Source organism: Hirundo rustica, chromosome 2 (assembly GCF_015227805.2).
Source record: "Hirundo rustica isolate bHirRus1 chromosome 2, bHirRus1.pri.v3, whole genome shotgun sequence".
Taxonomy (NCBI): Eukaryota; Metazoa; Chordata; class Aves; order Passeriformes; family Hirundinidae; genus Hirundo; species Hirundo rustica.
In genome coordinates this window covers 16567526-16798103 of record NC_053451.1, presented here as the reverse complement: position 1 = coordinate 16798103, position 230578 = coordinate 16567526, and the positions used below count along the sequence as shown (strand labels likewise).

Below are 230578 nucleotides of genomic sequence, written 5' to 3'. Positions count from 1 at the left end.
TACTCGGCGGGCCCGCTCTGGGACCAGCGCTCGGACATTCCCCGGGTGTCCCCATCCTTCTGTATCATCCCTGTCCCCAACGCCATCGCCGTCCTATCCCCATCCTCACCCCACGGCATCCCATCCCATCCCGTCCCGTCCCGTCCCGTCCCATGTGTGTCTCCATCCCGATCCTCATCTCCCTCCCTGTCGCTATGCCGTGCCGTGCCGTGCCTCTGGGGCTGAGCATCCCAGGGCCCATCTCTGGGTGCCCTCCACCGTCCCTGGGTGCAAGGGGGAAGCGGGAGGCTTTGGAGGGGTACTCAGCCCCATCTCTCTCTCCTCGGGGGGCTCTGGCCATTGCAATCCCCCTCCCCAGTTTTCAGGCCGGATGAATTTCAAAGCGCCCCATCCCCCACCCCCCTGCAGGGAGCAAGGAGAAGGTTTTCACCCGTTTCAGCGGCACCAGAAGGGGATGTGGGTAGGGGGGATGCGGGAGGATTTGGGGAGGATTTGGCGGGATTTGGGACATTTTCAAGACAAACACTTTCCCTAAAGAGGATTTAAAAGTCTAATTGTCCCCAATGAAGGGCTTTGGGCCCCCCAGGGGACCGGGGGGGGGGGGGTGGGGGAAGGACGGACTTCGGCTGAATCCTGTGGGATCGGTTCGAACCTGTGCTGCCCTGTATCCAACCCTGCATCCCTCCCGTCCCACCTTTTCCCCTATATTCTCGTCCCATCTCCTGTGCCCTTCCCCTTATCCTGCCGTGCCTCCTGCCCTGTGTCTTGTCCTGCGTTTTGCCCCATCTCCGGACTTGCGTCCTGCCCCACGTTTTGCCCCATCTCCTGCCCTGTCTCTTGGCCCGCGCCCCGCCGTCTGTCCTGCCCTGCGCCCTGCCCCATGCGCATCCTGCATCTCATGCCACAAAGGGAACTGGACTCGGTTCCCTGGGAACAGCCCGCGCCGCCCCCGGCTGGTCTCCGCTCTCCCGCCCGAGCCCCCGCGGCCCCGGTGGGTGCTGCCGGTGCCCCCCCGCGCCCACCCCAGCTGCGCGGCCGAAGCGGGCAGCTTGCTAAACAAGTTAATTCGATCAGGGCGTGGGGCTGGCGCAGAGCGAGGCCCCACTGTCGGGCTGCTGGAGCTGTGAAAAGTTAATTCAATTAAGTTTTCTCTCTAAACTAATTAGGCGGCAATCTGCCACGCAAGGAGCTGCTGGTGCTACCCAGAGCCGGGAGGGCGAGGAGGAGGAGGGAGATACGGGGGTAGAGCCGAGGGAGGGGAACATGAAGGGGAAGGGGAATGGGATGTAGCGCAGCTGGAGGGTAGAGCCCACGGGCTGTCCTGCATCCCCGCGTCTCCCGTGGGATGTGGCTGTGGGTGATCCCTGCGGACTGTGGTGGATGAAGGGAGATGGGTGCTGGCAGCGGCCCAGCTGTACCCGGTGCTGCCGAACGGGGGGTGGGGGAGGTTGAAGGCTGATGCCCCCTGCCCCCGAAATGGAGGCAGCGGGGTGGGGGGGGGCTTGGCACAGCGGGGGAGATGGGGACAGGGACCCCAGTCACTCCATCCCACTGTGTGCTGGGAGCTGCCTGTGGGCTTGGAGCTATGTCCATGTGCCTGGGGGGATTGGGGTCCCTCCAGAGCTGGTCGGGACGGGCTGATGGGACCCTCTCCAGTGGAACCCCTTGTGATAGAATGGCTCCAAAGGGCAGTCCCCTGTGATGGGGGACTCCTTCCCATGGGAATCCTTGAATGGGACCCCTCTGATGGGCAGACCCCATCTGATGGAAGCCCTCCAATGGATCCCATGCCGATGGGACCCTCTCTGATGGGGCCCCTCTGCAGGATCCCCTCTGATCTCACCCCAGACTCCCCCAGCTCTAACCCCAGCGTGGTTGGGATGGTAGCACCCACCTCATCATTGCCATATCTGCTACACTCTCCAGCCTTCATCGCCCCATGGAGCTCCCTAGGTTATGTGTCAGGGGCTCCTGGTGAGTCCCCCAGCCCCACAGCTGCTCCTAATGGTGCTGGAGGCCTCTGTCCAGTGCCACATTGTTCCTAGGGACAAAGCTGGGATGCTCCAGGGTGTCCTGAGCCCCCATGCTGGTGGCACCCTCTGCCCTACTGGATCAGGTCCCAGCATGGGGTTCAGATGCTGGGAACTGAATGTCTGGCACAGCCAGAGAGAATTCTTCCTCCAGATCCCATGCTCCCAGGCACTCTTCCTGGCAGCGGAAGCCCATTTACCTGTGTTGGCACCAAGAAAGCCACCTCAAAGGGTTGAGGAGGGCCCATGTTGCCCTGGCTCCTGCCTGTGGGGCTACGATCCACGGGGCTGGCACAGCTTGGCACAGTGGGACGTAGCGTGGTAGAGGGTGGTGCAGTGTGGAATGGAATGGCATGGCACAGGATGATGTGTCTTGGCACGACGTAGCGTGACCGGGCACAGCACGGCACGGCACGGCACGGCCTAGTGTGATGGCAGCACGGTCTGACACGAGGTGACCAATGGCATGGCAGAGCCGCGCCCCTGCGGACACTGAGCACACACCTGAGGGCACACCCCAGCCAGCAGCTGTGCTCAGAGGTGCACACCCACGCACGTCACACCTTTGTGCTTCCGTGCTCACACATGCACACACGAGCAGACCTCCTTGCACACCTCACTGCACACATATGTGCTCCTGTGGAAGTGAATCTGACCTTGGGAGGCTCCAGCAGAGCCTGGTGACACTCCCAAACCCTGCAGGGATGGGATCCCCTTCAGCCCCACCCCCGTCAGGAAAAAGTTACTGCGATAGGAAGGGGGTTCAAGGAATCCCCCACCAAACCTCCGTATGTCCCTGGAAGACAAGAACCAGCACCAGAACCAAACCCTCCCAGGGACATCAGGGTAGGGGGCAACAGTGGGATGGGGATCCTGTCTGCATCCCAAGGGACAATGACTTGGGGCTCATTAATCCTGGTAGGGTTCAATTTCTATATGTATTTCATGTTCTCTCTTCAAAACCCATGTCTAGGGTGGCCCCAGTAGTGACCATGTCTCCTATTCCACCATGAGCAGCTCCCTGAAGGAGCCCCCATGGGGGGGCCACAGCCTCTGTGTCTCCATGGGAGCAACTTGGACAGCTCAGTTCCACCTGAGATATTAAATATTTTCTCGAAGAAGGTAGTGAGAAAAAGATTCAGCAAGCAGATTTGCACCAGCCTGGCTGTGCTGGGGAGATGTGACAGTAGGTCCCAGCTCCCAGTGGTGTACCCCACTCTTGGTCACATTCCTGGCTCCTGGTGATGAGCAGGAGACCCAGAAGTGCCCTGGGATGAGGACAGTGGTCTCAACAGCTGCTCCTTCTGAGGGACACAAAGGGTTGGATGCACATAGCACGTTTATTGCCATAAAGAAATAGGGACAATACAGAGCGAGTGCCCGGTGGCATTTATACTCACACTCAGTTCCCATTCCCCATCTTGCCAGCCCAGCTAACCCAGCAAGCCCCCTCCCATGGGAATGACAAATTCATCCTGGCTCCTGCATGGTCCACAATTTGCTTCCCCCATCCTTAAAAAACCAACACCCTGTGAAACCCCAGGACTATACACTGACCCATTCCCAAATGGCACCAGGGCACCTTATCACCCACAGCTGCAACCCTAGAGTCATTCACGCCCATCCCAGGGCAGCTCCTGCCCGTATCTGTGTCCGTGCCTGTGTCCATGCCCAGTGGTGGCAGGACTGTGGCTCTGCCCTCTCTGACGCTGCTCACTCCAACTCTTGGGGTATTCTATTGTCACTGTGAGTGCCCAGCGCTGCCTACAAGAAGTAAGTGATGTTTTCGGGGTTCAGCGGTGCTTGGATCTCCAGTTTTCGGGCCTTGCTGTTCTTCTCTACAATCTCCAGTCGCAGGGTTGGCACCTTGGACTTTCCTGTGCTGGAGGAAGACCCCTCTGTGGTTTTCAGCAGCTGCTTGTCGGAGTCTTCCACGGTGATCCTGAGGGTGCAGCCCCGTGGCAGCAGGTCCTGCTCGTAGGCAGCTGCCAGCTGGTTCACCACGCGCCGCTCCACCTGAGGGACAGACCAGATCCCGACAGGAAAACTCTGTGGAGAGCCTCCCACGGAGATGGCCAGCTCCTTCCCACCCTCAGGTAGTGCAAAATCATGCAACCTTTTCTGCATCCCACTTACTCCCTGTCTCTGGAGTGTGGGTGTGCCGCTTCCTCCCCCAGACCATGGACATATCCCCAGAGATGAGGACAGTCAGACCCACACGGTCATGAAATCACGGAAGGGTTTGGGTTGAAAAGGACTTCTTAAAGTTCGTCAACACTTCATATCCCCTGCCGTGGGCAGGGACACCTTCCACTAGACCAGGTTGCTCCAAGACACGTCCAACCGGTCCTTGAAGAGCTCAGGCTGCCATAGCTTCTCTGAGCAATTTGTGTCGGAGCCTGACCACCCTCACAGGAAGGAATCTCTTCCCAATATCGCCTCTAACTGTGCCTTCTTGCAGTTTGAAGCCATTCCCCCTTATTACTCCAGGCCCTTGTCTGAATTCCCTCTCCAGCTGTCTTGGAACCCTTTTAGGCACTGGAAGGGGCTCTAAAGCCCACAGAGCCTTCTCTTGTTAAGTTTCAACACCCCCACCTCTTCCAGCCTGTCTCCAGAGCAGAGGGGCTACAGCCCTCAGAGCATTTCCATGGCATCCTCTGGATTTGCTCCAGTGACTCCAACTCCCTTTTGATGCCTTTCCAATTCTGGCTCTCCCTGGGCAGTGGTGCTGGAGGTGACAACATGAACTTCACCCCAACTTCCCTCTTGCCTTCACCTCGTGTTTGATGGAGCGGGCACCATAGTGAAGATTGTAGCCATCCGCCAGCACGTCCATGACCTCCCTGTCCCAGAGCAGTGTGATGTTGTGCCTTGCCTCAGCCTGTCAGGGGGGAGAGGAGGAAAAGGAAGAAGAATTATGGATGTCCCCCAGCAAGCCCGGCACCCTTCTCCTCGAGTAGCGAGGCTGCTGCACTGGGGTGCTGAGAGGGGCTGAGCTCCACCAGACCAGTTCTTCCACAAAGGGAACCCAAAATCCCATTTAGACCCCGGAGAGCTCAGATGTGCAAAGACCAATTAGACAGAGGACATCTGTGAAGGCAGCCTGGAGTTCATCCCTGCTCCAGTCCAAGAGGAACCAACTCTGCTGCTCCCAGAGGTCCCAACTCCCCCCAGCACCCCAAATTCAACAGCTTGTATGATGATGGTAAAGATACACATCATTGGGTATCTTTACCCCAGGACAGATGCTTCGGCAGGGATTTCTTGAGTTATTTCTGAGTTATTCTGACTCTAAAGTCATTGTTTTTGGTTTTTTTTTTACCTTTTTGGCCCAAAAGTTGAGCTCCTTGTTGACCAGCTGGATGAGCTCCGAGTGGCAAAAAGGGAGAAAATAGACAATTTCATTGATCCTCCCCAAGAATTCGTCCCGTCTGAAGTGAGCCTGCAGGGACAAGGGAGGAGGTCAGCAAAGAGAGGGATGGTGACCCTGACAGGAACAGCAGTGAGAGTGGCATTGCAGAAGAAGCTCCCCAGGGATCATCCCACCTCCCACAGTTCCCAGCAGCCATCCAACCCCCACACCATGGAGCTGGACAGCATCCCGAGGTGCTTCAGAAACATCTCAAAGAAACTGAAGGTCAGGGGGATATCACTGCAGTCAGGTTTTCCTGACCTTGGGAGAGCAGGAAAACCCCCAAATCACACTGCAGCGTTTCCTGTCCTGTATCCCCTTTCCACCATGCATCATGGCTTCACTCCAAGAGTCAAAAAGCTGTGATTTATTTCTGCTGGGCTCTGACCTCTCCAACATTTTTAGTGGAGTTACATCCCTTCTCTCACAGGTGAGAGAGAAACACAGGGAAGGAGTCTGGAACCAAAGCTCAGGACACCTGAAACATGAACCATGAAAACACCATCCATACCTTCAAGATGGGGCGAATAACCTTTTCCTTGAACTGCTTGGAAATTGTGATCTTGTCGGTCATCTGGACATCCTCTGGAAGAGAGGTGGATTGGGGATGTCAGTAGGGACAGTGGGACAGTGGCTTCACCTCTGCCTGGATGAGCTGGAGCTGAGGGCAAGGAAGGGTCTGGGGAGTGCTGCAGGACAGACCTGGGACCTCCTCGTGTGCCAGCAGTTTGCTTTGGCAGCACAGTGTCCCTGCACTTGGCACTGTGGACCGCAGTTTCGGGTCCTGTGGTGCTCCAGGGGAACATCCTGTGCTGATGTGGCTCCCTCAAATGGCCAAAGAGCGCTGGCCCTGCCTCTCCTCCCTGCTCTGTGCCCACAGGAGCAGCTCCCAGAGGTTTTGGGAGGCTAAAGTGCCTGTTTGGGCTCCACAGCAGCTGATCAACTGACACACAAAGCACACTGGCCCTCTGGGGCTGTGAACACTGCAGGAGCCTACAGTCTCCCCACAAACACCAAACTCATGTTCAGGGTGCCTGTGGCACTGCTCAGGCTGCAGTCCACTTCCCTCTGCTGACTGCAGATGGAGCCAGGGTCTGGCTGCTCTCGAATCCTGACTCCCAGCCACTCTGGATGCTTGGCTGCAGCATCACCCTTCTTCCTCCCAGTGCCGTCTTCCTCTTTGTCTTTGTCAGCCCAGTTCTTCCCACAGCTTCACCCATTCCACACTCCTCCATGTGCTGTTTGACACCAGGGTGCTCACAGTGAGATAGATTCCCATGCCCTGGATTGGATCCTGGCACGCAGGGCAGGGCAGGGCAGGGCACACAGACCCATGCTGAGTGCTGGGACCCTGTCCCAGCTTTGCAGCCTTGATGAAGATTGCTGCCCCACACCAGCAGTGAGGGCAGTGAGGGCAGAAAGGGATTCTCAGGCTCCACTGGATAGGTAGTTTAGGCTGGAAAAGCCCTCTGAGACCATTAAGTCCAAGCATTCCCCCACCACCGTCACAAGTTCCACATCCACACATCTTTTACATCCCTCCAGGAATGGGAACTCCACCACTGCCCAGGGCAGCCTGTGCCAGGGCTGGACAACATTTTGGGGAATAAATTTTCCCAATATCCAACCTAAACCTCTCCTGCCATAAACTGAAACTGTTTCCTCTTGTCCTGGCACTTGTTACCCAGAAGAAGAGACTGGTGCCCACTTGGCTACATCCTCTGTTCAGGCGGCTGTAGGGAGTGAGGAGGTTCTTCCTAATGCCCAAAGTGGTGCAAGGTGCTCTGGAATCACCCAATCCAGTTCCAACCCCTCTCTCGGCAGGGATACCAATAAATCCCAGTATTTTGGCAAAGGAGAGCTGGAAAGGTAGAGGAGCCAGCACTGCTACCAGCATTCCCACTTCCTACATGTAATTGCTGCTGCTGCTACTGGTAGATGCAGAGCCAACTGGGGAAGCTGCTCCTTCCCTTTATCTTCCCATTTATCTGCCTGCCAGGCACTTTAGTGACTTCCTGCCACCGCATCTCCACCTCGAGAGCTCAGGAAATGGGCAGGAGCTCTTTGAAACCCAATTGAGGGCAGCTGCTGTGCCCAAATGTCCTCCCCAGCATCTCTCCTGCTGCAGCTGTACCATCCCAGAAATTAAAATTCAATGTTCTCCTCACTGAGCAGAGGAAACGTTTGGCATTTTCAAATGTTATTCTGGAAAGTTCAGTTGATGATGTGTTTTGTCCTTTACCCAGCCTGATTGAAGTTTAAAGATTCTGAATTAAGCTAATGTCGACAGCCACTTCTCCAAAGTAAAAGGAAGAGAGAGGGAGAAAGAAGTTGGAAAATAGGTTTGATGCCGAAATCCAACCTTTTTTCCTGCTCCTGTGGAGCTGATGCAGGGATATGGTGTATTTGAGATGGCACAGGCTGCTGTATACCTTGAGAGAGATATGGCATCCAGACAATTAAGATCATAAAAGGGTCTTAAAAACCGCAAAGTAAGTTTTTTAAGACTGATGAGAAAAGAAGGGATGCAGTCACTGCCCGTGGCTTCCTGGTCATCCACAGGCACAGCAGCATCTGATGGAAACAGGTTTTCCCTCTGCCTAAAAGGGACAGTCCCTGGTGCTAGCATCACCATTCATCCGTATATCCTCAGAGCTACCAGCAAAGGCACGGGACGTTGCACATCAAGTTGTTAATTTTCAAGCTCAGAGACTGCCCTTACTCTCCTCATACCCCTTTTATTACCTAATTCACATTTTGGGAAATTTTCCTCCAGTAGCCTGATATGTGAAGCCCGGATTCCCATTCCATGGGGAGGTAAAATTCACTAAACTCCGTCCTTTTGGGAAGGACTGACAGGAAACAAAACATTTCCTCCTTCATATGAGCACCTGAACCAGCCACAGTGTTTTGCAGGAAGCAAGTGGAAGGGTCCCACAAGAAAGAGAATGGTGAGTTCATAAAGAGAATCATGGAATCACATGAGTTTGGGTTCAGAGGGACCTTAAAGACCATCCAGTTTCAATCCACCTGCTCTGAAATCCTCATTATTTGACATTGCACCCTTCAGAGGGGGACTGCATCTTTAAGGCTCGGTCCAATCTCTCAGCCTTTCTCATCCTCTACTCACTTCCCTGGAAGTGCTTCAAGCCAGGCTGGATGGGGTTTGGAGCAACCTGGCCTAGGCAAGTCCCGGCCCACGGCAGGGGGTTGGAATGGAATGGTCTTCAAAGTCCCTTACAACCCAAACACTTCTGGGATTTCGTGACTTCCTGGCAGTAGAGCATTCCCAAGTCATGTGGACCAGTTAGGACCAGTGGAGAGGGGACTGAAGAGTCTGGGTGTGCCCCCTGCCATGGGATGGCTGAGCTGGTGCCAAAGCTGTGTTAGGAAGGAGGCAGGTTCTTTAGGGATTTGAAGACTGAAACTCCAGTACCTAAGTTTTCTGCGATCCTTTTCTTGCTCATCTCCATGGCCTCTTGCCGGAGCTGCAGTGCATGCTGTGCAATCTCCTCACTAGCCACGTTGGAGGTCATGATGAAGATGGCATCCTTGCAGTCAATGGTCTTCCCTTTCCCATCTGTCAGCCTGCCCTGTAACAACAGCAAGGTGACACCAGCTGTGTCAGCAGGTGCTGGAGGATGTAGCCAAAACACCAGGAAAAAAGAACATGAGTCCTATTTTTCCCCAGAGTGGATTCAATTTTGAAGGGATACCCAAGTACTGAGGTGAAAGGAAGCAAGGAGAAGTCCTTATTTCTCCATGAATGTCAAGAACTTCTGCACATGGTCCCAGCCTGCCCCATCCAGGACAGAATTAATTAAAGCACAGGGAAATGCCTTGCCAGGAGGAGGGTTGGGCCAGTCCTTGTTCAGCCTGGGGAAAAGGAAGGACTTCTCGCTTTCTGCAGCTCCCTGACAGGAGGTTGGATCTGGGATGGGGACCTTGGTCTCCTCCAAGGTAACAAGGGACAGGACAAGAATAAACGGCCTCAAGTTGCACCAGGGAATGTCTAAGTTGGATATTAGGAAGTATTTCTTCCCTGAAAGCGTTGTCCAGCCTTGGCACAGTCTACCCAGGGCAGTGTTAGAGTCCCCATCCCTGAAAGGATTTAAAAGCCATGTGGATATGACATTTAGGTCTAGTGGTGGGCTTGGCAGTGATGAGGGAAGGGTTAGACTTGATGGTCTCAGTTCCAACCTCAATGATTCCATCACTGTGTGGCTGCCCATATGTAACTCCTCAGCCTTTGACTTTCTGCCAGCCTCCCTGCGGTGGTTTTAGGTCTGACACAAGCCACAGGCTCAGGTCAGCAGTAACGCTAATGCTAACCCTAACCTCGACCCTAACCCTGCCTGTGGCTGTGGTCTGGACTGGGCAGAGCCCACAAATAATCATCTTATGGCTGTGATGGAGTGACCTGAGTAGCAGAGCTCCTCATCCCTGTGGGACTGATCACCTGGCAAACCAGGGCTGCCCAGCACCACTCCCGCAGTGGCATCAACCCTCAGCCCCCCAAACCAATTCAGGAACCTTTCCAAAGCACCAGTGCTCTTGATTAATAATATAAAAAAGACAGGGAAATAAGGAAAAAAGCAGCACCTCCCCAGGCTGTTTCTTTCCTCAATCCATCTCCAACAGCAGAGACCCAGCACAGTGACACAAATCCTTGTTGGGTGCTTGAGATTAACATTTGGGTTATTGCCCTGTCAAGTGCCTGGTACAGGAATTGATTTCACATTGAACTGCTACTGTGATGATCTACGCAAGAAAAACGGTGCTATTAATCCTTAAAAGAAAAACAAAAAAGCCCCTTCAAAACCTTCCAGCACGTTGCCCTGGAGTTTGGTGGCCTCCGAGGACAGACTGGGACCTTCAAAATCAACCAGAGAGTTGGAGAGTGACTTTGGACAACAGCCTGGAGTTACAGGACAAAGAGGAATGGCTTCACACTGCAAGAGGGCAAAGTTAGATGAGATATTGGGAAGAAATTCCTCCCTGTGAGGGTGGTAAGGCCCTGGCACAGGTTGCCCAGAACCTGTGGCTGCCCCATCTCTGGAAGTGTTCAAGGCCAGGTTGGACATGGCTTGGAGCAACCTGGTCTAGTGGAAGGTGTCCCTGCCCATGGCGGGGGGGGTGGTGGACTAGATGAACTTTTAAGGTCCCTCCCAACCCAAACTCCTCCATCTGTCATCCCTCTCCCCCCTAACTGTTACCTTCTGCACGTCCCTTGTGTTGCCTCTAACCTAAAACGTGAATTTACCTCATCAAACAGTTGCAGCATGATGGTGAGCACATCAGGGTGGGCTTTGTCCACCTCGTCGAAGAGCACCACAGCGTTTGGGCACTGCCTCAGCTTTTTCGTGAGCTGTCCGCCCTCTTCATGGCCCACGTAGCCCGGTGGCGAGCCGATGAATTTCGCCACCTAGGAGGAAGGAACGGGAGAAGTGAAGGCTGATCCATGGACAACGGCAATGAAGCCCTTCTGGTGACTCCTGCGGCCGCCACTGCTCTTTGCTGCTGACAGAACAAGTTCTTTGTTCTTTGTGACACCTATCGCACCCCAGCTATCCCAAAATCAGCTTAATATGCAAAAATTAAGCAAAATAAGGATTGAGCAATTCACTGCCCGGAGCTCAAACCGGCAGAATCCAAGGAGCAGGCATGGGCAGGTGGGAAGGCATTTTGGTGGGAAGGTGATTTGCTATGCAGGGTCTGAGCAACCTGTCCCAGATGACCATCCCTTTTATCCTTTTTAAGAGTAAGGATTCAAAAGATTATGAGTATCAGCTGGTTCTGGTACAGAATCAAAGCCACAAGTAGGCTTTGTGGGAAGAGGCCACAAGTAAAATACTTTTCCTATGTCATCACTTCTTGACACAGTGGTTTTTTTTAATGTTTTGAAATTTCGAAGGTTATACAGAATAGTGTTTCTGACAACAGGAAAGTTTTGGCAAAATGACAATTTTTGACACACAGCTTGGGGATAATTTTTGACACACATCTTACATATCTTACATCTACCCATGTCTGAGTGTCATCTGAAGTCAAGATCACAGAATCATGGAATGGTTTGGGTTGGAAGGGACCATGTAGTGCCAGCCCTGCTGCCATACACAGGGACACGTTCCACTGCACCAGGTTGCTTCAAGCCCCATTCAAGCTGGCCTTGAACACTTCCAAGGATGGGGCAGCCACAGCTTCACTGGGCAACCTGTCCCAGTGTTTTACCACTCTCACTGCTAGGACCTTGCTGCTTTTTGGGGAGACAGAGCCCGCCAAAGGGATTTAGGATCCCCTCAGCCCCAGGGGTGACCTTGGCAAGGATTGCAGAAAACTTGGCACCTTGGACCTCCTGTGGCATGAGAATTGGGCAGAGGTTGAGATGGGAGGGGTGGACTTGGCACCACTGTCCTGTATTCTGCTGGATTCTCCCCCTTTCCTCCATGGAAGTTAGGCTGAGGCAGTGATCCCACATGGCACTCAACAATGTTGTGAGGATAAGGGGTTTGGGGCAAGCTGTGCCTGCCTGGGCATGGGTAGGTAATGAACAGCATGTGCCTGCAGGTTTAACGCATGAGATGATCCTCTGGATTCCACCATCTCTTCTCAGCTGCTCTCTTCCCAAAGGCTTCCCAGCCCAAGGGAACTCACAGCACTGGACACATATTATTAAAATTTTCCTTGCTCCTTGGTCTCTGTTCCTAATTTGCCTCAATGTCTTCCAGTTAGGACAGGGTTAATTTCTGCAGTAGCCAGGAGGGGCAAGGCTTGGACCTGGTGGATATTCTATCTTACCTCATCAATCACAAGCCAGGAGCAGAGGAAAAGGAGTCTTTTCTGGGGAGAATGGGTTCCTGGTTCCTTCTGATCAAATAAGAGTGGCAGAAGGATGTGGAGTAGCTGGTTCTGAGCTGGAGGGCATGGCTGGGGGAGCATGGCGGTGGCTGGGTTGGGTCAATGAGCATTTTGCATGTGAATCCCTCTCTCTTCTTCACATAGTTTTGTTATTAATGTTGCTGCTTGTTTGTTTTCTTATCTCATTTCTGCTTCCAGTAAATTGCCCTTATCTCAACCCATGTCCCTTACCTTCTGAGCCTCCAGTTCTCCTCTTCAGCCCACTGCTGTGAGGAGGGACAAGGGGAGGTGGGGAGTGAGTGAGTGGCTACTGGTTTGGAGTGTCTCAATGGGAGCACTAAATTGGGGAGCACCATGCCTAAACCACGATATTCAATTAAAGTTGCTTTCTGGCAATTTACTTGTAATTTAATGCACAACTTGGAGCAACTCCTGTTGTTCTGCTCTGCTCCCACCCTGACACACCAAAATGCCCATTTTTTCTGGATTAAATTTGAAGCTGCTCCCTTCAGAGCCCATTTACTGACCTCATGCCTCTCCTGGAACTCCGACATGTCCAGTCTGATGAAACCCTGCAAGAGATTTAGGATGAGATTTGATCAATCTGCTTGCTGCCAGAGAGAGCTGCAGCGGTACTGACAGGGCTGAATTTTTCTAAATAAAATAGATATTTTTGTGGTTCAGCTTTTTAGAAATCAATCACAAGAAGAATGCAACACCCCTCCACAAAAATCCATCAAAAATCATAAAGCTGAGGTGAACTGGGCTTGTGGGTGATCACCCAAAACAGAGGATAGTGTTAGAGAATTTATAGCTTCCACCCAAGTTTCCATTTTGCCTTTGAAAAGCTGATGATTCACCGCAGATACTGAATGTTGTGATCATGGAGCTGAAATCCATGTCCTAGATGGGAAAGGAAAAGAAGGGAAGGAGAGAGAAGGGGAGGGAAGAGGAATATTTCAGTTGGAAAGAACCTACAGTGATCCTCTCATCCAGCTGACCAAGAAGAAGCCAAGCCTGGACTTCCCAGCATCATACTAAACAGTCAACCAGACAAAACCACTGTCTGAGATGGAGAAGGAGACATGTCTGGGAATACACCTCCTCTGGACATGTGTACATGGCACACACATGGACACCATCACATGGAGATCCCAGAATTAGAGAACAAAATCACTGAACCATTTGGGTTGGAAAAGCCCTTTCAGACAATAGAGCCAAACTGTTCCCCCAGGACTGCTAAGCCCACCACCAACCCATGTCCCCAAGGGCCACATCCACACATCTGTTAAATCTCTTCAGGGATGGGGACTTCACCACTATGCTGGGCAGCCTTTTCCAGAGGTGAACAGAAAAAAATCCCTAAAATCCAGCATATCCTCCCTTGTTGCAACTTGAGGCAGTTTCCTCTACTGTCATTTGTTACCTGGGAAAATAATGGAACCAGAGAATGGTTTGGGTTGGAAGGGACCTTTAGGACTACCCCATTCCAAACCTCCTGCCATAGGTAGGGACACCTTCCACTAGACCAAGTGGCTCCAAGCCCCATTCAACCTGGTTTTGAACACTTTCAGGGATGTGACAGCCACAGGTTCTCTGGGCAAAATATCCCCATGCAATAATTTCCTGGAAAATTATTAAAATATCTACAAATTCCCAGGGCAGAGCAAGATTGAAAAAATTGACTCTGTCTTGCAGATGAGAAGGGGCAGTTCCAGGTTTTCCTTTCCTAATCTGTCAGTTCCTGTGAATTGCTGCCCCTCATCAGGGCCTGTGGGGGGTATGACCCCCTCTCATCCCTCATTAGGATGCCAAGGGCTGAGCTGGTTCATTACTAATAAATCCCAGACTCTTGCTCCTATCAAATTAACACAACACTCAGGGTTTAACTGATTTCCCCATTGGATGACTGGCCATGGAACAGTTCCATGCACGGGATTAGGGATGAAGGTGCTCAAGATTCAAGATGTATGGCTTCTGGAAGGCATTTCTAGAGGAATGAGGAAAAGAAACCAGAACAGCTGTTTCTATAGCATTGGTTCCAGTTTGGTCTTCTTTCTGCGCATGTTGCTGCACTGGGTGTCTATTCACTGTTGGAGGATGTGGGGAGGAGGGATTCACCTACGCACAGCTCTGCTTGTCTGCTCCTCTTTTCTCTGGCTCCATGTGGGAGAGAGCTAAGCACCTCTTAGAGGTAGCCAGAGGCTCAAATGTGAAACACGGAAGAGGATGTAATATAACGGAATGGAATGGAATAGAATATTAGAATGGAATAGAATTGAACAGAGTAGAAGAGATTGCAACTGAATGGATTGAAATAATTGGAATGGAAAAGAAGAGACAGAACGGAATAGAATAGATTGGAATGCAACAGAATAGAAAGAACAGAACAGATTAGAAAGGAATGGAATGGAATGGAATGGAATGGAATGGAATGGAATGGAATGGAATGGAATGGAACTGAATGGGACAGAATAGAATAGAATAGTATAGAATAGAATAGAATAGAATAGAATAGAATAGAATGGAAACCCCACACATCACTGAAGCGCCCTCCTGCAAAGCCACCACCTCCATGAAATAATTCCAACCCACCTTCTCCAAAATCTGACCACTGGGTAACAAACTAAATAATTCAAACTGCTTCTGGATACCAAACACTTCAGCACTTAATATTATGAGCAGGAAATCAATGTTGCATTGCTACAGTCCATACTGGCAGGATGTGAAAAGTGGTGAAGCTGGGGATATGGAAAACAGATTTCTGGAATTTTATCCTTCTAACAATTTACAGTGATATTACTAATAGAAGCAAAAAAAAAAAAAAAAAAAAAAAAATTCACAGGGAGCACAAATGTTACATCCATATAAATTTTTACAATTCAAATATTCTGGTGACATAGACAGGAGCATAGACAGTGTCCTGGGATGATCCCACAAGAGTGGGCAGCAGGGTGGGGATTTTGCTCCTCTGCTCTGCTCAGGTGAGACCCCACCTGCAGAGCTGCCTTCAGCTCTGGGATCAAACATCAAAGGGATGTGCAGTTGTTGGAGAGGGTCCAGAGGAGGCCATGAAGATGCTCTGAGAGCTGGAGCCCCTCTGCTCTGGAGAGAGGCTGGGAGAGCTGGGGGTGTTCATCCTGGAGAAGAGATGGCTCCCAGAAGACCTTAGAGTACTTCCAGTGCCTAAAGGGACTCAAGGAATGGAGTGACAGGACAAGGGGGAATGGCTTCCTACTGACAGAGGGCAGGGTTAGATTGAAGAAATTCTTTGCTGCAAAGATGGTGAGGCCCTGGCACAGACTGCCCAGAGAAAGTCTGTTTGCCCCATCCCTGGAAATGTTCAAGGCCAGTTTGGATGTGGCTTGGAGCAACCTGGTCTAGCAGAAGGTACCCCTGCATTTGACAGGAGGGGTGGAACTGGATGATCTTAAAAGACCCTTCCAACCCAGACCTGTCTGTGATTCCATGACTTTCACAGGTCCCTCTCAGTGCAGAAGAAGCCCTTTCTCAAGGCAGCACAGCCACACAATGAACCCCCTGATGATTCTCCCCACAGCCCTTTACTGCCAGCACAAAGCAGGGATGAGCCATTACCTTTTTGATGTCCTTATGGATGTACTTGGCTGTTTGCTTGGCCAGCTCTGTTTTACCTGTTTCAGAGAAGGAAAGAGATAACTTGCATTAAAAGCCAGATCTGTCCATCTTCTGTCTGTTCATCAGCTCTGCTAACACCACACCTGTCACTTCTTGCAACCAATACATGTATTTTCCTTGGGAAGTGGGCATTGCTGTTTTACCAGGATCACACTCACTGGAGTTCCCAGCCTGGGCAGGGTGAACAGGTGCATTAGAACAGCGGCATCTCTGCATTGGCTCCTTCAGCTTTAATTGATTCTCACATGATGAGAACTAAGCTCTTGATTTTTTCCAGAAAAAGATGTGGATAGATCAGAGTTTTTCTATATTGGATAGATCAGATTTTTGCTATATTTACCCTCAATATTCCAAGTTCCTCATGCAATGCCTTGGAATCTCCAAATAAAGAATTTCAAGGAAATGGGGTGCTTCTCCTTTACTTTATATAAGGTGACAGTCAAAAAATTCTGGGATTAGGAAGAATCAGAAGTGGAGCAAATCCACCCTGATAAGGGTGAACACATGCACCAGTTCATGCCAGGCCATGTTGTGTTCTCCCAGCCCATCTGGGAGAAAAACTTTGTTAAAGAGGCAGTGTTTTTGAAGTGTGGTGCCAGAAAACTTCTCTTCCCTGCTGCTAGCCCTCAGCATGACACTGCTGGCTTTGTCAGGTTGATCAGGGAAAAGACTGGGCTGATTTTGGCTCCTGGGGTGACCAGTAAAGCTGAGGTGAAGCCTGTCACCCCTCTGGAGGATGGATGCTCTGGGGGTTCACACTTGTCCCTCACACACCTCTCAACAGTGCACTGCACATGGATCCCTGTGGGATTTATTTGCACACTGAAAAATAAATGAGCAGGGACAAAAATAACTATTCTGAAGAAAAAAAACCAAAAAAACCAAAAAACCGACACGTGTTTTTAAAAGGAAATTAGGTTAAAAAATTCATTCTTACTGGAGTATTGTACATCTGCCCACAGCTGTATTGCAGGGACAATGGATCTGGTGTGTCAGATCAGCAAATCACCAAAAAAAGGGCTACAAATATGGGAGTTCATGGGGAGTGCTCTGCTCCACCTGATAAATCTGCAAAAAATTTTGCATTTGATTTCAGTTTGAGCTTTGCTGACTTAGGATGACGCTGGATCAGAGCTCCTGATGCGTAAGGATGCGAAACTATTCTTCCTATAAAAAGAAGGAGAGGAAAAGGAAAAGGAAAAGGAAAAGGAAATAGAAAAGGCAAAGGAAGATGAAGAGGAAGAGGAAAAGAAAATGAAAAGAAAAGAAAAGAAAAGAAAAGAAAAGAAAAGAAAAGAAAAGAAAAGAAAAGAAAAGAAAAGAAAAGAAAAGAAAAGACAGAAATACAAGAAAATAAAAGAAAAAAAGAAATAAAAGAAAGAAAAGAAAAAGAAAAGACAAGAAAAGAAAAGAAAAGAAAAAGAAAAGAAAGAAAAGAAAGAAAAGAAAAGAAAAGAAAAGAAAAGAAAAGAAAAGAAAAGAAAAGAAAAGAAAAGAAAAGAAAAGAAAAGAAAAGCCCCCATTGAAGTCCATGGGAGTGGAAGAGCCAACAGTTTACATCCCTCAGTCTTCAGATCTGCTGTAGCCGGGCAATGAAGTATCAAAAATATTTTATCCTGGTTTTATACAGCCTTATAGCAACTTATTTGGTTAATGCTTGGCGTGTCACTGCTCTGCAGCAGGAGCATGGCATCACCTGTGCCCCTTTAACCTCCCCAGCACTGGAGCATCAGCACCTTCTTGAGCCCTTTGGGAAACAGTGGAGGCAGAAGCCCTGAGGTTGTTCCAAATGTCACAAATCAGTTACTTTGAAGCTGTTTTGTTGTTTTTTTTTTTTCCCCACAACTAAAAGTCATTTGGACCATATCATGAACTGATCAGCTGTCATGTGGCATTTGATTGGGCTGGAGGACAAATCTTATTGGTGTCAATAAAATCCTGTCATTCCAAAGCAAATCTGTGCCCACAGGAGCAGACGAGCAGAGATTCAGTTTGCAGGCAGCAAATTTCTACTATCGTCCCACCATTCCCACTGGAATAGAGGGGTTTTCACCAGAAAGTTGTTAAAGTTATACTTTTACTCTGAAAATTGTCCCCTTTTGAAACTCAGAGGGGGGGTTGTCCTCTGGGATAACTCGGCAAGAGGCTGGATGCGGCTGTGCGTGCCGGTGTCCAGCTGTGGTCACCCTGCTGGATGATGGGTGGGTGACCTGCTGAAAGATGACAGTGTGTTTACCTGGTATTTTATTCAGACCCTGCAGCCCTGCAACAGCTTCCAGCCCCTCTCCTCAGAGCTCTCTGTCCCCCTCGCCGCAACCCAAACGTTACCTATTCCAGAGGATCCCAAGAAAAGAAACACCAGCGGGTGCTCCTCATCGTACCAGCCATTTTCCTTCCTCCGAATAGCTGCATTTGAAGACAATGAAAACAAAAAAGAGAGGGGGTGAAGCATATAAATCAATGCCACAAAGCAAGTGTAATTATCACTAAGTATACACTATGTTTTACTGCTCTCTACCCACTCCCAGTCCTCCCTGCCATTAGTGCTCTCTAATTTGATTAGCCAGCCAAGGCCCCAGAGACACCTAATAAGGTTAGCATGGATTTGGAAAGCTGCCCAGAGCAGATTTCGGATAAAGTTTTCCAGGATGTGCACTCAGCGTTGCCAGGGAGACGGCGGAGCGGGGGGACAAGGATGGATGGATGGACAGAGGGATGGAGAGGCACTCTGCCTCACCAGCTCCCAAGTGCAACCTTTCTGTGAGGAAAAAACAGCAGTTTTGAAGAGGTTTATAGGTTATTTCTGGCATGGAATGGGAAGAGAGAGGTGGCTGAAGGTCACAAACACTCTGAATTGGTGCAAGGATTGGGAAAAGTGTGGCGATTATCTCAGTGCCTCTCTGGACAGCAGCATCCAAGTGCACCCTGGGTAAGATACTAGTGGAAAATTTTACAAAAGGCAAGAGCCCCGATTCCCTTCCAATCTCCCAGTCCAATCAGCACAGCCCTTTCTAAGGACAGACTGAGGTCTGCTGTGCAGAATTGGCGATGGCTCCTACCCCCATGGGTGCCCACGGTTCCCCAAGGTGCTCTTCAGCCCCCCAGAGCAGCCTCAGTCTCTATGAGTGTGCTCACCAAACCAGTAAGATCATTGCACTGGGCTTATTTCAAGGAGGAGGAACTGCTTTTGAGGCCAAAAGATCAAATCTCATCCTCCGCTGGCTGGATCTGGTCTCTGGAACACACAAGTGGTTCTCCTGGATCAGAGCATCTTCCAGTTCAACGTGAGAGATGAACTGACATCCCAGCCTTTCTGCTTTATCTGCAGTATTTCAATCCAGCATGTGAATCTTGTAAGGTGTTTTGTAAGAGAGAACATGCACTGTACAGACTCAGGACTCCTCAGACCCAGCAAGGTCTCATGGCTGGTGCACAGTGTCCTCACATCCAGCCAAACTCAAAATGTGGCACAATAGGAAGCAGGGCATGAAGATGGAAAGATGCCCAAAACTTGTAACTGACAGGAAGCTGAAGGTAGTAGGGGAAAACAACAGCACTGGAGGTGGGATGAGCAGAAGGAAAACAGTGGCAGGGCTGTGGCTTAAAGGTCTTGGAATGCTGCTGCACACAGGCACGGCAAAGCTCGGCCTCTGCTGCCTTTCAGTGGTGTTCACAGCAAAAGCAGGAATAAAGCCAAGAAAGAAGAAACCCACTTCTCTTTGTGACTGTCACCCTCAAAGCGCAGCTCCCTCATCTCCTTCTGGCCACTATCCTGGGTCTCAGCCTCTGTCCTTATGCCTCAGTCCTGTGCCTCCCTTGAATGAGGCACTGGCTGGCTCTGTGGGGAGCTGTGGGTTTGTCTTCTTCCCTGAGCTGGCAGGAGAGCATGAGAGTGGCTTTTAAAACTGTGGAATTCTTAAATTCAATCTCAAAGTCAGTCCATAAAATCCTTTTCTTGATGGGGTATGGTAAATAGAAGACATCTAAGAAAAGGCATCTTAGGCATGGCATGCCAAGAGTTCTTCTTGCAGGGGAGAGAAAACTGACACAGGAAATAAAAAGTACCATTTTGCATATAAAAATATTTGCATATAAAAATATTTAAACAATATTTCCATTTTGCATGTAGAAAGAAATGGAATGTCACAGCCTACAGCCTGACATGGAAATGCTGCCTCTCCTGGCAGGGACACGCTGGGAAGATGTTAAACAGCAGCAGCTCAAGTGAGATTTTGGAGTGTATAGATGCATGGAGGGGTCTCATGGGAATTTGGAGCTGCAAGACCTGCACGAACCCAAACTCCTCAGAGTCCATGGTTGTATTCCAGGAGACCCAGGTAGCATGGAATCCGGCAGATCTAGTGAGGATTAGGAAAACAAGAGTAAAGTCTCACTGCAAGAACAAATCAATGAGCTGAGGTTAATGACGAGGGATGTGAGGAGTGACCTGACCACAGTCATTAAGGATCTCCCCAAGTAGGCACTGAACTTGCTCAGCTACAGAGAAAATTAAGGTGCTCCAGGGGCTGGAGCAAGAGGATCAAACTACAAATAAAGCAGAACAGTTTTAATAACGAGGCTGATTAACCACTGCAGCCACTTACGAAGAGAGTGGGACTGAATTCCTAATCCCTTTAAAATCTGTAGGGAAAGCCAGAAGGGCTTCCCAAAAGGCAGTGGTAGCTCAGGATGAAGATGAAACGTTTGCATGGCTGTCCAAATATCAAAAAAACCCCCCAGCTTAACCTTACACCCAAGGCATGTAGAATCATGTAATTGTAGAAGGGTGTGGGTTGGAAGGGACCTTAAAGGCCATCAGTTCCAATCCCTTCAGAAATGGGACTGAACACTGGGATTTAGTGGGAGCTGGACCCCAGAGCCACAAGAACTTGCCATTCCATGCCCAGACGCAGGCAGATGCATTACTTGTCCTCCAGGCCACGCTAATGTGTCCTGATTCCTGCCAAGGCTTAATTAGTTTGGGCACTGGCTGGTGCCTGGCTCTGTCTCACACTGCCTGGGCATATCAGCACAACAGACCAGCTTGGCTGCGGCCAGCAATCTGGTTCTGTGCAAAATCCTGGACAAAACCTGGTGGGAATCCCGTCCTGCCCTTCAGCTGCTCACTGGCCATGTCATCCCTGGAAACAGCCACCGCAGGAGACGAAGAGGAGAAAATGCTCTGCCACTGGCAGAGGTGCAGAGAAGGGTCTGTGCTGCATCCCTCTGTGTGCCCTTCCCAGTGCTGCACATGTTCCTTCTCAAGCCTTTACAGCAGTGAATGGGAGGTCAAACACCTGGGGTGAGGAAATTTCATAAAAATTGATGGGGAGTAGCACAACCACAGATAATTCCTGCAGCTATCTCAGCTAAGATAATAATGGTAATAAAAGTAATAAACTTCTGCTTTGGGGCATAGAGTGACCACTCACAGGGTCAAGCGCATTCAGGGTCCAAAGACAGCGGGGTTAAGTGCCGCCTTCTTCCCCTCCCCTCCGCAGCAGGATGCCAGAGTTTATGGTTAAATACTCAAAGCAACTCCAGGGATATAAAGTATCCCTTAAAAAACTACCATAAAGTTAGAGTGTGAGATTCAGCATGTGGTCTCTGTTGGAAGATGCTGAGCATCATACTTAGGAAGAGATTCTTCCCTATGAGGCTAGTGAGGAACGGGCACAGGTTGCCAAGAGAAGTCGTGCTTAGAAGGCCAGGCTGGAACTGGGCTTAGAGCAACCTGGTTTACTGGAAGATGTCCCTGTCCACGTCAGGGGGATTGGAGTGAGGTGGGCTTTAAGGTCTCTTCTAAGCCAAACAGTTCCATGGTCATGAGTCAGCGGGTTAGTCAGATTAACAGAGTGATAAGATGTAAATGCTTTTCTACAGCCTTAAAACAATGAGCTATTCCAGCACATTGCACTCTTGAGGTTTGGAAAAACTTAAAAAAACCTGGATATCGCTAGAGAAGGGACACCACGCCCTCTAGGTTCCACCACTGGGGCTGGAGGAGGCTCTCTCAGGCTGTCCAGTGCAGTGTTCAGCTTCAACAGCAGGAACAAAAGTCCAATCCCAGGTCAGAGCAGAATATCAGTGCCAGTTCCAAGGATGAAAATCTCAGCTAGGAGAGCCACGGAAGCACTCTTCTCCTTGGAGTTTGCACTCTCAAAGCAGCTGCTAGCCACACTGATCACTCTTCATTGTCACCCAAGCGTGAAAACCATGCTCTGCCTCTGGGAAAGCTGCCCCCTTTAGTTAGCAGAACTAACTAACTAACTAACTAACTAACTAACTAACTAACTAACTAACTAATTAAGAAACAGGAGAGAGGTCACACTGCTGGGCTGAAATCTCATTACGACATTCAGCCCCCATGTCCAAAACAAGAGCCTGATGGTAATGACACTGGGGCCTTCTTCTGCGGAGCCGTTCCTGGCATTGCTGCTGTGCTCTCGCTTTATTTCGTCCATCTGTAACGGTGTGACTGCAGCCCTGTGTCTCCGAGAGGCCCTTCAGCCCGCTATTGAACTGATAAATTCACTGTATTACTTTACACAAATCAATACCCCAGCAGTTATCAGCACTTGATGTGACTGAAATTGGTTTCAGCCAATTTGTGAGTGTAATAAATGTCCATTTATCAAATCAATTCATTCTGTGGGGCTCCTCGGCCTGTCCGGGTTTGGGGTACCACGGGGTGAAGGCTCTGGGGCCAACCCCACCTAGGGATCGTTGCCTCCATCCAGGTTCTGATCCAGGGTCTGCAGCATTCCCAAAGAAGCTCTCTTTCAGCCCTGCTGCTGGTGGCTCAGGGTTATGAAACCCCATATTAGACCAAAGCTGTGTCCTTGCAAAGTTGCACCTGGCCTGCAGGTAGCAACACACATCAAAAACCAGCCCTCATAAAGAATCCTTTATCGTCCAAAATAATCCCAGTTTCCTTCAGACCAGAGCAAGATGATGGTCTTGCTCATCCATTTTCCTACAGTTTTGAAACACTGACTGATTTCAACATCATAGCTGCTCAAAATTTTAGCATTAAATCACAGATTTTTCTGCACTACCCTATCTTCAAAATCCCTGAAAAATAAACACCATTTCTTCCTCGCTCCTTATTCAACTTCAGGAAGAGCTGGTACAGATTGCTTCAATCTTAAGTTTTATTCCCCCTGAAAGGAGGAAGTGGTAAGTTTGAACCACCCTACTTCTAAGTGAGCACTGATGGCAAACATGGCATATCCATATAGAAAAGGTATTCTTTACCCGACATAATATTTAGGATATTAGACCAAAAAACAAACACACATTTATCTATTTGGGGAAAATGCCTCCTTTAGCTTATGACCTCAGAGAGGAGATGTTGCTTATCACTTCTGTCTCCACATCTTCCAGTGAAAAGGCAAAGCAGCCCTAACCAGATCCAGAGCTCGACCATTTAGGGAAGTCCTGGAAACACAACCCTAAGCCTTTTAGCTGCTCATTTGTATATACTAGTTAGAGAATCCCAGCAGTTCCTGAGATGACAGCAATGACCTGCCTGTTTCTGATGCCAGGAGATTCAATATTTAATGGAGATTTTGTTAAGATTAACTCAACATCTACACCTGTTGAGGGGCATGACCAAGGTGCCTCCCCACCATCACTCACCCAGTCAGGCACTGGTAGAAACCTTGTATGCTGGGAGATGTCCAGTTACCATCAGTCAACCATCATCCACTTTCTCCCAGTCCTGTCCTGCTCCACATAGCAGTAAAGAGTGTTGCAGGGCTTGGATATATCCTATGGAGGCAACGGGGAAGGATTTTCCCCCTGTGGCTGCTGTTGGGGCTGTGGCTGCAGGGAGCTCCCTACCAGCACTGCCGGTGCATCCCCTTGCAGGGGGTTGCTGGGATAACAGCTGGACTTGGTGATCTCAGAAGTTTTTTCTAAACGATTCCATAATTCTGTGATTCCATTCTATCCCCATTACCCCAGACCTCGTGCTTCTAACCCCGGATCACACGTTTCCTTTGTATTCCTAGCTAAGCCCCTCTGGAGACTGTTTGGATCATGCACCGAGTGACGGATCAAATCCAATTATTCAATTAAGGCACCAGTTATAAATTAAACATATCAGCCAAGCTCGGTGGATCTGAAGATGTAGAGTGTAGCAGGTCTGCTCACCAGCAAATGGCATTGGTGAGGGCAGAGTGGAGGGATGTAGGGTCCACAAAGTGGCAGAAAAACCAGCTGGGCACAAAATAAACAGCAAAGATAGAGAGGAAGTGCTTGAGAGAGAAAGTCCTGTCTCACAATTTATCCTTCTGGACAGAAAAAAAAAAAAGAAAAGAAAATGAAAAACCAGGCAGAAAGGAAGCGGGGGAGGAGGGGACAGAGAGTCTCCCACTACCTTTTGGTCCAATATCCTGAGGCTGCAGGGGTATCAAGCACATTCCCTATAATTCAATAAGAAAAACCTCCATAAAGGCAAGGACGTTAATGCGCAGAAACGCCACCTGTGTCAGGAACAGGCACTGCCCATTAATCACAGCTCCCCAATTAGCTGGGGCTGCTGCCCCCAGGCAGAGCTGCTCTCTGAACACACAGGGTGGTTGTTGTTTTTGCAGGAGTGTAGACTCCTTCCCATCTCCTTCCCAGCTCCTTCTCAGCTCCCAGCCCACACTGGGCTGCTCTTTGTTAACTAAAGGAAATGCATTTGTGTTTCTGACAGCATATTCCTTGTGGTTCTGCCCTGGCCTCAACAGCACTGATTTTGCTGTCCCATTTTCAGGCATTAGCTGGGCTGCACAGATGGGTCAGGAATTATTGACAGGAACCAGAGGCTTTGGACTGGCAATCAAACCTAGACCAGATTGCTGGAGCCTTGATTTCATGGAATCACAGAATAGTTTATGTTGGGAGGGAGCCTCAAGCTCATCTCATTCCAACCCTTTGCCGTGGACAGGGGCACCTTCCACTAGCCCATGTTGCTCCAAGCCCCATCCAGCCTGGCTTTAAACACTTCTAAGGATGGGGCATCCACTGTGAATTCCCCAGAACCTTGCAGACCTGCCCAGAGGCATCCTCAGATCAAGGCTTGAGGGAACAGTTTGTCTTCCCTGTGGAGCAGGTGTGGGAGGGCAGTGGGCAGCATGTCAAGGGTCCTACCTGCCCCCACTGTGGCTATGGCATTCTCCTGACCAATGATGTGCTCCTTCAGCCGCTGTTCCAGTGGGAATCTCCGTCGTTCCTCCAACTCCCTCCTGCGCTGCTCCTCCTGGAACTGTGGAGGGAAGAAAACACAAGGATCAGAGGCTTTACGGAGCATTGGGTCAGTACACAGATGTCAGAACCCCGCATGGGGATCTCTCTGACACGGAGCCAGAGCATCCCCAGAGCAGATGCAGTTTGGTCTGGATGCACCAGCCCTAGCAAGAGGAAATTTCTGAATCTGTCATGGATGGAAGTTGGGGGAGTGGGAATGGGAATCCTACTTTGCTGATGGGAAATCAGACCCTGTGCTACCTCTGTACTGGTGACAAAGAGGGAAAATGGTGCTGCTCAACAGCTCTTAACCATTAGGCGCTGTTTATTTTGGGAAATAAAGGCATGACTGTTCTACCTAGCTTTGTCTTCCTACCCTCCAACCATTTCCTGTTCAAAGACTCCAACCGGATCCTTCAGGGATGGCAGAGTATCACCGTGCCTTACATCCAAGAGAGCTGGAGAGGGACTTTGGAAAAGGGCAGGGAGTGACGGGACAAGGGGGAATGGCTTCCCATTGACAGAGGGCTGGGTTAGATGGAATATTGGGAAGAAATTCTTCCCTCTGAGGGTGGTTAGGTCCTGGCACAGACTGCCCAGAGCAGCTGTGGCTGCCCCATCCCAGGCAGTGTCCAAGGCCAGGTTGAATGGGGCTTGGATCAACTTGGTCTAGTGGAAAGTGTCCCTGCCCATAGCAGGGGGCTGAAATTAGGTGAGTGTAAAGTCCCTTCCAACCCCAAACCTGCGATTCTAAGATCTTTAGAAAGTGCTGCTGAGCACCCTTCCTGCCACAAACTGAGCTCGGCCATTCCCCACTGAGACCATTGCCTTGGGAAGATTCATCCCCCAAAGCCAGACTCAGGTGAAGACCGAACACAAAGAGCCCATGGGGTTTGCCAAGTGAGTAACTGCATTCACAGAACAGTCCCTGTCAGTGAACTCACCTCACTAAGGGGAAACACCCTCTAATAAAACCAGAAGGCAGGTGCCAAAGCTGCAGCAGGATTCAGCTGCTGGAGTCAGAGTGGATAGCCCCCAGCCAAGCTGCTGACATCTCCTGGGCTAGCAGCGATTCTGACAGAAGTTAAAAAATAATAAATAGCAGACAATCCAGTTTTGGCCAGTGCTGTCAGTCTCACATGTAACATCAGCCCCAATCCTCACACAGAGCAAAAGCCTCCCTGCAGATCCCAGTGGAGCAGCTCTGGACAGACACTCTGCCTGTGCTGATCCCCCTGGTGCTGGGCATGACCACACCACACATCTCTGTCTGTCGGTAGGATCTTGACAAATCTTTTCTCACTCCCTCCTCTCTGGCCTTTTGGAAGGTGCAGGGATGTGCTCGCTCATGTTAGGATACCCAACGATTCCCACGGGTTTATGGAGAGTGGGTAAGATGTGCAGGAAGAGAATGAAGGGATACCCTGCCTCTGCAATGGCCTCTCCCTCCCTCCCTGGAAGACTGACATAGCACAAGTCCTGGGTAGGAAGAAAGTCCCTTTCATGGGTGAAAGACCAATTAGAGCTTTTTCCATGCTGTCCCACTACTGCTTTCTGCTCAGGATCTGTTCTGGAGAGCCCTGCACTCATGCCAGCTACTCAGTGGGCCTGAAGTGCTAACACAGCTCCTAGCTGGGTCATGCAGCTGGCCTGGAGCATCCTGAGAATCTGCCTTAGCTCACAGTGTACAGAGAACGCCGGGACAAGAAAACCCACCAAAAAAGACATATCTTAGATCCATCTGTGACAGAACTTCCAAGAAAAAGCCCCACTAATCTTGGACTTTACATAAGACACAAACTTCCACTCCTTTCTCATCTGTTCCCCTTTCCATACACATGCAGCTTTTCCCACCTCCTTGCTTTGTGGTATGCAATGGTGCTAGTGGGAATCGTGTCCTCATCCTCTGGCAGCTGACCTTCCATTCTCCTGATAACACTTGGCTAGCTCAGCACCAGCATTTAAGTGGAGCACAGTGGTGCTACCTGCTTGGAGAGCAACACAGAGAGCAGTGCTCTGCCCTTGTGTTGGAGGCAACTGGACTTCTGCACTCACCAGGGTTAAGAGGTTCTCCTGATGCAAGGCCAAAAGCATCAGAAATCTTAATTTTTAAAAAGAGAAGGACTCAGTCTGTGCTTCAGTAGGTGAAAAGAGCCTGTGACTGGGAAGGGCATGGAGGTCATGGAGTCACAGAAGAGTGATCTTAAGAAACCTTATAGACCATCCCATTCCAACCCTTTTACCACAGATAGGGACACCTTCCACTAGACCTGGTTGCTCCAAGACCTATCCAACCTGGCCTTCAACACTTCTACAGATGAGGCAGCCACAGCTTCTCTGCACAACCTGTGTCAGAGCCTCACCACCCTCACAGGGAAGAATTTCTTCCCAATATCCCATATAACCCTGCCCTCTGGCAGTGTAAAACCATTCCCTCTTGTCCTGTCCTCTCAGGTCTGTGTCCAAAGTCTCTCTCCAGCTCTCTAAGAGCCCCTTTAGGCCCTGGCAGGGGCTCTAAGGTCTCCCTGGAGCCTTCCCTTCTTTAGGCTGAACACCTCCAGCTCTCCCAGCCTGTCGGCAGAGCAGAGGGGCTCCAGCCCTCAGAGCATCTCCATGGCTGCCTCTGGATTCGCTCCAGCACCTCCATGTCCTTCTGATGTTGGGAGCCCCAGGGCTGGAGGCAACTCTACAGGTGGGGTCTCACCTGAGCAGAGCAGAGGGGCAGAATCCTCACCTCACCTGCTGCCCATGCTGTGGGATCAGCCCAGGACACAGGGGGCTTCTGCCAGGGGACTGCCAGCTCATGTTGTTTTAAGGAAGAAAAGTGGAGAATAAAATAACTGAACTCTTTAAGAGCAGGAGGGGTAGAATTATCTGCTGGGTAAATGCCCTCTCGAGCCCAGCACCAATAAGGAAACCTGCCCTGAACAGTTTGAAACTTGCCTTGGTTTTTATGCTTAAGTAATAGTTGGAGGAGAGAAAGGAAATATATCTCTGGAGCTGTTCCTGAGGAAGATGATTGTACTTGTATATAAACCACCAGACTGCCAAGCCAGCCTGTGATTAATATTCAGCTGGGGGGGAACTGGTGCTCCCAGGGTTTCATCCTCCCCAGCAGCCACATTCCACTGAGAGTCTTTGAGAATTTATTGCTCATTTTAATCACTGCCAGAGAATGAATAGGCAGAACTATTACGGGATGGACATATCCCATAGATTTTATTTACATATCCTTGTGACAGAATAACAAGGAGTTTTCATATGTATTTTTAATTTATTTTGATTTTCTTTATTCTTTTAAAAAACCCAAACCAGAACTCTGTGTGTGCTTTTCCTGAGCTTAGACCACACTTGCCTGGTGTTGAGGACTCTTGAGTTGGTTCCCAGTGTTAAACAGACTGAAAAAATTTAAATAAGCACTCGTGTATCTACAACTAAAAGGGAGGGAAAAGCCCTTGAAACTGGTGTCTTTCTTCTGTCACTGGAGGGGTAGCAGCCCCTGGACTGAGCTTGACCCTTGCAAGTCTTTTTGCCATTCAGCTCCTCTTTGCACCCTGTCAGACCGACCTGGTGACCACCCCTGTCTCCTTCAGTGTCTGCTGAAGGATTTTTAAGGAATATTGCAGCCAGCAAGAGTACACAGTTGCCCTTTCCCTAACCCCCTTCTGGAAGCAGCAGTGTGAGACCTCCTGACCAGAAGCTGGTATCCACTTCATCCCAGTGAGTCACCTTTGATAGACCTTTCCAAGAAAACAAGCTTCCAGCTGTGACTCACATGCTTCTTTTTCCATTCTGAACATCCTCAGGTTGCTGGTTTAAGCATATTTCCTGAGAAAAAATATCCCTTTTGGTTATTTGAAAACTGGCTGTTGGTTAATTTGGGCACAACCTTCTATGTGGAGTTTGGAGTAGTGAAAGATCATTTTAACCTTTCTTTAAACCCACAAGTATTACCTCAAGTTCTATTTTGCCCTTTCTATGGAAGAATCCCTCTCCAGACCTCCACAAAGATATCAAAGCTTAGCTCATGTCCCTGACATCTGAGCTGATCAGTTTATATCCTGTTTTCCTTTAATCTTTCAAATTCTTTTTCCTGTAAGGTGAAAGACATTGTCATCCTTTGCAGGTTTTATGCCAAGGTTTGGTTCTGCTGGTGTTGCGCTCATGAACCTTTTCCCTTGGGAGCGTTTCTCATAAATGCAGCCAAGCTTAGGAGGAATGCCAGAGGGATAATGGATAATGAAGCTGATGAACACGGAGGTACTCCAAGGGCTGGATCACTTCTGCTCTGGAGACAGGCTGAGAGCTAGGGGTGTATACCCAGAGAAGGGAAGGCTCTGGAGAGACCTTAGAGCACCTGCCAGGGCCTAAAGGGCTCCAAGAGAGCTGGAGAGTGACTTTGAACCGGGGTGTGGAGTCACGGGACAAGTCAGTGCTCCCCACTGACAGAGGGCAGGGTTAGATGGAATATTGGGAAGAAATTCTTCCCTGTGAGGGTGGGGAGGCCCTGGCACAGGTTGCCTATAGAAGCTGTGGCTGTTCCATGCCTGGAAGTGTCCAAGGTCAGGTTGGATAGGGTTTGGAGCAACCAGGTCTACTGAAAGGTGTCCCTGCCCATGGAAGTGGAGTAGAATGAGAGGAGCTTTAAGGTTCCTTCCTTCATGATTTTAAGAAAACCTGCTCTCAGAGCTGCCAAAGTGACCACATAGTGCTACTGGCTACAAAAGCAGCCATCAGGGCCACAGAGGACAGCCATGGCAGCATTTCCTTTGTCAGGAAGGAGCATGGAGAGCCCCAGAGGAAAGATCACTCTATCCCTACTTAGGACAGAGGTTTAGCACTGGGGAATGTGGTTTTGAACTCCTGCCCGAGCAGTGACTTCCAGAGGTGAGCACAGACAGTGCAGCAGTTGACACCTGGTGGGTTTATTTCATGGTAAGTGCAGTAATTGACAGTTTTAATTACCTTCATCCTCCACTTGTGGTCAGTTCTTAACCTCAGGTTTATAGCATGCAAGTTTAAATTCCAAAACCATAGAACAAACACTGAGGTTCACAACGTCAGAGGAACTTTGCAGCCAGGAACAAACCTGGTCCCCTTGTGCCTTAGCTCCTGCTCTTGTGGTCTGGTGGCAAGGGAATGCCCCTTATCTGGGACACAGGGAGTCCCCTGCCCTAGCTGATCTGTGCTGCTTGGAGAGATGATGCTCACAAGGCAACACATAAAGGTTTGGGTTGGAAGTGATATTAAAGCTCAGCCAATTCCAGCCCCTCCCATGGCCAGAGACACCTTCCACTAGACCAGGTTGCTTCTGACCGCATCCAGTCTTGCCTTGAGCACTTCTAGGGATGAGGCATCACTCATCACTGCTGTGATGGCCTCTCCTACCCACCAGTAATTCACTGAACAAGGCCTCTGCCCAGGAATTTTAAATCCTGGAGATCTAGCTGCAGATCCCTCATTGTTTAGTAGCCCACTGCTCTGCAAATGTACTGATTCCTGGCATTTTTATTGGAACCACAATGGTAAATGTGTTTCTTTTCCTTCTTTAAAGCAAATGGGACATGGAAGCTGAAGGGAAGTCACCATGGAAATGGGTGTCTTTTGCCTGAGACTGGTGCACATGAACACCTGGATCCCAGGCCAAAGCTGGACTCCAGATTCTCAGCCCTGCTTGTCTGACAGGGAATTTCAGAAAATACAGTAAAAACAGGCTCTGGATTTTACTGCATCCAGGGGTTACAGAGCAGCATTACTGGTCCTGGGCAGGTCACTGCTGAACGAGAAATGGTAACTTGAAAGAAGTGGGCACAACCACAGTCAAAATATTACAGAAGCAGGTGTTTTTCCTTATGCATCATGTTGTTAATTTTTACAGACTTCTTTTAGAAAAGGATGAAGTTGTAGGGGTGCTAAGGTGCTCTTCCATCGCTTGCACCCTAAAATCATAGAATCATAGAATGATTTGGGTTGGAAAAGAGCTTTCAGATCATCGAGTCCAACTGCTCACCCAGCACTGCCAAGGCCACCACTAACCCACGTCCCCACCTGCCACATCCACATGACATCTTTAAAATTGTTCTTGAAGTGGGAAAGGAAACCCAAACTGGCCACAATCTCAGGCTCACCTTTGCCTCTGATGCTCTCAGAAGGTTCATGACCTCCCCTTCACGGGCGTAATCCAGGGGTGTGTGTCCCATTTCATTCTTCTGCAGGGGGTTGGCACCTGACAGCACAAGAAATGAGTAAGACCAGGAGCTCAGAGTTCAGTCTTGAGGCAGAAGGAGCAGGAAGTACATCCTGTCTGTGTCCCCTGCTAACCTTTGCTCTGGAGGATGTCTGGATTAGAAAGCGAGAATGTACAACCAGTGGTTACAAGCGTGGATCTCCATGGAGGAAAAAAAGGGAGTCACTGCTAACAGCTGGCTTGTCAGTGAAGAGCTGCTGAGGGGGGGTGAGAGCACATGGTCACCAGAAGAAAATACAGTCTCACAAAAGCACCCACTTGCAGTCCTGTGGGAAACACATGGGACTGTTACAGCTTCCATTGGATGCGCTACCTGTGCCAGCTAGAGCTGAAGGTGGAGCTGAAGCTGGAGCTGAAGCTGGAGCTGAAGCTGGAGCTGAAGCTGGAGCTGGCTGTTGCCTGTGGACCAGCTGCTCCACTGAGTCCCTGGGGCACTTCTGGGGGAATATCACACCCTTCCTTGGAGGATAATTAAAAAAGAAAAAAACCCAACAAATCCCAAAGACTGAGCTGGTCTGAATTGGATGGGCAGCCCAAAGAAACACACGCACATGGAGACAGCTCTCCCTCCAAGATACTCTGGATTGCAGAAGAGCATTCCTTGTCAAACAGGTCCAGCTGCAGTGATGGGAAGTATATGGAGGGAAACTTGGTGATATCAGGAGACAGAGATAGTGGGCAATAGCCAGAGTGGCAAACAAGGTGCCACCTTCATCTCTGACTCTCATTATCTCAGGAGCTGTCCCTAAGGGAGAGACTTGTGACTAACACTGGTGCACTCCATGACTCCACAGCAGCTCCTAACCGCAAGAGTTTATGAGAATGAACCTTCAAATTGGTCCCAAATCCCCCAAATTGGTGCTGAAACTGACCATCCCACCAATTATCAAGCCCTGGAAAGCAGCCTGGTGGAGGAAGAGCCTATAACTGTTCAGCAGGTCCAGCATGTCTTCTATCCCAATCCTTCCACTGCAATTCTGTGCAATGCCCTCCTCCCTGGGTGGGGGAGTTGGTCCTGATGACTCCACTGGTGTCTCTTCCAGCCTGAATCATTCTGTGATCCTGCTGGAAACACGGGAGTGAGACAAGTACCTTGGCAGAGGCAGACCAAGCTGCTCCTGTGCCATGAGACAGTGCAAAGCACCAGGAGTGCTCAGTAATGGCGAGGAGCAATCAGAATAGATAAACGAAGTAAGGGGAATCTGTGGGAGTAGAGCTGTAGAAATTAGCCATTCCTAGGCATTGGCATCAGGGAACTGTATTTGCTTACAGAATGAAAAATGTGCTCCATAAACATTCGACACGGACTAATTTCTATGGCAAGCCTTGTCTTCACAAATAAAGAATGTGATCAAGACAGGTGAGATTACACACTGCTGGAGCTGGCTGCTCCTTATATGTTAAAGAGACAGCACTCTCATTATCCCCTCCCGCCAAAACCTACCTGGGTCTGTGCAGTGAGGAGTGGGGCATGTCCCTGACTTCTCCAAATGATGACATCCTTGAGGCTAGGTCTGCTCTCATTTCTGATGGAGGGTTTGTTTGGCTTTGCCCTGGATCTATCAATAATGGCTCTCCAATATTGGCCTAATCCCCCTGTTAATGGCTTTGACGACTTGACTAATTGCTGCAATAATTGATAGAACCCGACTCCTATAACTGGTCGATTCCAACCTCGAGTACCAGCAGCAATAAAATATTATGCTGCCATAAATAACGGTATCACTTGGCTTGCTAATAGAAGGTAAAAGTGGCCACTGGTCTGTCAGTGCCCTGGCTGACCCCACTCCACATCCCCACCTCCTCTCCTGCCCTCTCCCCACCCTGTGGCACAGGCTGCGGCAGTATCCAAGGGGATGTCAACCTTCCATGACTTAATAGAAGGCAATTTGTCACCTCCCACTCGCTGTCTGTAGCTGGAGATGGACACCTGGGCAGCACCTCAGGCTGTATGAGCCCGTTGCCTCCTCCCACTCTCCATGCTCATATTAGAAGGCCCCGGCTGATAATATTTGATAAATAGTGTGGGGGTTCTCTCCCTTCACCCGCACAGCATTGTGGCGCTGCAGCAGCTGCAGAAGGTCACTCATTGGGGAAATATGTTTCTGTCAGTGGGATCGAAAAAAGTTTAGTGGAGTGACAGGCCTCAATTTTTCAAATTTTATTAACTCCATCCCCTTAACAATTTGTCTTGAATTCCTTCGAATTCTGGATAACTGTCAATAGAGCTGGCGACGCAGTGGATACTGGTACTTAGGTCCCCCACTGCTGTCAGGATAGGGATAGGGATGGCAAGAGGACGGAGAGATGGCAGGAGGAAAAGGAGAATGCCAAAGGGCACAGACAGAACCCGGAGGAACATCCCAGTAATGCTCCCTGTGTCCTCGGCAGCCCCAAGACCCTGCCCTTGTCCCTCCATACTGTCAGGGCAGAAGAGCAGCAGATCTGAGCCTGCTGCAGCCAGAACCAAGTTCACATTTCTAACAGACAGGACAGGCCACACAGTGGCATTGGAGCCTCATATGGACAGCCAGAGAATGACATTGCTCCGAAAAGTGGACAGATCACAGCTTGAAAAATCCCTGAGTACTGGGACAAGGAAAGGATTCTTAAGGACCTTGTTTCATAGCCCAGCCAGAAGGTGTGAAAGCTCCTGCTCCAGGGCATACCCACAGATAGCCTCTAGCTGAGTGTTTGGGTCCTGAGCTGTTCCCAGGAGTGGATGTGGGGATGGAGAACTGGCATGAGACATCCTTGTCCTGATGCCACTTCAGAGGTCCTGCCTGCAAATGAGCTGGGCAGCAGCAGTGGCCTGTGGTGACCTGCGTTATGGAAAGACAAGATGCCAAAATGTTCAACGTCTCCTATCTTCCTTCTTTGGTGTCCAGAAAGTACAATATGTTGGAGGTGGCAAGCGAGTGCTTGCTCAAATCTCCGGCACAGAAGACGGCACTACTTCAGTCAGGAAAGTCAGGGAAAGCCATTCTCCCAGTATAAAGCCATTCAACAAGGATAGAATCACAGAACATTTTAGGTATGAAAAGCCCTCTGACACTATTGAGTCCAACCATTTCTCCAGCACTGCCAAGGCCACCACTAACCCATGTCCCCTGTGGATGCTGACAGTGGTCAGAGAGAAATTTTTAGGCATCACGCAGCAGCGAGAGCCTCTGAGAAAGCAAGTCAGATAGACTTTCCCAGGCACTTGCTCTGGAGGAGCTGTGAGAAGATATTCCAAACAATTCCAAACAAATTCTGCACCTGCTGCTTTTCCAACTTGTTTACTTGTAAAGATGCTTCCGAAAGCGTGTTGGCTTGAATACCCAATCATGGAACAGTGTATAAAAAGTGTGTGTTTCTAATAAATGTTGTTACATACGCCCTTCAAGAAGACTGGAGTCATATCGTTATTTCAGCCGTCCCAAATACAGTAACGATAGTCCCCAAGTGCCAAAACTATGTGGCCACACCCTTCATGGATGGGGACTCCACCACTGCTTTGGACAGCCTGTGCCCAAAAGGCCAGACAACCCTTTAAGGGAAGGAATTTTCTCCATAGCCAACCCAAACCTCCCCTGGCACAACTTGAGGCCATTTCCTCTTGTCCTATCTATCACTTCTCATCTGGGAGAAGATACAAATCCGCACCTACATAATACAGCCATTGCATAAAGCCACTCTCCCCTGTATAAAACTGTTCTCCCAGCATGAAATAATTTTCCCTGCTATAAAACCATTCATAGAATTACAGAGTCGCTGACTGGTTTGAGTCCAAAGAAACCATAAAGACCATTTATTTCCAACCTTCCCATCGTGAATAGGGATGCCATTCTCCCCAGTATAACGCCATTGAACCGGTACAAAGCCATTCTCCCCAATATAAGACCCCAGCACTGAGTCTGTCCTGAGTGGAGGGTCTGAGCACACTTGGCCCCTGGGCAGGGCAGGTACAGGCAAGGCCTAGGCACAGGCAGCAGGGATGAACCTGAGGGCACTTCTCTCTGCTCCTCATGGCACTGCATCCAGGAGTGCCTCAAGATCTTTTAGGAGGCTCTGTGAGCACCCCTTCTTCCTAGGTCACCACCTTGGACCTACCCTGTGCTCCAGCACACTGAAGGGACTTGGGGAGCATTACTTTTCCTGCAGCAGGCTCTGCTGGATCCAATATCCTGGAACTGAGCGGGAAATAAACTCTTTTTTCTGTTGAAGGGAACTAAATCCCAGAAAGAGGAGCCTGGAAGTACCAAAGCCTATGGTGGTTGCTGTTGAGGGTGCTGGAAGTGGACACATTGAGTGGCCATCACCCTAAACCAGGATGTCCACATGTGCCGTATCTACACATCTGTTAAATCCCTTCAGGGATGAGGACTCCACCATCATCCTGTGCCAGGGCTAGACAACACTTTCAGGGAAGGAATTTTCTCTAATATTCAACTGAAACTTTCCCTTGTGCAACTTGAGGCCGTTTCTTCTTCTCCTGTCACTTGTTGCCTGGGAGAACGTGGCTACAACCTCCTTTTGAGTAGTAGTAGGGGGTGAGAAGATCTCCCCAGAACCTCCATTTCTCCCATGAGGGGCACAAAACTGACCCCAAGATTTGAGGTGAGACTTCACCAGTGCCTGGTACAGGATCAGTCACTGTCCTGGTCCTGCTGGCCACACAATTGGTGACACAAGCTGTAGCGGTTTCATGTTTGCCAAATTCTGTTTGCTAAATTTAGTGTAGTGGTCTTAGTATTTATTTTTGTGGGAGCAGATCAGGAGGAGCAAAGCAGGCTCAAGCTTAAAAAATAAACAAATAGTTTTATTAACACACACTAAAAGAATGGAAAAGTTTAAAAAAAAAAACAAAACACCCACCAAAAAGAAACTTCAAAACACTCTTCTCTTCCCTTACAAACTGTTAACTTTCTAACACAAACCACAGAGAGCAAATCACAACCTGTGATTTTCAGTCAGTTTCACCATTTAAACATAATCTTTCATCACTTTGGGAGAGGGGTCTCTCTAGAGTCCTATGGGGACGTTTGCCACTAGACAAAAACAGTCTGGTGGCTTCCAGTGTCACAAATCTGCAGCTGCCTGGAATTTTTGCAGATTGTGCTGTTCCACCCAGTAGCAGCCTTTCCCCTGGCTACTCACGGGCCTCTCAGTGTATCTGGGGTACTGTTTAAGAATGCTTCCTCTAGTGCAAAACAAGGATTCTCTTCTTCTATCCCTAAAATTGTCTCTTATCTCAAAAGAAAGAGAGACCTCCTTTTACCCCAGGAGTGAGGAGCTTTGAGATTGTCACTTAAATCTCAATCATATCAATCCCCAATTTTGACTAGAACTATAATTTCCCAAACAGCATTAAGATGTTACAAGAAACAGTCCATTTCTCCATAGTTTACCCCAGAGAAGTCCGGTTAAAAAATGTCCACATCCTCAATCACTCTTCTAATAACCTTTATTGGTTCTTTCACACTTGCTCCACTGACGTCATGCCTTTTCTACATCCACTCTGTCTCTTTCTTCTCTTTCTCAGGGAAGAGCTAGGCCCTGGAAGCTTCATGTTGCTAGGAAAGGGTTAAATTTGCCCAGGCCTGCAGTGGCTATGTGACCTCTGCAGGGCAGCAGTCTCCCCCGGCAGGTTTCCTCTCTCCACTCTTTTCCTCTCTGTCTGGAAATCACTGGAGGGGAGCTCTGCCCACCCCTCGGTGACAATCGGGGTGACAATCGGGGTGGCCTCGGCCCAACCAGGCCCATAGCTGTTACCAGGGGCCCAGCCGAGATCCCTCCCTGCTCCATGGCTCTGGGGAAGTCTGAAAGCAGTTGATGTTAAGCTGCAACCTCTCCTCCCCCGCTGGGAGCCGATGGAGTCCAGCCAGGCCTCAGGGAGCACCAGGCCCAATTCTATGTTACCTGTTCAGCTGACCAGGAGGAAAAAGGGCTGACTTGAACAAAATCAGGATTTATATGGGTACTTCCCAAAGTCACATTCAACATTCTCAGTGGTCAAAGCAGAAGCCAATATCCCAACCTAGCCTCCTGATAGGTCCCTGTCCTTTCTAAAACAATTCCCAGGTCCTGACAGGGCAACGCTCTACATTCCTCCCTAACTAAAAACTAAACTATGCCAACCCATGGCACAAGCCAAGATCCCCTTGGTCTTATTGTCCACCTGGGCACACACATAGCACCAGCTCCAGTTCCATCACATCAAATGCTGCCTAATGGACAGCCCTGGGCTGGCAGCAGCCCTCACAGAGATCTAGGGAACAGGATCTGTGCTCCCTTGGTCCAGTGGCCTCACTCTCAAAAGCACAAGAAGCCTTTCCAACCCAAATTTGTCCAGCCAGGTAGGGTGACGCTCAGAGCAATCTGTTCTAGTGGAAGGTGTCCCTGTCCATGGCAGGGGACTGGAACTGGAGGAGCTTAAGGTCTCTTGCAATCCAAATCATTATGTTATTCTGTGAAGGAAGGATTTAGACTTAATTAAGAATTAGACGTTTCTGGATCAGAGTTTACATGGAAAAGCAGACATCCAGAGCTCTGACATGAAGGTCAGATGCTGATAAGGGCAGGTAACATCCAGCAAGAAGAGGTCCTCTTGGAGGCGCAGCTTAACCAGTGCTCTCAAACCTTGTGAACCAGACTGAACACAAATCTTTATGTACTCGGACCGACACAAGTCATGCAATGCTCAGGACCGGGATGTGTAAGCTGGAACAAAGGCGAAGGAGACTGGTCGGAGCAGCATGTAAACTGGACTGCAGATAAGGACTGAGCTGCAATGGTGGAGTGGTGAGGTCAGCTGTTAAAGACTGGAAACAAAAGGAAGATAAGAAAGGCAATTGAATGAGCCAGTGACACATGGATTGTACAGAACAAAATGCCCTGACCGAACAAGGGAAATACAGCATGTGGGCCACTCCTCTGAGAGACTGAAGGGCACTGGAACACACTGAAAACTAGCCCAGGGACTCCAAGGGTAAAGAGCACAACACCAATAAATTGTTAAACTACTGAAAACCAGAGACTAAGAGCTCTGGCAGTCAGAAAGCTCCCAAGACAATGTGCAAACCTTAATTCAGCCTTGGTCAAAGCAAAAGGCTTTCTCCAAACCTCAGCTCCTAAGCACTACACTGCAATGGGACACATGTTCATGCCAGATCTCCTCACCAGAAAATCCAGCAAAGAATCCATGGCCAAGGAGCTTTGTACCACAAGGGGGAAACATGGATCTTGCCAGAAACAAAGCAGCAGCCTACCAGCAGGTAACTGTCAGAAACATGGATGTAAAGTCTGAAGAAACCCATGATATTTATTAAAGTCCTTATAAGAAGAGTTAGGATCTTAGAAATAAACCACACCATCATCCTTCCAAACCCAGGGGAGATGAAGAAAACCAAATGAAGTGCTTGCTTTGCCAAATTAAATGTAAAAAACCCACAGGTAAAGAAGGATTTAAAAGAAGTCCCTTCTTTAGGAATGAAAGCTAGGACCTTTGAGCCATATCAGAAGCTGGAAGTCAGCCTGAGAGGGTGAGTTTCCATAAGTGATAAAGATCAAGGCCAGGCTGGACAGGACTTGGAGCAAACTGATCCATTGAGAAGTGTCCCTGTCCATAGTGAGGGTTTGTAACAAGATGAGCCTGAAGGTCACTTCCAATCCAAAACTGTTCTCTGATTCTACGGCAAATGGGAAAGTTACAATAGAAGAAATAGGGAAAGAATGAATGGATGTCTTAAATGTGTGCACCTTTCACTCTTGCTTTATTGGAACCTGAGTGTAAGTCAGTCTGTCCCTACTTGACAACTGTGTGTGAAAACAATCCACCTGACTCCTGACTTTTGTTTTGTAAGGTAAGAGAGAGAAAACTACAGAATCACACTCTTCCCATATACCCATCACCCTTTCTCCATGTACCCGTGTGTACAGAGCTCTTAAGATCATGCCAAACATGTTGTCACTGTCAAGTTTGTCCCCAGAAAACACTTCAAGAGGGATCTATTTACTCCCCTGCCCTAAGAGAAAACTATTCCTAAGTGCTCCAACAGAGACAGAAATGTGCTGGCACTTTGGAGTCTTATTGCTCTCACCACAGTGGGATACTGGATGCCTCAATGCTGGGATATGATTGGTTTCTAAATCCCAGTTTCATAGGATTTTAATTACTGGTCTGGCATGGTGGGGAGTGGAACTGGCTGCGGTCAGATGAAGGATCGATACACCGGCCCAGAACATATTGAGCCTCGGCACTCACAGATGCTATTGCACTATTTAATCATCTTTTGCAAAATTTACAGTGCAGCAGAAGGAATCAATACGGAATTTATCACATTCCCTTGTAAATATGAGCATGGAGAGGGAGAGAGGATGTCAGGCACTCTGGCATGACAGCTGGTCTGGGCAGCAAACCTTCACAACAGACCACCCAGGACAGCTACCATGCCTGTGACTTGCCAAAAAGGGCCCAGTCAGCCACTGGGATTTGTATTCCCGGGAACAGCTGCATCCACAGTGGCTGCATTTGTATGCTCTGACCTGCTTGCAAGCTAAACCTTGTCCCAGCTTCTTTAAAGGAAAGACAGGAAGAAGCCATACAGGTTATGCAGATCCTTACTCTGCACAACGTGGTTTACAGACCCTGTCATAGAGTCATAGAATAGTTTAATGCAATTTTCTGGGTTGGAAAAGCCCTGCCAGACCATCAAGTGCAACCACTCCCTCAGCACTAACCCATGCTCCCAAGAGCCACACCCACAAGGCTTTTAAATCCCTCCATGGACGGGGACTCCAACACTACCCTAGGCAGCCTGTGCCAAGACTGAACAACCCTTTTGCGGAAGAAATTTTCCCCATATCCAACCTAAACCTCCCCTGGCACAACTTGAAGCAGTTTCCTCTCATCCTGTTGCTTGTTACCTGGGAGAAGAGCCTGACCCCCACCCGGCTTCACCCTTCTTTCAGGGAGTTGTAGAGAGGAAGGAGCTCTGCCCTGAGCTCTTGTTTACTGTAGTAACTGCTGACTGTAGCAAAACCTCAATGTTACTTTCTCAGGATGTGCTAAAACCAAAGATATCTCCCCTCTGGAACTGGCTGCTGGGACCTGAAAGCCTACTCTCTAGGAATATCCTTTACTCACCCTCTGGAAGAATGGACTCTTTTAATCTGAGATGCAACAGAAAACAGAAAATACTCCAAGATATATTATGCAGTAGTTAATAAGAAATTAATTGGGTTAGAAAAAACCCAATTAATTAGAACCTGACTTTTTCCAGAGAATATCATAAGCACTTTTGCCTTCTGATGTCCAAAGCCCACCCCTTGCAATGCTGGCTCCATAATCTGTTTACCGATCATTCACTCTACTCACAAGATCTGCAATTACATTGGACTGAGGAGAGGAGTGCACAACATTAGGAACAAATGCACTGGGCTAAATTTACCAGCAAATCGAGTTCAGCAGACCAGGTTATTGCAGCTTCAGCTAAAATGTTTTCACAAACGTATGGTCATTTCTTCCTCTCTCCCTTCCACATCTAATTAGAGATGAGAGACTCCAAGATTGCTGAAGAGGACCTCTGGACAAGGGCAAGAAGTGACAGGACAAGGGGGAATGGCTTCCCACTGACAGAGGGCAGGGTTAGATTGGGTATTAAAAAGAAATTCTTCCCTGTGAGGTTGCTGAGGCCCTGGCACAGGTTGCCCAGAGAAGCTGTGGCAGCCCCATCCCTGGAAATGTTCAAGGTCAGGTTGGATGGGGTTGGAGCAATCTGAGTTAGTGGAAGGTGTCCCTGCCCATGGCAGCAGGGTGGAATGAGAAGAGCTTTAAGGTCCCTTACAACCCAAACCATTTTGTGATCCTGTGATTCTGCTAAGGATGTACCGCAGGAGGCATTTCCAATGCAGTAACAGCCTGGTGAGCCTGTGTGCTGGCTCTAAGAGGAGCTGGGAGCAGAGGAGATGATTTCTGAACATGGGAAATAGAAAGCAGGGCAGTCAGGGATGAGGAGAGCATTGGGTACAATGTGACACACATGGAGCCTGCTCAGGTTTGGCAGAAGGGCAGGTGCTGGTTTCTGCAGTGGGGATAGAGAAGGGACATCTCAGGAACTGGCCCAGGTCAGCCTCTGAAGGAAGGAACTGCCCTACTTTTAGGCAAGGATAGGAGATACAAGCCCCTACCCACCTACATGCAGCAGCAGAGTAGTGGTTACTGCCATACAACCGTGTGAAAATAACACTTCCACATGTCAGCAGATGACAGTTCAGACAATCCCCTGCCACATGGACAACACACCTTGGAAAAGCACTTGGAAATTAACTTTGAGATCCTAGAAAAATGGCAGCTGAGCTGCTACACACCAGGGAAACTTGGCTTCTATGCTTCTTCCTGTGCCTAGTTTCTCGGGTGTATACATAAGCAAGTGCTCACAATATTCTGATTTTGCATTTTGTAGCTCCAACCTACGACAGTTCCTGCAGCATCTTCTTCTGTGCTCTGTCGCGTGTAACTTTAATTTACTGAAAGGTTACCACAGTTATGACAACACTTCCCAGCACAAGGCTGTGAAAGGGGAACAGTTTCTTATGCTGGGAGAAAGGTCATTTACCTGCAGGGCAACTCCCTGAGCAGCAGCAGTGCTGTCCCTAGCTCTGAATTACAGAATCATAAGGCATTGTTTGCGCTGAACAGACCCTAAAGCCCACCTCATTCCACTCCACTGCCATGGGCAGGGACACCTTCCACAAAACCTGGTTGCTCCAAGACCTATCCAACCTGGCCTGTAATACTTCCAGGGATGGGGCAGCCACAGCTGCTCTGGGCAACCTGTGCCAGCGCCTCACCACCCTCACAGGGAAGAATTTCTTCCCAATATGCCATCTAACCCTGCCCTCTGTCAGTGGGGAGCCCTGACTTGTCCTGTGACTCCACATACTTACCCAGAGTCCCTCTCCATCACTCTTGGAACCCCTTTAGGCACTGGCAAGTGCCCTAAGACTCTAAGACTCACTCCCTGGAGCCTTCTCTTCTCCAGGGTGTAAAACCCCAGTTCTCCCAGTCTGTCTCCAGAGCAGAGGGGCTCCAGCCCTAAAACAATCACCATGACTTGCTCTGGACACGTGAATCAGTGCCTGCCTGATCTCCTCTGGCTCCCTGCATTTCAGCATCAGGTTCTAGAGCAGAACCATTTGTAGAAGGGTGGTTAATGTTGGCTATGCTCCGTGGCAAGGTTACGCCATTGCCAGAAAGCTGCACCTTTTAATACTGGCTATTTTACTTAAATACTGACATAATAAAAGTTCCCTCTAAAACAAGGAGACTTCTGCCTTCCTCTGAGCTAAACACAAAGTCCCTGGAATCAATTGTGCCTGCAGTAGCAACTGGAGCACTCTGTGGATGAGAGTGCTCACCCATCCCTTCCCCAAACACCAATATTTATGGTGTTGCCTCAGGCCAGGGGACTGTGAAATGTCACCAACAACTGACCGAAAGGACAACAGAGCCGCCACTTCGTCTCGCGGTCTGCTGGGCACACACATGCTGACCACAGGGCTATAAGGTCCTGGAGGGGTCAAGCGAGTCACTGAATGGGCCACAAAAGGCTAGGGATGTGGGGTGAGGGGCAAGTGCAGGGGGCTTCCCTTAAAAAACAACGGGGGCGGGGGGTGGTAGGGAAGTGGTTAGAGCAGAGAGGGGCTGGGCTGTTAATGGCTTTGGCCCGAGGGCAGGGCATCAACAAGGGAAGTTAGAGGAAGAGTAAATGCAGAGTTAGTAAAAGGCAGGTGTATGGAGAGATCAAGGGGAGCCCGTTCCATGTCAGCAAGCAGAAGCCACCCTGTGTGCGATGTCAATGGCAGCACAAGGGCATTACCCTCACAAAGGGCTGAACGGTGTTCGATCCCCACACCAAAACCCCTGGCCATGTATTCATCCCAAATTACACTGACGGGAGGCAGGGATCCCCTGCTTTGTTATCGCACGGAATCGGAATCGGGAGGAGGGGAACACCCCCAGTGAATGCCCTGAAATCCCTCCTATCACGCGCCCATCAGGAAATCCAACTCCAGCACCCAAAACTAGCTGAAAGGGCAGGGAGGGTTTGCTGTCACCCCAGCAGCTCAGAGTCCACCTGAGAGAAACGTGAAGCTTATTACATTTAGCAAATTATCCTCATAAATCTGCATCCTAGCCATGACTGCAAAGGGTAAGTGGGTATTGTGGACAATGAACAGGGATGAATCTGAGGAACACTGTGAACTCTGCCTTGGGATTCTACCAGGGCTCCAATGGGATCTTTCACATTATCACCAAATGGAGATTCTCACCAGTGGGTTGTTGTCTCCAGGATCTGAGCACTGGGACACGCTCTACAAGACAAGGATTTCCACTTGGAAATGAACTCTCAGTGCAGGCTATTGAGCAGGATCCAGAAGGATTTCTTATGGGCTGGACTAAGAACAGAACAGTGATGAATTTGGCTAAGTTCTGAATTTTCACTTTGATTTCACACAATCCTTCCATTTGTACCCAAACAAACACAGACCCACAGATTGTTAAATGCTTTTTTTTTTTTTTTTTTCCTGAGATCCAAGTGAGTTCTTTCAAGCTGAGACACTTTGCTACAAACAAAGATCTCTCTGTGGGCACCAGGCAGAGAAAGGGCCATTCACAGGGATGGCAGTGGCTCCAGGACAGACACAGAAACATCTCTGGAACGAAAAGAACAGTTGGCTCTGTGAAGTAAGGTCTGGATTGGAATAGTACTCGGAGAGCTAAGCAGGGCACAACTGGAGAAATAAGGTATACCTACTCCTCACAATGATTTATTCAGGATGGAAAAATTCTCTAGTGCCAACTTTACTTACTTGCATCCATCTGTGTTTAGGGTAACCAAGGAGCTATCTTGGTACTTTCAATCAACTGATAATATCTGACAGCAAGGAGGCTTTCCAAGACAGAAATGAAAAGCAGGTATCTTTGTAGAAAATGCTATTCCAGTTGATTCTGCCCCTCTACCCCACTCAGGTGAGACCCCACCTGCAGAGCTGCCTCCAGCTCTGCAGTCCAACAACAGAAGGAGCTAGAACTGCTGGAGTGAGTCCAGAGGAGGCCACAGAGGTGCTTTGAGAGCTGAAGCTCCCCCGCTCCGGAGACAGGCTGGGAGAGCTGGGAGCGGTCAGTCCAAACCATTCTGTGATTCTATGATTCACACCATGACATATGTGAAACACTCTCCAGATCTCCAGCACACTCCCTCTGCACAGATCTGCTCCCAATACTGCTGTGACAAGGTTTTTTCCAGCACTTCAACCCCACTGCCACTCTCTGTAACACCCCAGAGCCCCTTGCACTCTCCCGCAAAGCCCTTCCAGGTCAGTGCATTCACAACCCATTGCTCAAGCAGGTAAAGCCTGTTCCACTCTGCTCCACTCTGCTCCTCCTGTGGGCATCCCTGCCCACAACTGTGGGATGCCAGAGGTATTCTCGGAGCAGTTCCTTCTGACCACGAGTGCCCATGGCCAAGTGACCGCTGTGCATGTGCTGTTAGCCCATGCAACAGCCATGCAGTAAGTCATATGCTCTGGGACCATGCCAGGTTCTGTGTTCACGCAATACCCACACATGCTGTGAACGCAGAGTGGGGCTTCTAGGTCAGAAAAATGCAATGAATCCCATTTGGGACAGTATTTTTGTCTGAAGACTTCCCAGCCACCATGTCCACACAGTCCCATAGCTTCCTGAGCAGCTGCCTGCTTTTTCAGCTCTCTTCCCTGCAAGGAACCCTGCTTTTGCAATAGAATTTCTCTGACTGGTTCCTTTGTTTTTGGGTTTATTTATGGCCAGGAGCCGAGGTTCTGGTATCTGTAAGACTCCCAGAGAAACCCTGATGTGGAGTTCAGTGCTACAGAATCTCACCCTTTCACTCTTGTATTTCTATTTGTGAAAGATAATAAGCACATAGTACAGATGAGTATCCAGGTTCAATGTTGCCACAAATTATTTTCCTCATCCCATCTGGGGATGTTTAGCCATCACAGATGCTAGTTTCTATTATCTTTTTAACTGCTTTCTTAAGGAATGAGCCTTATGAGACCATGGCATACCATTACATACTTGTCTGCTTCCCTAGAATTAACTTCTGAGATGCCCACACTATGAAGAGTACATTTGCAAAAATCAGCATCTGGCCAGACAGACCCTAGTGAGTCTGTCTCTGGTAGGGCCAGGCTGGGACAGGTGGCCACTTTATGTTCCACCTGGCAGAGGCTGCTGGCAGCATACACCTGAGGCAGGCAAAGCATTGCTGTGGCTGGCTCATCTCCAGGTGACCTTGGGAACGTCGCAGGAGGAGAGTTTCTGAAATTGCTAGAGGAGTAGGAATGCTGGGGACAAAGGACATCATATCTGGAGGAAAGCAGAACTATGGATCAGCTTGGTGGTCTGAGGAACAAGGTAAAAGCACTGTGTATGTGCAGGTACACACTAAGCAGATGCCAGCTCTGGAGAACAGCACAAGAGTCACAAATATCATCCCAGAAGGAACAGCAGAGGGGTACATATAAAAACCGTTGTCATGGCATCGCATTCCTATTCTGTTGGCTAAATACATCTTCTCATTCTACTCCATTAGTGCTGATAAGCTATTTCCCCATGAATAGAGCTGGGCACTGAACAGGTTGCCCAGGTGAGTACACAAGTGAAGTATATGACAGCGAAGCAGGCTCTGTGAGGAGAAGGGCCCTGTGATTTAACCAGGAGGACCAGTAACTGTATATGGTAATTCCTACCAGCTCTCACCAGAGCTGCATTGTCCCGGTGCCAACAGTACTTGAGAGTCCACCATTTCATCTGGGTACCGGCACTTATCCTTGACTACAGAGCAGATCCGTTCCTGGTATAGCGGGGACTCTTCCATTCCACAAAGGGACATGAGGGATATGACAGATGCCCTGAGTATATACTGCAGGAGGGAAATGAAAAAAATACTAAGCAGAGACCAGTGGGGCCATGTGGGGCACCCAGTCCAGCTATGGGGCCCCCAACATTAGAAGGGTGTGGAGCTGCTGGAGTGAGGACAGAGGAGGTCACAGAAGCTCTCCAATGGCTGAAGTCCATCTCATCTAGAGACAGGCTGAGAGAGTGGGGGGTGTTCAGCTTGGAGAAGAAGGCTGCAGGGAGACCTTAGAGCTCGTGCTAGTGTCTAAAGAAGGCTCCAAGAGACCCAGAGAGGGACTTTGGACAAGGGCCTGGAGTGACAAGGGAAGGGGGAGTGGCTTCCCCTTGACAGAGGACAGGGTTAGATGGGATATTGGGAAAAATTCTGCCTGTGAGGGTACCAAGGCCCTGGCACAGGTTGCCAGAGAAGCTGTGACTGCCCCATCCCTGGAAGTGTTCAAGACCAGGTTGGATGCAGCATGGAGCAACCTGGTCTAGTGGAAGGTGTCCCTGCCCATGGAAGACAGCTAGAAATGGATGATCTCTGAGGTTCCTTCCAACCCAAACCATTCCAGGATTCTGTGATTCTCTGGCTGTTGAACTGCAGGAGGAAAGGGAAAATCCAATGACCACGGTGAGAAGAGCCACAAAAAGCACATGGAAAAAAACCCACTGGAAATGAATGGGAACACAGAAACTAAAAAGTAGAGATGAAAGCAAACAGCAAATCACACCAAATTGTGACAGTGACAGAGTGTTCCCTGTGTCTGAACCTGACTGTTCTGTAGGATGGGTGGACTCAAAAGTGCTCCTGGCCGATGAGCTGGGTGGAACTACAAAACTCACCTGCATCCAGCAGCAGTTTGACTGTCAGGTAGTCATCAGCCAGAACTGCATAGTGTAGAGCTGTGCATCCCTTGAAGTTGGCTCGGATGTTAAGACGGTTGCTGAAGTCATCCTCCCGGGTGACAAGAACTGCAGGGGACAAAGAGAGAAAGCTCAGCTCACTGAGATCACTTACAGAGCTGCTTGTCTGGATGTGCAGCAGCAGCACGGACCCACCACCCTTCACCAGGCAGGAAGCTTCTTAAGGGCTTTGTGGCCTTTTCTGGGATCACCAAGACCCCAGTGGGGATTTCTGGTGGCCATTGTCCCCACTCCCCTGAGCAGCAGTAGAGATAAGGACACCATAGTTTCCATATATCCCAGTAACTGCCTACACAGCGCCCAGGCAGGGGAGGAGATGGGTGGAGAACACCTGAACACCTGAACAAAGACCTCAGCCTTTTTCCAACCATTTATTATAGGGTAACAGGATGGCTTGACTTGGAAGAGACATTAAAGCTCAACTGATTCTACCCCCTGCCATGGGCAAGGACACCTGCCATGAGACCAGGTCGCTCCAAGCTCTGTCCAGCCTGGCCTAGAACACTTCCAGGGATGGGGCACTCATAGCTTCTCTGGGCAACCTGTGCCAGGGCCTTGACACCCTCACAGGGCATAATTTCTTCCCAATATCTAAGTAATGATTGAAGCAAACAGAAGGGAAGCTGTGACAGGAAAGCATGCTGCCCCACCATGGCTTGACCTTCAAGCAAATTCCTGATTTTGGGAGTCTCCAGAATATAAGCCCATGTGCCTCAGCAGGGCATGGATCTGCAGATAAAGTGTCTGCAGCGCCCCTGCTCTCCTGTAGCTGGATCAGGCTTTAGAAAACCTGGATTTTAAACTCTTTGCTTTAGTCATCAGCAAAAAAAAATAAGAGAGTGACTTTTTACAGGGGCAGATAGGGGCAGGACAAGCAGGAATGTCTTCAAATTGACAGTGGGCAGGGTAAAACCAAATATTTGGGAAGAAATTCTTCCGTGTGAGGGTGGTGAGGCAATGCCACAGGTTGCCCAGAGGAAGCCCCATAAATATCCTGCCCCACCATGGAGCATGAGTGATGGTGGGACTAATGTGTGCTGTCTCCATTCAAATGACCACCCACCCGGTGGGCCAAATTCTGCTCCTGGAGGTGTGTCCAGCTCCTTGGTGAAAGGGTCTGGACCCAAAACACAGCAGACCCAGATTCAGGGACAGGAAGAGCTTCCAAGTGCTCTGAGCACCCTATCCTGTGCTATGGTAAAGCAAGCGGAGCTGGAAAGTGGCTGGGCCACTTTTCACAGTCCCTCCTAAGAGACATCAAAAGATTTCCAGGAGATTCATAAAGTTCACAAGAGAGAAACTCTGTGATGAATACCTGATGCTGTCTGAGCCCAACACCTCCCCTAATGAACCACAGTCCCTCCAGGAAGATCAATTAATGCCCTGGCTCCTTTCCTTCCCTGGGTCCCTTCTCCAAGCACACAGGGTGAGTATGTATATTTATTTATTTGTCGTCATTTCCTACCCAGGGAGGAGCAGGATAATGAACTGTGTGCGTCAGGGAAGATGAATCTGAGATACTAGGGAGCAGCGCAGTAAAGAGATTAAAGTGTTATTATTGTTGGGTTTTTTTCCCCCATGGTCCGTTGTGACAGCTCGGCCGTCATCTGTAAAAAATGTCTCTGAGAGAGATAATCATCGGAAACTCAATAAAGCGTCAGGGGAAGCCTCATCCACCATCCATCACTGGGTGCCTGGAAATTTTCAGCCCTCTGTCTCCCTTCCTGCCATCCATATAAATGTCTGTAATATATTTTGTGCAGTGGTTGTGGAGCACACCCTCTCGATTTGGATGTTTTTATGAAAAAATATTTATACACAAAATATGTAAATGTCTAAAAAAAAAAAAGAAAAAACAAAGGCAGTTTCTCTCTTTTTGAAAACGCAACTGAATTTATTCTTTTTAATAAAACATGTCAACCAAAAAATTAATGCAACTTCTCATGGAGTGGCCTTATCTTTTCTTCACCCCAAAATATATAACATTAGAGGGAGATGAATGCAGACAAAAACAATTAACTTTCCTGGTTGATATACTTTATCTTAAATAAAGTCTATGTACATGCATTATGTATTGGCATTCTATTGCTCATTTTTTAATGTAGTTTCATACATTTTACATTCCCTGCTATAGGGATGTGATCTATGTACGCTCTCTCTCCCATTAAGAAGTAGGTCTGCTGCACGGGTGGGTCACAGTGAGGGATGAGAGCAGGGAGCTTTTAAAAATACAGAATAATGCCCTGTCAAAGCTGTCGCCTCACTGTTCCATCTTCTTAGGTCAACCTGTGTTTTATGAAAGGTTCAAATTTTACACCTTCATTAGGTTTTCACAGATCTTTTGCCTCTTAGCTGAGTCAAAGGCACAGACAGGCCCAAGGTTAATGTCACTGTGCCTCAACAGCAGACACGGTGTGGCGGCAGTACGAGGGAAGTGACCCTGCGCCGGGCACTGCTGAGGCCACACCTGGGCTCCGTTCTGGGTCCCTCACGCCAAGAAGGACATTGAGGCACTGGAGCACGTCCAGAGAAGGGCAATAGAGCTGTGGAATGGTGTGGAGCCCGAGTCTGGTGAGGAATCGCTGAGGGAGCTGAGTGGGCTCAGCCGGGAGAAAATGAGGTTCAGGGGGGACCTTCTCAATCTCTACAACTCCCTGACAGGAGAGTCGAGCCAGGTGGAGGTCAGGCTTTTCTCCCAAGGAAGGAGGGATAGGACAAGAGGAGATGTCCTCAAGCTGTGCCAGGAGAGATATTGGGAAAAATTGCTTCATGGGAAGGTTTGTTAAACCCTGGCACCACCTGCCACCCCTGGAGTGCTTTAAAAATCATGTGGATTAGGCACTTGGAGACATGGTTTAGTGCTGGCCTCAGCAGTGCTGGGAGAATGGTTGGACTCTATGGTCTGGAAGGGCTTTTCCAACCGAAATGATTCCACAATTCTATTCTATGACTCTATGACTCAGGCCCTGGAAACCATGCAGTGCAGACTGAGGCTCTGGACAAACTATGTTGCTTCCTCCTGTTTTCCACTCAGAGCAGCTGGGACAAGGTTTAACCTCCAAACTAGTCAGAGCACATCAAAGCAGCTACTGTGGATGCAGCCGTACCTGGAAATCCAAGTCCCAGCAGCTGGCTGGGCTTTGGCAGGGCAAGGGGGATGTCTGGGAAACATCCCGTACTGTGCCAGCTCAGAGGTGAGGTTGGCAGGCCAGCACAGTGCTTGAATAGAGAAAAGGCTTCTGGAATGGGCAAGGAAAGACAGGAACATTTTAAGAGGGTTGAGTCCTACTATCATTCCTGACAGCGTGGGGAACAGAAGAATCTCTGAACATACCGAAGTACAGTTGGGCACTAAGAATCCAGACATATCCTGATAATCACAAACCCAAGAAAATGTTATCACCATTTATTGTCATAAAAAATGGAAACAGTCTGGGAAATTTAAATATGTCTGAATAAGCAAAGCAGGTGTCTGAGAAACCTGGAAGGTTTCGATGCCATGGCAGGGGGTTGGACTGGATGGGCTTTAAAGGTCCCTTCCCACCCAAACCATCCCATGATTCTATGATTCTGAGTCTGCATCGACACCCCAGCGATGAGGATAATGAAGGGGTGAGAGTGGAAACTGAGATCTGCCAAGAATATCCATAATGAGATGACGTGACTCTGCAGAAAATGACCCTGTTTTCATGAAAATCCATCTAGGGCTGAGAGCTGGTACTGATGCCTGCCTAAACCCAACAGTACTCACTGCAACCACTTACATCATTCAGCTTTATTTCAATTGGCCAAGTCTGCCTGCATTTCACAGCTCCTGATAAGATTGGGATTAAGGCTGCTGGTGGAATATACTGCCCTGAACCCTTCTCCTTTTTCAAGATGTGGCTGCATGTGATTCAATGGAATGTTTCTATCTGTGACTTTGTATTATGCTCTGGCTATATCTGCCAGTTTCTCTCTGGCAAATTTAAGGATTGCCTCTATATAATATCTATGTAAGGTTTCTTTCCTCTTTAGACACACATTCACCCAAATACCATCAATACCTTTGCATTTAAATGGAAGAATATTAAACAAGTTCTAAAAATAAACTCCATGAGGTCAGATCAGGAAACAATATTTTGGGACCTGAAAAGCAAATGTCAGTAGCTACACACAAACCATCTTACCTTCCAAGGAATGGAGGCCTTTTTCTTTGGCAATCTCATATACACTGCTGAAATCATCCCCAAGGTTTGGATCTGCATTAGCTGTGAGTAGAGCCTTTACCACACTGTCACAAAACAGAAGGAAAGTAAGGCAGAAGTAGTAGATGAGGAATTGAAGCCCTTCAGAGACTGAGGAGTGTTCAAAAAGCCCTCTTCAAATACTCCTGGGAATGTTAACATTCTAGGGAAGCTAACCCACAACCATAATTGAACATTTCAACAAATAGAGATCCACCGGCATATGCTAAAATGAATGAGATGGGGGAGGCACTGGAGGAAGGGGTGACACTGTAGAGCCATGCAATCCTTCTGAGGAGACATGGCCAAAACACGCTCCTAGCACAAGGCATAGTCCTAGACACAGACCTTGGCTCCAAGGTGAACCCTGTCCCTGCAAAAGGGAAGATTATTGTAACACTCTGGGCATTAAGGGCAGCAAAACTATATTGCTTTTGGGAGGCAGTTGTACAGCACCTGCACCCCTGATACTAAAGGTGCCACCCTACCACTAGAAGTGCAAACAACTTCCACAGCAAGCAGTTCAGAGGAGGCTCTGAAGACAATCAGAGGGCTGGAGCCCCTCTGCTCTGGGAGACAGGTTGGGAGAGCTGAGGGTGGTCAGCCTGGAGTAGGGAAGGATCCAGGGAGACCTTAGAGCCCCTGCCAGGGCCTAAAGGGGCTCCAAAAGACCCTCCAAAAGGAGAGAGACTTTGGACAAGGGCCTGGAGTGACTGGACAATGTGAATGGCTTCCAACTGACAGAGGGCATGGTTAGATTAGATATCAGGAAGAAATTCTTGGATGTGAGGGTGGTGAGGCCCTGCCACAGGTTGCCCAGAGCAGCTGCGGCTGCCCCATCCCTGGGAGTGTTCCAGGCCAGACTGAGGCTTGGAGCAAACTGATCCAGTGGCAAGTGTCCCTGCTCATGGCAGAGGGTGGAATGACATGGGCTGTAAGGCCCATCCAGCCCAAACAATCCTCTGAGTCTGTGATTATATGACTTCAGCTTTACAGCCCTCTGAGACACTGGAAGGGGCCCTAAGGTGTCTCTGAAACCTTCCCTTCTCCAGGCTGAACATACCCAGCTCTCCCAGCCTGTCTCCAGAGCAGAGGTGCTCCAGACCTCGGAGCATCTTCTTGGCGTACACTGTACTCACTCCAGCAGTTTCCCATACTTCTGATGTTGGACCCCAGAGCCAGATGCAGTTCTGCAGGTCTCATCAGAGTGGAGCAGAGAGTCAGAAGTTTCTCCCTTGCTCTGCTGCCCGTGGAGCTGGAGATCAGTCCAGGACATGCTGGATTTTGGGCTGCCAGCAAATGTTGAACATTATGAACCTGCTGCAGCAGGACCGAACACATGGGATGCACTGCCCAAGCAATTTTGGTGCGGCAGTCCTCACTCTCTGCTTCTGAATCCAAACAATTATCAGGCCAGAATTAGATTTCTCACTCCTTCTGAAAGCAGCTTGAAGCCAGTTAATTCTTAATTTTTTTTCCAGCATGCAGGCTTCCCATGACAACTAGACAGTAACTCATTTGTTAGCATTCATCACCAGTGACATGGCTCACAGGCTGACAGTGATGTGCGCCGCAGCCTGACATGTACCTGCAGGCTGTGGCTTGTCAACTCACATCTGGAATTTAACTTAAGCTCCCCTTCCATTTTCCCTATAAATGCATTAGCTGAATCAAAGGTGGTTATTTAATTATTTGAGCATGGTATAACAGAGGCCAGCTCCTTACCAGCACTGGTGTGCTCCTCACCATGTACAGAGTCACTTCTAGTAAGCATAGCACCAGGACTGGGGGCAGGAGATAGAATCATGGAATTGTTTAGGTTGGAAAAGCCCTCTAAGACCATCCAGTGCACTGTCAAGCTCACTGATATCCAGAAAATAGAATAGATCTTTCCAACAATGTTAGAGTGAATATGAAAGCAAATCTTTACTTGAAAGCTTTCAGGTACACAGTGTGGCAAAAATTGTGGTATAGTAATTCTACAATTTTTATAAGGTTAGTTGATTAGTGTACTTATCAGTACAGTCCAATTAAAAGGTTAGTTGATTAATTCCTGGGGTCTTGCTCCACTGGAAGCAGTCCAGAAGTTTCTTCTGCCCCACTTTTGTTATGTCTAGTCCAGATTCTGGTTGGAAAAGATAACATCCGTGTAGCCAGTTCTCTTCTTGGAATAAGATTAAACAATGTGTTTATAAGGTTAGCTTATCTTCCTAAATGTAGGAAGGAAAACCAGGAAAAGCGCTAGAAGCTACAGCTATGCTTCAGCAATCTACAAAGCTACAAATACATGAAAAATATAAAAAAGATAAAAATCTTAGGCATCATTCCCCCCGAAACTACATCCCCACGTCCAACATCCACATGTTCTTAAACCCTCCAGGAATTGGAACTCCATCACTCCCCTGGGCAGACTGTACCAGAGCTGGACAATGTGTCTGGGGAATAAATTTTCCCCATATCCAACCTAAACTTCCATTGGTGCAACTTGAGGATGTTTCCTCTTGTCCTGTCATTTGTCACCTGGGAGAAGAGACTGACCCCCACCTGGCTCCACTCTTCTTTCAGGCAATCCATGTGAGCATACAAAGCTCATTTATATCTGTATTATATTTATATTCATATTTCAACAATGTTGTTTGTTCTATAATATTTAGGATGAGAGGTTCTAGCTCTTATTCTGCAAACAGCAACTTCCAATTATGACCCTTCCCCTTTTCAGGCATTGGAAGCATGCTACAATGCACAGGTTCTTGAGTAGATTGAGTTGCACAGCCACGATCATATTAGATATCTGATGACTTAGAACAGGCACTAAGGATGGGCATCACAAAAACCAGGAATGCTTTGGGTTAGTTAGGGATCTTGATGCTTATCTCATTTCAATCCCCTGCATGGGCAGGGACACCTTCCACTAGACAAGCTCCATCCAATCAAGCCTGGGACACTTCCAGGAACGGGGCAGTCACAGCTCCTCTGGCAACCTGTGCCGGGGCCATACCATACTCATAAGGATGAATTCTTCCCAGTATCCCATATAACTCTGCCTTCTGTCAGTGGGAAGCCACTCCCCCTTGTCCTGTCACTCCAGGCCCTTGTTCAAAGTCCCTCTCCAAGCCTCTTGGAGTCCCTTTAGACACTGGCAGGGGCTCCAAGGTCTACTCGGAGCCTTCTCTTCTCTAGGCTGAACAGCCCCATCTCTCTCAGCCTCTCTCCAGCCCCCGGAGCATCTCCATGGCCTCCTGTGTACTTGCTCCAACAGGTTGACATCTTTCTTGATGGTGGATCAAGTCACCTACTTTCAAACATCAGAAGTGGAAGCCATGAAGCCCAGAGCAGCCTCTCATCATGGATGTTCTCATTCTCTACCACACAAATCTCTTCAATGAGCCTGAGTTTTCTCTCAGTTCACTAAGTAGTTTTGATCTTGTTTGAAGGGTCAGTGTGTCAGATAACCCACAATCTTCAGTACAGTTCCAGTGAGACATAATCTTGTCTCATCCTCAGGTGGTCTATAGTGGTGCACCCCCTGCCCTGCCCCCAGACCACACTATGATCTGAGAACAGACAATGTGATGCCAGGGAAAAGACACTGATCCAAATATACGTTCCATGTTAAGAAGAGATATGTCTACACTGTCTTGCTACACTGCTCCTTATCCATATCAGTGATTACATCCCATGTAAGAGTGTCATAACAAGCCTATAGATCCTTCTGGACTACCTTAAGAGCACTGATAAGGCACAGGGCACAAAATGTATTCTGAAATTCCTTCAGCACCTCTAGGAAGGGCTGCTCAGCATGCCTAGCTCCACTCCCACCTCTGCTTCAGAACTCAGACCTTTACTACTGCCCTCTATGGCTGCAGCAAAATGCAAAGCAAGGAAGAGGTCTGGCTGCAAGAAAAGCTCCATGGGACCAAGTGCGTGGCCTTGGACATCCAGAATAGATGAAGTCACAGGCCACCAGCCCAGGCTCTCCTACCTCTGGTCATTCGGTAGGTCCAGCCTACCCTCGGCAGCTGTCTGGCACTGAGCCATCTGTCAAAGACTGTGGAACAGAGTGAGATGCGCCACACCCAGCCTTTCTAGTTATGAAAGCTCTAGAACAGGTCACTGACCTGTGCAAAGCTCTTCTGGAAGATCCAGTGCTGGATTCCTCTAGAAACATCCTGCATCTTCAGTACTTGGTGCTACTGTGGTCAACCAAGTCACCAAGAGAACTGCACCAAAGACCTTGAAGAGGAGGTCCCCATGAAAGCAGAAGGTGCAGGATGGAAGATGGCGGTGCAGGTTCTGTCCTGTTGTTTTATGGGACCTGTACTGACAACCTCCATGCTGCTAGAGATGGACACCTACCTATTGAATAGAAACCATCATAGAATCATGGAATCACAGCTTTTAAATGCCCCCAGGGATGGGGACTTCACCACTGCCCTGGGCAGCCTGTGACAGGGCTGGGCAACTCCTTCAGGCAAGAAATCTTGTGCTGCAATTAAGCCTTTGATGATCTTGCCCTAGCAGCTGACTTCCTGTGATCCGTGCAATCAGGGCTTCCAGCATCCTCAACAGGCAGCTGAGCCTCATGGATCACTCAAGTCTTTGGACACAAAGGTTCTGATGTGGTCAAACCACCCTTCTGGGACCCTACTCTCATGGCTATCACCACCAAAGAGATCCCTCTACTTCAGTTTTAGCTGACAGGCTATGATATACCTTAAGGTTTCTGAATCTGCCTCATTTTAAGGGAAATTATTCCAAATCCCAGGGTAGGATTTTAATCCACAACATTGTGATCCATGAGTGAGCTACAGGTACTGAGTGAGTCATATGGTAAAACAGGAGTTCTCATTTTCCTGATAACTCCATCCATCTGCCCTTCTTGCCCTCAGTGACTACACTGAAATGAGCGTTCTTCCCAGGCACTCCATCAGATACTATCTCCATGTGCTCTCAGATACTCAGGAAGCCCTGTCCTTTTCATCCACTGCCTACAGCATTCTTCTCTGGAAAGTGACCTTCTGTGAGAAGTTGAGTAGGGGACCACAACTTCTAGATGCAAGGTGGTCTGAGTGATGCAGCAGGGGATGGTGGTAGAACTGCTCTGCTCTCCCTGTGAATTACCCTCTGCACCATATTCCCTGTGGTAAGAAACATTTCCATAGCTCTTACGATGGCTGGGAGGCTCAAGCTTAATAATAAGCATTGTTATCATCACTTCCTGGCAAAATCTGCTGTGACAAAATACTGGCACTAGTCTAATAACAACATCTCACACGTTCAGCCTTCCTTCCAATCATCTTTCAGTCTCATCTCCTGCTTTTGGGGTGCGCCAACCCCTCCAGGCACTTGTCCATCAGCTAGACTCCTGGAATAACAGCTATTGACTGTACCTATCCAATTTGCAGGTAATGGGACAGTCAGAGCAAATTACCCTGTAGGAAAGGTAACAGCGCCATGAAAATGCAAAGTGATGAAAAGCATGTGAATTTCCCTGGAAAAAAGGAAGGGACTTGCAAAATCAGGTGATTAAAGGGGCTCCAAAAGACCTGGAGAGAGACTTTGGACAAGGGCCTGGAGTGACAAGACAGGGGAAAATTACTTCAAAGTGACAGAGGGCAGGGTTAGATGGATACTGGGAAGAAAAAAAAAAAAAATCTTCCCTGTGAGGGTGGTGAGGCCCTGGCATAGGTTGCCTATAGAAACAGTGACTGCCCTGTCCCTGGAAGTGTTCAAGGCCTGGCTGGACAGATCTTGGAGGAACCAAGTCTAGTGGAGGATATCCCTGCACATAGCAGGGGGCTTGGAAAGAGATGAGCTTTAAGGCCCTGCCAAACCCAAACGATCCCATGACGAGTGAGTTTCAAATGAGGGATATTCTGGCCCATATACTTTTTGGGTTCCTCTTCTTGTTGGGGCAGAACAACACCCCATGTCAGATCCTAGAAGTAGAGAGATGCCACTGTCCAGCTGGGCTGCTCCAGCTTCCATCCATAACTCACCTGTGCTCAACAGCCTCAACAAGCTGAGTTTTAATTTGCTGATCAAGTTTTGATTGGATTAGCTGCAGAGCCTATTCATCAGCATGAATATAAATCTAAATTGACCCTGGTGATGACTCAGAGGGCAATGCTGAGCTAGAGTTGGCTGGGTAGTTCAATCGATTGGGGAAAGTGCTTTTTGCTTGTAATGGCTGGACTAACATTGTTCAATAAATAAATAAATACATGTATACAATACAGGGGGTTGGGAAATCAATGGTGAGATGGTGGGAGGTGCCTGGGCCTGCGTCAAGAGAGACGTTGTGCCCTGGACCAAGGCACTGGCAGCTGGGGTCGGTGAACCAAGAAGCCTGGTGATCCCCAGGACCATGTGCTATCAGCACAATGCAAACGCCTGGGTGGGTTTTGATACAGGGCTGCCCTGAACTCTGGCAGGAGCCACATGTCCTGCCTGGACACAAAGTAGATCCTTGTGTGGTTATATCTTAACTGCGTAAAACTCAGCATGGCAGGAGGGCTGGGAGGAACTGTTGCTCAGTTGAGGCCAAGTGTGGATGTGTCCTTCCCATGAGCTTGCTTACATCTACCTCTGTGAGCTTGCTTACATCTACCTCTGGCACAGAAAACCAGGCAACCACGACAACCCCCTGCACTGTGATGTGTTATTATTAACCCAGATAAAAATGATTGACTCCTCAAAAAGGGATAAAAAGGGATTACAGAATCCAAAAAAATGGAAAAAAAAATCTCGAAGGGCGGTAATTGTTATATTATTTCGTTTTCTTTAAGAGTGTGACATGGGTGAATCACCTTTCAGAGGCATGGTGAAAGCACACAAGGGAGCTGAGGAGTGTTAGAAGCCTTGCTCCCTGCCTGGAGAAATAAGAAAATGTGAAGAGAAGCCATTTCTGTGGCTTGGAGAGGTGCAGGAACCTGCTAAACTGATGGTATCACATTGTGCCTGAGCTGCAAGACATCAAATAATGTTCATCCCTGAAAAGAGGAATGCTCATGCCCACAGGTCTGAGAGGGGGGTGCTGCCAAGGCAGAGGTGTGAGTAACAGCTGCAGGAACAGCCAAGTGGTCACTGTTCATCAAAAACACCCAGAAAGGAAGTGGTTGAAAACCAACGTCCCAGTTTGTAGGATCAGGCCCTCCAAACATTCTCTCACCACAGCTGAAACCCACACCCAAATCCTCAGCTCTCTGACAGGTGACGCATTGGGCCATACCTTCTTCCAAAGGTACTCAGATATTCCTCCTGCTCCACTGCAAACAGCTCTGAATGACTTGCCTAAAGTGAAAGGAGTGAAAAACACCCCATGGAACAGATGTATGTACCTAATACAGATAACAAGACTGCATTGGTTCATCATGTCACTGCCTGTAGACAGGGAACAGCTCAGATCAGTCGCCCTTCATCTCAGAACAAACCCACTAGAATATCACTGTGCGTGAGGAATTGTCATTACCAATTTAAAACAGCACATGTGGAAGAGGCACAGCTCCCAGCAATGTACATGGAGGCAAGGAACGAACTACTTCCTGACTCCTCTCCCTAAGGAGGGTTGGAAGAAGGCGAGGGATGGGACGAAGCCACGCTGGGCGAAGCCCTGCTGGTTCTGGTTCCATGGGAGAACCTTTGACCCACAGCTCCTTTGATCTACACAAAAAGTCAGAGAAGGAAAAGGAGAGCCGAGGCTCAGGGAGGAGACACTTGACACTGGCCATTCCCAGAAGAAAGGTGTTGAAAAGCAAATGTGAAGAAACACAAAGAGATCCAGACTTGAAGAGGAAGGCAGAAGAAGAAAGGGTGTGCAGGAAGCCAAAGCTACAAAAAGAAAATGAAGATGAGTAGATGATGTAGGGAAGAGTCGGGAGGAATTTGAAGGCTAAAACCCCCAGTGAAACAGGAAGACAAAGCTCAACATGACCTGACAGTGCGCTGTCAAAAACCCATGCCCTGGGCTGATCCCACAGCATGGGCAGCAGAGGAGGGGGGTGATTTTGACCCTCTGCTCCTCTCAAGAATCTTCCCTAACAGCCAACTTCAAGCTCCTATGGCACAATTTGAGGCTGTTTCCTTTTTTCCCTGTCCCTTGGTACCTGGAAGAAGAGACTGACACCCATCTGGCTTCACCCTCCTGTCAGGGAGTTGAGGAGAGTGAGAAGGTCACCCCTGAGCCTATTCTCCAGGCTGAGGTCCCCAGCTCCCTCAGCCGCTCCTCAGCAGACTCGTGCCCACGCTCCAGCCCCGTCCTTCAGAATTGCTGCCCAGCAGTTGTGCCAATGCGATTGGATGGGAGCAGAAACAGGTTCCAGTGTTTTTTAGAACTACTCAAACTTATCCCACTGGGACTCAGACCTCCCATGCTGCTCTGTGCCTTAGTTTCCCCTACTACACAAGTAGTTCTCTCCCTCAGGGGAGGCTGAGAAGATGACTTGGTATTTCACTGTCACTTTATTTCCGTGGAAATTACAAAAAACCAGAGCAGCTGATAACTGGATATAGAAAAGGTCACTATACTACAAAATATAGACATACAGCTAAAGTTTTACCTGCTTTGGGGTTTCACTTATGAAAGCTTTATTGCTTATTTTAACAAATGCACAAACCCCACAAAGCTCTGAGTATGCATTTAATTAAAGCTTAAATACTAAAAATATGCCAATGCTATGGTAGTTCCCACAGCAATGGGAATTACAGCATAAAACCTTCCTTGGCTGCTGTAAACATGGTCACAGCTGATGTGTCTTTAGCAAACGACCCAGTTACAACCTGTATCATCATGGAGCCAAAGAATTTGGACTCTGTCTCAAATAAAAAAGGAAGCCTAAATGTCTATCTCCACTAGATCCACCACTGTATCTCTCTCCCCAGACTCTTGGAGATCTATCCAAGGGAATATTGCAGAATGCTTCTTAATGTGCCCCCACATTTTGGATACAAGAAGTTTCCAAGAGGAAGAAGATGATAATTATTTTGCTGTAAAAAGAAAAGATGGACCCCAAACTTGCCTTCCAGCGCACTGGATTTCATCTTGTAGCTGATGGCAACAGACAGAAATCATTAAAGCAGTGCCTCTGGAATTAAATTAAACAGATGGACTGGGGCTGTCTAATTGGAAGAGTGAAGGCTGTGGAAATTGAGAAACATGACAAAACTAAAGGACAGGTCACAGAAATCTCCAGCGCACAGCAGAGACTGAAAACGTTGCTCTTCTCTGAAAAATACCTTTGGAAGGGCAGTAATCTGAGGATGAAGGCTTCCTTTTTCTTAGCTGAAAACACTCATCTCAGTTCCCAGCATGCCAGCCCTTCAAAACCGTGCTGAGGAACCTGTGCAGGTATCAGTAGCCGTAAAAGAGGAAGTGGTGAGAGAGCCAGTAAGTTAAATGTTGGAATGACTTTGATCTTTTTGCAGGCAAACAGTATCTGCAGGTCCTGCTCAGCTGGCTGCACCTCCGCCATCTCTGAGCCAGGGAGAGCCCAGCTCACCTCCCTAGAGGCTGCTGGCCTGAGGGGCTGAGGACCAAAAGTGATAACAACTTCAAATCCAATCCATCGGGTGGATTACACAGGCAATTGGACAAGGGGGATGGCTTCACACTGCCAGAGGGCAAGGGTCAGACTGAATACAGGGAAGCAGTGCTACCTTGAGAGGGTGGTGAGGCCCTGGCACAGGCTCCCCAGAGAAGCTGTGGCAGCCCCATCCTTGAAAGCATTCAAGGTCAGGCTGCACAGGGCTGGAGCAACCTGGTCTAGTAGAAGGTGTTCCTGCTCACAGCAGAGGGGAGGAAGTGGATGATTGTCAAAGTGCCTTCCAACCTGTGATTCTAACTCTGAGATCAGTTGCTGTAGCTGGAGAAAGCAGATTTAGAGCATGACCTTTTACAGTGGGACCACACTCCACAAACAAAACCATCCAGCATCCTCATGCATCTGACTCCTCCCTTCCCCAGTACACCCTGGCCACAACATCTAGTTTCAATTACACAGTTCACCCTGTGGACTAGGTCCATTAGCAAACTATTTGTAAGGAATTTCAAACTCTCTGTCGTGATCCAGCTCAACGCATTTCACACTCTGCACTGTGGACATTACAATTCTAGAAACAGGACTGAGGGCCAAAACTTGTCTGGCACAATGCTGGAGCTGTTACATATGGAATAAGTCTGGCTCGCATTTATGTTTGCCTCCATAAAGGATAGAATCAGAATCTCAAAGGTGGGAAAAGACCTTTAAGATCATCAAGTCCAACAGTATCTAATTACTTTTGTGCAATATGGAGACAAGTTCTACCGAGCTTCAGGTATTCAAGGTCTTCTTATCTTTTACTTTAAGTTGGTATTCATCTAAAATGTGGGAAAAATAAACAGAATTTGCCCAACATGGCCAAAACCTTTTTCTTTTGGCCAGGTACACAACAAAGACAGAGATAGTGATGGCTCTGCCCTCTCAGCAGGGACCAGCCTGGGGTCCACGCATTTTTTACTGTCAAGATGTTTTCATTAGCATTTCCACTTGATTTTGGGCGTGATTTTAGGTAATTATTGTCCCATGAACAGCCTTTCTCCCTGTCTCCCCTTAGCATTTGCAACTTGGGAAGTCCTGTTCTGCTTCACCAGTCACTTGGAATGGTCAACAGTCGTCACACTCTGCTGCTGACCATTGTCCACTGGGAAAGGTGGGAGGCTCCCAAGCCCATCCCTTCATGGACAGGCAAATAACAGGGCCCGTTGCTGCTCGAACATCAAAGTTAAACAAACATTCGCAAGCCCCCACCTCTCAGCCTGATTTAAGGAGCTCCCTGAGGAGGTCACGACTTTCAGCTTGTCATAGCACACATCAAAGTTTGCACCACACACGAACTCAGCACACGGATTGGAATAGTGTCACCCGAGAGCGGATATTCAGCCTTTGTGCACTGCTTTAATCCTGTGTTTTCCCAAGTAATTAAGCTTTTTTGCTTATGAACTTGTGACTAAGTAAAGCATCCCTGAGAGGTTGTAACATCAAAGCTCATTCTCCCGTCTGTCCCACATTTTCCAAAATTGGATTTTTTTTCTCTTTTTTTTTCCTTAAAAAAAACCCTAATTGAATTTAGTTGTAGACTGAATATATTTAGGAGTATCTTTAAAAGGTTACAAGGAGCCAGAGTGATCATCATGGGAACTATGGAGCAAGGGCACAGCATTTAGCCCCAGCTACAGCCTCACCAGTGAGAAAGGATGGGACAGCTCTTACAGGAGCGATCTTGGCTGGTGGGGTAGCCACTGCAACGACATCCCACAGGCATGGGCTCATCCAAGGCCAAAACCTGAGAGCTGCTGTGGAACGGCACCATTGGTTCAGCTGTCACATCCATGGGACTGGGGAGCAGGCTGCCCTGATCTGTCACACCACATGCTGGGCATAAGGAGAGTGACAAGCTCATTTGGGTTAAGCTTCAAAACACATCCCAAACTTTATGGGAACTCTCTACAGAGCTTAGTATGACCTCAGGAAAAGGTTGAAGCGAGTCACCACAATGTGAGAGGCACATACCTGGAGTTCCTGCTGATGGCTGCCACCATGAGAGCCGTCCAGCCAAGCCTGTGTCTTGCGTTCACATCTGCGCCTTCTTCCAACAACCTGGGAATGAGATGGAAGAGAATGGTCAGGAAACAGATATGAAGAGAGCACCCCAAGCATCCCAGAACTAATGAGGGAAACCAGAATGTTTTACTGTGCAGGCACCTGCTCCAGCACAGCCCAGAAGACCCGACATGAAGTTGACATACAGTTCCTAAAGGTGACCAAAATAAACCAAACATCCAGGTGATGGTAATCCCACTCCTTTCAAAGGCTGCAATGCCAACATCTCGTTTTCTGTATTGTTTGTTTGTTTATTTATGTATTCTGTTCAGTCTAATTCCTGAAGAACCAATCAGCGGCAAAACTGCTAAACCCGAATTCCAATGACATTTGAGCCCTTCGGCTGCAAAGCACCCATTAGGCTTCAGAAGCAGCTCAGTGGACCTCCAAAGCCCATGCCACCAGCAGATACTTTGCAGTTTTCTTGTACAGCATAAGAACAAGTAATACAACCCCCCAAAATACTAGGAACCAAACTATCCTCATGTCTCCAAAATTTTCTCAGGTTTTGCAAGATAATGGCAAGGGACAGGTTCTTGCAGCAGATACTTCAGTTCAACCTAAAACATGTGTTGAAGCTAGACAATATGAAATGATAGTTCTCTCTGCACACCAAAAGGAAGAAGGGAGGTTCAGAATTGAGGCACAAATTTTACAGTGCACAAGCTAAATGAGACAAACTCTGAACCCTGCATGTTCAAGTCCTAGAATCATATAATGATTTACAGAAGGGTTTGTGCTAAAAGGGACCTTGAAGATCATCTTGCTCTATCCCCTCTACCATAGGCAAGGACACCTTCCATTAGACCTGGTTGCTCCAACCTCATTCAAGCTGGCCTTGGACACTTCCAGGGATGGGGCTGCCACAGCTCCTCTGGACAAACTGTGCCAAGTGCCTCCCTACCCTCTCAAGGAAGAACTTCTCTACCATGTCTAATCTGCATCTCCCCTCTGCCAGTTTAAAGCCATTTCCCCTTGTCCTGCCACTGTCTGCCTATGTAAAAGGTCCCTCTACATAACCAAATCCACAATTACAAACCCATTTTTCTCGCAGGAGCAAGGTGCTGCCATATCAAGACAGGGCAGCCACGGGTAAGGCTTGAAAAAGCATGGTGGACCATGCAGGAGTCAGCAGTTCTCTGCCCCTTGGTTTATCCTTCTCCCTTTCCACAAATTAAGGCTTTTTCATCTTCTTTTCTGGGTGAGGCTGTCCCTGCTCAGTGCATCCTCCACACAGGTATAACAGGGAAGAGCTGTCATTAAACTCCCTGCTGGGAGAGACACAAATGAACACACCAGCCGTGTTCCACCTGTGCAAGCACCACACTTAAGTCCTGTCATTCCGGCCAGAATCCCAGGCAAGGAAGTCAAGTCAGGTGTGACTGCTTACATGCATTGAACAAGTCAGATCACCACTTTAAGGACTTGGAGAGATACACATCTGAACTCAGACAGCCTTTCCAAATTCGTTGCTCTTGGTCTGCGCGGGTGACAATGCTGTCAGCTGGTTAAGAGTGCTGGGATGGAATGAGTGAAAAGGAGGTAAACAAACCATATTCCTCTTCCTACAGTTGGGGAAAAAGAAAAAAAAAAAGAAAGCAGGCATGCTGGTCTGGGGAACATTCACAGCTCTATCCAGAGTGTCTTGCCAACCTTCCTCCACCTCATCAGAAACCTTCACAGTGGTTTCACTAGTAACTTATACCAAGGAACAAATACACTCATATACTGAGACACCTGGAGTGTTCAACCTGAATAAGAGAACGCTCCAGGGAGAACTTACAGCCTCTGCCAGTGCCAGTGCCTCCAAAAGACCTGGAGAGAGACTTTGGACAAGGCCCTGGAGTGACAGGACAAGAAGAAATGGCTTCCCACTGACAGAGGGCAGGGTTAGATAGGATATCAGGAAGAAATTCTTGGACTTGAGGGTGACAAGGCCCTGGCACAGGAGGTTGCCCAAAGAAGCTGCGGCTGTCTTATCCCTGGGAGTGTCCAGGCCCAGGACAGGGCTTCTGGCACCCTGGTCTAGTGGAAGGTGTCCCTGCCCATGGCAGAAGGGTTGGAACTAGATGGTCTTGAAGCTCCCTCCCAACCAAACCCCTGAATGCCACAATATATGGTATGATAATCCTAAAGTTATTTCCAACCAGCAATACCACTGCCTGAACTTTGGCTGGTATCTTGAACACAGCCGAATGCAGCTAACCCCCTGACTGGAGAAACCAGCCAGATAAACATCACTTGAATAAAAGCCTGTATTCCTCTCCAGCTGAACTACTTGACTTATTTGACAGAGACTGGGGCTTGAAAGCCAACAGGCAGATGGCTTCAGCCAAGCTCTACACAGAAGCATGTTGGTGAATTCTTCTGACTCAAGTGGTGGTACACAAGTAATGGGTCAGGGTGGACAATTTGACCACCCTTTTTTTGACAGAAGGAGTGGCCAGCGCTAGTGCTGTGGTTCTGGATGCTCTGAACTGTTCATCACGCACTTGGACAGAGACTTAATAGGTGAAAGACTAAAATCGTAACTGACAGCCTTCATTTGTAGCTCCCAACTGTGATTCATGAGGCTGTGACCACTGTAAATGATCATGGCACCAACAAAAGGTTTATGCTCTCTTTACCAGGGTTACAATTTAAAGTTTAATGCTAATGAGCTATCTGGCAGGTCAACAACAGGACCTTGGTCCAAAGAAGTTTGATACTTGAGGAACAAATTTTCACACAGAATCCATATCAGATCCAATTTTTATTTATTTTATTTCCTACGCAGTTTAGTACCTGAAGAACCACCCAGCAGTGTGATGGAGAGCGGGGATGATTCACCTACAGTCTTATGGGGGTTTGGATCTACACGGCCCTGCACATGGCTAACACTGGTCAAGCTGCAGCTCCTGCATTATCCAGTGGCCCAGGAAACTGATCTGGGGAGTTGCACAAGAGCAGCCTTGCCCCCCCTCCCCACAGGGTATGGCATAGAATTATGGGATCATTTAGGTTGGAAAAGCCCCTCTGAGATCATTGAATCCAACCATTTCCCCAACACCGCCAAGCTCACCACTAACCCATGTCCCCAGGTGCTACAACCACACATCTATTAAATCCCTCCAGGGATGGGGATTCCACCACTGCCCTGGGCAGCCTATGCCAGGGCTGGACAACCCTTTCTGTGAAGAATTTGTGAAAATATCCTTATGATTCCTCCTTCTGCCAGCACCACATCCCTGCAAGTGAACACTAAGAGCATGCCGCCAGTTCTGCTGCCTGAAGAGCACTCTCAAACAGAATGCTGAAAGGAGAAATATCCCTGTGCAGCCACAAAGCTTTTCATCCTGGTGAGGCCAGATGTGCCCAGACACATAGGGGAGAGCAGATTGCTATCTGCAGAGATCAGCTCCCTTTGCAGCTCCGCTTACAGAGGTGTTTGCACTCACAACAGAGATAAGGTAGCCTGACTCAGACCCACGGCCACTGCTGGTCACTCCAGCCCCTGCTCCAACTGGAAGGAACTGCCTGCGGGAGAAATCCACACCACAGCTCCATCTGTGCCACCATGTGTGCTGTGTCCTCTGCACAGGCACAGGGAGTTGCTCCCCCAGCTGGAAAACTGCTCACTCGCTGCCACTGCAGGAACGAACTCCACACCCAGCTCCTCCTCCAGACCCTAAGGAGCCATTCCCACCAGCACCAGAGCTCAGGGTGCTGCAATGGCAGAGATTCTGCTGTCTCCCCCTCACTCACCCCAACTGCTTCCAAAAATCTTTTCCCAGACACGGTGATGCCTATTCCCCTTCCACTTGTCTCTCAGAGTGGTGTGGACTAACATGTCCAAGTTATTTGTGAATTTCATTTTATTTACTTGGGCATTTGAAAGTCCTTTGAAAGCAGTAACATTCACATCAGCCCCTTCCTACAGTGTGTCACTGTGACAGCCTAGTAGCCACAGAAAACCCAGGAAATAAAGGCATCTTGATGTCAAGGGAGAAGGAGCCTGAAAGAGGAACCCAGAAGGGGCAAGGAACCCCAACACCAAAACTGCAGGTAAGAGGGCATCAGCAATATCAGGATGGAGGCACACAACCCCCTTCAGGCTGGGAACTTTTGCCTGGCAATAAAAGCCTTAAAGCCCAACACCAACCACTGATTAATATCCTCAGTAGAGTTTAATTAATGTAATTTTGCAAAATATCAGGCCCATTTGCAGCTGACCATGGTATTTATATGATTTTACATTAAAGGGGCAGAGAGAGCATCCTGGTCACCTTCTGCCAGCCACTGGGTTGCTCTGCTGCAAAGGGTCAGTCTTAATTTCATCTGTCATGAGTTTTAACATTTCATGGGAGGGCTTGGACTGGAAGTGACTGCTAAGATCATCCAGTTCCAACCCCACTGTCATGGCCAAAGACACCTTCCCCTAGACCAGGTTGCTTCAAGCCCCATCCAACCTGTCCTTGAACGCTTCCAGGGATGGGGCAGCCACGTGGATGGATATTTCTTGCCAATATACAATCCAACCCTGCATGATGTCAGTGTCAAGTCAACCCCCTTCTCCTGTTATATTTGTTTTCTCATAAATGGGACCTGCAGTGTAACTCTTCAGCGTCTCCCTTTGAGACAAAGGACAGGACACCAACCCTTATTTAAAAGGAAAAGATGGTGCTTTAAACTAAAAGATGAGAGATTTACATTAGATATTGGGAAGAAGTTCTTCCCTGTGAAGATGGTGAGGCCCTGGCACAGGCTGACCAGAGAAGCTGTGGCTGCCCCATCCCTGGAAGTGTCCAAAGCCAGGTTGAAGAGGTCTTGGAGCAATCTGGTCTAGTGGGAGGTGTCCTTGGCCATGGCAAAGGGGTTGGGACTAGATGATCTTTAAGGGCTCTTCCAACCAAAGCCATTCTGTCATCCTGTGATTTTAGAATTCTCAAGGCACTTTGGAGCCACTGAAAAATACCCAAGAACTCACTGAAAAGCTTTTTTCTCCATAGACACACTGGAAGGACATACTGAATAATGAATTACCTTCATTCTTAAAAAAAAAAAAAAAAAGAAAAAAAGAAAAAAAGAAAAAGAAAAATATCCTAGTCCAGCAGTCAAACCTTTTTAATCATTGTGCATCCAACAGGAAGGATGTTGGAGTCTCTCCTGTGGGATTAGGTTATAGGCTTGGAGCAAAGGTATTAGGATCACTCAAGGAGTTTTCTGTTCAGGAATCTAGATCATCATAAGCATCTGGAATGCCACATCACTGAGCCCAATGAGAGAATTACTTGTATCACATCATCTACCATAATATGCATTGACATTTCATTTAGGAGTTGGACTGCCTTTTTTTTTTTTTTTTTTTTTTGTTAAATCATTTCAAGATGCTCAGCAACTTAACAGATTTTCAGACAACTGAACTTTATGTTCAGGGTCTTCAGGCCCATCATTTATTTTTTCTCTGCCTGATTTAATGATATGACAATCGATAAAGCCACGACCACTGCTCAGATCCCAGACAGCCAAATGTATTTACCAGCAGGAGTATTTTATTTTAATTAAATAAAATCCTCTGATCAATGTTTAGGATGTTTATCCACATTTTAACCAAGTAAGATCCAGGACACTCACCTCCTAAGGAGTTTCTCACATGGATACAGCTCTATTAGCACCATTTCCAGTGTTTCTCAAATGACAAGCTGTTCCTTGACTGCAGTGATGCCACTGAGATGACCCTGCCCATGGCAGGAGTTGGACTGGATGACCTTTAAGGGTCTCTGCCAACACAAACTCTTCTGGGATTCTGTGATTCAAGACCCAGTCAGGAGAAGAACGCTGAGTCAGAGCTGGTGCTGTTTCTGATCGGGAAAGTACTCACATTTAAGGGATTTCAATTAAACTTTTTTTTTTTTTTAATGGTTTTAGGGCAGAAAGCTGACAGGCAGCAGAGTTAGAATTTTTTCCCTGTGAGGGTGGTGAGGCCCTGGCACAGGCTACCCAGAGAAGCTGTGCCTGACTCATCCCTCTAAGTGTTTAAGGACAAGTTGGATGGGGCTTGAAGCAACCTGGTCTAGTGGAAAGTATCGCTGTCCATGGCAGAGGGCTGGAACTGAGTGAGCTCTAAGGACGTTTCCAATGCAAACCACTCTGTGATTCCCTGATTCTACAAATATCACTCTGTTCTGGAATTTGCTGGAGGAATCTAGGCAGAGCAGCACCCACTGCTTTGTGCATATGCGCTATTTTATCTCGAGACAGCAGCTCCCAAGGCTTCAGCACTTTGATCCCCGCAGAAGAGATAAAGAGCCCACGTCGGCAGCAATGAGCCTTCTCCCCCCACTGCCCTCGGACAGATGTGCCTTCTATTCACCCCGCCACTGGGGTTCTGGGTGACTGACTCGGTGACACTGCTGAGCCCAGAGGGCATGTTTGAGTTTGTGCTCAGTGCCGGGAGCATGCCCAGCACTCCATCCTGACAGGTGGAGGAAGAGGAAGCTGGAAACTTGAACTTTTGCAACAACAATAGCTTCTGTTTCTCTCAGCCTCTTAAACATTTCCCCCAGTCCTAAGCCAATATGTCACTGTTTAACTGCAGAGTGGCAGACACCCTCAGATGTGCTCACCCTCTTGGGAACTGCCCTCTGCTTTGCAGAAGAAGGGGGAAAGGAAAACACCCCAACTGAACAATATCTCAGAACACGAAAGCACAATCCCTGCCTAGAGGCCAGGGAAAGGATCTGCTTGAACAGAAGGACGCAGTGAGCTGCTCAAAACCCTTTGATGGGGCTGCTGTGTTCCTGGAGAGAGCTCACGGGTGTTTCTCACCCCTCACCATCTTTGCAGGGCCAGTAACACACCACGGTGCTCTGTGAAAACATATGGACCAGCACATTGTGGGGAAGGGAAGGGATGGGAAGGGAAGAGCATTTCTCTGCAGCTCTCAAGGCAGGAAAGCTGCTCACAGGACATGGGGGATCCTGGAGGAATCCTTGTAACCCTAGCCCTGACAGCACAAACAGGCCATGCGAAGAGGCCAGTGGCCAAGGAGAAGCTCCTGGAAATAAATTTCAAAATCAAAGGGAAGCTCTCATAAATCCAAGTTTCAGGAGGTAAAGCAAACTCCAAGAGAGCAGGTCTGGGGGCACAGAGGGTGGGCAAAACCACCATGGGTGAGAGCACACGGAGTGAGGAAAGTCAAAGAGGTACAACCCAAGCATGAAAAGGCTAATATAGACATGTGAATAGCTGTAGCTGCCCCGTGCCTGTAAGTGCTCGAAAAAGGCTGGACAGGCCTTGGAGCAACCTGGATTAGTGGAAGATGTCCCTGCCCATGGATAAGCTTCAAGGTCCCCTCCAACCCAAATCCTTCTGTGATTTGACAGTTGGCATCACCAGCTTTGGAAGAGAAAGTAAAACCTCACATGGAGTAGCCCCAGTTCAGTCACTCCAATGCAACAGCTGAGCTGTGTACCAAAGAAATACCCTGCCAGCCTGCCAGCCTGCTCTGGCAGAGGCCAGCAGCGTAAGTGGGAAATGAGTCATCACTGTATGCAGAGGAATTTGAGCACAATACACTAACTTCTGACAATCCATTTCCACTGGAGGTGGCATGTGCTACCTGCTTGACTAACTCTGTGCAGGCCTGAACTCAAGTATCAGACTCCCTCACGTCCACTAACATTCAGTTTATGTGCTGTGTAAGCAAGCACACGGCATGTTTTTAACCTGCTGCCTGACATCTTCCAAGGTGTCCCTTAACTCCTGAGCTGTGAGGAAAAGTGGAATTGTTCCCCTGCTTGTACAGGCCATATCCATGCTGATGGACTGCTTCTCCTCCAAACCCAGAGCTGCTTAGGAAGCTGTCCTGCACTCAGCCCTGCTGATAAACAACTCCACTAACTGGAATTAACCCTGTGATATCCCCCAGACGTATTCCAGACATAAAGAAATTCCCCCATACATCCAGGTGTGCTGGTGTCTGCTTCCAGAGAAAGGGATCTGGGATTTAGGGGCTTTAAAGCTGTTTTGAAAAGAAGCATGAGACGTCCTGTCTCCCATGGTTGGCTCAGCGCTGACTGCAGAGACACTGCTCTGTGACTCAGTGTGCAAACTCAAACAAACCTGGGAGGCCAAAATACACCAATAAGCAAATTAAAAAAAGGGCAGTTTTCCAGCTATCCAGTACAGGAAAGCACAGCACACACAGGTCTCCTCCAGTACTTCACTGCCAACATGAAGAAATCTGGGCTGTTGTATCTGCTCTGAATTCCTGGAGCTGCAGGCCAAACCAAACTAAATAACCAGTAACAAAACTTCCACTGAAACCCAGTCCTGGATAATTTGGTCATTTAGGAGAAAAGATTAAAGGGGACATTTACATGATAAACATCTTTTTATCCTAAAAACCCTAGGTGTCTGCAACTCAGATACACACAGACAAATGTATGCTCAACATCATAGAAACATGGAGAAATGGAAATAAAAAATGGTAATTATAAATAATTTCCCAATTCTGTTTCCAACCTGCCTTCACTACCACTGCTGAAGATGTGTCCAGCTGTTCAGGACTGAGGTAAGGTACATGATGGGTAGTGGCCAGAGGCCATTATGCTCCAGGAGCATAATGACATGACTCTTCTGCTCACCCTATAAAGCATTCAGGCATCCCTCGAGCCTCAGTTATGACACTCACAGTTATCCTGGGAGAGAAAATGCTTCAACAGGTACAACATGGGATACCAGCTCCCATAAAGGTCCACCTCCTCCACACAGTGCCTCTCAATGATCTGATGTTCCAGGTAAGGAAAGCCTGAGTCACTACAGAGGGATTTTTTACCCAGTCTCTGAATTCAAATGCAGTCTCTGAATTCTTTAATGAACCCTTGAGCCAGGAAGTGAGCAAAAGGTGCTGCTGTACCCCAGTCCAACCCCCCAGACTGGAGATAATTGAAAGGGTTACAGCTGGGAAAGATCTTAGAGATCATCTTATTCCTACTCCCTCCCAAGGGCACCTTCCACTAGACCAGATGCTCCAAGCCCTGTCCAACCTGGCCTTAAATACTTCCAGGGACAGGGATGGGTGAAGTCTTGCTCAATAAGCTGTGCTGCTTACAAACAAGGGAGAAGAGATAAACACAGTCTGGAAGAGGCAGAACTGCGATGAGTCAGAGCCAAGATGAGTGGTGCTGTTTGGAAATAGAGATATCACTGTTTGGGGCAATCAAGCCTGACTTAGCTGTTTCTGCATCTCCTCCACCTAAAAAATCAATTTGGGGGGAGCAGACACAGCTGCAGCAACTGACATGGAGCTTCCTGCTCCACCGCCATGTCCGTCTGGATCCCTGTGAGAGCAGAAGAGCACCTGGTCAGCTCCAGATCTAATTACCACACCGATGTGAGTGGCTGCCTGCTGTTATGAATGAGGCTGATAACAGGCAACTGACACATGCTCTGTGTCTCCATGAGTCACAGCTGCACAGGCTGAGGAAAACACTCCTCCATCATGTCCAAGTGTGGTTTGAATATCCCCAAGGAAGAAGATTCCACAGACTCTCTGGGCAGGCTGTTCAAGTGCTCTGTCACATTCACAGTACAAGGTTCTCGTATTGAGATGGAACTTCCTGTGCACCAGTCTCTCCTGATTGCCTCTTGTCCCATTGCTGGGCACTATCAAGCGGAACCTGGTCAATCCTCTGACAACCTCCCTGCAGACACTGACAGACAAGGATGAGCTCCTCTCTCAAGTCGTGTCTTCTTGAGGCTGAACCGCCCCGTGTCCCTCAGCCTTTCCTTGTAAGAGGGATGCTCCAGTGCCCTCACCATGTTTGAGGCTGAAACCGCCTGCAGCAGGGCACATCAGTAGTTTTCACCATTCATACTTTTTGCACAAGCAAAAAGCACGTGCCAAGCAGAGCTAGGCACAAAGCTTCAAACAGAGGAAGGGCTGCCAGCCCCACAGGGAACAGGATGGGAAGGAAGGCCCTGGAGAGCCTTTGCAGAGGGATCTGGACAGGCTGGCTCAATGGGTTGAGGCCACTGTATGAGGTTCGATAAGGTCAGCTGCTGGGTCCTGCACCTGGGTCATCACAACTCCGTGCAGATAAGCAAGCTGGGAGTGACTGAAAAGTGCACAGCAGGAAAGGCCCTGGGGGTGCTGGCTGACAGCCGCTGAACATAAGCCAGCTGTGCCCAAGTGGGCAAGAATCCAAACAGTACTCTGACTTGCATCAGCTACAGTGTGGCCAGCAAGCCCAAGGCAGATCCCTGTTCCCTGGCACTGGGCACCGATTAGGCACCTCAAATCCTGTGTGCAGTGATAGGCTCTTCATGACCAGAAAGACTTTGAGGTGCTGGAGTGTGTGCAGAGAAGGACAGTGGAGCTGCTGAAGGGTCTGGACCAAAGGGGCTGATGAGGAGTGGCTGACAGAACTGGGGGGACTCAGCCTGGAGAAAAGGAGCCTAGGGGGGACCTTCTCACTCTGTACAACTCTCTGAAAGTAGGGTGTAGCCAGGTGGGGGGGTCAGGCTATTCTCACAGGTAACAAGTGACTGGGTAAGAGGAAACAGCATCAAGTTGTGCTATGGATGGTTTAGGTTGGATGTCTGGGAAAATTTCTTCATGGAAGAGGTCATCAAGCTTTGGCACAGACTGTTCAGGGCAGTGGTGGAGTCCCCATCCCAGGAGGGATTTAACAGACATGCTGATGTGGCACTTGGAGACATGGGTCAGTGGTGGGCTCGGCAGTGCTGGGGGAACGGTTGGACTCAATGATCTCAGAGGGCTTTTCCAACCCAAACGATTCTGTGATTCTGTGACAGAGCACAGAAGCAGAGGGAGAAGCTGTAGACATGCAGCCCAGCAGGATGGTGTACAGCCACCAGCTCTGCCCTGCCCAGCTGGAGCACAGAGCATCCCTCTTGCTGTTCTGCCTGACCAGGTTCACAAATCACGCAGACATCCCTAATAGCAGCTTCCTGCAATTACAAGCAGCAGAACACATGTGCCAATTAGCTGCACACCAATATCCTCTTTGGTCCTTGATCTAGGCCAGATCTCAGCCCTGGGGTGCAGCAGAGCCAGGCTGCTTCATCCAAGATGCTGGAAACTGGAAGGAACATCCCCTGGTTGCAGGCCAAGAGGACTCTCCTCTCCCTCTCCCCCACCTATCCTTCTCTTTGCTTTGCTTCTACACAGGGACAGCAGCTCCTACCTCCCCAGGTGACTGTGCTGGGTGGGAGATCTCAGCCAGAGACAAAAGCATGTGTGTGGTGTACACAAGACAGCAGCAATGTCTCTTCCCATCCTACACAAGCTGCCAGGCTGCCAAAAAGTCTGAGTTCAATACTGAGTGAGGGCAGCATTTGAGATCCGGGAAGCACTTCTGAGATACTGAGAGAGACCACACAGGAGTGCCAGAATCTCTTCAAGAAGCAGCTCCAAGGTACTTGGCACTTCTCTTCCCACTTTAGGGGAGACTTGCTTCCCTCCCAAAGTCACATACATTGTCCCTGGCACTGTGTCAGCAGCAATTGGTCAGTGACATGGCACTGCTGCTCACAAACCACCCTGGGAACCTTTGAGTCCCTCCTTGGAGGTTTGGCTGCAGAAAGAACATGCCTCTTGGGGACTACTCACACGCTGAGAAACTGGCTCTTTGTTAACACTTCAGGGAATGTAATGCTGCCAGATGCACCTGAAAGGTGCCATGGCACCACCTCAATGGGGCAGGCACAGCCAACAATGACAAAAAGCCTGCTGCCATGGGGACAGGAGCTCTGGAGATGCTCTGCTCCCTAACAGCTATACCTTCGGTCACCCAACCACTCATTTCTCTGACTCCCTTGAGTGGGTGGAGCTCTGTCCTGTGCTCCTTGTGGCACAATAGGCCCCAGGAGAACCCCTGGCTCAGGCTGAGGAACCCACAAAGGCTGTTTGTTCAGTAACACACTCCAACAAACGAGCGTCTGCAGGGTGTGACTCACAGAGGTACATCCACAGCTGCACAGTACGACCTCACACTGTCCTCTCTCAGCACAAGGATCTGCAACCACCTCCTACTCAACAAGTAATAGTGCTCCCTATCTCTCCCCACCCACTCTGGATCTGAGAGGGTGAGGGGAGCACCCCAAAGGGGGCTGGGAGCAGCCAGCCCCTTCCTTCCCCATGTGCTGACAGGGTTTTCTTGCCTTCTAGCCCTTGGCACACCGCTCTCACATCTCAGAACCCTGCTCACCTGTTGACTTCTGAAACACTGTTAATCCTTGCAGCTTCTAGAAGAGCATCCTCTGAAATGCAGAAAGAAGGGAGAGGGAGTTAGCATGGAGGACACACACGGACATCCTAACCTGGAATGCGCAGGGGCTGCTGCTGCTCAGAGCTCTCACTGACCACCTAGAGAGTTAAGAGCCTATTCTTGCTAGCAGGTGACCTAAAAACTCCTCGCTGTCTTGGTGACTGACTCCAGCCCCCCATCACACAGCCTGAGAATAGGGGGCTGCAGGATGCAGCAGGCATCCCAAGGCAGTGGACACTGTCATCCCAAGGCGTCAGCCTCAGCCAGAGGTTTCCAGACACCACAGCAGTGTTCCTACCACAGAGCCAGAATGACACCGTCTGGCTAGAGAAGGGAAGAGCAGCACCCTGCTTTGGGAGATGGGATAAGCTACGGTTTGGGTTGGGAGGGACCTTAAAGCTTAGCTTATCTCATTTCTCCTCTCTGCCATGAGAAGGGACTCCTTCTACCAGACCACGTTGCTCCCAGCCTTGTCCAACAGGTCCATGAACACTTTCAAGGGATAGGGCACCCACAGCTTCTCCGGGCAACATGTGCCAGGGCCTCACTGCCCTCACAGGGAAGAATTTCTTCCCAAAATTCCATCTAAACCTGCCCTCAGGGTTAGACGAAGCCAGTCAGTGGGAAACCATTCTCCCTTATCCTGTCTCTCCAGACCCATGTCCAAAGTCTCTCTCTAGCTCTTCTGGAGCCCCTTTATCCACTAAAGTGTTAAGGATAACCCCTTCCCCTGGAGAGCTTCCCAGGTCACAGCCAGCAGGCAGATTTCATCCCCAAGGAGGGACCCCATATCCCCTTCCAAAGGGCACGGGACTCTCCGTCCTGCATCCCACTCCTCCCGCCCCGGGGCCGGCCCCAGCAGCGATAGTCACCCTTGGACAGGCGGTCCCGCAGGTAGCAGTAAGCCAGCGCAGCGATGAGGGCAGGCAGTCCTGCTCCCGGGGAGCATTTCCCAGCTTCACTCTGACGCCCGCCAGGGTCTCCCGCATGACAACAGTGCTGCTCTGCACCTGAGGGCCATAGCGTCGGCTCTCTGAGGGATGCCACGAGACTGGACGATGTTCCTCGCACAAGGCAGCCAGTGCTGGCCAGGCCGGTGGCAGATGGCCGGGGGGTCTGCAGTGGGGCCAGGCCTGGAAGAGGCAGCCTCTCGGCTGTGGTGGTCCCCTTTAGGCCTGGCCCATGAACTACGGGAAAGCCCCCTGAGCCTGGTCCCATTGGTAAAGTGGGGCCTGGCGGAATAGCTAGCGGAGAGCCCCCGGGGTCCGGCCCCCCAACCGGGGGCTCCCCGGCCAGCCCACTCTGTCGCCCCCTGCAGGCAGCGATCCGCCACGGCAGCCTCACTCTTGTCGTCGGCACGAGCTCACGGCGCCCCATGGCGGTAAATACCGGGAGCAGCCGCCGTCGGGCGGCCCCGGCCCCCTCAGCCACAGCCGCGGCCGCAGTCCCGTAGGTCGCACGTGACGACGACCACCATGGCCGTGCTCGGAGGAGCCGCGCCAGCCCCTGGGGCAGCGGGCGGAACGCCAGACAGGCCAGCATAGTTCCCTCGCTCCTCCCGCTGCGCCGCTCGCACCTTACCCCCACCCCCCCGTGGCTGAGGCCTGTGGACCGAGATGGCGACTGCCGGCCGGCGGTGCTTGATGCGGGGGAGGCGCAAGGCATGCCGGGAGATATAGTTCCCACCGCGCTCTGCGGCGCGCTTTTCCGCCGCCCGGGGACTACAACCCCCAGGAGACGCCGCGGCGCGGCCTTCCCGGAGCATACCGGGAAACCGGCGTCGGGTGCGGTATGCTGCAGCGAAGTGGCTCGCGAGCTCCGGCAGGGGGCGCAAGTGCAGAGGCAGGGCGGCGGGGGAGAGGTTCGAGACCCGCCCAGGAGCGCGCGCCCGCGTGTTACGCAAGGGGTCGCGCGCGTGCACGCGCACACGTGCACGCGCAGCACCATACACGACACACGCACCGAACACCACACACACACCCCAAACGCCACACACACCCCCAAACACCAGATGCACACCACATGTCGCACACAGACACACCTGCACTCACACATGCGTGGGCACACACATGTACTCACATGCACGCAGGAGCATTCATACCCATCCCACACGGGGGTGCACACAAACACTTAGGCACTCACGCACACCGGGGGTGTTTCTTCGTGCGCACATGCCATGCCACGCATGTGCCCACGGGAACCTGTGCACGCCTGCACACACGCATGCTCTCCTGTGTACACATCCCTCGTGCAGCTGTGCATACACATGTGCAGCGCTTGTACCCCCAGGCAGGACTTGCACATGTGGTGGCATGAATCCTGGGCTGGGCTGAGAGTAGATGCCTGTGGGGCACACCTGTGTGGACACACATGTGCGAGCATGCAGGCGTATGTGAGTGCACAAGTGTGTATGAATGCTGTCCTCCAAAGCTGCCCATAGCCGTTTCCCACCTCAGGATTTGCCACCAGCAATTCCCATTCCACCCATTTCTTCCTGTTTCACCCCAGTTCCCCCCATTTCTCCCCATTATCCCAGCAGCTGTTTGCCCAGTTTGCCATCCCACCATCACTTCAGTGCTTCCACAGGGTCCCACAAACTCCTGGATTAAACAGAGCTGCTAAGAAGATGCATTTTAGGAATTTGATTTTAAAAAAAAAAAAAAAAGGTGTTTTTTTGGGGGGGGGTTGTTTTTTGGTTTTTTGTTTGTTTTTTTAGAAGACTTGGGTTTATTGCCTGAATTACTGATTCCTGGATTTAGCTCTGCACACTGCTGGCAGAGGTGGGTTGGTGGAACAGGCATAAGGATTGGGAGCCAGGGAGCTGGGAAAGACCCAGGAGTGTGGGGGAGGGTGTCAGAAATGGGCATTTCTGCACCCAGACTGGGGCCAGCAGGACTGAGAATTGTAACAGAAAGCCCAGTGCTCCCAGTTCCCCAGACGACTTCCCCTAGCTCCATTAGCTCAGTGCTCCCAGTTCCCCAGCCCCATCAACTCAGTGCTCTCGCTTCCGCAGCCCAGCTCGCCCAGCTCCATCAGCTCGGTGCTCCCAGGTTCCCAGCCCAGTTTCTCAATTACATTAGCTTCTAGTTCCCCAGCTTAGTTCTTCCAGCTCTATTAGCCCAGTGCTCCCTATTCCCCAGCTTCCCCAGAGTGACTGCTGGCTCCCCTTGCTCAGTTCTGTCCTTCCAGCTCTGACAGTCCAGTTCCCCTAGGTACCCAGCCCAGTTTCTCCAGTTCTCCAGCTCCTCCCACTATGCTCCCCAGCCCAGCTCCCCCACTTCTCCCAGCTCCAACAGCCCAGTTCCTGCAGTTCCCCAGTGCAGTATCCCCAGCTCCCCAGCCCAGCTCCCTGGCTCCTCCAGCCCAGATACCCCATTTCCCCAGCCTGTCCTTCCTACGCCGTGACTTCCATGCCATATGTGTTCCAGACTGGGAATGGCATGTGGTACTACACGGCTGAGCTGGCTGGGAATTTGGGCACTCCTGCTTCCAGCACCAGGACTGCTGGGGGCTGGGAAGGCCTGTAGTGTGGTGGCTTTCACCTTTCGTCTTCCCTGGAGAAAAGGTGGGAACAGCCCAGGCTTCCACAGCAGAGCTGCCAGAAAGGGCAGAGAGAGAAGGATGAGGGGAGACAGTCCCCCTGCACCAGCCACATCACCCTGTCCCCAGCCATCGACTGTGGATGTCCGCTTCCACTGGGATAGGATGCTAGAGATTCCCTTGGTTCCTTTTCCCAGGTGAAGATGCTGGGAGCAATGGTGGGAGCCCTGTGATGCCAGGTTCCTGTCTCCTCACAGGTGCTGAGCATGGTGACATCCCTGTGCCCTCCTATCCCTTTGGCTTTTGCATCTCTGGAAGGGTCTCATCCTGGATAAGGGGATTGGTCCTGCACTCCTGCTGTTAGGAAAATTAATCCACGAACACCAGAGGTTTATGTCCAAAAAGGAGACAGAGGAGTCCTTTTACTTTATTCGAATAAAGGGAGAGGCCATGGGGCATTTCCCCAGGGGTCTCTCAGTTTTTTGGAGGATGCAGCCTCCTTTTTATCCTAATTTCCCAGCTGCATTTCCCTCTCTCTTTCCCCATTGGCTGAGGTACTTGAGAGGTACAGACTTCCCGAAATGCCTAAGACCGAAGATTCCCCCTTTAATGTATAACCCCCCCCTAATTTTTAATTCTTACGGGATCTATGGGTTTTCCCCATTGTTACTTTCATCTTTCAATTTCCAATTTCATTTACAAACAAACCGTAGGTTTATTTGTAAAGGCAAATATCTTCTTTTTCCATTCATCAATCAGTAAAATCCTTCCCTTTGTTTCAGTTATCTCTCAGTGCTGGTTTTATCTACCAGCAGACCCAGGGCTTATTTGTAAAGACAAATCTTGTCATTCCTCTCACTGCTGCTGAGACAAACTTTGTTTTGCCAGTCTAGGTACAAGCCACAGTGCTCTGTCATCATTTACCCAGTAATTCACGGGAGCTGGAAGAGGGTTCCTCGGTGTTTCCAAGTGGAAAGAAAGAAAGAAATCCTGAGTTGACAGCATTTTCAGAGGTGGATGGGAGCCAGAGCCCGAGCTCTTCCAAAAATAACATCCTAGTCAGCACTGCCAATGGCAGCATGCCCACCTGCTCCTGGCCACGGTACCGTGGAGATGCCATGGCAAGGCCCAGCATTGGCACAAAGGATGGATAATGCTTATGTGATGCATGGGTACAGGGCACGGGCTCACAGTGACAGTGTCCCGTCAGGGTGACCCGCAGGCTGTGGGTCTCTGTCCTGCCCTTGTGTCCCCTCCTACTCCAGCTGGAATTATGGAACCATTTTGGAAAAGTCCGCTCAGACCATTGAGTCCAACCTCTCCCACAGTACCAACCCATGTCCCCGCGTGCCACATCTACACGGCTTTTTAAATCCCTCCGGAGAGGGGGACTCCACCAGCACCAGGGCTGGACAACCCTTTCAGTGAAGAAATTTTCCCAATATCCAACCTAAACCTTACCTGGAGCACAGTGCAGGTGTCCCTACAAGTGCCACAACTCTCTGCACCTGTGTCCTCCAGCTGCTCCCGGTACCCCGCCAACCCGAGCTGCTTCCCTCTGCCACGGGCCGCCCCTCCTCCCGGGGCTCCAAGCTCCCGCCTGGTCCTCCCGCTTTCTGCTTCGACCTTCACCATTATCCCCCCGGCCCCTCCCCGCTGTTTCTCCCAGTACCCCCCCCCCCCACAACTCCTCCCTCCCGCTGCTCCCGGGCGCTCCCCCCGTTTCCCCCCGGTCTCCCCCGATCCCGCCCCCGGGTGCTTCCCGCCCTGTCCCGCCCTGTCCCGCCTCTCCCGCTCCCATCGCGCCCCGCGCCCGCAATGCCGCCGTAGGGGCCGGCGCCTCCCGCGGCAGCGGCACCGGCGAGGCGGGGGCGTTCGGGGGCCATGTCGGGTCACGACGGCGGCATGTCGGGTCGCGACAGCGTGCAGATCCCCGACGACCGGGACTTCGGGGCGTTCCGGGCGCAGTGCGAGTCGGAGCGCGGCTGGAGCCTCACCTACAGCAAGGGCGGGGTGGGGGTCTGGGTGCAGCTGCTGGAGCCCGAGCGCGCCCTCCACAAGATCAAGGTGAGACCTTCCGCCCGACACACCCTGGTAGACGGTGAGACATCCCCACCCGCCCCGGGCATCCCCGATCCGCGGTGAGATCCGCCCCGGCATCCCCCCGGGACTGGGGTATCCAGGCGCAAAGGGGTGGCGCGGGGACTCCGCGGGGGACGGGGAGACAGGAGCGAGCCCACAGTGAGTGGGAACTCGGGGGCTGAGCCACCACCCAGGGGTGAGCAGGAATCCCAGGGAATAGTGGGGTCCCTCAGGTGTTGCAGCAGCTTGGGGCCAGTGGGGGCTTGGCCGAGCTGGCCCCCGATGGCCAGCAGGGACACCGGGACAGGTGGGGTTAACTGGCACGCCAGGACAAATGGGCAGTCTGGGGGGAAGTGGGGACCGCCGGTCAAACGCAACTCCAGGGCCGAGCCGAGGACAAGTAGGTACCCCTGAGGGCTGTTCAGGGGAGCCTGGGGACTCAGCCAGGGACAAACAGGAACCCCCAGGATGTGTGGGGCCATGGGTCCTGGGTGCTGCTTCTCCCCACTTCCCCCACTGGGAACTCACCTCCCATGCTTGATGCACACCAGGGCTGGGCTGGGGGACTCCTTGGAGCCTGCAGCCATTGGCTTCTGTCACTAGGGTTGTCCCCCTTGCCCAGATCTCCCTGTGTCCCCGCTGCATTCCCCCGTGGGTCCCTTCCCTCTTGGTGCCAGTGTGCTGGCACAGGCAGGTACGCGCTCCTCCTGGCTCTTCCCTCTGGCAAAGTGGACACTGGGATTCCGAGTGACAAATTGAGACAGGAGCCATGTCCAGATGGGGTTAAACTGGAATCTCTGGCTGGTGTCCCTGTCCCTGGTGGCACCTCCATGAAGCTGTCCTGGTGTAGTGTGTGGCATTGCCCTTGCTGTGGTGTCGAGCCCGGGTGGTGACGGTGGTGGTGACAGTGGCAGCAGTGACGACAAGGCCTGCTCACACGCTGCTCTGCAGCAGCCGTGCGAGCAGTTGGCTCTGGCACTGCTGGAGAAACCTGTCCCTGGGGCACTGGTACTGGCTGTGCCCAGTTCCCATCATGGAACCACTGGGTTGCTTCCACCATAGCGTGTTGGAGGAGTTTGGGCTGCTGTGACTCAGGAACGGGTCCCCGTTGTGCTCTGGTGGCAGCAGAGAACCCTGGGAGGGGGGATGGTGGTCTCTGGGGTGTAGGGAGTCACTGGTGCCACTGGCACCCACCCCATCCCCACAAAGGTGGGGACCCATGGTGGGTGGGATGTGGAGCGTCCATCGCTGTGGCATCCAGGCATGATGGCATGGGTATGGCTCTGTGGGACTGTGCATGCTGCCCCCCCCGCTCCCCCCCCCAATCCCCAAGCTCCTTGTGTCCCCCAGCCCTGCTGCTTGCTCGTGGGGGTTGCATCCCAAAACATCCCCCAGATTGAGGTGGCGCTTGGGTGCGTCCCCTGCCTGTCCCACAATCCCAGTGTGCCACGTTGGCATATAGCAGGGACCCAGCCCACTCCAGGATGTCCTGGCACGGCTGCTCCTGCCACAGCATCTGCATCTGTCTTGCCTGCGGGGGTTCCTGAGCCAGGTCCTGCCCCTTTCCACACCCTCCTGGACAAATCCTGCTTGGAAAGGTGCTGCTGGGTGTTCATGTGTTGATTCCATGTGTGTGCCACTTGGTATTGGAGATCCTGTGGGGTAACGGTCCTTGTCCCCAGCCCATGGCCCCTAGAAGCACCCAGGCCCACCATCCCACCCAGAATGAGATGCTCCTGCTGGATTTTGCAGGGATGGACACATGTGGCGTTGCTGACCTGGCATTGCAAGGTGCAGCCCAGGGGTTTGCCCCTCACGCTGAGGGTCTCGGTGATTCTCTGCAGCGTCCCAGGAGCTGGTTTCCCCCTGAATTCATCCTGGATTTGTTGGATCGCCAGCCACTTGCCAAGCCAGGATTCCTTGCCTAATTAAGTGGAACCTGAAGGTCTCGCCCCACTTTGAGGCTGCCGCCCCCTCCTCCCCACCCCCCTCCATTAGGGATGCAGCTCCCGTCTAACCTGTTTTCTGGAGTCTGGGAACAAGTTGGTGCCATGGCTGATTGCTCAGTGGGACATTTGGCAGCCTCGGGACTGGCTACGGTTTGGGGGAACCCCATCCTACCCTCTGGGGCAGTGAGTTGGTGCCTGGGCATCTGAGATCTCCCAGGGATGATGGTTTCCCCTCTAAATGGGCTGTTCCCAAAGGATGGCCAGAAGCCGTCCTGTAGGATGCAGCAAAAGGATCTGGAGTTGTTGAAGGAGCTGGGGGTCTCCCTTGGTCCCCAGGCAGCAGTGGTGGGCCTCCCCTTTGGATTTGCTCCTGTCCCACAGTCTGGCACCCATTCTGTGTTCCTGCGGGCACAGCATAACTCCTGCCCTGCGGAATTCACCTCTTCCTCCTCCACCTCCTTGCTCCTCCTCACCCCATTGGTCAATATTGACTCAGGGTTGGGGCGTGCGTTTCCAGGTGCTTCCCAGGTGGCACCATCCCCTCTCCTGCTGCGACCCCCCTGGCACCCCCCAGGATGTGAGTCACCTTGCAGGGCAGGTCCTGCACTACTGGCTGGACCAGACTTGCTGCTCTGGGAATAATCCACCTGAGCATGGTGCTGGGCTGGCCTGGGTGCAGGTGGGAGCAGGGGTTCTTCAAGCAAGTCATCCGGGCAGGCTCTCTCCAAAACTGCCCTGCAGGGGTGGGTGCTCCCAGACAAGTTTTTGGGTGAATGGAGGAGCTGGAGATGTGGAGCACAGATGGGTCTCTGAGATTGAGGGTAAGCAGTGTGGGGCTGGGGGCAGACTCTGTGAGGCAGGGATGGATCTGTGGGGTTGAGGATGAGCACTGTGGGGGTGGGGCTGGGCTCTGTGGGGCAAGGGTGGGATTGAGGATGAGTGCTGTGGGGGAACAGGCTCCATGGCTGTGTCCCACCAAGGGGCCATGTGAGGCTGTGCCCCATTGCTGGGTGCTTCTGTGCCCCTTCCCAGGGCTGGGGAGGTCTCTAGTACTGTGTGCTGCAGCAACAGGGCCACCCCTAAATCCTGAACTGCAGAGTCTGGGGGGCAGGAGGAGCTGGTGTCATCCCTGGGAATAAACAGGAGCCAGTGGCATTCCCAGGGACAGGCCGCTTGCTGCTCTCTCTGCCCCACCCTTGGCTCCAGTGCCTTTGGCCTTGGCAGATGTCATCCCTGCTACAGGCATAGCCGCCCTCACCTTCTCTGTTCTCCTTGTCTCCTTGCCTTCCCTGGGTCTGGCTGCTCTAGTTATGGAGCAGGCTCCTCCTTCTGCAACCCCCTAACCCCTTCTGTGTGATCCATGCTGCCCTAAGGCACCACGCACAGCCCCATATACTGGCTCGCCGCAGCTGCCCTGTGCAGGGATGCCACTTTGCGGGGAGCACATCCACAGGGATGGGAGGGCAGGTGGGAAACAGGGTCCCCTGGTACCCAGGACTTAGCTCCACACTGCCTCCAGGCCCTGCGTGTCTGTGCTACGGGATGACTCTGGGTGGCAAACTGAGCTGCTGGTTGGATCCAGGTCTTCTTGGAGGAGGTTGCATTGATTAAAAAAAAAATAATAAATCTGAGAGGACACACCTCCCCTCTGCTTGCTGGGGTTTCCCACAGCTGCCTTCCCACTTGGGGTTCCCCATGGCTGCCCTCTTGCCCAAGGGTCCCCACAGCCACACTCACTCTTTGGGATCCCCACTGCCTCCCTCCTGCCTGAGGGTCCCCACTGCTATCCTCTTATGAGTTCCCCACAGCCACTTTCCCATCTGGGGGTCCCAGTGGCCATCCTCCCACCACGAGATCCCCACCGCCATCCTACTGGGGGTCCTCGCCGCTGTTGGACACGAAAAGAATGATACTCACGCAGTCTGTTGTCAGAGCAAAAAGAGGGAAGTTTATCCTTCGACCTCGATTTATATAGATTCTGGACAGCGACCAGGGATTGGATAATGAGGTTGCCACCTCTCTGACTCTACTGGTCAAACTAGAAGTCCATCAATTGTCCCTCCTCCAGAGAGAAATGTGAAAATGATCACTTTGTTTATGTTACAATGCGTGAGAAACTCCACTACAAAAATGGGAACATTCAGAAGGCTGAAAAGAACAGGCAACAGTTCCCCACAGCTGACCTCTTGCCCAGGGGTCCCTCCCACCCTGGGGGCCCCTGGTAGGTCTCTCATGCCCCCTGCCTTGCAGTGCAGGATGGAGTGCAGGGACGTGCCGGCGGAAACACTGTACGACGTGCTCCATGACATCGAGTACCGCAAGAAGTGGGACACCAATGTCATCGAGACCTTTGACATCGGGAGGCTGACGGCCAACTCCGACGTGGGCTACTACGCCTGTGAGGAGGGGGCTGGGGGGACCTGGGCAGTGCTGGGGGAGGGCTGAACCCCAGGGCTGCTACCACTCCGCTGGGTTTGGCATCCGGGGGATCCGTGGTGTCTGGTATCGAAGGGAGGAGCCTGGATACTGGTTTGAGGGAATTTGGAGGGTAGGAGGGGACTCCATACTTGAAAGTGGGTGTCTCACTCTGGAACATCCCACCTGGTGCTGTCCCTAGGGAGGTGTCCCAAGCCCCTGAAGAACCGGGACGTGGTCACACTCCGCTCCTGGCTGCCCATGGGGTCTGACTACATCATCATGAACTACTCTGTCAAGCATCCTGTGAGTTTAGGGGGGCACTAGGGGTCCTGTGGTTCTGGGCTGGGGCTCACTCAGAGCTTGGGGAGATGGGCTGGAGAGTTGAGGGGGTCGAGACAGCCCTGCTTGTGGCTGGTGCCTGCTGTACCCGCCCTGCCCTGCCATTGACTCACGTTCCCTCCTTGTTCCCCGCGGCAGAAATACCCTCCCCGCAAGGACATGGTGCGGGCGGTCTCCATCCAGACAGGCTACCTGATTGAGGGGACAGGTGCCAAGAGCTGCACCATCACTTACCTGGCACAGGTGGACCCCAAAGGTAAGAGAGGGACTCTCAGCTCTGTGCCCTGGAGCTCAGCACCCTCAAGTCCTTCCCACTGGGCTTGGGGGGGCCCGGTGGGATCTTGGGGGAACTCAGGGGGGCTTAGTGGGGGTCTTATGGGTTCTCAGTGTAGGCTCGTTGGGAGTTCAGGGTGGCCTCTCTTGGGGATTAATGGGGGCTTTGGGCTCAGGAGTAGCTTGAGGGGTGCTCAGTGGGGGCTCAGGGTGAGCCGGGGGCAGCTCAGTGGGGATTCAGCTGGGGCTCTGGGACTTCAGGGCAGGGTCAGCAGGGCTTCAAGAAGACTCAGGTTGAGCTCAGGGGGACTCAGGGTAGGTTCAGGATTATGCTTGAGGTGGGCTTGGAAGTGCTCATCAGCAGGAGCATCTTGGGATGCAGCCACAGCCAGACACGGAGCACGGAGTAATGTCAGGAGGAAACATCTTGGGCCTCTTCTCTTGAAATCTTTCATTTTGGGGGCTTGAAAAGGGACCCAAAATGCTGAAATCACTGCTTTTGACCTTTGCAAGAGCAGAGGGCAGTATGAATGGAACCCTGTTCCCTCTCTCCAGCCACGTGTCCCCACTGAGAGTGCCGTGGGGGTCCAATATGTGGGGGTCCTGGTTTTCAGGCACATGGGGGATGCTGTCGGTCCCACTTCCAGCTGCCCCTCCCTTCTCTCCAGGTTCTTTACCAAAGTGGGTGGTGAACAAATCCTCCCAGTTCCTGGCCCCCAAGGTGAGTTTGTGACACTGTGGTGGGTCTGGTGTGGGGGCAAGGGGTCTCTGTGCCCATCTCACTCTTCCTCCCAGGCAATGAAGAAGATGTACAAGGCATGCCTCAAGTACCCTGAGTGGAAGCAGAAGCATGACCCTCACTTCAAGCCCTGGCTGTTCCCAGAGCAGAGCCGACTCCCAGCCCTGGCACTCTCCGAGCTCTCCCTCCAGCATGCAGATTCCCTGGAAAACATTGATGAGAGCTCCCTGGCCGAGAGCAAGGAGGACCGTGGAGAGGGCAGTGACGAGGACAGCCTGACCTGATTCCCCTGGGAGCTCCTCTCCTTGTTCCCCTGGCAAGGACAACCTGACATGACCCCCGCTGGGGGGCTCCTCTCTTTGTCCCCCCACTTCCAACATGGTTTGTGTTTCTATCTCACACACCTGTACACATGCATCCCCACTCTGGGTTCAGGGGGACCCTCCTGTTGTTGTACCAGTGTCTGGGGACAGCAGGGACATAGTGGGTCCCCCAGGGTAGGAAGTTGGGGGTTGTCTGGTTGCTTAGCCCTTGCAGGACACCAGTGTTGTCCCTATTGGTGGCAGACCCAAAGTGCCCTTCAGCTTTTGCAGGGGCAGAGGAAAAGGGGGACCCTGTGCCTGCTCCTCAGCCCTGGAGACCCTTCCACTGCACTCCCCCTCTGTCCCCCATCCTTGCTCTCCATCTCTGTTACGGTCCAACAGAACTGCCTTCATCCCATGGGAGCTCCATCCCCAGAAGACCCCCAGGGGGTGCTTGGGCACCTACCTGCACCTCTGGGCATGCAGAGGGGTTTTGGGGGGCTCCTGGCACCTCCTGGCATGCTGGGAAGGAGGGCCTTTGGGGTTTTTTTGGCATCTCCGAGCATGTAGAGGGGAACCTTCTAGGCTCCTGGCACTTCCAGCATGTTGGTAGGGGTTATTGGGGTCTTACCTCCAGGTAACCCTCCTCCTTGGGAGGAGCTGAGCTCTTGTCACCTCCAGATGTGCTGTGGTGGGTGTTTTGGTGGCCTGGGATCTCCATTCATGTTCAGGGGGGGTCTTATGGGCTCTTGGCATCTTCAGGTTTGTTTGGGAGGCTTTGGGGTATGCTTGCACCTCCAGGTATGCGGAGTGTCCCTGGGGGCTCCCAGCATCTTCAGGGGGGCTCCTGGCACCTCAGATGTTCTGCGGGTCTCTGAAGGCTCCTGTCCTCTCCCCTGCCTTTCCAGGATGGGGACCCTTTCCAAGCTGGGTGCCTTGAACCCTTCCTCCACTGGAATTTGAGGCCTTGACTGGGGGTTTGGGAGCTGGTCTTTGGCCATGCTTCTGCCACCTTCTTTTCTGGGGGTGCACAGGGAGAGGGGGGTTTTGTACCTTGCACCGGAGCTGATTATTTAGGAATAAAATAATTAAATCTGGCATGGGAGGGATTCAGCCTCTGTCCCACCTCGGTCCTTTGGGAGCCATTCCTGTCCAGTGCACTCAGGCAAGAGGCCCCTGCTCATGGTGGGTGCTGGTGAGACCCTCAGGGGTTGTGGGGACCTCCAGGGGAGCTCTGGGTGATGCCGCCGGAGGGTGACGGAGAAACCCCTAAACTGAATTAGCATTGGGCACTAATTAGGGATGAGGCTACAGCCCCCTGTAGCCTGCTTTCCCACAGCCCCAGCCAAGCCAGTACATCTCCCCCAAAAGCACCTCTGGGAGAGGAGACATGGAGTGCTGAACTTTGGGGGCACTCTGTGGGGTTACATCCTGGCTTCTCCAGGAGGAGAATCCTGGGGAATGGAGCTGACACTCGCAGGGATTGCGGGCCCTTTGTAGAGCCTTGGGACTCTTTTCTCCTCCTGGGGTGCACCCAGGGGCAAAGCTGCTTGTGCACCCCACTTCTGCCCTCCAAGTGTTCTGGCACCCCAACACTTCAGCAGGCCCCAGCTCTTCTCTGCCCCACAGCAGGGTCTTAGTGGCTGGTGTTGTCCAGCATGTGCCATTCTCTGTGCCTGTATCTCTGTCATCTGTGGGGCTGGAGTGGGCACTAGGGACTTGCTTCCCATTTCTCCTGTTAATTTCCACCCACCGTGCCCTCCACCCCCTCCCACCCTCCCGTACTGATCCCAATTAAAAATAGAACCCAATTAAAAAGGAATGTGGCCACCACCCCCCTGGCAGGTTGAAAAGGAGCTGAACTGGATACAGGACGTACTGCAGCGGCTCTGGAGCCAGGGGGACATGTAGCAGGGCAGGTGACGGGGTAAAGCCCCTTGTGGGAAGGGTTTCGGTCTGTCAGCTCTGAGAGGTGCAGCCGGAGACCCAGTTGCAGTACCGGAGAGAGAAGATGGCTCCAAAGGGAAGTGGAACGTGCTCTGGCACATGTCTGGTACCGGGGGGTTTGAGAAGAGCTGGGGCTCAGGTAGGATATGTGGAGGGGGGCAGTGATCTTAGGGCTGTGCTGGGGATATCCTCAGGTACTGACATGGGTGATCGCTGGAATGTTCCCGGGAAGGACTACAAGGCTTCAGCCCTTCAGGGATGAGGCTTGGGAATTGCTGTTGGCCCCTGGGGTCTCAGCACTTTGCTGTGTTACACCCCCCCAAACTGGGTAAGGCCGTTGGCACCCTCACCCTCTGCCAAAGGCTCTGGGAGTATCCCCCGCGGATGGATCCGAGGATCTAGGATAGGAGAGCAGGGGCATGTGATGGTTCTGGGGAGCAGGATAATGTGGGGGATGTGATGGCTCCAGGGAGTGGGATAGGGGAGCTGGAGGAGGGGGATGTGATGGACTGGGGGAGTGGGAATTCCAGGAGCAGGGAGGATGCAAGCAGTAGAGGAGCTTTTCGTGATGTTTCACGCTGAGCCCCCCCAAGCTGAGCCCCACCGAGCTCCGTGCCCCAGCTGTGGGGCTGAGCCACGGCCCCTCCTGCCTGTGGCCTCGCGTGGGCGAGGGGACTCGCGGGGGGGCCTTCCCAGCCCCGGAGCAGGCAGCCAGCGTGTCCCGCTCCCTGGGCGCCGGCATGAAAGGACCATTGTCCCGGGCTGGGCAGCCGTGAGGGCTGGCCATGGCCGCTCCACATCCCCTCTGCGTCCCCAGGCCCTCCCACTCTCCTTCTTACCCCCCGCCAAGACCTTGGGAAGCGTGCGGGGAGGCGAGAACCCCAGACGCAACCCGTTTGTTATTTTTTGGGGGGGAAAGCCCTGGCAGTCTTCCCCTTGAATCCCGTTTCCATGAGGCAGCCAAACCTCCGTGCGGGAACAAGCCCGGGCCTGGCAACGGGGGCCCTGAGTGCCCCCGCCCCAGGAAGCGCCCCGGCATCCTCCGGGAGCCGCCGCTGCCAGCAGACAGAGGTAATGGGTGCTCCAGGGGGACTGCAGGGCAAACTTCAGCTTGGGCAGGGGGTGGTGGGGGGTACTCCGCCTCCTCAGCCGCGGTTTCTCTCCTGAGGGAGGTCGTGTTCCTTTCCACGTGCTTCTGTGGGTCCCTGGGCGCACAGTGCTGGGGTGGGGGGGGGGTGTGGGGGGCACTGCGGATACTGGGAGCTGCTGGGGCGGTGAGGGGAGTATGGATTGTTCCCCTGCTCGGCTGCAACAGCCGTGTGCCCCCCTCCCATCCCTCTGATCGGGGTACTCATGCCCCAGGCTAACCCTAGTATACCCCAGCTCAGCCTCAGTACTCCCCAGCCAAATTCCGGTATGCCCCACCTTGCTCTCAGCACACCTTAGCTCAACCGCAATATGCCCCAGTTCACCCCCAGAACACCCCACTGCAATCCCAGCACATCCCAGCTCAGCCCTGGTTCAATTCCAGTATGCTCCAGCTCTCCCCGAGCAGACCCCCGTTCACTCCTGGCAGACTCCAGCACACCCGAGTTCAATCCCAGCTCAACCCCAGTACACTCCATTTGAACCTTGGTATTCCCGAGGTGCCCCCCAGCTGCCCCCTAGCAGACCCCATCTCATTCCCAGCGCACCTCCACTGAACCTCAGTATACCCCAGTTCACCTCAGCACATCCCAGCTCAAACCCAGCTCATCCCAGTTTAATCCCAGTACTCCCCAGCTCCCCCCAGCACATCCCAGCTCCTCCCCAGTATATTCCAATTCACCCCAACACTTCCCAGCTCAATACCAGCACATCTCAGCTTAACCCCAGTCTAACCTCAGCCTTTCCAGTATATCCCAGCTCCCCTAAGCAGACCCCTCCTCAACCCCAGTATAACCCAGCTCAGTCCCAGTCTCCAGGGAGCCCTGGCATTGCTGATAGCCCTCATTCTTGTACCACTGCAGAGGTCCTACTGCCTGGTTGGGGGGAGTGACGTGTTGGGGGATACTGGATGGTTGTGCTGCCGATGCCAGGGGTGAAGCTGGGAAAAAGGGACACTGAGGGCCAAGCTGGCAGATTTGTTTTCTGCTGGGGATCTGGCATGTTCATGGCCAAAAAACAGCGTCAGCTGCGGCTGTGCCGCGGCTCCTGCCAACAGTGCCCGTGCCACATCAACCACCACCAATAGCACCCAGATGCTGGGTGATGCTGGTAGTGGGCTTCCCTTGCTTTCTTCCTCCTCTTCCTCACTGCTTCCCAGTCGGTCTGGTGAGGCTCGGAGCTTTACCAGTGCTGTGCAGCTGGAACTGGGATGGTGGTTGCTTTCTCCTCCAGTAATGACAAGCTGGTTCCATGTGACACCTTCACACTGCTGGGGCCATTGGGTTGGTGTTTGGGTGCCCAGGGGCTGCATCAGTACAGAAGATTCCTAGGTCTAGCGCCATTGCAGGGGCAGCAATTTTAATTTGTGAGTTCAGCCCCAAAACACAATTTTTGGAGGCATGGAGCTGGGTGCTGGGAGTGGGTGGCTGTTCTGGGGTGCTGGGAGAAAGGTAGTGAGGAAAGCTCCTCCATGAGCTGATGGTGGTTTTCTGGGGGTGCTCCAGCAGCTGCTGGGGATGAGTTATTATGGGCCGCAGCCAGGACATCAGGGATTGGGATATTTAGAGCAATATTGAGGATGCATTTGCTGCCAGAACTTAGCCTCAGAACGGGGTGAGCCCTTGAGATTTTGGGGGTGTCTCGTGGGAGGCAGGGAGCGATGCTCCTCCGTGCTGGGAGTGATGCAGCTCCTGTGGCAGGACTCTACGGCTGTGGAGGGGTTGATGCTTGGGGAAGCTTTGCAGATGGGCTCCCCAAATCTTCAGGTGAGGGAGAGCCTGGCTGTGTAGAAAGGCTTTTGCATAGTGGAGGTGGGTGCATGCGGTTGGTGGTCCCTGTACTTCTTTCTGTCCCTGCTGCAGCATCCCCTGGCTTGGCTTGGCTTGGCTTGGCTTGGCTTGGCTGCAGTGCTCTGGTGGCCAGGGGGATCCAGGGGGTGGCCTTGGTTTGGTGAGATCCTGCTCTTGGGGACAGGGCCTGTACATGGGGTAGAGTTGCACCCCAATGAGCATGAAGAGGAGATGGGAGGGCATCAGGGCTGGAAAAGGGGACACCCCATCCACAGCCGGAGGAGTCACCCCTTCCCCACGACACTTTCACTTCCCACTTACAGGAAAGTGAAACAGAGACCCGTGTGGTTTCAGTGCTGGATGTTGGGTGATGCGGCTGATTTCTCACGGGGGAAGGAGGTTCCATGCTTCCCAGGAGGACCCCTCAGGGACCCATCCTCTGCAGCCAGGCTGTTGGCACAGCCCCCCCCCTCCAGCATGGCCAGATCCTGGGATATTTGGGCTCCTCTGGGGTGGCTGTGCACTGGGAGAAGGTGGGGTTTGGCTTCCTGACCTCGTTTACTGGCAGCTTCCATAAAGTGTGTCAGGACTGAGAGCATTCCAGTGGAACTTAGTGGGTAGCTACGGCATTGCCAGATGTATTTACCCCTTTTTTGGCTGGATTTGCCCATTTCTGGTTGGATTTACCATTTTTTTTAAAATGGGATTTGCTCATTTCTGGTTGTATTTGCCTCTTTTCTGGCTGGGTTTGTGAGGCTGGCAGCAACACTCTGGAAGGGAATACTGGGAAACTCATCTGTTTGTTGTGCCACAGCCTGGGACATGTTTCATCTTCCCAGGTTTTACTTCCACGGGGGAAGGGGAATGCAGGTGGGACCTTGGGGAAATGAGGAACCCCCAGTTTTCCTGCCCCCTTTTCTCTAACTTCTCACCCACCTCATTGCTCTTGGCCCACCTTCCACCTCTGTGCACACCCTCCATCTGCACACAGATCTGGCTTGGGGCAGTTCCCACATCAGGGCACACCCTGGTGTTTGTGTGTAAGCCCTCAGGCCCCCAAGCAGGGGGCTGGGCACCCTCTGGCTTCTTCACATGAACCACCTGGAAATGGCAACACATGGCAGAGGGGGGAAGCTCCAGAGAAGAAATTCCACCTCTGGATTGTGATTCTGCAAGCCTGAACTTGATCCCTGAAGAGTGCCTGGGGGGGGTTGAATATCATTTGCAATTTCTTTGGCTGAGAAAATCTTGAAAATGAAAAAGCTTCAGCCTCCCAGGAAAGACCTTGGGTGCTGCTGAGTGGTGGTGGAATGTGGAGAGGATTGGGTGGGAAGGGGTCTGCAGAGTGCTGAGTGCTGTTCTGGGACCATTTGTTTGCTCTGGAATATTTGCTGCTTGCTGAGGATTCTGCTTGGGCAGTTTTGGGGTGAGGATGTGGCTATTTCAATTCCCAGCCGGACGGGGAATCTGCGGTAGCCCTGGCCGGTCTGTTGGGGATATCACATTCACCCCCTGGGTCCAGCAGAGTCACTGGTGACATTGGCCTCATTCTGGCTGGCCATGGGCCCTTGTCTGAGGATATTTCCTTAATTTGGGCAGGAAAGGGTAAAAATTGCTGTGGTGCGAGACTGGTTGCCCAGTGCTGCTGGAGCATGGCAGCTGAGAAACCCGCTTCCCACTGGTGGCCAGCCCTGTTCCCACAGGTCCTACTGCCACCTGGCTTTGTCCCCTGTGCCCACAGGAACCCTGGTGGGTAACAGCTTACTGCCCTCCCTGGGAATCCACGGGGGTTCTGGGGAGGTGGGACGTGGCAGCCACCTGCCTCCTTGTCCCTTTCTGTCCAGCGGCCAGAGCTCGGCTTGTCCTGCTGCCCCGCAGCGCCCCGTCCTTGGTACTTGGCTCCTGCCGCAGTACTGGTGAGCTCTCACTTCCTGGAGATCACCCTGCCTGGCTCTTCCTTCCTCTCCTGCTGGAAGCCCTGCCCCGTCCTTCTGTCACCCAGGGCTCACACGGTCTCAGGATCCGGCCTTCTTGTCCCCCATGGCGGCTGTGGTCAGTGCATCACCACACTGAGGCCTCACAGTTCTGCTGGGACCTGGGCTGGCTATTGCACCACATCCCAGCTCAGAACTCTGCTTGGCTTTCCGGAAAGTTTCCATTGCTGAGGTGGCGTTTGAGGAAGTACTGGGGCGGGCAGAGACCCCTTGGCAAACCTCCACGGCGCCAACTGGACCACAGGCAGGCCGGCCACCTCCTTCTGCTGAGCCGAGGGACCGTGTGCTGGTAATTAGCTCTCCTTGATTAATGAGACCACAGACCTGGGGAAGGGGAACATAGGGTGCAGGCAGGGTTTATTTATGCTGGAGGAGGAATTGCAATGGCAACTAGATTTATCAAGTGCGTGCCAGACACCCAACAAGGCACCTATACTGGATTTCCCTGGCTCATGGCCACTATCCTGGGTGCCGTCGAAAGGACAGGCAGGGAAGAGTTGTGGGATGGCCACCACTTTATTACCTGGTGCTTGGGTGCTGAATGCAGCTCTGTCAGTGACATACTGATGGCCCTGGTCACACTACTCAATCCCTGGCACCTTGTTAGGGGCAACATTGATTACCTGGGGAAAGCCAGAGCCAGTGAAGGCAGTGTGCTTGCCTTTCACTCCCAGAGCCCATAGCCTCCATGGCATTCACAGCTCCTTAATCGAACAAGCCCAGCCCTCATTAGTGCCCCACCTGAGGGCTGGGAAGCCCATGGCCCTGAGAGCAGGGGTGGGATGCAGTGGGCGAAGGGTGGGCACACCCCTGCATCACGGGGGGCTCCTCCCTGGGCCAGGATGCTCAGCTCTGCTGGGGGAAGAGGTGCATCCCCAACGCTCTGTTGAGTTGAGGGCATCTGAGGTGGGCTGGGGTAGCTGCAGGAGCCCCCCAAAAAGCAGCCAGCACCCAAGTTTGGGGGTAGAGGGGCTTGCTGAGCCCCTTGGTCCAGACAAAGGAGATCAGCAGCAGGCACCCCCAGATCCTTCATCCCCAGCACTGGGAGAGTGAGGGCTGTGTGGGTTTGGGATGGGGCTGAGGGGTCTGGTCCTTATGTATTTTGGCATCCTGACTTATCCCCCCAGAACACCAACGCCACAGTGCCAGGGTGCTGGTGGCCCTCGCTCTTCCCTCCTCACGCCATTTGTCCAGCCTTTAAGTCTCTTACAAAACAGCCCCTGTGGTGTTGCCAAATCCCGAGGAGGAATGCAGTGGGTCAGCACTGGGAGGATTTGTGCCTGGCAGGGGCCACAGCCAGGGTTACCCCAATCCCCAGCCGCCAGCTGGGTTATGGCATCTCCCTGTGTTGGTTTTGCATCTGGGTTATCCTCGTCTTGTTTCGCACCAAGGTTAAATGATTAATGATTGAAGGAGGGAACCTAGGAAAGGCCTGATGAATGATTTACTTGGTGAGGGCAAAGGGCCCAGCAGCAACGGGGAGCTACCAGCCTGGCACACCAGGGACCCTGCACTTCCCTCCTTGGAGTTTTGTCCCCGTCCCTGTCCCCGGTGAGCAGCAAGGAGGGCTCTCAGCCACCACAGATAGTGCTGGGACAGTGCCAGTGGTGAGTGCTGGTGCAGCTGTCTCTTCCTCAGAGGTCTGTCCCACTTCTGCGTCCATGTCCTGGTACAGCACCTGGGGATGTTGACCCTGGTGTCAATGGGTGACACTGGTGGTGACTCCTTGGCTGTAGCCAGGACAGGAGGCATTTGTGGGAGCCCCATACTGGCGTCACTGTGTTTCCCTCTGCTTCTCCAGAGCCAGTGCCCAGCTGGGGTTGAGCCTGCCTGTGCTGGTGTCACTGGGATCTGGTGACAGCAACATCACCCAGCACCATCGCTTACCCATTTTCAATAACAGATGAGGACTTTCTAGATGTGGAGGTGGGAGAGAGAATTTTATTCTGATTCAGGGATTTTTGTGGTGCTGGTTGGGATTGCTGGGACTAGTGGGAAGGTCCTGGGTACTGCTGATTTCTCTGGTACTGCTGATTTCTCTGGTACTGCTGATTTCTCTGGTGCTGCCAGCAAGGAGCCACAGGGATCAGCTAGCCCTGTGCCCCTGTTGCTCCTTCCTTGGACACTTGATCCTTGGAGTCTGAAGTAAAGCCAAACTGTGCTAGGAAGTGCCAGGGAAGTGGCATCACTGGGATGCTGGTGTCTCAAGGTGTAGGGGTCAGTGGCTGTGGGGACCCTACGGTGCCTCAGGCTCGGCAGTGTCTAGTTAGTGCTGGATTGAGGATGGACCTTGCTCGGCTGTGCACTTAGCACCAAAACCACAAGTGCTGCGACCCACGTGAGTCACAGAAAGCGTGACTCTGACAGCAGATCAGACTGGCCTATTTACAGCTCCAGGAAATCCTCTGGCTTCTTCTAAGCAGGTCTAAAAAAACCTCCAACAACCCCAAAATAAGATGGTGCTGGGATCACTAGCAGTGCTGAGTGTGCTGTCATGATGGGATCTGCCTCCTGCCTGGAGCTTGCTGAGGCCATGATGCTGGTGGGTGGGAAGAGCAGGGTATCCCATCTGCTGCTTGTTGGGATAACAGGTATTTGCCCTGCCGACAGCTATGGGGTGGGAGAGGTGTTCTGCTGCAGGAGCTGTGACACCAAGTGAGCTCCCGTGTCCCAATCTCTGGATGCCACAAGGGGACTCTGCTAGGTGTGTGCACCAAAGGTGCACAGGTACTGCCAGCACTCTAGGGTGCCATGCTAGAGCAGTGCCAAGGACAGACAGGGCTCTGGAGCTGGGAGCAATGCCATGGTGGGCATATGGTCTGTGAGGAGGGGTTTGGTGTGGTTTGGGCTGGGGGCTCCAATGGCAGCAGCCTGCCACTGGCTGTGATGGGGACGGCCCGAGAGAGAGGACAGCCTTCTGCATCTAACTGTCCATGTCACTCCATCCTGGCTTGCTGCTTTAAACCAGGGGAGCTGCATCCTCATCCTGGAGGGTGACAGCCTGAAGTGCAGCCAACAGCTCCCCTGCCCTTGAATCAGGCATATTCAGGCATATTCCCTGATTATCCACAATGTGAATAATCCCCCACTGCTCTGTCCTACAGCTCAAACGTCACACCCAGGGACCACTCTGGTGCCCCATGGTGCCTCACCTCTAAAGCGGTGGCCTCTATGTTTCAATGCCTAAACCAGGACCCTCCAGCATTTCCACACCCCTGCAGCCCCCCAGTTCAGGGCTGGGTAATCCTGGGGACACAGTGTGGTTGGAAGAAATGGGAAAATCGGGTTGCTTCACTGGGAATGTTTGTTTTGGGACTCCAGGCTTCAACTGGTGTGTGTTTTGGGATTGATCCTGATCCTGTTGTCTCCACTCCCAGGTCCAGATGTCATCCTGAGCCTCACTGGCAATGGAAGATGCATTGAGTGGTGCAGGTGTCTGTGGCCAGCCCCCTGCCATGGAAGAGGAGGGATCTGTGCCGGTGGCCGCCTGGCTATCTGCCCTCCACCTTGACCAGTACGTGGAGAACTTCCAGCAAAGTGAGCTGTGGTCAGTGTGGGACTGCCGGGCGCTGACGGACGAGGAGCTCACCCGCCTTGGGGTGCTGCTGCCCGGTCACCGCCGCCGCATCCTCCTGGGGTTGCAGAAAGCCTTCGCCGAGGCCCCGATGCCCGCCGGAGCTCACCAGCCCCCTGCCAGTAAACCTGTGCCCATGAAACGCCACATCTTCCGCCTGAGCGCTGCAGCAGGGCCGGAGCAGCTGGAGCCCCGGTGCCTGCCAGTGGCCGGTGGGACCCCGCTGCTGGAGCCAGAGCAGGGTGCAAGCTTCACCCAGCTGCCCCCACCCATCCCACCCAGGGTGGGCTGTTGTCCCCCACTCAAATTCTCACCATCACTGTTGGGGGGCAGCCCCGAGCCCCCCCCTGCATCCTGCAGCCGTCTCCCAGCCCTGGAAGACCCCTCTCTGCCAGCCCTTGGGGAGAAGCCCCCTCCTGACGGCAGGGCAAGACCCCCATTGCCGCCGCTGCCAGCCAAGCGACACCAACTGGAAACCAAGTGCCAGAGCCTGAAAGGCCCCCCACTGCCTGAACGGCCCCCTGTGCTCCCCCCCAGGGCTGTGTCCCAGAGGAGGTAAGGGGGTGGCAGGGGCGTGGGCTTGGGGATGCCCCAAGGCCACTGGGTCTGTGTGGGGGGCTACTGTGACATGGGTGGGTCCCTCGGGGTCATGACATGGGTTGCCTGGGGTACCTCCACCCTCCCCAGCCCTTAGCACATCTCCTGGGAACACCCCCACCCCAGAGCTCAGCCCATCTCCTGGGGGTACCCCCAGTCCCAGCACATCCCAGGAGGGTACTAACCCTCCCCCCAACCCCAGCACAACCCCTGGGGGTGCCCCTGCCCCAGGCCACAGCACATTTCCCTGGGCTACCAGCACCGGGGGGCAGGGATGGTGGTGGTGGGGTTGGTGCTGAGATATTTATTTGACTGTGGCTGGATGTATCCAATGTGAACATGCCAGTCACCCAGGTCACCCCAGCCTGGCGTGGGCTGGGGCACAGTCCCCCCAGCAATGTAGGCAGTGCTGAAACCTGAGGAACTCTTGGCACCAGTCCTCTGACAGTGAACTGCAGCACACAGGGAGCATGGGGCAAAGCTGCTGCCAGCTGCTGTGGCGAGATGACATGGGGGCAGGCTGGAATTTGGGGACAGCAGCGCTTGCAGCCCCTCCCTTTGATGTCCCAACCCCCCAGCGCACTTCCAAATCCTGCAGAGTGCAGGCAGATGTGGAGTTAGGACTGGGAGTGCAGTTTGGGGAGGCTGACAAACTCCTGGGTGTCAGCACCCTCCTGGGGTAAGGTGGGGGAATATCAGCAAGCCTCCCTGCCCCTGGAGTCCTCCCCAGAAACCTCCCCAGGACCCACAGACTCTAAAGGATATGTTCCTGGAGCTGGGGCGTCTAGCTGGTCTCCTGAGGAGGGTCCTGGGAGCGTGGCTGGGTTTGTCCTGACTCATGGTGCTGGATGGGATCCCGTGTGTAGTCAGGATGAGAATGGGAGGGCTGGTGGCTGGGCTCCCCCTCCAACTTCCCATCCCTGTTCCCAGTGGGCATTTTGTGGTAAGGTGGGTGGAGGTGGTCCCTCTGCCCGTGCTCTGACCCCTACTTGCAGGGAGCGGGCTGGGATGCCGAGCTGGAGAGGGGGCTCAGGCAGTTGATGTGGGGTCTGGCATGCCATGGGGTGGGCAGCACCTGTCCCTGGGGCTTCTTGTAATCCAGATCAACAGTGTCCGTCCTGGCACCCCAGAACTGTTCCCACCATTGCATTTCTGCACCGAGATAGTCACCCAAATCCTCCAGGAGCCGCTCTCCATCATGCCCTGGCCAGGAAGCTACCCAGGCTACCCAGTTGCCACTTTGGTGCGAGCTGAATGTGCCATGGCTTTGGTGCTTGCTATGCGTGGTGCCAGCTGTGCTGTGGGTTTAGTGCCCTCTGTGCTGCGTGTTAGATGCCAGCCATGCCAGCGTTCTGGTCCTGGCCCTACCGTGGGTTCTTAGTGGCCACGCTGAGGATTCGGTGCCCGGACATGCCGCTGCTTCGGCCAGCTCAGGAAGTTTTGCTGCAGTGCAGGAAGTGCCGGGGTGAGGAGCTCCGCTCCCCGCCGGCCTCCCCCAGCCCTCCCCGTGCTGCCGATCGGTCTCACCACGGTTCCTGTCACCTGCCCAGGTAGGGGGGCACGGCTGCCGCAGTGCCAGGCGTGCCGCACAGGAACAGGCGGCGGGGGCCGGGCCGGAGGGGTTCTTTTGGGAGGGGATTGAACGCTGCCAGCGCTACCGGGTGCGAGTCTCGCTCTGCCGGCTCCAGCGGTTGTTTCCTGCCCTGGCCTGTGTGCCCGCAGGCATTGTTGATCCCGCAGTTCCTGCTGCCCCGGGGACGGGCGCTCTGCCGCGGAACAGGCGCTGCCCACCCTGGCACGGCACCCCGAAGGCTGTGCGCTGGAACTCGGGGGGTGGGATTCCTCCCTGGAGCTGCCCCAGGGGATCTGGGGGTGCGTAAGGGTCCCTTGGGAGCTGCATGCAGGACCGTGGGACTCAGGATGGGATGGATATATGGCCTCGCCAGGCAGCGGTGTCTGAACAGCACCCCCGGGACACAGGCGTGCTCCAGTGGCTTGGGGGACCCTGGGGGCTGTGCCAGTGTGGGACAGGTGGGTGGCCCTGGCACCCGGTGTGCCGTGATGCGCTCATATGTGTTGGTGCTTGGTAATGACAAAAGAGAATATATAGGGGTGTATGGGTGCTACAGACGTGTGTATGTGTGTATATATATATTTATTTCTCACATAGATCTTGATGCTACAGTGAATATATACAGGAGTGTATCTGTGCATCCACATATATGTTATATGTGTATTATATGGATATATTGGGGAGTTCAGAACTAACCAGTTGAACCCCAAAACTCTGATTTCAAAAGTCACTGTAATTGTATGCCCAGGAATATATTGGCTATAGGCGAGTTCTTGTTTTGAGAACATTTTAAAAATAAAGAGCTATAATTTCCTAAGAAATTCTTCTCTCTGAGGGTGGTGAGGCCCTGGCACAGGCTGCCCAGAGAAGCTGTAGCTGCCCCATCCCTAGAAGTGTTCAAAGCCAGGTTGGATGGGGCTTGGAGCAACCTGGGGTTATAGGTGTCCCTGTCCATGGCATGAGATAAGCTTTCAAGTCCTTTCCCAACCAAACCATTCCATGGTCTATGACTCTTTGGCCAGTGCTGGTGCCTGGCCATGCCCGTGGTTGGAGGAGATGCTGTGGTGCAGGACAGCTGGCATGGGCAAGGAGTGCATTCAGGAGGGTGAGCGTATGAGCCACCCTGTGGTGGGTGTTGGGTCCTGGCTCTACATGTGGGGCAGTATCTGCTGGGAGTTTGGGAAGCTATCCACACTGGGGCTCCCTGGAGTGATGGGTGACCAGCTAAAGTGCCCTGTGCTGGGTCTGAGGGAGCTCCACAGCCCTAGGGTGCTGCTGTTGCCCCCAAACCCATCTCCTGCCCCCTGGGGGGACCTGACCTGAGTGCCTGCAGCCAGTGAACATGAAAGGCCTGTGGTTGGAAGGGGATACTGCCGGGCTGGCCAAGAGCTAACAACAGCGGAGGATGCTTGCCCGTGTTGCGGCTAATGGTTGCTCATGTCTGGATGATCCTTGCCCATGCTGAGTCGACGCCTACATGAGGGTGATGTTTGCCCAGGTCTGGGTGGTACTTGCCCACATCAGGGTGATGCTCATTGCATCCAGGCTGGGGCCAGGGCTCTTTGCCAGCAGCTGTGAGGCAGCTGCATTGGTCTGACCCTGTCTCTGGGTGGGGCTGAGACCCCACCATAACCCCTTGTGGAGGTGGGAGTGCCCACAGGGGAGGGACCTCTGAGAATGAGGGCTGAGGAAGAGCTGGAGCACCCCTGCATATGCAGACAGCCTGGGAACAGAGCAAGTGACCTGGGCATTTCTGGGATGACGCCACCCACCCATCTCACTTCCGGCTGTGCTGCCGTGGTCCCTGGTGCTTCCTCCTAGCTGCTTGCAGAGCTATACTGTGGTTTCCTCCAGGCCATGTTCACCTCCGGGCTCTCACCATGCTCCAAGCCCTGGGCCACCCCAAGCATTCCTCTGCCAGGAGGTGATAGGGTCATCCCAGCCCTGCTGGGTGTGGGATGTCTGAGATACTACCTCCCACGGATTGATGGCAGCAACTGTGTTCAATACTGGGAGCTCTCTCACCCGTTCCAGACTTGATACCGACCTCCCAATGTGGGAGCTGTGAGCTGTGAGCCCCCCAGTTTTGGCCACTGATGGCTCAGACCTCAACACCCTAGAGAAGGTCCCATGAGCAGCGGATGCTTGTGTCTGCACAATACCCCTGATTGGGGGATGAGGCTGTCAGTGAGGGGGACACCCCCTCTTCATGCCCAGGGGATGGTCTAGGGATTAGAGCAGCCCCCTGAGCAGCTGGTGGGGGTAGGGGGGTTGTAGAAAGTGATGTCCAAGGAAGTGATGACAGAAGACTCCTTTTCAGAGAGCTGAGTGAGCTGGGCAGGGGTGGTAGCCTGGGCAGAGGTTTGGCTTTGGGGTGGTGTCTGTGGGAGAGCAGCCCTCTCTTCTCCCTTAGAGGAGAGGCCTAGATAAAGGACAGCAGATAAGGTGCTGCTCAGATAAGGGACAGCCCATAAGGCACTGGTTTGCCACTTCTCTAACGGTAGAGGTGGCCCCAGCCAGACCCTGCCTGGTGCAGGACTGGCATCCTTTGGGCATGGCTGCATGGGAGTTCAGGGGGTGCAGGGGGTGATAGGGCACCCGTGCTACCCCATGGAGCCATGGGGGGAACATGGAGCCCAAGGAAGCTGCAGCAGCAGATGATGACATGGAGAGCAGACAGACCAATGGGGAAGGTCTTTTGGGCACCTGGGGTGTTATTTGTTCCTGAGCTCTGTGGGTGCCCATCCTATTGGTCCCTGGGATGGTGGACCTAGGGGCTGGACAGGACTGGGTCTGAGCCAGAAACCCTCCTGAGAAGTCCCCATCCAGGAGATGGGGGTTGTCCTGGCCTAAGGCTTGTCATCTCACTGCTGGCCATGGGGCTTGTGCTGCAGCCCCCCAGCCACACTGTAGGGGAAAACCTCCATCCTGGGTAGCTGCATGGACGCAGACCTCAGCCAGGCTCTTGCTGGAGGCTCGGTGGTTTGTGTGCTGTCACCTTCCACGTCTCTGGGTCTCTGCACACCTGGGTGCTCCGGCAGCTCCTGCCTGGTGGTGTTGGGAGCAGTGCTGCTCCACTGCTCACACTCCCCTGCCCATGCTCCCTTCCTTCCCTGATGTATGGATGGTTGTGGCTGGTTCCCATGGAGATAGCTGCTGAGAAATGAGGTCAGGCTGACCCAGGGAGAGCCAGCACTCCCATCCTCCCCTGTTTCCTGCTCCAACCAGGGAGAAGTTTCTTCTCCAGCTCACCCCAAGGCTAAGGGAAAGCTCTTGTGCACAAGCCACGGTGCTGGGTGACACATCCCCAGAAACCATGGGGTGCTGATGGCATCCTTGGCCATGGAATCATGGGATCACAAAATGGTTTGGATTCGATGAGACCTTAAAGCTCGTTTAGTTCCACCCCACTTGTCAAGGCCAGGGACACCTCCCACTAGACCAGGTTGCTCCAAGCCTCATCCCACCTGGCCCTGAACATTTGCAGGCATGGGGCAGTCACAGCTTCTCTTGACAATCTGTGCCAGGGCCTTGCCACCCTCAGAGGTGATATTCTTCCCAATGCCCAATCTAACCATCTATTCCTTCTTGTAGCTGCAGTGGGAGGTAGGTGGGGCAAGGATGGGGATGGTGCCAGCATGCAGATCCCCTGGGGCTCACCTACCTGGGGCTTGGGGTGGAAATTCTGCTCACTGCCTCTGTCCTCTCTCTGGATTCAGGGATGCTCCAAAGGTACTTTGTATTTTTATACCCTGGAGAAGCTTCTTAATTTCCTGCCCTTCAAAACACCATTACTCCAGAGATGTCTATTGATAGCCTGTCACCTTGCAGTCTCAGGAAGGCAGGAAGCAAGGAACAGCAGCTGAGCCCGCCTGCTCAGAGCCTCTGTGGAGAGGAGGACAGTCCCCATGGTCCCTCCCACTACTGATCAAGGTTTTGGGGCTGGGGGGATGGCTCACTGAGTGAGGAGAAGCTCCATTTCCAGGATTTCTTGCTGCTGTATCAGCCACCCTTGGATCTCCAGTGTCCACCCCACCATAAGGAAGCTGGTGGCACAGAGCATCCCTAGGACACCCATCCTGTTCAAGGAACCTTGTGGCCACCTGCAAACCAGCTAAGGAAGCAGCTCTGCCATTGTTTAGACTGGAGGAAAGAAAACAGCCTGCTGTGGGATGTGGCTTCAAGGCTGTGGGTGGCTTGGGGTGTCCCAGAGTCAGATAAGGGTCCTGAGCCATGGAGCACACCCAGGGGAGTGAAGCTGGATGCCAGGAAAGCATTTCCAGGCAAGAAAAGTAGTCATATGACCCAAGCACAGGAAAGGCTTTGCCATGGGGTCTTAGGAATTGGTTTGTGGGTTGAGTCTGCTGGGGCTTGGTCCCTTTTGGGGGTTCTCTGTGACCCCCCTGCAGGTGTATCAGGGTCGGGAATTGAGGCAGGGGCTGGCATAAGGCAGCAGTTGCTCCTCTCTCTCACAGCATCCCTGCCAAAGAGGAGGTCCCCATCACTGAAAGAGCGCCCGGCGTCACCCTGTCCTCCCCATTTCCGCTGCCTCGCACGAAGACGCCAGCCCCGACGCCACCGGCACTGCCCTCCAAGGCCACCCTTCCCTTTGTGCCAGAGTTTGGTGAGTACAAGGGGGGCCCCTCCAGTCTTCCCCTGTCACAAATCTTCCCTTGGGACATCTGGCTGCCAATCCATCAGCATCCATCCCATGGGCGCTGTGCCTTCCTCTTTGTCAGTTTGTTCCTCTGTCCTTGCTGCAGTCTCTTTCTTCTCTATCCCCTTTCTTGCCTTCTGGGCTGGAGGTTTCAGGGGTGCAAGACCTGGGCTGGGGGATTTAGGGTGTGTGAAGTCTGAGCTGGGGACTTCAGGGAAGGGGTGTAAAACCTGGGTTGGGAGTTTCAGGACATGCAAGATGTGGACTGGGGGTTTTGGTGTGGCCTCTCTTAGGGCAGAGCAAAGGTTTCTGTGGGTGCTGGAAGCACCCACACACACTTACAGAGGAAAAGTTAACCTATCAGGGGGGTGAAATGCAGATGTCCCTGGACTGGGGTCCCAGGACTGTGTCTCTGCATCCCCTAGCCCCATCCTCAGGGTGTCCCTGGGGCTCAGCCAACTGAGGGTGAAAGTTTGGTCGTCTCAGGGTGCAGCCCTGGTTGGACTATACTTCAACTGGAATAGCTCTGCTGGAAGGAAGAGGAAGGGCTGAATTGTGTGGGATGCTGTGGGTGCCTCTCAAGGCCAGCAGCCCTGAAGGAAGCAGCACTGGTTTAACTGGGAACTGGGGTGTGTTTCAGAAGCTGGGAGAAGCCGTGGACAGGGAGCTTGTCTGTTTGTTGGGGGAAACAGGGAGGGAAGCTGCTCCCACCCTGATGGGTTTGGGATGCAGTTTTCAGAGGGTTTCTGTGGTGCCAAGGTGAACATCCACCTACACCCCTCAATCCCCAGGGCCTGCTCCCTGCAGCCTGGGAGCATCCTCACCTGCTGCCAGGGCCCAAACGTCATCATCTGGGTTGGAGTTTTGGGAGGAATCTGCTCCAGATTCTCAGTGGGATTTTGGCGTGGGTGTCTGCCAGGACCAGGCTGTCTGGGGCCACTTGTTTCCTGTGGGGTTACAATCTTGCCAGCATTCCTTCTGATATCTCCTGATATGTGTGCTGGGTGAGGAGGAACCATCTCTCGCTCCCATCATCCTCTGGGATCTCATTTCCAGGGTGCAAAAGCTTGGGAGCTGATAAGGGATGGGAGAGGAGGGAGGGAAATCCACCCTGGAAAAAAAACTGTGGAAAAAGCCCCTGAGAACCCCCAGCAGCAGGAGTTCCCAGGCAGGGACGCGAGAGCCTAGATGGAGCCACGGTTCTGGGGCTGGTGTCACCAAATCCCCTTCTGGCAAGGACAGGAGTGTCATGACAGCGCTGGGAGGTGCCAGGAGCAGGACTTTGCCCTTTCCCAGCTCTTCCCCAAAGTCCTTGACAAGACCCTTGTCACAGGGATGGAGTGGTTATTTGTCAAGGGCAAAGCAAGGGGAAGCCAGCCATGACTGCATCATCACAGGCTCCAGGGTAGCAGGGAGGATTGAGAGCCCTTGCTCCACCCCATTTGATTCCCAGCATCTTCCCTCTCCTTTGTCAGATGACTCAGACTACGAGGACGCTGCGTGGGAGGAGGAATTAGCCGGACCGACGTGGGAGATGGCCAAGGTTGGTCCCACCATGGGGCTGGAGGTGGGCAGGAGCTAGCAGGGTGACTGGCCCAAAGGACAGGTACTAGGCTTGAGATGTTCCAGAGATACTGGTTAGGGCTGGAGGAGCATGTTGGCAGTGGCTAGAGAGGGGGTTCTGCCACCCTGAGCATCCACTGGGTCTCCCATAGGTCCCTGGGAAGTACCCCTGGGTCTTCCATGGGGGCTGGAACCATGGGGTTTCCAGGGAGCACCCACTGTGTCTCCCAAGGGGGTTGGAACCCCAGAGCTGGAACTGGGATCTTCAGTGTCCTTGGGAAGTATCTGTCAGGTCTCTCAGTGGTGCTGGAACTCGAGGGTCCCTGGAGGGCACCCACCAGGTCTCACCCCAGTGTCCCCAGGAAGCACTCCCTGGGTCCTCTGGGGAGCGCCACACTCATGTGCCCAGAGCGTGTGCTAGTTGACATCTCCAGCACTGCATCTTGAATGTAATCCCTGGATTGTGAATTTCTATCTGCCTCCCTTGTTCTCTGGGGGGGGGAACGGATGGATTGGAGGAGTCCCAGAAGCTGCAGAATCCCCTGAGCACCTGAAGCCCCCATCTGCCTTTGCTTGGGAACACCAGGGCCAAGGAGGCGATGCCAGATTTCTCATGAAGCTCTGACATTTTTAGGTGCTATAAATAACAATCCTGGTGTTCAGCCTCTCCCTTGACTGCACTTCCCCCTCTCTGTGAGCCTCAGCATGCCCTTTCCTGGGCACCCTGGCACTGTGGGCACCTGTTGAGCTGGGGATGGGCTGGTGACATGGCATTGTGTCCCCTGTCCTTCCATCCACCCTGCACCCTCACGGTGCAGTGGGGGCACCAAGGAGACCCCACGTGTCACCTGCGTGTGTCTCTGCAGGAGGACGCTGAGCCTAGGATGGGGCGACCACGGTCCCAGCGTTTCAACAGCCTCTTCAGTGAGGATGAGTTCGGCGACGACCACCCCGATGCACCCCCTGCCAAGTACGAGCTTGGCTGCCCTGCTGCGTGCAGGGGACGTGTGTGTGAGGCTGGTGATGTGCTCTGTGTGTGTGTATAGGCGAGGGATTTGTGTACCAGGGGGTGTTTAGGTGTGTGGGGGAGGTGTGAGCACAGGCAGAGGGCTCTTGTGCTTGGCAGGGCTAGTGAGTGTGCACACACATGGACACCTAAGGACCTGTGTGTGGGAGCACATGCGAGTGTGTGTGAGCAGAGAGCAGTTCTGCGTGTCACTGCGTTGGGGCTGTGGTCTTGGGCATGCCCCTGTCCCCCCTCCCTGAGCTGGGATTCAGGCCTGGGCTGTCCCTGGGACTGGGGAACATGCCAGGACCCCACTGAGGGGGCTGTCCCCAGTGTCCCTGCTTGCATACAGCTGGCCTGCATTGCCTGTGCCTCAGGGAAGGTCACAGGGAGGCTGAAGCGTGCCGGGGAGCCTCAGCCCCTCCCGGGACCCATCAGCTCTTAACCCCCTCCCTCGACTCCTCATCCCCAGTGGTGGCAGCAGCTGGAGTGACAAGGACACCAGCCTGCACCCGCCAGTACCCGATGCCTTCTCTGGCAGCAGCCCTGGCACACTGAGTGACAGCATGGAGGGCACCAGTGCCACCAGCCCGCTGTCACCCACCATCAAAGCAGGGTGGCTGGACAAGAACCCGCCACAGGGGTGAGTGATGTACTGGGGATCCCGTGTGACATGGAAGGGTGATTGTCTCCTCCTTTTCTCACCCGTAATTCCTGCTTAAGGGGGTGTACTTCTGCTTTGGTTGAAAATCCATTGCTAGGGGCTCCTTCCACTCCTTTCTAACCTGTGATTTAGGTTAGAAACACCCATTTTTTTTGTGAAAGAGCCTTTCTCAGAGCAGGTGCCACCAGTTGGTACTGACTTTGCTGAGAAGGGGAGGCTGCAGCTCGAGCTTTCTCTCAGACCCCGCATCACTGGGAAGAGAGCTGCTTTTCCTCTGGGGGAGCCCTGGAATAGCAATGACCACAAGACAAGCTGTCAGGGATGAGGGGGTGTGTCTGGGGTGAGCTGTGCATTTGGGATCGCTGGGTTTGCCACAGGAGGAGGTGGTGATAGCCCCTCTCCCATGGGATGGCAGCCCCAAATCCTGGGCTCATGGTGCAAAGTCAGAGTGGTGCAACAGTAAAAGAGGAGAAGCGCTGGGCTTGTGCCTGTGTGCTCCAGGGTGAGCGAGCCAGGGAGTCATGGGGAGCCGAGTGATCCCCCCCTGGGAGTCCAGTGAACCCAGCACAGTGTGCACAAGGAGTGCACTCAAAGAGCCCCTGCACTTGCTGGGGAGACAACAATCAAGCAGGAGATGTGAGGGATATTTGGGGGCTTCTTAGTCCGAGGAAGCCCCCAGGGCAGCAGTTCCACCGAGGAGGAGGAAGAAGCTCAGCTGTTTGCAAACAGAACAGCTGTGTTACTGGGGAAGTGAGAGCAGCTGGAAGGTCCCTGGGAAGCTGCTCCAGCAAACGTTTCCTGAGTAAACAAGTCCCTGAGCAACCATGTCCCTGCTGCCACACCAGCCCCCAGCCCCACCAGCAGGGGGGACCTGGGGGTTCAATGCTGGTAGGGGGCTGCATAGCAGGCCTTGCTGGAGTTGTGTTGGAAAGGGCTTGGTTCCTCCTGCAGCCCTGATGCTAAAGGGGTGGGCTGAAGTGTCCTGCTTTTTCCTCTGGTGCATGGCTGGTCTGCATCCTCAGCTGGGGACGGTAAAGGGGTCTCTGGTGGGCTCTCTTCCAGCCCGCAGACGGTCCTGCCTCTCATCTGTATCCCCATCCTGGTAGAGATGCATGGCTTCTCCCTCTGTTCTGGTGCCACTGACCCCTCCTGGAATGTGTCTCCTGGACTGAATCCTGCTGGGCTGTTAGGCACAGCCCTTGTTCTCAGCTCCATGTTTTAACTGATGCTTGGAGAAAAGCAAGAAGTCCCCATTACTATCCTCAAGAGCAACATGAGGGCACAGGGAGAGAGCACAGGATCAAGGGCTGGGAATTTCGAGGGCTGGCCGGGACAGGCTTCTTATCCCTGTGGAGGATAAGAGGGATATAAGAGGGATAAGAGGACTGGGGTTATAGCACCAGATCAAGGGTTAGAGATACAGGGCAGAATGGAGGGCTGGGGACACAGGGCAGGATCAATACCGAGATGCCCCAGGCTTTTGGCAACTGGGGCGTGAACATGCAAGCAGAATCATCCTGAGTTGAAGGGCATTCCCTCCAACGCATCCCTCCGGTCCCCTGCCAGGTCCTACATCTACCAGAAGCGCTGGGTGAAGCTTGACGCTGACTACCTCCGCTATTTTGACAGTGAAAAGGTGGGTGGAGAAGATGGATCTGGGAGTTTGGCATGAGAAGGTGGCAGAGGTGCCACCTGGGTGCCTCTCTGGGCATCCCAATTCGGAGACGTGGCTGTGCCAAGGGTCAGTATCCGAGGGAGCAGCCATGGCTGGGTGCAGGGGATGAGATGTGGGAGGCTCAGGGCCTCCTGGGCATTGGAGCTGGAGCATTGGGAACCTGGGGCACAAACCGCCCCGTTTCCCCGAGGCCACAGACATGAGCCCTGTGTCTCCCCACTCCCTGACCCAGGATACCTACTCCAAGCGGCTCATTCCCGTCTCCTCCATCTCCCGCGTCTCCAGCATTGGAGACCAGAAATTTGAGGTTGTCACCAACAACCGCAACTTTGTGTTCCGGGCCGAGAATGATGGTGAGTGACAGGGGTCCCTGTTCCCCAGCTGCTCTCCCTTCCCAGCCCAAAGGATGAGTCCCGTTGGCTCCTGGGCCCAGGCTGATCCTGACCCATCTCGCTTCTGGCCCCACAGCAGACCGCAAGGAGTGGATACGGAGCCTGCAGCAGATTGCAGAGGAACGGAAGAGCAAAGCTCCAGAGAGGACATTGATGTCCTTAGCCGCTGACAGTGCCACTGAACTAGCTGATAAAAGTGGCTTCCTGGAGCTGCGGGGCTTTAAGCACAAGCTCTTTGTGGTGGTGGTTGGGGACAAAGTGTTCCTTTACAAGAATGCGGAGGTGGGTTCCTGGAGGGGCTGTGGCACTGCGGGGGACCCTGATGCCGTTTCAAGGGGGTCCCCTTCCCTTTGCACTCACAGCCTGAGCAGAGCAGCACTGTGCCAGGGCACCCAGGCCTGCCATCCCTCAAATGGGATGAAGCCACAGGGTGCTGCCCTCTGAGCCCTCCCTCTCTGCTGGCTTGGGCTCTCCCACAAGTATCACACTATAGTTGCTTCCAGAGTCTGTGGCGCCTGAGGTACCCCCAGGATGAGGGCTGGGCAGGGAAGGGACAGTTACCCTAGCTCCCAGGCACTGGATCCCATCATCCATCCCCCCCATCATCCCTTGCCCACCCTCCCCCACCAGGACTATCAGCAGAAGATTGGCATCACCTACATTGAGATGAATGTGGGGAATGTCAAGGAGGTGGATCGCCGGGGCTTTGACCTTACCACACCTTACAGGATCTTCAGGTAAGATCTTCAGGCACCCGCCTCCAGGGTGGGCAGGGGGTGCTGAGGGTGCTGCCCACCCCAAGCCATGGTAAATCTCACCCCCATCCCTCCCGGCAGCTTCTGTGCTGACTCGGAGCAGGAGAAGGAGGAATGGGTGGAGGCCATGCAGCAGTCCATCACGGAGGCGCTCTCCAACTCAGAGGTGGCCGAGAGGATCTGGGCGGTGGAGTCGAACCGCTTCTGTGCTGACTGCGGCTCCCCCAAACCCGACTGGGCCTCCATCAATCTCTGTGTTGTCATCTGCAAGAGATGTGCAGGTACACATATCCAGAGTGGCACAGATGGGGATCTCTGGGGACCCCCAGACCTTTCCCACCCCAGAATGGGTCCCTAATGGCTCATCTCATTGGCAGGGGAACACCGGGGATTGGGCCCTGGCATCACCAAAGTCCGGAGCCTGAAGATGGACAGGAAGGTGTGGACTGAGGAGCTCATCGAGGTAGTGTCACAGACCGGTCCCAAAAAGCCCTGTTGCGGGGGGGTAACGCTCTGTTCCTTCTGCATTGTGGAGCTGCTGGCTCTGGGCTGCGGGGTGCTGGAGCACGGCAGGGCTCTTCCAGGCTGATTCCAGCCTCTCCAGAGGAGACCATGGTGTGGCTTGGCTGGGGAGAGGATCCCCAGCAGCCTTTCGTTCTGTCCCTGTGGACCCCTTGGGAGCCAGTTCAGCATGACGGCAAGGACAAGCGGCACTTTATGTGCCGCAGGCAGATGGTGTCTCTGTCCGTGGGACACGGCTGAGGAGCGGCTGGAGTGGCTGTGGGGCCGTGGCTGTGGGATTGGAGCGGGGCCAAGGGCAGAGCAGTCTCCCGAGCCGCTAAGGCCGCCGGCGCGGAGGAATGTGTCGGCGCAGCCAGGGCCGGGAGTGGGTGGGCGGGGGGAGCTGGTATTCGTTTCAAGATCTAACCTGGCAGCCATTTCCCGCCGGCAGAGCCTGGCTGGCTCCGTTCTTTCCATCCATCTTGCTCAGATCCCGCATTCCTCCTTGGCGTCCCACCCGCGCAGCCTCCGCCTCCAGCACTGCCTGCTCCTCGACCTCCCAAACGCTTCCAGCTGCTGCCTGCGGCTGCTCCCTTTCCCCTCCCCTTTCTGGGAACGCTGCCTGAAACCGCCCCAGCATCCCCAGAACCTCAGCTTGCACCTCCCCTCCTTGGCTCTCGCATGCACCCATTCCACCCCTAAGAACTGCGGGGTGCTGGCGGTCTCCCGTGGGTATTGAGGTGATGTGAGTCTCCCTGATAAACCTCTGAATGGCATTGCTCAGCTGCGGGTAGCGGGATGGCAAGGGGCCACTGAAAGCACTTTGAATCTGTCCCCATGGATACTGAGCACCGCTCCACCTCCCACAGCTGGGTGCTGCTTTCCAGATGTGATTTTTCCGGGGCAGGAAGGGGAGTTGGCGTCTATGGGGGCTGTCAGATGCTGCGTGCCTGCAGTGGGTGGGTGCACCTGCACCCTTCCCACCCCCAGTCTCCGCTCCCCTACGCCACCCATGCTCTTCCTGCACCCCGCTGTTCCTCCGGGGCAGCAACCTGTCCCCAACAATGCCCCCCACATGCCCCAGCAGCGTTGTCACATTGGCGTCTCCTTGTCATTGCCCCACAGCTCTTCCAGAAGTTTGGCAACATGATGGCCAACGAGTTTTGGGCTGCAAATGTGCCTCCCAGTGAGGCCATCAGCCCCACCAGCAGCAGCCAGGAGAGAAGGCGCTTCGTCATCGCCAAATACCGGGAGGGCAAGTACCGCCACTACCACCCGCTCTTCGGCAACCAGGAGGAGCTGGACAGGGTCAGTGGCTCCCAGGGATGGGCACCCACTTGGGGGTTCTGCCTGGGCACAAACTGGTGCTGAGCTGGGGTCCTGAGGCTCTTTTGGGAGTGAAGTCTGTCCAGGTTTACCATCCCTTCTTGCCTCTATCCCCCCAGCCTCCACTGCACACCCTGTGTCCTCACTATGCACCCCAAGCCAAAGCCTAGGTCTCCAGGAGGGATGAGCCAGCTGTGGGACAGGGTAACATCTCTGCCATGGGGCATAACCAGCTCCATGTCCAGGCTGGAGGGCCTTGTCCAAAATGGGATCTCTCTACCACAGCCAAGCAGCCCCAGGGTTTACTTCTACCTGGCTTGGAAATTGTTTTGGGGTCAAGCTCTGGGCTGGATGGGGCTTAGGGGAGCTGGTGTTGGGGGCACACCCCAGTTGAGGCAGCTTGACATCCCTCCCCAGGAATACCTGGCCAGCACCCCTGTCACCAGCCATAGCACCCATTCTGTGTGCTGCCTGCTGGCAGAGTGCCACACTGGAGCGTCACACAGGAAATATCACACAGAGAATGCCATCCCGGCGCTCTGGCTGCTGACCTTTGCCTCCTGCTCTGCCGTAGCTTTGCCCCTGCCATGGCTTCTTCCGTGGTGGAGAAGCGGTGGGGGTACACGGGGGGCCCACTCAGCCAAGGGAATTCGCATGTGGGCTTGTTTGTTTTCCTACTCTGGCTCGGCCGGCCCGCCCCGCGGCCGTATGACTTCACCCCGGCTCCTTAAGGGAGGGATTCGCTGCCGGCTCCAAACTTTTTCTCCCAGATTGAGCCTCCTTTGTTCTGACCGGGCGGCTGGGAGGCAGCCGGCGGGCGGCCGGGGGTCCGGCAGCTCACTGCACTCACCCGGCTCCTTTTGCTGGGGGTCTCCTCCTCCTCCTCCTCCTCGGTGGGAGCCATCAGCTTCACCGCTGGCCTCCCGGCTCTGTTGCAGGCTCTGTGCGCGGCCGTCACCACCAGTGACCTGGCAGAGACGCAGGCTCTGCTCTTCTGCGGGGCATCGGTGACCTGTGACACCAGGGACCCCCAGTGCCCAACGCCCTTGGCCCTGGCTGAGAGGAGTGGGCAGCGGCTGCAGATGGAGTTCCTGCTCCACAACAAAACCTCAGGTAAGGGCCGACCCCCTGGGTCCACCATGGGCTCACACCCGCCAACAACATTCCTGGAGTTGCTGCTGGGGTGTTCTGGGGGACAGAGCTGTGTTTTGAGGTGGTCCCAGCTCTGTGTCCTGCCCAGCAGATTCTTGGCAGGAGGCTCACTATCTGCTGGCACTGTTGGGGGTCTGTGTACCCCACAGAGAGGGGAGAGAGGCTTTGGGGCTCCCCTGCGCTCCTGGGGGCTCAATCCAGCTGGGAACACAGGTCTGGAGCCCATCTGAGAATGCCGATCGGTGTTGCAGGCACCGGAAGGGAAAAGAGAGAGTATTCCCACACCATCCTGGCATGCTGTGGGCATTCCAGGCAGCTTCAAGGGACATTCTTCTGTCAGATGGGCAGCTCCCACCTCCAGCATGTCCCTGGGGCAGGAGAGCTGATCCTCTAATGACCAGTCCTGTTCTGCTGGATGTGCACCCCTGCCCCTGAACTTGACTTCAGGAGGGCTGACGGCTCCCATGGGATCTGCACCCTAATACAGGCCTCGGGCAGGTGGGCAGGAACACTTAGGCAGATGGAACAGAGGTGTGGGGGGCTGGCCAGCACCTGCCCGAGCTGTTACCTCTCTCCTCGCCTCGGCAGCCAAGTCTGTCCTGCGGAAGTTGGAATTTGCCCAGGACTGGGGCTGGCCCAGCTCTTCCTGACGTCACCACTAAAGGTGTCTGGGAGATCTGTGAGGTCTCCCACGCCACCTCAGTGAGCGAGAGAAATCCAGAACTTGGGCTCATACTCCTGGGGCCAGCAATCTCCAGTGTTCTGGAATTGCTGGGGTAGATGAGCCCAGCACTGTGTGAAGTAGGACTGGACTGGGAGAGCAGGGATCTGCCTCATCCTGGATTCCCCATCTCTAGAGCTCCGGGCACCCTACACACCCTACACTCTGACCTGGGTGTGATTTAGGGGTGTATCTGCATCCTATTTCTGCTTCATTCTGGAGGAAGTGTGGTCTGCATTTTGCTGGCAAGGTAGGAAAATCAAGGCGGGGGACATGACTGTGGTCAGATGAAGGGGCAGTGACAGAGCCCTGGGCTGCTATTTCAGCTGCAGGACTGTTGTGCTCTGTCCTGCACCTCCTGCAGAGCATCAGGGTTCTGGGACAGCCTGAGAGTGACCTCAGTGGTGAGGGAGCCTGGACCCCACCTCCCCACATTGTTCCCATCCAGTCCCAGCTCAGCACTTAGGGAAGGGCTTTGCGGGGGCCTCAAGATGTGGGATGACTCCCAGGCAGTCCTGGATTTGGATAGCAGCACTGTTCCTTGCACCCCAGCTGTGCTGTGGTGGGAACTCAGGGTGCAGCCTGTGAGATGCTCCTTGTGCTGAGATGGTTTAAAGCCAGCCGCCTTGTGCAGCTGGGAGTGGAGCGCAGCTCCCCACGACAGACTGATCTCCCCACTTGCAGAGCCACCGCGCCTGGAAAGGATGTGCAGTGAGGAGAAGCCCTACTCTGTGCACCTGCCCTCCATTACTCACAGTGGCTTCCTCTACAAGACCCCCTCCATGGTCAAGCCCATCAGTGAGCGGAAGGGCCCAGAAGGTACATGTGTGAGACAGGGAAAAGGGAGCTGGGAGATGGATAGCGATTTCCCCTGAGAGGGGAAGTTGCACCCTCCCCTGTTCTCTCAGACATTGAGAAGGTGGTGGGGAAGTGCAGCATCACCTGGTAGCCTGGTTTGATGGGTGGTCACATCAGATGGACACCCAGTGGGTGCTGCTGGAGTGCTCAGGCTGGTTTGGTGGGTGCCCCAAGGGCTCAGGGAAGCTGCTCAGTGCTGTCCTGTGCTGTGCAGAGTTCAGCCGGCGGTGGTGCACGCTGCAGGATGGTGTGCTCAGCTACTATGAGAACGACCGTAACACTGTGCCCAATGGCGAGATCAGGGTGGAGGAAATCGTCTGCCTGGTGAACAACCCAGCCCATGCCCATGGGTAAGGCTGCACTCCCCTGGAGCACCCCAACAGCCCCTCCGTTCCTGCAGGGCCTGGCACAGCTGCAGTGGCCCACGTGAGGGGTGGCATGGGGGAACTGCAGTCCCCAACCCCATCAATTGCCCCTGAACCTATGGCTTTGCAGTTGCAGCCGCTTTGGAGCATCTTTCCAATACTTTTGCAACACTTTTGCGACCTCTGCAGCTGCTTTGTAATCCCTCTGGAACCCCGATCCAACTCCTTTGTAACCATCTTGTGGCCCCTGTCCAGTCCTTATGTCCCCTGTTGGAACGTGTCTGGCAGCGCAGGGATGCTGGAGTGCCCGGGGCCACGGTGGGGGAATCCCACATTAGATCAGCCATTATCCCAGCCATCAGCAGCTATGCAGCAGGATGCTCCCACCCCTGGAACACTCCTATTGCCCACCCAGCTCTATCCCACCGCTGTGGGCACCAAGGCTCCCCTTTTCCTCCCTCCTGAAGGATTGAGAACACGTTTGAGGTGTACACCGAGGCAGATCGACTCTACCTCTTCGGGCTGGAGAGCTCTGACTCTGCTCGAGAGTGGCTCAAGTCTATTGCCAAGGTGGGATGCAGGGGCTGGGGCGGCCCTGGGTGCTGGTGGCAACTGGATGCAGTGGTGCTGATGGATTCCTCTCCTCCCTGGCTCAGTCCTTTGTCCACCCCCGTGCCGAGGAGCTGCTGGCACTAGACTTTGAGCGGCTTGGCCGACTGCATTACAAAGGGGGTCTCACCCTGGAGCGTGCCCAGGAGGGCTGGTTTGCCCTGGTCGGCTCCACACTCCATGTCTGCTCTGAGGATGGCCGTCGGCAGGAGCCTCTCCAGCTGCGCAAGCTGCAGGAGCTCTGTGAGTACCCCTTCCCTCCTGGCAGAACCCCCCGGCTGGGAGGGAGGCATATCCCCCTAATCCGGCCCTAGGGTGCATCTAGGTTTTGGTGGGAGTCTGGTGGGTATTGCTCCTGTGGAGTTCAGTGTCCCTTGAATGAGAGGGAATGCAGCTGCTCTTTTTCCTCTTCATTCTTTTTGCGCTCCATCCTCTTCCCTCTCTCCATCCTCTTCCCCGTCTCTGCTTGTCCCATTTGGACTGGAGCTGGACCTGTTGGCAGAGCATCCCATAGCATGTGGGTCTAGGGGAGCTGTGGCACCCCATGTTCCCGTAGGTTATGGGCTCCCTGATTTCCTTTCCAGCCATCCAGGGGGACCATGAGGTTCTGGTGCTGGTGGAGAGGCGGAGGTAAGTGAGTGGGGGAGAGGGGGAGAGGGGGAGCCCCCCAAACCAGTTACCCCTCCTTGTTCTGGAGTGTATTTACCCTCCCAGCCATGACTCTAGACCCCCAAAATTGAGTTGGGATCACCTGCAGGCCCCCAGGGCCAGCCTTCCTGGAGGTTGCAGATATGCACTGGGGTATGGGGGGAACACCTATCCCCCTGCTGAGCCCAGGTGTGCTGGCAGGACACTGTATATCCAAGGGGAGCGGAAGCTAGATTTCCTGGGCTGGGTCCACGCCATCCAGAAGGCTGCGGGCAGCTCGGGAGACACCTTGTCGGAGCAGCAGATGACAGAGTCGGATGTCCCACTGCTGGTGGACCGCTGCATTGACTACATCACCCAGTGCGGTATGGGTCAAGTTCTGGGATGCTGGCAGGGACAGAGCGTGGCATTCAGGTCACCCCACTGGTGTGGTGTGGCGGGCTGAAAACCCTACATGCATGTGGTACATGTTTCCTTCCCTCCGTGAAGGTCTGCTCCAGCTCTATGGGAGGGCTCCATCTCTAGCAGGGCTTTGGCTCCAATTGCTAGAATACCTGTGGCACCTGGCTGTGTTTGATGGACCAGGAGTGGGGTCTGTCTGCTGCAGAGGGGGTCTCATCCCCACTGGTTCCATCACAGGGCTGACATCTGAGGGAATCTACCGCAAGAGTGGGCAGAACTCCAGGACCACCAGCCTTCTGGAGATGCTGCAGCGAGATGCGCGCCGTGTCTGCCTGAAAGAGGGCGAGCACCAGGTGGACGACGTGGCCAACACCCTCAAACGCTTCTTCCGTGACCTTGGGGATGGGCTCTTCACTCGGCGGTGGGCCTCGGAATGGCTGTGGGCAACAAGTGAGCCCTGGGGGCTGCTTGGGAGTGGCAGGAGGAGGGGCATGGGCTGCCCAGTTCTGTGCAGCCTATTTGTGCCTTCATCTGAGAAACATGTCTGGACTCCACGTGTTCCCCTGGGCTGGGATCTAACTGGCGGGGGGGGAGTGGAGTGTGTTCATGCTTTCCCTGTACAGACTCATGCTCTGGCAAAAGTGGGACTGAGCCTAGGGAGACAGCCAGATTCCCCTTTCCTTCTGGATCTGCTCACTGGACACTAGGGATAGATGCACCCAGCAAAAAAGCAGACACAAGCTCCAGCTCTGTGGAGCTAGGATGCTCTTGGGCCCATGATGCTGGGATGTTCCAGTCCCATTGTGCTGAGATACTCTGTTCCCACGAATCTGGGGTGATCTAGCCCTGCAGAGCTGAGATGCTGTGGCCCCATCAAGCTGGAGTGCCCTGGCCTCACAGGTCTGGGATGATTCAGCCCCATAAAGAAGGTGTTCTCTCACCCCATGGACACCTGGGATTCTTCAGCCCTAGGATGCTCTGCCACCTTGGAACTGGCAGGTTCCAGCCTCATGGAGCTGAGATGCTTCTCCCCCTTTCAGCTAGGATGCTCCAGTCCCATGGAGCTGGGACACTGGCCACATGGAACTGGAGTGCTCTCGCTCCATGATGCTGGGATGCTCTGGTCCCATGATTCTAGGATGCTCCAGCATGCTCTGGCTCTGCAGACCTGGGATGTTCTCTGGCCTCATGGATCTGGGATGCTCCATCCCCACACTGGGACAGGAGAGGGGAAGTGAAGTCTGTAGAAGGGATGGTGTGACCCTGATCCTTAATCTCCACTTTGTGCTCCTCCATGTTCATTCTCTCCCTCTGGCAGCACTGGAGGATGAGGAGACAAAGGTTGGCAAGTACCAGCAGCTCCTGGCTGCCCTCCCTCCGGTGAACCGGGCCACACTGAAGGCGCTCATCAATCACCTCTTCCGGTATGACATCAACCTGTTGGGCATCAGCCTCTCCACTGTGGAGTGTTTGGTGGCTCTGGGGTGTGGGAGAGCCTTCATCCTTTGGCTCATGTCCCCAGCAAGGGAAGGAGAGGAGTTTGGGGTCAAGCTGTGCCTGATGCCAAGCGTTGTGTCCTGCATGGTGGTTGAAGGGGGGGGTCCGGGGGCTCCTGGGCAGGAATCTTGACAGACTTCCCCACAGGGTCCAGTGCTTCTCTGGGGAGAACCAGATGAGCACACACAACCTGGCCATTGTCTTCGGGCCCACGCTCTTCCAGACGGATGGGAAGGACTACAAGGCCGGACGTGTGGTGGAGGACCTTATCAGTCACTACGTGGAGATCTTTAACGTAGGTTCACCCCTGGGTCCCAGTGTGTGGACATTCACAGGGAATGGAGAGGTGGAAGGAGGAGGAAGTCAGGTTTGCTTTGTCTGTGGACATCTTGTTTTGGAGACCAAGGGAGAGAGGACCATGTCTTTTCAAATCTTGGAAACCTGAAGCCTGGAGCCAGGATGGTCTGGTCAGCCCTGATGGCTTATCGTCCCTGGCAGGTCAATGACCAAGAGATGAAGAAGCAGCAGGATGAAATCACAGCCATTATGAAGATGCGGGAGGCATCATCCAGTGGAACACAGGTGGGTCCTGGACATGGGGACGTCTTCTCTTGAAGCCCCCAGTGCCTACTGTAGCATCTCCTGGACATGCCTTGGGCAAGGGATGTCCACACTGGTGGGGGGGGATTTCACCCACACATGGGAAGCTGCAGATTGAAGCACTTTACTGTTGCCCTCCAGCAAGCTGGGGACTTCATCTGCACTGTCTACCTGGAGGAGAAGAAGACAGAGACAGAGCAGCATGTCAAGGTGAGCGGTTGGGCAGAAGGTGCAGAGGGTGAAGAGGGGAAAGGGGTCCCCTCGTTGTATGTCCAAGCCTCTGCGGTGGCGTGGGGGACTCACGCTGGTACCCCAGGGGTGTGAGGATGGAAGGGTGCTGGGCACTGACTGATGGACACTTGCCCCCTCCCTCTCAGATCCCAGCCACGATGACAGCTGAGGAGCTCATCTTTGAGATCCTGGACCGGCGGAAAATCGCCGTCAAGGAGAAGGACTACTGGAGCTGCTTCGAAGTGAATGAGAGGGAAGAGGCAGGTTGGTGCAGGGGCATGAGGGTGGTGATGAGGGGAGAGAGAGATGGAGATGGAGGTGGTGATGATGTTAGAGGTGGGGATGCAGATGGGGATGAAGTTAGAGGTGGGAATGAAGTGGGGATGAGGATGGAAAAGATGATGGACATGGTGATGCAGATGGAGTAAGGGTGGGTATGGAGACAGAGATGCAGATGGAGATGGGAAAGGATATAGGGATGGGTATGAAAAATCTCCCCTTGTGGTTGCACCCATGGAGCAATCTGGGATGGGCTCCAGGTGCTCAGGGGAGGACAGTTGCTTACCTCATTCAGCTTGCACATGGCCGAGTATTGCAGATGGTCTGGAGTTTAGGCCAGGATGCCTGTCTGTATCCTTAGGAGTTCAAGTGCCTTTGATGCTTGATGGGGGGAGGTGTCCAGATTCTCTGGCCACCAAAATGAGCAGCCCTATGTTGGACATAGGCAGCAGCAAGGGAGAGATGAACAGAAGCAGGATGAGACCTTGGTCCTGCCTGTGGTGCCTTGAGCTCCTGCTGCCAGTGGGTGGGGGTCAGTCTTTTCTAGGTAACAAGTGACAGGACAAGAGGAAATGGCCTCAAGTTATGCCAGGGGAGGTTTAGGCTGGATATCTGAGAAAATTCCTTCAACTAAAGAGTTGTCCAGCCCTGGTACAGGCTGCCCAGGGCAGTGGTGGAATCACTGTCCCTGGAGAAATAGACTGTAACAGTGTGTCTTTTAGGAGTGGAGCCTCTGCCTACGCCCCAATCAGCCTCTCCAGCTGTTTGGAGCAACTAAGACAAGCAATCGAGCTCTCACATCCACACACACCACAAGGCTAACTCAGCAGAAGAGAGGCAAGAAGCCCCTTTGCATAAGATCAAGTTCTAGCAAGGTTTATTCCAGGTGCCAAAGGGAATCCAGTGCAAAAAGGGATGATCATGTGCTTTGCTCAGGCTTAAGTATGGTTTACAACATCCAATGTCCTTGTGGCACAGGCGTGGAACTGAGGGCAGGTAAGGTCAGTGTCCTATAGGGAAGACAGGTCTGGTCACCGTGGTCCCACAACCAGTGGATTAACAAGAAAAGAAACCAGGAGAATTTGGGTATCAGGAAGGAGAGGCAGGGGTAGAATTACAGTGTGCCCTTCCAAGGCCAGAACCTGGGGGTTATTTCAGTCGGCTTTAGGGACTCCACAATTGACAAGACCTGTAAATGTGGCACTTGGTGACATAGTTTAGTGGCAAGACCATGACAGACCCTCAGGACACAAGCATGACACTCTCTGGATGGGAACTGGCCCTGGGTACACTTCTGAGACCTGCCTGTCTCCTGACTGACAGAGCGGCCCTTGCATTACTCTGAGAAAGTTCTGCCCATCCTGCACTGCCTTGGGACAGAGAGTTACCTTGTGGTGAAGAAGCAGGTGTCCATGGAGAACATGCTCATCTACCTTGGTGAGAGGCAGGGGTCGTGGTTTGGGCAGGGAGAGAAGGAAGGGGTTGGGATGGGATGGGACAGGATGGGGATTGGACACGGATGAGGATACAGAGTGGAGGAAAGGGGGTGGAGAAGGGGTTGGGAATGCAGAAGAGGATGTTATGGGACCCATTCAGGTAGGCACCAGCTGAGTTAGCACGTGACTTGGAGCCCCCTGATACGGTGTCATGGCCTAATGCTGTGCCCAGAGCATTAGGGAAGCTGGTTCTGCCTGCCCTGCCTGCCCTGGGAGTTGAGGGGTAGTGCCAGGACTCTGCAGCAGCTGGAGGACTGCTGTTACAGGGGGCAAGGGTCTGGCTGTTCCCTCCCTGGGGGGCCTGACCCCCCTGGGGGGCCGGAGCCGCTCAGGCATGTGCCCCCAGCCAGCAGAGTGGGTGACTGCAAGCATGGCATGATGAAATTCCGGGAGGAGAGGAACCTGCTGGGGCTTGGGCTGAGCACTGGCTTCCACGATCGCTACTTCATCCTCAACCACTCCTGGCTGCGTCTCTACAAAGAAGTGCGGGTGAGCCCTGCCTTCCCCTCTCCCTTCCCTTTCCCTTCCCTGGCCCTGCCCTGTCTTGCCCTGCCACACTGTGACTTTGTGGGGATTCCGTGAGGACATGGGGCTCATGTGGGCTGGCATCACTCAGTGATCTGACACTGCACCCTGGCACATCCCATCCCTATGGCCTGCCTGTGGGCACAGGGGAGCTGCAGGGAGGGGTCCCCCACCTCTGCTTTAACCCCTCTCCTCTGCTGAGCAGAGCCTGGGGCTCCGGAGCTCCCCCTTGGAGAGTGTGAGTTGGGAGGGGGATGGGGGCTTAGCTGGCATGCAGGGGCTCCCATGCCCTCTGCCCTTACAAATCTGCCCAGGGTGGACCTCAGATCCGATCCAGGGTGTCTCAAATCCAGTCCTGCAGCACACATGTGCCAATCACTGGAACTGTCCCCAGTGCTACCATCTCTCCCCATTTGGCCCTTCTGGCTCAGGGGTCCCGCTGTCCTTCACTCCAGGCAGCCAGAGCTTGGTCTGGGGAAGGGACCAGAGAGGATGGGGATGGGCTGAGCTGCTTCCCCATTCCGCGGGCATTGGATCAGGCTCTTGTGAGTCAACGCTGCTGGCATGTGAACATGGATGGAGGGTCCCCTGGGTTCCCAGTGTGGCACCCACTTCTGGGTCATGGCAGGGCACAGCCAGTGCTGGAAGGGTCCTCATGCTGTGCCATGATGGTAATGGGACATTTAGGAATGTGCTCTGGGCAGAGTGGGTCCGGGTCCACCATTGCCATGGCTGTGGCCATGATTCTGAGGAGGGGTATGAGGTGGGATCCCATGGGGAATGTGTAGTGCCCGGCTCTCGAGACCCGGTCACAACGTGCCAGTGCTGGTCACAGCTCTGAAAACAACTGGCTCTGTCAAGGGGGGACAGGCTACCTGTGGCCCTTTCCTGCTACCTGTGCCCCTTGCCATGGGTGGCAGACACATCCTCTGCTCCACGCTGGGTTTCACCCTCCTCCCTGTCACCACATCACTACAGCTTTTCCCCCCTGCTGAGGGGCAGGCCCTCTCTCAGCAACAGTGGGCACTGCGGTAGGTGGGGACAGGTCTGGCACTAACCCAGTGCCAATTCCCTGTTCCCCCAGAGTCACAAGCCGGAGAAGGAGTGGCCTGTCCGAAACCTGAAGGTCTACCTGGGCATTAAAAAGAAGCTTCGAGCCCCGACATGGTGAGCAGCAAAGGGACCGAAGGAGGAGTATAGGAGTGGAGATGGGGACGGGGACAGGGACAGGGACAGTTTTGGCTGCTGGACCCGTCCCTTGCTGGCCAGGCCTCCTGCCACCAGGTGTCAGAGCAGCCCTGCAGGACGCTCCTAGGGCCCGGTCCAACCAGCAGGGACCGGGCTGTTCGCCGGCACTATCCACAGCCCTGTATTTGGTGCTGTCCCTGCCCCGTCATTCTCCCCAGCCCTGTTCCTGGCACTGTCCCGGGGGTGTTTGTGGGGCTGGGGGGATTTGCAGAACTGGGGGAGGGTTTGTGGGGCTGGAGGGGGCAGTTGCAGGGACAGTGGGGGTTTTGCAGGGATGGGGGTTGGCAGGGATGAGAGGGGTTTGCTGGGGTACTTGGCCAACAGAGGACGGCAGTGCGGGCTGTTGGGATTCATGTTTTCACTCCCCTTTTCCAGCTGGGGCTTTACAGTATTCTACGAAAACGAGAAGCACGAGAAGCAGCAATGGTGAGGGAAGGCGACACGGGATACTAAATTTATCCCTGGGACAGACGGACACATGGCAGCTTTCTGGAGCCTTTGCCATGACAGGGGGAGATGGGCAATCATAGAAACCATTAAATGATTTGGATGGGAAGTGACCTTGAAGATCACCCAGTTGCACCCTCCTAACATTGGCAGGGACATTTTATGTGTGGAGACAGCCTGGCTGAGCACTCATGGCTCCATACAGGTTCCCACTGTGGCTGTCCCCTTCAGTGCCCCGGGATCTCATGCAGAGCAGCAGCTGAGGTCTCTGGAGTAGGCAGGTGTCTCTGGAATGGGCAGAGGGGACACCCTCCTTGCCTCCACCACCTCCTCTGGCTGACACTGTTTCCACAGGTACCTGTGCTGTGACACCCAGGCTGATATGCGGGAGTGGTTTGCCACCTTCCTCCAGGTGCAGGTAGGGAGTGAGCCCGATGATCACTCCATGTAAAAGTGGGGTACCCCATGGGGGATAGTCCCAGAGGGATGCTTGGCCAGCAGAAACCCTTTGGGGTATCCAGGCATCCCTAAACACCAGCACCCCAGGGCAAAAGAGAGGTCCTGGGGTGGATGAGTCTCCAGTCTCCATCACTGTCCTCTCTGTCTGCAGAATGGGGGTGCCCTGTGGCCCTCCGAGCGTCCCAAGATGCGGGTGGTGCGGCCGCAGCAGGATGCCAGGTTGGGTAACATCTCCCTCATCCCACTGCGGGGCAATGAGAGCGAGATGAGGAACAGTGTGGCTGCTTTTGCTACTGACCCCCTAACTGTGAGTGATCCGGGGCCACTGGATGGCTCTCCATGCGGTGCAGCATCCCCCCTGCATCACATGATGGGGGGACCGTGGTCTCCAAACCTGGGTGGGGGTATCCTGGCTTCCATTCCTGTTCCCATTACTTAGGAACTGCATCATCTCCAGTGATGGGTCCGGGGGGGGGATAGCTGATCCTTTGGGGGCTGGTGAGATCTCCTGGGTCCAGGGGTGGGTCCCAAACCATGTGATGCAAAAAGAAGGGATGCTGCCATGCTTCTGATTTTTCCTCTAACGGGTGGGTTTTCTGTCCTGGTCACAGATCAGCTCCCCATCCTGCTGTCTTGTCTGTCTGCAACAGCTGTCCTGCCTGAGGGCTGTCAACCCTTCGAGTGTCCCTCAACCGTGCGGGTGCTGGTGCTGGACTCTTGCCCAGCAACAGGGCTGGTGGTGGGACAGAGATGATCCCACCACTTCCAAGCTAATCACTTGGGCCCTTGTTGCTGCTATAAACCGGGGAACAGGGCTGATGTCCCACTGGCATCAGTTGAGCATCACCCAGTGGGTGCTCAGGGATGCCCCAAGGGTAGAGAGCAGTGTCTTTGCTGCCCTGGAATCCCTACACAGGCTCAGGTTTATAGTGGAGGGCAGTGGGGAAACCTCCAGGGGCTTTGCTGTAGGCTGTGCTTCACAGTGTGCTTGTGGTGTTGTGGTCTGGTACAGGGGACCGGCGCACCAGAACTCCCAGGGAACAGTGGGTGAATGTCCTCTGTCACGGGGCCAGCATGGGAAGGGGTTCTGGGACCGCAGTGACCCTGGGACGACCACGGTTTCTCTTGCTGGGGGTTTTCCCCTGTGTCCCCCTGGGTGCCATGCTGCCAGTGACGCCCAGACGTGGAGGAGGAGGAGACTGAGGGTGAAATGTGATCTGTCTGCCTTTTGTCCCCAGCTTCTACGGAATGTCTGAGCTGGAAAACTGACATGCCAGTGAGTTTTCCCCCTGTCCTGCCTGCACCCCCTGTCCTGATCTGGTGACAGTGAGAGCCAATGGCTCTGTCTGTCCTGTTGCCATCCTGGCTTGGGGACATGGCACGTGTCCCCAAAGATGGAAAGGGGTTGGAAGTGCCTGCTCTGTCCCCTTCACTGACACTTTACTCTCCACTTGTGCCACAGGTTCGTCTCCAAGCGGGGCAGCCCTCAGGGTCCTGCACCAGCCTGGCACCTGCCAGGGGTCCTGTTCCCTCCGGAGCTTCCACTGGGCCCTCTCATCTTCCAATGTGGGGACCACAGACAGCCAGGAGGGGAGATGGCAGCAAGGCCGTCCCCCCGCCCCAGCAGAGCTGGGCTTGGGGGCCATTGCCAGACAGCCCACAGGATGTCAGCCCCTTGACTCCATGCCCCAGCTGCCTTTGGCCGCCGCTTCTTTTCCCAGCTCCTTGAGGAGAAGCAGAGCCTGGCGGGGAGCTGCAGTCCAGGGCTTTTACGTTTCCTCTTCCTTTCCCTATTTTTAAGTCTTTCTCCTCTAAAATGATAAGGCAGGTGGGAGCTGCCCTTCTCGTGGGATGCAGGCCTGGCCCTAGGCACGGCACCATCATACTCCCATCACTCCTGGGGAAGTGTCCCCCTCTGTGCTGGGTAGGGCAGGGTGACAAGAGCCTCCGTATTCACCCAACATTGGGAAGGGGTGCCCCTGGTCTCTGTCCTCCATCCATCAGGATGGAGATGGCGGGACTAGCCCCTGCATCCCACTGCCACCTCTTCACAATATTAAAGGTCTTAAGAAACAAAGTGGGAGTGTTCAGGTCTCTGCCATCCGTGCAGGGCAGGAAGCACCAGGATCTGGCAACCTGGAAGTGCAGAGGGATGGTCCTGGATGCACCTGCTGGGTGGTTGCCAGAGGATGGGTGCCATGGTAAAGGCAGTGAGCTGCCCTTTTGGGGGCAGAGCAGTGGCACCCCAGTCCAACAGTCCTCTTCCAGGATTGCTGAGCTCTGCCAGTGCAGCCAGGACGCCATGCCAGTGCCCGGTGTCTGGGCTGGGCTGCCACTGTAGGTCGCCGGGACTGGATGGGAGCTACCAAGAAACACTTTTGCAGATGTGTTTCAGGGCCCGGGCCCCTGCAGCGTAAGGCACAATGGGCATTTCAAAGCCAGAGGCTGGGAGCTGTTTCTTTGGATCATAGCAGCCGTGGGAGCTCTTCCCCACAGCCCATAGCTGATGCTTTGTGCTGCTGCTGCCTGATAGTGCTTGTGACCTTGGAACTTGCCATGGAAACCCTTTGAGCCTCATCTCACAGCCGTCGTGGTGGGGAACACCCTTGGAGCGCAGCCTGAGTGGAAAAAGGTAGCTGGGGCTCTGCTTTCCCTGGTTTCCAGGGATGTGGGAATACTAATCCCCACGGATGTGGGGGCACAGGGGTGATGGGAGGCAGGGATGCTGGTCCCCAGGGATAACGGGATGCAGGGGGCTGGGTGTAACTGCAGGGCTGGGAGCATCATTCCCTGCTGAGTTGTCTGTGGCAGCCCTGAGTGGGGGCGTCCCACCGCCCCCTCCTCATGCTGAGCCGCCACAGGGGCTGTCGGTGAGTCATGCGTGGGAGCAGGAGGGCTGTCAATCACCTGCAGGCGCTGCCAGGCTGCGGGATGGTGGCAGCGGTGCTGGCAGTGTCACCTGCAATGCTGGAAGGGGTGGAAGAGCCACCAAGAGGGAGACAAAGGGGAGGCACCTGTGGCCCCACCTTCCCCTGAAAATAGCACCCCGCAAGCCTCAGCTATACCAGCGTGTGGCTCAGGCCCCTCGTTGTTGTGGCAGGGTGAGGACCCAGGTGTTGGGAACAGGGGGAGAGCCTTCATCACCCCTGCTTTCATGATCTGTCTTCCCTTCTGCTGTGCCAGGCTGCCCCATGGGGCTTCAAGTGCCCAGGACTCTTGTGGGCCGGGAATGGATGTCTGGCACCAAACCGTAGGGATGTGCCAAGAAATAGTGCTCGGCTTTGCTAGATACCCATTCACTCATCCATCCATCCATCCATCCATCCATCCATCCATCCATCCATCCATCCATCCATCCATCCATCCATCTCTTTCTCCCTACCTCCTTCCCTCCCCTCTATCTCTGTGCTGCTCCACCACCATTCCCTCAGTCCACCCCCTCCTCCAGCAGCCTATGTTTCTCTCTGGCCATGCAGCTGTTCTCGATCCTCTTTCCCACTCTTTCACCACTAGGACATCCAGCCCCTTCATCTTGCCCTGCTCCAGGAGCTGAACAAACTCTTTGTGGCTCCCAACCAGCTAAGCTTCCAGCCAGGGCTGGGTCTGTCCTCCCTGCACTGCTCAACATGGAGCCAAGTGTGGGTGCAGCAGGGGGATGCTGGGGCCCCTTCTGGATCCTGTGAATATGAGATTTGGGGATCCCTTCATCCCTAACCATGTTCTTTGGGGAAGGGATGAATAGGGAGCTGCTGGTGGCCCACTTGAGGGAATCTGGGAGTGGGCAGGAGGGATTCAGTGGTGGTGCTGGGAAACTCTGGATCCCATAAGCATGAGGTTTGGGGTTCCCCTCACCTTCATAATGTTTTCTGGGGTAAAAAATGGGCAGTGAGCTCCTGACAGCCTGAGTGTAGCCAGGATGCAGTGATGATACTGGGAACCCCCTGCCCTGACGTCCTTGAGCCCAGTGAAGACAGGAGGGGCCAGAGCACTCTGCAGCACCACTGCTGCACTGAGTTGGTACAGCATTGCCCTGTGGAGAGATGGATCCATCTAGGAGCCTGTCACTCCAAAGCGGGATGGAACAGGCCTCTCTCCAGCTCTCACTATTCATAGTGCTGTGGAGGCGAGCACCATGTGACACCCCGCATCGGCAAGTGATTAATTGCAGAGACATTTACAAACAACTTAATAAACTGACATTGCTGGGGGTTGGGTTTCTCCACAACCACAGTCTGGGACTCAGCTGGGACCTGGCTGAGACCCACAGCCTCTTCCTGGAGTGCCGGAGGCCTTGGCACTGTCCTTGTCCTTGCCCGTGGTCTGGTGATGGTGGGAGCATCAGCGACCTTGCGTGCCAGACACATAGATTAACTGAATGCCAGGCTTGAGTCATGGTCGCGGTGCCACCAAGGACGATGATGCCATTCCTGGATGCTGCCTGCCCTGAGTGCTGCCATTCCTGGCTATTGTGTCTTGTGGTTTGGGACACCCCACGTTCGCCATCCTCATCCCGGGTACCCTGAGGAGGAGCCAGGTGGTGGCTGGACAGCTTGGCGTGGTGCCACAATCGCCCCATGGCACCAGTACAGATTGTCTCCAGGGGTTCTCCCCTATGTCCCGCGCCCACAGCGGCTCAGCCCACCGCTCTGCATCCCGCTGCATGGCTTCTACCGCTGCACTCCCCCTCCCCCTCAGTAATGAACTCAACAGATTATCAGGTCCTGGGTTATTAGACAGCAGCCTCACTCCAGCAGACTTTAAACCAGTCATTATTTCATCAACAGCTCCATTAAACTGTCACTGGCTTTTTCCAGCCTTTTCCCCATTATTTTTCCTTTTTATTTGCCTCCTGCCTTTTCTCCATCTATGCTTTTTTTATCAGAGCATGTGGCTGCCAACACACTCAGGATGGTCCCAAGGGGTTCACCTCATCCCTCAGCTATCAGTTTACCCATCCAGAAAATGGGATCAGGCTGGGGAAGGATTTGAGGAAATCTACCACTCCCCAAACTGACACAGGAACACCCCTCCCCCTGATCCTTCCACTTTCAGCCTGGCCCAGTGAGGGAAAGGAGCTCTGGATGTTGGGGAAGGGAGGGAAGAGTCCGTGGGAGGGTTTTAAAAGCAGAAAGTGAAGGGGCAGAGGAAAGGCTGCTTGAAGTCTTTTATCCTTCACAGTGCTCTCCCCGTTCCCCCTCGGCTCTGTCCACTCCCAGCTTCCTCCCTGACACCCGCCCACTCGGCAGTAGGCGTAAGAAGAAAAATGAAGGAAATTTAAATAGCTGGATAAATGTTGGGCTTGTATGGGGGGAGGAGAGGCTGCCAAGATGGGTTGTGCCTAGGAGGGTCCCATGGGATGGGGCATCTGCCTCTCCCAACTCCAATGGGGTGCTGGCAGTGCCAGGATTCAGTGCCATGTTTGCTGGTGGTAGGTGTTGGGAGCTCGGTGTCTTGGGAGAATGGAGAAGGTGTTTAGGAAGGGACGTTTGCCCTTGGCTTTGCATGGCCAGGGCTGGTCAGAGAGACATGAGTAAAGCAAGATGGTGATGAGTGGCAAAGGTGAAAGCTAGACTGGGAGTTTCCCTGTCAGGGAGACCTTCCCAGTGGGCACAGGGACCAGCGGGCGCAGCAGCTGCCAACCCTCTTCCCAGCAGAGTCCAATGGTGCCATTGCATCCCAGAGCATGTGTGTCTGGCACGTGAACAAGGATGCTCTGGCTGATGGCTGTTTATCCAGCACTGTCACAGCACTGGCTCTGATGAGGAGCTGGGTTTGTCTTTCTTCATTAAGTAGATGTTAATTTGCATTTATTTAAAAATAACAAAGCTTTTAATCCCTTGACATCAGAGCAGCAATGCTTCTGGGTTGTCAGTCCAGAGATATCCCTGATGCATCCCTGTCCAGGGCTGGGCATGGAGCCCAGCTAGGATCCCCTGGGGCTAGGATCCCCAGGGAGATGTGTGCAATGTGGGACAGGCAGATATGTGTAACTGCTGAGCTGTCAGCATCCTGGCTACTGCATGTCCCCTGGGTGACAGTCCTGCTCCCCTCTGCCCTCCAAGACTTCTAGGGGTGGGGAGAAACATGGAATGAGTTTCTCAGAGATGGTGGGGGGACTCAGTGTCCACGTGGGCTATAGAAGGGTCACAGAAGGGATCTGAAGCATCTCTGGAGCCTCCCTGGAGCATCCTTCCCCAGGGGGAGGCTCAGAGCTGCTCCCTGCGCTACAGACAAGACACCAGGAGGTTCTGCAGGTTAAGGCAGTGAAGTACCTGTGGAAGCAATTGTTTGGATCCCCATGGCTTAATGGCCACAGTGCTCCAAGCAGTGACATGGGTGCGCCACGTGTCCTGCAGGCTGGGCACCCGTCCCCTACCCAGCCCAGCACCCAGAGGCACCAGACATGGGCACAGCTGCAGAGGAGCAGGCACAGCTCTGCCCATCCACTCATGGATGACGTCTGTCTCTGGTTCACCAGGACTCAAAAATCTCTGCTCTTGTTGCACCTGCTGGAAGATTCTGGAGGAGCCCATGTTGGGCTGTGGCTCCCAGATGCATGTATGGGCACCCCATATGCTTTCACTGACATGGCATGCCTGGATCTGGAATTCCCATGCGTGACCATGCGTCCAAACGCATACATGCTCAGGTGCACACGTGTGTATTTATCCCACTTAAATACGTACCCAGGTGAGCAGCAGCTCCATGGACACGTGGCCCTGACCCCCCTGAAGGATGTCACCCCGCTTCCATGTGGGCTACCACTGAAATAGCAATGAGCTTTGGCTTATTGAAGACAAAGGGAGATGGCAAACCTCTGTCTTGAGTGCTCATGGAGGCCAGGCTTTGGATGAAAGGAAAAATAAGAAAGGAAAAGTAACAAAAATAAAGAAACATTACAAAGAAAAATAATAAAGGGAAACAATAAAATGAGAAAATGTAAACCTAAAAAATCCCTGAGACTTTATATATATATTACAAATAACAGGGAAAAAAAAAAAAATCTCTTTGAGGAGAATCACTTCAAATTGGCTATTTATCGGTGCAGCATCCCGCCGGGAGGTTACCATGGCTACCTGGCAGCCAGCAGCCGGGGCGGCGGCGTGCCAGCCCCATGTGCCTCGCCACGTGTCCCCACGGTCGCCCCGGCCACCAACCTTTGTTCTTGATGCTGCCGGTGTTGAGCAAACGCCGTCGTCCTCAGCCCCACCATGAGGTGCTGCCTTTGAAGGCCAGATCCTGAGGTTTGGTACCCATCTGGGAGGATGCCCAAGGAACTAGGGGCTGGCATTGGAGGCACGGTGGGAAGGGGGTGTCCTTTCAGAGCCCTCTGTGCAGGTTGGGAGCAGAGCTGAGCTCCCATCTGGGAGGGAGGGATGCCTCAAGACACTTCTGATGCTCAGAGGAGCACTGAGTTCCCCCTTTACCCCTGAAAACCTCATTGCTGCTTCTCCCCACCTCAAGAAGCTCTGGAACATGGTGGGGAGCAGGGCTGTCATCCGGAGGACATGCTATCACCACCCTGGAGGAGCTGAGTCCGCTCCTTCCCGCTTACCAGCTGTGGGCTGAGGCAGGTGGTTGGGAAACCCTTGGAAAGAGTCTTTTGAAGCCTTGTGCTATCCCTTGGGGATGCTGCTGTTGGGTTTGGAGGGGTAATGTGCAGGAGCTAGAGAGTTCCCAGGTCAGCGCTTGCATGGATCCCTTCTCTGAGCCCGAAGGACCATCTCATGGGCAGCCTCTCTGCATGGGACCCCCTTTCCCCCTTCTGGGCACCCAGGGGCCAGGACAAGGGGACACTGATTGACCCTGACCCCTACTGAAGGTGCAGGGAAACATCTTCTCATCTGCCCCAGAACTGTTGAAAGGCAAGAACACTGGGACACCTCTTCCCAGGAATGTAGAGTGCCATCCTGCTCTTTCTGTGTCACCAAGGCTGCCTGGTTCCTGCCCTGTCCCCCACCTCATCTGCCACCAGCCCTGGGGACATGGGAATATTGGGCGCAGAGGAAAAGCCCCTCCACTCCTATAATCTCCAAAGCTGGGGTGGACCCCTGCCTCTGGGTGATGGGAAGGGGGAAGAGGGGATTTGGGACTTCTGGGTTCAGTCTGCACCCCAGTGCCACCCTGGGACTGGATGCCTTCATGCCCTCTTCCACAGGCAGCAAATGTGAGAGCTGGGAAGGGCTCAGGGGTGGCAACAAGGATCTCCGAAACATTGAGCATCTTTAGAACGAGGAACCAGTGGAGGGGGTCAGGTCTGGCTCCTTGGTATGGGGGAAGACTACAGGGGTGGTACCTGGGCTGTGGTACCTGGTAGAGCCCTGGGAGCATCCTTATGATTCCTGACAGTTCCCAGACCCAGTACCAGGGTCTGACCCTGCAGCTCTGCTTAAATCCCTGTTTCCCACTGTCTGTGTGCTGAGTATCCCCCCCCAGTACAGCCCAGGTATGGAAGCTGTCACCTGGAGAATGGCATCTAGGGATATTTTCCCATACCTTGGGCTCAGGGACACATCATACTATGGGAGGACAGGAAAATTTGAGGGGCAACGGAAAGTGAGGTTGGGAAGTGGGGGCAGAGTGTCACCCATGCCCCTTAGTGTCCGTGAGCACCTCATTCTCCTTGCTCAGCCCTGCGGAAGGTCGCCCGTGGGATGTCCTGAGTGCAAGAGAGCTGGCGGGTCCCTGTCCCCTCCTGTGCCCCGCTGACAGATGTGAGCAGGCAGGGGGCACTGGTAGAGGCTGGAGGGCAGGTTCAGTGGCAAGTGCTGGATGAGGCTGCAGGAGCTCATCGCCCTCCCACTGCCCTGTCAGTCCCTGGGGCCTGCGGGTGGGTGGGGGGCTATAGGCTGGGGGGCTGCTGGGGCCAGTTTATGATGGTGTGGAGCAACACTGGAAACACTGGAGAAGGTGGCTTACTCAGATCTCTTCCTCTTCGTCCTCCCTTTCCTCTTCCCTTTTCCCTTCCCTCTCTCTCCCTCACCTTCTTTCCCCTTCTTTGCCCTTTCCCCCGCCTTCTGCCTTCCCCTTTCTCTTCTTTTCCTTTCACCATCCTTCCTTTTCCTCTTCCTTCCCCTTCCCTCTCCAAATCCTGTTTCCAAACCAAGGAAAGCAAGCCAAAAGCCTTGCCTCCTCAGGCTACCCAAGCCCCTTCCTGTGATGTTCAGAAGCTCCATCCCAGCTCCAGCACCTTCCTAGCCAGCAGCACCAAGCCTGGATGTCTCCAGCATGGGATGGGCTGGCGCTGGTGACAGCATTGCCCCAGTGTGGGGTGTGGGATGCAGTGGATATGTTGCATGCCAACAGGCCCCAAACAGCTCTCTGGGACTGGGATATTTCTCACATAGGATACACATGGGATATTTCTCCCTGTTCTGCCCCCATCACTGGTGAGCCGTTGGACGTGTGGACACAGGGAATAATTTTCTGGTTCACTGTGAATTTATTTCCTTTTTTTCCCTTTGAGAACATCTTGTACTGGCATTGCAATAAAAGCAAGGCTCCAGGTTCCTCTGTGGTTTTTTTTTTTTTTTTTTTCTCCTGTTCTTTATCTGTTCCCAGGATTAATGTCAATGGAAAAGCTTTTCTCTGTTTTGCTGTTTTCTTCCCTCCCTGAAAGACTCCTCAGATTTGTGAGGGAAAAATCAGAAAGGGGAAAAAATCCCCAAAACTTGCTGAAATTGAACTTTCTCATAGATATGTCTATGTACATAGACATATCGGTGAGAGAGTTCAATTTCATATCCATGTACATAGACATATCCAGGACCAGGAGGGATCATACAGATACAAAGCTGTGGCACTTGTGGATTTTTTTAGTGGTGTGCTTGGCAGTGGTGGGGAACTGTTGTACTTGGTGGTCTTTGAGGGCTTTACCAACCTTAATAATTCTGTGATTCCATGAATCAAAGTAGGAAAGTGTATCATGGCTCAGACTATCCCAGGAAGCTGGACTGGGTATCTTCAGAGGAAGGAAAGTATCTCCTTGCGTGCACAGCAAGAGAGCTCTCAGCTCCGAGTGTGATTTAGAGCCCATTTGTAGGAAAAGTATTCAAGGAGCAAATTGCTTTGTATCAGCAAATACATCTCCATTAGTGCTGGAATTGGTATCCTGCACAATGCGTGCTCGAGGACAAAGCCTGGCTATACAGAGCTCACAGAATTCAATCCTGTTGCTGAGGAGTATCAGCAGAAAGCAAAGCAAGGCTCGTTTTGTGTTCGTGCCACAAATATTGGTATGAGACCGCGGAGATGAAACTCTGCCTACGGAACACTGGCATCACTTTGCTTTCCTAGAAGTAAATAAAGACACGCAGCCCGTGTTGGTGCCCAGTGCAGGATCCCCAGCAGCTCCAGCGAAGAGAAACAAGAGAGATTTGTCGGAGACATTGTGTCAGGACTCCTGACTGTTGTCATGTCTCCCAGGACCCTCTCCCTCCAGCCAGGAGGTCAGGCTAAGGTGCCCCCCATCAGATGCACCTGGAGAAAGTTTCTTGGTGGATCTCCCTGGCCATCACTGGGGCCTTGCTCCTGTGAGACGGATCGATGAAGCCGTGGTTTGACTGTCTTTGTGGCAGGAGGTTGGACCAGGAAAGTCCATGCTCCATAGCAACCCTGCTAGACAGGTAACATTACAGGGAGGGGATGAGCCACCAGAGCCAGCATGCCCTCCACCAGGCACATTTCTTCTACTCCCCACAGCATGGAGAGGGCTACCCAGAGAAGTCTACCCAGTGATGCCCACCCAGCAATATCCACACAGCAGTGCCTACCCAGAAATGCCTTGTGTGCTTCCAAGCAAGAATTAGCAGGCATTTATCTGAAAAAAAACCCCCACCAAAACAAAACAAAACAAAACAAAAACAAAACCAACCAAACAACAACAAAAAAAACCCCATCAAAATCAAACTCAGACTGAGCATTTTTAATGAAACACGCCAAAACATTCCAGGAGCAGTAGAAGTATTTCATCCGGCTTTTTCTGATTCTCAGCCACTGTGACACTCCTGGGGCTTCACACACTGTGCTGCCATTTGCAGAAGGACTCTAAGAAGCTTCTTGGATATAGGGCAGAGTTTTCTCTTGAGGAGAAAATAGTACAGAGAGATGTGGAGCTGAGAAAAACATGTCTCTTAAATACCAGGAATGACATTTGGAGAGGGGGAATAAGGATGGAGAGAGCTAGGCATCGCACCGGCCTCATGGAAGGAGTCCCAGGAGGGTAGGAGGAGGTGGGATGGTGGGGATACATGTGGATGTGGCACTTGGGTCCATAGTGTAGTGCAGGGCTTGGCAGTGGTGGGGGAATGGTTGGACTTGACGGTCTCAGAGGGCTTTTCCTACACAAATTCCATGATTCCATGATAATATGCAGACATGATGGTCCTTGCTTGGCATCTGGAGATAGATAGTTCCTTCTGGTGGTCCAAATCTGCTCTATCTTCTCAACTGCTTCTGTCTGGGGACCACTTCAAGACAAAAATATCTCTTGGGAATAAGAGAGGCTGGGATAAACAAGCACGGGAACCAGCTTTTCTGGGAAGGAGGGGACTCCTTGTAGAAGTCTTCATGCCAAGATGTTGGGGGTTAGCAGCTCACTGGGTGTGGGATGGTCCATACATGGCAGCCACCCTACTCCCACCATCCACCACTGCCACTGCAGAGTGCAGGGATAAACCTGGCCACCAGCCACTTTGGTGGGAGAAGATGAATGAGCTCTGGAACGGCTCCCAGTCCTCAGGGCATTCCATGGTGCCACACAGCAGGTTCTCTCTCCAAAGGAGTGCAGGATATACAAGCCAGATGATGAAAACCTAAGTCATTAAACCTGAGACTCAGGGTGGAAATGGGGATTAGATTAAAGTGATGGCCCTCAAATTAATCTCAAATTAGTCCCAGCTCTACTCTCAGCTCTTGGGGGAAAATTTAGGCAAGTAATTGCAGGTCTGGGGCTCAGTTTCCCCTCGCAGATAACAAAGGCAGAGGATCTTGTGTAACCGATACAATCCACTGCCTATATCTGTAGACCATGGGGATATTAATCCTGGTGAATTTGACAGGAACTGATCTGACTGCCAATCCCTTTAATATCTATTGCTGCTCTGAAAAATCTCACCTGGTGGATTCACAATGGAGCAGAGAAGCAGTAGCCCATCCACGGTGACTTTAAAGCACATTCCTCCCTTCTCTCCACAGGCAAACGACACTGAAGAGATGAAGGTCTGCAAGGCTAGTGAAGAGCAACCAAAATAGCTCTTCTTGGTGCAAAATCTCAATACATTAAGCCAAGTTCCCAGTTTGGGAGTGTGGGTTGGACCTGTAGTGCGGCACACAGCATGGGGAGAGAGTGCAGAGGATGCAAGTACCTGCAGAGGGATGTAGTGGAGCCTGCAGGCTCCAGACATGCTCCTGGATTCACACGTGTAGCTGCGCTGACTCAAAACCAAGGTCCATGGCTCTGTGTTGCCAGTGGCCCAGAGATGCCAAGAGCGAGGGAAAGAGCAGGGCAAAGACACACATCTTTGTCAGCAGCACAGGCAGTGGGATTCAGGGGGTCCCTGGCATGTTTACTGGAACACCAAGCTCTGTGGTGTGGTCACCATGCTGTAGGAGAGGGATGGCATTGAGGGGAACCTGGACAGGTTGAAGAGGGGGTACTGTGCCAGCCTCATGAAATTCAGCAAGGTTAAGGGCAAGGTCTTGCACCTGGGTCAGGGTAAACCCAAGCACAAACACAGAATGGTTGGAGAACAGATTGAGAACAGCCCTGGGGAGAAAGACTTGAGGGTGTTGATGGATGAAAAGCTCAGGATGCCCTGGCCATGTGCACTGACAGCCCAGATTACCCCTGTGTCCTGGGCTGATCCCCAGGAGTGTGGGCAGCAGGTAAGGAAGGGATTCTTCTGCTCTGCTCTGCTCTGCTCTGCTCTGGTGAGACCTCTCCTGCAGTGCTGCTTCCAGCTCTGGGGCCTCAGCATCAGGACATGAAGCTGCTGGAGGGAGTCCAGAGGAGGCCGTGGAGATGCTCTGAAGACTGGAACACATCTGCTATGGGCATCCCTCCTATGATTGGGAGTTGGGAGCGTTAAGCCTGAAGAGAAGGCTCTGGGGAAACATTAGAACCCCTTCCATTGCCTAAAGGAGCTCCAAGAGAGCTGGAGAGGGATGTTTGACAATGGCCTGGAGTGACAGGACAATGGGGAGTGACTTTAGTCTGACGACAGCTTAGATAGGATAGGGATAGATAGATAGATAGATAGATAGATAGATAGATAGATAGATAGATAGATAGATAGATAGGCTTAGATAGGATACTGGGAAGAAATTCTTGGCTGTGAGGATGGTGAGACACTGGCATAGGTTGCCCAGAAAAGCAGTGGCTGCCCCATCCCTGGAAGCATTCAAGGCCAGACTAGATGGGGCTTGGAGAAACCTGGTCTAGTGGAAAATGTCCCTGCCCATGGCAGCAGAGTGGAACTGGAGGAGCTTCAAATGTCCCTTCTAACCCAAACCATTCTGTGGTTCTATGATCCTGAGTCAAGAGGTTCATCAGCTGGATGATCTCCTTGCAGTCTTTGTCCAGGACCTGGTCCCTAGGAGCTTCATCTTTTGTCTTCAGTGCTTGCACTGGAAGAAGTTGAAATGCTTAAATATCTTTGAAAGCCCAGGATGCTGTTGCTCCTTCTTTATTCCCTCCCCTTGTGCCAGGAGTTGTGAGGTTTCATAGAAACCTCCGACCTGAATTCAGTGTAGGATGGGTGTCCTTCCCTAGGGTCCCTCTTGGGAGTGTATTTCCCATGCATGGAGTCTTTGGCTGGAAAGTACAGGTAGTGCTGGCACTGCAGCAACTTTTACCCTTCTCCAGCCACTCTCTGACACTGTCCCACCCTGCTGACAGCTCACACTGCCGTACCCCAGCCCATGGGGCCCAGGACAGGAGATCAGCAGGTTCAAGTTGGGGACCCGTGTGGCTGGAACTGTTTACAGGGCATCACTTTCTGGCAGGGATCTGTTTGTGGGCCAGCACTGTCCAAGATTATAGAATCACAGAACTGTGATTTGGAAAAGCCATCTGAGACCACTGAGTCCAACCACTTCCTAGGACTGCCGAGCCCACCGCTAAACCGCGTCCCCAAGTGTCACATTTACACGGCTTTTGAATCCCCCCAGGCATGGTGCCTGCACTTCTTCACAACCGTATTGGGGAAGAAATTGTCCCTTATGCCAGATCCAGACCTCCCCTGAAAAACTTGAGGCCATTTCCTCTCCCAGAATAGGAAATGTATTTCTCAGCGCTGCTCAGCGCCCTTAGGAAAGCAACCCGCCTGCGGATCGAGCGTTGTCTAGCGCGGCTCAGTGCCCCCGGGACAGGCGGGAACAGCGCTGCCCAAAGGCGCCGGGCGCTGCCGATGCCTCCGGGCGGGACGGCTGCCCCCGCGGGGGAACGGGGAGGGCAGGGCCCGTGGACGATGCCGAGACAAAGGCGGCCGCTCTCCGACGCGGCGCACGGGCGAGGCCGGGCGCGGCCCGGGGTGGGCGGCGGCGGGCGGCAGGTGCGGCCCCTCCGGCCCCTCCGGCCCCTCCGCGGAGCGCCTCGGCCCCCGCCCAGCCCCGCGGAGCCGCAGCAGCGCCGTCAATCAGCGTCGCCCCCGCTCCGTCCTCCCCTCCCGCACGCCTCGGCGCGCTGCATCGGGCTCGGTGACAGCAGCGAGCGGAGCGCGGCGGGAGTCTCCGCTCCCAGCCGGCGCCGAGAATCGGGCGCGGCGGCGGCGGAGCTGGGAGGGCTGCCGAAGCATGCGGAGCCATGGGCCAGGGCTGCGGACACTCCATCCTCTGCAGGAGCCAGCCGTACCAGGCGGCCGCATCTGACATGTGAGTTCCCTCCCGCCGGCATCGGGGATGGGGGACCACGCCGAGAGGGAGGGATGCTGGGCAAAGGAGCGAAGGAGACGCCAGGGACGCAGGAAAAAGTTCCTCCTGCCTGACAGCTGTCAGGGAGGAGGTGGCAGGGAAATGACAAGAGACTGCGACCCCTCCCTATTCCCCGCTCACCGCCTATGTTAGCCCTGGGGCAGGTCATCGGTAGTGTTTCTGTGCCAGAGGGCTGGCGTGAGCTGAATCTCCGTTTCCCCATCACCCTCATCCCGTGATGATTTCCTGCAAGGATGGAAGGCTCCTGGCCCAGTGGCGGGCTGCAGGGGGGCCCGGGTGACTTTGTGAAATTCAGGTCAGGCCTCTGAATTGTGGATTCGGCAGCTTCACCCAGGGCAAGAGGAGCCACCCCCTGCACGTCCACCAACTCACCGAACAGATTTGGGGGTCCCGGTGTCACGGTGCCTGTCTGTATAGGGCGAGGTGGGAATGGGTCTCCAGGGATCATGGTGGTCTCATGCTGCAGCAGACGCAAGGGGCTTTGTGTGGGAGCGTGGGTGACCTTGCTGAGGGATGACTGTTCCCTGGAAGCAGGGAAGGGTGATGCTCTGAAGAGCCCACATGGGAAGAGGGGCTGAGCTGGCTAACAGGAAGCTTGCAGTGTCTCAATTCCCATTGCCCCCAGGCTTGTCTGGGGCTGGCAGAGACCCCTGTCTCTGTGCACATGCATGTGCAGCACTCACGAGGCTCCACAGCTGCTGAGGAGCAGGCTATGGACGGACGGTTCACAGTACAGGGGTGCTCTGGCTCCTGGGTACCAAGAGATCTGGGGGGTGCCCAATCCCTTCTCCCCCTACTCCAGTGGAAGCAGATCCCACATTGCCAGCTGAACCACAGGAAAGAGGTACAGGTCGAGGGAAAAAAAGCAGGAAGGTTTCTCAGTGCTTGGATTCCTTTGTCTGGCAGTGCCAGCTCCACGTGCTCAGGCTCTGACCAAACTGCCTGGCTCAGCAGCCCACATCAGGACCACAGAATCAGAAGGCACATCGCTGCACTGGGATGTGCCCAGGAGCAGCCTCAGATCTCCCAGAGCAGGTGCTTTGGGTGATGACAGGACTATTGGGGTGCAGGGAAGCTTTCATCCACTCCTGCACCAGCACTACACATTTCCCTCTCCGGGTTTTCACACCTTCTGAGTTGACCTTTGGATGAGAACTTTGTCCCCCTCCATAGAAAATACCCTCCAGCATCTCTCTTGTCTACATGCAATGTGTGGTTTGGATCTGTCTTCTCAAGGCCCCCGTGGGTGCTGATCCTCCTACACTTCAGTGGATGCTGGGTCTGTCTCTGCAGGCAGCATCCTTCCCTCAGCTCTCCTGGCTTCCTCCCTGGTGCTGTGTGTGCTTTGTTTCCTGCAGAGATCCTTCCCTGGTGCTGCCTGAACGTGTGCACATGTCCTTTTCTTTAAGCAAAACACACAAAGGTCTTGAAATGCCACGCAATCCCCACGTTCCCTCCTGCCTCTGCTGCTGTTTAAAGGCTTTTTTAAAAAGTAGATGACAGAAAAGCTTGGTGTTGTTGGGGTGGCTGTGCCCCTCAAGCTGCCCTGAGGTACGAATGGTGAGTTCAGCTGCTTTCCCCTTTCACCCGGGATATGTCCTTCACAGATATTTGTCCCTGTTCCTGTAAACCTCAAGGGGCGTACAGAGGTGGAAAAGCTTCCCAAGAGTTGTCAGAGGATGATGCCCTTGACCCTGCAGTGCTCCTTGGGGAGGCTGCAGTGGTGGGGAGTGGTGCTGCCTGCTCCCTTCCTCTGCTCCAGCCCTGCTGTGTTCCATGCTGGCTGGCAAAGCTGCGTGAGGCTGGGATCCAGTGGTGGCCCAGCTCTCCCATGTTAGCGATGCGGGGGTTTTTTTTGCAAGAGGATGCAGGTGCAGCATTATCCAGGTCATGTTTTAACCCATTTCCTCCTTTTCTCCCGCCGGGAAGTGTGTTCCCGGGCGGGTGGACACTGACCTGGTTAGAGGTGGGTGGGGTGTCAGGGTGCCCGGAGCTGCTGCTGTCACAGCATCTGACAGCAGCCGGGGCTGGGGAAGAAGCTACTGAGCTCTGTGGATGGAAAACACGGAGGAGATGCAGCTCTGAGCATCCCTGCGGGAAGGATCCAGCTCAGCGGAGGCTGGGAGGGGTCAGGGCTTCCTTCAGGAGGGGTCAGGGCTTCCTTCGGGGCACAGCGCTGTCTGGGATGCAGGGGGCGTAAGCTGGGCTCACCCACCCTTAGGAAGCCTTGGAGCACCTGCAAAGGTGATGGCAAGCTGTCAAACCCCCTGGAGAGAATCCCCCAGACCCCTCATGGTTATTGCTAGTCCCTGGGCTGCGGGTGTAAAGTGCCACGGAAAATACCCGCTCCATCACTCCATGGTCCTGTCAGTTTGGTCAGGATAGCTCTGCTCCCACCCAGGCACTCCCTTGCCAGGGGAAGGGGTTCAGTGGAATGAAGTTAACCTGGTCCCCCGTTGTTGGGGTTCTTAGGTGATGTTCTCTGGCTCTTTCAAAGCCTCGGGCTCTTTCTGCCCTTGTAGCTGGGGCTCTTCAGGATCACCCACCTGCCTGGGCAACCAGCCCTGGAGGCTGGAGGTGCCTGGCAGGGAAAATAGAGGGAAAACTCCTGGCTGCAAGCATCCTGCATTCTACATGTGCCAGGAGCTTCCCAGAACCCTGCACCTGTCCATGGGAGGTCTCCAGGGTGAGTGAGAAATTTCCCCTCCATCACCCCGGGGCATCTTCCTGACCATCTTCAGCTTCAGAGTAGCCAATTGCTTGGAAGTGTTGGGAGTTGGGACAGATTCTGGCTCTGTTTGTGAGGACCTTTGCCAAGTGTGTCCCAGCCATCATCTACAGCAGAGCCCCACTCATCCTCCGTGAGCTGTGCTGCTCTGGGGGCTCTGGGAGGCTAAAGTGTCCATCTAGGGCTGAATGCAGAATTCTCTGGGGGCAATGGTGGATGCAGCAGCGATTTCTGGGAATCCCTCTTTCCTCCTGCTCCCCTCTGAGCCTGGTCCTTGCTTTTGCTTTTGTCTCATTCCCAGCTCCCACGTGGCTCAGCAGGAGCTGTGCTGGGCTGCGGACAGAAATGCCAGCAGGGCCCGGAGCTGCCTGGGACTTTCTGCCTGTCTGGCCTTCTCCTGTTTGGAGGGTGGAGTGAGTCGGATAGTGAGTGCTGGGAGACGCTTTGTGTGCTGCTCTGGCTCCATCTGCGCAGCAGCAGCAGCAGGGTCAGGCAGTGGAGAGGCGGCTGAGTGTGGGCAACAGGCAGCCTGGAGCTCAGATCCCCTCGGCCGAGGTGTCGGGAGTGGCTGGGGGCTCTCACCTGCCTTGCTGCAACGGGCAATGACAGCAAGATTTGATGTTTTGAGGGGCTGGAGCCTGAATTGGGGGATGATTGGTTTGGGTTGGAAAAAACCTTAAAGCCCATCCCATTCCTATGTCCCTGCCTTGGGTAGGGACACCTTCCATGACACCCAGGTTGTTTCTCGTCCAACCCGACCTCGTAGAAAGGGCTACAAAGGTGTAGGAAGGTGTTTGGAAGCACCTTGTAGAAAGCTGTCCCCAAGCCTTGTCATCCACAGAGCATCCTCAGGGAATGGACCAGTATGCCAGCCTTTGGGACTTGCTGAGTGCTGGCTCAGGAATGTCCCTGAAGCTGGTTATTTGGCAGCAGCAGCCCTTGGTCCACTCCCGGCCTCAAATCCTGCTCCCAGCACCAAATCCTGCTCCTGGACCCATGCTCTGAGCCCTGCCCCCATCACTGGTGTATGGAGCCAGAGGGGAGGAAGGACGTGGGAGAATCTTGGGTTCAAGACTTCTGGGCCTTTGTCAGTTTGTATTTTCTGTGATAAATCGATTAGAACAACAAGAGGGATTTGGAAGCGGGATGTGGTGCATTTCCCACTGAAAATATCAAACCCTGACTTTTTTGGCTGGGGCTGGGTTAGGGCTTAGCCTGAGCATTGTGGCCATCGAGGAAAGCCTTGCTATGTGTTTCGGCATCCCCAGAACCCCCTGATCTCCACCCAAGGAGGGAAAAGCAGACAGGTGCACCTCTGGGACAAAGTGCTGACTTAGCCAGAATCCTCCCCTGGCTCTCAGTTGCTTCCCAGCCCCTCCCCAGGCTGTTAGTAACTTGCACATCTCAGCTGGGTGACTCAGAAGACAGCGAGAAGATATTTATGAGGAGCATTTGAAAGGCAGAGGCTGGTGGAGGGTTTTCTTCCCCCTTCTCTTCTCTTGAGCTGGTGCCAGCTGAACGTGGCTGTGCTTTGCTTGGCTGTGGAGTGGGGTCTGGAGGCTGGCCTGTCCACGTCCCCCCAAGTTCAGTGTCTGCTTGCTACCGTGTGAGGATGCTGATGCTCCCGTGAAAACCTCCATACAAAGCCCTCATTGTTGCCAGGCACCCCATTGCAGCACAACCCTACTGCTACTGCCTGTGAGAGCAAAAGCAGGCAGGGCAGCCAGAATTTGGGAATACAGGGATTTGCAGCCCCTGCCGGTCTGATGGTCCCCAGCCTGGCTCTGAGGCATGGAGCCCTGCCAAGCGGTGGCATCGATCAGCGTGGTGAGGATGTTGCAGCTTGGTGGTGATGCTCTGGGACATCTGTGCAGCTTCTTGATGGTTTGGGGTTTATCCTCACACCAGAGCTGCCCTGTGTACTTACTCCTGCAGCGAGGATGTCCCCACAGCCCCGTCCTCAAGCCAATGCTTGGCTTGAGCCCAGCTGGAAGGGCACAAGCCGTGGGTGTTTCTGTGTTTTCCCTTGCTCTGCCCAAAATGGGGTCTTTCCCCGTGTTTTTTACTGGTGTTATCACAGACAGGTGGATGGCAGCCTCTTTCCTGTGTGGAAAAAGCAGGTGGAAGCCACGAAGGCTTTAAGTAAGAAACTGGGGTCAAGGAAGGTGGTGCCAGTGGTGGGGAACAGTACCACTGCCAGAGTCCCTAATCTCCTGACTCATCCAGGGCAATGGCAATTTTCAAGGATTTGATTGTCAACTGCTCAAGCCAGGAACCCCTGCAATGGGATGGAACTCCTGCAGATGCTGAGAGGAGGGTCTTGGATCCTGAGCCTGAACATCCTCAGGAGCTGCAGGAGGTGGGGATCCCCTTGGTCCTTCTGCAGCACCTCAGGGGCAGAGCTTGGCCTCCCTCTGGCTGCTGAGGAGCTGAGGCTGTGCCTGGACTTAGGATTAGGGTCAGGGCTAAGGTTAGGGTGGATCTAAGATTAGGGTTAGAGTTAGGGTCAGAGCTAGTGCTAAAGGTGGACTAAATTGAAATCTAGGTTTAGGGCTGTGATCAAGTTTAGGGCTAGTGTTTGGGTGAGGGATAGGTTTAAGGTTAAGGCTAAAGCTGAGTTTAGCTTTAAGGTTAGGTCTAGGGCTAAGATAAAAGATTTAGGGTCAGGTTAGATCTAAGAGTAGTGTTAGATCTTGGGTTAAGTCTAGGGCTGGCGTTAGGTCTATGGCTAAGTTTAAAGCTCCAGTTAGTATTAGGAGTAGTACTAATTTTAGGTTTATGCTTAGGTTTAGATTTAAACTTAGGTTTAGGGTTATCGTTTTCCTAGGATTAGATATAGGGCTGGGGTTAGAACTATGCTGCAGGTTAGTGTTACCATCCGTGCCAGAGCTTAGTTTACTGTTAGAGCTATAGTTAGGTTTAGATGTAGAGCTAGGCTGGGTCTAAGTTTAGGGTTAGAGCTGTGGCTAAGCGCAACTATGTCTAGGTCTATGACTAGTGTCAGGGTTGGAGCTAGACTAGATTTAGTGTTGGGTCTGCCGGGACAAAGGCACGCAGGGCTCTGTTCCCCCTTCACGGAACACGCTCCATCAGCGCAGCCTTGCGGCCTTCCCGTCCATGTTCTTCCCCCTTGGGTCGAGCCAGAGGCTCTCTGGGACCTAACGTGGTTTGGTTTTGTCCTGCACCTGTCCTGGCCTCACTGGGGAGTGGGACAGACGCTGAGTCAGCAACACTGCTGGGTGAAAACCCCCCCCCGCCCCCAAAGTGGAGTATTTTGCTTAAGCTCAAATGTGGAAAACCGGTTCTGACTGTGGACAAAGCAGGTCTTGAGGCACGAGAAGTGTCCGTGTGGAAATGCCAGCCAAGCTGCCGAGGGCGAAGCATTCCCCAAAATCAGCCCAAGGGCACTGAGGCACTAAGGTGCCTTTTGGGTGCTGGCTTCCTTTGGTCAGACCTAAGATGCAGGTGGATGCAGCAGCAGAGCCAGGTAAGCTCTTGCTCCCGAGGATGCCACAGGAAACAAGTTGCTCACAGTGGGAGCTGGGTATAATTAACACCACAAGGCTTAGGAAGAGGCTGAGGGGGCCTGCTGTTGGGTCTGACTGTCTCCAGGGGAATTATGCTCCTGGCAATGGCCATGGGGCCCTGTCAGGCACCTGCTGCTGATCCTGCACCAACCACATCAAGAGGACACGCCTGGAACTCCTCGGGGTGGGATTCATGCTGCGGACCAGGCAGAGGGGCCACCAGCGCCAGCAGCGACACACGGTTTGGTGCTGTAATGCATTCATTTCTAAAGAACCACAGCAGTCTGGGAACCCAGAACTCAGGGTAAATGTCCTCAGGGCCCCCCATGTCCAGCTGTGACCATCTCCCCCACTTCGAGGAGAATGAAGCAGCCTGTCGCACCGTGCCGCTCCTGCGGGAATGCAGGGATGGAAAGAAGGCCTCATTCCCCCAGGAGCAGTGTGGGAGCCGGCTCCTGGAGTGTGTGGGTATGGTGTTTTGGCGAAGATGGAGGGCTCTGCAAATGTGGGGGCTCGGTGCTGTCGGAGATCCCCGTCCCCTCGCGTGCCGCCTGGGACGGGACAGCAGGTGCGTGGGCCGGCGAGGAGCGCGGGGCCGGCCGTGGCGTGCTCTGCTGTGCGCGCAGCCTGGAGCCAGCTCCACGCGTCAGCTGCGAGCGTGGAGAGCTGTAGCGTGGGCAGGGGGACCCCAGCTCTGTCCCCCAGTCCCCCCCCGCCTGCAACCCCAAACCTGCAGGCACAGCAGAGAAGCCTTGTGCTCCCAGGAGGGACCGCGGTGACGCTCTGGGAACGCTGTTCGCTTCCTGGCAGCTCAGTTGGATCCCGGCTCGTGAACCAGCCCTGTCACGGGGACTGTGACACAGGGAAGAGGACGAGGCTGGGGGGCCCTTCTCAGGTGACACCTGGCTGCCAGCTGTCCTGTCAGCGCTCTGTCCAGGCACGGTGTGGCAGGAAAGCCGGAGCCAGCAGTTCAACCACAGAAAAGCCATTAATTAATGAAAAGCGTGATCGAGGATTAATAGCCTGACGTGCTCCGGCACTGGTCCCAGTACCAGTGGGATCTTGGCTGTGCCAGAGACCAGCCCAGAAGGATGCACCAGGGAAGGTTTAGTTTGGATATTAGGGAAAATTCCTTCCCTGAAGAGGTGCAGCACAGGCTGCCCAGAACAGTGGTGGAATTCCCGTCCCTGGAGGGATTTAAAAATTTTGTGGATGTGGCACCTGGGGGCGTGGGTTAGTGGTGGGCTTGGCTGTGCTGGAGGAGTGGTTGGACTTGATCGTCTCAGAGGGCTTTTCCAACCTCAACAACTCTGTTTCCATATTCCATATGGTATCTCCATGCCTGTCTCAGGGCTGAGCATCCTTCTGCCTTCTCCCTCAGGACCCACACCATCCCCACCACTGGCAGTCTGCACAGCCAGTCCCCATCCCCAGTTCCCCCTCCCCTCCTCCGAGGGAAAGCAGAGGCTTCAGAAGTTAAAAGCTCAACTCAGCTCTGGGAAATGGGTGGAAAGTGTCAGACAGAGCCACTCTCACCCTCTTGAGCCTCCAAGGCATGAGTGGCTTTGAGCTGTGTCCTCTCTTGTCCCTCCACAGGTGGATCCCACTCCCTGCACTAACTCTGGCTCATGGGAATATTTGGATCATTTGGGAAGAAGTCCTAGCCCAGTGAGTGGCTCCCACTTGTGTCATGTTCACAGATGGGGGATCCAGTTAGAAATCTGTGGTGTTGCTTGGGAGACAATCCCTGCTCCTGGGGAGCTGTGGTTCATGGAAAGCGTGAGGCATGGAAAGCCCAGGCATGTTCTTGGCTCCTGCTCTATTCCCACTACTTTTAAAGGAAAAAAAAGGAAAAAAAATAAGTAAAGTGTAGGTGGTGAACACATGCCGAACCACCATCAACAGCAGCTTCCCCCCCTCCCTCTAGTTATCAAATAAATGGACTAATTGAAAGATGATTTCGCAGCGTCTGCAGTGTTGCATTTATCCAAGGACAATTCCCCAGGGATTCAGGGTAACCGTGTGTCTTCTCTCTCACCTTGCTATGCTCCTGCCTGCTCTGGCTCCCTTGGGGTGCTGGTGGCTCTGCTTGGAGGTCCTCATGGTGGTGGGATTTGCAAGGATTTCATTCAGCAGGGATAAAGAATTGCGGGGCTGCCATGCAGTAGGGACAGGGATGTGCAGCCTTGCGGGGCTGCCAGGCTTTCCAGCCCTATCACTGAGACCAGCTGCATTCCTGTTGCTCCTGGCATCCCCGGGGATTTGCAGGGATGCCGTACAACAGGAATGGGATTTATAGCAGAGCCATACCATGGGGATTTGCAGGGCTGCCGTGCAATGTGGACAGGCACTCGCAGCCTTGCGGGGCTGCCAGGCTTTCCAGCCCCACCGCCAGGGCCAGCTGCGTTCCCGCGGCTCCTGGCAGCCCCGAGAGCTGCTCTCCCAGCCTGGCAGTGGGGGCAGCTGCTGGCACAGGAGCCGACGTTCCAGGGAGGAGCACCCGGAGCGCTGTGTTTGCCAAGCAAACAGGGTTCAGCCTTCTGCAGCCGGATCAACAGCCTCCACACGTTTGCTCAGCAAATAAATCCCACCCAGCAAAGCTTTGGTGCCACTGGTCTCCTTGCCACCGCGCTCCTACCAGCTGCTCTGTCACTGCCCAGCATCCTGCAGCACCTGCCCATTATTCTGCAGGTCTGGAGTTGTGCGGGGCTCACGACGGCTTCAAATTAAACGCGGCAGCTCGTCAGCAGCCATCCCTGCCTTTCCCGTCTGTAGATGCCAAGGTGTTGCTCAACCACGTGTGCTCGTCCTGGGATCTGTCCCGTGGATGCGCAGGGTGAAATCCTTTGGCCCCAGCGAAATGTTTTTGCTCTGGACTGAGCAAGTGCAGGAATTTTCTGTTACTGCCGGAGGCTGGGGGTGATGGGAACTCTGTTGGCAGGTGCTGGCCTGGGAGGCTGGCTGCTCGGGTGATGGAGGAAAGGTGTCAGGCTGCGTGGGGATCCTGGAGAGCCACACCGGAGCACCACGCTCCACCATTGCTGCTTCTCTTCCCCAGGCTCTTCTGTGCCCCTCCTGCGCCTCAGACCGTGTTCTCCCTGCGGTCCCTCTCCCCTCACAACACACTGCCCAAAACAAGGGCCCTACCGAGGTGGGGACAGATTCCACCTCCCCTCTTCCCTTTGCCTCGAGACTGTGGGAGGTGATCCCAGCCGTTTCATGGGCTGCTTGGCTGCTGCTCCAGCTGTCATCTTTCTCTGCTTCCCTTTTATTTTCCCCTCACAGATACACTCTTTAGCCCCTGCCGCCTGCAGAACCAGAAAAAATCCCCTTTGCCCAGGCACTGTTTTCCACCTCAGGGACCCATTTTCTTCCTCTTCCCTCATCCCTGAGGTGCTGGAGGCATATTCTTCTCTTTGCCTTCGCTCCCAGAGCAGCAGGACTGTGGCTTGGTCAGGATGTGACCGTGGGTGCTGAGCATCCCCTCTCCCTGCACCGTCCCTGGCAGAGTGGGCAGGCCCTGGGGTCACCAGTGTCACCCCACGGGGTGCTTGCCCTTCCACAGAGCTCTCTGGCACTGGGGCCAAGCCACCCTCCAGCCTTCCAGCTTCTCTGAAGTCACCAGAGTCACTTGTGCACTTATAGGACACTAAGTGCTGTAATTACAGATATGCTTTAATTAACATAATTGCATTTCTACACAAATAAAACATTTGGCACAGTTAATTCCAAGGCTGCAGCTCCAAACACAAGGCTTCCTGGCCCCCCTGTGGAGGTGGCAGGGAGCTGGCAGAGAGTGGGGTTCTCACCTCCCTGCCAGAAGATTGTCCCAGTCCCAGCCAGGACCTCGACCAGAGGTCTCCCTTCCCCACTGGAGCGTGCTGCCTGGTTTGGTGGGGACAGCTGTGCTGGCAGACACTTGGATTGCTGGACAGGGCACTGGGGTTGCTGGGACATAGCAGCAGGTTGGGATTGCTGGGATATGGCACTGGGATTGCTGGGACACAGTTCTGGGTTTAAACACGGCACCGGGTTTGGTGAAACACAGCACTGGGTTTGTTGGGAAGTAGCACTGGAATTGCTAGAGCACGATACTGGGCTTCCTGGCGTACAGCAAGGGGATTGCTGGCATGCACTGCTGGGCTCCTAGGCCACGCCACTGGATTCGCTGGGAGATGCCACTGGCCTTGCTGGAACACTGTATTGGGCACAGTGGAACAGAGCACTGGGATTTCTGGGGTGCAGCAAAAGCAGGGGCTGGCTGGCACACAGGGCTGGACTCGCCGGGACGCGGCCCCCGGGTTGCTAAGACACGGCACGGGGTTTGCAGGGCCACGGTGCTCAGATCGCTGGAGCACCACGTTAGGCTTGCCGGGATGCAGCCCAGGGTTTGCTGGGACGGAGCTGGAGCCCAGCTGTGCCCTTGCAGCTGTGCCAGGGGTGTTCACCCTGGCTGGGCAATGGGCACAATGGGTGGATCCGGCCCCTCCATCCCATCCCATCCCATCCCATCCCATCCCATCCCATCCCATCCCATCCCATCCCATCCCATCCCATCCCATCCCATCCCATCCCATCCCAGAACCTCCCACCGAGCTGCCCCCAGGGTGCTCCGCCCTCCCAGCACCCAGAGGCCTCTCACTCCCCGTTCCCTCTTCAGCAGACCCCAGACCTCACCACGCTCTTAGGAGTTTTTGGATGAAGGCTGGAGCCGGAGGCAGCCTGCCAGCCCTTTGCCAGGAAGATCTCGGAAAATGGCTGGTGCTCATGTGCTAAAATGCCCTTTTCATTTAAAAAAAAAAAAGAGAAGAAAAGGGGAAAAAAAACATATTCCATTTTTCTCCAGCTGAAAATGAAAGTGATTATGTAACGAGCAATAAATTACAGAAAGGAATGAGTCATTGGAGCAAATCCCAAGAAAGGCACAATATTTTTAGCTCCAAAACCCTGTGCTGTACTGTGCATTAACCCTTGCAGGTCCTGGCCCCCCCACTTCAACCTGCTCCATGGGTGAGCCCCCACGCCCCCGAGGTATCATTTTAATTTCTGTGGTTTCTTAAGGGAAGATGGAAATGATGTAAGCTGTTGGCCCCTCATCCCGTGGCCCTCCTTTGTATGGGATGCTTAGGGGTGGTCCAGGGAACGCTGCTCAACCCAGATCGATGTCCTCATCCTGGGCTAAGCCCCTGTTTCGCTTCCCCTCTGCTCATTCCCACTGGGATAATTAATCCTGATCCCTTCCTGAGACCCTGGGCACCGCTGTTGTTTCCTTGCCAAAGAGCCTGAAGAATTAATTAGGAAATAAAAGCGAGGAACAAATTAATTGGAAGAGAACTAGCAAGGAAGCAAGTGAGCAATACTGCTTTAATACAGGTTAAATTGGGGAGTGATTGCTTTGCTAACAGAAGAGATGATGAGGGAGAATTGGAGCAGGCAGGTGCCAGGTGAGACAATGGCAGCAAACATCCAGATGCCAAGGGACGCCCATGAAGAGCTGTACTGAGTGGGGAGGAAAATCCTGGGGACACCAGTTGGAAGCTGGAAAAGGAATCTGGAAGAGAGGCTCAGAGCATCCTGGGGTCAAGGCTCAGAGTGTCCCAGGATCACAACTCAGACCATCCTCAGGGGCCCAGAGCTTGGAGCACCCCTAAGGGAGAGAGCTCAGAACATTCTCAGGATTGAGGCATGGAGCACCCCTGGGATCAGGGCTCAGAGCACCCCTGGGATCTGGGCTTGAAGCACCCATTGGAACAGGGCTTAAAACATCCCTGGAGTCAGGGCTTGGAACATCCCTTTCTTAAGTGATGCTATCATTCACGCTTACTTTTGAGAATCCTGTAGGATCAGGTACCAGCGCAGGGACAGGACCCTGTTCCTTGTGTGTCACATTTCTTTGGGGTCTCAAATCTGGCGGGAACCAGGCCTGTTTCTCTGTCTCTGAACAGATCATGATGGCACCACACTCCATTGTCACCTGGCAGCAACCCCACCCCTAAATAACAAGCCAAGGAGGGTGGCAGGGATGAGTGAGAGCTGATGGCCAAGCCCTCGTGTCCTGCAGCTGGAGTGGGGTCGGCTCGGAGTGACACAGCCAGTGCCAATGGATGTCATCTCCTCATCTTTTATTTAGTCTGGCAGTAAATTCCTGTCCTCCACATGCTTGGGCTGGGCTGGGGTCTTCCTTGTTGCTGCTGAGCCACCTAGAATAGTGGTGTGGCACTGCATGTCCAGGGGCTGCTGTACCCCCAGAACACGCTGTCCTGCAGGCACCTGCTGTCCCTTCTCCTGCTGCGTGCTCTCGTTCTGGCACACGCTTTCCCCAAAATCCATGTGTCCCTTCAGAGACATCCAATCCCTCCAGGCAACCCCTGTCCTTACGGACACGTGCTGTCCCTTGTCAATCGTGCTGTCCCTCTGCAAATGTTCTGTCCTTTCAGGCACCTGCTCTCCCTCAAGACACATGCTGTCCCCACGTGTGTAGTGTTCTTCCAGACGAAGGGTGTCCCCCAGATGCATGCTGTCCTCAGAGATGTCACCTGTACCTCTGGACATGTGCTGGTCCCGTGAATGCAGGCTGTCCCTATGGATACATGCTGTCACCCTGGATGCAGGTTGTCCCTCTGGGCACATGCTGTGCTTCTGGGTTCAGGCTGTCACCACGGACACACGCTATCCTCTGGGATTCAGGCTGTTTCCATGGACACACTTGTCCCTGTGGATGCATGCTGTCCCCATGGATACACGCTGTCCCTTTGGATACACGCTGTCCCTTTGGACACATGCTGTCCCCATGGATACACACTGTCCTGATGGCTACATGCTGTCCCTTTGGACACATGCTGTCCCTTTGGACACATGCTGTCCCCATGGACACATGCTGTCCCCATGGACACATGCTGTCCCTTTGGACACATGCTGTTTCCATGGATACACACTGTCCCCCATGGACACATGCTGTCCCTTTGGACACATGCTGTCCCCATGGATGCACACTGTCCCTTTGGATGCATGCTGTCCCCATGGACACATGCTGTCCCTTTGGACACATGCTGTCCCCATGGACACATGTTGTCCCCATGGATACACACTGTCCTTTTGGACACGTGCTGTCCCCATGGATACACGCTGTCCCTTTGGACACGTGCTGTCCCCATGGACACATGCTGTCTCCTGGGATACATGCTGTGCCTCCGTATTCAGTCTGTCCCCATGGACACGTGCTGTCACCATGGCATATGCTAACCCCCTGGATGCAGGCTGTCCCCACGGATACCCCCTCTCCCTCACCCCTCTGAGGGCACGGCGTGGGTGTGTTCTGTCCCTGCCCGCACAGGACCGTCTCATGGGACAGGCTGTGTGCAGCTTAGGAGATGAAATCCCACCAGCCAGGCTGAAGACGCCGGTGGCCACCATGCCCACAACTTGTCCATGAGGACTGTCTGAGCCAGCTGGGAAAGCAGCCAAAGAATTGGGAGAGAGGTATGGAAATGGAGCCAAGGGCCATCTCAGCCCCACAGGGACCTGGGCGCCATAGTGGGATCAGCAGGGCTCTGCCATCCCATTTGTTCCCCCAGCCCTGTCGTGTGCGCGGCCCCCCAGCCCTCACCGTGCTCTGAACTGTCTCCAGAGAGACCCTCTAAGGGCTCCATCACTTACTCATCAGCGTTATCACTTAATCAGCTGGGCCCCTCCTTATCCCTTCATCATCCCTCCACAGAATCTGCTCAGTTGGAAGGAACCCACAAGGAGCATCAAGTCCAACTCCTGCACAGCACCGTCCCTGAGAATCCCATTGTGCACCCAAAAGTGCCGTCCAAACGTTACTTGGACTCTTGGTACTGCAGGCCAGGCTTGGTACTGCCCTGGGGAGGCTGTTCCAATGTCCAACCACCCTCTGGGTGAAGAACCTTTTCCTAATATCCAACCTAAGCCTCCCCTGACACAACTTCTGACCATTTCCTTGGGGGTGTCACTGGTCACCCCAGTGAAGAGATCAATGCCTGCCCCACCTCTTCCCCTCACGAGGAAGTTATAGCTTATAGCTGTGTGAGGTCTCCCCTCAGATTCCTCTTGTCCAGGCTGAACAGACCAAGTGACCTCAGCTATTCCTCATATGGCTTCCCCTCGAGGCCCCTCACTGCCCTCATTGCCCTCCTTTAGACTCTCTCTAGTGGCTTAATGTCTTTTTCATTTTGTGATGCCCAAAACTGCCCCAGCACTCCAGGTGAGGCTGCCCCAGTGCAGAGCAGGGTGGGACAATCTCCTCCCTCCAGTGATGCTGGGCCTGATGTCCCCCTAGGACATGGCTGTGTCTCATGTGACTCACGTTCAATGTACCATTGACCAGCACACCCAGGTCCCTTGCCATGACACTGCCTTCCAGCAAATCATTTCCCAGTCTGTACGTACATCAGGGCTGCCCCGTCCCAGGTGCAGAATCCTCGCTGAACCTCACACACCTGGTGATTGTCCAACTCTCAGTTTTTTACTGTCAGTGAAGTTGCTTAGTCCAAACTTCCAGTCCTGTGTCCAAGTCATTTATAAAGATGTTGAAGAGCACAGGACTTCCTCATCCCTTCCTCATCTCTTCCTCATGCCTTTGTTACCCCATTTTGAATCCAACGATAGCCCAAGCCCAGACCTGATGCAACCAGGTCCCTGCAGCGGGCACCTCTGGGAGCCATCCCCACAGAGGGGCTGGTGCCAGGACACCCCATCCCTGCCCAGCCTGAGGTCATTCAGAGCTGTGGCTCCTGCGGTGGATCAAGGGATCCACCTGGACCCCACCCTGCCGGCGTGCTGGCGTTTCTGGAGGTGACGGTGGTGCACACTCACGCTCACACACATGCACAACAGCTGCAGGCACAGCTCTTCCTCGCTTCCACACGTTCCCAATTCTCCTGCCGCTCCCAGCAGATCCGTGCCGTGAACCCACCCGATGCTGCAGAGCCTCCTAGCACCCCCAGCACTGTGCCTGGCATTGCTCAGGAGAGTGATGCCACAGCATTCCCTGTCCCACAGCATTCCCTGTCCCACAGCATTCCCTGCCCTGTAGCATTCCCTGCCCCACTTGGGCACTGCAGCTGTGTCCCGGGCACTGGGTGGGATTTATCCATGGGGAAACCACAGAGCAGTAAATGGGATATCGATCGGGTGCCATTGTGGGGATTAGCGCAGAGCAGAAGAGCAGATGGATTGATTTCTGATGGGATTTAGTGCTGTCAGTGTGCCTTGGATTAGCAGCTCCGGAGCAATAACGCCCCAATTCGTTCACAGATCCAGCAGGTCTTTCAGTGGCCATGTCCCCCAAGCTCAGCTGAGTCTCAGACGTCTCTGTTCTACGGGAAGGACCTCAGCCCCGTGTGCCACCTGCATTGGCCACTCTGTCCCCTCTTTCCCTGGATGCTCCAGAAGTCAGCACAGTCTTGTGCCTCCCTAGAGCCAGCATCTGGCCCTGGGTCCATACCGGTGCCACAGTTTAATGGAGCATTGCTGATCTTACATGACTCACAGCAGTCCTAGCACAGCTGGGAACAGCCAGCCATGCTGCCCTCCTGCCCTGCTCTCCTCCCATCCCTGCCTCCCAGTAAATCCAGTATGCCCACAGACGCTGCTCTGAGGGCAGGCTGCTGCAGTTGCTAGAGATGGGGAGAAATGGGATTTCAGGGTTACACAGACTCCTCTTGGTGCCTTAAGCCCCCCAAAATCTTCAACTCTGGGAGCTTGGTAGCATTTGCTGCCAGCACCTCCCAGGGAAAAGCTGGAATCGGGTTTATCTCTGTGTCTTTGGTGTGGAATATTCCATTACCATGGAATTAAGGTTAATATTTACTCACCTGCATGAACTTTATTCCCACTGATGCCATCAGACACCCTCCAGATGGGATGCGGGGTGGCTGCTCCTCAAGTCCCCAGGAAGAGACAGGAGGCACAGCACTGGTTGAGCCGCTCCAGGCCGGGAACAAGGGAAAACTGCAGGATGGATGGAAGTGTGGGAAGCCCAGCTGGGAAGCCCACACTGCTGCCTCTCCTCAGCACCTACAGTTATTCCCCAGCAGGTCCAGGGTCGAGTTCTGAGGCTGTGTGTGTCCATCTGACTGCTGTGATGTTCTCATCCAAGGGATGCCATTCCTGGGGCACACAGAAGAGCCAGGAAGCAGCTCAAAATTACCCAGGGACTGACTGGGAGATGAGCAACAATGCATGGGTGCAACAGTGGCACTGCAGCACAAGTCCCTGCACCCTTGCATCCCTTGCATCTGTGTCCCAGTCCTCTGTCCCCCAGGTGACCCTGCGTGCCTGCACTGCCTGCTCCTGCGTCCCTCCAGCCCCACGTCCCTGCACCCCTGTGTCCCATTCCCCGTGTCCCCGTACCAGTGTCTCACTCTCTGTCCCCAAGCCTTTGTGCCTATACCCCTGTGTCCCTGCACCTGCCCTCCAACCCCCCCCTTTGTGCCTATACCCCTGTGTCCCTGCACCCCCGTGTCCCACCCCCTGCCCCCAGGAACCTCTGGGCGAGCTCTGGGGACAGCCCCGTGCTGCGGACTTGTGCCCAGCAATGGCTTCGTGTTCCCTGGTGGCTGTGCCGGCTGCGAGCTGCTCTGTGGGTGGCTCTGGTGACAGGGTTGTGCCAGGTTCGGCACGGACCCTGCCAGCACCCGGCTCCTTGGGGTGTTCCCACGGCTAGCCCCGCGGGGAACCTGCTATTCCCACCGGGCATCTGCTTTATTCATGGATCCCTGGACCCGCATCCGTGCCAGCAGGACCTGTCCAGGCTGGGGGGGCACTTGGCACCTGCAGCAGGGTGAACCCATGGCAGGGGATGCCACGCCTTGATCTTGGGGATCTGGCGGCTCTGGGAGTGTTCTAGTCAGAAAGACGGGCACTGTGAGACGCTGCCCTGGGGAGGATCGCGTCGGGTTGAGGTGTTCATGATGCTGTGCCACCCCCGGAGAGAGACACCCGTGTCCCCCCGAGGGGCAGGACCCCCCCGGAGGCCGGGGCTGCTGCGGTGGGGTGCCCGGGACCAGCCGCCCGGGAGCTCCCGGCGGCCCTGGCCACTAGATGGCTCCGCGACTCCGCCGGCCACCCTGACCCTCCCCCGGGACCCCCGGACCGGCATCCCGGGGGTCTGCGTGCAGGGAGCGAGATGAAGGCTGCAGCATGCAGAGGGTCCCCGAACCCTACCCTGCTTGGCCCCAGCCTGGAGGCAGCATTTCCTTGTCACGACCTGTCCGAACGAGGGTTGAGAGACGATGCGAGAAGGTCGAGTCCTGTACGAGCCACCGGCCAAACCCCAGAGCACCCCGTCCCTGAAGAGCACCCCGGGGACAGGGACACAGAGGCGCAGGAACGCGGCGGTGCCTGGCTAGGGAGTGGGACGCAGGACTGCAGGGACACAGGGACATGGAAAGGCAAGGATACGGAGGTGCAGGGACACCGGAGTGCTTGGGGACAGGGGAGTCCCGGGATGTGTAGGAAGAGCAGGCCATCCTTCCCCAGACCAGAACTTCCTCCTCTGCCCAGAGGAGGAGGAGGGTGGGGCTGCGGGCAGGGATGGAGATTGTCGCGCTGCCGGTGTCTGTCTCACCGAGCCGCATGTGGCCATCGTGTGACGGCTGAGCGCGTCGACCCTCCATGCAGATTCCCCGGGGCCATTGGGTAGGGGCAGCATCCCGAAATCCCGGTACTTATCTCGGGGGTGGGGGGGAAAGGGGAGGAGGTGTCACTCCTCACTGAAGGAAGGCAATGAGCGGTTATATAGGAGCGTGGGGGCGAACAGACTCTGTGACGGGTCCCCAAGATTGGGGTCCCTCCGTATCCAAGGGAGGGATGCTGGGTAGGACCCCTTCAGTACCCTATGGGATGGGGGACAGGGAAGACTTTCCATACTGAGCCCTACATCGCAGCTACCCCAGGGCAAGGGATGGGATGGGATGGGATGGGATGGGATGGGATGGGATGGGATGGGATGGGATGGGATGGGATGGGATGGGATGGGATGGGATGGGATTTCGGCCCCTCCATCAGGGAGGATGAGGGGAAGACCGCCCCAAACCAAACATGAGGCGCAGCTTTTAAGGGGGCAGGGAAGGTGAAACATGCCCCAGAAGGGAGAAGGGGCAAGGAGAAAACCCCTTCCCCGATCCCCACGAGGGGAGGATTTAACAAGGAGGGGGATCGTTGCCCTCCCAGACGCACCAGACCCGTGACGGCGCACCCGTCACCTGCCTCACAAGGAAAGCACTGCCAGCTCTGCGCTCCAGAGCGGAGCCACCCAAACTGGGGAGCGATGCCCTGATCCTCTCCCCACATGGGCGCCCCCGCCCCACCCCGGGTTCCCCCTTCACCACCCCACACTGGGACTCCCCATCCCTGACTCCCTCCCAATGCCGGGGAGTGACGTCCCGACCCAGTTCCCACATCGGGACCACCCTCTCAACCCCCGCCCCCCACCGGGGACCTCCACCCCCTGTCGGAGAGTGATGTCCGACCCCCTCGCCAGTCCGCACCCCCCCGCCCATCCACGCTCCTTAGAACCCCACGGAGCCGCTGCCCCCCACAGCAGGTGCGGGGCGTGTCGCGATCGGACGTATCGTGACGGGGCGTGTCGCGGCGGGGGCGTGCCCGCAGCCCGCGGGCGGTGCGGGGGTGCGCGGGACCGGGATGGTGCCGGGATGGTGCCGGGATGGTGCCGCGGCTCCTCATCGCGTTCCTTCGCTTTTTCAGCCGCGGGTTCCTGCGGGCGGGGGACGCCGCTCCCGGCCCCGAGGCGCTACAGGTAGGGACGAAGGGATCTCCACCCCGAGGGGTCCCCCGCGTCTCCCTCCCGCTCGGGACCCTTCTTTTCTCAACCCGGATTTTCCATCCCCAACCGCGTCCCCTCCCATTCGGGACCCCAATCCCAACTATCTCCTGTTCCACCTGGGTCCCCCCAACCCATCCCCCCTCCCGCCCGGGAACTCAGGCACGCCTCCGCTCCTACCCGTGACCCCGACCCACGTCCCCTGACACCTGGGACACCCGATTCACCTGCCCTGCTACTAGAGACCCCCACCCCAAGCGCCTCTTCTCCCCCCCGGGACCCTCAACCCTCCTCCCCTCCCAAACCACCACACGCGACCCCCCTCCTCTCCCACCCGGGACCCCTATTCCCACGGCCTCCCTTCCCACTCGGTCGCGGGGGCACTGGGGGTCCCCGTGTTGGTGCTGTGGGGCGGGGTTGGGAGCCGGGGCTCCCGACTCGCCGTGCACGGCCCGTAAGGGGTAGGGGGAGGTGGGACCGGGGGTTGCTGGTCTCCCCATCCCTTCCCGCACCGGGGACAGAGCGGGCTTTCCCGAGCACGTTTGCACCCGCTTGTCTCCCCCTTTTCGGTGGGGGGCCCTGAACCCCATGGGGACAGGTCGGCAGGGAAACTGAGGCACGAATGGGGCTCCCGAGGCGGGGTACGACGGTGCCGTTTTGTGTCCCCTCCACCCGACGCCTGGGGACACCCTGGGATTCACGTAGGAAGGAGGCGACGGGCTGGGCTGGGGGGGGGGTGCGGATCCCGGCGGGATCACGGGAGGAAATGGGCTGGACTGGGGGGGTGGGGGGGGCGGCCCGGTCCCGGGAGGACCCCCACGCCCTCCCGCAGCCGCGTCAGGAGCCGTGCTGCGCCATGGGGACTCTCCAGGACAATGTGAGCGACCCTGGGGAAAGGGGTACCCAGGGGGTCCCGGGGGGATCTGTGGCCTCGGGCTGGAGGTCCGTTCTGTCCTGGGGCGTTTGGGGGTGCGATGTGTTTGGGAATGTCTGGGGGTTCCGTTTGTCTGGGGGAGGCGGGGGCGGTGCTGGAATCCCCGCTTTCCTGTATCCCCTTGCCCTGCCGGCAGCGGGAGCCTCAAGAGCTCGGCTGCGTATTCCATCCTGCGGCCAGACCCCGGGGTGCGTGTGCTGGGAAGGTGGGAGCCCCTTCTGCACCCCCAGCAGGACCCACCTCGGAGCCCCCCACCCTCCCAGCACCAGCTGCTCCACCCAGCACCGCCACATTTTGGGGAGATGGAGGCTGCATCCCAGTATGTCGGTGGGAAAACACTTGGTCCTTCCCGCTCCTGCGCGTTCGAGCGCACCCAAATTTGGGGAGGGGGTGACTTGAGGGGGGTTCTTCCCCTCTTGCGACTGTCTGTTCGCCTGGATGGATCCCCGACCTGTGTGCCGACGGCTTTGGGTGTGAGAACCGTGGCCTCGGTCCCCCTGGGCGTACAGCTGCTTGCGGGGTTTGGGGGGCTTCAAGGCAGGAGCGAGAACCCGGAGGTTCAAGCTGGGAAACGAAGGGAAGGAAATGCTCTCGGGAAATTGCCCAAAGCTGCTGACGGAGAGAAAGAAGCCGAGCAGGGCCGGTGCCCCGGGCGGGGGGGAAATGAACCCCCCCTCCCCCTCCGGATGGGAAGGTGGTGGCTGGAGGACATCTGAACTGTCACTCAGCACGGGGGTGGGATGTGACGCTCCTCACCGCCCCGTGCAGTGAGCTGCGCGTCCCTGTGATCCCGCTCGGTCCCGGCCCCCCAGAACCCACCTGGGAGGGTGCTGACAGCTGGGCAGGCTGTGAACCCCGGACACAGCCCCCCAAGGGGTCTGGAGTTGGGGGGGGTGGGTAAGGGAGCCACAGCTCCCAGCCTGGGGGATGCAAACCCCACCCAGACGGGATGGTGGTGGCAGACTGGTTTTAACCCAGACCGCCAGCGCTGGGGTGGCAACGAGGAGGAAGAGGAGGAGTGGATCACGTGGTGGGGCAGAAACACAGGCCCATCCATCCCTGGCATGCGAGGCCACGGTGGGATGTGACCCAGGAAGTATGAGGAGTGAGTGGTGGGGATGGATCCTGCCCCTTCTCCAGCGCATCCCAGGTGGGTGAGGAACGGCTCGTCCCCCATGAAATACCACAAGAGCCCTGTCCCCATTGGTGTCCTGGGTAATGACTGCGTCTGGAGCTCCCATCACCGAGCCGGGGGGCGCATAGGGGGTACACAGGGCTTGGGGCATTATTACCTCTGACACGCTGCAGCGGGGTGAAGCTGAGAATGTCTGTTCCTCCTCTTCCTCCCTGCCACCAGCTCCAATGCAATTACCTGCAGACTGGATGATGAATCAAACGCTAATTGATACATGTTCACAGCCTGGAGAAGCAGGAGGGGTTGGAGGCGGGGGGGAGGCGCTGCCCTCAGCAGGGGGAGGAGGATGTGGGGGACCACGCTCAGGCGCCTTTACCGGCCCGCCAGGGGTTAGGGGGCTTCGGCCAGCATCGCAGGGCTCCTCCTGCCTCAGTTTCCCCCTGTGTGGGACCAGCCACGTTCAGTGGGCTGAGGGCCCGTTGAGGGCAGCGAGGGGACATGCGTGTGCGGGCGTTCGTCCTTGTGTTTCCTCTGGCAGACACAAACACATCAGCAGGGCAATAAAGGGGAGGAAAGGGCTGTGGCGGCTTCTTTCCATTACATGCAGCAGGGCTGGCTTCCTCCCACACTCGGCAGGGCCGGGGGTGGGTAGGGCTAGATCCCCAAACTGGGGTGGGTGGGTGCACCCCGGTGTTTCCCAGACAGGTGGTCCCCACAGGCCAGAGGTGTGGGGGGTCTCAAGGAGCGACTGCTTGCAGGCGTGGAATCGGCCTGTGCTGGCACTGCTGTGTCCTCGTGCCGATTTTTGAGGGGCGGTGGGGTTTGGGATATGGGTTCCAGTGCTCTCATGCCTCATGAGATCATTCAGGAAGGGAGATCTGAGAGTGCCCTGCTGCACCCCAGGCAGGGGAGTTGGGATGGGGGTGTTCCTGCTGCACCTCAAGCAGGAGGAGCTGGAGGGGATTAGTCCTGCTGCACAACAGGATGCTCCCGTTGCAGGGTGACCTGGTGGCATCTTCCCCCTCAATGGGATAAGCCCCGTGGGTGACCTTGGCTTTTTGGAGTCGAGGTGTGACATTTGGCAGGGGGATGATGGGCTGGGATCTCCTGAAAGCCTGGATCCGGAGGGTGGCCCTCTGGCAGCTGAGTCCATGGATTTGGGAACTGGCCTGGGACCTTTGCAGCTGAATCCCATTGCATACCCACCCTGGCCACTCCATGGATGTGAGGGAAAGGGTGGTGGGCACCGGCCTGAGGGAGCCAGCGGGTGGAAAATGCCACGGAGCAGAGCTAGCTCCCGAGTCTCTTAGTGCAGGAAAGATCACTGCTCCAGATGCAGGGTGTCTGGCACCTTTGGATGCCCTGGCCACAGCTTTGGAACGCCCCCATAGACAAGGAGGGGCTGGAGGCCAGACCCCTGGCTGCGTGCTGATGCATTAAACACCGCCGCTGTGATCCTTTCTGCCACGTACTGGGCTTTGGGCTTCTCCTGGCTGCGCATCGATTTCCCCATCTGAGCAGCGAGACCCCTCCCAATTCCCAGACGCCTTCGTGGCAGTTGAGAGCTGCATCCCACCACCGACCCCTCTCATGCACGGAAAGTAAGAGCAGTCCCTGTAGAGACAGAAAGGAGCCCCCTCGGGGGGTGCAGCTCTGCCAGCCTCCAGCCCCCCACACCCTGCTCTGGAGCACTGCCCAAATCGAATTCCTCCCCAGCTGCAGATGGCCAGGAATTCAATTTTCCCAGATCCCATCAGAGGCTGATAAATGAGGTCCCTAATCACCGTGCAGATCCCATTAGCGCCAGCCATAGCGGGAGGGGATGCACGGATGGATGTGGGAATGCTGCATCCCCCTTCCCATCCCACTGATTCCTATCCCCCCAAGGGACCTAGATGCCCACTGAGCCCCTCTCTGGCTGCATCCCCGGAGCTTTGCCACGGTGGTCCCCAGTAGAGCCAGGCATGGAGACCCCTGCGTGGCTAATCCACCAGAAAACATCTAGGAAACTCCTGGAAGCCCAGATTGGTGGCCAGCATGGATGGGAAGGGGACTGTGTGGTGTGCCAGGGAAATCTTTCCAGCAATGCCACGTCCCAGGGATGCGCATCATGCCAGCACTGCCACTGCCAGCACCCAAAGCTTGGTGCCAGCTGGGCGCCAGGATGTCTCTGTCCTTTGGGGTGAAGGCACCTGCATACCAGGGATTTCCCCAACCACGGAGCAGCTTCCCTGCAGCTGCTGTAGGGGAGTCCAGATGCCCCTCTCTGACATGGCTTAGGGACAAGGGACAGGGGGCTGAGTGGGGTCCCTTTCCCCCTCTCTGACATGGCTTAGGGACAAGTGACAGTGAGACCCCCAGCCCTCACCACCTTCTTCCTTAGAGCAGTGAGCTAATTAGTGACAAATTAGTGACAGATCATTAGGCTAGTGGCTGAACCGGCTGTTCCAAGAAGGCCACGATGTTCTGGGGACGGAAATCCTTGAGGAGTGTGGCTGCTGTCCCGATTTGTCCTGCCCAACAAAGGGACATCAACAGGAAGCAACCTTGATTCTGGCTCAGTTCTCCTGGCCCCAAGAGGCCAGGCCAGGATGTGGGGGGACAGACTAGGAGCACCTCAAGGGCTTGTGAGCTGCCAGAGGTTAGGAAATTTGCTTAGTTCAGCAGATCATCCCACTCAGAACGTGCATCTGCCTGGTTCCAGGCTGTAACAACTCCGTGTGCAAATGGTCTGTGCAGTGTGAGCATGCCAGGCTCCAGCGAGGCTGATGTATGGGCGAGGAGGAGGAGGAAGATGGGGTGAGGAATGCACTGAGCTCTGGGGAGACACTGGGCTCAGCGTGGCTCATTCCACCTGGACCAAATCCTCGTGCCATCCTAAGCAGGTCTTGCACGGCCATGACCCTTTGCAGGTAGGGAAGCTGAGGTAGGAGACCTCCACAGAAAGGGAAACTGAGGCAGGCGCAGGCGTGCAGGGCTACTTGTGCTTTTTTGGGGATGGCTGATTCCACAGATTTGCGTCCTTCAGCCCTTGGAAGCCTCAGCCTGGATCACTGAGTGCCAGGGTGGCTCCATGACAGGGTCCTGCACCTCAGCCCTCGCTTCCCATCCATGTGTTGCACCAGGACCCCAGGCAAATGACCGTGAGGAGACAAGAGATATCCCAGAAGTGTTTCCTTCCTGTTTGCCCTCATTATCCCCCTGGAAAAGATGAGGTAATTAAGGAGCTACCGTGTTACAGGTTGTTGCTGCCTGATTAGATTAAAGCAATGTAATTTGGGACTAAGAGTGGTGCTGGGAGGAAATGGATGGATGGCTTCCCAGCTGGAGTTGGGCAGAGCTGCCAGCTCTACCTTCCATCCATCCCTCTATCCTCTGTTACCCTGGACCTTGCTGGAGGGTTATCAGGGGTGCTGCTTGGGGAGACTAGGGATACATCCTCTGTCTTCTCACCCCTACAGAGAGGATTTCCTGGGGAATTGTGGCTGTGGGGCAGAGGGAAGGAGCCTGGAGCAGCGTGGGGGGTGACAGGGACAGGGTGACAGGGTGTCAGCAGTGTCACTCAGCCCGTGGCAGAGCTGAAGGGTATCAGGGATGCTCCTGGGGGTGTGGGAACAGGGGTGCTGCCTCTACTTCCCCAGCTCTGTGGGGAGGATTCCCTGGGAAATTGTGCCTTCGGGCCTGGGTGAAGGACCAGCTGGGGGACAGGGACAGGGTTTTAGCAGTGTCACTGCCCACAGTGCAGCTGATGACAGCAAAGCTGTAACCTGCTGCCTTCCGTGGTCGCTTCCCTGCTCCTTTGCTCAGTTATCCCACTCATACCCCAGTGTCAGAAGCTGGTGCTCTCCTGCCTGGTCCTGCCTGGTCCTGCCTGGTCCTGCCTGGTCCTGCCTGGCTTGTTGTCAGCCTGGTGTTGCCAACACACAGCCAGAGCCTGGCTATATTTAACCCCCGTGGCCAGAGCACGAGGCTGAGCAGCCAGGGGAAAGCAGCCCCCCAGGACTGGAGTGGGGCTGGGGCAGCTCAGCATTGCTGGAGGTGGGAGAGGAGGATGAATCACAGCTCAGGGATATTTTGGGATATTTTTAATGCCACCAGATTGCTCAGCAAATGCTTGGGCAGGGCGTTTGCCGGCAGCTGTGGCTCGGCCTGGGGGGCCCAGGGGGGTCAGCTGCTCCCCGTGGTGCTGTCACCCTGCAGCCAGGCGTCGGGGAGGTGACAAAGGCGGGGACATCTGTCCCCATGCCCTTGGAAACAACTCCGGGCGTGACGGCTGGGGGAAGAAGGGGGTCCTGAAGCAGCATCTCCCTCCTTGAAGGGGAAGCAGGAGGGGAGAAAGTTTCCCGCTCACTCTCCCTGGAAAGTGGAAAGGGCTGGGAAAAGGCAGAGCTGGGGCATGGGAGAGAGGGTGAGTGTCTCTGCCTGCAGGGTTGCAGTGGGTAGGGGACCCTTGGACTTGGACAGGGACAGGTACCCAGGCACCTGTGTGGGTGGGACACAGGGAGCCAGGATGGGCTGTGGTGTGGGGAGTGAAGGCTGCCCCCCAGGAATCCAAATGGGATTTTGCCTTTCACCTGTCAAATGTAACAAGATCCAGAGGCTGGTGGCTAAAAATGCATCCTGTGTGAAGAGACCACGGTGGGAGGGAGCCCCAAGCCCCCAGCCCTGGCTCTCAGCCTTGCAGTGAGTTGACCACATGGTCACCCTCCTCATCCAGGGCTCTGCTTGGTAGGGAATTCCCTGGGGAGCAGCTTCTCTGTCCTTGAAGTCTGCAAAACCCCCGTGAGAGACATTGGGGCTGGTGAGACAGGCTGCCAGGGGGTCCTTTGCTCTGCCCCAGACCCCTCCTTGCTGTGTTCTGCACTCCCAAGCATCCCAATCCCTTTGCAGCCTGAGCCTGTTAAATCCATTGGGAAGCATCTGCATGGGATGTGGCTACTGGGATGTGCTGCCCACTCAGCATCTTGGATGCTCTAATTTGATTTGTGGCCAACAATTGGGGGTGAAGTTGTCCAGACAGAGCGATGTCCAGCTCCATCCCAAAGGCGATTGCTCAGGCAGGGGCTAATAGACTAATCCACTGCCAAAATTAATTGGGCTCATTTTCCCTGTGTTCACAGATGGATAAAGTCCCAGTGGAGGGCAGGAGCCGAGTGAGCTGTGAGGGCTCACTGTGCCACAGATGGCTCAAGCTCACCTCTGGCAGATCATTTACTTGGAATTTTTACAGCAAAGCTGGGCTGGAAGCTCGGCAGGGAGATGATTCATTTCCTCGAGGTTCCTTGGGGAGGGTTGGGGCAGGAGCCTGCCACAGAAGCCCGGGCTGCTGCCAGCATCCCCCTTTGGAATCAGCACCCATGGGTGCTCTGGCAGCGACGGCAGGATCCATCCGGGGCCTTCCCAGCCTTGCAGCGCAGGGTGGGGGTCCTGCAGCCCTGCTCAGCGCTCCTCTGGGAGCAGGATGTTCCAGGCACCCAGTACTGCTGCCTGGCTCTCTGTGCCTGTTTTTCCGTGGCGGTAAGCCCTGGTTCTGAGCTCTGCCTCATGCAAAGCCCGCTGGCCGAGCGCTCGGGTATGTCCCTGCTCAGAGAGAGACCCCAGGTCCCAGGTACCCTCAACAGGGCTGAACATCACGGCACTGGATCCAGCCTCTGCTGGGGGCTCCTCCTCGCCCTTGGGGGCCTCCATTTGTCACCCAGGAGCAAGGCCAGGAGAAGGGGTGCAAGCTCAGAGACCTGAGACCCGGTGAGGTCAGTGTCCAGCTCCTCCAGGTCCCCACCCTCCACGTGGCAGGTGTGAAATGAACCTTTCTGTAGAGGAAGCTGGCCAAGGTGGGATTTCTCTATTTGATAAACATCTAGAGAAGCTGGGGGTGCCATGTGGGGCAAACCAAGCTTCCACAGCTGCTGGGGGGTGGGGGGGGGCAGGTGGCAAGGGACAGACGTGGCTGATCCTCTTGAAAAAAGTTGTATTTTCACTGCTGGTGAATTCCCTCTGCTGAAAAAAGTTGCTTTTGAATCCCAGCAGGATCTGTGGAAGCCTAGGACGGGGGCTGGGGAGCCTGTGCTGGGGGGTCCCCACCACCACATGCGTGGGGACAGGATGCTGCTGCAGCTATCCAAAGGGAAAAAGAGGGGAAGAAATGGCAGGGGAGAAAAAGGGCCATTTCCCACGAGGGAGAGAGCAGGAGCTCTGGAGGCTGACCTGTGGCAGGATTTGGCTTTGCTAGAGTGTCTGGGGGTGGGGGGTTAGTGGGGATCCATGTTGGGGCAGAGACAAATCCTTACTCTAAGGAAATGAATGGTGTCATTAATCTTCCACCAGCTCCGGTGGGAGTATTGAGGCAGATACAGCTCTGGTGTTGCTCTGCACCATGGGATGCTGGCCAAGGAGCGCTGGCAAAATTCCTGCCAGCACTGAGGTCCCGTGGCTCACCCTGTCGGCTCAGGAGTCTGGCAGGGTGAGAGCAGTACCCTTGTCCTCTTAGGCCAGAGAAAAGGTGACAGCAGTCCCTGGGTGGATGCCCCACAGGGCCACGTGTGTGCACCATGGGGACGGGACAGGGTGCCACTCACCTGCTCTGCAGGAGCAGCATCCTCGGCTCCTGAAGCTGTCAGTGATGCCGTGCTGTGTGCCCTGCCCACACCCTGTCCTTGGATTTGTCCCCAAAGCCCTCTCTCCATGCCCATTTCCAGACAGCATTTCCCTCCAGAGCCGCTGGGTGTGCAGCACCCGGGAAGAGGGTGTTGGACTCCGCCCCAGCAGCAAGGAACTGCAACCTCTTGTGCTTCCTCCTGTTTTAGTGAAGTTAATTAACCCCCTGTGCTCCCCTGGGAAGTGTTACCATAGCTCTGCCCCGCATGGAAGCTGGGATGCAGAGCAGGTGCTGGCTCTCCCTGGGAAAGCTTTGGTCCCCTGCCCCAGTGTGTGCAGGAACAGGGCTGTGGGTCTGGCTCGGCGCGTCCCAGTGACATTCCTGGTGACAGCCGTGGGGTGGCCGATGGTTTCATCTCTCCGCTGGTGCTGGGGGTGCATGTGCCAACGCAGCCTCATCCAAACATCCCGACGCCTGTGGAGTAGTGATGGGTCTGGAGGAGCCCCCACCCAAACTGGAGTAGTGCCTAGGTGGTGTGGATCGCTGGGACACAGGGAACTCCACAGGAAAGGGAAAGGCGGTTTATGGCAATAACTGGGATGTGGCTATGGTGGTGGCTCTGGCTGTGTTGGCTGTGGGCCCAGGCTGTGTCCTAGCAGAGCCCCCAGAGCAGGTCTGCAGCATCCTCAGGGCTGAGGGACATGGGGTGACAGGGGGCAAGGGTATTGGGGTAAACCTCTGCTCTGGGGTGGAGGATGTGGACTGGGAGTGGGATGAATGGGACAAATGGAATTAGTGGGATGAGCGAGTGGGATGTGCAGGATGAGTGGGACAAGTGGAAGGAGTGGGATGAGCCGTTGAATGGGACGAGCCATTGAGTGGGCTGAGTGGGCTGAGCTGGATGAATGGAACGAGGAGGGTGAGTGGGATAAGTGGGATGGGCAGGATGAGTGGGAAAACAGTTGAGTGGGATGAGCCATCAAATGAGATGAGCTGGATGAACTGGATTAATGTGGTGAGTAGGTTGAGTGAAATGAGCGGGATGAGTGGGAGAAGCGGCTTAGCAGGATGAGTGGGATAAGTGGAATGAGTGTGATGTCCTTCGCAGCCCACCCTCACTCTCCCTACCTTCTTGTTAGGCTACAAAGCCTCCTGCCAACCTCTGCTGCTGTCTCCTTGTCTTGGGAATATCTTCTTTTAGCTTCTGTAGCTTTCCCCTCACTGTTTTCAGGGATGGACCTGTATTGCCAGCCCTAATAAAGCCAACACGCACGTTCAGCTGCCACCTGCCCATCCCCACGCTAAGAATGCCACCAGCATTCGATGGCCCAAGCAGCCCCAAGGGACCCGCTGAGGCTCTGCCCTGTCTTCGCCTGGACGGAGGGGTGGCAGGAGAGCCACCTGCTGAGGCCTGGCTGTATTCTACAGTGCATGTGTCTCCAGTGTGTGTAAGGGACTGGAGATGCGGCCCTGTTGGAATAACATCCAGTGCCAATGTCTTCAGCTGGAAGCACCCTCACCGCCAGCCACGCTCCCAGTGCCACTTGGATCTGGCCCCGTGGCCGAGCATGCTCCCAGGGTGGGTGGGTGGCATGGCCCAGTGAGGGGCTGCTGTCCTGGATGGGGTCATGGGGTGCATGACAGTCCCCAGGTCTGGTTATCAGGAATGGAGCTTGAAGCCACCTGGCAAAGCTGGGACCAGAGGAAGAGCAAATCCCATTATCCAGTGTCAGATTTGGAGCATCTATTTCCATCATGACATCATCATCCTTATTCCAGTCTCCCAGACAAGGGCCAGAGGCAGGAGCAGAGCTGGGAGGATCGCACCACAGACCCTGCTGTGCCCCCCAGCTTTTCCATGTGTCCGTCCCGACACCTGTCCCTCCATGGGGTTGTAATCCCCAGACGAGCTTTAATCCATCTCCTTGCCCCATTTCTCTTCCCGCTGGTGCTTTATGGTGTGGCTGGCACTGAGGGCAGTGTGGCTCAGTACCCAAGTGTCCTCTCCCTTTTTGGGGATCTCCCACCTCCCCACACGATGGACACTGACCAGCACAGGAGGGTTTGGTTCCAAAAAAGACACCAGGCCTTCCCCGTGGCATCAACCCCCAGTAACTCCCTGCTCTGCTCGTGTCTCTCTGCAGGATGCTCTGCTGAGCCTGGGCGCCGCGCTTGATGCTACCACCCTGCGTGATGCCCTCCGCCATGCCCTTGTCACCCTGCTGCCTGCTGTGGTAGGTGGGGAGTGCCTCTGCATCCCCTGGGAGGCTGGAAGGAATGGGGAGCAGAGCATCCTCCTTGGGCGGGTGGCGTTCGTGGGGTTGCTGAGACCAGCCCTTGACTGGGGGGAGCCCTGGAGGGAGTAGAGGGTGCATACTCCACTGGTTGATGCTGGGGTTCAGCTTGGGGTGGGGTCTCTCTATCCCCAGCCCGCCGCCGAGTTCTCCCCCTGTACGGGCTGCCTGTCACGCCCAGGGTGCTGGTGGTGGCCGTGGTGCTCATGGTGGCCCCGGGACCCTGGCGGCGCTGGTGGCCTCGATCCCGGCGACACTGATGCTGGCGGTGGCTGGGCGTTGTGCCAGTGCCGTTCCACGGGGCCCCCCAGCCACGGCTGGGTGCGGATGGTGCACGGGTGCACACCTGTGCACGGCTGCGTGTGCGCAGGGGCGCGTTCGTGAGCGTGCGCGCCTGCAGCTGCGGGTGCACGCGTGTTCACGCACGCGTGCGGCCGCGCGCACACGGGTGCGCTTCCCTTCTCCCGCAGGAGCACGTCTATATCTACCTGCTGGATGGGGACACACGGCTGCTCTGTGATGACCCCCCCCCATGAGCTGCCACCCAACGGGAAGCTCAGGTGAGCTCGGCCGCCTCCCCAGCCCTGGGCACACGTGTGGCCCAGCCGGTGCGCGGGAACAGGCACGTGCGCAGAAGGCAGGAGGGTTCCCATCCGTGTCCCCGTCTCCATCCTCGTTCCACCTCCATCCTCGTGCCCATCCCCTTTCCCTTCCCATCCTCTTCTTCATTCTGGAAGCGCACACACGGGCGCGGGGGCTATGCGTACGTACAGGGACGCACACGTTGGCACAGCGGCTTTGTGTGTGTGCGGGAAGACATGTGTTTGTGTCCAGGGGCTGTGCATGTGTGCGGGGACACACGTATGCACATGTGTTGCACAGTCCTTGAGCCTGTCCCTTTCCTGTAGGTGTCTCTGCCTAGGGGGTTGTCCCTTCCTGGGGGTTTACCTTCCCAGGTGCCCTTCCCAGGGGGTACTCAAAGTATCCCTGTCCCCGCAGGGATGCTGTGCAGAAGCAGAAGCGGCTGGAATGTGGGGGGCTGCTCCCTGCCGAGCTCCCTGGCCGGCACCTGGGACCTCTGGCAGCGCCCCTGGCCCCTGGCACACAAGGTGGGAGCTATGGGAAGGGTTGTCTTGGTGGGCATATATGGGGATATGGGCATAGGGCTGGGTGGTAGGTAGGTAGATAGAGGGGCAGGGAGGGGAATGGAGATGTGAGGGGATGGATGGATGGATGGATGGATGGATGGATAGATGGATGGATGGATGGATGGATGGTCGGTCCATGGGTGGTCAGAGGCAGTGGCTGAGACAACAGTGTGTGGGTAAGTGATGGAGGCACAGACAGGTGGGTAGAAACACGATGAAGGCACGAGGGACAGGTGGGCACTGGGACTGAGGGGTGTCCTCAGGGACAAGTAAGCATGGAGGTAGGCAGATGGATAGCGGATGGATTGGAAGATGGATAGATGGCTGGCTGGCCGGGTCATGACAGGTCAGGACGTAACGGGGCCACGCACCCCAAGGGCTGAGTTCCACAGCTCCAGGCTGCCCCTGGGGCCCACCTGGGACCTACGCTCTCTTGCTTGCAGTGCTCATCATCCCACTGGTGGACAAGAACAGTGGGGCCGTGGTGTGCGTCATCCTGGTGAGTGCAGGAACATGGGCAGGGCTCTGGGGACGGGGCCTGGCCATGAGAGTTCTGACATCACTCCTGCTCCAGGTACACTGTGGCCAGCTGAGTGACTCAGACGAGCAGAACCTGCACGCGTTAGAGAGACATGTGAGTGACTCCTTCCGAACCGTGGGACCTGCCACCTGGGGACCTACCACCCTTTCCCCCCAGCCCTGCTGTTCCTTGTCCCTTCTGCTCAACCTTGCAGGCCCTGGTGGCATTCCGGCGCCTGCAAGCCCTGCAGAAGTTGCAGCCCTGGCCCCAGGTCAGCCTCTCCACCAGCTCCTCCCAGACCTCTCTGGCCAAGCCCGAGAAGGCACCTGACAGCAGCTATAATGACCTGGACTGCAAGATCCTACAGCTCTGTGGTGCGTGGGGCGACACGGGAAGGGCGGGGTGTGTGGGCAGGGTGCAGCCACGCTCAGCCCCTCACGGCAGTGTGACCCTCGTACAGGTGAACTGTATGACCTGGATGCCACCTCGCTGCAGCTCAAGGTCATCAACTACGTGAGTAGCGGCCCCCTGTCCCCATCTGCCCCCAGCCCCAGGACAAGCCAGGGAGCCCTGTTTCATTTCAAAACAAGAAAATTCCCCAAAGCCAAGAAAAGCCTCGAGTGTCAGCCGTGCAGTCATCAGTAGTGACCAGATGAGCAGCCTTGTAACAGCCAGCAATAGTCTGTCTCAGAGTTAACGGTGCCACCCTCACCCCAAAAGCTCCTTAAGAGAATGAGGAGGTTCCTCTCCTGCTCTCTACCATTCTGTACCTCAGTATGACCCTCAGTGGTGTCCAGAGCAAACAGCCTTCCCCTTGCCATCAGCAGTCTCCAGAGTGAGCCTGCCCAGTCACGGTGAGGAGGTTCTGGGGAGGGGCACCTCATTCTCTGTGGTAGGTGTGGGTGCCCTGGGCACAGGGAGGCAGAGGAGGGGCTGGATCTGCCTGGGCGGTGCCCGGGGAGGGCTGGCGTGCTGACCCTCCCCTTACTCCCCAGCTGAAACAGGAGACCCAGTCTCTGTGCTGCTGCCTTCTGCTCGTCTCTGAGGACAACCACCAGCTCTTCTGCCAGGTAGGTGCCACTGGGCCAGTCCCCCAGTCCTGATCCCCCCCAGAGGATTACATGACACCCCCGGACATTGTGATATCCTCATGGGCACCCCCTTCTTCCTGTCTCTTCCAGGTGGTGGGGGACCGTGTCTTGGATGAGGAAATCAGCTTTTCAGTGAGCAGGGGGAGGTGGCGAGGGGTTGGGAGGTCAGGGAGTGCACGATGTGTGTCATGTGCTAGCATGTCCCCTCTGCCCGCAGCTCACCTTTGGGCGCCTGGGGCAGGTGGTGGAGGATAAGAAGCCCATCACCTTGAAGGACATCAGTGAGGTGGGTACCAGCTGTGTCCCTCCCACACCTGCGGACATGGGTGTCACCCCAGTGTCCCATGGGGCTTCCAGGGATGCTGGTTCCAGCCCTATCTCACCTCTCCCTGCAGGAGGAGCACAAGCAGCTGAGCAGCATGTTGGGCTGTGAGGTCACCTCCATGCTCTGTGTCCCTGTCATTAGCCGGGCCACCTCCCAGGTGGTGGCACTGGCTTGCGCCTTCAACAAACTGAGCGGGGAGAGGTGAGCAGCATTTTGGCTGGGCCTCCCTGTGGGGCTGCACCCCCTTCACTTTTGGGGTGCTGGAGCATTGTTGCCGTGGAGAAGGGGGGGCACCGATGGGGACAGACAACTGAGGTGTGCCCCCGCCAGCTACACAGACACGGATGAGCACAAGATCCAGCACTGCTTCTGCTACACCTCCACAGTGCTCACAAGCACCCTGGCCTTCCAGAAGGAGCAGAAGCTCAAGTGCGAGTGCCAGGTGAGCACGGGCAGGGCCACGTCACGTGTGTGTGTGCGCCCCATCTTGCACTAGCCACTGATGGGATCCTCTCTGTCCCCTCAGGCCCTGCTGCAGGTGGCCAAGAACCTCTTCACCCACTTGGGTAGGTGCATCGGGGAGCACCCATGGCGAGGGGTTGGAATGGGGAATGGGTGACCGCCCCCCACGCTCAGCCCTGGAGGGTGGTGGCACTGGGGTCTCTGTCCCTAGCCAGGGAGAAGCTTGTCCCCTTGCTGGGGAATGGTTACAGAAGGGTAACCATTGAGCTGGCAGAGAACCTGGCGTGCACTGATGTTGCATGGCTGCACGCATGCGTGTAGCATGACCACAGAGCTCTTAGAAACACATGTGCACACGTGCTGCACGCATGTATGTGCTGCTCACATGTGCACATGCCCCACAGAGCCCCCATCCCTCCTGTGCCCCCCAGACTTGCGGCTGGGAGCCTGAGCTAAGCCCTGCTCCCCTGCTTTCATTGCGTGAGTGGGGAACGAGGGGGCAGCGCTGCCTGGCTGGAGGTCCCTGACCCTTCACTGCTACCCCTGCAGATGATGTCTCTGTCCTGCTGCAGGAGATCATTACGGAGGCCCGGAACCTCAGCAATGCTGAGATGTGAGTGATGGTGGTGGGGCACGTGGGTGAGGGGACACGGGGGGGACACTGAGCTGCCCTGTGGGTGCCAATGTCAGCGCTGTGCCTCGCAGATGCTCCGTGTTCCTGCTGGACCGGATCAGCCACGAGCTGGTGGCCAAGGTGTTCGACGGTGGAGTGGTGGATGATGAGGTGAGCGCAGGATGGAGCTGGGGGGCCTGGGGTTGCGTCGCTCCCCCCAGGCATTGCTGGTGATCCTCTTCCCCTGCCCACAGAGCTACGAAATCCGCATCCCAGCAGACCAGGGCATCGCTGGGCACGTGGCCACCACTGGCAAGATCCTGAACATCAAGGATGCCTACTCGCACCCACTCTTCTACCGTGGGGTGGATGACAGCACCGGCTTCCGCACCCGCAACATCCTTTGCTTCCCCATCAAGAATGAGAGTCAGGGTGAGGGAGTGATGGGGGCACACTAGGAAGAGGGGAGCACAAGGTCTGGCCCAGCAGATGCCTTAGTCAGCAAGTGGTTGTTTGGTCATCCATCATGTGGACGTGACACTGTCCCCAGCATGCAGGCACAGCATCATCCCTAGCCTGGGTGCATGAATCCTGTTCAAGCACAGGGGCACAATCCTGGCTCAGCCCTCTCCCCAGCATGTGAGCACCGTTCTGTCCCCAGCACTGCAGAGCACTGCCCCAGCACATGAGCATGACACTGTCCAAATCCCATGGTCACAGTCCTGTCCCCAGCATCAGGGCACCATTCTGCCCCATGAATGTGGGCATGGTCCTCTCCCAACCCTTGGGCTCAGTGCTGTCACCTGGCACAAGGGCACAGTTCCTGGGTGTGATCCTGTCCCCCTACAGACAAACACGGCACTGACCCCAGCACACAGACATGATCTTGTCCTCGTCAACGGGCTCAGCACAGTCCCTGGGCATGATCCCGTCCCCCTACAGACACTCAGCACTGTCCCCCAGCCCGTGGCCATGGTTCTGTCCCAGCCTCTGGGCACCGCACTGTCCCCAGAATGTGGGCATCATGCTGTCACCAACCCACAGGCACAGCACTGTCCCTGCTGCTTGGGCACAGCCCTGCCCTGAGCCCATGGACACAGAGCTGTCCCCAGCGTACAGACATGACCCTGTCCCCGGCACGAGGGGATACCTGATACCCCTGCTGTCCCCTCTCTGCTCCAGAGGTCATTGGCGTGGCAGAGCTGGTCAACAAGATCAATGGCCCTTGGTTCAGCAAGTTCGATGAGGACCTGGCCACTGCCTTCTCCATCTACTGCGGCATCAGCATTGCCCACGTATGTGCTGGGGGGTCCTCCGCTTGGAGGGGTCACACACAAGGTGGGCTCCCAGCCCTGCCACGGCACAGAGGGATGGGGATGGGGAGATGTTTATGTGTGATCCCCAATCCTTGGGGACAAGTGGTGGTGGCCATGGGATGGGAAGGGACTCAATGGGCACAAAGACGTGCTGTGGTGCCAGGGTGGGCTTGGGGGTGCTGGAGGGTGTCTGCCCAACCCCAGCACTCCCATAACCTGATCCTGCCCCACAGTCCCTGCTGTACAAGAAGGTGAACGAGGCACAGTACCGAAGCCACCTGGCCAATGAGATGATGATGTACCACATGAAGGTGAGGTAACATGAGGACAGGGACAGGGATGGGACTCCCACTGCCAGCATGATGCCCCTCACACTTTACCCCAGGGTGGTCACCACAGTTGGGTGGTGGTGATACCCCAAGGCTCTCTGCTCTCACTGTGGTTCAGGAGGCTTTTGGGACACCTGGCGACCTGGTCACAGTGTGGGCCACTGGCCATGGCTCCTGCAGGTGTCCGATGATGAGTACACCAAACTGCTGAGCGAGGGCATCCAGCCTGTGTCCACCATTGACCCTAACTTTGCCAGCTTCACCTACACGCCACGCTCGCTGCCTGAGGACGACACCTCCATGGTGAGGACCATGGGGACAACTCTCAACTGCCACCATTCCCTGCCTGGCCTCCGTCAGGTCATATATCCCAGCCCTGGGGTGCTGGGGTGAAAGGATGTGGCTGCACCCCTGAGCATTTTCCTGCTGAGCAGGGGCGGGGGTGGCTTGCTGGGGACCTTGCTGGGCATTGTCATTTCCTGCCACACACCCTGTCCCCCCTGCAGGCCATCCTGAGCATGCTGCAGGACATGAATTTCATCAACAACTACAAGATGGACCGTCAGACACTCACCAGGTGAGTCTCCATCCCTGTCCACTTTCCCTGTCTCCATCCCCGTTTCCATCCCCATCCGCATCACCATCCACACTCCCTATTCCCTTCCTCTTTCTCATCCCCTCCGTCTCCTTCCCCATCCCTGTCCACAGCCACCTTCCTGTCCCCATCCACATCCTCATCACTGTCCACCTTCTCTGTCCCCTGGCTGTATCCTCATCCCTATCCCTATGGCCATCCCCATCCAGATAACTGTCTACCCCATCCCCCTCCCATTGCCCATCCCATCCTCATCTTCATCCCCATCCTCATGTCCGTGCCTGCCTGGTGGACACCTGGCCAGGTGGAGGTCCCTGTGGGGTGAGACCCTCCCCTGCATGGCTTTGTCCCCTGTCCAGGTTCTGCCTGATGGTGAAGAAGGGGTACCGTGACCCTCCCTACCACAACTGGATGCACGCGTTCTCTGTCTCCCACTTCTGTTACCTGCTCTACAAGAACCTGGAGCTCGTTAACTACCTGGAGTAAGGCCAGGTGCTACCCCTGTCCCTTTTCTCCATCCCCTGGCCTGGCTGGGGTGCTCCCTGCTCTCCTGCCTGCCTCAGTTTCCCTCCTCCCCCTCCCCAGAGACATCGAGATCTTTGCCCTCTTCATCTCCTGCATGTGCCACGACCTGGACCACAGAGGCACAAATAACTCCTTCCAGGTGGCCTCGGTGAGCCGAGCCCAGAGCTGGGATGGGGAAGGGGGGATATAGGGACAGCTGTGGGGGTCTTCACCTCCATAGTTCCATCATTCTGGCCGCTCTACCTTGCAGAAATCAGTCCTGGCCGCGCTCTACAGTTCAGAGGGCTCTGTCATGGAGGTAAGATCCCCCAAATCTCTCATTGACCATCTCTCCTGGGTTCTGGCTGTGTGGCAGCATCCTTGCCTGCTCCCTGCCTGCTTTCACGGTCCTGGCTTCTCCCACAGAGGCATCACTTTGCCCAAGCCATTGCTATCCTCAATAGCCAAGGCTGCAACATCTTTGACCACTTCTCCCGAAAGGTGAGCCCCACACCTTTATACCTCTCTCGGGCCACCCCCTGCCCATGCTGAGCCCCTGCATCCTCTCCAGACCACCTGCTCCCCATCCCTGGATCCTGGGGGGTGTGGGAGCTGGTCATGGCAGCTGCCTTGCCCACAGGACTACCAGCGCATGCTGGACTTGATGCGGGATATCATCTTGGCCACTGACCTGGCCCACCACCTCCGCATCTTCAAGGATCTCCAGAAGATGGCAGAAGGTGAAGCTCCTGGGATGGAGACTGGGACTGGGATTTGAGCAGTGGTAGGAAGTCATCCCATCAAGGCTGGAGGTAGCACATGAGGCTGGGAGTGATAAAGGCTGGGATGTGACACAGAAGGTTCTGGCTGTCCCTAAAGTCCTCACGTGTGGCGTGAAGGGGCCTATGGAGCTCTGTCCTGAGCCCCCCAACCTAACCCCTGCCCCACACTCTGCCCACAGTGGGATATGACCCCAAGAACAAGCAGCACCGCAGCCTGCTGCTCTGCCTGCTCATGACCTCCTGTGACCTCTCTGACCAGACCAAGGGCTGGAAGACCACTAGGAAGATTGCAGTGAGTGCCACTCCTTGGAGCTAAACCCCCTGAATGCCACCTCACAACCCACCCAGGCCATCTGCGTGTCTCCAGGCACACACCTGCCCCTCATGGAGCGGGTCCCTCCATGCAGGACCCTGGACCATGCAGCAGTCCCTCCAAGCCAGGACCGTGTCCCTGCTTGATTCAGAGCTGTGGGGAGGGGTCTGGAGGGCAGGGGTGTGGGGGAACATCCCAGGCTGCACCCCCTGTGCTGACACCTGTCTCTTGCAGGAGCTGATCTACAAGGAGTTCTTCTCCCAGGGTGACCTGGTAGGTGCCACCTGGCAGGGCTGGGCTTGGCCAACGCTCCTAGAAAGCACCCATGGGATGGAGGGGTGTGGGTGGTGAGCAGAGAGGCGTTGCCTGGGAATGGGGGGAAAGTGCCATTGGCACTGACCCCCCTCGCCATCCACGCAGGAGAAAGCCATGGGGAACAGCCCGCTGGAGATGATGGACCGGGAGAAAGCCTACATCCCTGAGCTGCAAATCAGCTTCATGGAGCACATTGCCATGCCCATCTACAAGTGAGCCCCAGCACGGATGCTGGGATGGGGAGGGCCCCCTGCCATCCCCGCCTCCCTTAGTGTGGGATGGGGTGCTGTGTGGGAAGTCTTGCAGATGCTGGGAGGTGTTCCAAGCAATGGGGATGGGGCTGGGCTCAGCTAAGGGGGTTGCATTGAAGTAAGGGGGCTGCAGCCCTGTGCTGATGGAGTGCATCCCCTCACTCCCCAGATTGCTGCAGGATCTCTTCCCCAAGGCAGCGGAGCTCTACGAGCGGGTGGCCAGCAACCGGGAGCAGTGGACCAAGGTCTCCCACAAATTCACCATCCGAGGGTTGCCAAGTAACAACTCCCTGGACTTTCTGGATGAGGAATATGACCCACAGGCCCCTGACCCCCAGCTCAACGGCTGCCTGGAACCTGAGGCAGGGCAGCCCTCTGAGGCTGGGGCCGAGTGAGGGAGGTGATGAGGGGGCCACAGCCATGGCTGGGAGTATCCCCAAGCCTCATCCCCCAGCCTATGGGGAGGAGGTTTGGGGGGATATGAGTGACTCTGGACTACTATGGCAAGGGCTGTGTGCTGCCAGCACCCACCACCAGTCCTTCCCCACCACTGGGTGACTATTTCCTCCCTCCGGGGCAGGTGTTCAGGTGTCCTGTCCACCCGGTGGTCCCTGGGACACTGCCTTGGTGGCTGGGAGCACCAAGGGACACAGTGGGGCTGGGAGATGGATGTGCTTTAAGCTGCCTTAAGACTGCAGGTCATGTCCCCGTGGGGTGACAATAGGAATGATGTCCTTGGTGGAAGCACCCGTAGAGTGGTCGGTCACCATGACATGGGTGTGCATGGGTTAGCACGAAACGGGGGGTGGTGGGGGGCAGGATGGTGAGGGGCAGTGGGAGAGCTGTGAGGTGGCTGTAGAGCGTATGAGGGGTGTTGCCATGGACCATGGATCAGGTCCATGGAAGAAGGTCGGCTCCATCTGGAGGAGGGAAGAGATGCCAGAGTGGGATGGCCACCACCGTGGGAATTGTGCCTGCATCCCCTGCTGAGTTCCACACTAGAGAACCAGCTCCGACCTCTTCCTAGCAGCTGCTGAGCATCCGTTGGCTAAAAGCCCCACCCCTCTAGGACCCCTGAACCCACTCACCCATGGAAGGGCTCACATCTCTCACACAGCCCATTCCCATGCAACCACACAACCACATCCCCTACAAGGGCTACACACGTGCCGAGGCTGGGGGGTCCTGCTGCTGGTTTGCATGCACAGAGGAGGCTGTGCTCCACAGGGCGTCCATCTGGTTCCATACATGTCCCTGCCGTGTCCCCACTACCTAGGTGTTCCCCCTAGGAACCTCAGAGGTGTTCCACCTCCCAGCTGGGAGCCTCCTCACTGCAAGCAGCTTCTCTGGTGACCGTGTTGTGAGCATCCCTAGCTCACAGTGGCTTCACAACTCCTGCCATACCAACCTCTGTGCACGGAACCTGCTGACATTTTGAGATCCCTCTGGTCTTGCAGACCACTGGACATGAACGTCAGTGGTTTCCTGTGGTCTCTCTGGTCCTGAAGACTACCATGCATGGACCCTGCCATTTTCCTGTGGTCCCTCCAATCCTACTTGGCACCATGCATGGATGCTATTGGTCTACCATGGTTGATCTGGTCATGCATGGACCCTGGTGTTTTCCCATGACTCCCTTTCTTGTCCTGACTGCCATGCATGCACCCCCCCCCAACCTCCTGTGGTTTTTCTGGTCCTGCAGACCACCACGCATGGACCCCAATGCTCTCTGGTTCCTCCTGTCCCACAGACCACTGTGCACAGACCCTGCTGGCCTTCCTGTGGTCTCTCCAGTCTCACAACCCAACCCATATGGACCCTCTCAGTCCCAGGGGCTCCACTAGCCTCCAGGGTGTGACCAGCTGTATGTGACCCAGGGCTCTGTCACCCCAGCCAAAGCCACTTGAAACACCTGTGAGCAGGGGAACTGCAGTGAGCAGCTTGCTCTGCTGGGACAGAGCTGAAGAGGGGGCTGGGGCTGAGGGGGGGTGCTCAGCCTTGAGAGATGAGGGTGCACTGAGCCCGCAGGCTGCATCCTTCAGCTTGTGGGAGCTGGATGAGTCCACCACCACGCCAGGGAAAGGTGACGGGAGCAGCAGGGTACAATTCTGGCACTGCAAGCAGTGGTGTTGGTTGTGTTCGGGTCAAGAGTGGACATGCGGCCATGCCCACTCCTCTGCAGTATCCCATGGCACCATCCCAAGTGGTGCCACAGCAGGTCCCTCCTGGATTTGGGCTACACAGTGGTCGCTTCTCTCCTTGGCTTGTCTGTAAGCAATGACTTGCCTGTGTTCTTGAGATACCTGGAGCGTCTGTCTGCAGGAGCAGTGGGAGACCCCAACACTGAGCTGCTCCATGTGGATGAAGTGACCTGAATTCCTTTTGCCTTACCTACTCGGAGATGCCTTTAGTGAGATGCTTTGCCCGAACCCTGGCGGGATCCACCTGGTGACTGAGTCTGTCTGCTGGCCCATGACTTTGCCTCCAAGAGCCCCTTAAGCTCTTCTCCCCATCCCCACACTGCCATAGGGGGTGGGGATGGTCCCAGAAGGCAGCAAACCCCCAAGCTGCAGGAGGAGGACAGCAGTTCCGTCCCTGTTGTGACTCTGGTACAGCCCTGGTACCAACATGTCAGTAGGTACAACTGTTCAAAGACAATCCCTGCATCCCAGTGCTGATCCAGGGATGCTTGACGATGCATGGATCTCTCCATCCAATTGATGTGGGGGTGTCCTGCACTTGGGTTCTGCATCCCAGGTACCACACTATGGTGGGGACACACAGGGATGCCCGTTTCCCAGCTGTATCCCACTTTTCCAGCCCCTGCTGCTGGTGTGTGTAGGTAGCCAATGCTTTCCCAGCTCCTGCCCCTGTATATACCCCTCTGGATACTGGGGAGTGCAATTTGCACCCAGCCCAACTCACCCACGAGTGTGCACAGGCGTGTGTGGGTGTGCAAACCTCCTCCAGCTTTTCTGTCCTGTCTTGTGGCATTGGTTGTTCTGGACTCCAATGGAGCCTGAGGAGGAAATAACTTCTCTTTCTTCCTCTCCTCGTCCTTCTTTTCTTATTCTCCTGCTTGTCTTCCTCCTCCTTCTTCCCCTCTTCCTCCTCTTCCCCTGTTTCTCCTCCTCCTCCTCTTCCTCCTTCTTTATTATTATTTCTCTTTTTTTTTTGGTGGGTTTTGGTTTTCCTAAATAAATTTCGTATGTCAACCTCCCCGTGACAGGTTGGTGGGTGGCCTTGTTGGGGTCTGGGGAGCTCCAATCAAGACTTGTGAACCCCAAAATCACCCTCAGGGGGAGAATCCAGCTTGGGCCATGTAGGTCTGATCCCCCAGGAAGCTCCAGCCCTGCCCCAGACATTCCACTCTTGTGGAATGCTCTAATGCCCCAGGATTCACTGAAACCCTCTGAGTACTCCAGATACTCTGGTCCCTTCCCAGTGCCATTCCCTCCTGAAATGTTCCAGAAGCCCAGGATGCTCCAATCCCCTGGGATGCTCTTTCCATCCCCATCTGCCAGGCTGGGAACCCGCATGCCTGGACAGGAGCCATGTTCGGGCCCATCCAGCCTGGCAGCAGGGGAAGCTAGGCCCATGGCAGGATCCAGCTTGGGGCTGGGACTGCAGTGGGATCCTAGGCTGGGATGCAGGATGAGGCCTGTGTTGGGACCCCTCTGTGCCTGGGCTGGGACTGGGGCAGGATCCAGCTGCTCCTCTGGCTCCTGCAGCCATCCTTGCACGGCCCCCAGAGGGGACCCCCTAGTCTGCCCCTCATCCATGCACCAGGGACGCGGTTTTCATTCCCGCCATCCGGCTAAGGAGCAATTTATTACCCAGGATCAATGGAGCGCTTCAATCGCAGCCCAATCTGACAGCGCTGTCCGGGGCGTTTGACACCCAGAGGAAAAGTCCTCGGAGGCTTTGGGGCTGGCATGCTCTGGCGCTCCATGAGCTGCCAAAATTGGGGTGAAAAACTGCCCGAACTACCAAATGCCCCCATCCTGCTCCAGGCGCCGGTTCAAATCCTGGGATTAAATCCCTTTAATCCTCTGACCGCAAATCCCAGAGCAGGGTTTATGGTTCCCAGTCAGGGGCTGCCCCACTTCTGCCTCTGCCACCGAAGGTTCCACACCCTTGGGTGACATCCCTTCCTGGATGCACCAGGGTATCACCGCCTTTCTCCAAACCCTCACCGCAGCCTCGGCTCGTCATTGCTTTCTGTCCCGGCGGATCCCTAAGGCAGGGCGCAGGCTTCCCCAGGGATGGGGCAGAGGAGATACCACATGTCCATTCCCGGTCCCCTCCATCCGGGGGTCCTCATGGGGGCGGGATAGGGAAGGGACGCTCCAGATGGGGATTGACGCCCCACTGGAATCACCGGCAGCTCGGTCCCCACGGGCCGCTCTGCGGCAGGAGGCGGGCGGGAGCGGGACGCAGCCAATGGGGAGGCCGGGGGGCAGGACGGCCGTGTTCCTCCAGGGAAGGCGGATTCCATTGGAGGAGGGGAGGGACACCTCGGGGGCGGCGTGTGTGTGTGTGTGTGTACATGTGTGTGCGCGTGTGCACATGGGGTTTGTGCGTGCACGCGTGCGTGTGCATGTTCTGTGTTGCGTGCGCATACGTGTGTGCATGTGTGTGTGTGCGCGTGGGTGCGTGCGCGTATGTGCAGGTGCGCGCGCGCACGTCTCCGTGTGGATGCGCGTTCACGTGCGCGCGCACCTGTGCGCGCGCGGCGGTTGCATGCGGGCGCGGGTGCACGTATGTGCGGGTTGCGTCTCTTGTGTTCGGACAGCTGACGCTGGTGCTCACGCTCGCGTGTCCGTGTTCGCGTACATGTCTCCGTGTGCTCCCAAACGTGTGACACGCGGACCTTTTTCCACGCACACGTGTCTCTCTACGGTCACACACGTGTCTCCGCGCGGTCACACAAGGGGTTCCCCCCGCCCCTCTATGTCCACGTGCAGCCGCTGGGGGGCGCCCCGAGCCGCGCGCGCACTCCCGCCGCCGTGTGTCTGTGTGTCTGTGTGTGTGTCCGCGCGCGCACTGCCCGACGCTCTCCCACCCCTCACCGCCTTCCCCCCAGCCTCGTGTCAGCCCCGTGCCCCCCTCCCCGTATCCCTCTCCCCGTGTCTTCTCCCGGCCCGCGCGGCCCGCGCGCGCCGCCGCCCCCGGGACCGCGCTGCTCAGGGGCGGGCGGAGGCGGCGGCGGCGGCGGCGGCGGCAGCGTCCGCACCGGAACCGGGACGGGCCGAGTCCTGCCGAGCGCTTCCGAGCGCGTCCGAGCGGCTCCGAGCGCCTCCGAGCAGTTCCGAATCTGCCCGAACGGTTCCGAGCGGCCCCGAACCGGGCGGCGTGGCGTCCGCCCGGGCCGAGCCGAGCGGTTCCGAGCGTTTCCGAGCCTGCTCGAGCGTTTCGAGCGGTTCCGAGCGGGCCCGAGCAGGGCCGCACCGGGCCCCGCGCCCGCCCCGCAGCCGCTCCCTCCACCATCCAGCCAGTAATTTTCCAAGCCCAGCCGGCGCTTCCCGGCTGAGCCCGCAGGATCGGCGGGGCCATGGGAGACAAAGGCACCCGGTGAGTGAGGACCGGGACAGAGCGGAGCATCCCGGGGGAGCATGCCTGGGCACGGCGGGGGAGGGGTGGGACAGGCGCTGCCCGTGCCCTGCGCTGGAGCCGGGGGTCCCCCGGGGAGGCCCCGCTGCCGGGATATGGTGCCCCCCGAGGGGTAGTGAGGACCCAGAGATTGGGAGTGATAGGGGGATGTTTGGGCGGTCCCGCCTTGGGTCCTTGGACTTACCGGAGACGTCACTGCTCCCTCCTCATCAGATTTGGAACCTGGATGGATTTGGGATAGGGGGAGGCTGTTGTCGTCCCAGTGACGCCAGGGGACCCAGGCCCTGATGTCACTCCCAGCATGCGGCACAGCTGGGGGTGTCAGGGAGCACGTGCCAGCCCTGGAGCGTGGGGACACGAGGGCATGCGACGCCTTCATCCCATGGGAATGCTGCCATGGGGATGCTGTCTTTTGGGGCCCGCTGTGCACAGGGGCTGGGGACCCCCCCTGTGCTCCCCAGGTCTCCAGGTGCAGGCCATGGCAGGACCCACTGCACTGCACAGTCTGCAGGGGACTGTTGGGATTTGAGGGAGAGCCTGATGACCCCTGCCAGCCCTTGCAGGGAACCCTGGGGGATCTCCAGTGACATCTGCTCACTGCCTGGCTCTGGCAGAGTGGTCAAGGAGTTGACATTCCCAGTCTTCACCCCAATCCCTTTCTGTCCCCTTGGCCATTAATCATGGAGGACCAGAAATTTCAGGGTGCTCCTGTGCACCCCTCAACACCATTGCCTTCCCTTTACTCATCCCCGTGTCCCCTTGGCATCAGGATCAGGGGGCTTCCATGTAGCCTCTGCCTCACCCCCCCCCCCCCCCAAAATGGCCATGACAAGAGAGAAGGATGAGGGCAGAACCTTCCAGAAACATTGCAGTGTTTTGGGATGGCAGGATGGAAGTTGTGGGTTCCTGTTGAACTCATCCAGCATTTTGGGAAGCGGCTGTTGCTTCTGCCAGCCTGCTGGGTATTGGTGCCTCAGCCGTGGCTGACAGCATCCTCTTCCTCCCTGCTCAGTATCCTGAATTATTGAGAGTTCACGTTGCTCTCCTGGAGCAGGCAGACAGCCCCACAGTTCAGGGTGCTGGAGCATCCGCTGGGCTGCCCCCAGTGTCTGGGTGCAAACCCCAGGATGCAGCTGGTTTGGCCTCCAGGGTTTTTCAGGTGCCATGGGGAGCTTGGTGAGTGGCATTCCCATCAGCAGGCGTGCCGGCAGGAGAGGCATGAGCTGATCTTCTCTCTGCCTACGCAGCGTGTACAGAGGGAGCCGGGGGAGTGGGAGGGAGGGCAGGAAGAATTAGGCTGACAAATCCCTCTTCCCCTCCAGTTTGGATCTCCAAACCCAAATCCACTGGGTTTGATCAGGAGGTTCGGCTGTAGGAACTGATTTACGGTCTGATTCCCTAAAAGCCCATTTCTAGTAATTTCTGCTGTGGCACCCCACTTTTCTTGGGAGTCACCAAGCCCTGCAGTGGGAAGAGAGCTGGAGGAAACAACTGAATTGGTGGTTGTTGGTATCATTGATCGCCTTTCCCTGCTCTTCCCGCTCAGCACCCAGCCAGGGCAGCTGCAACCCCACACAGCATGGCCAGCTACTGGAATTCCTGGCTGCTGGGATTCCTAGCCTGTGGCTTGAGGGTGGTTTCCTGGCAGGTGGGAAGTGCTGCAGTTGTTCTGGTACACCAGAGCCCACTTTGGCTGGCATTAAGCACCCCTTGCACCTTTCATCTGGCCCCATAGTCCCATCCAACCCCTCTGTAGCATTCCACCAAAACATCTTTCTGCCAGGGGGGTGCCCTTTGCCTGCCACCAGACCTGCTGCTCAGTCCCTCTACCATCACATTCATCCCCCTGGATGAAGCCTTAGGATCTGGGAGCAGGACAGGGATCTCCTCTGAGAAGAGAAGGAGCCCTAGAAGGTGGCCCAGGGTGGGAGACTCCTGCTTTCTGGATGTTGTTTGGAGAGCAAACTGGTAATAACAGCAGGATCCACACACATCCTGGATCACACAGCTGAGGCGTTTCCTTGCCAAGGAAGTTGGTGGAGCTCTGACACAGCTGGGGAATGCTGCTGCTGAGTGTGGCAGGGGATAGGTGGATGGGTGCAGCAGGGATGCAAAATGCAGCATTGGGCCTGTGGGATGCTCTTGCTTTTGGATTGGCTGGCATGGTTCTCCAGGCTCATCCTGGCACAGCTGGCGCTGAGCTTCTGGCTGCCACCACAGGGTTGTGCCGGTGCGTATGATGTGGTTGCTGGTGGTTCCGTTATCCCCGGAGGTCCCTTCTAATGTGGCTTTAGCTAATTAGATCTGCCAGCCAACCTTGTTAGTGTGAGAGCTGGCAAAACCCCGGAATTCTCCGCCCTGGGTTCAAAGGCAATCAATGGTGTTGCCATTAGATCCTGTTCTGATGCCCAGGGGAATCAAATCCTCATAAATCTTCCCGACCAAGATCCAACAGACCCCACTCAATTACTGGCCACCTAATAAAGCCATCACTAACCCTGACTGGGTGCCTGACAATCCCGTTAAGGGATAGGATCCGTGTCAGGGAGAGGGCAGGAGAGATGGGATCTGGCCGTGTGGCAGCATGACAGGCTCAGGGGGCACTGGGACCACCAGCCCACGCATGGTGTGAGGCCCCGAGCCCCTGATGGGCAGCGGTGGAGGCCACTTCCTGCCTCGTGTCTCCAGTGTTTCGACACCAGGAAGGGCTGGAGGGGGAGGGAAAGCTTCACACTTCCTCCTTTTTTCCCCTCTAGATCCGGTGGTTGGTGAGGGTCACCCCGCTGGCAGCAACAGGCACCGTGTCCCCATGTGTCCCTTCCCTTCTCCGACTGGTGCTTCAGGGGAGGTGTGAGTTCCTGCACCCATGGTGTGGGGCCAGGCAGGGCTGCTGCACCCACAGGATGAGGGCACTGCACACTCACGTACCCAGAGTGTGGAGCCAGCCTGGGCTCCTGCATGCACAGTGTGGAGCTGTGTGGGTCTTGAATTCTCTGGAGCTTCTGCGCCCATAACCTGGGGCTTCTGCACCTGCAGTGTGTGGCTGGGCAGGTCTCGGGTTCTGTGGGGCTCCTGTTCCGGTGTGGGGCCAGCACGATTGTGTGCCAGGCAGAGTGGTGAGGAATGGCTTCCCGCAGTGCCTGCCATCGATCTTACTTGCACTGCGTTCATTGGTGGCTCTGTTAGTGTCTCAAGGGCTGGGTGGGAGCATCCCCTGTGTCCCAGGGGTCTGGCAGTGGCACCCACTGAGCCTCCAGCCTTGGCTCCTTTTCTGAGGTTTCCCAGCACACTTCAGGTTATGATCCAGCATGCTGGATGCTCTTTGGGGTTTCCCTTAGGAGCTGGTCTGTGGAGTGTGGGGTGAAAAGGGGGTGACAGGCTGTTAGGGGACGCTCCTGCTTTGAAGTAATGCCTCATTAACTACCCATGAAAATCCTATTGTTAGTCGCTCTGGGCTCTCAGGAGGATGCATTCATTGCCCCTCCATCCCTGACTCTAGAGACTGATCCCCCCATGGCTTTCAAACCTGTGGGGTGCTGATGCCCTTCCATGGCAAGTTGGAGCCTTTATCTCCCCAGGTGATTTAATTGGAGCAGCATTCCCCTTAATTCCATCTTTCCTTGCACCAGGACAGGATCACACCTTCACCAGCAAACCCTCATGACAAATATCCTACTGTGGAAGTGCTTTCCCATTTCAGCTGAGAAAAGTCAATCTCCCATCCCCCACAGGGAAAAGCCGTCCAGGAAGAGCCGGCAGGATGTTCCTGACATTCCCAGTGGCTTGGGACAGCCAGAAGGATGTCCCCAATATTTTATGTGTCTGGCAGAGGGTTCCTGTGGCTTGTCTGGGGACAAGGGAATTAGGGCCCCCAGCCCCCACACTCCCTTATAGACTAGATCCTGCTTCCTGGGCAGAGCTTGGCCAGGCTGTGCTGATCCTCATGGCTCTCAGGAGAGCGGGGTGTGGAGATGTGGGCATGCAGGAGTGCAGGGACATACATATGCAGGGATATGGAGATGCAGGGACACAGGGAGGTGAGGACAGAGGATTTCAGGGATATGGGAGTGAGGGGTGTGCCCACACATTCAGCCTACCCCGTTGCTGGGGTGGTAGTCACCCCCAAGCTAGCACCCACCAGCTGCTGCCTTCCGTGCCTGCCCCTTGGCCTGCTGTGAGCAGCTGCAGGCACCAGGGTGGCTGAGCGTTACTCCGTGTGTGGCTGAGGGTCCGTCATCCAGTAGCAGCCTGGCACATTTTGGCAGAGCTAAGCAGCTGCCCTGGGAAATTGTTTTTTTCCAGCCTAAAACCACCGCTAATCTTCCCAGATTGTTTTAATGGAATTTAAAGATGAGGAGGGATTATCTGAGGAGAACCTATTATGGGTGAGTTTGTGCCAGGGCAGACTCCGAAAAATCTGGCAGTGCCAGGCACCCTACCTGCCTCTGCCTGCTCCCTGCCTGCAGCAGGCAAGCTGGGAATGCTCCGGCATTTCCCAGCAGTGGCATGTTGGATGCACATCTTTTTTCCCATGTCTCCGTGGGGTGTTCCAGAAGGATTTTGGGAACTGAGAGAGGTGTCTGGGGACTAGTTTCATGGTTTGGAATGGAAATAAAAAGCCCTGGAGACAGGAGCACCCAGACTTTTCTTGCTTCTCCAGTGGCTTTGGGATGCATCCATGTGAGGTAATGGTGAGGTAGATTCATCCCATGGGATGCTCCCATCCTGTGTGCCTTGACCCCATGGTCCCACACTCTGGTCCCCAGGGCCAGGTGGGTGCTGGGGTGCTGCTGCTCTTCACTGTGGTCTCTGGGCACCATCCTCAAGCAAAGGGGGGCGGGCTGGGATCCTCATGCCTCCATTATCCTAAGCTGGGTCCTGGCAGTGAGTCCTGAGGGTTGGATGCATCTGGCATCTCACGGGACTGTGCCAGTGTATGCTTCTTCCCCCAGGGACCCTCTCTGAAGGGGAGAGCTGGACAGCTTCATGGGCAGGGAGCCAGGGGCAGAGTGGGGAGTTCAGGAGTGGAGGGTACCCCCTGCTCCAGCACTCACCCACCCCTCCTTTGCTGTTTTGCAGGGTGTTTAAGAAAGCCAGTCCTAACGGGAAGGTAAGGGGGACATGGTGGCGGAAGACATGGGGTCACAAACATGGCTGGGAGTGGGGGGTGGGCATGTTCCTGAATCCCAGATTCCACCCTGCACGCTGCTGCCTGCCTCAGCATCCTGCCGGGGCAGCAGGAAGGGAAACTGAGGCACAGTGGGGCTGGGAGGGGCTTTCCCAAGGCTGGGGGTCAAGCAGAGAGGTTTTGGAGTGCTGGGTTGCAGGTGACCCTGCTTGTGGGGGTTTTGGGTCTGGCAGCAGGAGCTGATGCTGAAAATCTGCCTGCCAGCTGCCTGCTCTGTGCCTCAGTTTCCTCATCATGAGAAAGGTGAGAGGGTGATACTGGGGAGGCTCATCCCTGCCTGAGAGTGGTGTACAAACCCCTGGGGTGCCACCCAAGGATCCTGAGATGCAAAGTGCCTCCAGCTTCTGGGACACGTGGAAAGGTTCCAGGTTTTGACTGGAATGGGGTAGGATTGGCCTTTGGGTACCACAGGATGACAGCTGGGGATGATGAGGAATATGGACCCCGGTGGGTGGTGACAACATAGGGGACCCTGAGGGGTCTTCTCTGTGCACCTCTGACACCCTGTTCCTCCCTGCAGCTCACTGTCTACCTTGGGAAGAGGGATTTTGTGGACCACATCGACGTGGTGGACCCCGTAGGTATGTGGTGGCAGGAAGAGGATCTTAGTTGCAGGGAGACGCATGCCAGGGTGGGCTGGGCTGTCAGGGAGGAAGGATTTTGGGGAGCAGAAAATAGCTGATTTGTGATAATATTCATGTCCTGCTGTGGCTCTGTATATACCCTGGGTGTGGTAGGTGCAGACTGTCCCTGCTGGCAGTGTGTTCCCCTCAAGCCATAGCTGGCAGCTTGGAGGTGATGACTCTGTGCTGGTGTCCCCCAAACCCTGCCTGTACATTCCCCTCTAACACTACCAGCATGTGGCATGTCTTCTGACCGTGCCATTGTGTCCCCTAATCCTGGCATTGCATTCACTGGCCCTGCCAGCGTGTCCCCCTTGTCCCCATGATGCATTTCTGAGCCGGCTGTTCCCTTGCAGATGGAGTGGTGCTGGTGGATCCTGAATACCTGAAGGAGAGAAAAGGTAATGTCTACCCCTGGGATCCCTGGGGCCACAGAAGTGGCACTGCCACAGGGTGATGCCAGCATCCCCGTGCAGTTCTGTATAGGCATTGGTATCTCTGGGCCCTTTGGTGACATTTTTCCAGGCCCCTGTCCCCGTGTCAGGTTCCTTGTCCCCTGGAGAATGGGGGTGCTGTTGTGGGCATCCCAAGGCACAGCTGGCTGCTGAATCCTCATATTCTCAACATGGCATGTCCTCAAGCCACCTCTACTTCCCAGTGCTGGGACCGGCATGAACCAGGATGCCACTTTGCCTTAGCGCCCCCACGCCCCTCCTGACCCACACCTTGCTACCAATCTCCCCTTGTCACCCTCTCCAGTCTTCGTGACATTGACCTGTGCCTTCCGCTATGGCCGTGAGGACCTGGATGTTCTGGGGCTGACCTTCCGCAAGGACCTGTTTGTGGCCAACTCCCAGGCTTTCCCCCCGGTTCCGGAGGACAAAAAGCCCCTGACGCGGCTGCAGGAGCGGCTCATCAAGAAGCTGGGCGAGCACGCCTACCCCTTCACCTTTGAGGTAGGGTGACAGTGGGCGCTCTGGGGTGCTTGAAGGGATAGTGAACCCAGTGACAGGAACATCAGGGTCCCATCTAGCCCTGTGGGGTTGTGGTTGGGGGTGGAGATCCTGCCATCTGTGATCAAGACGCAGCTTTTGGTGGTGGATCTTCAAACTCATGAGCAGAAAGCAGCCACCAGTAGGGAAACTGCCAGTCCATGCCAGCACTGGGGGACACCGGGGATCCATGCCAGCATTGGACAGCTCTGGCAGGGAATTGGGTGTGGGTATACCCCCTGCTTCATGCACCTGCTCCTCCCAATTTCCCCAGCACAGCCTTGGCAATGGTGGCCACCCGCTCTGGAGCTCTGTGACATTTTACGGTGCTCAATCCTATGGCTTCAAAAATTGCCCAGACACCCTGATTTCTCAAAATCCCCGATTAATTAAAACCCTCTAAAATAATGTATTTTTGTAACACTTTGGGATTTGGGAAATGCAATAGTAAAATGAGGAAATTCTTCCTGGATTTCCTTTTCTATTGTGGATAGGGAAGGGAAGTACTGGTAGCCCCCAAAAAAGCTCCTCACCCCCCTTTCCCTTCCAGATCCCCCCCAACTTGCCTTGCTCAGTCACGCTGCAGCCAGGCCCAGAGGACACAGGGAAGGTAAGGTCCCCCCATGTTCCCATACCACCAGGCTGTGGTGAGTGGCCACTGTTGGGGTGACCTCCTTAGGGAGTGCAAAGGGGTTTCCCTGCCTCCTTCTCCCCCCTTCCTGGTTTTCAGGCCTGTGGGGTGGACTACGAGGTCAAAGCTTTCTGTGCCGAGAACCTGGAGGAGAAGATCCACAAGAGGTAAGCAGAGAGGATCCATCCAGCCTGGATGGGAGCGGCGTCCTCCTGGTGCTGGCAGCAGGAAAGGGGAACCGCAGTTTGTTACCCACCTTGGGTGAGATGTTTTTCAGGATGGGATAGAATTGTCTTCCAGGATGGGGCTTGGATGGGGGTGTTTCCAGGATGGGGCTGGGATGGATCTCCAGGGTAGGGATGGGTCAGAGAACATCTTGGGGCTGGGATATCCACTACTATGCAAGGACTCCAACACTTGCTGTGGGCAACCTGGCCCGGCCATGGGGCTTTTACCTTGTAGCTCTGGTGGGCATCTAGACAAGACCTTCCATGGCCTTTCTGACACAGCAGACCAAAAGAAAAGAGGGATTTGACCCAGAATGGACCAAGAAAGAGGGTAGGCTGTGGGCAGCCTGAGTTCTCCTCTCACTGTCTTCACCCAGGAACTCAGTGCGCCTGGTGATCCGTAAGGTCCAGTATGCACCAGAGAGACCCGGCCCCCAGCCCATGGCAGAGACCACCCGACAGTTCCTCATGTCAGACAAGCCACTGCACCTTGAGGCATCCCTGGACAAGGAGGTGGGCAAGGGCTGGGGAGTGTACACCGGTGGGGTGGTCCTGGGGGTCTCACCATCCTCTCTGCTGTGCTCCCCTACAGATCTACTACCACGGGGAGCCCATCAGTGTCAACGTGCACGTCACCAACAATACCAACAAGACCGTGAAGAAAATCAAGATCTCAGGTGAGTAGGGCTGCGTCCCCCACCCCACAGGTGTTCCTGTCCCCATCCCCGTGGGGGCCTACCCTGATCCCCCATCGCTGTGTCTCACCTCAGTGCGCCAGTATGCCGACATCTGCCTCTTCAACACTGCTCAGTACAAGTGTCCAGTGGCTGTGGAGGACGCTGAGTGAGTACTGGCTCCTTGGGGACATCATGGGGAGCACTGGAGACCTCAGGGAGGTCGTGGAGGAACCTTGGAGGTTTCTTGCCCCAATGCAGCCCCACTGGGATGTTGCACTTCGCAAGCAGGGACCGGTGGGAGGAACAGGGAGATGGAGACCTTTTTTCTGGTGGCATCCTGGGGATGTCACCCTCTGCATCCTTCAGGAAGGAGATGTTCATTAGGCTGGGGCAGGGATGGGAATATGTGGAGAAGTTCACCAGGCTAAGATGGAGGTGTCTGGGGTGGCCTGTGGGAGCTGTGGGTGGCTGGGGCTCTGGCTGATGGTGGCAATCATCTCCAGTGACATGGTGGCCCCGAGCTCGACATTCTGCAAAGTCTACACACTGACCCCCTTCCTTGCCAACAACCGGGAGAAGCGGGGGCTGGCGCTGGATGGGAAGCTCAAGCACGAGGACACCAACCTGGCCTCCAGCACGCTGTGAGCCCCTCTACCCCCAGGGCTCCTGTCTCCCCTGCAGCATGGGAGCAGGACCTGGCCCTGGTGGGCATCCAGTCCCTGCTCCAGGGGCGATGCTTGAGGCAGAAGAGATCCCATGGGGGACCTTCAAGAGGACAGGGGGCTGGTCCCCATGGCCGTTCCCTCACTGATGCCCACCTGCCCCTTCCTCCAGGTTAAGAGATGGAGCCAACAAGGAGATCCTGGGCATCATTGTCTCCTACAAGGTGAAGGTGAAGCTGGTGGTGTCGCGAGGAGGGTGAGTATTGGGCACCCACCCACCGTGCTGCACCTCCTCTCTAACCTTGGGACTTGGTCTGTGCTGCAGGTGGGGCCCCATCATCCTTAAAGCTCCCCTGAGACTAAGCAGCACGGGCGGGACAAAAGGTGTGTGGGGGTTGTGTGTCCTTGGGAGGGGACAGTGACTAATGTGTTGTATCCTTTGACTCATGCCAGCCTGCTGGGAGACCTCGCCTCCAGGTAACACCCCACTCCCCCCAGAGCCCCCCAATCCTCACTGCAGCCACCCAATGTACCCCCCAGCCCCTTAGGGTGCTACCTGATCCCATGCCTGTCCTTGGGATTCCACTGTGTTGGGGATGCTGTCTCACCTAGAGCAAAAAGCCTGGCAGAGGTGGGGCTGGGGTGCTGAGTCTGGGAATGCTGGCAGGGTTTGAATCCTACATCTCCTACTTGTACCGGAGTGAGTGGCCTGTGGGTGCTGCTGGGGAGAGTGAGCAGGGCATAGAGGTGGCTTCATAGGGCTGAGCATCTCTGGATGTGAGGAGGCAAGTCTCTGGGGCTTCCCAGGTCTTCATCCTCACATCACTTCCCTCCCACAAGGTCCTACAGGGACCACAGGACTACTCATCCTCTTTTGGGACACTTTGTCTGAGCTCTGTCTTACCTGCCCCTGGGGCAGCTCTGAGCTGTGCTCAGTCTGTCACACTTTGACATCACCATGCCCACTGAGCACTGGGAAAACTTGGTGCACCTCCTCCCATTCCCATGGCACTGCTAGCTGCATCCTAAGCCCAAGGGATTTGGATCCCATCCGTAGCTGTTAAAGACAGATTTTTGCCATGCTGCTCTCCCTCCTGATGCCCCTCTCCTTCCCAGGGGGCCTGTGCTGATCCCCACCCTGGGGTCCAAGCTCAACCAAGAGGCATGAGAGCTGCTGAGCAGCTCCATGGAGGATAACACAGGGATTTGCCCAGCTTTGTGGTCTCTACAGCAGCTGTAATGGGGGGTACTGTTCTGCTCCCCCTCTGCAAATCTGCCTCACTCTGCATGTAAAGTGCAGACAGGCCTGTGCTTTACCCTGGTGTCTCTTGCAGTGACGTTGCAGTGGAGCTGCCCTTCACGCTGATGCATCCCAAACCCAGGGAGGAACCAGTACACCGGGACAGTGAGTGTCCGTCCATGGGTGACAGGGCATCCCTGTCACCTGTCACATCCCTGGGGGTGGGTGGGGGCAAAGGGGACCAGTGAGGCTGTGTGGAGGGAGATTCCTGGCTCTTTTTGACCCTGTTCACAGGGCCTCAGCGTTAAAATCATGGGGGTGCTTCCATCACTCCAGTGCAGCCAAACTCCAGGGGGGTTGCATCCACACACTGGAACAGTGGTGATGACCCTAGGGGAATCTCAGCCACCCCAGTGGGATGGGAGTGATGACTGCAGGGGGGGGTCTACCCACCCTGGTAGGAGGGGCAGACAATCCTGGGGAAGGTGTCACCCCCTCAGTGGGACGGCAGTCACAACCCTGTGACTAATCCTGTGTCATCCCTTTGTTCAGTTCCAGAGAATGAAGCGCCCATAGATACAAATCTGATAGAGCTCGATACAAAGTAAGAGACTAAAATACTCCCCTCCCCCAATTCCCACGTTTCGTGTAGGAATGTGAAACATGGCGGTTGCATAGCACCCCCCCAGTCCTCTAACACCTGCTGTGCCATGGGATTGGCACATGTGATTAACCCCACGCATGTCACCTGTAATGCATGACGCGTGCTGTTCCCCTCTCTCTTCTCTCCTCCTTCACCCTTCCCTGCATGGCTTTCCAAAAATCAGGAGAAACTGCAGTAAGAGGCCGCTGGGATCGTGTTGGGGGTGTGGGAGGTTGTCGCCAGTGTTCCCCGGGCTGGTGATATGTTTGGGAGGTTTCAGGATACTTTACCCACCCCGCTACTCCCTGCCAGTCTGCGGTTCCCCCAGAGTGGGGCAAATGCCAATGGTCCTGGTAAAGCTGCACCTGCTGGAGAGCTTGGGGGCTCTTTTTTTGGGTGCATTGGATAAGTATTAAAAAGGCTTTGAAAACCGAGGCTGTTTGCTAGGGATGGGGGGTTTTGGGGCCCCCTGAGCTGCTGTAAAATCGTGGCGGTGCAGGTTGAGCTCAGTGGGCAGGCTGGGACAGCTTTGCGTGGCACAGGGTGTTTCACCTTGCACCCCACCTAAACCCTCTCCCTTGTGTCCCCACTAGTGATGATGACATTGTGTTCGAAGACTTCGCCCGCCAGCGACTGAAAGGCATGAAGGATGACAAGGAGGATGAGGAGGAGCGGACAAATTCCCCACAGCTCAATGACAGATAAGCGAGCTCCCCCGGCTCGCCACCCTGCCCCAGGGACACCCCTACATTAGGCTGCTTCTCTTTTCTATAATTAATTAATTTTGTTTTCTACCTGTACTGGGAGCCTACAAATCACCCGATGGCCACAGGACCTATAACTGTCCAGCTGTGCCGTGTTGTCTCTTCATCCAGCTGCCAGAACTGCTGTTTCCCGTGCAGGGCACGGCCAGGGGGGTGCTGGTGGCAGTGGGGCTCACTATAACTCTGTCCCTGTCCAGCCTCCTGCCACTTACCAGAGCCCTTGCCTATGAGCTGCCTCTTTTATGAGTTTTACACAAGCCCAGTGTCAACACCATTTTGCTATGGGGAGGGGGGTTGCAGCAGAATGGGGGGGGAGGGGGGTGGGTTTTAGGCAGCCTTCTCATGGGAAAAGGCACCTATGCACCTCGGTGTCCCCTCCTTTCACCCATGGCCAATCCCCCTCTGTCCGGCCCTGCTGCATGTGTTCCCTCCCTGGGATGCACAAGGCTAACTTTGACTTTGGCCCCTGCCCTAGCTGCCCCAAACTAAAGGGATGGGCAGCACCCGCCCTTCTCTTCTCCCAAGTCCCCTCAAAAGTGGCCAACCCCAAGGATCCTCCCAGATGCATCCATTTTCCCACCAGTATAATTTCCCTGGAGGAAACCAGCTCAGAGCTGGAAGCTGCTGGGGCCAAGTTAATGCAGCAGAGGGGCCCTGTGGGTCTGTGCCATCTGCCACGCACTGCCTGCTCTGGGAGAGGCCTCAAATGCCTCTTCACAGTCATGGCAGCGTTGTGGCCGAATAGCCTTGACCCCAGCGGGATGTTGCCAGGGATACTTTTGTTCTGCCGAGTTGCAATGCCCTCCTGGTTGATGTTTTGCTCTGCCTGCATGGGATCTAGCACCTATTTGGGGGTAGGGGAGAAGCAGAATGTTTACCACCCTAATCAGTATTTGAACAGATGCTTGTCCCTCCTGGACTGGTGGTGCTTGGATCCCCTCCCCCCTCCAAGGGTCTGTGGTCTCCCACCACCCACTGAGAGGCCATTCCCACTATTTATTGTGCTTTTGCAGTCAGCGTTGTCATCTGAGAGCATTTTGTGGGGACAGCTCCATCCTGAGCTGAGCTGAGCCCACCTCCCTTCCCCCCTAATTTTTGGGTAAAGCTGATGGGCAGCGTGGTACTTTTTGTAAAGTGGTTCCTTTGTACTGATCATTGATACCTGCTGCTTTGGTTTCTCCACCCTGTCTGTGATGTTTCTGTGTTCTGTCAAATAAATTATTCTAGTTTATTAAACTCAGAAAAAAAAACCCAAAAAAAACCAACAAAAAAAGAAAAACCAGTAAAATATAGTCCCAATGCCTGGACACTTCTCTTGGCTAAGGATGGGGGAACTGGCACAGGCAGCAAGTCACAGAACCATAGAATGGTTTGAGTTGTGAGGGACCTTGAAGCTTATCCAGTTCCATCCTCCTGTGATGTGCAGGGCACCTTTGGTTGCTTAAATATGCACCAAACCTGGCCTTGAACACTTCTAGGGATAGGGCAGCTTCTCTGGGCAACCTGTGCCAGGGCCTCACCACCGTCACAGGGGAATTTTTTCCCTCCTGCGCAAAGAGCAGGGAGCAGCAGTTACCTACCCTACTCAGGCCACCCCATCCCTCCACTGATGACAGCCTCCCTGGTGTGCACAGACATGCAGAGAGGACCCAAGGAGAAGATGAAGGATTCTGTATCTTGCAGCAGAGACTGGGCATTATTTTGGAAATGAAATGCATGGCCATGCAGTACTTGATGAGCACATGCACTAACGAACTGCTTGTTAAACAAGCCATGTCCAGTCTGTGTCCCGCTGAGGAACTGCTCAGAGCTGATTGTTTTAAGGATCACAGAATCATGAAAAAACCCTCTAAGATCATAGAGTCCAGTGGTTCCCCCAGCCCTGCCAAGGCCATTAAACCATGCCACCAAGAGCCACATCCAAACATCTGTCAATGCTGCAGGGAGCTTCTCATCCCCTTTGAGAACAGCAGGAGCCAGGACTGGGGAATGAGCCAAGTAACACCTCCATTTTTATGGGCCTGAATTCAGAGACAGTCCTTCACAGAAGGGCTGTGACTTGTCCCCTCATAGTCAAGGAAAGAGAAACCCTGCCTCAAGTTGTGCCAGAGGAGGTTTAGATTGGATATTAAGGAAAATTCCTTCCCTGAAAGGACTGTTCAGCCTTGGGACAGGCTGCCTAGGGCAGTGGTGGCAGATGGTTAAATCCCCATCCCTGAAGGGATTTAACAGATGTGTAGATGTGGCAGTTGAGGACATACACACTTTAGTGGTGGGCTTGGCTGTGTGTAGGTAAAGATTTGACTCTGTGGTCTTAAAGAGCTTTTCTGACGTGAGTGATTCCATGATTCTATGTCCCCAAGCTGTGTTACTTTGTCCAGGGGTTAAAACTGTGTGAAGGGCCTCAGTGAAGACATGCCTTCTGGAGGACCTTTCTGTGGTCTCAGGGTGAGCAGAGGTTGGTCACATTTATGTCCCAAGCAGCTTGAGCTCCCCTTGCCATGCTGATGCTATGGGGAGGGAGAGACTGTCCTTAAGATGGTTCACTTCATGGGTGTCAGCATTTGTGCCAGAGGCTGTCTCAACCTTCCCTGGCAAAGACAAATCTGGCTCCAGCAAAGCCCAAGTCTCCACAGGCACACAGCCAGACTCTGATCCCACACGGGCATTACCAGAGGCTCCATGTGGTGCGTTCCTGGGAGCAATGTCCCTATTGCCCAGCGCAACTCTCCAGATCCTTCCTGTGTGCATAATCCCTTCCCACAGCATCTGTGAGTACTTAATATTTTTGACGTCTCCAGTCCCCTGTTAAATCTGCTTCAAGCTGGACAAGAAGGCTTAAGTTATTTTAGGAAAAAAAATAAGGGAAGTTTAGGTGGCTACAAACTGAGCTATTGCTTAAGCCCCATTTTGAAAGCCAAGCAAATTTGGTTCCCTGTCCTCATTGCACTTTGCATCACTGTGATGTTGGAGGGGGTCAGCTCCTCCACGTGTCCTGGCAAAGGAGGCAATTAGGAAGATGTAGCTGCGGTACTGGGAAGGCTCCAGTGGTCTCTCCGCCTCGGAGCCCACCTCCTCCAAGGAGGGGGTTCTCTCTCTCCCCTGCCTCTGTGGGTGTTTCCCCCTGGAAGGAGGAGCCGCACAATCCGACTCTGCACCTCTGTCAAATCGCCTGCTCCCAGGAGTGCTTGAGGAAAACCCAGTGAAGTCCAAGATCCCTCTCTGGGAACCCTTCATGTCTGTGTACTACATGCTGCCCTTCCTGGAGCTGCTGCGGGTCCCAGTCATGGGGCAGGAAGGCCTCCTCCTAAACGGAGGAAACCTGCGGGTCTTGGTGCAGGGGAAGAGCACGCTCAGCTCTACCACAGCCGGAAGGAAGTGACGCAAGAGCCGATGGAGAGACTAGACAGTCAGAAGCCCTCCCTGCTGCCCGCACTGGGGCAGAAATGCTCCCAGACTCTTGGTCAGAACCCATTTCCCCCAATTCAGCTTTGGCTCAGCTGAATTGGTTTTGCTGTGGACCCTTGGCAGTGGAAAGGATGCTCAGGCACTCCTGCAGGAGAGCTCAGCTCCTCTAGGACTCAAACAGGCTTTTCCCTTTGCTGATGGTGGTGACACAGATCGATGCCTTTAGTAAGTGACAAAACATCAACATCCCAGCCCTGGGCAGGATATGGTGCCCCTGCTTTACACGCTGCCAGGCGGAGTTTTGGGATGAGTGGAAGTGCCCACATGGCTTGTCCTGGGAGAAGAATGAAGCAGGTTCCAGGCCCAGCCGCCAGGCAGACAACTGTTGCCATGGTACAGAATCAGTAGAGCACATTCCCAGTGAAATGTTTCCCCAGGTGCTCTTGAAGTACAGCCTTCACCGCACCCTCTCCTGTCTTCAACCCCTCCTCACCTCAGCCGACACCCAGAGCAGAAGGGAGCCTTTTGCAGGCAGGTTGTTACTTCCCAATTAACACCTTGGTAACAGGGTGGATGTTGCAGGAGTCATTGCCTGCTTCCTCAGCCCAGGAAATCACATCAGTGACTTCAAATCTAAACGTGCAGTTGGTGGGAAAAGAGCCAAAGGACACCAATGCCTTGTCTCAGACCAAGTGCTCTCAGGATCTAGAGGGGGAGGGGCAGAGTTTGAAGTAGGCTGGGTCTGGAAAGGTTGTTCCTGTTCCTTTTGCAGGCTGCAAGCAGGAACACAAGTGGTCACACTGAAACTTCCTGAGCGGAGGCCACAATTGTAACACACATGCACGTGATAAATGTCAACACTCCTCAGGGGGTGTAGCTTCCTCTTGGTGCTCTGGGCCTGGAATAAGTGGGTAAATATCCCACAGAAGAGCCTGCTTCCTCAAACTCCTGGATTTTTTCCATGAAACTAGAGAATGGTTTGGCTTGGAAGGGACCTCAAAGCTCATCCAGTTCCAACTCTCTGCCATGGGCAAGGACACATTCCACTAGACCAGGCTGCTGAAAGATCCATCCAGCCTGGCCTTGGACACATCAAGGGATGAGGCAGCAGCAGCTTTTCTGAGCAACCTGTGCCAGGGCCTCCCCACCCTCACTGGGAAGAATTTCTTCTCAATATCCCATCTAACCTTGCCCTCTGGCAGCATGAAGCCATTCCTTGTCCTGTCACTCCAGGCCCTTGTCAAGTCTCTCTCTTTTTGTTCCTCTCCCTTTCTGCAGACACGACACAAGCCTATGATCAAACAACAGCAGTACATTCTCTGCCAGCAACCACAGTCAGAACCACAGGCACAGCTCTCATCTGAAGGCTGATACACAAGAGAACAAGTAACATAGCCAAAATTTTTACTATTATTAAAATAGAAATTTTACAGTTGTTCTGCTCACTGCAACAGTCTCTCAACAGTATCTGCAGGCAAACACACACCCTGCAGCCCACACAAACTAGAGCAGAAGCAGGAAATGCCCCAACTCACCAAAACACCACCTACCCACACTTCCCACAGGGCTGAACCCAGTCCCAGACATGCAAGGAACCATCACTTGCTGCTGACAACAAAGTTCTGGGTTTCTGCAGATGCCATGTGTGCACAGTGACCAGGGGAAGGTCCTCGCTGCCACCTGCTCCACCAAATGCGTGGCCTTTGTGAATGAAGATGGGCTCTGCTTCCCTGCCAGAGCTGTCCCAGCTCTGCGTGTCATACACATGCACGGTGCCATCAAAACCTTGGATAAAAGAGAATTAAGAGTGTGCATGAATCAATTGCTTTGCTCTAGTCCAGCTGGGTTCAGGATCACCTCCCAGAAGGAACAAGGAAAAATGGCCCAGATTAGGAACCTGTGAGAAGAGAGCAGCTCTGCCTCCAAGGAGAGTGTCTCAAGGAAACAGCAGCTGTGGAGAGGCTGGACCAGATCCTTGGAGTTTGTGGATTCATGAGCGTGAACATGCAAAGCTCTGGTCAAGAGGCAGCCTTGCTGTCCAACTGGCATTATCAATGCTGTAGCTTGCAGCCAGGCTGTCACTGGCACTATAAGGGCAGTACTTGTGGTCAGCTTGGGGCCTTTGATCTCACAGAAGGGCAGCAGGCATCTTCCAGAACCCACCCACGCCCCTTCCGGAGTTGCTGGAAAGAGGCAGCTGCAGAGGACGATTAGCTGGCGTCTCCACTGGCTCCAGGGCCAGCTCTGAAAAGCCACCCTGTCACTGGGGGTTTTAGGTGAAGTGAACTGGGCCTTAACAAAAATATAAATCAAAAAAAGCACCCAGAAAAGGATATCTCTGCCCTAAGCACCTACCTGAAAGGGCAAGGTAGCCTTCCAGAGCAGGAGCCCAGGAGACACACAGGAACTCTGCACCTGAGCCAGGAGAGGGGACTCTGACCTTTGCCAAGGCCAAGAACTCAGAGGTTTTCCTGAGGTCTGTGAGCGTTAGGAGCCCCCTGCTCGAGAGGCGAGCCACGGGCTGGGAGCTCGGCTCCAAGCCCTGAGCTCCAAGCCTGGTGCCCATGCACCACTGCTCGCTGCAGGGCGCCGAGGGCACTGACATGGCCTCCATGAGGCTGTGTGGCTGCCGGATGTCGGCCAGGCACAGCCGGCCGATGGCGCAGCACAGAAGCAGCGTGTTGCAGTCCAGGAAGGCCAAGCTGCTGAGCTCCTCACTGCCTCTGAAAGCTGGAAAAGAGAGGCAGGTCTCAGGTCCAATGAGGAGCATTTTCAGGATTTCTGTGCTGCACTATTGCCTGAGAAAGAAAGCAGGATGTATGCTCAGGAGTAGTATGTCCAGCTCCAGGGCGCCCAGCATCAGAAAGACCTGGAGCTGCTGAAATGAATCCAGAGGAGGCCATGGAGAGACTCTGAGGGCTACAGCCCCTCTGCCCTGGTGACAGGCTGGGAGAGCTTGGGGTGTTCAGCCTGGAGAAGGCTTCAGAGAGAAGAGAAGGAGCCCTGTCCAGTGCCTAATGGAGCTCCAAGAGAGTTGGAGAGGGACTACAGACAAGGACCTGGAGTGACAGGACATGGGGGTATGGGTTCGCACTGACAGAAGGCAGGGTTAAATGGGATATTGGGCAGAAATTCTTGTCTGTGAGGGTGGTGAGGCCCTGACAAGGCCGTCCAGAGAAGCTGTGGCTGCCTCATGCCTGCAAGCTGGTCAGGGGTTGGAGCAACCTTGTCTGGTGGAAGATGTTTCTGCTCATGGCAGGGAGTTGGAATGAGTAGAGCTTTAAATGTCTCTTCCAAGCTACATCACTCCAAGATTCTGTGAGTCTCTGTGGCACAAGGACAGTGACAAACAGACCTTCCTTTTCCTCAGTGCTGGACACACACATCCTCCCCTTCCCTCCCCAGTGATGATCTCTGTGGGGACTGAGTCGCACTGCATAGGTGACGGCAGAGAGTCCCCCAGCTCCCCAAGGAAACCAGACCTGCACCCACCACCTGTTGTAAACAGGCTGTCACCTCCCTTGTTTGGGACAGCACACACAGCACCCCTCTGCAAACCCTGTTCTCCACACTGAAATGATCCACAGGACTCTGGTAGTGCCCAGATTTGGAGCAGAAATGTGAGAAATCAGTGTAATGTGAATGGTAAGCAGCTGGAGATGGACATGATCATTGTCACCTATTTCCTCAAGACAATATACTTGTGGCAAATATCTTTATAAACCCTTGCATATGTCCAAAAGTACCTGCTCAGTTGAAATGTTTGCTACTCAAGCGGTTAGCATTGCTTTACCCAAACTCAACCTTTCCAAAAATAAGACATTAGGCTTGCTTTGAATACCTGCTGTGTAGACATTTTTCCTTGATTCAACCTCTGTAATTTGGACTCTGTCAAGTCTTGAGCCATGAAGGACCCATGGGGCTCTGGCTGAAATGGTGGCAATTTTAGCCCAGGATTGCCCAGTGCCATTTTCTGTTGCTAAAGTGCTTACAGATTTAATGACATCTATTAGGAAGACACAGAAACAGATGTAAAACACATTGAGAACCAAGCAATCCATCCAATTAAGCTGCTTCACAACAATACCTCACATAGGTAAAACTGACCTATAAAACCAGTAAGAAATCTAATTATGTCTAACCCTCTCTTCAGGGTAAAACCCCTTTCCAACCCATCCAGCAAGGACTAGCAAAATGCCGAACAAAACAAATGAAAATTTGCGAATCAAGATGTTTTTGTTCAATGAAGTTTTCTTCTTTTGTACTTCCTTTCTGGCAGTTTACAAGTATTTCTCAGTAGCAACTTGAATCACAGCTGTGATCCTTTTTGAGAGAAGTAAGGTGGATCACGGTGTATCCCAAAAGACAGTGGATGGAGCTTTATTTCTAACCGTTGGAGTTACCAAGGGGACACTGTGCCAGCTACATGCAGTACAAGGCTACTGTTGACAGGCCTAAACATACAAATTCTCTGACGAGGTTAGTGCTGTTAAGTCCAAACAACCAAAACTGGTGTAGACCCTTGTCTTGTACCCTTCTCCAGCCTGTGCCACACAAAGGTGGTCACTCAGGACATGGAAGTGGCACTCCTGTCCTCATCTAACACACAGGAAGAAGGGGAAGCTAGAGATGTGAGATGCAACAACTGCACTGAGAAACTACTTGAGCTCCAAACCACTTACCTGAGTCCTCTGCTGACACCTGCCAGACCTGGAGGGAGCTGTCGGGTGGGCCACTTGTTACCAGCAAGCTGAGGAAACAGTAGAGTCTCACAAGAGTCTCCTCAGGAGCAGACAAAAGCCTTGTTTTCCCCAACCTGGGAAAAACTGTTCTGCTGCTCCTGTAAGGAAGAACTCCTTCCTCTGCTTGGAGCAGAGTGGTGGCTGCAAGGACTATAATCCCAGAACTCCTCGTGCAGGGATGCTCCACACAGCCCATGCAAACACAGTCCCAGACAATAGCATTTATGAGGATATTTTATGAGGATCTGATGAGGAGTGGCTGAAGGAGCTGTCGGGGGGGCTCAGTCTGAAAAAAAGGTGGCTCAGGGGGCAGCTTTTTGCACTCTACAACTCCCTGACAGGAGGGTGCAGCCAGGTGGGGATTGCACTCTGCTCCCAAGGAACAAGGGACAGCAAAACAGGAAATGGCCTCAAGTTGCACCAGGAGATGTTTAGGTTGGATACTGGGAAAATTCCTTCCCTGAAAGTGCTGTCCAGCACAGGCTGCCCAGGGCAGGAGTGGAGTCGCCCTCCCTCAAGGGATTTAGAAGTGGTGTGTGGCACTTGGGGCATGGGTTAGTGGTGGGCTTGGGAGTGATAGGGGAATGGTTAGAATCAGTGGTCTCAGAGGGCTTTTCCAACCTAAATGATTCTATGATTCTGTGATTTAATTATCACACTTTCCAGAAGGACTAGACTAAGAATGATGCAGATAGCCCCAAAGTAGTCAACAGGGACTTGTGTATGAAGGGAAACTGAACATGGGAAAAAAAAATTAGCCAGAGGTGTTTGTTTGGTCTAAATCCAGAGCAGGAAAAAATGCTTCTGAACCTGCACACACAGGGTCTTGCAGAGCACTGGTGCCAGTCACCAGTGTCCTACTCTGCTGCTGGGCACCTCCAAACAGTGCCAAATGCAGAAGGAAGGGAAGGTAGAGCAGGAAAACTCTACAGACCCCTGCTGCTCAGAAGTGGGGTAGCAAGCAGCAACATCAGCAGTTCTTGGTCTGTCACTGGCCCAGACTCACACTGGTCTCAGAGCTGGCAGGATTTCCAACTGGGTTGGGAAGCAGGGATGGAAAAGGAGTTTGTTCTCAGTGGATAAGTCCCCTTTCCACCTCCAATACACTTGGGAAGACCTTGTGGCCATACCTGGTGTCCGGCACATACTTCAGGCTGTACACTGGGCGCTCTGAAAATCCACCACATTCTACCTTGAAATCTCTCTCTGGACACAGGCCCTGGAAATCAGAGGCAAAGCCATTTCTTCACACAGTGGTGCAAAGCTTGTGCCCAGTTATCACAAAAAATGACAGAGACACAAGGCAAACTCTTGCTTGGTCTAGCTCTTCCCTGTCTAGCGCTGCCTTTTTCAGCAGGTGATATAGGACTGAAGGATCCCAAAATAGTCAAAAGACAACAAAAATCTGGAGAAAGCTGCTGCCAAGAGCTCTGCTGTGTTTGTTGCCATCTGTGCACATCCGGCTCAGGAGCTTTCTACTTACCCATTGACCAACACCACCATCTACCCTAGTGCAGAGGACACCCACTCAAGAGCCAACCTTGGTGCTCTGCAGGGTGGTTACCCCACACCTGGGCTGCTCCACAAGCCCCTTCTTCACCGGGCTTGCTGTCCTCATCTGCCCTCTTTTCCCATGAAATGCTTTCATTCACATAACTGAAGTGTTCACAACCCAAGCTGTCTACAGAGCAGCTGCACAATAACTTGACTAGGCAAAAACAGGTGACTTATGTGCTTTTACCTTTCAACCAAAGCTGTTCAATCCCTGGCCATGCCCTTGTCACAGCAACAGGTAACAGCTCATGAAGACCACCAAGCCCTGGCTCAGACTCTGAAAATATCAGGCCAAGGAGGTCAGAGAGTCCTGGTGCCATCCTGGCTGCAACACCCACCTGGGTCTCCTTTGTCAGCAGTGTTGGTGGTGGGATCAGCTGCAGGATCTCGTTCCCATCAGACTGTCCATACCCAGCTACACAGACACCTTGGTGGGGTGGGCGTGAAGAGCCAGGAACACGGTGAGGGCTGCACCCCTGCCCAGCCCACCCTCCCTGAGACAAACCCGAGTTACCGCACAGTCCACGGACCCCCAGATCCTGAGCTCGAGCACAGGCTGAAATCGGAACAGCTCCAGCCACTTAGCCCTACTTCTGGGGTCCTGGCCCTGCACCCTGGCCTCCCCCCCGGAACCCCATACTGGCACAACCCCACAGCCTCCTTTCCCCCACCTCCCTTTACAGGGGCCCCGGCCCGGCCCCTGGGCCTCCTCCTTTCCTCCGGCAAGGCACAGCCACCCCACCCCGCCAGACCCCAGTCCGGCGCCTCTCCTCCCCTCAGCACTCCCCGCCTCGCACTCACGGTTCCCGCAGGCCCATTCGATGAGGCGGGTGGGCGCCTGGAGCTCGAAGGTGTGCAGGTCGCGGTACCTGCGGGGAGAGGACGGGTATGAGGCCGGCGGTGCCCGAGTCGGTGCCGGATGCCGGGGGTCCGGGGGTCCCTCACAGTCGCAGCGACTGCACCAGCCACTCGTCCGCCGCCTCCATGACAACGGCCGCCCCCGGCGCGCTCCTGACGTCACATGCCAACGCGCGACAGTGACGTCACAGAGGCTGAGGCGCCGCCACGAGCAACCGGCGGCTGCGTGTGACTGCAGCAGCCCCGAGTGGCGGAGTGGGCCAGCATGGCAGGGACCTCAAAGCTTACCCAGTTCCATTCCCCTGCCATGGGAAGGGACGTCTTCCACTAGAACAGGTTGCCCCAGGCCCCATCCAACCCTGCTTCTAGGGATGGGGCAGCCACTGTTTATCTGGACAACCTGTGCCAGGGCCTCGCCACCCTCACAGACAAGAATTCTTCCCAATATCCCACCTAACTCTGCCCTCTGTCAGGGTGAACCCATGCCCCCATGTCCTGTCCTTCCAGACCCTTGCCCAAAGTCCCTCTCCTGCTCTCTTGGAGCCCTGTTAGGGACTGGAAGGGGCTCCTTCTCCTCTCTGGAGCTTTCTCTTCTCCAGGCTGAACACCCCGTACTCTCCCAGACTGTCTCCAGAGTAGAAGGGCTCCAGCTCTTGAAGCATCTTCATGGCTTTCCCTGGACTTCTTGTAGAGCTGCCTGTCCTGATGTTCGGGGTCCACAAGCTGGATGTGTTACTCCTAAACATAAAACCTATTTTCCCCCTTGTTCTCTTGCTCCAGGCCCTTGTCAAGCCTCACTCTGTTACGAATAGGCTAGGAGACCAACTCCAAAATTATTTCAGCTCTTAATAATAAAAAAAAAAAAAAAAAAAAAAAAAAAAAAAAAATCAGAACAGCCTTTATTAAAAGAACAGCCTAGGAGGGGGAAGCCCGGCGCACACCACAGCTGCTCCCACGACGACTCAGAGGAGCAGGCAATCAGTTCTATCTCAGACAATCAGTTCTATCTCTGCAGGGCGGATCTGGGTCCTCTCACGTCATGAGCGTCTCCAGGAAGATATTTGTTGGCTCTTTGTCTAGTGGTGCCATGCTCTGAGTGCCGTCCTGATCATGGCGACAAGGTGAAAAGCTTTGGTTGGTGGTCTGATGTTCTCTTCTGTTTTCCCCATCTAAAGGTGTTTAGAGATCTTTATTGGTACTAGGGCTTGTTGGTTTTAGGGGCTTTTGTCTGCTAATTTAACTTCTGCCAGGTACTAGGCCTTATGGGAGTCTCACATTTGCATAGGAGGTGATGCAATCTTCTGCCATCATGGGTACAAAGGGAGCAGCAGGGCAATACTCAACCGTAAGGGGGTGTTGTAGTGCATTATTTGGGTTTATATTGTATTTCATTTTTACATGGGGTTTTGTAATGGTTTCTTCTGTATCACCATGTATCACGAGGTTTGTCCCTGCTCCTTCTCCCTGCCCATTCTCCCACACTGGAATGTAATCCAACTCTGTTCCACTCCCACCTTATCCCTGATTGGGTAGTGGCTTGTCCCTACCTCTAGCCCCTTCCCCCTGGATAAAAGCAAGGAGGATCACGTGGAAATCCCTCTCTTGGGACCGGGACAGGGACAGGGACTGGACTGAGCTTCAGACCCTGCGGGGGCCAGACCCCTGAATAAAGCCATGATTCCCCCTGAACTAAGGGCAGACTCTTTCCTTTTGCCATCGACGGACACCTGCTCTCTCTAAAGGAAAAGGTTTGCAGCCTCTGGGATCTTTTGGGACCCTGAAGAGAAAAATCTTTCTGGCTGTGGTTTCTCTCTCAAGCTAGCTGAGGTAAAAATGGAGCCGGGGCTCCGGGAGAGAGAGAGCCATGTCAAGGTGGGATATGAACTAGGAACTGATTAACTTACATAACTTATGAGACATTTACAGAACCTTTTAACACACAACTGTGTAACATTGAAACGGGTAATTAACCTTTAGAAACTTTATTTCTTACAACTCCTTTCTGTTTGTCTTCCTTTTAGTCTGTTTTCTTTTACAGATATGACACAAGCCTGTGTTCAAACTGCAGGATGTTCTGTTAGCAGCCACAGCCAGTAATAGTCACACTGACTTATTAAAGAAATAAGTGTATTGATCTAGTATCGATACCCAACTGTGACGGACAAAAACTCTCTAACAGTTTAAAGTTAGAAAGTGTTTGTTTATTACGGCCAAGCAGCACGCGGGACAGCTCCCTAATACATGCTGCGAAATTCACAGGTAATTACAAAGCTTTTTATTTACAAAAGTGTTGAATACTCAAAATACAAATGCATATTCATACCCCTGTCACCTCCCATTCCTCGCTCCGTATGCTAATTGGCAAAAAAGCTATTAAGCAAAGACTTTGTTTCTTAAAATGAGTTGGGACTCTCTTCTGGGGAGGGGTAACCCAAAATGAGGAAGTAAGATGAGTCTTCCTCATCCTGACCTTTCTACCTTTTCAATGCGTATGTGACAAATGAATCCTTGGTAGAACTTATAGTTTCCTGTGTTCAATGGGTCCTTTAAGCAGGAAATCTGCAGCTATCTTATGTCCTATTTACCACGTTACAAGCACAGCTACATAAACATAAAGCTGACAAGGAATGAGTTACTAAAGCCGAGATAGCTTATCTAAGATCTAAGATCTGGCTTCTGTTAACTGTGAACAAAGCTTACCTATCTACTTCAGCTAATTCAGCAACTTATTATCTTAACTTTCCTAAAACTCCTTAATTCTTCAAAATTAATGTCTCAACATCTCTCATTTCCCGGATCATATCCAGGTTTTCATCCAGTAAAATCTTCAATGCTTCATGCTTGAAATGCTTTGCCCCCTCCTTTGCCAGGAATGGGGAGTTACCTGAGGAGTGTGTCTGCCTCAGGCAGGACCTTTGGGGCAACCAATCCCCAAGGTGTAGAGCAAGCTGCGTCCAGGATTGAGTGAAGGAGAAGGGGGAGGCTCTCAATATGGGTTCCGCTGAGGAGTTTATTAGGGGCTGAAGGTTCCAGGGAGAGAGAGCAGGGAACAAAGTGTGAAAGAGCTTTTTCAGTAGGGGTGGAACAAGGGGTGGATACATTACGACAACCAATAGTGACACAATGGGGGTGGATCATGGGGAGTGGCCCGTAAAACTCTGGCCAATAGGGGAATATAAGGGGTGGTTACACTTCTGGGGAGCCTACAGGGCATCAAGGAAAGGAGAACTTTCTGGAAGTAAGGGTAGGAGTAATCATAGACTGACAACTGAGGGGATAGAACAAACGGGATTGAAATACATTGTTCTGGAATAAAGGAGGGAACAAACTCAGGGCAAAACTAATTGTCCAGAAGTCAAGGGAGATCGGGAACAAACCATTAGGGAAGCCAAGCACCGCAACACACATAAAACATCTTAATGAACTATTTGCTGGCTGCTTGGTCTCTGTGCTTAATTGAATTGATCTGCAGCTGGGAGAGTAGCCTGATAGGCAAGAAAAGCACAACTGGAATGATAAAAAAGGCAAGAGAAGAGGAAATAAGTAACCTGACATGGCCAAACAGCAAGGGACAAAGAGATGCCTGAACAAAGCCTAAAGTGGCCCAAAAGTATAGATGGGGGACTTGTTGGAAAAATGAAGCTGAGACAGGCAGTGTGATGTGCAGAGAGGTCCCACCAGATTGTGCCAGCTCTGCAAATGAGGAGGTGCTCCACTCTCAGCACTACCTTCAAATTCTTCCAGCTTGCAGTCCAGAGGGGTCCATGCAGAATGGCAGTGACAATCCTTATGGTCACATGTCTAAAAGAAAACACGCACTTTACAGTGTGAAAAATAAATTGTGAAGTGGGCCTGTGTTTTCACGGGGAGTAGCACAGCGGAGACAGGCTGGTTGAAATCTATCTCTTAAGATAAATTTGTTACTCCGCTTTAGCTGCCAGTCTAGTAATGTTCAAGCTGTTGGGTGCAGAGGTGACAGTCTGATGCTCCTGGTCACAGGCTGCCATGGGCTGTGTGGCTTGTACTGATCTGTTGGTGTTTGCTATGTTGGTGAGAGGAGGACAGTGGGAATTCCCAATCCATCGCTGAGGTCATGGCCATGTTGGAAAGTACTACAAAGACAGCAGGGAAGAGAGGACAGCACAAAGAAGGTGAAATATGGTTGTAGTTGTCTTTTTGCAACTCAATAGGAGTGCTTTTTTCATTTCTCAAGCCATTTTCACCTCAAAGTTGAAAAACACTTTTGTACTCTTTATAAATTGCAGAGCACCTGTGCTCTTGTAAATGTTCTGTTTCTGCTACGACAGCATTCACAAGTATATTCAAAATTAAATTGTTACCTTCAGTTTCAAAATTACAGGTTATCCTGCAAGATAGGTTCATGACTCCCTCAGCTGCACATTTATTTTCCCTGTCCAGGCTGGACTACTCATCTCCTGCGTTCCTTGGTTCTCATTCATGGTCTGTGTAGCAGCTTAAAACTGCTCGGGGTGCAGTGAGGGCGTGGCTCATAAAACCACTCGGTTACTCCCCTCCCCAGCAGGGCAGGGGAGAGAAAATCTTCCAAAAGGCTCACAGATCAAGATACGAGTAGAGAAAGATCACTCATTCATTACTCTCTTTGAGAAAAACAGACTTGATTTGGGGAAATTGGTTTAATTTTTTATCAATCAAATCAGAGTAGGGTAATGAGGAATAAAACACAAATCTTAAAACATTTTCCCTGCATTCCTCTTTTCTTTCACTCTTCCTGAGTCCAGTCAAGGCTCAACTTAAGTGGCATGGAGTCCTCCAACTGCTGCAGGTGGACCTCTGCTCCCCCATTCCCTCCATGAGCTGCAGGGGCACAGCTGTCTCACTATGGGCTACCGGTTGCTGAGGAATCTCAGCTCTGGCACCTGGAGCACCTCTTGCCCCTCCTGCACTGATCTTGGACACTGCAGGGTGTTGCACTCACATGTTCTCACTCCTCTGTCCAACTGAAGTTGCCCAGTATTTACTTTCATGAATGCTTTGTCTGAGAGGTGCTCCCAGTGTTGCTGATGGGCTTGGCCTTGGCTAGCAATGGATCTGCCTTGGAGCTACCTGGCATTGTCTCTGTCAGACATGGAGGAAGTGTCTGGCATCTTCTCACAGAAGCAACCCCTGTAGCCTCCCCACTATCAAAACCTGGACACACAAACCCAATACAGAGGAGTTGTCAGAGTCTGAATATCCCCAGAGCAGAGGGAAGACATCCCGCAGGACAACTGCCCTGATTTTGGGTCGTTCTGCTTTGTGGGTCTGCCCTCAGCCTGTGCCTGTGGTGTACCCTGAAGTACTGCAGAAGTGAGCCTCTAACCCTCTTGTTGCATGTTAGCTTGGGGTTAGAACCCTTCTTTCTGCGAGAGAGCAAAAAGCCAGCATTACTTCAACAACTTTTGAGAACACATGCCACGAACATAACTTCTGTTGACCAAGCAGAAGGAAAGCAGACCTCAGATCCTTCCAATTATAGCTCAACAGACTACCAGTAACTTTTCTTTCAGATGATTGCCAATCTTCCCACTATTCTGCCTTAGCATTCACATTAACACAGACATCTACAATAATACTTGTCTGGGAGGGCACAGGTACCTTGAAGAGATGTCAGAAAAAAAAAAAAAATCCACCTGTGAAAACAGTTTTGCCAATGTTAAAGTAGGGTTTATATAAGACAAAGTGCAGCTTGTGTCGTACAAAATGTGCCATTTCTGTCACATTTGTAAGGAAAGCGAAGTAACAGACCTGAGCCTGCATTTTTTATAAGATCTCTCTGACTCCACCTAATTTAAATGCAGTAGCAATGATGGATGCAAGGAAGGATGAAGTATTATGTTGTGGAAGTTGGTTTTTGTCACTGATGTTGGAGAAGGGAATGCAACAAGAATACCCTGAGCTCATGCAGCAACAGCTGATGTTTATTGTTGGAGTCCCCTCTTATAGGGCCTTCAAATTTCCTGTGCTTGCACACCTGATTGGTTAGAGTCTTAGCACCGCCCAGCTCACTGGCCAATGATATGGGTGCATTCAGGATTCAATCTTGCCTGAGGACTTGTTTACTTCTATTCTCTAACAAAGCAGGCTGGTCAAGTTGGTCTCTGTTAGGCCAAATTATCTGTGCAGCTTACGGATCAGCTGTAGCTGTCACAGGTTTTTGCAGTATTTAAGTGAACAAGAAAGAAAAATGGTACAAGTAAGCAACACTGTTATGAAGAGCTGAGGGAGGCCAGAGCAGGATCTGTGAGGACAGTCATGGGTGAAAACCAAGATTAGCCCTGTACTGCTGCCCCAGGAATGGTTATTGATTTTTGAGACTACTTTTGAGAGACAAATTTACACTTTGTACACTCTGTTATTCAAAAGATACTTAGGTGGTTTTGACTTAGCCCTTTGCCATCATGCTTTTTTCTCACTACAGTTGTTCATAAGAGCTGCTCTGATACACGCTCTGTTCCTACAAATCTGCAGAAAGAGGCTTATATGAATGAGATGATTCCATGACAGATGCTACGAAAGGACATGAACTGGATAAAACTACTGAGAAACAGTGGGCCGAGTCTCTTCAGTCATTCATTTAATTATTTAATTTCATTCAAGTATTTTCTTTCTCCAAACAACCATTGGTTTAAAGTCTTGGTTTAAAAGACAGGTATGTGGATGTATATGGATGTATAACAAGACAAACAACAACAATCGTAACAATTACAAACAAGGAAAGAAAACCCAACAAACAGTCTCTTCTCTCTCTTTAAGCACTTTCCACTTTGGTGCAGTTACAGTCACAGCCGGCAGGGGCGCTGGTGGCTCCCGGTGGGCAGGGCAGGTGCGGTGACTCCCCCTGGGCTGCAGGGGGCGCTGTGACACTCGTGGGCAATGGCAGACGGGCTCGGCCGAGGGATGGAGACGGGGTTTCCTTTACAGACCCCCAGGGGCAGCCGACCCGCTGCCCCCTCTGGGTAGCGAAGGGAGCTGTAGCGGGAACCCGGGGAGCAGCAAGCGGGAATGGCAGGGCGGGATCACCCGGGGCAGCAAGCAGGAGGCAGCAGAAACGCCGCAGCTGTAGCTGGAACCGCGGGGTGTCCCGGCAGGCAGGGGGTGAAGGGCTGCAGTGTAGCGAAAACATGGAGCAGGGACAGAGGAACGGCGGGGGCTGGCCAGCGGCAGCTGGACTCCCGAACACGACAGGGAGATGCTCTCGAGGAGGGGGAAAGGGCTCAGGATCCTGGGTTGTTCCCTCGGGCACCACAGTAGATGGTGAACGTCCTTTTTTTGCTAAGGTAGTGTGTTAATAAGGTCCCAGTTCAGTGGTTGCTCTCATGAGCAAAGGCTCACTCACAGCAGGGGACCAGTAGGGCAGGGCTGTGCTCCAACAGCGGCAGTGAATTCAGCCCCCCTCTGCCCCTCCACCCCCCCCAAAGCAGCGCCTCAACCATCCTCCTTTGAAGCCGAGAGAGCAAGAAGAGCCAGCAGCCGCCCCAGCCCCCTTTTCCCCTGCTGTTAGGGGTTAAGTTTGTTGTTTTTTTTTTTTTTTCCTTTTCTTTCTTTCCCTATAGAATTCCCCCCCCCCCCCCCCACAAGTTGCTAAGAGACTAAATACTGCTGCTTAAAGGGTACTTGACCCACACAAAAGAAGTGGTGAGGGCTAAGGGTGATTCCTTAGTTTGGGGGAGGGAAAGGCTCCAGGGCCTGGCAGCTGAGGGTGCCCTCCTCCTGCTCTTGGTTTCAGAGAGGAAGGTTGGGCGACTGCTGGCTGCGTGAGAAGTCCACTGTTAACGGAGGGTTTGGTCCTGGGAATTCTACCACCATCCATCATCTGCTGGAGCGCCCAGGAATTCAGAGCTCCTTGCCTGCCCTGCTGGTGCTGGGTCAGCCCCTGTCCAGCCATCGCGGCTTCTTCAGCACTGCTCACTTTGCCTGCCGGGACATCACCCCTGTCTGCCGGGATAACCCACCGTTTCCAGCCACCAGCCCTGGAGTATCCCACTGTTTCGGCTTGGTGCTCTCGGGGTCCCAAGAGATCAGACTGCCCTGGGCTTGTGAAACAAAGCCCCTCAGGGTTCTTGGTTCTGTTTATTATTATTGCTGTAGTTGTTGTTGTTTGTTTGTCCTGTTATATTTACTAGTAAAGGACTGTTATTCCTTTCCCCATAGCTCTGACTGAAAAGCCTCTTTAATCTTCTAAATTATAATAACTTGGAGGGAAGGGATTGGAATTCCCCATTCCTGGAGAGGCCCCGCCTCTCCCTAGCAGATACCTGCTTTCAAACCAAGACACCGGCCTAACTCTCCAAGCCCAATTCCTCCAAGAGAAATCCTCAGATAAGAGAGTAGCCAGCCAGACCGTTCCCAGGGCTACTTCTTTTGTCTCTCTTAGGTACCTGGTCCTTATTGTCTCTTAGCAATAAAATGGGAGTAACTTCCCTAAGAGAAAGAAAGCAAAAGGAAAAACCCCGATCTCCAACAAAGCATAAAATTATGATCTTATGTTCCAGGTTCAAGACAAAACCAAAGGGGAGACCAAACTGGGTTAGAAAATGCATAGAAACCACTTCTCCCTCAGGAACTGAGTAATTAAGACTTGAAAATAGTTGAAGGTAATGCCAGTATTAGTAGAAAGTACGCTATGTTCCTTCTATATTCATATTCTTCTTGAGGTACCTGCCTGATACTGGTGGAGGTCTGGGGCTGGGTGGACTCTTGGACTGACTCTGCAGAACCATTCTGAACTTGCTACAGAAATGCAACACCATTTTCCCAGCTTCTACAAGTGTATGGCTCAGAATCGTCCTGCTCTGTTATTGTCCTGCCCAGATCACAATGTGAACAAGACCTTGGAAGTACAGATATTTGATGTGTGCAGTGAATAACTTGGGGTCTGGCAGACCAGAACACATCTCTTCTGTGCACAGGAGAGTGAAGGAAAGATTTTCAACTTTTTGCTTGCAAATTTTTTTTTTGACTTGCAAATTATTTATTTTTGGAATGTATTTTTGCATTTGGTGCTGTGAAATCCATGTGTTCTGAAAGGAGAACTATACTAAAATCACTACTGTAATAAATGTGCTAAAGTTAATTCGTGTTATCAAATTATAAAAGGTAAATGTTGAACTGTATAAAATATGAATGTTAAAGATGTGCTCAAATGAACATAAGTAAAGGTAAAATGTAGAAACCAAAATTAGAAAATTTCCTAGCTTGGGAAGCACAGGAGGGACACGAGGAAAGTATGATTGGAATTACCAGAGAGGGGGCCTTGAAACTATTGCTGCCGGGAATCCCTGAAAAGAAACAAAAAAACCACGGAAGAAGAAGATACAAGTCCGGAGACCAAGATAATCACTTCAGATGGATATCTCTACTCGTCTCCGCCGAAATTAACATATACACGACACACCCGGGCTCGGCCATCAGCTGCATTGTTCCACCCTACCGGTCTATTCAGACTCCCGATACCAGGACTTGAATAATTAATGAAGACGCCTCGGAGAGGATAACGTCAGAATTTCGGACTTCACTCTGCGATCTTGTGTATAAAAAAGGGTGGCTGGAGACCAGAAATTGTGAACTGGGGGGGATACCAGGCTGGCAGAGCTTGATATCCGTGTTCACCCGGCACCGATCCCGGGCTCGGCGCTGTCCTTTTAAATTGTGGCTTTCCGAGACTGATATTTTGTCTCATAATAAAATTCTAAATTTTGATACTTTAAATTTGGTCGATTTTATTTATAACACTACTGATGCACTCCTTCCCTTTTGGTGGAACTCAACAGAGGTGGAACCTCTGTTTTCCTTAAATTTTTTTTTCCCTGCCATAAACAAGCAGGAGAGTCATCCTTAAGTAGGTCACTGGCTTGTCAGGAACTTGGTCTTCTGTGTGTGTTGTTGTGTATTATTTGGGTTTATATTGTATTTCATTTTTATATTGGGTTTTTGTAATGGTTTCTTCTGTATCCCGCTGTTCCCCTGGAAAATATATCATCCCGAAGTTTGTCCCTGCTACTTTTCCCCACCCATTCTCCCACACTGGAATGTAATCCAACTCTGTTCCACTCCCACCTTATCCCTGATTGGGTAGTGGCTTGTGTTATAAATAAAATCGACCAGATTCGATGTATCAAAATTTAGAATTTTATTGTGAGACAAAATATCAGTCTCAGAAAGCCACAATTTAAAAGGACAGCGCCGAGCCCGGGATCGGTGCCGGGTGAACACGGATATCAAGCTCTGCCAGCCTGGTATCCCCCCAAGTTCACAATTTTGGGTCTCCAGCCACCCATTTTTATACACTAGATCGCGGAGTGAAGTCCGAGATTCTGACGTTATCCTCTCCGAGGCGTCTTCATTAATTATGCAAGTCCCGGTATCGGGAGTCTGAATAGACCGGTAGGGTGGAACAATGCAGCTGATGGCCGAGCCCGGGTGTGTCGTGGATATGTTAATTTCGGCGGAGACGAGTAGAGATATCCATCTGAAGTGATTATCTTGGTCTCCGGACTTGTACCTCCGTTTTCCGTTGTCTTTTGTATCCTTTCAGGGATTCCCGGCAGCGATAGTTTCTAGGCCCCCTCTCTGGTAATTCAAACAAGCTCTTTCTGTGTCCCTCCCACACCTTTTCAGGCTAGGGATATTTTTATTTTGTTGAATCCCCCGTCTTCCCAAGTTAACCCACAAAATGCTAAAACAAAACCTAACTTCTAACATGCTACTTTATACAGGACTTATAATCATACATTCAGTATTACAATTTATATTCTATTAACATGAAGTAACTTCAGAGCAGATGTTACATTCCTTTTTGACGACCTGTACCCAAAGCATGTTTGTGTCTCTCTCCTGGTAGTTAATGCATGTTTGTGTCTCCCTCCTGGTAATTCTTAATCATGTTATGTCTCGTGCTTCCCCCTCCCTTGTCCTTTCAAGCGAGAGGAATTCCTGCACTCTCTTCTGAGTTGCTTAACTCTGAGTTAACTCAGAGTTTGTTGGATTAAAATAAAACCTTACATTTATTTAGATGATATTAAATTTTATCTATCAACACGAATTAACTTTAGGACATATATCACAGCTTGTCCCCGCGTTTAGCCCTTCCCCCTGGATGAAAGCAGGATGAGTGCGTGGAAAAGTCTTTTGGCTGGGGGACAGGGAGTGGGTTCCTGACCCTGCAGGGGCAGGACCACAGGAGAAAGAGTGAATAAAGCCCTGATTCCCCTCGGTTCAAGTGCAGACCTTTCCTTTTGCCATTGGTGGGCGTCTGCTCTCTCTAAAGGAAAAGGTTCACAGCCACTCTGGGATCTTTAGGGCCCTGAGGAAAAATCCTTCCAACTGTGGTTTGTCTCTCAAGCTAGCCAAGGCAAAAATGGAGCAGGGGCTCCAAGAGAGATGCTGTATGTGTGGGTTAAAGGAAAGAAGTTAGTCCTGTTCCTGGGACTACACCTTGAAGTCCTTTTAATGTACAATATATAAACTTCGACTTTGGTTGGTTGTCTCAAGAGCACAAACTTTTCCTTTCTGATGGAAAGAAAACTAGAAGCAGGAATATTTGAACATTAAAGAAAAGCAGAACAACTTTGTCTTAATAATGTTAAGCCTCACCTGAACTGCAGCTGGAAAATAGGGGTTTGGGTAACAAGGAGATCCTTTCTTGGGCCAAAACCCAACCATCATTCATTTCTTCTCTGGGAGCAGCCAGGCAGGTACCCACAGGCCAAGTGTGCAAGCAGCAGCAATGCATTCTGCTAGCAGGGATGTTAAGGGCCTTCTCTCTACTTAGAAGTGTAGGATATAGGACAGGATATTCAGTATAATTCTGTCAAAAAAGATTTTGCTTATTCAACAAAATAGAAATATTCAAAAGTATTTTTAGAAGATTTGGCAACACAATATATTGAATTTGGAAAAAAAAAAAAAGTTTAATAAATTCTGAGTTACTTTACTATGCAGAAAGTTTTTTCCACCAAAATGAAGGAAAAAGGAACAGAAAAAACAAAATCCGAAACTAGAAACAAGCTGCTAAGTCCTAAAAAAGCAAGTGAGTGAAATAAGTGATTGAACACAGAATCATGGAAGAGTTAAGGTTGGAAGGGACTTTAAAGATAATCCCATTCCATCCCTGCTGCCATGGACAGGGACACCTTCTACTGCACTAGATTGCTCCAAGCCCTGTCCAACCTTGCCTCATCCTATCAAAAAGGTTTAATTGAAATCTCAAGTTGTAAATCACATGTATAAATTATTATATCTTTAAAACAGACCCAGTGGCTTGTATATATGAAAATGAATAAAACTAAAAATGAGATGGAAAATATTCCATTACAGACAGCTTTATCAAAATCAGAAATGCACTGTGTCCTCTGTGTGCGTTCATGAGTGGAAAAATACAAAAGAGGACTCAGAAAGGGAAAAATGAATTCTTGTAACAATTTACATGACAAATATGTGCTGATTAGTACATGGACTGATTAAACTGTTACATTTTTTCCCCCACACAAGGTATCAATGGGACAAAAGACTTATCAGCATATACATGTAAAAATTAGTCAAAGAAGCAGATGAAAATATCCTTGCTCCATGTTTATCTCCCCAGAGCTAGTGTGTGAGTTGAGCAATTAACATGCAGTTCTCTTACAGCAGGAACTGGACATGATCACAATTAACGTGACTGACATTAATTGCATTTTGCATTCTGGCACCTGGCGGCCAAGGCCTGTAGGGTCCAGGTCAGGTGTGGAGCAGATGACACCTGCCCTGTCTCGGTCCTTGTCTTGATGTGCTGACCATGGTCTGCAGCTTTGTGCACTTGCACACCTGAAAGACCCCACCTTGCAGAGCTGCCTCCAGCTCCAGGGACCCAACACAAGAAGGACATGAAGCTGCCGGAGTGAGAGCAGAGAAGGCCAGAGGTCCGAGGGCTGGAGCCCCCCTGCACTGGAGCCAGGCTAGAAGAGCTAGAGGTGTTCAGCCTGGAAAAGAGAAGGGAGACCTTACAGTCCCTGCCAGGGCCTAAAAGGGCTGCAAGAGAGCTGGAGAGTGACTTTGGGCAAGGAGCTCAAGTGACAGGACAAGGGGCAATGGCTTCCCACTGCCAGAGGGCAGTGTTAGATGAGATACTGGAAAGAAATTCTTGGCTGTGAGGGTGGGGAGGCCCTGAACAAGTCGTCCATAGAAGCTGTGGCTGTCCCATACCTGGAAGTGTCCAAGTCTAGGCTGGTCAGGGCTTGGAGCATCCTGGACTAGTGGGAGGTGTCATCCATCATCTGCTGGAGCGCCCAGGAATTCGGAGCTCCTTGCCTGCCCTGCTGGAGCTGGGCCAGCCCCGTCCAGCTGTTGTGGCTTCTTCAGCGCTGCTCACTTTGCCAGGACACCCCCCCTGCCTGCTGGGGACAACCCATCATTTCCAGCCATCAGACCCGGAGTGTCCCACTGTTTCAGCTTGGTGCTCTTGGGGAGAGTCCCAAGAGATCAGACTGCCCCGGGCTTGTGAAACAAAGCCCCTCGAGGTTCTTGGTTCAGTTTATTATTATTGCTGTAGTTGTTGTTGTTGTTTGTCTGTCCTGTTATATTTACCAGTAAAGGACTGTTATTCCTTTCCCCATAGCTCTGACTGAAAAGCCTCTTTAATCTTCTAAATTATAACTTGGAGGGAGGGGATTGGAATTCCCCATTCCTAGAGAGGCTCTGCCTCTCCCTAGCAGATACCTGTCTTTCAAACCCAGACAGCATGCTATTTATTTTCATGCATTCCAGTAATTTAATTGAACATTCTGTGTCAGTCATTTTTGAGTATTTTGTGGCTGATGCACCAGCTCCTTATTGGTGCATTTACCCAGAAATGGCAGAAGATGGAAAGTCATTTGGTGCTTTGGAGGACTCAGAGCAAGAGGGAGGTGAAGAGACAGGTCAGTCACAATTAGCTACCAGAAAGAATTTAGTAAAAATAATGTGTATTCCCAAGCAAGCGTTTTAAAGCTGTGGTGTCAAAACTATCTTTACGCTTACTTCAGTCATATTTGAAGCCGTTGAACTGTTGAAGTGGGTGTTATAGCATTGAGGAACACACTGGTTCCTGGTGAAGTGGCTTCAGTCAGGCACAGATCATTCCTCCTTTTCCCAGGGCAATGGTTTGGACAGCTATCCAGTGGTACAGAACGATGATTTTTATTACCACATCATTAAAACTCACTGTGTTCAGGAGGTTTTTTATGGACATGAACTGATGTAGCATGATGGTTTTGTTTCAGGTATTAGCTTTAAAATGAAAGGGGATACATTAGAATAGTGTCTGGTGGGCACTGGCAGGATCTGGAGATCAGAAACCTCCTGGAAGCAAACAAATGATTCTGCAGTTATTGGTGTAGGTTCAGGAGCTTTAAAGCTTACACCACATTGCAAAACCCCAAAGTGGTGTTACTCAAACTAATCCAGAATTTCCCTTAAGTACAAGAACACAGAGCAATTATGCATTAGAGAAGGATTAATGAATATAATGGGTAAGCAGCATGAAAGCAGAGAGATCCAGAGACAGAGCACAGTTGTAGGTGGAGTTTTCTTGGCAGCTGGAGAATTACCTGGCACTGCCCCTGCTAAATCAGCTCACTGCTGCAGGCTCTTGCATGTGCTTAGACCACTTTTTAATTATTACTTCTGATACCGCAAAAACTGCATCAAAGGGAGAATTGAGTGAAGCCAAGTATTTTTTGTTTGTGCCCTTTGCACATTTATCTCCTCGTGGGCAGCTCCATGGTTAAAATCTGCTCTTAAGTGTGACAGGCCTGGTCTGGGTAGAGCTGATTGACTTACACAGTTTGTACATCAAGTGTGTTAACTGCAGGTAGCAATTGGTTAATGGGTAGTCTGGGGAGGGTATTCCCAAAATCACAGAATCGCAGGAGAGTTTAGGTTGGAAGGGGCCTTTAAAGGGTCATCCAGTCCAACACCCCTGCCATGGTATCTCAGCTTAGAGACAAATCTTAGGAGAAAAACCACTCTGGAATGAGCATTTCATCTAAAGATAAGGGCTCCAATAATCCCTTTTTGCCAATGAGAGGACTGAATGCCCGTGTGTGAAAGTAAAAAAAAAAACAAAAAAAACCCCCAAAACCAACAACAACAACAACAAAAAAAACCAACAAAAAAAAAAACCCAAAAAAAACCCACACCTCTTTATTAACAAAGCAAGATACCCACAAAGCAGAGGAAAAAAAAAAAATTGAACCTTACATCCCATCCCCACCTCAATGTGTGGCCAAGAGGCAAACATGGCAGTTGCCCTTCTTCATCTCAGGAGAGGGAGAAGAAAAAAGTTCATGCAGCAGCTGGGAATCTTTCGGATTTCTGGCATGGGTCTTCTCACAGCAGACGAAGTTGGTGGTGTTCAGTGTCCCTTCTTTTGCTGTGTGAGAAAAGACCACTCTAAAATTTTAAAGGTTTATTAAACCTCAACAACACAACAAAAGGACTGAAGAGGAAAAAAGGAACAGTGCTGGGTGCTTAGCTGCAGCCAGAGGCACAGCCACAAAATGCCAGCTCCGTCTTTTATACCCCTTGGTTGCATCAGCCAAATACATATTCATAAGTGGTCCTTATATATCCCTGGCCTCTCCCGAAGTCTGCCAGTTGACTCTTCTTTGCTATCTATTGCTGGAGACCTTCTTGCAGTCTGATTGGAGGTGACATGTTGCCATGCCAAGCCTCCCCAGTGACAAGCTTTCCCCGTTCCCAGCTGCCCCATGCAATGGGCACAGGTACACAGCCCTCCCTCCACAAGTCTGTGACAACCCAGGTTGTCTGATGGCAACAGCACAGAGGGAGGAAAAGGGGACTATAGGGAGAACAGAAGGTATCCAAAAACAGCCTACAATAACAGAGTTACACATCGAAAGAACCTCAAATCTCAACAAAACTTCCCTTAACATACACAAAATATTTATCTCTTAATTACGAGAGCCAATCATCATTCTACCCAGCAATAACAGCTGTCTCAGTCTTTCCTGTGGTTTGGATTGTCCGTGGCCACCCCCCGCAGGCTCCTCAGATAGAAAAAAACCCAAACCAAGTAAGTGCAAGGAAACAACCAAAATGCCACTGAAAGGATTTGCCCGTGAAAAGCCTCCAGGCCAGGGGAAGGAAACCCCCAAAAAACTAGAACCCTCTTGTCTAAATTGGTGACATTGATCAAGCAAAGGCAACAAAGTAATAATCTGTGTAGCCACAGACCATGTGAGAGACAGAGAGATTGAATGGAAGCCCTGCCCGGGGTTCCCAGGCTCTGGCCCTGCCACTTGGTTCATTTAAAGCTACAGCAGCCATTTCTGGGCATAAAGCAGATGATTGGGGAATAAAGTTTCATCAGAAAATCACCCTAAAACACATGGGCAGAGACATCCTCCACTAGACCAGGTTGCTCCAAGATGTATACAGCCTTGAACATTTCCAGGGATGGGACAGCCACAGCTTCTATGGACGACCTATTCCAGTGCCTCCCCACCCTCACAGCCAAGAATTTTTTTCCTATCTCATCTAACCCTGCCCTTTGGCAGTGGGAAGCCATTGCCCCTTGTCCTGTCACTTGAGCCCCTTGTCCAAAGGCCCTCTCCAGCTCTTCTGTAGCCCCTTTAGGCCCTGACAGGGACTCTAAGGTCTCCCTGGAACCTTCTCTTTTCCAGGCTGAACACCCCCAGCTCTTCTAGCCTGGCTCCAGAGCAGGGGGGGCTCCAGCCCTCAGAGCATCCCTCTGGCCTCCTCTGGACTCGGTCCAGCAGCTTCTGCTGGCTTGAAAGCAAAACCAGTGAGAGACTCCAAGCCAGAAAAACAATTTAATAGGAGAGGAAAAAAAAAGTAAAATAAAATAAAATAAAACAAATGCAATAGTACAAAAGATCACTGACAGAGTCAGAATACAACCTGATACCCTGTGGTGGTGCTAGTAGTCCCGATGAAGTTGTGTTATTGAAGCTGTGATCCCGTAGAAAGGTCTGGTAGCTCTTGTCCTCTGGGAAATCCAGTGGGTAAGGCTGCCTGTGCTGTCCCAAATTCCAGATTATATCCAGGTGGGAATGCTTGGCTCCTCCCCCTGGGCGGAGCATCTCACCATGGGCTGATATCATTCTATCAGTCTTGCAATGGGTCCTTGATTGCCCATTAAACAGAGATAGCTCCTGGAGGGAGTTATCCATGAGTCATGCAGGAAGGCATTGATGGGCCATTAACAGAAGACAGTCTGGAGGCAGGGGGCAAGGGAAACACTGCCCAATGTATCTTCAACATCTCATGTAGATGGTGATAGAATACATACTTTGGGCACATCTTACATTGTAACCTAGGACAGGGCTTCATGTTCTTCTTGTGTTGGGGGCCCTGGAGCTGGATGCATTCTTTTCCTCCCAGCATGGTGTTGTTCAGTGGCAGCGTTATTCCCTCTCTGATAAAGGGTGAGTGCACAGTAAGACTGTCCAGGTGGCATTTGTGATCTGCAGATTTGGTCAAGCAGTGAGGAGAATAAGTTGACCCTACAGAATTGTGGGTGGCTTCTTTGGCACAAGCTGGGAGATGGAAATGAAGAAGACATGTTAGCATCTCCCTTGAATAGTTTCTAGGTGCACTGGTAGTAGAAGAGAGAAGGAGGGTTTGCTATCTCTCAGAAAGACAACTTTCTAAATGTTTTGGCTTTTGCATGGCTAAGAAGAGGCTATTGCTAAAAGTAATTTTAAACATGGAGACTCACCTCTCTGTTGAACAAGTAGCATATTATTATTGTTATAAATTATCCTCTCGCCCTAGAAACTTCTCAGTAAATTCAGTGAAACTGTAGCAATTTATAAAACTGTGTGAGTGCTGCTAAGTGATTTTTTTCGTCTGAATGCTTCATACTGTTGTCAGGAGGCAGCATGTCAATCCTTATTTTGTTCACCTAATGCAATCACAGTGCACTGGCATAGGCCAAGCTGTTGCTATAAATATTCCACACTCAAAGGTACAAAAATAACATTTTATCTCAGCTCTGTTGAAAGCAGGAACAGCAATGACAAAAGTCCTCACAAACTTCAAAAGCTTTCATATAAATCAAAGCAAATATACTATTTTTTTAACCAAGGTGTTTCTGGAAACAACCATATCTGTCATACTCAATATCAAATGATGTCAGAGCAAACTAATTTCCTTTGAAAACATGGAAACTGAGTTTCTCAACAGAAAAGAAACAGCAGAGATGTGCATTTTGGCATTGCTAAAGCATTTTTTGGGTGTGTGATTTAAGCAAACTGTGGCAGTAGAATTTAGATTTTTAGAATTTAGATTCTCTATAATGTGAATACTAAACAGAAACAGAGATACCAGTAGTTGATTCTTATTGCCAAGATGCAAAAATGCATTAAATGAAGCCCCGAGGGGTTCAGACCCAGAGCAGGACTGTGCAATATCTATCCCAGTAGCCTGCAGCTAACACAGCCTGCTGGTAGACTTGCAGAGAAGTCCATCAGAGAAACATGATGTGTGGAAAGGAGACTTGAAATTCTTCTGCTGTCAAAGAAGGGAAAGAAAAGCAGGATGTAGAAGCAGGAGTCGCTGCTGTTAGTAAAATAAGTGATGTAACCTTCCCCCATGCTCATTGATCACAGAACTTCAGAGCAGAGGCACCCAGCCATAGTCCCAAAGACTAGCACCTCCCAGGTGCTTCCAGAGGGAAAGGAAAGGCAGAGCACTGAAAGGTGTTCAGAAGTTTTTCTAAATGAGGGAAATTACATCTTCAGGACACTCTTATAAGGAAGATTCAACTCACTGCAGGAGGTTGCCCTGAGGTGTTGTCTCCATCCTTGGAGGTCTTTAAGATCCAGATGGATAAAGCACTGAGTAATCTGGTTTGACCAGGTCAGACTGATTCTTGTGTGGATGAGGAGGCTGAACCTGAGACCTGAGATTCCTTCCACCTGGCTCATCCTATAAACCTATGAGATGGAGCTCAAAACTGTTGTCCCATTTCAAGCTGCCACCATCCCTCCCCCACCTGCCACCCATTCTCTCCCATCTTGTCTTGTCCTATTCCACCTTCACTTACCTGGGCCCTCTCCTCTGAACTCCCACTGGTCACCAGCCACCCCCAGACCTCAGCTTGTGCCGTTCCCAGCAGCACATAACTGAATTCCACAAATCAGGGCTCTGTTAATGCTGAAATAATCATTCTTCCCATCAGAGCATTTAAATGGAAACTGCTGCATCACATGTTCTTGACATCTCTCCTTGCCCCCAGGGGCCTGGTGCTGGGCCCAGCTCAGCCCATCTTCTGCCCATGGCATGAGGCTTCTCTTCTTGACAGACCACCTTGGGAGGAAGGCTCCCAGCTTCCTAGGTCACCTGTGACTCCTCAGCCTTGAAGGAATAGTGTTGAGAGCATGGTTGTGAAGCAGAGGGAAGACAAAAATTATGGGGTGACATCAGGAACCCTTCAGTGACACCCAGCAGAAAAGACAAAGCACAGTGGTCATGGTGTGAGGCTGCAGGAGCAAAACTGGAGCAACATGTGACGGGTTGGAGCCAGCCAGGGCCAGAGAAAAGCTTCTGCAGGTGCATTTGTGGCAGAGGGAACAACAAATAATCAGTTTTGAGGTGGACAAAGTGATAAATGTGTTGGTGCAGTATCTGGGGATTCAGGGCACTGTGTGAGATAATGATGCTTTTGCTTTGGCTCTCTTTGCTCACTGGTACTGGTGATAGCCCTGCTCCATTTTGGGGGCAGTTAATAGTGTTGGGCAGATGTTTTCAGAGAGCTCCCATGGTTGTCTTCATGCCTTTTCCCAAGCATTAACACTTAATTTCCATCTCATTAGTGCATGTCCTGTGTAAATCAAAGCCAGCACACAACTGCTCTATAGTACAGGATCACAGCAGCTCTTCCCAAATCAATTTTGTTACCCTTCATATTTGTGTCATGGGAAATTTTCCCCCTTTCTTCTTTTCCTCTTTGCCAGAAGCATGAAAAACTGCATAGGATTCAATCAGACCCCAACTGTCTTCCATTTACTTTCTATCCTTGTGGACAATGTCTCTATCAACCAGGTACTGAGAGGAGATTTTTTAAATACATGGTAGCTTTTTTTTTTTTTGTGTGTGTGTGTGTGTGTGGTTAGGAGTCAGAAAGTAAGGATTATTCAAGGAGGAATTACATACAGAGATGTCTGAAGTGGATGGAGTAAAATTGACTGTATACTTACTATATATATGACTGTATATATATATGTGTGTGTGTGTGTGTGTATGTATACACACACACACACACACACACTATACATATACATATACATATACATATACATATGCATATACATATACATATACATATACATATACATATACACATATAGAGAGAGGCTTTTGTATACTCTCTGTTTTGGTTTAAAAGACAGGTGTCGGCCAAGGAAGGCAGGAACCTTCCTCGAATGGAAAACATGAACGCCTTCTCTCCAAATTACTATAACTTTGAAATTATAGAGCTTTCAGGCAAAGATATGGGAAAAGCAATGACAGTTCTTTATTAGAACATAAATAACAAGACAAACAAACAAACAACAACAACAGCAGCAACGTAAAACTAAAACAGAAACTCAGTAACAGCTTTCTCTTGGCCATCACTTTCCCCTTAGGTGCAGTCCCTGTCACAGCCAGCAGGGGCGCTGGTGGCTCCTGGCTGCGCAGGGCAGGTGCGATGACTCCCCCGTGGCTGCAGGGGGCGCTGCGGAGTGCGCTCAGCCGCCTCTCCACTGGCATTGGCGCCCCGGGGCAACAGGGGAGAGGGCGCGGGGCTCTCATTGCAAAACTCAAAGGGAACAGCCGGGCTCAGTGCCACTCTGGGTGGCGAGCTGAGCAGCGGGTTGGAACAGCAGAAGCTAGCACACCCCTGGGGTGGCAAAATGTAGCAAAAAAACCCGGGGCAGCTGCAGAAACCGCAGGGGCGTTGGGCAACCCTGGGAGGGGAGAGAAGGTGGAGGGGGGAGAGGGGGGTGTTAAGGTGTTGGTGATGTCCTGGTGATGGCAGCAGCAACCAGGCCTCTGCAAGCAGCCAGGAGGTGCTTCCTCTGGAGAGAAGGAGGGGGTAGGCGGTCCTGGGTTTCCCCCGAGGCATCCAAGCAGATGGTAAGGGTCCCTCCCACTGAGGTTGGATGTTGAAAGGTCCCAGTTCAATCACCCACAGAAAGGAGAAGCAGTGAAGACAAAGCTCCACAGTAGCAGTGAATCCTCTCTGCAGCGGTGGTCCAAACCCACAACCGTCTCCCCTCTGAGCCGAGAGAGAGAGACAGAGAGAGAGAGCTGAGCCCCTTGACCCCTAGCCAAGTCTTGGTTAGCTCCCCTCCCCTCCCCTCCCCTCCCCTCCCCTCCCCTCCCCTCCCCTCCCCTCCCCTCCCCTCCCCTCCCCTCCCCTCCCCCTCCCTCCCCTTCCCTCCCCTCCCCTCCCCTTCCCTCCCCTCCCTTTCCCTTCCCTTCCCTGGTGGTATCTCTGCACTTTCCAAGAGAAAACCCCCCAGCCAGTGAGCTCACTCCCCAGCTAAGAGACTGCAGCAACTGCACCCCTTCCCTCCTCCTCCCCATCCTGGCTACATAATTTTCTCATAAGTATTGTCATTCATAATCTTTTCGGCAACAAATGGGAGAAAAATTCCCTGAGAGAAAGAAAAAAAAAAAAAAAAAAAAAAAAAAAGAAAGAAAAAACCCTAACCTTCAACACCCTCATAATAGAAATTCTAGGTAATTTGAAAGCGTGAAAGCCAAATGTAGGTAGGCACTAGCCTGGGGGGAAGGACCAAGGAGAATGCTCTCAGCGGCAAGAAGCGGGAGGAGGGTCTCTGTTGATCAGGTCAGGTCAAAGAGGAGCCATCTCATCTCAGACACAGCCTCATTCCTGCTCTGAAAAGTCAGGTCACCCTCCCTGGATATGGGAGAGGTGACATTTCAAATCAGACGTATGCAGGGAAGTCCAATGGTTTCATGACCTGGAAGGTCTGAACTGAAGGACTAACACCGAAAGACCCCGGAAAATGCCCAGATCTCCACAGGCTTTGCACAGATTTCTGAGGAAGAAATGGGGAAGAAAGCCACTAACCCAGGAAGCTTCAGTAAAGCCTGGTTTGGGAATGGCTTCCCAGTTGTTCCTGGGCTCTCTGGGGTTCAAGTCATAAGGCTTTTATTCTATCTACAAGAAAAAAAGCCTTGCCCCCACTCCTCAACTATTTTCAGACTCTCGTGGTGTGGTAAATGCACAGCAAAGGTCACATGGCTCCCTGGGAGTGGAGGGAGGCAGTCAAAAGCAGGAGAATCTATGCAGGGTTAAAAACAGATCTCTGTGTCACCAAGTGTTTCACTGTTGGTGTAAATGGATGAAAAATGGTGTTGAATCACCGAATGATGTGTTCCTTCTCCATACTCTGGGAGCTTTGCTATGGCACATCCCAGTGGAGAAGCTTCCCACTTCACAGCTTGCAGCTTTACTTTTTTTTAAATTTAAAAACCTCAATAAATCAAAATGTGTATCACTCTACTGCAGATGTTATGATATTTCCAGCCCAGATTTCCATGGCTCTTAAATTTAGAAACACCCCTGTAATCCGCATGACTTTGTATTTCCCTGCTGGGATGCTGCAGCATCACTGTGTGAGCTGAGCAGAACTGATCTGCTTTAAGGAGAGAGGTGTCCAGCCCACTCATCCTGGTGACTCCAAACATTTCCAGGTGTGGACCCTCCTGAATGGAGAAATACAAGAGGCAAGATGACTTAGCCTTGTGGATGGCTCTTTTTTTCCTCGTTGGCTATGGAGGAGCTCAGCTGGAGAAGGGGGCTCTAAGGGATGAGAAGGAGGACATCAAATGATGGGGATGTTGCTTGTGGCACTCTTTACAGACTTTTGAATGTCCCCTTGGACACGGGTATTAAGAGCCAGCTGAGATATTTGCTTCCTTTTTGAACAGCCAACAGCACTTCCAGGTGGAAAAGTCCAGTTCCTCAAAGCGAGTGAACAGGTCACATTGTGAAAGAGGAAAACAGTTTCAAAACCACGTAAAATCCTCTGGGTGGATTTTCTTCTTTTACATAACGTGGTGATTTAAAACCAGATGGGAATTAAACTCTAAATAAGCTGTTCCTCCCCTCCCTCACACCCCCTCCAGTTAGAGAGGGGCAAAGGCAGAGACTATGGGTTGAGATAAAAATTTACTGAGAGCAAACAGCAATGGGATGAACAGTGTGAACAGTAACAACAATGTTAATAACATGAGTGTACAAGAGAGAAGGTGCTTTACACATCAAAGATGTTCACTGCCTTGACTCAGTTCATGTGGCCACCAGGGCAAAGACAAGGTGGTGGGTATTTCCACAGCCTGGCAAGGACATGCAGTTTTTCCTGAGACAAAGACAAGGATATTGTGTGCAGTTTTGGGGACCCCAATATAAGGAAGACATTAATGATTAGAGAGTCTCCACAGGGTGGTAACGAAGATGGTGAAGGGCCTTGAGGAGAAGCCCTATGAGGAGCAGCTGAGGTCACTTGGTCTGTTCAGCCTGGAGGAGAGACTGAGAGAAGACTTCATTGCAGTTACAACTTCCTTGTGAGGGGAAGAGGAGGGGCAGACACTGATCTCTGCTCTCTGGTGACCAGTGACAGTCCTGAGGAAAAGGTCTGAAGTTGTGTCAGGGGAAGATTAGTTTCGATATTAGGAAAACCACCAGAGGATGACTGGTCACTGGAACAGGCTTTCCAGGGAAATGGTCACTAGCCAGGCTGCTAGAGCTCAAGAAGCATTTGGACAATGCTCTCAGACACATGGTGATGATTTGAGTGGTATAGAATAGCAACTTTGCCATGCCCCCATGGTCAAGGTTTTTCCCATTCTCCATACCTGTGAGAAAAACTAGGACATTATCCCCCCTGATTCTGTACCATCTACTCATGCCCAGATTCTATATCTTTCAACTACACACAGACATACACGAGCACAGGTACAATTTCTGTAGTCATGGCCATCCCTCCCAGATGTCTGCTGAGTTCATTCAGTCCATGAGTGTGGGTTCTGTCCCTCCGAGATGTTTTCCAAGGCATGAGGGCTGGTGTGCTGGTGGCTGGTTGCTGCATCAGGAACTCCCAGCTGGTGTATCTGGAGCAATCCATCCTCACTGGCCATGGCAGCTGTGATATATAGTATCATTCGACAACCAATGCTGTAGAATTCAACATTACAGACTGTTCTGAGAAATCAGATTTCCATCCAGGTACACATTGTGTTTCTCTATTCCACTGCATTACCCACCAAGTACACCCAGGCCCTTTAGAAAACAATCCCAAGGATGGGTTTGCCTTTTCTTGAGGCAGGATTAATCCAAACTGTCTTCCCTAACACATTTCTCATATGCACCATGAGGACTTGTTGCTGTGCGTTATCTGGCTTCATACTGCATTTCATTTTTATATTGGGTTTTGTAATGGTTTCTCCTGTACCCCCCTGTTCCCATGGGAAATGTAACATCCTGAAGTTTGTCCCTGCCCCTTTTCCCCGCCCATTCTCCCACGCTGTCCCCTTCCTGGATGTAATCCAACTCTGCTCCACTCCCACCTTATCCCTGACTGGGTAGTGGCTTGTCCCCTCGTTCAGCCCCTTCCCTGGGTAGAAGCCGAAGCAACACGTGGGCAAACTCTCTTGGCTCCGGGAGTGGGAAGGGGCTCCTGACCCAGGCTGGGGCAGGACCACAGGACGAAGACTGAATAAAGCCCTGGTTTCCCCCCAGATCAAGTGCAGACCTTCCTTTGCCATCGATGGGGACCTGCTCTCTCTCTCCTAAGGGAAAGGTTCCCGGCCACTCCTGGGATCTGGGACCCTGAGGAAAAATCCTTCCAACTGTGGTTTGTCTCTCGAGCTAGCCGGAGTGAAAATGGAGCTGGGGCTCCGAGAGAAAGACAAGCCACAAGGACTTTATTCCTTTCTGTGGTTTGTAGAGGTTTTGACGGAGCAGTGCTAGCTCAATTGGCAGAGCTCAGTTTTTAGCTAACCACATGGCCTTCTCTAAATATATATCCCAGTGTCTGAAGGTCCCACTACCCGTTGCTTTCAATGCAGTTTTTAACTTTGTCCATTGTACCATTCAATTTTCCCAGAGACCGGTGCATGGCAGGGAACATGATACACCCTCTCAATCCCATGGTCTCTGGCTCAGGTCTCTACAAGGCTGTTTTTGAAATAAGTTCTGCTGTCTGACTCAGTTCCTTCTGGGATGTCATGTCTTGCTTTTCAAGGCCCGGGATGGTGGTCTGGGCAGTGATGTCAGGTACAGGGTATGTCTCCAGCCATCCAGTGGCTGCTTCTAAAACTTTAAGCAGCAGAATTTGTGTGAGTGTGATGTAACCAATCTGCCACGTAGTCATGCTGGCAATGACGGGCTGCACTTGGGCTCTTCCCTTCACTTCAGGGTCCTCTCTGTAG

General features: G+C 53.5%; 6 protein-coding genes across 14 annotated transcripts; 4 read left to right on the top strand and 2 right to left on the bottom strand.

The window, feature by feature from the left end:
* Nucleotides 1-3351: 3351 nt before the first annotated feature.
* On the bottom strand, nt 3352-77066 carry CLPB (ClpB family mitochondrial disaggregase). The gene is made up of 16 exons (XM_040056450.2): nt 76307-77066; nt 75375-75426; nt 63070-63156; nt 51467-51570; nt 47217-47345; nt 31323-31420; nt 25099-25213; nt 18286-18363; nt 15898-15953; nt 12828-12872; nt 10706-10867; nt 8879-9035; nt 5954-6027; nt 5353-5472; nt 4807-4911; nt 3352-4046 (listed from the first exon to the last, which is right to left on the bottom strand). The coding sequence occupies exons 1-16, from the start codon at nt 76974-76976 to the stop codon at nt 3795-3797; spliced, it is 2304 nt and encodes a 767-aa protein (XP_039912384.1). The 5' UTR covers nt 76977-77066; the 3' UTR covers nt 3352-3794.
* Nucleotides 77067-80799: 3733 nt separating this feature from the next.
* On the top strand, nt 80800-88773 carry STARD10 (StAR related lipid transfer domain containing 10). The gene is made up of 6 exons (XM_040056987.2): nt 80800-81041; nt 85256-85403; nt 85623-85726; nt 85901-86018; nt 86704-86756; nt 86831-88773. The coding sequence occupies exons 1-6, from the start codon at nt 80859-80861 to the stop codon at nt 87056-87058; spliced, it is 834 nt and encodes a 277-aa protein (XP_039912921.1). The 5' UTR covers nt 80800-80858; the 3' UTR covers nt 87059-88773.
* Nucleotides 88774-89880: 1107 nt separating this feature from the next.
* ARAP1 (ArfGAP with RhoGAP domain, ankyrin repeat and PH domain 1) lies at nt 89881-125850 on the top strand. 5 transcript variants are annotated; one of them, XM_040054916.2, is made up of 34 exons: nt 89881-90094; nt 97331-98082; nt 104173-104321; nt 105830-105897; nt 106784-106887; nt 107396-107566; nt 109154-109223; nt 109495-109615; nt 109731-109936; nt 110285-110391; nt 110491-110690; nt 110787-110872; nt 112036-112218; nt 113175-113349; nt 114794-114928; nt 115182-115317; nt 115800-115902; nt 115989-116184; nt 116526-116571; nt 116791-116954; nt 117229-117441; nt 118310-118415; nt 118636-118783; nt 118987-119070; nt 119230-119298; nt 119466-119583; nt 120922-121035; nt 121441-121583; nt 122704-122786; nt 123243-123293; nt 123669-123732; nt 123925-123992; nt 124786-125049; nt 125236-125850. In XM_040054916.2, exons 2-33 carry the CDS (start codon nt 97361-97363, stop codon nt 125027-125029), a joined length of 4647 nt encoding a protein of 1548 aa, XP_039910850.1. In that variant the 5' UTR covers nt 89881-90094; nt 97331-97360; the 3' UTR covers nt 125030-125049; nt 125236-125850. The 5 variants fall into 5 exon arrangements, with proteins under 5 accessions (XP_039910850.1, XP_039910852.1, XP_039910851.1 ...); XM_040054918.2 differs by having other exon boundaries at nt 89882-90094; nt 125012-125049; XM_040054917.2 differs by having other exon boundaries at nt 89882-90094; nt 123925-124080; nt 125012-125049.
* A 12640-nt stretch (nt 125851-138490) lies between these two features.
* On the top strand, nt 138491-180512 carry PDE2A (phosphodiesterase 2A). Its single transcript, XM_040055005.2, is given in 32 exon segments — nt 138491-138644; nt 157689-157740; nt 168573-168662; nt 169193-169246; nt 169248-169282; nt 169722-169831; nt 170314-170369; nt 170445-170504; nt 170605-170764; nt 170851-170903; nt 171386-171460; nt 171572-171613; nt 171699-171767; nt 171877-172007; nt 172137-172248; nt 172333-172372; nt 172818-172881; nt 172974-173052; nt 173136-173313; nt 174064-174176; nt 174431-174508; nt 174707-174829; nt 175033-175103; nt 175481-175603; nt 175707-175794; nt 175897-175944; nt 176052-176126; nt 176266-176365; nt 176587-176699; nt 176955-176993; nt 177141-177247; nt 177456-180512. Coding segments are annotated over 32 exon segments (2832 nt in total). The 5' UTR covers nt 138491-138576; the 3' UTR covers nt 177682-180512.
* Nucleotides 180513-182619: 2107 nt separating this feature from the next.
* ARRB1 (arrestin beta 1) lies at nt 182620-195789 on the top strand. Of its 4 annotated transcripts, XM_040055992.2 has the most exons (16): nt 182620-182860; nt 187979-188009; nt 188608-188668; nt 189067-189111; nt 189470-189666; nt 190253-190312; nt 190433-190500; nt 190938-191073; nt 191153-191237; nt 191331-191403; nt 191741-191878; nt 192072-192155; nt 192353-192376; nt 193234-193304; nt 193692-193743; nt 194376-195789. In XM_040055992.2, exons 1-16 carry the CDS (start codon nt 182841-182843, stop codon nt 194485-194487), a joined length of 1257 nt encoding a protein of 418 aa, XP_039911926.1. In that variant the 5' UTR covers nt 182620-182840; the 3' UTR covers nt 194488-195789. The 4 variants fall into 4 exon arrangements, with proteins under 4 accessions (XP_039911926.1, XP_039911927.1, XP_039911928.1 ...); XM_040055993.2 differs by lacking the exon at nt 192353-192376; XM_040055994.2 differs by lacking the exon at nt 191741-191878 and having other exon boundaries at nt 182695-182860; nt 194376-194834.
* A 3552-nt stretch (nt 195790-199341) lies between these two features.
* WDR73 (WD repeat domain 73) lies at nt 199342-205256 on the bottom strand. Of its 2 annotated transcripts, XM_040057112.2 has the most exons (8): nt 205196-205256; nt 205052-205119; nt 204589-204677; nt 203827-203915; nt 202637-202704; nt 201796-201960; nt 200310-200684; nt 199342-199739 (listed from the first exon to the last, which is right to left on the bottom strand). In XM_040057112.2, the coding sequence occupies exons 1-8, from the start codon at nt 205234-205236 to the stop codon at nt 199501-199503; spliced, it is 1134 nt and encodes a 377-aa protein (XP_039913046.1). In that variant the 5' UTR covers nt 205237-205256; the 3' UTR covers nt 199342-199500. The 2 variants fall into 2 exon arrangements, with proteins under 2 accessions (XP_039913046.1, XP_039913047.1); XM_040057113.2 differs by lacking the exon at nt 201796-201960.
* Nucleotides 205257-230578: the final 25322 nt, after the last annotated feature.

Bases quoted from the DNA above. Each gene is read 5' to 3' on its own strand.
- CLPB (XM_040056450.2), bottom strand. From the start codon at position 76,976: ATGCTGGCCTGTCTGGCGTTCCGCCCGCTGCCCCAGGGGCTGGCGCGG. The intron at 15,954-18,285 runs GTAACGTTTGGG...TCTCTGAAACAG, and splicing joins CTTGGGATCCTCTGGAATAG to GTAAAACAGAGCTGGCCAAG. The intron at 5,473-5,953 runs GTATGGATGGTG...TTGTCCCTGCAG, and splicing joins TTATTCGCCCCATCTTGAAG to GCTCACTTCAGACGGGACGA.
- STARD10 (XM_040056987.2), top strand. From the start codon at position 80,859: ATGTCGGGTCACGACGGCGGCATGTCGGGTCGCGACAGCGTGCAGATC. The intron at 85,404-85,622 runs GTGAGGAGGGGG...TGCTGTCCCTAG, and splicing joins CGACGTGGGCTACTACGCCT to GGAGGTGTCCCAAGCCCCTG. The intron at 85,727-85,900 runs GTGAGTTTAGGG...TCCCCGCGGCAG, and splicing joins ACTACTCTGTCAAGCATCCT to AAATACCCTCCCCGCAAGGA.
- ARAP1 (XM_040054916.2), top strand. From the start codon at position 97,361: ATGGAAGATGCATTGAGTGGTGCAGGTGTCTGTGGCCAGCCCCCTGCC. The intron at 116,955-117,228 runs GTATGGGTCAAG...GTTCCATCACAG, and splicing joins TGACTACATCACCCAGTGCG to GGCTGACATCTGAGGGAATC. The intron at 119,299-119,465 runs GTGAGCGGTTGG...CCTCCCTCTCAG, and splicing joins AGACAGAGCAGCATGTCAAG to ATCCCAGCCACGATGACAGC.
- ARRB1 (XM_040055992.2), top strand. From the start codon at position 182,841: ATGGGAGACAAAGGCACCCG. The intron at 188,669-189,066 runs GTATGTGGTGGC...GTTCCCTTGCAG, and splicing joins CGACGTGGTGGACCCCGTAG to ATGGAGTGGTGCTGGTGGAT. The intron at 191,074-191,152 runs GTGGGCAAGGGC...GCTCCCCTACAG, and splicing joins AGGCATCCCTGGACAAGGAG to ATCTACTACCACGGGGAGCC.
- WDR73 (XM_040057112.2), bottom strand. From the start codon at position 205,236: ATGGAGGCGGCGGACGAGTGGCTGGTGCAGTCGCTGCGACT. The intron at 204,678-205,051 runs GTGAGTGCGAGG...CACCCCACCAAG, and splicing joins CGAATGGGCCTGCGGGAACC to GTGTCTGTGTAGCTGGGTAT. The intron at 201,961-202,636 runs GTAAGTGGTTTG...TCTTCCTAATAG, and splicing joins GGTGTCAGCAGAGGACTCAG to ATGTCATTAAATCTGTAAGC.